The sequence below is a fragment of the Anopheles gambiae genome, chromosome 3, assembly GCF_943734735.2.
Source record: "Anopheles gambiae chromosome 3, idAnoGambNW_F1_1, whole genome shotgun sequence".
NCBI lineage: Eukaryota > Metazoa > Arthropoda > Insecta > Diptera > Culicidae > Anopheles > Anopheles gambiae.
The window spans coordinates 73,924,960-74,178,630 of NC_064602.1; the positions used below are offsets into that span (position 1 = coordinate 73,924,960).

A 253,671-nucleotide genomic window follows, 5' to 3' on the forward strand; every position below is an offset into this window, starting at 1 on the left:
TAAAGGTAGCGTCAAAATGGCCCTTAACAACATTGATTGTGAAGCAATGCGGCCCGCGAACTGAAAAGTTTGGAGACCCCTGGTCTATGGGTAGTGCTGAACAGAACAAAGCAACCCATTTTTTACTCGGCTTGAAATTAACATCGCTCCGGAAGCTGAAAACTGGAATACCAAGAGAAAACATTAAGGCTCTCCACAAGGTATTATTGTGTGATGTTTCGGTTATTGTTAATTAAATTCAGTAAAACTCTTTAGATCTTTATACGTACGTACAACACTTTATATTTTTTCAGGTTTCCATCCATACTGTTACGAAACGCCTATCCTACGCCACGTTATCTAACGTCCGGATAAAGAAGCTAGAAACAATACCATGATTGTATATGATAGTGTTGTGTAGTTTGGTTCTGCTAGCGTACTCAAACAGTCGGACAACGTTTTTGAACTTTAACAACGAACACTTTCTACTGCTAACGTTCATCCAGCAAAAGTTGAGTAAGATGTTTGTATCAATTAATCCTTCCAGCAATGCCTCCATGCGACGCTCCACATTAGACTCGTGACCGACTGTTTTGTCGACCCACGTTTGCATTTCCGTTCGCCTTTTTTCGTCATTTAAACGGTTTTCGAATGCATTCAATTCTTCTACCGATTTTATGCAACCTACGCAAATCGTTGGTAATTGTTGCTCGGGTACATTTTGCAAACCATCTTTCTTATTCGAGCAATCCTCCTCCTGCTCAACGATTTCATTCTGTCGCTTGCTTTGACCCTGCTGTAGGTGCTTTGCTCTGCTTTGTTCCTTCACGTTTAAGCTCATTCTTGATGCTGGTTTACGAATGCTACCACATTTCGCATTCGCTGCCTTTTTCACGTAATATTTCTCTGGGTAACTCATGTCTGTCACGTACTTCATGGTTTTGTATAAAAACTTTCTCGCCTCATTGTCATTTACCCGGTGTACGTTGGTAGTGCCGCCGTACTTGTACAGATCGATGATGTTGTAATAATCACGCAGTGCAATTTTCGATGAAGATCCAACCCAGCACATATGCTTGAACAGCGCTTCATCGAACATTAAGTCCCACATGCGCTTCATGCACTTGTCCGGCTCGTTCTCCTGCGCAACGTTACGCTTCACCCAGCTGCGAACCCTTTGCAGAAAGTTGCGATCATTCAAACGATGCTCAAACCTATCCACGTCCTCTGCGGTCGTTAGACGATACATTTCGGTTTGGTTCGGTGTTTCCGATCGGATTGTTTTCGGTGGGTGTTGATTGCCTTTATGCGATTCCACCCTAAGCGGTTGACGCTTGCACGAGTCAAAGTTGGTTTGCAGTTTTTTGATTCCATCATTCAAACTATCGCCTATCTCTTCCTGGTTTGCATTAATCAAACACTTTAGCTCTTGAAGCAGGCCGAATATTTTTTTGTTCTTATCTTTGGTATCGTCTTTTGGTTCATTTCTCGCTATATCTAGATTATGTTTTTCCAATATTGGTAGCTCCTTTTGTGTCGAGCTCGTTGGTGTCGCAAGGTTCGATCGCAACATTTCCTCCAAATTGCCAATGTCCTCAAATGGATTGTAGTCTTGCTCCGTGCTAAAGAGTGATAATATATTACTATTCTCATTGTCTTTTTGTTGGCTTACACAGTTGCTCGAGTCCAGTTTTAACCGTTTCGGTGTTTCTGGTCCTTTTCGTTCCTGTTTTGCGGTTGAAGTCTTGCTGTTGCTCGAGTCCAATTTTAACAGTTTCGGCGAAGGGCCCAATAGATCCTGTTTTACGGCTGAAGTCTTGTTGAAACTACTGTTCTTCAACATTTCACTACTCGGCTGTTTCGCTTCCGGGACAGAATTGCTGGACATTTGGCTGGAAGTATCTTTCCGTACATCTACCGTTTTCAAGGTAATAGCTGCGTTGCTGTTGGAAGCTACATTTACTGTCGTTTTGCGGTTCTTTTGTAAAATCTGTGTCGTTCTTTCCGCCGCTGTTAACGAGGCTATACTGCGGTACACTATTTTGCATATCCGTTTGCCCCACGCTTTCGGTGGTGCGCTTCGATCGTCTGCCAACAGTTGCTTCATATTTTCCACCAGTTCGGCGTCGGGCCAGTGCAGATAACCAATTACTTTGGTTTTAATTACTAGCCATGTTTCTGGCACGGCCAGCAGTACCTTGCCGTTTCTGGCATCAATAATCTCTACTATGGCATACGGCATGTTACCTACAAGTTTTGAGCGTGAATTACAGTATGTGAACAGATCGATATTACCGAGCAGCTTACCTTCGTTCTTGTTGTCACTGTCTATTTCCAGCACAACATTTGCTGTGCTTCCAACAAAGCTGTATAACAGCGATCACCAAATCGTCCACTCTTTGCAGCTTATGGTTGGAAACACTTCCATTCACGTCTCGGGCAGAAATAACGTTATAGAATTTCAACAGCTATCTATTTTACATGGAATGTTGTTGTTAGTATGGTTTAGAGAGGCTTTGGCTCCTGCGGAGTTTATTCGCCTATTTTACATGGAAAACATCTATGCTAGTCGTTCTGCCGCCTTTTATCAACTCTGCCCAGAATGTTGTCTAGAAATCATAACAAATCGCTGTCATTTGTTGAGCTCTTCATTTGACAGCTCAATTGCACTGAAACATTTCAACTGCACTGCGGTGCGGATTTTTTTGAAAACGAAACATTACAGCCTGAATATTGCTGATCAGAACAAAACACCACCCCATCGTTCTGAAATTAACAACGCTTCGGAAGCCGAATGGAACTGAAATACCCAGAGAAGATGGCGTAATTGTGCAGTTACTATAAAATTAACACTCAACCAGGTATTTTTCGGATATGGTCAATCAAATTCAGTAGAACGCTTTTGATCCCTACATATGTATAAAACATTTTATATTTATTAAGATTTGCCACTCATATTGTTGTTAGCAAAGGCTTAGTTCTAAGAAACATGATCTAACGTCTGGATAAAGAAGCTAGAAACAATACCATGATTGTATATGACAGTATTGTGCAGTTTGGTTCTGCTAGTGTACTCAAACAGTCGGACAAAGTTTTTGAACTCCGCCAACGATCGTTTGTCACCGCCGTTCCTCCAACTAAAGTTGAGCAAGAAGTTTTTATCAATCAACCGCTCCAACAGTTGCTTCATGCGCTGGCTAATGTCTGCGATAGAGCCAACCGTTCTGTCGACCCATCGCTCGACCTGCAGTTTCCGTTTCTCGTCGTTCAGAGTAATTTCAAATCCTTTCATTTGTGCCAAAGATTTGATGGGATTGATGTGAATCTCTGGTACGCTTTGGGTGGCCGGTGGTAGCTGCTGGGACGTACTAGCCTTCGGTTGGCTCATCTCTCCTTTTTTGCCGTCGTTTGTATTCACGAGTTTATCATCCTTCACTTGTGCCACAGGCTTTGTGACCGCAATACGGCCCACACCGGGTAAGCTTGGTGCTGAAACACTTTGCTTGAGATGCTGCTGTACTTCATCATCTTTTTGTTTTTCGTTAACATTAGGCTGTTCTGCGACACTTCGGGCAGCTGCTCGTTCCTCATCCCCGCTCATTTGCCCGCTTGTTGTTGATGATGGCTTGGTTTCGGTTGCTCGTCTCTTCACCTTGCTTGCCCTGCTTTGAGCCCATTCTCTCTCCTCAAACTTTCTCCGCTGATGCGGTACAGATTTGCGAATGAACGTTTTATTTTTCCTACTGTCGGCCTGTTTAAGCTTTTTCATTAAGAATTGCTTCACCTGTTCCCGCTTTATACGCTGCACGCTGGAGGAGCCAATGTACTCGAACAGCTGCACTATGTTACGAAACACCTGCATTGGGTGTTTTTTGTTCAAGCCGGACCAACTAAACTTAGCAAACAGCTGTCGGTCGAATATTAGATCCAGCATTGTGTGCATCCTATGCTCGGAGCTGCTCTCGTAACCGACGTTCGACTCAACCCACCCGTAAATCTCCTTGCGGTACTTGTCTTCCCTTAATTGTTCGTCAAACTTTTCCACCTGCTCGACTGTAGTTAGGGGGTCGAAAGTGAACTCTTCCGGGTCGACTCTTTCGTACAGATGTCGAGGGCCTTCTTCCGCATCTTCATCAACTTTTTTGTGAAGCAGCAGATTAACGGTACGGTGTATTTTGCCCATACTTTCACTCACTATTTTCCTAATCTCCTTTTGGTTGCTTATCATCATATACTTCAGCTCGCGTATCATGTCCATTATTTGCAAATTGAGTTTGTCTTCATGCGTCGATTGCTGCTCCTGCTCCTGCTCCTGCTCCTGCTCCTGCTCTGTGCCAATCGAGGAGAACAAACGCTGTGCCTCCTCACTTAATTGCTCCACCGCGATGACAGTCAGCTCCGATTTGTCCTCCAGCGGGCTCACATCTTCGAAGGGATCATATTCTTCCTCATCGCTTGAGTGGTGCAATCGTTTAGGCTCAATGTCCAGAATTGCTGGTTCATTCGGCAAGTGTGCTGCAGCAGGAGCAACATCACCAAACGGATCCTCCTCCTCCATTTCCTCATCTTCCTCCTTGGGCACCACATTACCGTACAGTTGCGGCTCATCCGCGCTTTGCTGCCTTTGTTGAGCAGGCCTTGGAGTGACTTTGGCTGCGGAATAGCTTCGTACTGCATTATTATCTCCCCTTGTGACACTAAGGATGTTGCTACTGTTACTTGCTGCACGAGCTAGGAGTTTATTCCGCAAGTGCGTTGTTTGTACCACCTTTTCCGCCGATGCTAACGACGGCATATTCCGGTACAGGATTTTACACACCCGCCTTTCCCACTCCGGCCGGGGAAGCGTTCGATCGTTTGCCAGCAGTGCTTTCAGAGTTTCCCTACTGCTGCTACTGGGCCAATGCAGATATCCAACCGCTTGGGTTTTGTTTACCAACCATGACTGCGGTGCCGCCAGCAGGTCCTTGTTGCCCGAGGCGTTCATCGTTTCGACCACGACGTACGGCATCCTGGAAATACCAAACATATGTGTAAAATTCATCATCAGAAACTTTATATGTTGCTCTGTACTGCACCTTCTTCCTGGCGTTACTTTTGTGGGACAATGAAGGCGAGCTAGAATTCCCCACACGCTATGTAAAAACACTTATATTCGTTCAGTTTATTAAAACTTTGGTTGCTAAAATGCACGGCCTAGCAAGGTCGCTAGCGAAACGGAGCAGTTGAAATAATACGATTTCAGCAAATAGTCAACGTCGTCGTCGATATTGAACGAATCCGTCTGCTGGCGTCGCTTATGCTCAGAATATCCGCGCAAAACTCACAACAAACCAATGTCACTGTAGGCTTGTCACAAGGGAAGCAGCCGCTGTCCGCTGAGCCAGGTAGACGAGGGCAGTGAAATATTTCAACGAAAGCCATCTGGGAAGTGTTGCGTATTGTATTTCACCATTTTAACTGCTTTTTGCATTTTTTTTAAACCGTAAGACCGTAAGAGATGGTACAGTCGTCAACTCGAACGGGCATCATGGGTTCAAGCCTCGAATAGACCGTGCCCCAATACGTAGGACTGACTATCCTGCTACGGTAACAAAAAGTCACTGAAAGCCAAGCCCACTTCTCTAGTGGGTACAGGCAGGCCTTGACCGGCAGCGGTTGTTGTGCCAAATGAAAAAGAAGAAGAAGAAACCGTAAGACCGTAGGAACTAGTAATGGGTAAAGTAGGCAAAAATTCGGTGTCGACTCCGATCTGACTCCGATAAATTCTGAATCGACTCCGGAAGGTAGTTCCGCGCTGCAATATCCGGAGTCGTTCGGAATCGTCCGAAATCGCTCGGAGTCGTCCGGAGTCGCCCGGAGTCGGAGTCATCCGGATTCGTCCGAAGTCACCCGGAGTCGTTCGGAGTCGTCCGGAGTCGTCCGGAGTTGTTCGGAGTCGTCCGGAGTTGTTCGGAGTCGTCCAGAGTCGTCTGGAGTCGTCCAGAGTCGTCTGGAGTCGTCCAGAGTCGCCCGGAGCCGGAGTCGTCCGGACGAACTAAGGACGACTTCGAACGATTCCGGACGACCTAAGGATGACTCCGAACGATTCCGGACGACTAAGGATAACTCCAGACGACTCCGACTTCGGACGGATCTAGTGGTTATATTCTGTCGGAGTCGGAATCGGACGAACAATAGTCGAAATCGGATCGGAGTCGTAGGTGCGCTCCATGCAGCCCATCACTAGTAGAAACTACAGGATTTCCTTTAAAAAAGCACTGCAAATGCCGTACTGCTTCCTGCGGTGCAGGATATTTATATTCCCAGTTGCATACACATGCAACAGACGCCATCGTATCGCTCAAAACTCTATTCATCGCATGAGAAAAAACCCAAAACCTCTTTATTTTTTATGTTTCCAGCTTTATTTACTTGTTAATATTGTTTTCAAATTACGCACGCTCATTGCATGAACAGAATATTGGACGTAATTCAAGTAGTTTTTCTTAGTTCTTTTTAAAAATTCTCGTTTTCAAGTCAGATCAATTCCCCTTTCTTGTTTGTGCAACACAAGATACTTTTCCAAGGTGATTAATCTATCTTTGAAAATTGCTAATCTCATGCGCTGATCGAAAACGCACCACTCTCAGCAATGTTCCTATTCATATTAACGATTATAATGGTTCCACTACCTCAGCCTACTTGCTGCGCCACGTGGTCCAACGTCTTTGCAAAGAAGCTTGCCACAAATCCGTGATTAAACACGACAGTATTGAATAGCATGGTTCTGCTGGCGTACTCAAACAGTCGAACAAAGTTTTTGTACTGGTCTAATCGTCGCTTTCCGCTGCTAGTATCCGTCCAGCAAAAGTTTAGCAAGACATTTTTATCAATCAACCGTTCCAGCAAAACTTTCATCCGTTGTTCAGCATCAGCTATATGTCCAACCGTTCTGTCGACCCAACTTTGAGCTTGCTTTTTCCTTTTCTCGTCATTTAATTCAGTTTCGAAATCATCCATTTCTGCTAGCAATTGAGCCGGAGCAATATCAATCTCGGGTAATATTTCCTTGATGAAAGCATATGAAGTACCAGCAGGAGCTATCGAAACTGGTCGCTTCTCTAAGTTGGGTATACTTTGTTCGATACCAACTGCACTAATTTTACTCGTACTCTCATTGCTCACATTCAATTCCGGTGCGTTGGAGATTTCTTCCGCTGGGCCTTTTTTCGATTTGCTTGCCTGACCTTGATCGCTTCTCTTATTTGGGTGTTTTCGTTTTCTTGGTACGCTCTTAGCAAAAGAGCGAAGATTTACCCTGTACTGAGCATGTTTTAGTTTATTTAAGAAAAATGTAGTCACATCATCCCGGTTTACATGCTCAATACTATTGGTTCCTATATATTCAAACAGTTTCAGTATATTCTCATAGTGTTTCATGGGGAGTTGGTTATTCCTTCCCGACCAGCTGAACTTGGCTAATAGTTTTCGGTCGAATATCAGATCCAGCATTTTGTGCATTCGAAAATGACCGCTACTCTCAAAACGGACACAATAATCGACCCATCGGTGTATCTTGTTCAGATATGTTTCATCCTTCAGTCGTTCTTCGAAGTTTTTCACCTCCTCTACGCTCGTTAGCAGGTCGAATGTCTGGTCTTCATCGTCATCTGATAAATTTTCACACGATTCATTCATTTTTTTATCCAGCAGCTTATGAATGGATCTGTTCACTTGATACATAGCATTCCAAATTATTTTTTTTATGTCCTTCTGATTTCGTTCAATCGTACACTTCAACTCGTGTACCATGTCGATTAGTTGAGAAAACGTCTGAATCTCTACCGATGGTTCACTGTCCGCCTCTTTGTTGGTGCCGGAGAAGAAACGTTGTGCATCATCTCTCAGCTGCTTTGCATCGATCACATTCACACGTGGTTTTCTAGGTGGGTCATTTTTAACAGAATCTTTTCCAGACACGATGCTCACACTTGGCTGAGATACTGCCGGTGAAGAGTTTAATTCGTCAACTAGATCGTACTCTATTGTATCTAAACCTCTCAGCTGCTTTGCATCGATCACATTCACACGTGCCATTCTAGGTGGATCATTTTTTGCAAAACTCTTCCCAGACATGTTGCTCACACTTGGCTGGGATACTTCTCGCGAAGGGCCTACCTCATCAACTAGATCGTACTCTATTGTCCCTAAATCTCTCTGCTGCTTTGAATGGATGACATTCAAACGTGGATTTCGTGGTGCATCAATCTTTGCAGAAATCTTCCCAGCCACGTTGCTCAGACTTGGCTGGGATACTTCCGGTGAAGGGATTACCTCCTTAAATGGATTGTACTCAATTATCTGTAAATCTCTCAGCTGCTTTGCATCGATCACATTCAAAAGTGGTTTGCTAAGAGGATCAATGTTTGTCGAACTCTTCCCAGCTACGCTGCTTCCACTTGGCTGGGATACTTCCGATGAAGAGCTTACATCATCAAATGGATCGTACTCCGGTTCCTCTATACCTAACAAGGACAACAGATTCTGTTCATTTTTCCGTTTCTCTGTTTCTGTCATATCACTGAAACACTCCTGCTCAAGCGGATCATTCGTGCTCGGTTCCAAAAGTTCTTCAGAAGCGTCTGAATCATCAAACGGATCCTCGTTCTCTTCCTTGGGAATCACAACGCTTAATAAATCCTGCAAATTTTCACTTGGCTGTGATTCTTCGACCACAATAAGAGTACTCCCTACCGAAGGAGGATCGTACGCTACCGTTTTACTGTTCTGGGCAATGGCAGTTTTGCATTTTCCTCCTTTCATTGAGCTTGTGCTGGTGGCTTTAGCTATTGTATCAATGAGATTTTTGTTAGTTCCCGTACTTTGATCGCTAGTACCAGCATCTGACGAATTGTGTATGATTTCTATCGTTTTCTCTCCCGCTGCTAGTGATGGAACTTCCTGGCATATAATCTTGCAGTTACGCTTTTCCCATACAGGCGTCGGGCTGCTTTTTTCATTCTCTAGTAGTTCTTTCAGTTTTTTCATACTTTTCGCATCAGGCCAACGCAAATACTCGCCTTCTTCGTCTTCCACCCATGGTTCGGGCACCACCAGCAGCTTCTTTTTACCCGCAGCATCATCCGTCTCTATAATGGCGTACGGCATCCTGCAATCACAATCTGCATTAAACTATTTAGATATATAACAAAACCAAGAAATTGAACCACATTCTGATATATCACAAAACTAAGAAATTGAACCACATTCTGTTCGCTTACCTTCCCTGAATATCTCGTATGAATGCAGTCGTTTGCAGGCCTTTCCTAGCTCGATGATCAACTTCCTATTCTTGACGTATTATCGGTATGACTGCAACACCGGATCGAATTACACAGAATGGTCGAAACAAAGACGAATTTCGAAGGAAATCCAGATTAAAATCACGATTAAAATGCGTTCAACTCTCTGCTCGTCTTGGCGTCCCTCATTCGGCTGTGGATTGCATTTGCCTCGTTCTCAAATTCACAACAAACAGACGTCATTTCATTGCATTTCGCGTGACAGCATCGTACACACGCGTGTGAAATATTTCAATTCTTGGTCGATCACCATTTATTTCATTTCGTTCGCATTTTAATTTCCTCAGCCTACTTGCTACGACACGTGGTCCAACGTCTTTGCAAAGAAACTGGCCACCAATTCATGATGAAACAAGACCGTATTGGATACCATGGTTCTGCTGGCGTACTCGAACAGTCGAATAAAGTTTTTGTACTGGTCTAATCGTCGCTTTCCGCTGCCAGTATCCATCCAGCAAAAATTTTGCAAAGCATTTCGATCAATCAGCCGTTCCAGCAACACTTTCATCCGTTGTTCAGCATCAGCAATTTGGCCAACCGTTCTATCAACCCATCTATGCACTTGGATTTTCTTTTTCACGTCGTTTAAAGCACTTTCGAATCCATCCAGTTGTATCGTCGATTTTATAGGATTAACATTAACTACAGGTAAAATTACCTTTACGGATGGTTTTGAAGTACTTGGTAGTGCTGTTGAAGCTTGTCCCGTTTCTAAGTTGCCTTTTTGTTGTTCGACGGTACCTCTATGACTGGCACCTTGCACATTCACATTAAATTCCGATGCGTTTGAGATTTCTTCTGTTGGACCTGTTTTCGATTTGCTTGCCTGACCTTGATCGCACGTCTGGAGTGTGGTTTTCCGTTTTTTTGGGTGCGATCTGTCCGTACTGGTAATGTGTACCCTAGCATAGGCATGGGTCAATTTTCCTTTAAAGAATATTTCTACATGCGCCCGTTCCACGCGTTCCATACCGTTGGTGCCGATGTATTCAAACAGTTTCAGTATATTCGTATACTTTTGCATTGGGAGTTTATATCTTCCTGACCAGCTGAACTTTGCAAATAGTTTTCGGTCGAATATCAGATCCAGCATTTTATGCATACGGTGCTGTGCGCTACCCTCAAAACGGACACAGGAATCGACCCAGCTGTGTATCTCCTTCAGATATTTTTCGTCCTTCAGACGTTCTTCGAAGTTTTCCACTGCCTCTACGCTCGTTAGCACGTCGAATTTCAGTCCTTCATTATCATCCGACAGATTATCGATCGGCATCCCAGTAACTTCTCCATCCAGCAGCATATTAATGGACCTAGTCATTTTGTACATAGCATTGGACACAATTTTTTTAATGTCTTTCTGACTTTTTTCGATCATAAATTTTATCTCTTGTACCATATCGATTAGCTGAGAAAATGACTGAATCTCTACGGATGGTTCACTATCCGCCTCTTTGCTGGCGTCGGAGAAGAAGCGTTGTGCATCATCTATCAGCTGCTTAGCATCGATCACATTCACACGTGGTTTACTAGGTGGATGGGATACTTCCGGCGAAGGGCTTACTTCCTCAAACGGATCGTACTCTATTATGTCTAAATCTCTCAGCTGTTTTGCCTCGATCACATTCAAACTTGGATTTCTAGGTGGATCGATCTTTGCAGAACTCTTCCCAGCTACCTTGCTCGCACTTGATTGGGATACTTCCGCAGAAGGACTTGGAAGGACATCGTTAAAGGGCTCGTACTCCGTTTCCTCGATGCCTAGCAAGGACATCAGATTCTGTTCGTTGCTTTGTCTGTCCCTTTCAGTTAAAACATTTAAAGGTTCTATTCTTAGCAAATCATTCGAATCTTCAAATGAATCTTCGATCTCCTCCTTGGGAATCACAACGCTTAATAAATCTTGCAAATTTTGACTCGGCTGTGTTTCTTCAACCACAATCAGCGTCCCTTTCGAAGGAGGATGATACGCTCCTGGTTCATTCTTCTGATCCTTAGCAGTTTTCCATTCCATACTCTTCGTTGTGCTTGTGCTGGTGCCTTTACCAGCAGGAATCGAATTTTGCATAATTTCTATCGTTTTCTCTCCTGATGCTAGAGAAGGAACGTGCTGGTATATGATATTGCATTTACGTTTTTCCCATACAGCTGCTGGGATGCTTTTTTCATTCTCTAGCAGTTCTTTCAGATTTTTTATACTTTTCGCATCTGGCCAACGCAAATATTCGCCTTGTCCGGCTTTACTTTCCACCCATGTTTCAGGCACCACCAGCAGCTTCTTTTGGCCCGCTGCGTTATCCGTCTTTATTATAACGTACGGCATCCTGCAATCAGAATCTGCATTAAACTATTTAGATATATAACAAAACCAAGAAATTGAACCACATTCTGTTCGCTTACCTTCGCTGAATATCTCGTATAAATGCAGTCGTTTGCAGGTCTTTCCTAGGTCGATGATCAACTTCCTATTCTTGACGTATTATCGTTATTGGTACTTCAACACTGGATCTACATACAATGGTCGAAAGAAAGACGAATTTCGAAGGTAATCCAGAGTAAAATCACGATTAAAATGCGTTCAACTCTGCTCGTCTCGGCGTCCCTTATTCGGCTGTGGATTGTGTTTGCTTCGTTCTAAAATTCACAACAAACAGACGTCATTTCGTTGCATTTCGCATGACAGCATCGTACCCCACCTGCGTGTGAAATATTTCATGTGACTTTTGACGCTGTTTTCAAAACCCCAACAGTATTTTAAACAGAATGTTTAATTTTATATTGTATGAGTCTTTAGATTACTGCAGTTTTTATTCAATAAAATTGATATCCATAGTTTTTGCATATATGCTTAGCAGCTAAACCAATCTCACGCTTACCTTGCCCTCGTGTGCTAAGCACTCAGCCCTACGACACGTGGTCCAAAACTTCAGTAAAGAAGTTAGATACGCATCCCTGATCTTGTACATAAGTCCTTTTTCCTTTTTCCCTAACATAATGAAACAGTCCAACAAAGTGTTTATACTCCTCCAGCGAACGTTTTCCGCCGCCAGTGTCCTTGATCCAGCAAAAGTTAAGCAACACATTTTTATCCACCAACCGCTCCAACAAAGTTTTCATGTAATCTTCAACATTCTTCGTGTCATAGTGCAAATGATGGTCAATCCACAGCTGCGTATGCTTTAGTTCACGCTCGTCGCACAGCCTAACTTCAAATGCATTCATGTCGTCAAGCGTTTTGAGAGGGAAAACATGATTGCTATCTGGCGGATTTTCTTCCCCTACAGTCGGTAGACTACCTTCCTTGGAGCTACTTTCCCGCTGCTGTTCAATGCTATCGAGCCGCATTCTCTTTCCATTCTGCTCTTTCATCATTTCAATCTGTTCCATACTTTCATCCAGTTGCATCATCGTTTCATCTTCGCACACCTCCTCCACGCTCAGACGCAAGCTCGGTGCAATCGTACGTAATTTAGCATTTTTCTTCTTCGACGGTGCGTGTGTGTGCCTATAGGTTTCCATGTCCTTTACGTACTTTATACGTTTTATAAAGAAATCTCGCACCTCACCATCGTTCACCTGATGCCTGCTGGTGGTACCGATGTACTTGAACAAATTCAGTATTTGTAAGCAGTTGAGTATAGAGTATCTCAGTCCCCCCGAACCGGTAATGCTGAGATCGAGCACACACTTTTGACTAAATATCACGCTCATCATTTTTTGCATACGATTCCACGAACTCTCTACATCGCTAACGAAACGGTTGATCCATTTGTGAACACCTTGCCTAAACTTTGCATCCTTCAATCGCTCGTCAAAGCCCTTCACCTCCTCTATGCTCGCCAGCCCGTACACTTGATAATCAGCGGGATCGTACGAGGTTGGCTGGCCCTGTTGCTTGTGTACACTTTGCTCCGTCCAGGTCTTGAAGGCTGTTTGCAGTTGGCTGAAGCCTTCAGCTAGCTTTTGTCTAATCTCTTCCTGGTTCGCCTTCATCATGCTTTTTAGTTCAAGGATCATGTCGTATAGCTGGGGAAATAGTTTAACATCTTGGGCAGGATCATTTTCAACATTCTTGTTGGTGTGCATCATCTCAACATAACCCGGTTCGTTCGTGTCGACGACAGTAGGCAAACAATCTTTCTCCACGGAACTAACATTCTGTGGGATTAGATCCTCAAATTTGCCGATATCTTCAAATGGGTCATTTTCCTGGTACTGTCGGCTTGCCGAATGGCTCGGTTGCTGTTGCAACAGCGGCGGGGCGCAATCTACATCGTGAAAGGGATCTCGCTCTTGTACTCGGTCACCACTCATTCCTTGCCCATTTCCGCTCGATTGAATCGTTCCACCATGAGTGACTGCCGGATTCATCGCAACAATTGGTGTACTGCTGTTCGCGATGCCAGCGGTGTCTTCTGTTTTGCGATGCTGCTGTATTATTTTCAGCGTTTGCTGCGCTACCAACATTGACGCGATATCCCTATAGATTACTGTGCATTTATGCTTTTCCCATGAAGCCTCCGGGCGGCTTAGATCGTCGGCCAGCAGTGATTTAATGTGTCTAACGCTTTTCGCATCCGGCCAACGCAGATACTCGACGCCTTCTGCTTCGCAGACAACAAGCCACTGCTCCGGCACAGTCAGCAATTTCGTATCTCCCGCAGCATCCACCGTTTCCACCACTGCGTACGGCATCCTGCAATTGCTGAGAAATTGTATTACTACCGCCATCAGTTCAACCTTTTTCTGGCGCGCTTACCTTCTTTATTTGCTTTGCTTCAATGCGATCAGCTTTCCCACTCAATGGACGATACACAATCAAACAACTGGTCACTGTGTAATGTATATCACCTAGCACGAAAGATACACCATCAATGGACACAATCTTTAAACAATAATCCGCATTTTTGTGCGTTCAATATGTGTGCTTTCTGTTCGCGCTAGCGTCTAGGATTATCGGCAAATCAAAACAAACGAAATTACAATTCGTAGACCTTAGTTTGACAGATCCATACACAATGAGAGTGAAATGTTTCAATCTATTCGGCAGCAAAGGAAGTCAGTTGCTGAAATATTTCAAATTATTCCAATTTCCTGTTATTGAAATGGCGCGTAGAGTTTTTGGGGACACCTGTGGAGCCCTCAGGCAATGGGACAAGGATGCCGCAGCAGCTACAGCAGCTTCCACATACGACATTCAAATCAGCGATGGGGAAAATTAAGTATTCTTATAGGCATCTTCATAATAACTGATTATCATTCCGGAGCTAATTTCTTTTTTGGAGTCAATCCTGATTCCGTTACCCGTTCAAATTGCAGGTTGATTCGGATTCCGGTATCGATTCCGGAGTCAATTTTGGATTTAGCCCCGGAGTCAATTTCGAAATTGGCTCCGGAATCGGAATCGATTCCAGCATCGGGTAGGTCCGATAACAAGCTTCCACCACTAATTCATATACTGTATACTACTCAAGGTTATATTGGAATGATTATCCTTTGTATTCTTTATTTTTTAATATATACAGTGCAATTCATAAAACACGCTAAAACATTGCAAATGTCCCAGTAGCATCACACACTTCGGTACCGTTCCAATATCACTAGCCAATCGATTGTTGTGTCAATTATACAAGGCGCCGCTTCCTCGGCACCGACTTTCGCAACCCTTGGTACAGCTCCGCCCGTACGCTAGCATGTCTCAGCTTGTTGGATAAAAATTTCTCCACATAAAGCGGGTCGGCAAGGTGCGTCGCGCTAGTGGCAATGTATTGGAACAGCCGCAGGATGTTGCTGTACCTGAACAGGGCGTAGCTTCCTTCCCTCCTTCCTCGCCACGTAAACTTGGGTAGAAAGTGACGATCAAACAAGAGGTCCAACATTTCCATCATGCGACGATCTGGATCAGATTCGTAGCCAACCGTTTCGCTAGCCCAGCGATGCACGCGCACACGAATCTCCGGATCGTTCAGCTGCTCTTCGAACGCATCCAACTCTTCGATGGTGTTAAAGCGATCGATAATAATCTCCGAGCTTGTGGTGAGCTTTTTGGGCTGCATCTTTTGTGCGGTTTGAAGAACGGGGTGCGGTGTAGAAGGAGGAGAAGAAGGAGCGCTGGATGCCGCGTTGACGTCTTTTGTCGCAATCGTCTCCGGTGCCGAGGTTTCTGCGATGCTGCTATCTTCGTCCTCTAACGTACACGATGGTGTCGCGGATGTCTGGGTGCTCTCATCGTCGTCTTCTTCCGTGTAGGTTGGATGTTTGTCCCCCGTCGGAAGGTTGCGCAATTGCTGCGCTTGTCTCAGCTTTGCCGCGGAAAGGTGGTTTAGCTTTCTGGAAAAGAATTCTGCCACAAACCGTGGCGTGGCTAGGTGCGTCTGTGTCGTACCGGCGTACTGGAAAAGGTCAACAATGTTGGCGTAGTCCACCAGGGCAAGTTTGCCCGTTCTGCTTCGGCCGGTCCAGGTAAATTTCGCCAAAAAAGCGATATCTATTAGCGCGTCCAGTATTTCCACCATGCGCTTGACCGGCTTGCGCTCGTGGCCGATGGTGTAGTCGATCCAACGGTGAACCTGCGTTCGATATTCGTCGTCGTACAAACGCTCCTCGAAATCGTTCATCTCTTCAATGCAGGTAAGCGGGTTGACGTAAAACTCGAACGCGCTGTGCGGCGGTGACCATGCCTGGGCGGATGGCTTGCGCAGGTTGGTTGTATTGCTACTCGGTATGGGAAGCGATTCTTCTGCCAACTCGTCCAAACATTTCTCCACCCGACGGAAACCATCGTACAGTCTTTTTCTGACCGCATCGTTGCTGCTTTCGATCTTACGCGTCAGCTCGACGAGCATGCCGGTCAGCTCCTCTTCGTCCGATTCGTCCTCGAACCGCGCAGCCGTCCGGTTCCCATCCCGGAAACCATTTTCTTGCTTCACTTTCAAACTCGACCCATTGCTGGCATCACCCGGTCGGTTGCTCCTTTTCGACGCACCACCGCCATAGTCCTTCCAGTGTTTTTGTAAGGTGTCAATCATTTTGCCAGCTATCGCAAGCGACTGTATGTTTGAGCACTTGATCACGCACGGGTGTTTTTCCCACCCGGGCAACGGAGTGCTGCTGGCGTCGGCCAGCAGCGCATTGAGCGTGGTAATGTTCCGCACACTCGGCCAGCAGAGGAACGCTTGCGAGTCTCTTTCGTCCCGCTCGAGCCATGTTTCGGGCGCCGCAATCAGCTCCTTGTTGCCACCCTCGTCCACTATTTCCACTAAGATGTAGGGCATCCTACAAATTAAAACGCGAGCTTTAGAACTCAGCTATGTTTGCCTAATGTTACCTGCCGCTGCGACAAGATGGTTACGTGTTGCACTACGTCTTGGTGTACCTTGGCTTGCAACAAATGGTTTTCCCTTATAATTTCCACCGTACGCCACAGAAAACGCAAAATTCCTGCACGGAATCGGCGTCGTCCGCTGTCCTTGTGCTTTTGTTTGTTGTTATTCGGGCTATTGAAACAAACAGCTGTCATTTCTCGTATGTCAAATAGAGCGCAAGGAATAACGCCGGATGCAATATTTCAATGCAATATTTACAGCGCTTGAAATATGTCACCAGATTCAAACACTTCGCCCGTTACTGACTATTCCCCCTTTTCCATTCATGTGATAAAATACTTTGATAAAGAGATTTATCGAATTGTTGTTATTTTTATGATAAAACCAAATAAAACGCTATGGCAAAAAAAACTATACACATACTTCCTCGTGGAGAAGGGATCTCACGGTTCCGTGCCGTGTATCGTCAGCCTAAAGGTGTCACAATAAAGTGAAAAAAACAATTCTTAGGCTAAATCATAGCTATATAGAAGAGCCTTATCTCGCAATTAAAAATAAAGAATGGAACAGATTCTGGCAGTATACAAAACAGCTGCTCAACCTATCCCAATATCAGCTTAAAACTCTTCACCGTACGTAACAACCGTCCGCATCATTCCGACTCCTCATCCGCGCTCATGAACAATGTTGGCTGCATGTCCTCCTCCGGCTTGAGCTCTATATTGCTAAAGTCTATGTACTCGTCGTCATCCTCCATAAAATCCTGCGTGTCGTTTGAATCTTGTTTGAACTGCGTCTGCAAGTTGTTGCTGCTGCTGTTACCAATGCTATCCTTGCAATCCTTACCAGAGTCACTGGGCACCTTCTCCGAGATGGTGCTGTAGTCGACCCGGCTTATCTTAACGTACTTTGTGATCCCGTCGACCTCACGCACCTCACTGTTGTCCGGCTTGCTCGTTCGTATTTTTCTCGGTCCCGGCGAGTGCGGTACGCACCTTCGCAGCCCCTTCAGCGTAGCGGCACGGGTCGTTGCGTGTCGAAGCTTTTTCATAAAAAACTGCGACACAAAGAGCTTGTCCGCCTGGTGCGTAGAGGTCGTCCCGGTGTACGCATACAGGCTGATGATATTACGATACTTCGCGAACGACCGCTTCTTGATCCCCCTCGTGCTAGTGCCGGTCCAGCTGAACAGCGGCAGCAGGTGCCGATCGAACATGAGGTCCAAAATTTCCATCATGCGAGCCTCCGGATTGCGCTCGTACGAAACGATACTGTCGATCCAGGCGTGCACCTGCTTGCGATAGTTTTCCGCGTTCAACCGCTCCTCGAACTTGTACATTTCTTCGACAGTTTTGAGAGGTTTCATATTGAAGCCAAAGTAATTTTTGGTGCTAACCGCCGCCGGCGCTGGTGATGCTGCTGCTGCTGCTGCTGCTGCCGGAACCGTGTTCGAGGTGTCCGATGCGTCCGTCAAGTCCTCTACATCTCCCCGCTTGTGCATTAGGCTGACCATTGTTTTCTGTATTCGATAGAAGCCTTCGTTCATTTTCTTCGTCATCTCCTCTTGATTCTTTTCGATTAGGCGCTGGAGTGCGATAAACATTTCCATTGCTTGGGACGTTCTAGGTGCCGCTCCTTCCTGCAATAGATCCGCGTCGGAGCAGGCAGCATCGTCAAGGGTCGATTCATCGAGCAACCTTTTCTGCGCATTTTTACGCGTGTTCGCGGCAGGACTGTTAGAGGTAGCTTTGGCACTTGCGCCCTTTTCTGGGCTGGGGTTCTGCATGTCGTCTATCGCTTTAGTTGCCAGCGCGAGCGTCGCCAGGTTTGACCGCTTAATGACACACTCGTGCTTTTCCCACATCAATGACGGTACGCTATGCGCATCCTGTAGCAGTGCATTTAGCGAGTTAATGTTCCGCACGTTCGGCCAACAGAGGTACTGTTTGCCATTTGTGCAACGGACCCAGCCCTCGGGTGCAGCTAGAATCTCCTTATTCCCGAGTACGTCCGTCGTTTCCAGCACCGCGTAAGCCATCCTGCAAGCAGATTTAAATTACCGTTTGATGAGGAAGGTCAGGAACATAAAAACAGGTCAATTTTGGTTACCTTTACATCAAATGCACGAAATTTCCTCCAAATCAAGGTTGGCAGGTACGGTGAAGAAGGGTATGCTGGTCACGCCGAACAATCGTTTTATTTTGGACCTGGGATAATATTCCGGAGTTACAGATGAGCCTCTTCCATTTCCGTTTCAACAATTTTAAACGCTATCGAATGCAATATTCCGAGTTGAACAACTATTCGACCCGCGCAGGCACACGGCGTTGTTTGGGGCTGTTTGTGGTTATTTTGGTTTCTGTTGACACAACCACCTCAACTGTCATGCAGCCTATGACAGACGCACACACACGCATACGCACACGCACACATGTAGCAGGCTGCGATGAATTGTTCGAGAAACAAAGGCAGCGTGAATTATTTCAAGGGAAGCTGTCAGCCCATACGCATCATAAACAATATTGGGCGCGTGGAAAGCAGCGTCGCGTAGCTCCCCCTAAAAAAATTAGAACATCCTACGCATTCCCAGAAAAAAAGCGACCAACCAGCACCATAACCAAGAGACTGCGAGTCCCCCGACCGAACCATGTCCGGAATAGCAGCATCGCGACTCGGCGAGGAGCGCAAAGCTTGGCGCAAGGATCACCCGTACGGCTTCGTCGCACGTCCGGTGAAGAACACGGACGGATCGCTGAATTTGATGACCTGGGAGTGTGCCATACCCGGCAAGAAGGGCACCGCCTGGGAGGGTGGACTGTACCGGCTGAAGATGATATTCAAGGACGACTATCCGACGAGCCCGCCGAAGTGTAAGTTCGAGCCGCCGCTGTTCCACCCGAACGTGTACCCCTCCGGGACGGTGTGTCTGTCGCTGCTGGACGAGGAGAAGGACTGGCGCCCGGCCATCACCATCAAACAGATCCTGCTCGGCATACAGGATCTGCTGAACGAACCGAACATCAAGGATCCGGCCCAGGCGGAAGCGTACACCATCTACTGCCAGAATCGGCTGGAGTACGAGAAGCGCGTGCGTGCACAGGCCAGAGCAATGTCGTCGGCCGACTAAGCGGCGGTCCCCGCGGTTACGCGGATCTAATGGAAATAAATTTATTTAACCCCACTACAACACACTTAGCCCTTAGTCGCGAGACTTTTGTTATTATTAGTTTGGAGCGCAAGCAAGAATATAACTTTTGTATAAACTAGCAAGCATTTCATTTTTGTCTAATTGTTTGTGGGGCTGGTGGCAGAGGGGAAGGGGCGGACGATGGGTAAACAATCATCCACCATTATTGTTGGGCCGCCATCGCTCCCTCTTTCATTATTATTAGTATTCGCAACAACCAGCATTGGCGTTTTCAATCAAGTTTGTTAAAGTGATTTCTTTCCCAGAAATTTAGTTCATTGATCTTCATGTAGAGAAATTTATTTAAAAAAAAAGTAAAATATATTTTATAATCAAAGGGCTTATGGTCATCAATTAACAACTACTTTCATGCAAAGTTAAGCTTCTGTTGATGAACTATTTGTTAGTTATTGTTTCCTCTTCTCTATAGCTATACTTTAATCTCTGTCCCCTCCTTAAATTAGCCTCTGAATTTAGACTTTTAAAACCAGACTTTCGATTCCAATTGAATAATGGAAAAGCATATCCAATTCTGCTTAAATTTAAGCTTTGTGCTTCATATCGGGGGAAAGGTTTCGGCGAAAAAGGGGGAAAATATACTCCTTCTGTGTCATCGGCTAAAAGTTTCTCCCGTGCGGCTAGTTCTTTCGTGCTTCCTTCTGCACAGCTCGGATGCATGAGATTTAGGTCAAAGTTTTCCGTTCTAGGACGCGCCAAACTGTGGAAAAGATTATTTGCCCAGAAGTGTTTGATGTTTACGTTTAGATTAGAAAATTGCATTGCTGTCAAATCGAGAATCGATCAAGCGCCTCCAAATCAGAGCCGCCTGTTGTGCCTGATGTGTCCGGGTTAGCAATTGTATTGTATGGGCTGGTAGACAATTATTTTAATTGTAAAATGGTAAAATTAAATTCGATTCTAACTCCTACGCAAATTGGCTGCTTACGAAATTATTTTTTATTCCCCAAAATTAGCTAGCCGTGAAATATTTCAAACCATTTCGACTTGCTTGAAATCAGTTGCAGGTGCTGAAATATTCTTGACAGCTCAAGTGTTGAATCATCTGACAGCTGACAGGCACCATCAACTTCCGCTCGGCGATCTCCGGCAGATTGCTGTCTTTTTCTTTCTTTTCCGTCAATCGTAGGCTTCGATAGTGAAACACATTTCGTGTCGCTTAGCAAATAAATTGCCGTAAGTGCTGGAAAATGTCGATTTGTGCGCCGCCAAAGGCATCAAAATGGTTCCCGCAACGTTCGGCTGCAATGTGAGCGTGTAATTGCGCCACCTGGCTGGTCGAAAGTGGTCTGAAATAGCATAAATAGAGCCACCGTTGTGCTGCACCATTTGGTACCCCGCGCTGTACGGATGGATGGATGTGTGTGCGCGCGGATGTACGAATGGAGTTGGCCGGTGGTGCTCCTGTGTGTGACCATTTGTCAGCGGATGCGGAAGATGTGTTTTGATGTCAGCGCGGCGTACCGATCTTCCATGTGGCCTTGTTACTATGCTGGAACAAACTAACGCTCTGTTTTCTTTCTTTTTTTCTCGTCTTTTTGCTGATTTGGTCCTCGTCCTCGTACCTTGGTGGTGTAGACAATGTCCGACGTCGAAGTGTAAGTATCAGTTTGTTGACATGGCTGGGTGCTAGGACGCAAGTGTGCCACAAAACACGCTTACCAGCAACTGGCTTCAACCAACATCGCTTGTATATGTGCAACTATTGACGGATGTTTCGTTGTCCTTCTCTTCCGCACCGTGTGTTACAGTGAAGCCCCGAGTGCGCCCGTCGATGGCTCGATGGATGTCAACACCGCCCTCCAGGAGGTGCTGAAGAAGTCGCTGATCGCCGACGGACTGGTGCACGGTATTCACGAAGCGTGCAAGGCGCTCGACAAACGCCAGGCCGTGCTGTGCATTCTGGCCGAGAGCTGCGACGAGCCGCAGTACAAGAAGCTGATCACGGCCCTGTGCAACGAGCACCAGATTCCACTGATCCGTGTCGATTCCAACAAGAAGCTCGGCGAATGGTCCGGCCTGTGCAAGATTGACAAGGAAGGCAAGCCCCGAAAGATTTGCGGCGCCTCCTGCGTCGTGCTGAAGGTAGGTGTTTCGTTCAATGGAAATCCTCCGATGGCTCTCTCGTTGCTTTTCCCGACAATCACGGTAATGCATTTCTCGTCTTTTTTGTTTGCGTCCATTTGTTACTTCAGGATTTCGGAGAGGAGACTCCAGCCCTCGACGTCATCAAGGAGCACCTTCGGCAGACAGCCTAAACCTCAGTTGCCGCCGTACATTATGAGTTATTTTGTGAACGTGTAAGAAGATCACACATAAACCGAGGTGTATCCTGCTGAAAGATTACACAAAACCACTACATCTTCTGCTGTGCGCAAGTTTATTATCGAGAACGGTCCGCAATCTCTACCGTGGGGAGGAGGGGCGTTATTTCAGCTGACGACAGAGTTCTTTGTGGTCGGTCCAGTTTTGCAGCTGACAGTCGCTGTTTGTGAAAGAAGAAAAGTAATGTGTATCGCAGTGAAGAACACTATTGTAGTTTCAAATTGGAATCCAGCTGGATCGACTGTTCTTACCGAGAGCAGTAGTACACATGCATACAGTTGGAGCATTTCTTGGCTGCCGAAGCTCCACAGTTGCCACACACCTTGACCGCGCTCGCGTCATTTTCACCCTGCTTGCGTTTTTTCTCCTCCTGCTCGGTGTATCGCTCCAGCAGGTCGGTATTGTAGGCAGCGCCAATGCGTTTTGCCATCTCGACCACATCGTGCTCTTCCAGGTCAATGAAAATCTTCCGCTGCTTTTCCACTATCTGGTCCCAGCCGGTACGCCGAGCCGCTTGCATCAGCCGTTCGCGTACCTCTGGCAGCTCTTCCAGCAGCAACGAAGCAGTGGATCCCCCCGTTCCTCCTCCCGCCTCGTTCGTGAGCTGAAGCGTGCAGAGATGCTGCTTCAGCGGGATCAATGCCGGCAGCTGATCAAGCAGCTGTTCGTTCATTAACCCAATGCATTTACCAATTTCCCGGTGCCGGTAGCCGTTGATTTCGTAGTCCCTCATAAGATCGCCGTTGAACAGTAGCCGATACAGACAGAACCACGTTTGGGCTTCGGTTTCCGTCACCTTCAGTATCGCGTCGCCGTGGGCCGGTATCCAGCTGCCGTTGCGATACTTTTCAAACACACCTTCGCGGTTGCGGCGCAACCACGGCTTGGCGTGTAGCACTTCCGCAATCAGGCAGGGAAAGTCGTGAACGCGCACTAGCCGCGTGGCAGCACTCAGCGGCAACTGGTCCAGTCCTTCGACGAGGTACGACACGATGCCGAGCGATTTGACCCCGATGCGGAAGTCCATGGTGCGTCCCATGCGTACCACTTCCTCAGCGGTCGATTCGTTTAGCAGTTCGTCCGGCGGTGGATCATCCTCCCGGTCGTTGTAGCCGTTCGCTAGTAGTCCAATCAGCCGCCCGGCAGCCTGGGCACAGTAGTCGATAAGATCGAGTGCGTTGCTACCGAGCGCCTCGCAGCCGGACCGATGGTAAAGGACCGTTTCGAGCAGCGAGCACACGTTGGCCTCGTGGTAGATCACGCTGTACAGCACGAAGGAGGCGTCGGGGTTCTTCAGTACTAGCAGCCGGGGAAGGACTTCCGTGCGCCACACCAACACACTATACAGCTCGTGCACCAGGAGTGGAATTTTGTCCTCCAATATTAGCTGCTCCTTCACCACCTCTTCCTGCTTGGTGGTGGCCTCTATGAAGGCCTGCTGGCAGAGCTTCTGCAGCACTTCGTGTTGTTCGATCCATCTGCGGATGGGGAGTAACACACGTGGGTGGAGAGTAATTTTGAAGATTACACGGTTGGCAATGAGACTCTCTTACCCTTTGCTGCCTATATCGGCCACCTGGTAGGGACGAATGCTTTGAACAAATGGTTCTATTTCCTCCGGGAAAACTGCACACGGGTACGAAGCCATTGTTGGGTATGTTTGTTCTAATCTGCTACGTTGGCGAATGGTTTTCCAGCTTGTTTGAAATACATTTTCTCCTTTCCAAACGGTTACCTAGCAACCGACCGAATAGGTTGCGCTGATGCTCTGTCCATGTGCGTGATTCCAGCGGCCATTATTAGCAATCATTTGATTATTATTCTATTCTCCACTATTTCCACAAGCAACAGCAACAGTAGCATAAGCGATATTTTTGTATTAACAATTGCATTCGCAAGCAATTCTGCACCGGTACACACGGTTTTCTTTTTCGCACACTCCATTTCTGGTCACCCGAATCGCTCATTTGAATCGCTTCGAACGCTCAACCTCACCCTCTAAACACGCCCAACGCGAGCCAAAAATCGGGTTTCGTGAGGTCGCCAACGCTCGAAATCGGTGCGAATTTCCCTCGCTGGCGACGCTTTTTGAAAGTAAAGTTGTGACGGGTTTTTTTTCCTTTCGAGCGAGGGTCCTGCAGGCCAAAAACCGTCGCCAACGCTCGAAATCGGTGCGAAATTCCTTCGCTGGCGACGCTTTTTGAAACTAGTTGTGACGGTGTTTGACGTTTCGAGCAAAGGATGGCCGTCAAAAAGCTCGAATTGCGCTGCGGGGACGGGCTCGCTGTCAAAACAAATCCGTCCGAAGAGGGGGGGAGAAGAAAATTCCAACCAAATTCTGAAAACAACGTAGTTTCGAGCTTGGCCCCGTTTCCGTGTGTGTCCCCGTGTCCGCTGCTGGATGATAGAATGATTGCGCCCAGCTGCTCCAGTGCCGTGAAACTGATCTGATCTCTGTCGTATGTGGACGCCAAGGACAAAGGCTGCCCGCTCCCGCCGTCGTCGTCGTCGTCGTTGTCGTGTGTAACCCATGCACCCCGAAGCGCAGAACCCGTCCTACGTCGTTTTCGGAACCGTATCCCCGCCCGTACTCTCCCACACCTCCCCAGCCGTTTGGCAAGCGTCGAGCGCAACAAGTGTCCGCAACCATCAGTGTGTGTGCGGGGTAGGTAGAGCGAAAAACAAACACCAATTAACACACGGGAACATTGTTTGCGAGGCGGAATTGGATTAGGTAAGAAACTGGTCCGGACGGTAGAGCTTAGGCTATCCACCAGGATTCGTATTGGATGCGTTGGAAACGAGATTACCCTCTTGAAGCGTTTGAAGGGTCCCCTCCACCACGAATCAGCGGTAACAGCAACAGCCCCTTATCAGCTCCGAAGAAATCGCGAACGCAGCAATGAATGAAACACGTAAAACACGGTTCCCATTCGTCATTTTGATATTGATAAAGCAAACGATGGCACAGGTGGCGCGTGATAGGTGGAGTTTGCGACGGAACACAGCACTACGGTCATAAATTTCATGGCATTTAGTGCCCTACGGGAGCTTTATCCCCCTTGCATATGCATGTAACGGGACGGACGAGTTTGTATTTAATCCCTTTTCCATTTCCCTGCGGCCGTGCTTGAAGTGCAATAAGCTATTTTCTACGTTTTTAGAAGCATGAAATGCTCAACAAAACGCAAAAAAGGCAATTGAAGCTGGAAGCTGCTGATTCATCATTCCGAGACGCGTATCTCCTAGCTGGCATATCGCTGTGTTTTTGTTTCAATCAGACCTATTGCGTACTTTACACCAATATTGGGTGTATCGCCAAGACGATAATTAAATGCAGTAGCAAACAGATTCACTCCCCTCGAGCGTCGCCACGTGCGATCTGGTTTTTCAAGGCGAACAGGTTTTCCATCCGAGCGCACCGCGTGTGTTTGAATCGTTTTTCTTGCTGGTGCAATACGCTCAACTATGTGTCTCTTAATGCTTTACCTCTCTACCTTCCCTTTTACAGAGTACTTAGTGCAATTGGTGTGCGAAAGGCAGCTTAGCAATCAGAGGAAAGCCTGCACGCGACTAACGATGGGCAACGCGCACAGTGGAGGGAAGCAGCAGGGGTCCGGTTCGAGCAGTCCCTCGAAAGCGAAGGGAAACGCGGGCGCGGGCGAACCGGCGCAGGCGAACGGTGGCAGCGCTGTGGCCGGTGCTGCTCCCGGTGTGCGCGGCATGACACGCACAGCGAGCGGGGCCGACATACAGGACCGGTCGCAGGCACAGTTCCAGCCGGTGGACAAGCTGGGCCGCATACTGGCCAAAAAGTGTGAGGAACTGCACGGCATCCACGGCGTCACGGGGGACGTGTTTGCGGTAAGCGGAGCGCGAGAATTGTGCGCGTTGTTTGAATTCACTGCAACTCACCAAAAACCGGTCTTCCCTTTTTTTAACACAGCGCTACGTGTTTCCCAAGTACCCTGACCTGGGGCACAAGCTGTTCCGCTATCTGCGGTTCATGAGCCACGCGAAAACGGAACACCTGGGGCTGGTGGCGTTCCGGCAGCAGAGTGAGAAGTTTCTCGCCCTGCTGGACGATTCCGTCATACTGGAGAGCTACGTGCGCATGTTTGGCGATCTGAACGAGAGCGAGCTGATAAAGCCGGAAAACTTGAAGCATCTCCTGCGCACCTGCTACAATCTCGCGATGGCACACTACTCCGATGGGCCCCAATCGTGCCGGCTGGTAAGTGGCTACATAATTACCAATAAGCGATTGTTTGTTGCAAAATCGTTAACACAATTGTATTTAATCTAACGCTGTTTTTGAAAGATTGAGGATGATGAGCTATCGGTAATATGTTTGCGCATATAAACACCATTTTCGGAATGAATTCTCGCTTTCCTATTGCAATTGTTACAAATCGTCACTAAATTTGTCCATTTTTAACCTCCAGCTTAACCGCACGCTCGATTCGGTCGTGCAGTCGTGCTTCTTCTCGAAGGAATCGCTCAGCCCGGGCTACATTTGCCGCTGGCTGGAGAACAACGTGCCCCGGCTGGTACCGCCGATCCACAAGTACTGCGTGCACGCGCTCAGCACCTCCCACCGCACGATCATGGACAACAGTATGGTGAGCAACAGTGAGACGGTCGTGTCGATCAGTGCCATCAACGCGGGCGAAGCGAGCTACGGGCTCGAGTTGCAGACACCCATCCTCGAGAAAACGAACCCGTTCGGCAAGGAGCTCGGCGGTGGTGTCGGCGCTGGCGGTGGTATCGGTGGCGCCAGCATGCTGCCCCGCGAACCGGGCAAACCGCTGACCGCGGAAGAGCGCGAGCGGCTTAAGAATCAGCAACCATTGCTGCCGCTGTCCGAAGCATGGCTGCTGGCCGGTTCGCTTCCACCGCTGTACAGCAAACCACAGTCCGTGCCGGCACCGATCAATCCCAACTCGGCCAACCTAACATCGCACGTAAGTTGGAAATGGTGGAAAGGGTGCAATTCCATGTCGATTTGTCAATTTATTTTTGTTTTTAATTGATTTTTCGGTAGATTTTCCTGGCGAAACTCTTATCCCTGGTGCCCTCGCACTGGACGTCCCTGTACGACTCGCGGCTAGATGGGTCGGGCACGAACCGGTTTTTGCACCACGTGCTCGGCTATCGCGGACCGAACCTGATACTGTTTCGCTGCGAGGACGATTTGCTGTTCTGCGTGGCCAACCCGAACGAGTGGCGCGAAACGCACCTGTACATCGGCGACGAAGGAAGCTGCTGTCTGCAGTTGCTGCCAAAGTATGTGCCCAAGTGTTTATCGTTTCTTTTAGTTGTTTCACAATGCGCCATGCTCTTCCACGTACAGATTCCAAATGCTGGAGAAGAAGCCGAAAAGCCTCTACCTGAACACGCACATTCGCGGCTACCCGAAGGGCCTGCGGGCTGGGTCCGATCCGCGCAAGCCGATCCTGATCGTGGACGAGCACTTCGAGCGGCTTGAGTACCGGGCGCTGCAGCACAAAATCCTCTCGATCGAGGTGTGGGGCTGCGGCAACCAGCAGCAGCGCGACGTCCAGCTCGACATCAAGAAGTGGCAGGTGAAGGAAGCGGAACGGCAGCGAACGGTCAAGATGACGGCGGCCGACTGGATGGACCATCCCGATCGCTACCTGCTCGAGCTCGGTGGCCGTCAAAACTATAACAACTCGTCCACGTAATGGCCCCCCAGTTCGGAGGGAAACGACAGGATAGTCGTTGTTGCTGCTGCACTCCAGGCGGTAAGGTGGGGATCGCTATAGGGGGAAAAAATGTCAAAATTCAAACTCTCATGTATCCAAATGGGGGAACGGATACAGATTTCAACACTCTAGGCTGGGGTGGGGTTTGCAAGGGAATGAAATGTGTACTTATGTTGTTTTAAAGTGTGCCTGTTTGCGCTATTTAGCATCGTGGATAGCATCGCGTGAACACGTGACTGTAATGATCATGGTAGAGATTAGACGACAACAACTTATGAGAAGTAGATATGCAATAAGCATTGGTTTAGCTAAAAAATAATTAACTAAACATAACACATTTCGAAAAAAAGACAGTGATACATAGGACAAAGACTACACACACGCGGCACAAAGACTTCTGTTTTACATCATTTTATTGCTACACGCTTATCTCACTTTTGTTTTTTGTTTTTGTTTAAGGTGCTAAGCAAAAGAGCCAAAAGCAACATTTCCATGTACTGTGTGAGCTTTTGCTGTTCACATTATTAATTTGTTCCCACAATGTGTGTGTGTGTACTTACAACTTTAGCACGTACTGAGCGGTGTGCAGTGTGTTTGTTACCTTTAAAGGGCAAAGATACATTATTCTAGTTTACTGGATTTTTCTTTTCGCTATTATACTTTTCCTTCCTTCCTTATGCAGTGCAGTGTACAAGTTGGAAGGAATGTGGCTGTAGTTTTATATTGCAACACAATCAAATTCAGTGATTCAATGATGTTATTAACGTATGCTGGAGTCGCTCGTGCTTGTGGCAGTGGCCCAATTTTTTAAAACTTTTGCTTTTGGACACGCAAAATGGTTAAAATTATTTCCCCCTCCCGTGTCTCGGACAGAACATTTGTTTACAAAAAATGGTTGGCATGAAATTATAAACTACAACAGGCGTTGACCGTATTTAAGTATTTCTTACTGCTGTAATGTTACTTATTGCTGTAGCTGTGAAACTCTAGTGTCTTATGCAAATGATGATGATGATGAAGCGAATAAAATGCAAAAGAAAGAAACGTTTCTTCTCTTCTGTGTAACATTATTGTCAATTGAAAAGAATTAAATAAAACTTCAAGAGATAATTAGAATATGTTATTTGGCCAGGTTACAGGGCTACGCAAATAAATTTCAAACATCCCCTTTACTGTAAAGAGTGTATTGAAAGCAATGGACTCGAAACCCATTTAAAATGAGTTTCTTATGACCACCCCTCAAGAGACCTAAAATCAAAATCAAACCTATAATTTTCCTTGCCACCAATACATAACCTTTTCTGGTTCAAGAATTACATATGACCTAATGCCTTCAGAACCGGCATTGAACCAACGCATGTCCAGGATCCGAAACTGAATCCTAACGGATCCAGGAACCAATACTGAACATACCTCCCCTGGAAACGATCATGAACCCATACCGGTCCTGGAACCTGTCATGAACCCATAATGATCCTGGAATCTATCATGAACCCATACCGGTCCTAGAACCTATGATGTAACCATACCGGTCTTGGAAGTGATACTGAATAAATACAGGACTTGGAACTGATACTGAACTCATACCGGTCCTGGAACTACTCATGAATAAACATTACTCCTGGAACTACAACTAAACCCATAAAGGACCTGGAACTGATACCGATACCCATTCTGGTCCTGGTGGGTACCGATCGTGAACACATACTGATCCAGAAAAAGCTCCCGATTTCCTTTTTTTCAAGAACTGTACCTATAACTGTTCTGGAGTCGGACTCGGAACGATTCTTGGGCCTTTCGGGTATGTATCCGATACAATTCCTGTTCCAGTCAACAAAACATACCCGGTAGTAGATGTGCAGCATAGGAATTAGCCTATGAAAGAGAGTAGGAAATTTATTAGAATTTTGTATAGTGATAATGATAATAGTATCTATTTTATTTGCATAACTTTATGTAAAACAAGCAGGACAGAAAAAAAACGAAAAAAAATAGAATAAAAATAACTGCCAAGACAAAAATAAAACGTAAACAAAGCTTGCGTACGTCAAACGGGCTCAAACGTCAACGTGCTCGGGCGAGCTCTCTCTCTCTCTCTCTCCTTCTCTCTCTCGGTTTGGCACACCACGTGCTAGCCACCTTGGTAGTTACCCCCTTTCCTTTCTATCGACAACCGAACGTGTGCCCCCCTTTACGGAACCCGTTTCCCTCGAGCCGTTCCGTTCTCGCACGCCAAGTGTGCGCTCGCAGTGTGTGTGTTGTGCTCCGCGTGGAATGTGCGTACGAGGCTGGTCACGGTGACACACCAGAGTAGGCCACGCAGCGAATCACAGTCTCCTTTCCGTTCGTGCCGTTCCGTGCCGTGCCGTGGTTCGTGCAGCACAAAAGTCGTGAATTTGTGGCGGTGGGGTGTGAACTGTTGCGAGTGAAAGACACACCATCACCACCCATTATGTAAACAGTTCCGCGGGCGCAAGTAGTACTTCATTGCCGCGTAACCTCTCCCATCCCCCTATACAGCCGTGTTGCCGTGGCCGTGTTCCGCTAGTGCAATTTGTGGCAAATTCTCTATTGATAAGCTCGTGTGCGAGGGAAAAGTGCAATCGGTGCTCGTTCTTGGGGTGCAGAGAGTGCAGTCAAACCACGCAATCTAACGGGATAAGCGACAATCGCGGCTTCCCACTGCCACCCAACGGGACTTTCATGTTAGTGAGCAGCAGCATCTCAAGGCAGACGGAATTCCACTCCAGCACACAGCATCGGTGTGAGATTTCCCCATTCCCACAACCACCGTCCCAGGTGCTCCAAACTCCTCAAGACGACGAACCCCACTTACACAGGAGATTGACCACGTTCGAGGCGGTACTTTCACTGGTCGTCGAATTGAGAGCGTGCTGCTGCTGCGCCTATGATCACGAGCGCGACCTGCCTTTAGGCACGAAACGGTGCGTCGTTACAGTGAACGTTCAACCCCTGCCCTGGTTGCTGGCCTGCGATCGCCCTCCAACGTACATGTGCCATTACACAACCCACCGCAGAAAACAGGCGCGGGGTGCGTAATAGCGCCAGTGCAGTCCCGGGTGAAATGTACCTTTCGGCTTAAGTTTGGTCAAAGGTGTGTGTGTGTGTGCGTGCTTGAAAAGAAAAACGGAAACAAAACTAAAAGACTCGGTAAAAAGTACGGAAATTGGGGACAAGTAAAGTGACCTAAAACAAAAAACCATCAAAGCAAACATGAGCGCGAAGGATCAGCAGGATCGCGCGACGAAAACGATCCGCGTTGGATCGCGCAAAAGTGAGGTAGGTAAAGGGAAACGGGATGGGGTAGAAGTGTTACAATTTATGGTACCGGTGAACTGACAATGGCTCATAAAGATTAAGCCCTTTTTGCTTACCTTGGGGATTATATGCGCGGGGGGTACCACACTCGTTAAAACAGACGCCTGGTCCATAGTAAGAAGAGTCATAGAATTTCCCTTTCAATTTGAATTTCTTATCCTATGGCTTCTTGGATTCTTGAAACAGATACGCAGGACACTGGTAATGCCGTACCGAGAGGGCGGGTAAGGCTTGTTAAACAAATGATTGACATACGCGAAGCCCCATCAAACAATCTGTTGTTCCTTCACCACCACCATCCCCCATTGGATTGGTAAAAATATTGACTCAAGTGTAGCAAACGTTTTCCGTACTTTTGTGATCGGTTTTGACGTACTTTGTCGCTTTTTTTAAGCTTGCTCGTAACACACGTGTTATGAAGCTCTACGAATTAAAAAAAAGGTGGAAAGTTTATTAAATCATTGGTGCGTTGTTTTGGATCAGGTCAGATTCGGTTTTTATTTTCCAAAAATCAACCCTCCCCCCCCCCCCCCCCCCCTCTTCAAATTCACTCAAACATGACGCCACTTTAAGGCGGCACCGGTACACATAAAACTGAAAGAAGGGGGCTGAAAGAAATTAATAAATTATTTATAAATTGCGCGATAGTAGTTTAAACGCGTTATGTTAGGAGTGTTACACGAGCGCGAAAAGAAAATTCGATTGCCCTGGTGTACACACGCACACTTTATTGAAAGGACATAGCACATCAATTTCGTATCTTTTTTATTGTTTTTTTTTTTGTTTTGCTGTCCTGGTCTTCCATGCTTCTTTGCACTAAAGTAATAAATAAAGGGCTGACAATATCATCCCCTCATTAACGGCACGAAACCCGACGTCCATTTTGCTGTGTCGCTGGGACAATATCCAACGCCCAGACTACTTGGATGAGCTAACGTTTGCTGCAGGCAATTAGAATTTCAAAGCCGACCTTTTGACACACCACAACCACCACTGGAGGTCACTTAATGGGGACTAATGGGCGCGAGGGAGTTCCAAGCAAAATGGATCGTTTGCTACCGACTGGATGCACTCATTATGCTGTCATTAAAAAAAAAACACACACACACACATTTATTGCTTAACTTCGTCAAGCGGACGTTATTAATTCGCTTTTGTTTTCATTTCCAGCTGGCACTCACCCAAACGAAGCACGTAATCTCGCTGCTCCAGAAGCTCAACCCGGATGTGGTGTACGAGATTCGTAAGTAATTTTGCTTCCAGCGCTTGCCAAAAACTGCTCAAAATAGAATCTGCTCGCGGCACATCAATTCCATTGCACGATCGCAGTCATTTGAAAGTCATCGTGCGGCGGTGTCGTCCGGCCGTTGGGTTGGGAAGATATCTGCCCAGTTGTTTCGACCAGAAACGCGCTAGTCATGCTCACGAACTCCGCTTCTCCATCTTCCGGACCCTGCGCTTACGCGAAGCGCGATAACTGTGCTCGCTGCTGCGTTTGGCGATAAGACTCTGTTATAGGCAGTTGCCATCAAGCACGCTCCCCCCGGCTCATGTATCTCAATTCAATACGATCGATCACATATCACACACACACACACATAGGCATTGATGCATATTCGATGTTGTATGTATTCCATATTGTTTCTAAATTATGCGACCTGGGGCAGTACGTTCGTATCGGCACGTTTTCTCCCGTACACCGGGAGACACGTGTTGTTAACATCTGAGAACGTTTTTCTTCCAATGTTCCTCTCCTCTCGAGGCACGTTCGGGGGCAAGCTTTTAGTGCCGTACATTAAAAGCGGCGGGACATTGCGATACATTTGCACGTTTGGCACAGCGGCCAGTAACAGCGCGACGTTGGCAAAGAGTTGACGCGAATGCGCACGGAAAACTTTGAGTAATGATTTGGGTGGACAAACGCGACGTTCCATTACCGACACCGTGTTACGTCAGTTGGCAGTCAGCGGGAAGGAATTATGCAAATCACAGAGCGAATGTTAGAGCGGAGCGCCTTGTCATTACTTACCTTCCCCTCCAGCGCGTTAGGACGCGGTCCTCAGCGTTATTGCTTAAACCGGTATTTTGTGGGAAGTTTTTTGTCTTCTTCTTCTTCTTCTTCTTCATCCTATGACCTTGGAAAGTTCACGACAGTTTTTTGTTACCGTATTTTTTGCCTTTCATAAATTTAGAAAGGCAGATATATTCGTTTCAAACAGCTTCAGCATTGATTGGCAATAACAACTGTTCGTGCCCGTTCTTTCGCCTGATGCCCTCAAGACATTCCTGTTGCGAAGGTCAAGCAGCGCATAAATCCTACCACACTGTCTGTGTGCTACTTATGCCTGTCTCGCTACTTGTTCGCCGATAGGCCCGATAGATTAAGGCAAGAAGAAATGCTCTCAAATGCGCATTCATGATTTTTTTCTCCATATGATGCTCCTATCAGCCAGTTCAGGGTAGGTTCAGGTTGTAGAGTTCATGTATTGCAACACCTTTCTTCTGCTGGCGGCACACAATTAATGCACAAAGGGCACGGCAAGCCTCATTATCAACGGTAGAACTCAGCAAGCAGCAAACTTCTCCTGACCAATCTACTCCAAACCGTTACACCTGAAGATAAGAGGCTGGGCACTGGTCTAATTAAATGATTTCAACACCGCAATGCTGTTCGTCAGCTTTGGCATTGTTATGATAATATAATCTTGCAGCATATTCTCACCTTTAAACTCTCGCTTCTTCTGCCAAAACACGATAAGAGGGAGTAACATTATTTTTCTATGCCCCTGATGTGTTATTAATTTAAATAATTATTTGTCTTTTTCTGCTCTTCTTCTTCACCCGCCCAAAACAGATACGATGACAACGGTCGGTGATCGGGTGCTGAACAAATCACTGCCCAAGATCGGCGAAAAGTCGCTCTTCACCAAGGACCTGGAGGATGCGCTCCGTACCGGTGGCGTGGACTTTGTCGTACACTCGCTGAAAGACTTGCCCACCGCGCTGCCGCTCGGTATGGCCATCGGGGCGGTGCTGGAGCGCGAGGATCCGCGCGACGCACTCGTGCTGAACGAGCGGCATCGCGGCTGCACGCTGGCAACACTGCCACGTGGCTCGATCGTCGGTACGTCCTCGCTCAGACGGTCGGCCCAGCTGGCGCGCTACTATTCCCATCTCGCCGTCTGCGACATCCGGGGCAACTTGAACACGCGGCTCGCGAAGCTCGACGCGGAAGCGTCCAAGTTTGCCGGCATCATACTGGCCCAGGCCGGGCTCGTCCGGATGGGGTGGAACAAGCGCATCGATCAGATCATCGAGCCGCACGAAATACTGTACGCGGTCGGGCAGGGTGCACTGGCGGTGGAGTGTCGCTCGAACGACGAGTACATACTGGGCATGCTCGGGAAGCTGTGCCATCTGGAGACGCAGTGCCGGATACTGACGGAGCGAAGCTTCCTGAAGACGCTCGGCGGTGGCTGCAGCGCACCGGTGGCCGTACGGACCGACCTGAAACGTCGCTGGCGAGCTGATGATGCTGAGGATGGATCGCCCGTGCGCAAGCGAGCCTCCCAGGACTCGTCGGACGAAAGCGGCAACGAATCATTCCAGCTCGTCGTGGAGGGCGCCGTCTGGAGCTTGGATGGTAAGACGGAGATCCGTACGAAGGGTGACTGTGCGCTCGATCTGGCCGACAGTCGGGGGACGAACGGTGAGCGGAAACCTCGCGGTGGGGAGGTGAAAAAGCGCCGCCAGGAGGAGGGAAGCGCTTCCTCCTCCTCCTCCTCCTCCTCCAGCCCGGAAGCGGAACGTGTCTGCCCGATCGATCACGAGCAGCAGCAGCGCAAGAAGAGTCCGGAAATTATTCGCGACAACGAAATACTGCTGCCCGGCTGCTCGAAGGACGGCGGTGCGCGGATGGATCTGTCCAAGTTTATCGACATTCACGGCGAGCTGTTCAAGAAGTGTCCTTATTCGTCCGAGCTGACGAAGCTGGTAACGGACGCGAAGGTAGGCTCGGATCGGAATGGTAACGAGCTGGAGAGTGAGGTGGCGCCCGACCAGGGAACGCCGGACGGGGATGAGGTAAAGCCGACCGAACAGGAGCAGGTCGATCTTTGCCCCAGCGCACGCTTCCCGGTCGGGCAGGAGGTGATGGGTGACTGTCCGTTCGTAAGCACGGAGGAGAAGGTCGATCTGGTGGGCAGCATAGCCGTCGGACTGGTGTGCCCGGTTACGGGCAAAAAGCAGGACCATGACAACGGTGCGAACAATGGTGCTAATGAGACGAAAGCGGCACCACCACCGCTGCCCGGGGTGGAACCGCTCGTAGAGAAGTGTCCGTTTCTCGCTTCGGCCAAGGTGCTCGATTACAACGAAAATCTCGATCGGCGCCAGATCGTGGAGCCGACGCTCAAGGACGACAGCGAGCATCTGTTCTGCGGGATGCACCGGCATGCGCACATCGAGCGGGAGGTGTTCGAGCGCTGCGAGAAGCTCGGCTACGATCTTGCCCACGACCTGATCGCAAAGGGAGCGCTGGCGGTGATGAAGTGCGCCCAGAACGAGATCCACTCGAAGCTGACATAAGTCGCGGTGGCGGGACTTTTCGTACTCGGTCTCTACTCTTCTCGCCAGTTCCTGTGTAGGCGTATGTTAATAGTTGAAAAGAAAAATAAGGACAAACCCCGTTGTAGCATAATTAGAGAGCAATTTTGTTGATTTTCCTGTCGTTCTACCGTTTTTTTTTTGGTTTCTGTTTTGTTATCTAACGTACTTGTCCGTTCGTGGGGAGTATGACGTTGACCTGCCAGAAAAGGGTGCAATGTGTTATGTGTAAAGTTAATGAAAGAAACTGTTTTCTTTTGCAATATAAAGTCTTGTACTGGTAGACGGTGGATTTGTAAATGCCTTTTAAAGTGTTTGATTTTAAATTTCGAATATTGAAAGAACTAACCGCCTTTGGTTTGTGAAGTTAAATGTTTTATAAGTTGACAATAAGTACACTGTTACATTTAGTCTCGGTTGGCTAATGAGTATTTTGTTTCACTACGGGATGGTAGTAGACGAAGATCTCGTTGAGCTTCCTATCGCTAAGTACGCAGTGAGATCGTTCATTGCCGAAGTCGCCCGATAAAATATCGATTAAAAGCTAGAGAAGGGACAAAACATCTAACACATCTCAGACTAGCGTTGGAATGCTATTAAAGTAGATTTTGCGTGGAAAGTGATCAGCAGGAGTGCCAGCAGCTTAGCGGCGCTTCTTTTTGTCCTGCTTGCGGCTACGGTGGTACGGTCTTCTGGGAGTGTTCTGTGGCGAGGAGTGTTCCGAGCTAGAGTCTTCGCTGTCGTTGTTCTGAAAGCAGAGGAACGAACCCAATTTGTTAAGAATCAAACTGTCCACTGTACTGCAAAAACACACACACAGCTTACCTTCGGTGACCAACTTCCCGGTTCACCACTGCCACCGGACGAGTCGGGCAGGACGATGCACGCTGCCAGGCACACCATTTGGAAAATCGCCCCAACGTACAAACCGTACCGAATGACCGTGCCGAAGAAGTCTTCCTCGGCTATATTCACGAGCGTAGCGCTCATTTTGGTGTCGACAAACTGGAGCGGCCAAAGATTTGCTTTTACCCTTTGGTGAAAGAATCGATATCGATTTGTTTTGTTTTGCGCACTGTTTACGCCAAATTGATTCCCAAAGAGCAATGATGTCAGCAGTGTCTGCTGGATGGCAGCACTGCTCGAGGAATGTCGGACAAAGTTGTCCTTTGAGCAGCTTATCCGACACGCGACATCCGACATTGAGCAAAGCCGCAACATGCTTGTGAATTGATGATTTGTTTTTACAATGTATAAATAGAGAAACGGAAAACAAAACACTAAAAAGTATAAATTTACCGAATGAAACGGTCAAATTTTTGCTCGGCCAATGTAAGCAAAACGCGAGATTTTCTACAAGACCACCCCAAGTGCCACAAATCCACTAAACGACCACTAAACGGCTTCTAAACGACTCAAGCACTCTACCTAAACGGAATATAGAAAAACTTCGTTTAGCAGACGGCAAACGACTCATCAAACGACATTCTAAAAATAGCGAAAAAGCTGGTGGCGCTCTCTGTTGGTGGGATACCCCAACTAGTTGAGCTTCATCACTTGCAGGAGAGCTTTCTCATTTCCTCTATACTGTTGTGTGGTTTCGCATTGAAGTTATGCATCGCTAGAACTAGAACGGCGATACGATTGTTTAAATACTAAACTCCAACAGAAACCACCAGCACTGAAGCAAGTGAGATTTGAGTAATGGTCGTTGGTGTTGATACCCACGTATCTGACCACACGATCATTCATATAGATTTTTGCTCGGAAAGTTAGAAGGCTATATAGGTCATGATTAGATGAAACTTGTCGAAACACATTGCAAGAAAAGGATAGCAATATAATGATGAGTTGTAATACGCCATCTATTGATCAAACCAATGAAGCTGTGGAGCTCTCATTTTTTTTCTATGGATATTCAATTCTCCAGTCGTTTAAGCTTAATCTGTGGCGCTTGGGCAAGGCCTTCCAATACCACTAGTGGGCTTGGCTTTCAATGACTTATTGATTACTGTAACAGGATAGTCAGTCCTACGTGTGGGAACATGGTCCATTGGGTCTTGAACCCATGACAGGCATATTGGGTGCTTTGTTTAGTTCGCCCTAATTTTATTTAGAACTTACCAATGGTAGACCTTATTAAAAACATTCCTTATTTATGATTAATTTATCCCTTTAACATCCACACGTTAAATAAAATAAATGTTTATTTTTAAACGACTGATTTTTCCCCTGATGTTTTCCCTTTTTAACCACCGACAAACCGACGTGACACTGGCATTACAAAAGTGTCCCACACGAAAGTACTGTCATTTACCAGTGAGGCGAACACTTCTGTCAAAGTAAGCTCTGTTCACTGCTGCTTCGATGTAAACAACTTTTCTAAATACAAATGGCGAAGGAAGTGTGAGGCAAGATTTTGTAAGAATTATTGGACAAAACACCCAGAAAAATCATTTTATAAGTTTCCACATCAATGCAAAATATGTGAGAAGAACATAAAACAATACGCATTTGAATTTGCGAAGAAAAACAAAAAGGGGAGTTAACAGTTTCTTCTCTGTGTCAGTGTAGTAAGCGAATCATTATAGAGATGGCGCTAGTGTTTAACGTATTTTCATTTGTAATAAGGAGACAACTTTTGAAGCTCTTTTTGTTCGAAGTGTCACGTCGGTTTGTCGGTGGCTTTGTTTAGTTCGCCCTAATTTTATTTAAAACTTACCAATGGAAGACCTTATTAAAAACATTCCTTATTTATGATTAATTTATCCCTTTCACATCCACACGTTAAATAAAATAAATGTTTATTTTTAAACGACTGATTTTTCCCCTGATGTTTTCTCTTTTAAACTTCATCCGTGACCGTACTGTCAAAAACTCGAAAGACGTCAACTGTCAAACTGAATCGTTGCATGGGTATTATTACCCGTTTGTTCTTTGGGTTGTCGCCACCGCGGAGGCCTGGTTGGGTGAGTTGCCTCGAGTAGAAACGCATTAAGAAAAAATAATTGGCCCATACTGGTCGATAAACGTCCGAAGTCCACAAAAATTGGTGTGCTAATTTTGCGTTCCATCCCATTCGAGGTCAATTTGTGCATATCCGTGTGCAAGAGTGTGAAGAAAAATAAGTGCTTATTATCTGCAAATAGAAAGATCTTGAAAACCACAGCCTATTTTTACAACAATACTACTCAATTAGCCAACCAGCAAAAGTGGAAAATCACCAGCAGCAGCAGCAGCAGCAGCACGAGAAAGCAGCAATTGTGTGCGCGCGTGTGTTGGTGTGTCTGTGCGTTCGTAGCTGAAAAAGAAAAGCAGACCCGCTCGCGTGTGTGTGCGTGTGTGCACTCTGCTGGTTGTGTGTGCGCGAGTGTGTTTCTGTAGGTGCACGTGTGTATGTGTGAAGTTTAATAGAAACGTGTAAATTGTGCGTGTGCAGAAAGTGGTGCAGGCAGAGGCGCAGTGGGTGAAGTAACACGGAGCAGACGAAGGCAACATAGGAGCAGACAAGAAGGAAGGAGGCGAAGGAGCAGCAGCAGCAGCAGCAAAAATGCATACGTTCAGTGAGACAGGTTCAGTGCCTGCATTTCTGGCGAAACTATGGCGCCTGGTCGAAGACAGCGAGACGAACGATTTGATATCGTGGAGCACGGTGAGTGTCTGGAGTGGGGCGTGTTTTTGTTATTGATGTTACTATTGGTCTTACAGTGTGCCAGCAGCATTGGAAGCGCATTTGATATTAAATTGAAAGTGTGTTAGTGTGTGTGTGTATGTATGTTTGCATGAGAGTGTATGTTGTTTTTTTCTGAAATGGTCGACGTCGTCGCATAACTTTACCGTCGAATGAAAATAATCCGCCCGTTCATTACCCGTACAGGTTTTCACTCACCTCCGTCTAGCGCAGCGTAAGTGATTGTGTATGTGTGTGTGCATGTACGTGCGTGCGTGCGTGACTGTGTGTACGTGTGTTTCGTGCCGCTCACGGGCGACGGGTAGGCCTAACAAAAATGGCCGCCATTTGTATGTTTTGTCGAAATAGCGATTGAGTAGCGCGGCGCAGCGCTGTTACCGTGTCGCGGCGTGTCGTTGTGTGCGACGTTTGTCGTTTGCCGTTTCGCCTCGCGGTCAATGGCTGCACGATCCCCGCGCGCGTACCATTCATTCGATCGATTCATCCACTGGTCGGGCCGCGTTCGTTCATTGGTTGTTCATGTGGAGGATTTTTTGTTCGGAAGTGTGTTAGATGGAAGGGTGACATGAAGGGGACAGACAGAGATAGAGAGCTAAGAGAGGGTTGAGTGCGATAATTAGCGCATTGCTGTAATAACACACACGGGCGTTGAAAAACAAAGCAACAGATGATAAATCCCATACCATGTCGCGGTCGATCGTGCGGTCCGAGTCTCGATAGCCGATTAGCAGTATGGGAATTGCCTCCCGTCCTTCGCGAATGCAGCGTGCACGCGATAATATGGTGTGATTTCAGTGCCATTCGGCCATTCCCCAAAACGGAAAATGAAATAAAATCGAAACGTGCGCGGAGTAACGTCGCCACAGCAATCGCCGTCATCGCCGTTCGCCGATATTTGTCCTTCGACGGAGGTTGTTTCTGTTTTGCCGTCCTGTCTCTTTGTGCGTGCGCGCACCCGACTTGTGCTTATGTGTGCGTTCGCATCGTAAGTTGTGTTGGTGTGTGTGTGTAGGTAGTGGTCGGGAGGGGGGGAAGGCGGTTGCTTGATGCGTACGTCATTCCGATAGCAGCTCCCCTTCACTCCCTTGTGCGCGAAAGGGAAGCAGAAGGTTAACGTATGTGTCTTGTGGCTCCCCACTTTTTTTTTCAAACTCAGGTCGTTCATTTTTCGGCTTTTTGTGTTGTTGTTTTGACATTCACAGCGAGAAAGAGAGAAAGAACAGAGCAGGCTGGCTTGACGTCAGGATGCACCCGGTATTGTGTGTGTGTGAGTGTGTGTATGCGTGTTTTGTTTATTCTTTTCATGTTGCTTCGATCGACTGCCGAGCACGACCGCCGTCGTCGGTTTGCATGGTAGAATTTAGTGTGTGGAAAGTAATGAGAAATATCACAGGGATGAATCACTAAAGTCGGGTTATTCTAACCTGTGATATAATAATTTTATACACCCTTCAGCAGCAGCATGGCGGCACACTCGCGCTACCGCGCGCAGCTTTATTGCCCATCACTTTTACGTAACGCATCGTCGCGCTTTATTTGATTGTTACTTGTTATTCACCTTTTACCTCCTTTGTACACTTTGGTTAAGGCACCGAATATACCCCCAGGAGGAAGAGAAAAAGGGGGGGGGGGGGGGGCGCTTACGCACAACCAAAACACTCTGAGATCCATTCCTCCCTCTTTCCCCGTGGGTGAATGTTTGTTCAAGTTCGGGTAGAATAGGTGCAATTTTCACTGGAATTAGAGAAAGATTCAAAAAATCTGGGTTCTGTTTGAACAAATGGTACCGAATTTCGTTGGGGGAGTATTTGAACTTGATGGGGTAATGATTTTTTTTCTTCAATTTTTTCTTGACGTAATACATCCTGCCTCTCTATCATGAAACGCGATATGGTGTACTGTGAACTTAATTTTAATGATCGCAGTCGGTGTTCCGTTCTACGCAGCTTCAAGGAACTGGTGTTGACATTCAATCTCGGCAATGTTAATCAATTTATGAGAAGAAAAAAAGTTGCTACCTTTTGTATTGCTCGCCCTCACGCCCACAAACACACACACACACGCACACAATCTGATCGATAAATCGACGAAAACAACAGCACAAAGGTGGTGCAATATTGAAGGGCCAACGTACCTTATCATTAGAGCGACGGGCCAACTTGCCGCCTGCTTTCTAAGAAAGGTATCCTTGGCAACCGCGAAATTGATTGCCATTAGTGGCGCTGGCAAGACCATGATGGTGGAAGGTATGAAAGATTATGCTCTAGTATCGGCTAAGTTTATCCAATCGCAACTAATCACCATTATCCGCACCATCCCACGCACTGCTTTTCCGGATCAGTTTGTTTTCTCGCCCACGCTCTGACAAAATTATCTAAACAACAACAAGGTACAGCAAAATATCCTTCCTGTGTGCATGTGTGCAAGTGATTATTTATTGTACGCCGATACACAATTATGGGATGTGAATGTTATCTTACCATGCTATTTCACTTTTCGCGCGTGAATAGTACAAGGATGACGAGTTGTTTTATTCGTGTGAATGTATTTTTTTTTGCTCCATCGACATTGTTATGTGTCGCTTGGTTGGGGTGTGTAACCTTGCTCAGGGTCGATTTTAATACTTAGTCTAACCTGTCTGGGTCTTACAACAGTGTAATGATTCACGAAACTTAGCTTACAGGGTTTTTAGCGGTTCTGATACCTTTGGCTTTCTGACACTTTTTGTTGATTCTTACGCACGGATAGTTCTCTAATTGCTTTTTAAAGGCACCTATTCAATAAGGGTGCCATAGAATCGACTTACCGTTACGCACCAAAATGTGCCAAAAGAATCAAAACCTCTGAAAACCCCTGTAATTGTAGACAAACAACAAAACCTCTAGTACATTTGTGATGGGATGTTTGAAAATGATATCAATTACATGTACAAAGCACTTATTTACGTGCATTAGTTCGGCCTGTGTATACCCACACCTGTCACAGTAGTGGGCTTCGGTTGGCTGAAAAGCTCTGTCTACTACAGTAGTACTGTTGTCCCCCGCCACTTCGTTGTCAATTAATTGCCGATCGGTTGTCGACACAACGTCATTAGTGTGGCGGAGAGCAAAAAGACAGAAAACAGAACAAGAACGAATGAATCAACTTCAAATTAACGGGTGTTTTCGTTCGAATGTTTGTGCGTATGTTTGTGCTTTGCGCGCTTGTATGAATGCTGAATGTTTTTGTCGCGCCCGAGACCACGTGTAATGTATGCACAGCTTTTAGAGTGTAGATTTTAGTATAGCCCCTATCAAACCACTAATGGGCAGGATATCTTATAGGAGGAGAAGATAAGAAGCAGCTTTAAAGGTGGTATGGATTTCGATCCTTTGCATCCTTGCCTTGCGTTCCCTTCTCATCGCCGCAAAGGCTTTTGCGCTAGAACGCGTCGAACCAAGCGCGTCTGGCAGCGCATGTGTGGTTGGTTTTTGTTTTTGCTCGTTATGTTGTTTTTCTCGCGGATGGTCTCACAACGACAACGGCGGCCCATCGTCCGTCGGTACCGGTTTGCTGTGATTTTTTTTTTGCTTCTACTTCGTACACCACATCTCCTCACCCACTCACCCAGCCAGTTAAAGATAATCATTTTAATGGGCCCAGTGTAAGAGCGGTGTGGAAGGGGACGGTATAGAAGGCAGAAGGGAATTGTGTCGGACCAGCCCACCAGTGCCCAGATACCACACAAACACACCGAGTATAGGTTGATTACGTCGTTCCTCCGCGCACACACGCCACCTGATTTGCAGCAACTCTTTAACCGGTTGTTTGGTTGCCTTTTTATACATTCAAAAGTAACCGGAGCAGTATGGATGGAATACTGTACTGATGTTATTTGATTTGAGCTTTGAATGTTTTGGCACGAGTAAAGGTATATTATCCCACCTTACTTTACGATCACGATCATACTTGTTGATGCTGTACGGATTTGTTTTTTTCCATCTCAGCATATTTTGTGCGCTCCTCTACACTCTAGATTTAATATAAATAGTCTTCTGCCGCCATTAACTCCTCCTCCGCACACACAATCCATATCACATTCGGACGACGACGTGTCGCCGAAAAGCTGTCATCATGTGTGTTTGTGTGCACTGGTGTGTCGCGTGGTGGGGCTGGCACACACAGGTTCACGGTTTCACATCGACAGCGATACACCGCGCGCTCTCCGTGGTGGAGGGGATGATGGTGACAAAGTCCCACCATTTGCTGAAATTCGTTGTTGCGCGCTTTTTCCCCTGCCGCCGTTTCCTAATGGTTGCTTTAGTAGTTCGACAAAAAGGAAAAAAAAAGAAAGATTGCTCTCTTGATGCGTCTCGCGTCCGTCCACACGGCTTATCGCAGCTGCACACGATGTTATGCTGATTATGCTCGCGTGTATGTGTGTGTGTGTGTGTATGTTGTGGTGATGGTGGTGGTTTTGTGTCCAGGGCCGAAACAAATATGTGAGGAAACACCCGATTTTTGGCGGAGTATAGCCACCCATACAGTGCACATAGCCGTCATTTTTGTTTGCTAACTGTAGACCTGCAATTCTAATCAATTTATTAACTTGCTCTCGCATTTTTACTTAAAGCTCTTGTCACTTTTTTCGATCCTTTTTTTGTATGACATGATCACACAGTGTGCAAATGTTTACGACTGAACCACGTGGACGGCACAGTAGTAGGCATCGGTTAGAGTTTAGCACCCCTGGGACGGGAAAGCGTGTGGCACGCCAGGTCTATCGATCGTCGTTGGCCGTCGAAAAGTTATGCCATTGTAAATGAAAAATTAATTAAATGTAGTGTGTATTTGCCTATTTTGTATTATGAATGTAGTTCGCAACGATAATGTTCAATAAACGGCAGCATTTAAACGTTAAAGTTCAATTTAAATTTGTTTAAATTTAACGTAGTTTGTTTATTCTTATCATGAGTTGACTGCAACAAGTAACAAGTTTAATAGTAGTTATGTAATAGCAAATAATTCAGTACTTATTTCATTATCAGAATGCAGGGATCGGCAATTATGTGAGGTTTTTAGATTTTTAGATTGATTTTTTGATAGCGTCGTACGGAAATACGATATTGGAACAGTGAGCATGAATATGAACCGTTAAACGGCAATCATTTAATTGGTGTGCAAAATTAACATTAAAGAAAAGAACAAGTCAAATTAGATATTTATTAGCCTGACTGGATTTTATTTCCGGAGAGTGTGTTATATCAGTTTAACTCATTCGCTAATACGTCGTTTTTTAAGGATCTTTGTAGAATCATGATTGCAATCTAGAAAGATCTTTTCTTTAATAAGGATCGAAATAATTGGCAAGCATATGGATGGAAGATTGCATAGGACGAACCGTCCCAATATATCTTACATCCCATCCCGCACTAAAAAGGCTTCTCATCGTCGCCCGACTTCCCAGCGATGACTTTCGCTATTGTGGAGACGCGTCCGACGCGTAATAGAATTGCTCGTACCAAAACCACACATCATATCTCGCCGTTTCGGTTTGTTTCATTCCTTTTTTGAGGGAGGGAGGAGGGGGGGGGGGGGGGTGGTCCTCACACTGTGTTGCGCGCGTGTACTTTTTTTTTGTTACTAGCTCATGTGCCCACAATTTGCGATTACACTTGAGAGGGGTCGGCCGTTTTTTTTTTGTTCGGAGGTACAGCAGATACAGGGTTTCCCGCGATTTATTGGTCAGTTCCCATGATTTTTTAGTGGGTTCCCATCAATTTTTGGTGGGTTCCCATAGATTTTTAGTTTTTTCCCATAATTTATTGGTATCTTCCGATTGGATATCAATACAATTGGACCAAAAAATTCTGGGAGACGGCCAAAAAATCGTGGGAACGCACCAAAAAAATATGGGAACCCACCAAAAATTGCTGGGAACCAACCAATAAATCGTGGGAAACCCTGTAATGTATCGCGCCTGTTTGTCGTTTTTTAACCTTCTTTTCTTGGAGGCCCTTTTCTCCCGACAAATTATCTCGTGCTACAATCTAATAATGGGAACCGCCTCCCCTGTCCAAAAGCGCTGCCATCGTGTGCGCGCTTGCTTGCCATCTTCTTGCGTTTTTGAGAACTATGCGCGAGGAAAAGGCGATAAGTAGTAGAAGGTAATACCTTTTTTTTTTGGTGTAGTTTTGTTTTTAAAAATATCGCTTCGCTGAACGCGTTGATAAGAGCAAATAACGATTTAATCTCCTGTTTGACTCATAATACATCGACCTGCCGGGGAATAGCGATGAAATGGTTTCCAGCAAGATGCCCATAAGGCATCCAGCAAATCCAATTTGGCAGTCACGTCAATAAAATTGCGAATGATTTCCTCAATTATTTATAGTAGGTGGCTTCTTCTTTTATTTCTATGTGGGCTCTTGTTTCTTGTTATTGTCGTTTGCCATCATACTAACGCAAAGCTGTTTTCCCTTCTGCTTCCTATTTTTTTCCAGGATGGGCGAAGTTTCATCATCCAAAATCAGGCACAGTTTGCCAAAGAGCTGTTGCCGCTCAACTACAAACACAACAACATGGCAAGCTTCATTAGGCAGCTGAATATGTGTAAGTGAGAAAGGCAAGAGGTGGCGAAGAGAAATCAATCGAACCGGAGTGGCAGTTGTTGTTGTTGTTGTTGCCCGGAGGAGACCCTTCAATGTGGGTGGGTGTGGTTGGCTGCTGTTGCTGCTGCTGCACGAAAATAGCCATCGACAACGCCCCTCGGCCTTATTTTAACGGAAGCGAACGGTAGCTGGTCCATTCGTAGTAATGTGATTTTGATTTTTTTTTCCAATTATAGATGGTTTCCACAAAATCACCTCGATCGACAATGGCGGTCTGCGGTTCGATAAGGACGAGATGGAGTTCACCCATCCGTGCTTTCAGAAGGATCACCCGTACCTGCTGGAGCACATCAAGCGCAAGATCGCGACGTCGAAGCAGCAGCAGCTGCAGGCCCAGCAGCAGGCCGAGGACAAGAGCGCCCTCAAGCTGGAGGCGGTCAGTCGCGTGCTGAGCGAGGTGAAGAATATGCGCGGCCGGCAGGATACGCTCGATTCGCGCTTCCAGACGATGAAGCAGGAGAATGAGGCCCTGTGGCGCGAAATCGCTATCCTGCGCCAGAAGCACCACAAGCAGCAGCAGATTGTCAACAAGGTGAGACTGCCCCGTCGAAGCTGATGGCTTTGGTGGAGCGAAACAGAGCAACAGCACTGCGGGGGGAGGGTAGAACGAACCGGACGAATCACGGCTGTTTATGCAATCTGGATCTGGATGAATTTATTAGGAGTTAAATTTTTGTCGCCCATCGTTTGGGTGGGAGACACACGATCTCATACCGCATCCACACCGGTGGTACGGTGGTGGAATTTGAATATTTTAATTTTATGGTAATACTTGTCACCCCCTCAGCTTCGTTTGTCACACCCGACTTCTTTACCGGTACCGTATGGCATAAGATATCGGGGAAAAGCAATCCTTTTCCTAACATATGAAAGTAAGTTATTTATTTATTCGCCGCACCGGAATCTGCTGGTGCGTTTGGCGCTTGCCGTTACTGCTTGCTCTGCTGCGGCCGGGTCTGTGTTGATCGCTGTCAGGCCTTCGTGAAATGAAGCCACTGGTGCACTGGTTTTTGATGGTCCTGTTGCCCTGCCACAGCAGCTGGGCGAATAATGGGTGTATAATTTTTTTCGGACGAATAATTCTTTAGATAGTAGGGTAGAGCTCATACGCGCGCTGTCCTTAAACACTCCTACCCGACCCTTGGTTTGGCGCCGTCGCCGTCGGGTTTAGCAAACCAAATGCAGCGAAGGTTTGTGGAAGTAATATTATAAAAGAAGCCCTGCTTACCCTGCGTGCACATTACGCTGCGTGTCCTGCTCAGTTCCGCAGCCTACGCCTATGGGGCGATGGGGTCATCACGAATGTGGTGGGCTGCTGTTGAGGCCGCGCTGTATCTGCCATGGTTTCAACACGATTGCTTCACCATGTTGCATTGCTGTTAATGTTAGCGATAATGTTGCGGAGGATGTTTTTTTTTTGCCGAGCTGTTTTACGCTCTAAATAGCTCCTTGAGTTCGATGTCGCTAAAAGATTGTCATCTGCGGTGGACATAATAATCATACAGTGAAGGGGGAAAAAATGGTCGACTTACTTTAAACCTACCAATGATAACGCACCCATGGCCGATGACGACTGATCGTAGGCAACGCATAGGAAAACAAGAGTAATGCGATCTGATTATTTTTATGGGGTCTTTTTTTGTTAGTCTTTTACTGGAAATTCAAATGTACGACTAATTCGAAACAAAAATGGATTCAATGCAAGGAAAAATTACTAGAATTAAGGAGATCCTTGGTCTATATTCAATCAAAAAGACAAATTAAAGTAATAATCCGGCAGGGAGTTCATTACATCACTACAATTAAGTTAAATTGTTGTTCAATACAGGCGAAACAATACGTTCTAACCAACCTTTCGCTTTCTTTTCCAGCTCATTCAATTCCTGGTGACGATCGTGCAGCCATCCCGCAGTGGACTGGGCTCCATGAACAATGGAAGCAACAAGCGTCGCTTCCAGCTGATGATCAACGATGCGCCGCAACAGGCAAAGGTAAGCATTGGTTTTGTGAAGCGGTCATCGGACGATTGCACGATAATCCCTAGGCATAATGAAGAAAATCCCCTCAAACTAGGGCAGGCATGAATATTCCTCTCTGTTTCCGTTACAAAGTTGTTTGTTATTGCCACAGCTGCATGTATAGATAGACGATTAATTCAATCCATCCTCTTCCGAGCCTCTGTAACACAATAAGTTGGTATGATCTGTTTTCAGCCAACATGATTCTGGCACAGAATAGTCTGTTATAGGTTTGCATTCGGCCTGCCCAAAAAAAAACATGATATTCTCGAATTAGGAACTGTTGATGCAATTGTGACCGTGCGCTGTTACGGTGATCGATCGGAATAGCTATCAATAAATGTGTTTTAAATCCGTTCGATCTTTGATCCTAACGTCAAGATCGTGTATGCCTTTGCAGTACGGTGACAGGGCATATTCTACCGCAATAGTTGCACGGGAGGCCCGTACAGCCCGGTCTGCCTACTAATTAATGGTGATTTGCGTTAAATGGGCGTCGCGTTGTGTCATGTGATGTGACCGAGGCCGGTGATGTGTACCGCTGAACGTTCGGTTGGATCATCGATAATGCATGATGTGTTCCGCCAACACCGCAAGCTCGCCTCTGCTCAGCTCATGGATAAAGCATCCCTCTGCTACTATCTGCTGCCACTTCAAGAAGCTGCGGACGTAATGGATATTAGATAGCGCCCCTGCTGGCCCTTTCCCCCGGGGCATTATTTTGTCTGCCGCCCCACAGAGCCAGTTTGCGATCGATTACACCGCAGAACTTTATACTTTCCACACCGAGCACCGATCATCGCCTTACTCTTACCTCGCCCACTCGTACCTACTACTACACTCGTGTGCGTTTTTTCTGTACGCTCTGACGCATGGAGGGCAACAATCGAGCCGTTGTTATATGAGAAGGATCTACGACGCGAATGATTCAATGTTTTCACTCTTTTTTTTTTCTTCAATTCTACTTTCAGCTGAAGAAGTCCGATTACGACGATGGTGGTGCCACGATCGAGGAGCTAAACGAAGCGCTCGAGGAGGTCGCGTACGCTAATCAGCAGGAATTGTTGTAAGTTAATGCTCGTCGGCGCATGCCCCGGTTTGTTAAAGCTTCCTTTTGGTTTTCGTTTTTTTTTGTTGCTGTGTACTCCCCTGCAACTGTGTGCTGCTGAGAGAGTGGCAGGATTAATATTACGTTTGGCAAGGAGCAGAAGAAGATATCTATTCCCCATGCCACACAGGCAGGTCTCATACGGGGCTCGGGTGGGACTAACACATTACATATTTACGAAAGAGAGAGGGGATTCAACGGAGTAACATCGATCGAGGGCTGTCGATGATTCAAATCATTCTACTTCCGTATGTGTATGTTTCACGTGACCTGTCTATGTGTGTGTGTGTGCGTGTGTATGTGTCCAGTCTGGGAGGCTCCAGGTGGGCATGTGCGTGCCACCACCCCTATAGGGTTATGCAATTTACCGATTGCTCATCACTTGCTACACGCGGCTACCGTCCCAAAACTAATTTCTGAACTCTGAAAGTTAACGGCAGCCACACGCAATCGGTTTCGATGCACCGTGAAAATGGTTTGCCGTGAGCGAGTAATGGCGTAGTATTTTTAAATTCCTGTTCTGCGCCATATTGAACCACACATATGTGTGTGCTGTCAGCTCATCTGAAATTCACCCAACACACTGTATGCAGCTCAACATTTCTCACCTCGCCTCCCCCGGGTGCACAACCAATAAATCATGCGGCTCGGATGCAGCTGTGCGGAGTAGATGTAGCTGTATAAGAAATTATTGCATTATTATCATTGCTTCTGTTCTGCAATCAAATGAAATGCTTTTTCTCCAGTTATAATGCGTCGTTTAAATTGCGGTACTGTTCATTGCCGTTTTTAAACCTTTCGTCGCTAGTGTGTCGTCCTGTTAGTGTTATGTTGTATTCATTAATTACAACTATGTGCTTTCCCCCCCTTTTTTCTGTTATGTTGATTTTGCATGCTCCGTTTGGTAGTTTCGTGCCCAGTAATGTGTTGTTTTTTATCCTTTTTTGTGGCTTAATCCGTTCCATTCCTTTATGCATGAAAGATGTTTCCTAGTCTGTTTTACATCTGTAGTCTGCTAAGGTCGTGTGTTGATGTGCTTTCCCAGGTATCGCAATTTCACCCTGTCAGTAGCTATTCTTTCTAATCTTATTAATGTCAGCTAGCAGAATTCTTCTTAAAGTGCGCCTTAGTCTTTAGTGCTTGCATTCTGTCCAACCTTACTTAGCCTTTTTGTCGTTTGTCAGTGCTTTGACATCACTTTTCTGTTTGTATTTAGATGCGTATATATTTTTAACTTAGCTAATTCGTTGCTAGTGAAAATGTGGTTTGCATAAACTATTGTGGCCTGATTTGACCTGGATTGACGCTTTGTTTTTATGCGATGCATCCATATTTGGTGTATTATTTAACTACGAAACATGAACATGGAAACTTTCTCCTTTTTGTTTTTGCTACCATTTATTTAAATGTGCAATCTGTGTGCAGTATGAAGTGGTTTGGCTGTTCGGGAACCACCTTACTTTAAACCTTAGATAATTAATATTATCTGCTGGCTGGCTTCGCGTCACTATCGTCGACCCGAACCTCTAATGCATTCCATTTTGTTGCTGTGTCGATAGGATTGTTTCTTCTATTTTTGTTGTTGTATTCTTGTATGTTCTGTTTTTCGGATAGTTTTTTTTACCTTTTCAATGTACCCTGCCCTCTTTCCTCTTCTTCAGGTCAAAGCAAGACAAGGGCAAGAAACATGTTGTTCCCATCGTAACCGGTCAGATTGTTCGCACGTCTCGGTCCGCCGAGGATGCGGGAGCTAATACGTCCACTTCCTCCTCCGCCTCGGGTTCCGCCGTTGTTGGGAAGAGCGTAAAGCCGCCTGGCGGCAACAGTGTCGGTAGTGTGATCTTTAAGAAACTGAACGGCGTTAGCGTTGTTAGGAAGGAGAAAAGCTCGCCAGGCGACCAAACGAAGGGGACCAGGTAATGATGCGAAAGCAACATAACACACACCCAAACTGTATGTTTCCCGCCCCCCCTCCAATCCCGATATCGTGTGTTCCTTCCTCCAAACTTTGTTTTATTCTGCTCTCTCAACAGGAAAGCGATGGCATATTGTTTTCTAATTCAAATTCTTACTTACTGGTTGTTTTATTTATTTGTCTGTGTTTGAATCGAGCACTGACCAATAAGAATTTGTGATAGTAGTGTTTTGTTTTTCGAAGCAAACCTAAAATGTACTATCGATTGATGGGATGTGGTGGGTTTGCCATTTTCGTTTTAACGTGTTAACCGTTCTCCGTTGGTAGATTTAAGGCTTGACTAGGATATAAAATGTTACATATTTCTTATTCGGTATTTTCAAATTAATTCTCTTTGTACCTCATCACATTACTATTTGTTGTATTCATGCATCCATAACCTATCATTGGTATTTTTTACAGCTCATTTTTGAGATTTGTGTCACTGAATTTTTCTCCAAACAGTTGTGTTGTCTTTTCCTTCCATTGGTTGGTTCACTTATGCTCATGGTGGATCAATGCGATAAGGTGTTTCTTTTCGTTTCTATACCACGTACAGCTCGTTTAATTCCTTTCCAACATTTAACACACTTTGTGAATGTTTCGCAAGGACATGGAAAGCGTAAAATGCTGAGAGATGAAATGTTTGGAGCAGTGATTGGCGCATTTTTCTCACAATAGCGTGTGTTTGTGTGTGAGTGTGTGTGTGTATGTGTGAGTGTGCGTGTGTTTAATTTTAACAACAATTATGTGCCACATCCCTCTCAACAACTACTATCCTCATACATTGGCAAAACCTAGACTTTCCTAGCCAAGTTTTTCATCACATTGCCCGAGGACAAACGAGAGCATCCTCATGGCGCGGTAGGAAGATAAAACACACAGGATGACGACGATGAAGACGACCTCTCGAAGCATCAGACAATTTACATAAAAGAAAGGGAACGAAAGAGCAACCTTATCAATAGCTGACGCGCGACTGTTGTGTGTGTGTTTACGATAGGATCGTCCTCTCGTCCTCTTCACTGCATCTCTCCTACTGCCGGGCGACGACTGCTTCTTATGGAAGGAGGGAAAGGCAAACGTTAGGAAAGAGGCAAATAAACTCCCTCCCCAAAGAATGCAAATCAAAATTGGTCCCAGTGCAGACGTTGAGCCGTTAATGCGAACGATTTTTGACTGAGATTTTCTCATTCTGTGCCGACAGGAATTCGGAAATACCGGAGGTTAGCTCGCCGATGTCGATCCCGGAGCGGTCCCCGTACCATCGGACCGCGACCCCGTCCATGTCCGGCGGTAGCAGCTCGCGCAGCACCAGCAGCAGTGTCAGCGGCACTGGCAGCGGCGGCGGTGGAGGAGATGGCGGAGGCGGCTTGAACTTCAACGGGGGCAACGAAACGATCGAGGAGATATTTTCCACCTCGCCGATTCCGTTCCGCACCGGCGGCGGCGATGGTGCCGATGGGATGCGCAGCTCGTTCGCGAAGGTCGTAAAGATGGAGCGTGATCAGGATCAGCAGCAACAGCAGCAGCAAAAGATCACTACCCGTTCGAGAAACGCGAGCAATCGGGGCGGCGGCAGCAGCAGCAAAGTTGCTGGCACTCCGGCGAACCTTATTCAGCTGATCGAAAGCACCATCGACAGGGATGAGCTAGAAAACTTCGTCGATGGTGGTGAGCCGCTGGAGGAAGGCTACGATGACGAGGAGCACGGGTATCTGGTCGACCATGTGGACGAGATGGATCCGGCGATTGTGCAGCTCTACAATCAGGATAACGATAGTGAGATGCTAAACACACCGATGGTGATAAAGGAGATGGAAAAGCAGCAACAGAAGCAGCAGCAGCAGCAGCAGCAGCTGCAAAAGCAACGCCAGCCAGCCGGTGGAAAGGGTGGCGAAAGCTTGCTGAAAGGCAACGGTGCTGCGGCCAACCGGCGCAACGAAGGGCAGCTACCGGCCGGCCAGCGAGCGCAGGGCAGAAGCTTACTTTCTGCCGGTGCATCATCTACCGCCAAGGCAGGTGGCAGTGGCTTGAAAGCTTCCACCGCTACTGCGGCACCCGCTAACGCGCCACTGATTTTGACGCGTGGTGGCAAAAAGTTGGCAATGGCCAAGAAGCAAACAATTACCAGCAACGAGCAGCAGCAGCAACAGCAGCAGCAACAGCAGCAACAGCAGCCATCACAACAGGAAGATGCGTCATTGGCCGGTCCTTCGGGCTTCACTGGTACATCCACTTCGCCCGTTGGAACGGGTGGTCTGTCGTTTGCCAGCGGCAACGGCTACATCCCAGCGAGTGACGTAGTGCCGCGGGACATATTCGAGGACAGTAACGATCCGGACGGAGTTGTCAAGAACGATTCGCCGATGCTTAGCAGCGGGTTTAATTTTGTCGACGGAGGCTACTACAACCCGAACGTGAACATAAGCCAGTTGAAGGCCGGTCGACAGCAGCAGCAGCAGCAGCAGCAACAGCAGGGACAGGCAGGACAAAGCAATCAGCAGCAGCAACAGCAGCAGTCACCGCCCTCGGGCCTCCAACTGCTCAACGGTGACGGGGAAGAGTTCGACGAGAATTCGCTCGATTCGTCCCTGCTGCTGAACCGGCAGGTTGCTAACGAAACCGACCAGCAGCAGCAACAGCAGCAACAGCAACAGCAGCAAGAGCAGCAAGAGCAGCAGCAACAATTATCCAAGTTTGTCAGCAATGATCTAGACGTGTCCCGTCTGAACACGGTGTTAGTATTTTTGTTGGGTACTTTTGGGGGCGGTTGTCGGTATCGCACCCACACGCATCGTACCGCCCACCAGTTGCACCACCCTTTCGATTATTAACATCGCATCAACACCAACACCGGGTCGCTCAGTGGACACGTATAATGTATTAAGCCCTGCAACGCAACACCGAGCCTCACCGTGCCTCTCGAGGATAGAATGTTAGCAACATGGTTAGGCATGAGAAGAAGAAACCACAAACCAGGCAGTCACTTTTTTTTCTTTTCTCTCCCTCTCTCTCTTCGTTTACAATGTCCCAATCAAGGCTGCCTTTAAACACTGCGCATCCGATGTACGATGTGTAGAATCTGCTGAATTTATTATTGATCAGGGTTGAGCTTAATGCTACTTGGAAAGACTAACTTGTTATCACTACGCTTTGGAATTATTGTGTCATCTCTTGTTTTGCTTATCCATATTCGCTGCATCCGTTTTATTATACCTAATTCCCCAACTCAATCATCCTTGTCCGTGACTTGTGTTGTTTACCATTGCTCGGATTGATTGATGCAGTGATAAATTTTAGTATTTGTTATTGTTACGCTGTTGTTACTATAATGTTAAATCGTTCATCCAAATCATTCAGCATTGTCGTTTACTGTTTTTAGAGAATAATCCATTGGAATGTAAGGGATAGTAATTTAAAATATTTAACTTTACCCATGTGTTATGCCCTTTTACACATCGGTAAAGCATTAACGAGAAAGGTTTAAATATTTTATATATTTTCACGAAAGCAACGGCTGCAGTTGCGCACATTCATGTTAGTCATTCATTCATTTTATTGTATCACTTCATAAAATTATTTAAAACACACAATATTTCAGCATTATAACGCCAAGGGCAATATAGCACATTGTTAGCTCATTCTAAGCAAAGATATCATTGTGTGCGGCCTATAGGTATATGATTTCAAAAGCAGAACAGAGCACAAACGCAAAATTTAACTATCGAACGAAGCATTTTCTAATCACGAAGCGGCGGTGAGCTCGGTAGCGCGCCGCATTGCTGGTGTGCGTACCGGAACGAGAATGGCGATATTAATCGAAGGTGGTTGCGCCTCTTTTCTCTTCCTTTCTTCCTTTCAATGTTTTTATTTCTTTCTCCTCCCCTCCCCCTCGCCACGATTGTGCCATATCCTCTGTACTTGCAGGGCCGAGTACGGGCAGCACATCGACACGGTGCAGAACGATCTGGAGTCGCTGAAGGAGCTGCTCAAGGGCGAAGGCTACCAGCTCGACGCGAACGCACTGCTCGGGGTAAGTTTTAGTGACGATTGGTAAATTAGGTGGTTTGGATTTTGGAGGAGGCACAAAACGGGAAGGGATTGCATGGCGATGGCGATGGGCTGTCCCGGATATAAATAAAAGCAAGCGCAAAAGCTGTGCTGTGTGATGAGGGACTCGAATGGACACCGCAAGACACACATTCTCATGCAATAAAGTAAACGACACGAAAGATTGTTTGCATTTTAGGCAAGCGATCGATTGCTGAAGTAACAATAAATGTGGCTTGTGGAGTGGTTTTAGAAGCGCACCTTTGTGACTAATTTCTTCATACGATCTTTCACGAATGATAAATCACACCCTTGTAGTGAATGTTGTGTCAAATTTTAAACTTTTTTTCTTTTTTTGGAACAGAAATGATTATTATAATCATTGTAAAAAAGGCCAAAATTGTGTTCAAAATTTATTAAATTGGATTAAATCATATTACAAGCAATTAAAAAGACCTTTGTTCTTATGTTAATTCGGTTTCGGTTTGCGAACAATGCACTTCAAACTTTTGTTCAATCTCTACAATGATTTTCCTATCTTGTTGGTTCATTTTACTCTATTAAACATCTTTTGCAATTCCTTCGATTGTTAAACAAAAAAACAACAAAAAGCCCGAGCCCGATTGACAGCTGCAGCCTATTTTAGCCATTTTCTTTATGATATATTTTTCATGCTCGTATGTTTTTCTTCTTTCTTCCAACTAAATTAAATATAAACAACACACCAACAACCAAAATGCAACCAAAAAACAATGCAATTCCAACTGGATCTTCCAACCCCTCCAAAACAACATGACGATGATGATGCACCGACATCCAATTGGAATTGCGAAATGTGTTATTTTTTGGTTGTACTGAACGTATGTAATATCTTCAAAAACTTCAACAAAAACGCACTCTGCTGATGATGATGATAATGATATTTGTGATGATATTGATGCTATTGATTATGATGATGATGATGATGGATGAGCATGATAACTCTCCAAAAACTGGTGCCCGTTCTGTTCGACCTAATTATCGCCTCGACCGCGCACGGTCCAACACATGTCTTAAAATTGAAATATGTACTAAAATCAAAACACAAAACATTGCGTGTTTCAAACTCAATTTTAACACATGCCGTTGCTTAAACTCTATCACACGACTCCTTCTGAACCAACAGAACGCATGCTCTACCGCTCCTCCGTTCGGACGCGTGTACTTCCCGTCGTGCCCGTTCGATCTGGATACCATCAATAAGGTTAGGACCGATGTAAGCATACACCTACAGGCATATAACATGGAGGAGTACTGAAACAAAACAAAAAAACATTGTAAATCTAACTGTTCGAAGCGCGAGAGCGAGCGAGCAGTATGTGGTGAATGGTGCACTGGAAAGGAAGGGCTTCCTCCTTCCTTCCTATCGCTCTGCCCTTTCTTTTCTTACAAGGAAGATGTGAAATTTAGGAGCGAAAAATTCAAGTCATTTGTACATAACGATGAAAAACTACAGCAAAAATCAATCAAAGACATATCAAGCATAAATTGCTCATGTGCCAAGCACATGTGTCTGTAGTTTTGCATATATTTAAAGCCTCCCTTTAAAAACAAAGCAAAAAAAAACATACACATTTTCATATGCGCATTTGTACCACCTATTGCTGTACTTACCCACATCCTTCAGTTAGTATATGTGTTGCGAGTTTTTTTTTATCCAATTAATCTCATTGGTGTGTGGCATTTCCGTTCGGTTTTTGGTCGGTGCTGCCGCGCTTTGCCGCGTTTTCTCTTGTTGTATCCCACAGCTTTTCAACAACAACGAAGACATGCTGGGTTATGATTTTCCGATGAACCTTCCGGACATGATGACCGACGATCAGCAGCAGCTACTGCACCAGCAGCAACAGCAACACGTTCAGTCGTTGCTACAGCAACAGCAGCAGCAGCAGCAGCAGCACCAGAGCGGTGGCAGCAACAACAGCAGCGACAAATCCGGCTCATCCAGTAGCCCGACACCCGGTACGTAATCGGTGCCCAGTATGAGCAGGCTTCAACAATACTTTAATAGACCCTATATTTACGGTTTTTTTCCTCACATAGTTATTAAAAAAATAATGGCAAAAACAGTTACAAAAGCAGGAGGGAATACGGGCTGTGAAAGGCTTACATATGATGTACATGGTTTGTGGTGTGTATCGTTTTACGGTCCATTTCGATGGACAGTTTTTAGCTTTTGACTGAGCTAAAAATGTAGTCTGGATTGGTTTTTTTCATTACTAAATCGAGGGTTGCCTTTTTTTGTGGAGGGTAGGATTTTGTTAGACTATTTTTCTTACTTAACTATAAGCACATACAACCTTCTCGCAAACAGATTGACAGAAAGAGGCTGAGCTGCGGAAAGTCAGCTGTGTTTTTCTCTGCTTTTCTTCCTGTTTCTGTTTCTCTTGCTCTCTCTACCTCTTCCTGTTTCGTGGTTTGGTTTCTTTCTGACAATTGTTTGCAGTTGGCCATGATGATGATGCTGTTCGCCGATCAGAATTGGCTGAATAGAGGGTTTTTGTTAACGTAAAGCAGTACATTTCTGATATACTCAACAATAGATTTAATTATTATTAAATTATTTAAAGAAAAGTGTAAACTTATTACAATTAAGGCATGATGAGCGGTTTTACTCTCCTACATTTGTATGGAAGAGCAGAAGCATCTTGTTAAAAATTACATTTTATCAAAAAACTACCGTGTTGCAACGTTAACACACCATTTACCGTGGTTGGTACGGACGAGTCTGTGTTGGATTGTGAGTTATGTTTTGTCAAATTAGTATCCGTATGTTCCGGTGCAAGGGAACAGTTTAAAGCGTGCATTGTTGTATAGCTATAGTATATTTGAAAATAACTTGCACTTAACTTATCTCTCATCCTAACGGGAGAGGCAAAATATCTTTCGTTTGCCCTATAGCATTGCAGTATTCGTTTGTTACAGATCCCCCGATAGAAGCGAATTATAATTCCGAACCGTCTAACGCACCACAAAGCATCGGGTTTGCTGTAAAATATTCACAACAAGTCGCTAATCGAAAACAAACGCAAACAAAATTTCGTCAAATTGTTACACAAATCTCTCTAATCACGACAATCTGACCTTCTTCCTTTCCACAGGAATGTCTGTTGCGATGCAAAGATATGGTTGATAAATTGATAAATGATAATGGAAATTGAGAAAGCAAGCAAACATGAATACATGCGATGAAAGTGATAGGATTGAGTTGGGCAAAGGAGAAGTAGAAGCATATTTGCTGTATCTTCGAAGCGAAGCAAAGCGAGCCTCTAAGAAACAATGTGAATGGGGCAGCGGCAGCAACAGCAGCAGCTCCGAGAGCATCAATGGCTCCATGGCTAGCACATGATCGAAATGATGATGCAAATATCGTCGCAGTGTGTGTGTGTGTGTGTGCGTCTGCCAAGTAGTAACCAAGACAAAAAAAGGCACACAAAGCAAAAACGGGTGATAATGGTCCCAAACAAGCAAACAAAACAAAACAAAACAAAACAAAAAAAAAAACTTGGCAAACAAGGCCACAAACATGATGCAGAATGAGGCATGATCGTGCACACGATCGTGTGTTCCCTGTGTTGCGGGTGCGTGTCGTTCTCATCTTGAGCGATCACCGTTTTGGTGGGCGACACCGTTCGCAACACACTGTCAGAGCAAGGTGGGGGGGAGCGGGTCCCCCAGTCGGTTTCGGTTCCGCCGTGTGTACTGGTTTCCGGTAGTCGTCTTCTGATGATCGTACTCTGTCCTGTTTTGGTTTCCAATTCCGATCTGCTTCGACGGGTCTGCTGTGGAGCGAGCGAGCGACAGTGTCCAAGTATTGCAATAACAAAACAAAACAAAAAAAAGCAAACGTTTCAATGGACGGGCTTGACTTGCTGTCTGGCGGGGCGCAATGCTGCAGAATGATCCCGAGTGTCTTCTGGCTGAAGAGAGCTGTCCGAGTGGCCGTCGTGTTGTCTGTGTCTCTGTGGGCTATTCTATGCGAGCGCGCGCGCGTCCGATTACGAGTCGTCGCCTACGAGGGGGGTCGCGCGATACGATGTTCTGCCAAAAGGTTGTGGAAATTTTAAGCATGTGACCAAGTGTCTATCCCTCTCTGTCTCTCTATTTCGTCCACAAGTGCAACAAGGTACTGTTGTTACGTTTCCATTCCAACTATTTAAAGCAAAGGGGGAACAGAGGGACGGGAGAAAATAGGGCCAGGTATATCTATATACACACACACAAACACACATGCATTACTTGAGTTCAAAATTTGTACACATCCCTTCACCTACCGTGCCTGTCCTACAGTGTTCCAATCATCTCCCATCACTGTCATACGCTTCATAACATCCTCATCTCCTTTCCAACAAAAATAAATCCTTATTCCTTTTTCCAATCCCGCACACAAGAACTAGATCCTCCCGGTCAGGGTTGTAGGCGAACAGACGAAAAAAAAGGCAATGTTTGGTCTACAAATAGTTGAAAGGCATCAATATCATGCGCGTGTGTGTGTGCGTGAGCGGATCGAGCGATCGCGAGGACACAATTCATGCCGGAACATTTAGTGGAAATCGAACAAACTCAAATCAACAAGTATTTCAATTCCTGAAAATCCCTTTACTACAGTTTCCAATTGGTCGATCACGTAAACGTTACATACAAAAAAAAAACCTATTGTAATTTTTAAAAACCATTGTGTTCCAACTGGATTGTGTTCAGGTGTGCTTGGTCGATGTGCTTGATGAACCTGTGCGAGTGTGATGTATGTGCCTTTGCAACAGATCTAAGATATGTGTGCGTAACAGACCAACAAAAAGTGGAAGGGGGAGGAGGGGTGGGTGGGTGTAGGCAATTAGAAGTGAAAGGTAGCCTTTCTTAGCCGAATTTGGAAAATGTGGGTGCAATTCGACAAAGGGTAATGACAGGAAGAAAAGGGTAGATGGGAGGAAGTTCTACTACCAATTGGAAGGGTATCTAAAGTGGTTCATTAGGGTTTAGTGTATAAGAAAACAAATTTGTTGGGTATGTGGGTGGTTGAGGGTGGGGTGGGGAAGGTGAGGGCCGTAAGGATTAAATATTTTCCCCCCAAGGGTATGAATGTGAAGGTGTGTATGTATGCTCAAAAATGGTTAATGGGTTGGTTGTGTGAATGAATGTGTGTGTGTGTTGTTTGAATGTATGAGAAATGATTACAACAACAACAATAAATAAGTTTATTTTAGGAGCTTTTTGTTAGGACATAATTACATACTAATTTGCCTTACAGCAAACATCACTAACAACTGCTAATTCTTCGTTTTTTTGCCCGTTCTTTTCTGTATCTCTCTTCCGTTGAAAACTGGACCAAACACATCCGGTTGAATCGATTGGAACCGGACGAACGAATATTGTGAACGCAAATCTTTTGGCTCTCTTCGTGATGATACCGTGCAACAAAAATGAACTCCAAACACCGTCCAAAAAAATAATGCAGGCGGACACATTTCGCCCGTCCCGTCAGCACACACGCAGCTGATGTCGTACAAGCTGCAGGGCGGCGGTGATTTCGTCGGCGGTGGCGCAAATAACGGTGGCGCAAACGGTGGTCTCCTCGGGCTCGGCCTACAGCATGGCCCGGGTAGCAACAGCAGCAGCCGCAGCAGCGTCAGCAGCAACAGCAGCATGCACAGCAACGGCAACGGCAACGTCAACGGTGGTGGTGGTGGTGGAAACGGTCTCATCGGTCCCGGCGGCACCCTGGGCATCGTGTCGGGCGACTACATCGATCTGAACGAGTTGCTCAACATGGACGGCCACTGCGGCGGTAACGATGAGGAACATTCGCTAGTCGCCTAAGCAGAATGCGGGCAGCAGCGGGAACGACGGTACCCACGACCTTCTCCACGAGGAGGCAGCAGTGCATTTCTTCAATTTCTTCAACCTGCTCGATCTATTCGATCATTCGACAAAAATATTTGACAAACAACACACAAATACAATGAAAATGTCTATGAACCGCCCCATCCACAAAGGGGGGGCATGATGTGAGTGTGTGTATATGTGTCTCACTGTTGTATGTTGTTATCGATGTGGCCCAACCCATCCCATCCACCACCGCCGGCGCAATGTCAACGTTGCCTGCGGACCGTAGAGAAGATGCGGGGAGATTGCGGCAGCCAGGAAGCAGCAGTAACGGCACACACAGAAGACAAATCGGCTAGCTAAAGGCCTGTGCGAAAGGCAAAAAGCGTCCAAAATTCAACCTTTAACCGGAACCACGACGAACCGAGAGTGAGAGAGAGAGAGAGAGGCCCGTGAGTTTATATTAAGAAAAAGTTCGTTTAAAAAATAATGTTAACTGCAAAATTAACGCATATTGAGAGTGAAAAGTAGGTAGTAGGTAGGCAGCAAACTTGTCAGCAAAAGCAAAACAACCATCAGAACCCGTTACACAACATTTGGCGCAATAGTACAGTGCTCGTTTTTGTTTCGTTTTGTTTCAAACGAAGATTTCGTTTCTCCATATGTGTGTATACTAAAAAAAACCATTCCCCCGACCAAGAGCGAAAGGTTTTGAAGTGTGCCACCCGTTTCAGGGTGCGAAATGCACACGCAAACGAAATGGTTTCGTGCGTCTGTAGAGCACGTGGGAGGACGACATTTCGTCATCGTTTGCATCCCCTACACTGTCTGGATGATCGTATTAAACGTCCCCGTGGGCTCCAAAGAGCGTTGGCTCGAAAATGTTCTTCTTGCGTTAGTAAAAATAAGCCCCAAGAAGAAAACAGCTAAAAACAATGATGGGCGAATGGATCTCTTTGTTGTTTAAGAAGGGGCGTGTGCGTAAATTATGGCGCCTTTCCGAGCAGCGCGCAAAAGTGTGTGCGTGTGTGTAGACGTATTTGTGTTTCGAGTTTTGCCACACCTTTCCCTCTACACATTACATAAACTGCTCAAGCTACTAAAGGAGACACCCTCTCCCCCTAAACGAGGGAAGAATGATATTATGAACGAAAGTGAAACTTTGAATAACGAGGACTCAAAGTCCTACAAGGACAGGAACATTTTTATACACGATATATATATATGGAGGAATGGCGACAAAGGTGCGACAAATCAAGCGCAAGTAGAAGGGGAGAACTGAGAAAACTTGATATAAAATAACAAGCTCGGCGTACAAACACAAAACAAAAACACATGAAAAACTTAAACATTAAAACAACTCTGTCGCGTATGCAGGCGTTTCTAGTGTAGAGAGAAGGCACGTAAATCACTGCAGAACAATGCAAAGCGAACATAAACATAAAAACTCAGGAAGAAATGACACATGCCCGTGAGTTAGTAGTAGGAACATAATGGTGAAGGAATTCGTTGCAACAGGTGTACGCGTAATGTGTGTGTGTACATGCGTACGACCGTGAAAGTAGTCTTAGACAGATGGCTATATATCTTTTATCTTTTTGTTAATTAATACACGGTGTGTTAAGTTTGTTCTTGAAATGTAAGCGAAGCAGGAGAAAATGCTTTTTAGGTTAAGCTTGTTGTTTTTTTTTTTTGGATTAAGATTCTCTTTTTAGTTGTCTAAGCAATTATGTTGTGTGCTTGTGTGTGTGCGTTGGTTTTGTGGTATTTTTTGTTCGATTAATGTACATTTTGTATTTAAGATTTGTCTAGTTTTGTTTTTTTTTTATTACCACAACAGAAACCAACCCTCCAAGCGCAACACGGGATTGCACGGTTAAAGTGCAATTTTGTAGGGACTTTTTTGATCTAACAATTATGCTTGATTGTCTCTGTCCATTTCCATTGGACAAAGGCACAGCACGACGCGCTTGAGACGGGCACAATGTGAAGTTCCCCTTTCGTGCGTGTGTGTGCGTGTGTGTATAGCACAAACTGATGCTATGGTTCAAAGGAGTTTTCTTTTCTCTGCAACGAGAATGTTTAAAAATTTAACAAATTCAAAAACAGAGCAAAATACAGCTCGAAACTAAAGCCCTACCCTGTTCCCCATAAAGAATGTGTACATAGAACAAGAAGGATGGGCAGAGGGATGCTAGTTGCTGGTAGTTTGGCACACGGCGGAAAAGAAATGTAATCATGAAATCGTGTACCTGAAACATTCAGCGAACTAGGACAGTTGTTAGTAGTAGGTAGTGTGCACAGTGCGTGAACAGCACAAGATGGAGAGCAAGGAGAGGAAGGACATAGCAAGAAGAGCATGGCGTACAGGGCACCGTTGACCGCAGTTCTTTCTCCTTCAGTCGATTAGATTAGTGCAAAAAGAGGTTTGGTTTCATCATGAAAGCTTATGTCACTCTCCCGCTCCTCCTTATACACACACGTGGTCGGTCGGTGACGGACGCTACTAAAGGTGCGTCAGAGGCTACAACCAGAGGGAACGTACCGTAACCACCCCAAAACAAACAAAAGAAGGACGCAAATAGTTTTTGTTTAATTATTAAGCGTTTGATTTTAGCGTTGTATATTTTTTTAAACTGTATTACAGGGTTTCCCACGATTTATTGGTTGATTCCCATCAATTTTTGGTAGGTTCCCATATTTTTTTTGGTGCGTTCCCACGATTTTTTGGTCGTTTCCCAGAATTTTTTGGTCCAATTGTATTGATATCCAATCGGAAAATACCAATACATTATGGGAACGAACCAAAAATCTATGGGATACGACCAAAAAATCGTGGGAACGCACCAAAAAATCATGGGAACTGACCAATAAATCGTGGAAAACCCTGTATTTTTATATCCTGCGCGCGCTGCGCTCGTGTTGGCGCGCAAAAACGTTGCGCAACGCAGGTGTAACTTTGGTGAAGGAACAAACACAAACACATTACACATTAAACGTAAGGATGGTAATGTTCTATGTTATTATTGTCTAAAGAAATAGACTAGGTAAAACAAAACTCCTATTGCAAGCAACACAAAACATATATTACTATTAAAACGCTCTCGCTATATTCTAACTAAAACGGTTTAAGCGTGGTTGAGCGTCCCTTTACCTTCACCCTCTCCCCCTCCCCTCTTCAACATACGCACTGGAGCACAGTTAGTGTTACAGACGTTACTCATTTGATTTTAACGCTCTCCAACACAGGGATAGGCGTTTACACACCGCTCCTATGCTATGATATAATACCGTGCGTTGCGTGTTTGCATTTGAAAAAAAGGAGAACGTTAAATGCTCTAATACTAACTAACCTTCCCAAAGTAGGAAGAGGTTGTTTGCTTTAAGAAATGTATGATTCGTTGTAAACAAAAAAGAATGAAAAAGCTATCCAATTACCGTGTTTTGCGCGCATTCGTGTTTTCTTGTATTTTTGGGCAACTTCCCTTTGTTTGTATTTCGCCGGTTAACTACCGATAAAGAAAGTGATTCAAAATTCACCACCGGGTTGCTTTGTCCTGAGGTTCGGTGCGTCAAACAGAGGTAGTTTGATTTGATTAAAGTGCGCGAACACAACACACAGTGCGTTCCGCAAAATAGCAAGCAAGCAAGCAAGCAAATACAGTAGGAGGGGACAGGTGAAAAGTGCGTGCACACGGTTGTTAGTGTGTGAGGTGTGCTTTAACGTTACGCACTGATACGAAATAATCCAATTCAGGTAATAGGATGTAATATGTGAGTATAAAGAAACAAAAAAAAAAGGTTGAGTAAGAGTTAATCGCTAAGAACACAAACACACTGTATTCTCCCGTTTGAAGTCAAATATACGGTCTTATGAGAATTTAACGCATGGTTTAACTCGAAGCGTGTAAGGATTTCTAATAAGAGAGGGGGGGAAATTTGGAAAGAAAAGGAAACGTATGTTTTTTTTGTGCTAATTATTTGTTTAGCAGTGTATATTTAGCGAAATTAGAACAGGATACAATTAATCTTTCTTTTACTACACTCACTTCCGTTTGCCTTTGAAACCACCACCACCACCGCCTTTCCCTTTGAAGCCACCACCACCTCCACCCTTTCCTTTGAAGCCACCGCCGCCACCACCATCGGTCGGTTTCCTTCTCGGCGCTTTCTGTCCGAAAGATTTGCCCTTGGTCTGCTTGTTCAGCCCGTGCTTGTTGCGTAGCTTTTCCGTGCTCATCTTCATGCCGCTCTGCTTGCGCTTGTCCAGCTTGTCCATGCGCTGCTTCTTGGTCGCATCGTATCGCAACTTCTTCACGTTCTTGCTGCCCACATCGGTCAGGTCGTGCTCGAAGCGCGAGAAGTTCTTGCTGCGCTTCTTGTTACTCTTTCCACCAGCACGCCCATCAGCCGGCCCGTTGCCATGCTCCTCTTCCGCTGCGTTCACGCGCCCCGGACGGTTGCGTATCTTGGCCAGCTTGGCCTGCACCATCGACACCTTGCGCACCTCCTCGAGCGCTCGCTCGCGTGCCAACTGTTTCGCTGTCTTGTTTGCGTCCGCGTTCGCATCGGTCTTAGATTTCTTCTTGCTATTAACAGCACCACCACCAGCAGCCGCTTTCTGCTGCTTCCTCTTCTCCTCGTGGTACCGTACCGGGTCGAAATCTTCCTCATCGTCGTCATCGCGGCGCTTCCGCTTCTTGGCCGCCTTCTTTTTCTCGCCCTGCTCCTCACCCGCCAGCCGGTTCTTTTCCTCCCGCCGCTCGTGCTGCGTCTGGAACCACTCCCTCGGCGGCGGAATGTCCTGTTTCGCCGCCTTGCCCGCGTTACCGAGCAACTTCCGCTCGGCACTGGTCAGCTGCTGCTCCGTCTGGCGCAGCAACTTTTCCGCCCGCTCCTCCGCCAGCACGCGATCGATTTCCGGCTCGAGGGCGGCCACCTTGTTCCGGTACTTCTCGATAATGTCCAGCGGGATGATGCGGTTCTTCACCGAGCTGACCGCGTTCTTCACGATTTCCTTCACGATTTTGCGCTCCTGCTCGCCGGCCAGCGACACCGACACGCCCGCCTTCCCGGCACGGGCGGTACGGCCGACCCGATGGATGTAGTGTTCCAGCGTGGCCGGCATGACGAAGTTGATGACCGTCTTGACGGTGCTAATGTCCAGGCCGCGGGCCGCCACGTCGGTCGCGATCAGTATGTCCACCTGCTCGTCCTTGAACTCCTTCAGCGACTCGAGCCGCTGCGCCTGGGTCAGGTCGCCGTGCAGCTCGCCCGTCTTGACGCCGAGCAGCCCGAGCAGTATGCGCAATCGGTGGGCAGTGCGCTTCGTCTGCACAAACACCATGCAGTGGTCGTGGAAGGTACGGCACACCAGCGCGGCCAGTATCGCTTCCCGGTCCGCTTCCCGGCCCTCGCGTATGCGGATAAACTCCTGCCGCAGGTTGAACGCGACCGTCTGGTTGTTGTTGACGAAGATTTTGACCGGCTTCTTGAGCGAAACGGCCGCCAAATCTTTCACCTCCTCCGTCATGGTGGCCGAGAACAGCATCGTTTGGCGCGTGGCCGAGCAGCTGCGTATAATTTCCTTCATCTGTTCCGCGAAGTACTCGTCCAGCATACGGTCAGCTTCGTCGAGAATCAGGATCTGGGAAAATGATGGAGAAGGAAAACGAGTTAACAAATGCATTCTTCGGCATGGGAGGTTCGGACTTTTCTGCATAATTTTCAGAAGATAGAAAAACGATCGCTCGGCAATCGATTTTCCACCCTACCTGTGTATCGTCTTTAACCACCGCTTTGGGGCGTAAGTTATTTCAGAGCGCAAGGAAAAATGTTCATCAAGAGAAAGTGTTGCCACGGTCAACAACAAAGCATGCTACGCATCGCGTTTACTGCACGTACCTCAATGGAATCCAGCGAAAAGCTCGGCGTATTCTTGATGTGATCGATCAGCCGACCCGGCGTCGCTATCACGACGTCCGGGTTTTTGCGCAGCACCGCTTCCTGCGCCTTCACGTCCAGCCCACCGATCGCAATGCCGACGTCCACGTTGGTAAACTGTGTTAGCTGTTTCGCTACCTGGTACACCTGCGCGCCCAGTTCACGGGTCGGCACCAGGACCAGCACGCGCGTCACCGCCTGCGCCACGTTCGGTTTGTACAGCAGACGCTCGATCGTGGGCAGCATGTAGGCTGCCGTCTTGCCCGTACCGGTGGCCGCACACCCACAGATGTCCCGACCCATCAGCGCGATTGGTATGGTCGATGCCTGGATCGGGGTAGGGTAGATGTAGCCAAGCGCCCCGATCGCTTTCATGAGCGGCCGGGACAGATCCATCTGGTAGAACGATTGGATCTCGCCGTTCGCATTTTCCTCTATCTCCTCGAAGTAGTCCTCCTTCGTCCCGTCCTCCGTGTCCTCCTTCACCTCGACCGTCGGGCCACCGTTTTCCGCTTCGGTTAGTTTTTTGCCCTTGCGCTCCTTCACCCGCATGTAATCGTGCTTCAGCTCGTCGTCGGACAGATCCACCTCCTCGTTGTACGCCCGATTGCCCTCCTCGTCTTCCTCCTCATCGTCGTCCTTCAGCGCGTCCGCATTCTCCTTCGTACGGTCCCGTATGACGTTGGCAATCTTGTCGTTCACCTCGCCACGGTTCTTCCGCTTGACAAACTTCATCAAATCGTCCCAGGTGTCGTGGTTGTACTCCTTCACCGACGACACAAACTGGAAGCCACCGTCGAAATCGGTCAGCTTTTGATTTTTCTGCTTGGTCGGTTGGTATTCGATCTCCGTTTCCGACTCCTCGGATAAGTCCTCCACCTCCGCATCGTCCTCGAGGGTTTTCATGAAATCCAGCTGGTGGGTTAGCTTTTCAGATTCGACTACACCATTCTCACCATTTACAGCGTCATCCGTTGCTGCACCGGCTGCAGCAGCCGTGGCGCCATTGGCTTTATTTTTCTCGGCCACTTTTTGTTTTTTATCTTTCTTCATGTTTGTTGTGGCTTTTTCGGCGTGGGAAACGGGAAAATTGGAAACGAAATAGAACACGCGTGGTTTTCCGTGAGTAGCGATAGGGTCCGGGCCGCACGCACGTGTGTTTATTTACAAAACCGCGTTGCTTTCGCTGTCAAATTTGTGACATGTCATGTACAGTTTCGAATGAAGCAATATAAACATAGCGTGGGAAGAATTAAAAGAATTCGAGCAAAAAGCCGGATCGTATGGCCGTTTCATTGAAAGTATACAATTTGACTGATTAAAAGTAACAAGAATCAGTATAGAAAAAGTGTTATAGTATCAAAAACATACTTCAAAACACAAACATTTCAAAATCAAATCCATATTTTCATTCGAGCAGTTCGTTTTCGTCGTTCGACCGGTGCAAGAAAATCGAATCAGCCAAATATTTGTCAAGCAAACCGGTTATAAACCGGGAACGGTGGCGGTTTGCATTCAAATTTGTAGATGCATTTTACCCATATTTTATCCCATATTCCTTGCCTAGTAAAGCATCTGATAATAATTTCGATAAACTCGCCCCACAAATTGCATTGAAATTAATGTAGAACTTTGTATAAATGAAAAATGCAGTCCCAAAAAGTAAACAGCACCTGCACGGCAAATGTCAATTTCGAAACGGTAACTGTCAAAAAGGTGAGGGCATTTTTGACAATCCGTGCTCGGCTACCGAAAAATAAAAAGAAAAGATTGCTCGTGTGTAAGTGGAATTGCCTTCTTGTCTGTGCGATTGGTCGTGAACGAAAATTGGAATTTTCACATCGCGAAAGTGTAAAGGTAAACGATTTGCTACCGTAAAACGATGCGCACGGTGCGGCCGGATCGGGTGCGATAGTTGGTGGGTTCGTTCGTGCGAAGGAAAAGGCTAAATTCAGCCCAAAATGGTTGCATCCATCAGGTGAAGTGTGGTGTGGCGGAGGGGTGGGTGCCTGACTCTGTGTGTTCCCTAGCACAGGAGAGGGAGTGTGTGTTCGGTGCGAACAAAATCGATGACCATCGCGTTCGCTTGAGTGCATCGCATCTTTGAGGTTGCGCTTTAGCGTAAATAAAATACAGCCAAACGAATATGGCCGTCTTGTACGCGGTGACCCATGGAAAGCAGGTTTCCTTTCGCGGTGGAATGTCTCGGTCCGGTCACGGACAGCCCAAGCCGGAAGTATAGCGCGTTTGTGTCGAGTTGTGGTCTAGAGTTGGTAAACTCTGCTCTTCCATCGTGTGTGTGGCAACAAATTAAACATCCGTACAAGCAAATGTTGTGCTTTGACACAAGTGTAAAGGCCTTTCTGTCCCGTAAATGATGTGCGGTTCCTATACAGCGCTTGGTATGGAACGGGGCTGTAATACAAGCGAATGGTGAACATACGAGAAGGAAACTACAAGCAAGGAATAACATCAACAACACAAGCAGCAGCAGCAGCAGTGTCTCACTCCTCGCTCTTTCTCTCTCTTGAATTCAACGGAAAAGTGGATCCGCGCTTACAAGTGTGCGAGTGAACCAGCGGGGTTTTTTTTCTTCTTCTGTGTTGTCTGGCTGCGCTCTGCGTCCATCTTTGTATCTGCATCCCGCTCGTACGCCAGCGGGAAGAAAGAGCAACAGAGCATGTGTGTGTGCGTGTGTGTGCGCGTGTTCTCCCGGCCGTTCGCAAGAGCGGTTTAGAAATGTGTGAATGCTTATGTGTGTTTGTGTGTGTGTATGTTGGTGTATGAAAGCAAAAGGAAATTACAAACCTCACGGCGACGGGAAGAAGACGATGACAAGGGTTGCCGTGTTTTTCAATGGCCGCATAAAAAGTGTTTGGGCCGTGTTTGGGAAAGGTGCATAAAAAGATGATGAAAGACCAGTGTTAGGTTAAATGATTTGTTGTTTAAATGGTTATAAATGTATCACAGTTGGCAAGGTAAACCATGTGCAATCGTGCTCGATACCACCGGGTCCGAACGATTTCTCTATCGCATCGATTTTGTGTGTGTAGCAAAGATTACATTACCTTCGGACACACATACACGCACACACATTCACACAACAGAGAAAGGCAAACAAACACACACATACACAATAATGCGCACACGACGCGACAACGGTTTCTTAAGCAGCAGTCCGTGCTAAAGCGAAGGGCAAGGCGAAGGGGTGTGTGTGTGTGTTTGGAAGGGAAAGAAGAAAACGTTTACAATTGCAGGCGAATCCACTGCTGGGTTTGCTTTGCCCGTCGCTTTTGGTAGAGTTTTCCGCGACATTGGAAGTCGTTGGCAGAGAAGAGCAGATGAAAAAACAGGTTGGAAGGGAAAAGTAATCAGATGAGACGATGCTCTTTTCTTGGCGTGTTACTCTTCGCGATGTAATAGAGCAGAAATGCACCGAAAAGTGCGCTTGTATGTGTGTGCGCATATGTTTGCCAGTGATGTTCATTGTGACGAGTGTGGTTTAATCGGAAACACTGCCTCAACTTCACACGGTATCCTCTTTTCTGCTATAAATATGTTTTATGCTGTGAGAAGTGTGCCCTATACCTCCCTACAAATGTTCGGTTGTTTGCGGTTTTCGCACCAAGCACGGTTTACAAGAAGGTGCTCGAATCGTGCACTTTTTGACGTAATCGAATGTTGTTTTTTTTAAACTAACCGTCGTCTGGGTATGCGCGCGCGTGTGTGTGCGTGTGTTTCTGTGTGTGACGGACTGTCAATAGCGTATCGGGTGTATGCGTGTGCCCCGTTTTCGCCCCTTCTTTATCAGTGTGTGGTGCTAGGTATGATTTAGTGCGGAAATAAGACTTTCTTAAACGTAATTATAACTTTCTGTTTGTTTTTCTCATTGGCATGGAGCAACAAAAAGTGGTGAATGGGTTGAATTGCACACGCATACGTAACGAGCCACCAAGGGGTTCAAGGATACCAGTACGAACGTTACGTGTGAACCCGTCTGACCCTTTTACGTTTTTTGAATGCGACAAAGCAGCGGAGTGAAAAAGAAGAATTTGAATTTGAAGTTGCTACGCCCGGTGTCCCCCAGCCACCCCTCCCGGGGTCCGGTTCTTAGGTTATTTTATGAGCCGTGTATTTCGGTGAAGGAAGAGCAGCCGAAAGCAAATGGTGCGATAATAGATCTGCCCAAAGCGGTCGCGCTCGAGTTACGCGTCGTCGCCCCCAGTGATGCGAGAAAGAGAGAGAAAGATGATGCTGTGTTTCGCATTCTTGCCGTCACGCTTGTGTGTGTGTGTCGGTGCGGGCTTCTTTTGACTTCGCGACTAAGTTTTTTCGTTTTTTTTTGTTGTTGTTGCATTCTTCTCCTTTTTCAACCGGGCCATCGGTTTGGGATGAGTTGCGAGATGGGATTTTTCTTTGGTACTTTGCCTCTCGCTCGCACGCACGTGTTTGGCTGCTGTAACTTCTGTCCATGCGTATTGCATTTTCGGAAAACGGTCGGTCCGCGAGAGAGTGAAATCGATAAAAAACATTGTGCCGATTTTGGGTGTCACCGTGCGGGTGGGGAATGGATGGAAGCATGAAGCCGTGAAAAAAGGTTGTCGGAATAATGGAACAAGTAGCAGCAAGTAGCGCCATATCCAGCGAGTGTGTGTTTTAATCTCTTTCCTCTTGCTTTGATTTGTTTACGCTCTCCCTCCATTTAGCAAGGCTAGAGCAATACAATTGGACAAAAGCGAAATGAAAATTATAACAGTGTGAAAAATGAGCTAATTTGAAGTGTAAGTGAGAGTGTGTGAGATGTTAAGTACCGTGCGTACTTTTCCACGTCCAGTATCGATGGTGTGTCCACCGTGAACGTTCTGCTGTATCTCTGTGTCTCGGGTTGTGCTACACACACACTCACGAATACTTCCAGCGGCAATCCGGGGTGCGTTGTGCTGCACTGTTCGCGGGGGCTGTACGGCAAAAACAACCAGTCAAACCGACCAGCTCCAACAACAACCAGCAGCCATGGGTAAACGGAATGCAGCTGCCGCAATAGTGGATGCCGACCGATTGCAACAGTTCGAGACGCCGCCGAAGCGCATGAAGCATGGCCCGTCGAACGCCGCGCCACCACCAGCCACTGCTGCTGCTGCTGCGCCTGCCCGCGAACCGTACTCGCCCAACATCAGTGTGAGTGAGTTCACGCTCAGCAAAGAGTTCGTCGATGGCACGAAGCTGATGGATCTGACGCTGAAACAGTGGCGCATCGGCAAACCAATCGGTGGGTAACAGCAGCGGCAACCATCATTTATAATCTCGTTTAGAATGTGTTGCTATAAATCTATCTTTTCATTTGTTTGTTTTTTTCTCTCCTCTTCCCGCGCAGGCAAGGGCAGCTTTGGGGAAATATTTCTCGCCTCGGACGATATCGATACACCGGTGACGAGCGAGAATGCAAAGTATGTGGTCAAAATTGAGCCGCACTCGAATGGGCCGCTGTTCGTCGAGATACACTGTTTGCTCAACACCGCCAAACCGACAGGTAGGTGTGGTAACTGAAAGGAAGAAGGGGGCGAACGCGTGGGGGGGGGGGGTAATGTGTGCAAATTTTCGAGCCGTGACCCAGACCCCCCCAGAGAGGGCCTGTATTGCGCTGCGTCAATCTGCGAGTGTGCACAGAGTAACGTGACGCACCCCCCGTTTTCAACCATTTTTTCAACTTCTTCCGCATCAGCGATGGGGAAGAGTTTGTAATTTCATACCGCCAGAATCGTTTCCTGTTGCACTTGCTAAGTTGCTCAGTAGAGAGTGACAGTTTGTTTATTTCGCGTAGCGTTTTTCCGCACGACAAACAAACGCGAGGATTTGATACGCGAGAAATGTAAATTGCATTTTGGCGTGCGCAACAATATATGTTTGCTGCAAATTTTATGTATGTGTATACCGTTACGTTGCCATTTTTTCTTCTATACGAGTGTGAGTGTGTATGTGTGCGTGTGTGTGGGCAATGCCGTAAATCTCTATTTAAAACCCTTCTGTAAACAAACGTACAAACACCCAGACGATATGAACGCCCCTGTAACGCAATGAAGCGTACGATGCCGAGAGGGCGCTGTCAAGTGAATCAGCTGTTTGTAAACAGACGGCTCCAGACCGGCAAACGGTCCTGCATTCGAGCAGTTCGAGCAGTTTATTAGACGGTGAGCGCACACACACACATACACACAAGCGCACACAGCGCGTGTGCTTTGTTTTGGATGCATTTGCACATCATCAGCCAGCATTATTTTGTGTTTGTGTTGTTTAGTTCACTTAGTGTGATTCAAAATCGTAAACAAATGAGTAATCGTTTTGTTTATCATATTGTATGATGTTCTATACATGTTAGTCCTTTCCAAGTCACTTTCGAATGTAAACATTGTTATTCACCTGGTGCAAAATGTTATTCCATATCGATCTGACATTTCATTTCTATGATTTTCTAATATTTTTTTTTAGTTTCTTCAGCATGATTTTCAACACTGCTCAGCCCGTTGGTACTACCATCGTTTTTTTTTCAACGGGGTTTGAAGCCTGATCGCATCACTCGTTGACAGTTGTAGTGTTGAAAATCATACTGAAGAAATTAAAAATTATTATGATGCAAATGAAATGTCCACATCATAGTGATTATGCACGCGGTGAAAAACATTGTCTACATACAGTGACTTGGAAAACCTTGAAACTTCATTTTGTTCAATTATAATTTGAAATGCTTCATTAGGGATTTTGTTAAGGGTTTTTTTTAAGTTTCGTTTTTAAACTACACACACACAAATGTAGACTGAAGCATTGAACATTTTGATTTGTTGTTGTTAATTACCCCTCTTCTGTAATGTTTACTTGTAGAAACCTGTATTATACCGCCGGGCATGCCGGAGTACATCGCGTCCGGGTCGCACATGTTCGAGAACGAGCGGTACCGCTTTCTCATCCTCAAGCGCTACCAGCGCGATCTGCACTCGCTGATCAAGAACAAGCGGGTCAACCCGACGAGCATTCCTGTGATCGCCTGCCAAATACTGGATGTGCTGGAGCATCTGCACGACCAGGGCTACGTGCATTCGGACATTAAGGCAGAGAATCTAATGATCGGCACGGTGGAGACTGACCGAAAGGACGCAAGCGTTCGGTTGTCGAACGGCAGTCACCACCAGAACGGGCACGATCACCACCGACCGAACGGTGTTACACTGCCACCGGAAGGGGGAAGGGTAGGTCGGGGACGGGGTAAGAAAGCTGCTGCAGAGGTACCGGTGGCGGTTAACGGGACAGCACATCCGCCGGAAAACGGACTGTACTACCACCAGGAGCAGGAGATGTGTACACGTACGCGCAATCTTCGCCCGCTGAAAACGGTCACGTACCGCGATCTGAGCGACGAGGACGAACGGGGTGGCGGTGCCCGTTCGAAGGCAGCAGGTAGCTTACCGAAGCGACGGGGCCGAAAGCGCAACAACGATGCGTCGTTCAGCTGTTCAATCTCACCGCGCCGGTCAGGGTATGAGGAGCTGAAGGCAGCGACCGAGGAAGCGCACCGGCAAGAGCTGAAGCGTAATTCGCTGCCGAAGGTGGACGAGCAGCAGCAGCAGCAGCGGCAGCAGCAGGGGCCGGAGGAAGAGCGCATACATCTGATCGATTTTGGTCTGGCGTCCAAGTTTGTCGATTCGAACGGGCAGCATCGGCCGTTCTGCATGGATCAGCGGCGGGCGCACGACGGCACGCTGGAATTTACGTCGCGCGACGCACACATGGGTGCGCATGCCCGCCGCAGCGATCTGGAGTGTCTCGGGTACAATCTCGTGTACTGGAGCCGCGGGTTTCTGCCGTGGAAGGACGAGAAGCTGCTCAACCAGCCAGAGCAGGTGCACCGGATGAAGGAGTACTTCATGGCGGACGTGCGGGAGATGCTGCGGCTAATCTACGGCGACGACTGCCCGGCGTATCTGGGCGAATTTCTCGCCTACGTCGGCAATCTGACGTACGACGAGCGGCCCGACTACCAGTACTGCAAATCACTGTTCTACAAGGAGCTGAAGCGGCTGGGCAGCCCGGTAAGCCGGCACCAGCCGCTGCGCCTGGACGTAGAGGCCATCGTGCAGCTGAGCGAACCGCTGACGGCACAGGACGAGGCGGAAATCACGAACAAAATCAACCATGTCAAGTCGCTGATGAAGATGGGCGCACTGATACCGTACCGGGAGAGCATGCTGCACAGCAAGGCCTCCTCGCCGAAGAACCTTCGCTCGAAGCGGGGCGATGCGAACGGTCGAAACGCGCAGTCGTTGACGGTAACGGACGGTGCGGCCGCAACGCCTACCACGCAGCCCGTACCGAGCGCCGTCTGTACGCGCAAGAAGGAGAAGCAATTTTCCTGCGCGGACATTTTCGCCACCGACGCGGACCAGATTGCGCGCGACCGGGTGGAGAAGGAGTTTGAGCGAGCCGAGCAGATGGAGGAAACCGTCATTCGCTACTCGGGCAAGCCGACGTACGCCATACAGGAGCTGCTGGAGCGCAAATCGCGCGGCTACAGCCTGGGCAGCGGGCTGGAGTACACGGAGAGCGAGGGCTACATCAAGGGGTACACGAAACCGATGATGGACATACTGCGCAAGCGGCAGTCGCAGCTGTTCCGCCAGATTGAGGAAATGAATTCTGCGGGCAAGAATAAAAAGGAGGCGGCGAGTGACGGCGATGGTAACACTGCTCCCATGGAGCAAGAGGGTGGTGATGAAGAAGAAGATGAGGAGGATGACGAGGAGGAGGAGGAGGACGAGGAGGAGGTAGAGGAGGATGAAGAGATGGAAGCTGCTCCGGATAACGAGCTAGAGAATGAGGAGGATGAGGAGGAGGAGGTCAAGCTATCAAAGTATGAGCAGGACGACGATTACGAGCAAGCGGCGGAAGATGAGGACGAGGATGACTCCGTTGAAGATGATGACGATGAGGAGGAAGTCGCCAGCGAAGAGGAGGAAGCCGAAGAAGAATCCGTAGAAGAGGACGACGAGGAAGAGGACGATGAGGAAGCGGTGGAGGAGGACGAAGAGGAGGAGGCAGAGGGAGGAGCGGTCGTACAGAACGGCTACGAGTCGCGGGGATCGTACCGGCGCAAGAAGGAGAGCAAAGGGCGCAAAAAAGAAGACACGGACAGTGACTTCATCAACGATGGTGGCTGTGAGGAGGAGGAAGAGGAGGAGGAGGAGGAGGATGGAGCTGAAACGGACGCATGCAATCTTCCCGACGCAGATGAGCAAGCGGTTGATGATGCAGAGGAAGAGGAAGCGAACGATGACGATCAGCAGGACAGCGACTTTAACGATCAGGAAAGCACTGCTACCGAAAGTGACGTGATCATCGTGCCGGTAAAGCGACGCCCTGGTCGAAAGCGCAAGGAACCGCCACAACCACAGGCGGTGCACAACGACAGCAGGGACGACAGGGGAGGCATCGTAACAGGCAGGCGAAAGGTAGGGCGCCCGAGAAAGCATAGCAGCAGCAAAAACACCGACATCCATGACCACCGCGAGGAGGAGGCAAGCGATAGCAGCAGAGCGAAAGTGGCCACCGGTAGCAGCAGCACCAGCAGCAAGCAGCGATCTGACCATCGCAAAAAGGAGCGAAAGGAGCGGCGGCGGCAGAAGCGGCGTGAGGTGCTGGACGATGGCGAGGGTGATAATGCGCGCCTGTTCGGTGACCACCAGCGGGAGGACGAGGTGGAGGAGGCGGTGGACGGGCGGGAAGCGGTCCGAAAGCAAACGCATCACCCGTACAACAACAACAACCACTGCAACAGCAAGGCGTACTATGGCGATGTGGACGATTCATCGCACGATATGACACCGCCGACTGGGACCGGCGAGGACCTGAACGCTTCCAAGTATCGTTTCGTGAAGCGGCGCAAATCGGGCCTGCGGGAGCGCATCCGGCCGACCGATCGGGGCACCGACTATGCGGACAATCTGCAGCGAAAGCGTAAGGCCGCCCTGCAGAACAAGCAGCGGCGCGAGTCGGCCGCCCTGCACGGCGAGCTGGAGGACGAGGAGGGTGCCGATTCCGAGGCGCTGCTACCGTCACCGTCGGGCGTCGAGGACGATTCCTCGTGCAGCAGCAGTAGCAGCAGCAGTACCGGCACTAGTCACTCCGTCTCGTCGTCCTGCTCGGTCGGCAACCGGAGCAGCCGGGCCATATCGCACTCCTCGTCGGCGGCGTCGCTCGCTTCGTCCTCCTCGATCGTACCGGCACAGAAACGGCGCGGCCGGAAACGAAAGCAACCGCCGCCGCTGGTATCGTCGCGCGATAGTAGCGGGACCCGACAGTCGTCGACGGCCCAGTGTGCGATATCTTCCACCGTACGGTCCCGCCGGCAACCGACCGTAACGGATAGCGAAGCAACGGGCGGCCACTCGAACAATCGCTGGGGCCGTTCCAACTCGAACAGCAGCCAGTCGGCAGCGACGTCACGAGCTTCCTCCGTGTCCGCGTCAGCGAACGGTGCGAGTGAATACGCAGCGCAGCATCATCAGCAGTCACATCACCACCACCACCACCAGTTGGTCACCTTGCCCGAGCAGCAGGACGATTTTCTCGACGATGACGATGGAGACGACACGCGCGATGTGGACTATTCGCCCGTCTGCACGAGGCGAAGGCGCAAAGAGGCGGCAGGTGGCAATGGTACCGTTTCGCGCAAGCACGGCACGACGACGACCATACGCCGAAAGCATGATTCGAAAGGTATGTGTCGCGCACTTGCACATTTGAACGATAGTGGTGTGAAATTTGGTGTGAAACTTAGGAGTTTAGTGTAGGGATTAATTACTACTACTACTACTACCACCCATAGAATGGTTTTGTTTTTGGCACTTTGGTTTTAATTTCGATTTAATTACCATCCTTCCCAATCCCCTCGCGCTTATTAACAACGTTTCCGACTACCATTGAGCAATAACGAATGTTACACTACTCCAATTTTTATTCGTTTTTTTAATTATTAAAACTAAAATAATATTTAGTATTCCAAAAAAAAAACCCGATTAACCCTGTTAGATGATGGGTTGTTGTTGTTGATGTTGTTTACTTTATTAAAAAACAATTAACTATTTGCCTTCGATTGCTCGCTGATTTTGATAATCTCTTCTTATCTTTTCTTTTCATTTTTTCTCCCCAATGATGTTTCTTCGTCTTCGTTTTTTTTTATTTGATCGATTTCGATCGTTTTCGGTGTTGTTCAACTTTTTCAACCCCCAGGATCATTTTCACTGATCTAAAAAAAAAAAAAAGATTGTGTCCATGGTTCCCCTTTCATAATAGGGCGCGTTTAGGGGTGGCTTGTATTTCCCTACCCATTTGCTGCTCTACTGGTTCGGGCGATTCCTGGATGCTCTTTAACAAAAGAGAATAGTTTTATTTTTTGCTACAAAAAAAGAGGAAAAGGAATATCATGCAGCCTTTCGAACACTTGCAATAAAAAGCAAAAAAAAACACTGTGAATAGGAAAAGACTGTTTAAGCATTAATGAAAGCAACACAAATCTGATAGGATTAGGATTACTCTTAAAATCGTGTTAGAAAGCGTGTATCAGAATAGAGAGCGTTTATGTACTGTACTTGTAAATATTTTAGATAGAGTTTGTGAATACCTTTTGTGATGTTTGTTTTGTAGAAAATCAGATGACGAAGGAGATGTAAACGCTGCATTTGTTTGTGCAAAAAAAGAGAAAGTGCATTCGGGCACGTAATGTGTGTGTGTGCGTGTTTTGTCAAGACTTATAATTACATATACTCTCTTGTTATATGCAAATGTGTACACAGGTTTGGTTGGTAAGGGTCTAGGTACGGCACCGCCATCACCACCATCGCCAACACTACCACCTCTGCCACCGCCGCCGCTGGCAGCATCATCATCGTCGTCGTCGTCGTCGTCGTCGTCAGCAGTGAACGGTGGTGGCACTGGAGTCAATCTTCCGCCACTGTCGTCCATTTCACGCCGACTGGACAACACGATTCAACCACCACCACCTCCTCCAGTACCACCGGTAGCGGCTCTTATACAGCATCATCACCAGCAGCAGCAGCAGCATCAACGTGGCCGTCGGCCACAGCATCATCACATGGCGGCGTATCAAAACTATTACCGAGTGAACGATCAGCATCATCTTCCCTCGACGATGCTGGTGCGAACGTACAGCCGGGGATAGTTGCGACCGGGTCACGTGCGTAATCGGCGTGTCCTGGTGGAAAGGCGTCCGTGCTGCTCCAGCTGTTAGGGTTGTACAACACGTGCGGCTCGGCAATGTGTTGTAGTGTTTGTTTTGTAGATTGCAATGGAATTACTACAACGTATATGTACATTTCGGTGTAAATATTTAATTACATAGTTATTCACTTATCCTATTATCTGTAGAATGCTTATTAAATAATGATAAACATACGCCACATGTGCTAGGTATAAGAACATTAGTGCGTAAGGCTTCGGAAGGTAGGAAATAGCAGGAATAGTGCAAAGTGTCGGCAGAGATTTGTTTCAGTTTTTGTTTGCCTTTTTTGTGTGTGTATGCTGCCCCACTTTGTTTGGGAAGTGCTACCGCACTTGTTCCTCTCACCCTTTGCCTAACGTTTGCCTTCATTTTACAAGTAATTACAGCTCGCGGGGGGTCATTCGAGAGAGAGAATGTTTGTTTTTCCATCTGCTGCACCGTTCATTGTTTCCATTCCTGGTCGAACGGAAAAGAATAACGAGTTTGTGGTGTTTCATCGTCGATCACACACGATCTGTTTTTTGTGTCTACGTATGGCGGCATACCTTCGAGAGAATAGAGTTATTCAGTTGGCCAAGCCGAAGTTTAGTAGCAATTGGAATTCTGCAAAGGATTAGAGGAAACAGGTGTTCGTTTTTGTGCAAACCATCATCATGGGCAGAAATCACGTGACGTCATGATGCCTTACGTGCTAAATAGTCGAGCATTTTGTTCAGTTGTTTCGTTGGACAGGTTTAAATCACTATTGCCTTTCTGTTTTTATTTTGGTTGGTTTGTGCCAAAAGCGCATCCTCTCTCTCTCTCCGTTTGCTGTTGTGCGATTCGTTCAATGGTCGAGCAATTGATTGTCTATTGCTGCTTTTAAAAGAAATGCAAGAGAAAAAAAGAGAATAGCTGCATTATTCGTAGAAAATATCATCGCAATTTGAATGGAAATGCTCTAGAAAACGACAATTAATGAAGAAAATTCAGAAAAAAATCAGAATATAAGCGATGATATGAAGCACGTGAACGTGAAGAAGTTCCCAGTGATTGATTAAATAATCTTGTATGTGCAGTTAATAATTCAATCGATGTTGTTTATTAGTGCGTGTGTGCGTGTGTGTGGGGGGTGAGGTGTACAACAGAGCTCGGCAAATCTATTGACGACAATGTGCGTGGCGTCTTTTACTATCCTAAATAAGCATATACATGTTCCCATTTACAAGTATGCTAACAATCGTGGCAGAATAAAGATAAATTAAGCAAAGATTAAGGCGCTGCATCATCGGTCGGTCACCAGCAGCAGTGCAGTATCGCATTACTCGAAAATAATAGAAGAAGGCTGAGCATAACACACACACACGTGTTGCACCATTAGGCATGTTATTGGCAAATCAACAAAACATGCAAGATTCACACACACAAAACAAAATAAATAATCAATAGATGAACCCCACCATCTCTCTCTCACACACAGTCTGTGAATGACTAACTAATAGGGAAGGCGAGGCGTGGTAGAGAGCCCCAAGAGAGCCTAAGTAATAAACAAATCCATACGAACAAAAAAAACAGCAAATTCAGAAAGTATTCACCTTTATCTTTTTGCGATAAAAACCTTCTCCCCTATATATACCTATGCAGTAAACTGTTCTTGTGCGAACCATTATCGGTGGAATAATAATATTGCGCGTGCAATGCCAGAGCACAGGAAGCGCATCACGCCACGTGGCGGCTATTCGTTCTTTCGCAATCGAAAGGAAATGAAACCGTTGATATGAGAATGTTGTGCAAACATGAATACATTAAGTACGCGCGTAGTATATGATAACTAGTAAACAAGAGAGAAGACGAAGAAGAAGAAGAAGAAGAAGAAGTAGAATAAGACAGCTGAAGCTGAAAAGAATGCAGCAGTGGAATATGTGCGGTAATAGTAATAATCTGTATCGATGAATAAAAACAAACCACTACTACTTCGTAGCACCCCTCCCCTTCCCTTAGTATTGCGCGAATGTTTTACGAGAATATGGGTAAATAAAATTACAATGCAAAATTAAATCCCTGGTGTTGTGTTTTGTTTTGCTTGAAATTATATGGATTGAATAAAAAAGAAACGGAAAAAATAATTTAAAACATCAGGTAGTCCTCCACTGCATGATGTTCATTGCGAAAGCATTGCCTAAGTGCTCGAAACTGCTCGTCTTGTTGTTTTGCAATAGCATCAGTTGTCGAGCAGCAACAGTTATAGGGAATTTAGATTCTCATTTACACATTTACAGCTTAAGGTCGACACAAGGACTAATAAAATTAGTTAAAAATTAAGAAATTATAATTCTTCAAGAAATAATATAAAATTCCAACCCATTGAGCCGCTAATTTCCATCGCACGCAACGTATGTTGCTTGGGAATTTTGACAACGCACAGAGTAGAAAAAACATCGCAACAATATCATCGCACGGCCCCATCTGTCAAATCGGCACAGAGGAAAAACAAAACATCCCAATTCCACTCGCTCTAGCTGCGTGATTTCGTGTTTTCACCCTGGTTTTTTGTTGGCCATAATGGCCCGTAGCCGTAGATTTTATCGAACAAACAACGCGTCCGATTTGGTGGTGGCGTGGTGCAGCTAAACAGCGTCAACTTTCCCCTCCCCGTACGGGTGCGAGCAGAAGAGATTCCGAAAACCCACTCCAGGACAAGCCCATACGCACGCACATCTGTCGTGTCGCACAAAAGAGGGCAAGAGGGAAAACTGCGATAGATGGCCTTTATTTGTTGGTTGCCGCTCCGGTAACCGATTATTGCGCCGTTACTTTGCCAAGCCGCCGCATCCATTCTTCCAACGCACAAACGTGACTGTACTGGTAAGCCTTGGAGTAGCTGGGGAGGAGGAGTAGGTACACAGGAGCAAAGCAAAACAAAACCACAAAACGCACACATCCAACACCTTCCGGCGGACGATGCGATGGATCGGGTGAAGCTGTGCGATCAGATACTGCTGCAGAAGCTGCACCTGCTGAGCAATGAGGTGCTGCGCACGAACCGGGGGATCACCGAGCGGGACATGGAGGAAGCGTTCAAGCAATCGATCGGGTACCGGGCGCCCCGGTTCTTCCCCCAGAACGACGGCATCCTGGCGATCGTGTACAGTGCCATATTTGTGGTGGTGCTCTTCATCATCACCCCGTTTCTGGCCGGGTTTCTCGAGCTGGCGCTCGGGATGCGCTGCATCGTGCCAAACAACTACCTGATCTGGGAGGCGACCCGGCCCGTCTCGAACTGCGACTTCTGCCGGGGGGTGGACCGGCCGATCATACTGCAAAACCTGACGCGCGAAGAGTTCCACCCGTACGCGTACTCGTCCCGGCCGATCATCATCAAGCGGGCGGTGTCGCACTGGCCGGCGGTACGGGCGCTGAACTACACCTTCCTGAAGGATCTGTACCTGAAGCATCCGGCCGCGCTGGACAGCCTGCACGAGGACTGCCAGTTTCTGCACTTCAAGTCGAACTTCCAGACGCTGCGCGACGTCTTCCGGATGTCGGACGAGCGGGCCGAGTTTCGGGCCGGCCAGCAGCCGTGGTACGTCGGGTGGAGCAACTGCAATCCGGCCGTGCTGGCCGAGCTGCGCAAGCTCTACCCGAAGCCTCACTTTCTGCCGGACGATGCCGAAATGCCCAACACGGACTTTGTCTTTCTCGGCTACGAGCAGGGCGCTGTAATGCATGTAAGTGATCGGTGGTGGGGCGGTATTTTCTCTTACCCTTCTGTATTAACTATGTGGTTTCGCCTGTTTTAGATCGATTACATCCCCCGGCTAATGTGGCAGGCGCAGCTGCGGGGCAACAAGAGCTGGATTCTGGCCCCGACGCCCGAATGTGATGCGGAGTGTCGCAGCTTCAGCTTCTACGTCGAGCCGGGCGACGCACTGCTCGTGGACACGCGGCTCTGGTACCACGGCACGTTCATCCACTCCAAGGGAGAGTTTTCCCTCACCATACAGTCGGAGTATGGATAAAGGGAGAGAGAGAGAGAGAGTGTGTGTGTGTGTCTGTGGTCGTAAAAAAGACGGACTCGCTCAAAGGAGTCCCAAAACATAACAGCAAACGCCAATTAGTATGATAAAGATTTCCGCAATTTACACACACTCCACCCTTCCCCACCCACACCTTCTTCCGTTCCACGTTGCGGTCGTTGAACGATCGCGCCAAGGGGGGAAGAATAGCGGGGGAGGTGTTCCAGTGTTTCCCGTGTTGTGCGCCAGTGCTTTAGTTTTATTTCAAAGATTTCAGTTCGCGCGCGCGTTTGTGTGTGTTTTAAAATGTATTTTCGTTGCACCAAATTGCGTTCACTTTTGTTTTGAAGTGCCATTTTAACATATATTTATTGTGTACAGTCTAGTTTCATTTACACCGTGTGTCGTGCGCGCAGCATTTGTTTCGTGTATGGTGTTCGTTTAGTTTGCTTTATTTTTACTAATGAAAGTGTTTAGCGTGTGATTTTCATTGATATTTCACTGTATTTTACTCCTGTGTTTAAAAGCATTTAAAGGTCCTTTTTGTACGTTTTTTGACTGCTGAAATCTCCCAGTAGCGCTGTAATTGTGTGTATATAAGTAACGGACAACATCATGCTTCTGATAGTCATTGACGAGGATTGTGTTTTAGAGACTGTTTGAAACGCGCAAGAAGAAAGCGAGGAAAAGTTGAAAGCGAGGAAAAGCGCATTATTTACAAGCAAAGAAGAAAAAAACCCCTGTTCCGAGAGCAATAAATCTGTACGTAGAGTAAAGGATGCAGTAGTTAGTATTACGGCAAAACCATACTGTGTCAAAGCAAATGTAAAGGTGCGTTTTGTGTGTGTGTGTGCGCGAGATTATTTAGCAAAGCTTAACGATAATATCACAAGTTGCAGAGTAATACTTTTTATTATGCAAAGTAAGGCGTGCTAAAATAAGTTAATGGGTAAACGAACCGGATACACTTTGAAATTTATTCCTCCTTCGAGAGTGCGCAAAAAAAAGAAGACCGAAAAGAGCACATGGCACCGTAAAGAATTAATTTCGGTTACATTCGTTGCGCGCTGCTACACAAAAACGCTAAAAAATACTCAACAATTTCATTTCCAAACAACCGCTGCAACCAGTATGTACAGTAGGGGTAAAAACAACAGCACCACTAGCCAGCTAGTACCGATGCCATCAGCAGCAAACAGGCCGCATCGAACAGCAGCAGTAGGCTTAGCCACAGCCAGCGCCTGTTAAATGCGCATCGAAGCGCGCGACGGAGCGGCGGGCGGTGGTGGTGCGGGCGGTAACGATGGTGACGAGGCGGACGAGCCCGCACCGAACACACCGTTCGCACCGTTCTCGTCCTGCTTGCCGGGCAGTATCGTCGCAAGCAGGGGTAGATTCACCAGCCGCATTGCCGGATCCGCACACATGTGCTTGCAGCCGCGCACATCGAGCTCGCGCAAGCGCCGCGCATGGCAGGCGATGTAGTCGAGGCTGAAATCGGTCAGCTGATAGCAGCGGCGCAGGCTGAGCGTACGCAAGCGGTGCAGATGGAACGCAATCTGCTCGACCGCCCGGTCGTTGATGCTGTGGCACTCGCTGAGATCGAGCCGCTCGACCGCGGGACAGCCCCGGACCAGCGCCCGTATACCGTCGACCGAGATCTGCTGACACTGGGCGAGGTACAGGTCGCGTAGCTCCAGCAGCTTAAAGTTGCACAGCAACGTCACGTCCGTCAGCCGATTGCACCCGGTCAGGTTGAGGACGCGCAGCTGCTGGAGCCGCCCGATCGAGTACCCGCTGAAGGTGGTGCCGTCGTCCCGTGCCGACTGCAGATTGTCCTTGCGCTGCATCGCCTCGAGCAGCTGCTTCTTCCGCTCGGCATCCTCGACGATCTCACGCTCCGCCCGGCTGCGCAGCGAGATGCGCATGTGGGCGGTGGCCGCCTGGAGCGCCGGTTCCGGTTCGGGGGAGGCCGGACGGGCCTGATCGTCTGCCGGCGCCGCGTTCCCTTCCACGCTGCCATTACCAAGGGATGCACCTGACTGGGCCGTCGTTTGCTGCTGCTGCTGCTGCTGCTGCTCGTGGCGTTGTATGATTGGCAGCATGCCCAATCCCGTCAGCCCTTCGTCGGACAGTTTGCGGCAGCTCTCCAGATCCAGCTCCGTCAGCCGGACCAGATTGCGGAAGATAAACTGCACGCACAGGTCCGAGACGGCGTGGAAGCAGTACCCCAGGTCGAGAATGCGTAACGCCGACAGCTGCTCGCTGATGGCAATTATCGACCGTTCGCAGAGGTTAAGCGCCCGCACGCGCAACTCTCGCAGCGTTTCGTTCGGCCGCGACGCAATACCCTCCAGCAGGCCCGCTCCGTTCACATCCTCGCAGTAGGATATGTCCAGCACTTCCAGCGCCGGCAGCTGCACCAGCTCGCGCACACCCTGATTGCTTAGCGCGCGACATTCGCGCATCTTCAGCACGCGCAGTCCGCGCAGCTCGCGGCAAATCTGCAGCAGGCAGGAATCGGTCAGCCGGAACGTTTTCGACAGATTCAGATGCTGCAGATGAGCTGCCTGGGCGGTAATGAGTGTCCCCAGCCCGCGGCTCGACAGCTGCTCGCACCGGTTCAGCTCCAGCCGCTCGAGACACAGCGCCGGACTCATGCCGGCCAGCACCTCGAGCGCATTATCGTCCACGAGCGTTTCGCCAAAGTCGAGCGCCCGCAGCGAACCCTTCCGCTGCTCGATCAGCTGCGACACGTAGTGGAAGGTGAGCACGCTCTCGGACGGTTGCTTGCCATCGCCCGGGTAAAACTTCCGGTACAGGCCCTTGTGGAAGGAGATGTGGCAGCCGGCGAGGGCCAGCGCCCGGAGCGACGGCATGATCTCCACCATCCGGTGCAGGATCGCATCGGACAGGTACTGGTTGTGGGTGAGCGACAGGTCGGTGACGTTCGAGAGCGTTTGCCGGAGCTCCTCCCGCTCCGCCGCATCTTCGAACAGCCGCACGCACATGAACAGATCGCGGCAGGATTCGATCGTGAGGGCGCGCAGTGCGGGCAGCCGGCGCAGTATGGCGGTAAGATCGCGCTCCTGTATTTCACACGCACGAAGCACGATCCGCCGGATGTGTGGCCCGAAGTGGGTGAAGAAGTTGCCGATGCGCTCGAAATCGACCTCGGACAGGTGGACGTTCGGGAAGTGGCGGAAGCTTTGCAGCAGATCCCGTACCGGGGGGCCATTCGCGTCGAACGGTTGGCGGTGCAGCACGAGCCAGAAGTTCTCGAGGAAGGCGGTATGGTGCGACGCCTCGCACCACCGGCGGCACGTTTGGCTGGCCTCGCGCCGATCCGACGGCGTAAGGTAGGTGAAGATTTTGACCAGAATCTAAAATTGAAAGCAACAAATTAGCATCATTATGCATCTTTGCACGCATCGTGATCGAGGCTGTGATTAGTTAGTCAGCGGAAAATCGGTGGAGGAAGATAACTCTCCCACGTCACGGTTTATTATCTTCATCCGGCGGTTACTCTCGACGATACTTCACATTCGTGTTCACGCAGCTTGCTTTATCGCTTTCATAACATTGCGTTATCATCGCCTCACTTCCTTATATCTATCGAGAGGAGTGAGCGTTTTTTTTCTTTTCTTTTTCCGCGAGTTCCACCTTCGTGGCGGTGGTCTCGTGACCACAATCTACACAAGCACAAAACGCACTGAGAGCCAGCCCTCTCTCTGTCTTCCCTCCTTACCTCCATGGGCAAATCGGCGTACGGTGGTCCGAACTCGTCGAAGCTGCTGCTGAAGGACGAAAAGTTGGTCCTTCGTCCTGCGGAGTCTTCCTCCAGCCGCAGGGAGCTGCTAGTGCTACGGCTCCCCAAACCTTCCCTCAGTGCCATCTTGTAGTACACCGTTCGAACTGACAAAACGAAGCTCCTCTCCGGATTGAATGGATTGTCCGCGATACACTAAACTTCGGCCACCGTGACCGATAACAAAAGCGCACGGCTGCTGCTGCTGCTGATGGACTCTGTTGGCACTCTGTCTCTGTTTTGGACGATGGATTTCGATGGTCAATATTGACGGCCGCCCTCGTTGGTGGTGTGCGTGTTGTGCTGTGAATCGGTTTGTTTTCACTCATTTGACGTTTTTCGAAACGAAGGGAAGGGTGAAGAGAGAAGGGCACCAACACGCAGATGCGAGAGAGTTTGCGTGAGAGAGGGTTGTTGTTTTGAACATCGCGGGGAAAGAATCAGCTGAGCAGGCCGTGTGATATCGCTAGTGGGTTGGAGTTATAGTGGAAATAGTGTAGTAAGAAGCAGACTAGTGATGGGCAAAACACTGGAGGGTTGTGGAGAGAGAGAGAGAGAGAACCGAAATTCTTTGATGGTAGGTGAAAAAGGTTTTTTGAAGTTTTTTTTTATGTTAAACTGACTAGTTAATTTAGACCTTTTACAAGACAAAGCAATACCATTTCTCGGTATCCCCCGAGGTAGATCAGGAAACTAATTCTGAACTATTACCAGCAGTGGATCCCTAACCCATCCCCGGTCTTCAAATTGATCCTCACCTCATAAAGATTCTGGAATGTATCCTAGCCCTGTATCGGTCCTGGAACTGATACTGAATACATATTGGTTCTGAAATAGATCCTGACCCCATACATATCCTGGAATTGATTCCCAATCCATATCGATCCTGAAAGGAACATTTAACTCATACTGGCTGGTATTATTGAATCCGTTCGTAGCAGCGGCGTACGTCCCGACACTCATTTTCCTAACGTACTAGATGGTTGCTACAGTTATTCACCGTGGCGTTGTAGGAGCGGGCTCAAGAAATGCGTTGTCATCCCTAGAACTTCATGTGAGCGCCGTACGTTCCCGCTACGAACGGATTCAATAATACCAGCCACTGGTTCTGGAATTCTGACCCTAGTCGGGCATGGAACAGATTCTGAACACTCTAAACCCTTTCAGGATCTGAACCTCATCCTGAATCCATGCAGGTCATGGCATATATCAAGACCCTATAAAGATCATGGATCTGATTCCCAACCCATACCTGTCCTGGAACTGATCATGAACCTATATTTAATCCTAAACTCGTACAGATTATGGATCTTATGAAGAACTTTTATTGGTCTTGAATCTAGTCCTAATCCAATACCGGTCCGGGAACTGATGCTGAACCCATCTCGGCATTCGGACTGATCCTGGACTCACACATATCCTGGAATATGTCCTTACCCTATACCTATCCTGGAATTGAATCGCCACTCATGCCGCTCGTGGAACTGATATTGAACTCAGCAGTCTGGAATAGATCCTGAACCGGTACCAGGCGTAGAATAGCTTCTAAACACAGTTTTAGTCTTAAAATTGATGCTGAACTCATGTACCTTCTGAGCCTACATTTAATCCTCAACTCATACAGATTTTGGATCTTTTAAAGAACTCCTAATGGTTTTGGAACTGGCCCCAAACCCATACAGATCCTAGAACTGATCGAAATCTTATAATGGTCGAGGAATCGATTGTGAACCCTAATCGAATTCGGTCCTGGAGCGAATCGTAAATGCATACTGTCTCTGGAACTGTTCATCAACCTTTACCGTATGTGATAGAACGAAAAGATTGTCAAGGCACTAAGGTGTTACCCGAATTGAATTGATACTAATTTGCGTTCAAGTACTATCCCTAGCAATTTAATGCCGTGAGAACCCTTTTCAATAAAGTTTCTGAGGATTTCAACGTTGGAGCTCCTGCTATGCATGCTAACCTATAATTTGCCTATTTCGGTGGCAGAAGTTCACATGAACTCGACAGGACGGCGTAAGGGTAGGGTGCTCTTGAGAACCGTCAACACACTAGCCACTTGCCCTTTCCAATTTCTTTTCCCAGCATGGGGACCGATCCCCCACCGCGCGAGAGAGCCTTACCAGAAAGATCACCGCTGATCACCCTTCAATCAAACGGTCCCAGGCTTTGATCAGCAGCAAATAATGCCAATCCCATCGAAGGTGCCGCAGGGTGCCATAACGACAACATTCCCCTACATTTTCCCACTTTTCTCAGCGCTGGAAAATGCTTCTTCCCCTTCATTTCGCGACCGCGGCGGTGCGAGAGAGAGAGAGAATACTGAGATGAACTAACACTCTCCTGCACATTCGCTCCCTCTCTCACGCACACTCTCTCGGTGCGGGCTCCGGTGTGCCGGTTTTCGTGCAAGCGGAAGCATACATTCCGGCGCTGACCTCTGCGGTGGCGACAGTTGCGCTAACACACACGCTACTTCCGTCCCGGGGTGGCACAACGGCACAACGGATTGGTTTTTCCGTGCGTTTTAAAATTGTGAAAGGTTTTAGTGTAAAGTGTGTGTATGATTTAGTAGTGAATTACACGTGAATTAGCACCAAAAGCACTAAAATAGTATAAAATATGTGACAGTCGTAGTCGAATTTCACTCGCTCAGTGGATATCGCGTCTGTTTGTGTTGAAACATTCCGGAAATAGCAAACACAACAACGCGGGCAATATTTCAGATGAAAAAACCAACCTACCAAAACAAACAACTCTCGCTGTACGTTCATCGCATTCAGCGCACGCTGGTGGAAAAATGTCCCGCCGGAAGCAGGCCAAACCGAGAGCACTGAAGCGTAAGTTGTGTCCATTTGCGTTATTCTGTGCGTCCTGTCTGTGTGTGTGTGTTGTTTTTCAGCGATACCTTTCTCTCACTGCACGCCGAGAAACATCAAAATTGAATTGTGACGTTTGCGTTAATTGTACCTCAAACTAACAAACAGGGACGCAAGCAAACCCCAAAAAAACAAAAGAAAAAAGAAAGAAATTGGAAACACCATAACACAGTAGGCGCAACGTGTTTTTCGACCTTTCGATAACAACACCGTCCTCTCGCAAGGATATACACGACGGCGGACGTCGAACTGCACAGCGAAACAGCACCGATGAATTCCACCGGGAGCGGACTGTTGAACGAATTGGACTGGTGGGGAGGTGGGTGGGAGGTTTCGACAGGGAGAGCGGGTGAGCGAGGGAGTCAAATTTTGGCGCGCATTTTCCCTGGGGAACAGACCGTACCGTTTCGGCGCACACGTCGGAGCACTCAACCGAAGGGGAAGGGTGCAATCGGTGCGGGAAGGTGAGCGGGCAGAAGCATTCGATTTTGGCTCTTCACGCCACGGGTATTTCGCGGTGAATTCACGAGAGACCGAAAATGTGGAAATGTTTGTTAGTGTGTCCTATGTACCGTGGGGCTCCGTTTTCCTTCCTCCCTACGTCCCTTCGCTGTTGCACTGTCAAGGGTTGCTGGGATGAGGGCTCGTTTCTCTCGTCGTTCTTTCTCTCTCTCTCTCTCTCTCTTTCTCTCTCTGTATCACTCTCTCGTTTTGTTGTACCGGTCCCATGCATGCGTATGTATGGGTCGGTGTGGCGATGCGACTATCAACTATCCTTCGCGCCATCCTCTTCGGTAGTAGTGGGGGTAGTGGGGGCGTGTGGGTGGAATCACGCAAGCGGAAGGATTCATTCGATTCCAAAATTCCATTTCGCATCCCTCCCCTTTGCTGTACGGCACCCGGCTTCATCGAAGAATCCTTGCAGACAGCTGGGGAGAAGGTGGGAACTGTTTGTGGGAGCACACACAATCGACTAGTGTGTGTGTGTGCGTATGTGTGGTAGTAACTGTAGCTAAAGTGTGACGGTCAGAACCGAACCGTTCATCCGCATGCGTTTGGAATGGAGAGGGGAAAGCAGGAGGATGTGGATGGGGAGGGGAAGTAGTTGCCCTTTGGGGAGAGGTACCGTATTCCCGCGAGATGTTCATATTACAGTAACGTCGATATGAAAATGAATGTGTTATTATATACAGACGGACACACACACAAATACATACTCAGAGAGCGCTGTACAATGGGGTAGCTTCTGGGCGGAAGATACTGTTGCCAAGGGAGATGCCACACTGTCGGTTCGGTTTATAGTGCAGCCGGTAAGTGGATCGCTTAGTAACGCACTCGTCGTGGGGTCGAATCTTGAACTGGCGCTTGGGGAAAAGAGATGAAAAGAAAGAGGGGGATAGATTTGTATATGTGTTGTGTTTGTTGTCCCTCTTTTCTGATTGTGTTGCGTGAGTGTGTCATTATGGTGTGTGTGTGTTCGCACACTAGTATATTGTTATCTTCACTTATTTTCTGTTTTGATTCGGTACGACTCCGCAGAATCGGCCCGTTTTATTTCCCCTTGTTTTGGTTTGGATGAAATGCAGCGAATAAACACATACACATACATATACATATAGCTTCTCGTATATTAATCCCAGCGAGACCGAGATTATCCTTGCACCATGTGCATCTCCACAGGTCCACTTATCGCAAAACGGGGATATAATAAAGATGGAATGATGTGCCGAAAGAGAACGCTACAAACATAGCAACCGGGTCGTTGAAAAGTAGAAGCAAGCGAGATGGAGAGAGCACATAGAGAGAAAGAGAGAGCAGTATAACATTTAGCATACCAAAAGGGATCCGTTTGGAATGTGTGGTTGAAATGGGACACATTATCAGCAAAATGTGCCTCCCACCACCGCAGCAGCATCGGCAAAGCGCAAGGACATCAGCACTCACTGCGCTTGGGGGTGATGGGCTGGATTGTTGTTGCTTCGTCCCTGTTCCCCTATGGTGTTCGTTGGCGTCCGCGAAAGGAGTGAATCGAAGCGCGGGCCACGTGTGCAATGCTCACGAGGGTGAGGGAAAGCGTGGGGCCACACAAAACTCCCCCGGGGGAACGTGAAAGATGAAATTGGTGAAATACACCCAAAGAACCTATCCAAAGCCATGCCATTCCAGTCGGTGGAGCGGGCCAAAAAAGCGGGGAAGAGTTGGGCCCGCTGGCGGATCTGCTTTGGGAATACACATTTTCAGCAAAACCCGGAGAAAACCGGCCGGTGACCAACCCGATGCGCCAACTTCAATGCCGCCAATGCCGCCGCCGTTGTTGTTGCTGCTGCTGTCGAGTAAGAGGAGTTGCTCCGTTGGGGATTCCTCCGGCTCCTACGATGGTGCTGGTGGTGGTGTTGCCGGCCCAAGCTGACGATACCTCGATCGCGGTCCAAATGCTCGAGGAAAATGAGAGAGAGAGAGAGAGCGAGAGCGTTGGTGGCGAGGGACAAAAGCGAAGAATGGTTCTGGGCTTTTGGGGCCAGGACGACCCCCGTGGGAATCGCAAAGGGGAGCACTCACGATATATACACAGACACACAATACACCAGACCAGTGGTTGGTACAACTTTGAAACGAACAGGATATAGAGTAGATAGATATGAATATATTACACAGCGAGAGAGAAAGGAAAAGAGAATAGCGCTAGCAAAGAAGCTCTACGGAATGGGTAGTTGGCGTTAGTGAGAACGGGGAGGCATTCTTTTTTCGTGGCGGTGGTGAAACACGGATGGGTTGGGAGGAGACCTTTGGGAAAAATGGTGCGCGCGAAGCTGGAAAAACTTGATTGTGATAGTGTGACACGGACGAACAGAGAGAGAGAGAGTGAAAGAGAGATAGACACCTTCGGTCCCTCCGTCCACCAACCACCAACCAGGTTGGTTGGTTCATGTGTCCCTGGGGAAGCGTCCCCGAGCGCGAGAACCTTCCAGAGACAGAGGCAAGAGACGGACGGGGCGGCAGGATATCTGCCATGTGCGTCAACGGCTGCAGCAGGAACACGTCGGTGACGACAATTTCGATTTGACTGGTCCAACTGTAAAAATGGATTGAAAGCAATGGGGAAGGTTTTTGTTGATGCAGTGTCCTGCAGTCCCGGGGATAACTAATATCCACTGCACTCCCACGAGTGACGACCAAGCGCGGGATGACCAAAGGGATTTTGGACCACGTTGGACCACCAGGTGCGCCTTGCTAATGCTCGCCAGATCAGTAATGGCTGCCATCCAACGTTTTATTGTTAGCGCGGGAAATCTGGCTGCTGCAGTCTGTTACACTCTAGCGAGGTTTGGTTTTTGCAATTCTGGTTGATTTCGGATCATGTTTTGGAGTTTATGTATTAGTGAATAGGGCGAATACTAGAGTGGAAATGATTCCGGGATTGAAGAGCTGCTAAAGCTAAAGCTAAATATTTGTGACCATTGTGGCTTGATTAGTCGAAGAAGACAAAATGCATCAGTATCTTGACAATACGTATCATTCAATACGCCCTCTATTTGATTAATGCTCTATTAAGAAAAAAGCGCAGAGACTTTCTAAGGGAGTATGACAAACAATCTAATTCGAATCAACTGTTGCACCGGCTCAAGATCCATTAATTACAAACAAGGCAGTCTGTCCAGTATACTATGATCCATCTCCGTCTATCAGACGGGTTAGGACATAACGACATACAAAGTCGGCAACCATTTCGTCCCAAAAGCCATACTCCATAGGACTCTTCATCCATCACGGCGTCCAAAATTAAAGCCATACCAAGGTCCATAAGTTACTACAGGTCGATCCGTCGAGTGCACTTTGACTAATCTTCATTTGACAGCTGGGGAGTCCAAAGCAAGGTGGATTTAAAAATATCAGGTGGTGGACTCTAGTGTATTTTGACAATTCGTCACTTGACGTAAGGTCCCCAGGATTCAAACTTTGTTTACATTTATTAAATTTGTTCATATACTTTATTTACCCCATTTTTCGATTAAATATTCTTTAAAAATATATGTTGGACTTTGCGAGTTCTTATTTAACATTGAAACATGGATTAAAGTGTGTTATTTTGTGATATTCCGTGAATTTATTCTATAATTCATTGTGTTTTCGACATTTTTGATGCTAAAAATTAAGAAATCATTATTTTTTTCAATTTTCACAATAATTCCTCATTATCTACGAGCCGCATGGACAATTTACGTGAGATTAGAGCTCTTACTCACATGATTTTAAATTTCGTGCATAACCAAACCATCAAATATTTTGTTAATATATCTCATTTCTTCGATAAAATCAATAGACACACAAAAATGCACATAATAACAAAGAAATCTGTTCTATTTGCTAAGTTTTGTGTCCGGAAACCAATGGTTAACGGTTCTAAAATGACGTAAAGTCCCTCAACTATGGCGACCCCCCAAAGGCCGTAATCCACCACCTGATATTTTTAATCCACCTTGGTCCAAAGATACTTACCAACTCATACAAAGTCCTTAGGAATCATAACTGGGTGTCTTAACCATAACTATCTGCCATTCTCCATATAAATCTCCATCCATCATGGCTACCAAAGCTATGCTCAGAGCTAAGAACCCACCTGTAGTCTATTTAGTCACCATGAGTCATGAGTAATCCAACTAGTATTCTATCTATTCACCTTGAGGCAAGAGATTTGATTAGGTCAAGGTGAGTACATCTTTGTCGGAACAAACTTTATAGGCTAACTAGAATTATTTATAGTCAAGTCAAATTGATCCCGGACCAATTGGAATAACAACAAGGCAGTTCTCTCTTACAGCTACGGAGAACGATTGGAATGGGAATCGATCCCGTCTGACGCTGTAGGAGCCGGTGCGTCTATCAAAGAGACCAGTATCGTGGTTATCTACAGACAGAATAGATAGACTACAGATGGCATTGTGGCTACAGTTGGTCGTCATAGGTATTTTTATGTAAATTTGAAGATTGCAGAGGACTTTTTACGTACTTCAGTTAGAAATATTGCTTAAAAGCCTTTAGACAAACCATGTTTGTTGTATTTAATGGAAATTGGAATATTTTTACTCTCATCCTACGGTCTCTATTGGGCTTTTACCTGTATAAATGTAATGTTTAAACATCCACTGCTGGTAATAATTGCATATGACTGATTTTTATGCCAATGTTTATGGTCAATGCATGCCCAACCATCCCAAACCAAAAGAGTCTACTTACATCGACTAGGTTAGCATCTTCCTAATCCAAAAGCCTAATCGGTGTCAGGGCACGATTAAGACCCTTCTAATCGTTCTATAAATTACTACGCATTAGCTTCTCCTCGTTTCAACTCCTTCCAAACTTGTGTGCCATCTTTACAATAGGCCGGTTTAGTAATGACTAGCAAGTACCAGCTTTGCTAGCAAGACACTTACTATCCCGCCACACCTTTACAGTGTGCCAACATCGAAAAGATGGCTCTCGTCCCCGTTAAACGGACGGTAATTGAATTTGGAAGGCAATTTTATTGCTCGATTTGTTTTGGTTTACAGGCATGCAACAACCTTCTGCATTTGAAAGGTGGTTAAACGGTGGATTGGAAATGGCGATTAATCCCAATCCACGACAAGAAAGCCCGTCTTTGCGCTTTCCGGGGGGTTCCGTGAGGGCTGAGTGAGATTTATCTGCCAGCTTCTAAAGCGACTGTAGACAATTAGTAATTGCTTTAGTAGACGGGCAACCATCGTTTCATAACCGTTATGGTGCCGCCTCACGTACACGGCTAATCCTTAAACGTAAACGATGAGCTAGAATTGAGCTGCACCTGCGCCCGTTTCATTACGATAATGTATGGATAGCACTGGGCCGATCAATTCTAATACTGAATTCAATAGTGGTTGTGATTTAAATTGGAGTGGTTTTTAAAGGCACAAGTCCTTAATTTTGTAAGAATAATTAAGAGTGAAATGGAACTGAAGAATATCAGTGTCAATATGTGGGTAATTCAACGTAATACACAGCTCCACATCGCAACAGAACCAAAAAAAGGAATAAAATACATATAATATTAAAAAAAAAAAACATTCGCAATGGTACGAGTGTCCAACGAACCGGAGAAAATAAATAAAAGACAAATCAAACGGTCACAGGGGACACGTTTTAAAAATTGTAAAAATTAATGACCGCAGCTTTTCGGTGGTTCATTTTTTATTTTGTACGACGATGCTACTTGGGCATCCCGGGAAAGCTCTCAGCGAAACCGCATTTTCGTTATTTTTCCAATGCGTCCCCAACAGCAATCTGCACGCGCGCGCGCCCCCGTGTCGAGAGGTAATTGCCGTGTGTTTTCAACGCTAATGTTGCAGAGCGTGCGTGCGTACGGGGAGGCGGGTGTCCAACGCGGACCACGTGGGTGATAATTCACCCAGCGCGCGCACTCGTGGTGCCTGCCGGCCAAACGAAGCACACCGGGTGTGGTGTGGACCACATTACCCGCGTGAAATACCGCAACGATTTGGTGTCGCTGGTCCGACGATTTTTGCCGCAAAATCTGACCGCGCGACCGACGTGCGCCTGCACAAAAAAAGAGAGGGAAGAAACGCACAACGTTTCCCACACGCCAAATGGGTACACGCTGGCGCGCGGACCCTTTGGCCCTGGCGCAACCTCGTGCTGGTGGTGCGCGTACAAGAATTTATTTCAACGTCCTTGCGCCCGTATCGCCGACGTACGAGACGACGGTGAATGGGTGTTGAAATGTCGCATTGTTGGGTGCCGTTGGGATCACTTTCGGTGCTTTCGTACGTACGCACCAAGCGTGGTGGTTCCGGAAAATGGCTTCATGCTACTGCATAGAGTCGTTCTCTTCCCGCACAAAGCGACAAAAAAGGGGACCGCTTGCAGTACGCTCTTTATCAATTAAACCCTCCGCCAGGACGGTATGACCGTACGAGCAGGACTCCAGCGTCACACACGCGTGCCCAGCTGGTGGTAATTAGTGTGGTACGATCGACGCACGAAACCCGTGGAGTGCAACAAGCGCCAGAACAGACGCTGACAGGGTTTAGGCTTTGCCACACACTGGCCCTTGCTTCACCGGTGTGCCCAAATTCTATTACCGTGTACCAGCAAAGAGATGGTGTTCCGAGTCGTTCGAATGTCATCGAAGTCATTCGGTGGGATGCTGGCAATTCTTACGCCACCAGTCGCTTGCGCGCACTTACCCGCAAATGGGATAGGTAAGTTCTCAAGCCGATTACTTCCGGCCGGTCCGGGAGGTCGTTCTTGCGCTCCCGGGCGTCCGCAAAGGGTGACGTGTTTATGTTGTTTTTGTGTTCTGCACCCCAGCCACAAGATGTCGCCGGGAGCTATTAAAACCTTCGCCGGGAGGTTCGCTTGTGTTGTGCGAATGGAGGATTGGTGGTATGGGAATTCGAAACGAGGACCGAGGAAGATCGAATACGGCCACCAACGGCGTGTGACGCCCAGGAGGAGGAAGCTGCCACGTAGACAAGGTCGCGTAAAAGTGTGTGTGCTCAGTGCTCACGGTGGTGGTTGGTGCACGACGCTGCCTGACAACTTCATGGTTTGCCATCAACGTTAATGCGCTCGTTGATTGACAGGAATCGGTGAATGTCAAAACAGCGGCGCCAGGAAAAGCGGACTCCGCTGGAAAGTGGAAAAGAGTTACCCCTTTTTTCCTGCGAAAGGCAACGGAACTCGCGCGCGCGTATTTGCCGACCGGAGGGCACCGAACGGTGGGGATGTAGTGTGCCTAGGTGTCGCTGGCTTTTAGCTGATTATTACACTTGGAGAAACTTTAACGGTGTGGTACTTTGGTGTGAGAGGACACTTTTTTTTTGTTCCAGTTCAGAGTTTAGGGAAATTCCTTAAGAAGTTTACAACCCTTTTCCGTGGCTTGGCCGTGGTACAACAAACCACGGCGGGGTAGTCCCTGGTGACATCAGGCGCACATTAACGGAACGAAGGGACGCGAGCGCAAACCATGGGGAGCCTTACGTCCTGAGAATTTGCATCCAGTCTGTTGACTGCAAAACTGCAGTAACAGCAACAGCAGCAGCTGCCAAATGTCAATGTCAGATGGTCGATATTTGTTGGCGATGCAAAATGTAAACGCGTCCTCTGGGAGCGAACGGAAGCATTAAAAAGGCTTGGTAGGTGATACCATTAGGAAAATTGTTCCTAAAGCGAGTTCTCACAGCGAACTTGGAGGCATGGGATGGTTGCGATGTGTGTGCGATTGATTCGGTGGTTGCTATGGTAATGCTGCTAGTAAAAAACACAGTAACCTACGCCAAGGAATGCTTAGTGACGTGGCAAAGTATGAAATGAAGTCCTGTGAGAATTGTCCTCCATTATGGAGTGAGAAAAAGTAATTAAAGCACAAAAAACTCGTCCATTATCAGTAAGTAAGTACCTGTTGTTGTTCGTGAAGTTGTTCAAGAATAGTTCCTAATGTCTTTGTAGCGGCAAGTTATCATGCACTACTGTCCGCTGTCAAGTTCACCTCTATTCTCATTTCTGTTTTGTCTATGAAATGAACAGTTTTTTTTATTAACAAATTGTAGAACCATGTTCTTCCCCCTCCGAATCTCTAAAGCTGTCTGTGTTAAGCTGTCGTCCAGCTTTAAATGCACGCTAAACTATCGGTGTGCCGATGATAAGAGCCCGCAGTCTTAAGTCAGCCTGTCCAGTCTTGGCTGGAGGCAACATGGCGAAAAGTAGAGTGAAATAATTACACAGATTAAATCACACCTGTCAAGCGTTTGTTGCTGATGTGTTAATTACCAGTGCCTGTGAATGTCCAGCACAGGCCAGAGAGAGAGAGAGAGAATTAGAATCGCGAATAAAATTAGCTGCTAGCAGGTGTGCCAGGGGTGTCATCTACTGTACACGTTATGTTGACCGGGGTAATCCATGGCGCAGCGCTGTGTGTGGTGACACCTTAACTGTCAGCGCGATGTCTCGAATTTCGCTCGTAGCGGTCAACTTTCAATTCCAGTTGAGTTCCTTTCAATTTTAATTCCACGAAATATGCTCTTTTGCTTCTAGATGATGGCGATGAGGAGGTTGATGCGGCCGGTGTGGCTACTACGATCCGGCAACACAATGGTACAGTGAAAGGTACTTCAGCTGAGGAGGACATGAAAGGTGACAGCATGCTAGAGGACATTACCGATGATGATGAGCGTGCTGGTGAGGAGCAAGACTTGGAGGATACAAGTGACGATGAGCCTGAGATGGAGGTGAAGCCTAAGGATGCGAACGAGGGAAGTGTTACCCGGTGCAAGGATATGAAAAGTGTGTGTGAGTTGGAAGTGAAACCGTGTGAAGGAAGGTCGAGTGTTGGCGCTAATGTCGCTACTTCCAATGACATCCAAGAGGAGGATGAGTTGTGCGCGGATGTGGGAAAAAGTGACTATGTTGGGAATAGCAGCACAGTTCAGGAGAATCGTAAAGGTAAGATTTTTTATTTAATTTCATATTGAACTTGAGCTGAATTACTTCATCACTACAAGCTACCAACGGCAAGAAATCAAACGCTTAAACGTGGCTTTTTCAGTTCATTCAACTAAAGATTCATCCCAACAAACCACAAAAGAGAAAACCTCTCCACTGAGCGACTTTCAACTGCTAAATTATGGATGCATGTACTCGCCTCGTCCCCAAGCTTTCCCGAGATGAACTGATTAAAAAAGACAAATTGCCAAGTGAATATGCGCAGCCAGTAGGTTGGAGATTAACTGATACGGTTGTGCTAAGAAAAAAAAAAAACCAAAGATAATCCCAAGAAAAACTGGGAAGAAAGTTAATGATACCCGTGGCGTGCGGGGCGAAACCAAGCACTGAATGGTGCAGCGCATAGAGCTTCGATAGTGTTTTCGTTTTCGTCCGAGCAACGGCCACCCCGAGACCTGTCTGCTCGATCTGATCGGCGCACATCGAGCACAACAGAACATCGAAGGCGTCAAATGGGCGTTTGGTTGGCAACGGTTTTCTCTCTTTCTAGCACCACGTGGTTGTTCAAATTCGGTGCCCGGAAAGCACCATGCCTCTGTCTATGCGAACACTGGTAGGGCGAACACACACACACTCACATGGTAGTTGAGAGTGAGTGTTGTCTGGCGAGCAACGCACGCGGCCTGCAGGAAGCTCCCGGGAAGTGCCGGAATTGGGGGGGAAAACTTTGCTTCGGGGGCAGGTTTTTGGTTGTTTGTGAAACTCTCATTTAGGAGAGTAACTCCTCGGGGAGTTACCGCAGTAATACATTTTCCCAGTGCCATTCGCCCTGCGCTTTCGCCTTCCTTGGCTGTTCCTCCGCGTGGTCCGGCGACCATACTTGTTGGGGGTCCGGTGGGGCTTAGTGCTTTCCGTGTGTAGGCGTTTTGTTGGTCGGTGTGTTCGTAGTTCATCTCGAAATGATACCGACAGGGAGCATAATCTCGTTCGCTCGAGAAAGCGATGGGATAGCGAATGTAGGTCTGCAAACGTGGAGCACTGTGCAAAATGCTTCTGGCTTACGCGTTTCTCCGTTAGTTTTTCCCCGTCTTCTCGTTCCGTAACTCACATTTCCTTGCGGAGCTCATCGGTCCCGAGAGTGCGTACCCGATGGGCGGCCCGGTTCCCACTCGGTTCCAGTTTGGTTCTCGCATCGCAAAACTCCCCCGGGGAGGGGAGGCCGAACTTTTCCTTCATTGGAGGCCACATTTTCTTCGGCCGGGCTTTGTGACGGGTGCCTTATTTCATCAGGGGGCCACCGGGGAGCCTGGAGGCCGGCAACATATTATCCGTCTCCGTTACATCAGACTCTCGCGCGGGGGGTGGGCGGGTCAGATTTTCATTTTCCAGCCACACCACCGGCTAACTGTTGGATGAATTGCAGAGCGTTTCTTTTTGCGTGTGCTGTTTTCGTCCGTCCTGCTTCGTTCAGGCGCCCATATTGTCCGTTGGGTGGGGTGGTTGTCTCCTGGGAGTGATGAGGGAGCGCCAGCAAGAAGAGGAGGATGTTGTACCAGGGAGCAACAACGAAAGTTGAAGATGGAAATGAAGGTCCATTTCGTTCGCCGCCTGTTCGGCGCTGGATGAACTGATGGGTTTTTCGTTCCATCGGGGTCTGTCTTGGGAGTTGTCTGAAGATCCGCCGAGAAGATGAATTTGTTGGTGCTGTGCGGTGCCGAACAGCTTGACGATCATATCGAGCCGATGCCGGTGGCTCGTCAGTGAGCGTCAATTCAACTGGCACTGGTAGCGTAGTGTGAATTCTTCCTTTGCCGGAAAGGTAATGGTTTGCACTTTGCTTCGAGTTTATCCTTTTAAGATGGAGCTTTTCTGCTATTTCTTAACGGTTTCTGTTTTGTGGATCGATTGCAGCAGTACTTGCTATACATGATAGTTTCAGAAACGTATAGGACGTACAGGGCAGCACTGCTAAATATTTACTGAACCAAAAGTGTTTCATCTGTATTTTCCATTACTAGTATGTCTCTCTCAACTGCTCGTAAAAGCGGACTACTCCCAAGGGCGATTCCCTAAGGGGGTGTGTGTCTGTGTGTTGGCAAGAAGACACCCAGTACACACCCGGGCATCATCTTACAGGCAAGGCAGTGGTGATGATGTTAGTGAACCTCGAGTGATGATGAGCACAACGACGACGGCGACGACCGTGATGACGACTGTCAAACGTGGATGCATGGGTTGCAAAGGGAGTAGGTTTTGCAATTATCGCTACGACGTCTCGGCAGATCCCTTGGGAGTACGACCCATTGCCATCCGACGACTGCGAAGACTCGTCCTAAGGCGGCGGCGACGGCAGCGTACCCGGCATCTGCGTACTTCTTGCTGAATGGCAATATTTTGCATTCGGGCAAGCTTGGATCTATTTCTCTTTGAAACGCAACCTTCAGAAAAAGGGGAGCACTGGTGGAGGATCAGCACTGTTTGGGGACATCATTCCAGCATCATCATTCCCCGTACCTGTGATGGCAACATGCACGCGAAAGGCGCAAAGTACGTTCGTTGTCTGTGAGCGAGCGTGCTTAATTTGAACCTCCCCAGTGGGCTCGGGGAGGGGTTGGTCTTCTTTCGTCCTTCAGCGGGACTGGAGGCAATTCCCACGGGCAAGTCCACGGTAGTTTCCACGTGTTCCGGGGCTGCAATACAACAATGGATCATTTTATCGACATAGACACGCTGTCGGTCAGCAAGGACATTAGGAGCTACAAAAAGCTTCGTTCCTTGTCTTTATGGAATTGGTCCCGAAAGCCGAGAGCAATGGAGCAGGCTTACATCACTTCTTAAGATTCGAAAAGTCTCGGAGGATGTTCTGCTTTCGTTCCAGAACGTATTGTACTCGAGATGAGATGTTAACGAGGTGTGTATCCCAATGTTAGAAATACGTTCAAGAAGCAGCTTATATTTTGAGACTGTTGAAGCGATTGTTGTACGACACGAACTGAGCAGATTCCGGGAACTTCGTGAACTTCGCGAAGATTAGTTTATTGTTGTTGACGTGGCAACGCAGTGTGATCGCTCGGCTCCAATGGCTAGTATTTAAAGAAACTTGTGTGTCTACTCTTTCTAAGCAACTGCTAAGCTCCGAAGCCAGGGTTGCTTGGTGGCAGTGTTGGAAGTTTTAAGCATAACTACCCTCCCCATACGCTTGGACACCAATCTGGTGTTGTCAATTGGTAAGGTAACGCCGGGCCCAGAAGTGTCTGGCTGGTTGTGCTGCCCGGTACTTCTACCAACATCATAGATTCCAACCAACCAACTTCGAGAAAGTTCTCAGCCTGACTGCTCTCCTGGGGACTCCTGAGGAAAAAAAAACAGCGTTGCGCCACCGATCGAATGTGGCGCGATATGGGCGACACGTGTATGTGCGGGCTGCCCGAGAAGGTGCTTACTTGTCAACTGCAAGCCGGGTGATAGTTTTGAATTTTTGCACCTACTCTCCTTCTCTATGGTGAAAGGGTTGTGTAAGTCAGGTGGTGCCGCGCGTTCTGACAACCAGTCGCCTGTATGACACTGTTATCCTTGCATTCCACAGTCCTGTCCGTGCCCGACTGATTAAGTTTGACTCCAAAAAGACGGTTCCACTGGTCCCTCCGGTGTCACTCAGCGTTTCCTTCTGTTGCTCGACAATGGGGACAGAACAAAAAAAAAAAAACAAAACCGAGGCCATCAAAGCGTACAAGGGAGATTTGGACGGTGTAGAAAAATTGAAACACCTCCACGAGCTAGGAAAGAATTGGTTGGTAGGTGTGGGAGATTCGGTGACTTCGGCTAAGACTGCGAGAGGATTCCACAATGTACCGGCATCACTACCACTTCACACAACATCCCGCTCCCTGACGTCCGCCAGAAGGTTGATATTCTTGGTGTCTTCCGGGGGATGTTGTTTACTTTTTTCCTTCCCTTTTCTTCTGTTGGCTTCCTTGCACAGCTACTTACGTTTCCACCTTAGCGTCCCGAAGGAATTCCCAGCAGATTGCTATTTTTGCCTTCATATTCCAGTGCTTTGTTTTCTCTCCACCGTGTGTTCGCTCCAATCTTTTGGGATGTCAATATTGGTTGTGTTTCGGGCATGGTGACGCTAGCGTCTCGGCAGGTTCTTGTGGTTCCTGGTGGTTGGTATCATTATTTTTTTGCTTGTTTTTTTTCTATCTCGGGCTGTCATTCGAGACTCCCAATCCCAGATGTGTACGGGCAAAGGGGAAGAGAAAAAAGGACATGTGGCTACCCAGGCAACAACCCGTAGCAGATACCTTACTTTACATGTAAACGACACGTTAGCACACGGTAAACTATGCAGCCAGGAGGTTCATGGGGCATCGGTGACACGCCATATTTACAAAAAAATGTCTGAAAAGCAGCATCGTGCATTCGATACGCTAGTCGGGGAACATGTTTACCATATTTTGGAGGTAAATTCCGCGAAGGTTTCCCCAAGGAAAGGGCGGGATGGGAGTTCATCCAAGCCACATCCTTCCCGGCACCGACAAGAGCTTTCGGTACGCTCTCCCGAGATTAAAAGCTGTCGTGAAATGCTCCGTCCAACTGACAGGGGAAATAGAGACCAAAACATCTTGCATGAGTCGGCCCGGTCGCGCGGCAATGATGTCTTATCTTCTGCACAGCATAATGTTTCCCACGTTGCACGGTGGCGCACCGTGCCAGACTGTGGTGCCATCATTCGGAGAAGTCAAAAATAAATCCGATTTGACAGGACTCCCTCCCCGGCACACGGAGTGTACGGAGTCAAAGTGCAAATGGTGCGAGATGTCTCCCGGTCGGAGGCGTGTTCGTTCGGGTTTCGCGAAGCTGGCGCTAGTAAACAGACTACGAATGTGCTTGGTACAGGTCATGGTAGCATGGGGTGAAGAAGTTTGACTCCCTGGTTTGTGACACACCAGACACACAGGCACACGTGCACCTACTCCAATCCAAACGGTGCGGTGATAAATGTATGTAATGAATGAATACTGATGCCGGGCACTGGGATAACCTTGACGTGTTCGGGGGTTCGAGGTCGACTGTTCGAAAGGTTTCCTCCGACTGACATGCAGCCCCTACCCCCGCCAGCCCTACTTCATGGTCTGCGGGGAATAAAAGCATGGCAAATCAAAGCATCCAAATGTGTCTGTCACCCTCCGGTCCTTTACTGGCTGGCATGGAATTTCCTGGTACCGAACTCAGTGCTCGGTGCGTTCGACGTTGTAATTGACTTTCCGTGACCATCATTACCAGGTTCCGAATGGGTTCCTTTGGGGAACCAATAGAGGCAGCGCAGCGTTCACTTTTCCTCGGTGCGTGTACTGCTCTCGAGTTACTCGGTCTAGCACGCCAAGGTATCTCTGCTGGACGGGGGACGTTCCCGCTGCTCTGTTGTAGCCTTCCGATAGTGACTAATGGTTTGGCTGATGGTAGTAGTACCTGCAGAATTGCCAACCATCTTTAGCAGGCCCCAGCAGACTCCGTTTCCTGGTAAAGCTGCTGCTTGCGTGTACCAGCGTCTACCAACGGGCTCCAATACTGAGAAGGAACGAATTCTGATTAGCAAAGTCTCGCGAGAGTTCCTCACGGGACGGACGACACACGGCGGCGTATACGGCCTGTTAGGAATCTTTTCCACCTGCCAAGCCCACGCTGCCTTGCGACACCAGAACACGGGACAGGTGCGACCGGTTGGGCCGGCTGTGCGCCTTTACTGTCAGATCTTTCCATCGTAACGCTTTCGATCGGCCGTATTGTGTGTGGTTGGTTGCTGGTGGTGGTTGAAGCCTGTGCCTGTGTGTGCCTGTGTGTGTGTCTAGGGAGCTCTACACACTTGCCCAAGTACGACGATAGCGGAGGCGACAACGACGATGATGATGATGACGTCGACGATAGTGCGCACCTACGACTCACCGACCCGGCCACGCACGAGGAAGAACGAGGTTGAGCGTTGGGCGACCCGTTTTTTCGATATAGAAATATACATAATTCTCCTGTAGGCCTTATATTATTTGTGCACACTATTTCGTGGGCACGAGAATGGTCGGTTGGCTCACGCTCCTGTCGTTCTCGCCGGTTGGTCGGTCGGTTCGCTAGAATATGCGGGATATTCCGTTGGGAATCGGGATAACTGTTGGGAGCAGGATTGAGTTGATGAGAGGCAGCCTCTCCGCAACCCGGTTCTCGGCTAGGAAGAGCAAGGTTGGTGGGCAATACAAGCATAAGCAATTTAGAGCACTGCCCGGACGGCTCTGTAGGCAGGGACACGGACGGTAGATAGGAGATTTTTCGCCAACTCATCCGGGAATAGGCCGAGATAGATAGGGAGGAACCGTTGGGTCGGTTGAGCGGCTGCTAGTACCGGAATCAGGGATGGCAAGGTTGTTATTATTACACACTTTGTGCTAGGACGTCCTGGTCGCGTCCTGGGTGGAACGGGACAAGGTTGTTTTTTCCTCTCTATTTCGTTAGTGCTCTCTTGTTCCAACTTATTTCGCTGCTGCTGCTTCAACTAATTCTAGCGATGTCTAGTTAGGGTGTTCCGAGGTTCCGGGGTGGTAGGTCGAATTTCTAAGGGACCAGAGTTTATGAATATATGAGTGAACTCGACAGAATGATGGTTCACTTTTTTGTTCGCACGGTTCTCTGTTAGCGGTTTGATCCTTTTTGCTTGCGGGTTTCCCGTTCCTCTTCGCGATGTTAACCATCAGCTAGGATATAACTCAAACTCAAACCATCGAGGAGCTACTCCAATATGTCTAGGTGAGAGGACCACTAGTTTTTATCGTGGTGTATAGCAGGTCGACTTCCTTTTTTCTGCCTATGCCACTCGTGGATTACTTCCACTAAATTTGACCTGACCGATGGCATACATTTTTTATGCCATTACATGGTTTCGTGGTTTCGCGAGGAACATGTTCGACAGCGTGAGCCTCTAATCAGTGTAAAGCTGATATTCGGCGCCAATAGGTACCCTGAATATTAGCCTCTTGATATTAACAAGTTTAGGAAAGCTTTGCATAATTCGATGGAAGATAAGTTTCGACACGATGTTTATGACTTCCCCAAGTGCCTGTTTTCTGCACGTCCAGATGACTCTGGGTTTTGTTGTGGTCTGTTGGAATTTCAACAGCCTGGGTGCAGTAACAAGCTCGCTGTCATGACGTTTGTGGATCATAAACAAGTTTCAAAAGTATATGCCTTCAAATGGTGTCCTATTGTAAGTGTTGGATAGTGTCGGTGTTAAGTAGTATTTCCTTAAAGGCCCTTCCGTTGGAGCTTGTTCGCCTAACGTTATGCAATCCACCAACCATCACTTGCTTCTGTGTCCACTTCTTTCTCTGTTCATTTGTGTTTGCTGCTCGGAGACGAAGAAAAGTGCAATTCACTGTCGATTGGAGCGTTGGGAATTGAGTGTTGGCCACCCTGTCCGCTTCCCCCTATTGCACCCCTCCCATGTGTGTGTGTGTGTGTGTCATGCAAGGCGGTTGTCCCGATGCATCCAACACCGCCGTCACCATCATCACCGTACGAGTGGGTGTTAAAGATGCGATAATTATTTATGCAACAACCATGCCACCTTGTTGGTGGGATTCGATTGCCCTCGGTCCCAACTGTGCGCGGTCATGCTGTCCCGGTTGCTCGTGTGTGTGTGATGATGCTGATCCCTGCGGGCTCCCGCTGCTTAGGCAATGCTCCAAATGCAGCACACGTTCACGCGGCGTTTCAAACCGTTGTCCTCCGATGCGTGTCATTATCCATCCATGGTTCGGTTTCGGGCTGCGCTGTGCGAGCTGAAACATGCGTTTGTTGTTTTCGACTGTCCCTTCTGGCCACGTGTTTATTGTTTCGATTGCGTACAAGCGCGCGGTGGCGGATCTTTAAGCGCGCGTCCTGCGGCAGTCCAACATCCGCATCACGCATCCAATTCCCTAATCAATGTGTTAGGATCTCGCGCTCGGTGTGTTTAGATGTTTTTGTCGCGAATGTGGCGCCGGGCGCCCCTCCCTGGTCGCCACCGGCGATGCTGGATGGGCGGTCTCGCTTGGGTCATTTATGGTTGCGGTGATCAGTTCGCGCTGGTTTGTGTATGTGTGGACGCGATAGAATTCACACTTTCAGCACGCCATCCGTGGTGGGTGGTGCAGGTGGTTGGTACATTTGGATTTAAGCGCCTCAAAGTCATTGACGTTCTGTTGTCTTGCGCTCTCCTGGGAAAGGGCGCATCATGTTGACAGGCGGAGGATGACAAAACGGGAGTGTGTGTGTGTTGGAATATTATGCATTCGCGAATAAATATTCACACGTACAACGTTCATTGGAAATTCAATTGCAGTGCCAACCTCCGGAGGAAATTTTGCTCCAACCCGTGCACTATGGCTTCTGAAAATTGCTTATAGTATAAGTTGTTAGTTAACACCTGATCGGTTAAGTATTTTTTACTAAAATACTTCAATCCTTATTTCAGTTCATTAAATGTACTTCCGCAAACAAAATGTAAATTGTTCAACCAAACAAGCAACCGAAGCGAACGAACTCCACTTGGATGACGCCAGTAATAAATCAGCTGATAATGAGCATGAGAGGTTCCTCGGAGACGCAAAACAAACCCTAAAGGATAATAACCAAAAAAAGGATCCAAAATGAACGCTTCCACGTGACGGGTCGAGTGAACAATTTGTTCTCCATTACTTTCTCTCCCTTTCTCTCTCTCTCACTCTACGTCAGCGTGCCATGGCGAGAGCTCGGCGAGAGAGTTGTGGTTGTGTCCCATTTGCAACAGGAAATGTGGACTCAACAACGATTCCAAAGCCCAAGCCCCTTTCCCATAGGATCTGTTTGTCTCGTATTCCCTCCCTACCAGACCGCATCCGGTCCAAATGCGCGTATGCGTCTGGTGCCACTAGCTCGGTTTGCACATTCTCGGCTTTTTTACTTTCCCTCTCTCTCCCTCTAGCCAAACTTCCTACCTTCGCGCTTCAGTCCTGTCCAGTGGCTCCCTCTGCTAGGGTCTCCCGCGAGTGTCGTATTAGCGGGTGGATGGTTCGGGTGACCTCACAGTACGACGACTCACCGTATGTGCTCCAGCATGCTCGCTCGAATGAACAGCGCTCTCCGGGAAGTCGTTGTGCCCGAAATGGGACTTGGCGGGAGCCGGGCATCGGATCCTCGCGGGATCAAATAAATATATATTCTGATATTAATATATGTAAAAAGCAATTGCCACTAATTAGCATTCATGTGGTTGTCGGTTTAGCCGGCTCCGAGCGAGCGAGCAGGCAGCTGGTGTGCGTCTGTCCCGGCGCAACTCGACGGTAGCTTCACTCGTACGGTCAGGATCACGGGACCCCTCCATACTCCTTCTGCTTGCCTTAGGTCTCCCTCGGGGGAGCGAGAGGATCCTATTTGTGCATAAATATCTAAAATGAAGTGAACCACCCGGGCAGCGCCCGGCAGCCTCCTCAGTGTTTCCCCTTCCCCTGTTTGTTTGCTGTTTGGCGCATTGTGTCCACAATTGTTTCGCGGATTTATTTCGAAAGGGTGATAAAAAGAGAGGGCTAGTGTTTTTTGTGCCGGCAAGAGAGTGTGAGTGACAAACTCAAAAGCGAGAGAAATCATCAACAAGCGAGATGATGGCAGTGAAAGGGGATAGATAGGATGTGGGAATTTCACCGAAAATGTGGCGTCCTCCCTGCCACCAATTGACCAGGGACGGGAAACATCCTGAAGGCAAATGAACGACTGCTGCGTCCCATCCAGTGGGTATGTGTGCGCGTTGGTACATTTGCCAACCCCAGAGTCGTTACTGTTGCAGTTCTGTTCTGCTGCGGTGGTCACTTTTCACCATTATCGGGCCAAAACTCCCGCAGGTGTACGATTGGCACAGGAGTTGGTGGTGCGAATGTTTGTTGTTTTGTTTAGTCATTATTTTTTTAAAAATTGACCTTATTGTTGTTAGGAAAGTGGGTATTGGAACTCAGAAGTTGAGTTTTTTATATGAATTCTTTCACAAGATTCTTAATAATTCATTATTCAACGGATATCTTTGATCTGAACAAATTGTACTCAATAGGCTTCTAGACCACAAACAAGTTTAATGTCTACTACACCATTATTACTCAAATTTGACGTTTTTCAGAAATTTTATGTTATCTATCAATGAAAAATCAGGATTCATTAAAACCATCAACTCTGACAATTCAAATTCATGCGCTATGAAATCAATCCGCGAACCCTGCAAAATCAAAAACACAGTTCACCGATAACTCTTGGGACACCCCAGGTTTGTTTTCTGGCCAATAATAGCTACCTTTGGAGTAGAACATGATATTCTTTTAAAATCAAACTAAAAAAAAAGATTCCCCCTCCAAATCGAAAGAGCGCCTCCGACCCACAGTGCACTCAGAAGATGCTTCACAAAAAGTCCCAAAGTTTTTCCAACTCCATAAGCAGTCCGTAGGGGTTGACCGGTGGCTTCCAGCTTCTCCCCTTTCTTCCCCTTCGTTTGACTGCGAACACAAAAAGGGGAGTCCAAGTTCGAGAGGTGGCGAGTAATTAAATTTTCAGCTAAACGATGCTAAGAATTAAGAACTATAATCGAGACGTTGCTTCTTTCCATCTCCCCATCCAACTCTCATCCAGTCGGAAACTACACCCCACACACACACACACGCCTTTTCGATTGGAAACATGGCAACTGTCTCGGGAATTGCATACCGAAGAGTTCAAGATTTTGTTGGCGAAGGGAGACGAGCATTGTGAAAAGAAGCGTTTCCTGAAATAATTTCAGGCTATCGATTTCTGTGTGCGGAGTGGTGTGTCTGTGTGGGGGGTCCCATTTATCTGAGATTAAAGAATTGCACCCGAATGAGCGAGGAACTTTTCTGCAAACGCTCAAGAACGGTTAGCCAGGACGGTGGGGTTCGGCATGTCTGGCATTAGGCCTTTTGGGGGAACCCGTGAGCCTTCTTTTCCTCGATTCTTCGACGGGTTCGGGTAGAGTGCAATGGTCTTAGGCTTTTTTTGGTGCGTTATGCGCACTCTGGTGCGTTGTGCAAAATATTGTAGCCTGTTTTCTGTGGGACGGGTGGATAGGTAGCATATGCCGGAGGTGGTACGGAGAGAAAAGAAAACCAATATCAATCGTCTCCGGGATGAGGCATTGCCGAAGAAATTGACCGGGCACAATATTGAGTCATGCTACCGGAAAGGGGTTCGTCAGATTCTGCCGCTGCTGCAGTATCCTTGGCAGTTGTACTAACCAGACATTTTCTGGAAAGCTGTACTTTTTTGTTTGTTGCAAATGTCTTGCATTGACTAACAAGATTTGGCTAGACCCCATCGAAATTGATAGTCGTATTCGTCCATTTCGCCCTTCTCCATTGGGTTGCATTCACCTTCACACTCCATCTTGGGTATGATTTCCCTCCAAAAGCACCAGAACAATAAAAACCAGGCACCTTTGGGCACTGTTGAAATTATTCTTTGAAGAATATTGAGCTTTTTCTTTCGTCCTGGCCAACCCAGCCAACAAGAAAAGAAACCATCAGATACTACCTGGTGAGAGCTAGCTTTTCGGGGAGCTCCGAGATACTGGGTGCTGTGTTGTGGTGCCAGCATTCCAATTCTTCCATGCCAATTGCGATGCACCCCAATTTTTCCTACGGAAATAAGGAAATCAGATATTCTTATTATGGTAGCCACAACCCACAAGTCGTCGACGGGTAAGGCAAGACCCAAGGAAGGAAATCTACCTGGCAGCCAGATTTCACCCCATTGCTTTGGTGTTTTGAATGTGGGACTGAGCTAAAAAAAAAGAGAAAGGTTTGGGAAAATGCTAAAGGATTCAGGTCCGCTTCTTAACGAGGAAGCAAATTTTCTTAGCACACGGGAAATCGGAAGCATCATTTTTTATTCATTGCGATTTTTGAGCAGATTTTTCGTCCTGCAAATCGACGCGCTTCTCACTTCTCCCTCTGGTGATTGTGGGGAGTGTTTGCACAGAGGCTAGAAGATTGGTATCTACTGGCCGAAGCGACACCTACCCAACCAGTTGTTGCTCTCTTGGTGGGATTTAAGAAGCTTCGAAATGAAGAGATTGGACTGGGAAATGCTAGTTTGCAGATCAGATCTGCACCACAATGATAGGGTTAGTGCAGTTGTCTGCATACTTGCATAGTTCTGCATGATGCAAATGTTGCTACCGTTGCTTGCGTTGATGCAGCAAAACATGAGGCATGCTTCATCCAAACTGAACCGCCTGCATAAAAAACATCCATATATTTTTTGTGGAGTTTTAAATACTTTTCACTGGATCTGAGAGGTTGCCATCATACCTCAAATACGGAAACATTGGCATGCAACGAAAGGATTATTTGGATATCATGGACAAATTGAATCCACTTGCATTTACATTCCCTCGGAGCATTCCAGGGCGTAGGTTCTCCATTCCATTACCGTGCGGAGATTGTCATGATATTTTGTATCGGACATCCCAGCCCAATGACGATTCTAATCAATTTGACCTAATTCCATCAGTTTCGAGTTTGGTGTGGAATGGAGGGAGAGCCTGGACATCAACTGAGCAGCGGGGAATGAAAAAAGTAAATGAATAAATAAATAAAAAAAGCAAAATCCCTCCGAAGTTGTACGGAGATATTGCCTGAAACAATGGCAGACGAAAAGACACCCAGGCACAACACACCAGAGACAACACCAAGCGACAACAACGGCGACGACCCACAATGCTTCATCTCGTTATCTCGCACGCTAAAGGGACTCGACCGCTCGACCACCCCACAGGCCATCCTCCCATGCTCGTGTGTGTCGTCGGTGGTGGCGATGCCTCCTCACACAACACACAACGAACCATCCGACACCAGAACACGAGCAGGGGAAAAAACCATGTTCCCTCGGGATGTGCTCACCTTCTCCTGCTCGTTTCCCCGTTGATAAATCCGGCAGCAGCAGCAGCACCAGGACACACTGCCCGGTGCGCTCTCGTGCTCCAACGAATGCCATTGTTCTCCTCTTTTAGTCCACCCGGGGGTCTCACCTCCCCCACGGGAGGACCAGGGGCCGGCGGACGGACCCATCACTGGGTTACTCCGATGTACTCTACCGTCGTTTCGATCGTAATTCCGTTCCGACATTTCGTTCATTTTATGGATGCGCATTCTCCCGGGAATGGTTCCAACTTCTTCCTTTGGCAGAACGGCACCTCGCCGGTTGGTTCGGGCAATGCGAGGTCGGGGAGTTGGGAGCAGCTTTGGCAGGGAGTAGTGTGAGCCACCAATTCAAAGCTTAGGAGAGGTCCCAGTGCACCCTGAAGTGTAGTAGCAGTTCCAGTGGTAGCTGTATAAATGTATGTGTTTGTGTGGGTTTTTTTTTCTTATTCTCCTCAGTACCCAAAAGAACGAGCGAGAGAAAGCTTCACCCGTGTACACTCCTGTGTGCAGTTCTGTCCATTTGGCAGTTGCGGAAGAATAGAGCCAAACTGTGCATGTGTGTGTGTGAGAGAGAGAGAGAGTGTGGGGAGTCTTAGGATAGCAGCAGCACAAGCACAACCGTTCGCCGTTCGGAGGTCCCCTTCAACTTCGGAGGTGCTCCCCAGTGGCCATTTCTTATGCTTGAAAATCCGAAACACAACTCCGAACTTTCACGAGATATATCTCCCCGGCCGGTCGGTCGGTCGGTCGGTATTGCCCGGTGGTGTGTTCCCCGGTAGCGCCTGGGATACCGTTTCGGTCCGGCTGTTCCGGGCCCGGGTTTCGTCAGTCCCGGTGGCCAATGTTTCGGTGCTATAAAGCGGCACGCGGTGGCCCTCTTGCGCAACCCGGGGAAGCTGACAAACGGGAAGGACGGCATGAGGACTCCTCGGGGGGAACGGGACGGTGTGTAGCGTCCCCGAGCAAAACCTAATCCTCTGCTAAAACCAGTTGTCACTAGCACTCTCTCTCTCGGTCTTTCTCTGTCTGCAGCCTCGTGTTGTATTTTTCCTCTCATGCTTGTATGTCTCGGTATGTCCTTGCGTGTGCCGGTAACGCCCGCTTCCGTTCGGCCTGCGTGACGATACCGAAAGCCCCTAGAGAGGCCGAAGAAATGGTAAGCAAATACTCGTGTTTATGTGTGTGTGCTGTACTCGTTTTTTCCTCTTATTTTTCTTCTTCTTGTTGTTCTGCTCCACTCTGGGTCCCACTGATGCGTTTTTTTATGTCTCAGCGACACTGAAGAGAGCTTCAAAATGTGGTGGTTCCTCCTTTCCAGACGCTTCCCGCCACTGACGTAGTGCGAGGAGTGATGAGAGGATGAGGTGCACACCACCGGCCGGCCTCCCAAGCAGAAGCATCGGGAGGGCTTTCACTGGCCCGGTGGCAAGCCTTTTGCCCGGCCCGCAAAAGTGCGCGCGCGAAACACATCACATTATACGACACCGCTGAGGGTACGAAACTCAAATCGAACCGTTGAAGCTCACCGACATACAGGCTGCTCTCTTTTTTTCGGGGTTGATCTCTGGAAGCGGTCCGCTGCAAGGTCCTTGGCTTTTTTTGGTTGGGTTAGTGCTCAACATGTCGCCACAACGGTGTGCTTCTTGGGTGTTTTCAGGAGCATTCTGAAGAGTACGGGGTCAGCACACTCCATGGAACATTACCCGTAGGAGAGGAGGTGATAGAAGCCTGGTGCTTATTTGGGTGTTTGTGATGGCAGGTACGCTACCCTAAAGACACACTCAAGAGGTGTGTTTGCGAAAAAAACGTGAAGAACACCTCACCTAACATATCCTGTTTAAGGCTGATCTGGTGCACCACACGGTACTAGTGTCAGCTTCTGGGTCACAGTACCAGATAGGTGTGAGGGAAAAGCTTAGTGTACTGGCAGTGGTGCTGTGCGGATGATTCCACAGGGAGTTTGTTCCTCATCCCGCAATGCCATAGCTGAAGCTTGTCATTTCTGAGAATCGGAGTTGCTCCAGTGGGTCACCTAGCATGGAAGCTGGGAGATGGAAGGCTTCATTTCATTTCCGGCTTCTTTTCCACCGCCAGCTTCTTCGTACGTACCGCAATGCCAACGCCTGTCCCTTGACAGTCTGAGCGGGAATGTTTCAGTTGGTGAAACCGCTACGCGTGGAATCCTCCAGCGGACTCCTAGATTCTTCTTCTGCGTTTCAGATCCAGTCAAATTCACCCCCAAGCAGTAGCAGCGGTGTGTTGCGCACTGCTCGGAACAGATTGGTGATGTTTATTTTTGCAAAGCTACCTGGTTTCACAATCATCATTACCAACGCCCAAAGCCCAGGATGGAGCAGCCGTATCGCGAGTGTGGGATAGACGGATGGGCGGACGGGAAAGGATCGATAAGGGAAATGGTGAAAGATAGCAACGGAAGATAGATTTCCCAAGGGAGTTCTGCACTTTTTGAATATAATTGCGAGTGTGCTTTCGCTTCCTCCACAAACACCCACCGCCGTCGGTCGACAGTAAGCGTCACAGTGGATGTCGATTCCGGTAGAATACCGGGCCTGAACCTGAGGCTGTGAAGCTCTCTCTCTCGCCCGATTCCCCAAGGAGTTGGCACCAGCCCGATGTCGAGAGTTCAAGACAAGGCAATTACACATGGGAAATGGCACGCTTGGCTTTTCACGAGCTTTCTAATCGAAGTGTCAGCTTGTGCTTGTGTGATGGAGGGGAGGAGTGATACAGGATGAAGCAATTGTGTCAGATGTTGATAAGGTGTGTCGTAGGATGCATTCCCGGTTATTGTGCATTATGCGATTCACGAAGTCGAAGCGATGCAAGGTGTTGGGTGTGTTGTATTGTGTCAAAACATGATTTGAATTCTCTTGGGAATAACAGGTTCTCTTTCAGGCACTCTTGTCTTAAAATAACTGAAATTCTTGTGTTTTTAACTTAAATTTTGTATTGTTTAAGTTTGTGATGTAGTAATAGCTTATCTTATTGTTTTTCCTCTCATCATTAACAGCTAGTGAGACAAACCAACCTCAACTAGCCGCTGATGATACATCAGTGCATTCTGGACATTCTGCTGGACATCAAGCAATAGCAGAAGAAGTGGAAGACAACGAGGAAGAACATGAGGAAATCGATGATGAAGCTGCTAATAATGAAGATGACGATGAAGATGATGATGAGATTGATGATGACGATGATGATGTAGATGACGAGTCACTTGGAGATGACGAAGAGGGTGAAGCTGGTCCTAGACATTTTGGCGGGGACGACCAAGATGTTGATGATGAGTTCACATCGGATAGCTTTTGTTCAGGTAAGTTAGATAGTTCGTTCGGAATTGGTAAATATCCTTATTTCTCAAGACATTTTTAGTATTGATAAGAACATGATTTCTACAAACTTGAAATGCATCCGGAGGGGTTAATTACGCTCTGTGGGTATGCGGTGCTATGGTATTCACACAAGTTAGAATCTTGTTGAGGATGAATGTCTCCAAAGGTTGAAACCCAAACCAAAAGACACTTGGGATACAAGGCGGGGAGCAACGCAGGACGTTTATTCTGTCACTAATAAATCTTGCATTCAACGGCTTTGGCCCTTCAGATATCCGCTTTAGTACACCCCTGCAGCGGGCTGCTGTTCACGTATCGGATCCTTTTAGAGCATATACAACGTAACGTACCTTTTGCGTCAAACTAACCGTCAACTTCAAACCTCTTTCGTGCTAGTACTACTCGTCCCCATCGACCGTAAAAGAAGTTAGCAGTCTTGCAGTGCCGAAAAAATCACCCTACCGCATCTTAGTAGAAACCACACTTGGCACCTTGGTGGTAAAACACACACACGCACACACATCCCGACTCCCTCTTTTGTGTGATGGACTTCCATTTCGTAATAAGTACGAAATGATGAGACGGATGATAGATCTGCTTCCCCGTGGCATCCTCTTGCTGTCCAATTGCTAAAAACCTAAACGTCAGGGATATGTGTGTGTGTGTGTGCGCATCCGTTTAGGGGATAAACTGTAACCTATAGCTACCGGAATAGAAAACCTCCCGGCGGTTCTGCAGTACATGCCGAGGGGTGAGGGACCTGCCAGAAGGAGGGACATTGATGAATAATTAAGTCCGTTGTTTCTGCTAGGCCCAGCTGGTTGTTTGCTTGTGGGAGGGTTGGGTAGGAGGAAGAAGCAGTTGTTTCTAGGCTTCAAGAGCTACAAGAGTCGGATCCACTTTTTCTGAACCCATCCATCCGTCCGGCCATTCGTTCTGCAGGGGCGTGTGTTGTGTGTGATTTACGACCCAGGTCGGGCGACCGGTGAGTTATGCAAATTTTATCTAAATCGTTTCCTTCTTTCGGGCGTCTTGGCACATGTCTTAAGAATGTTGCTGTCCTGTCCTTTAACACAATGCGTTGGCAATGAGTACTGTCGGGGTATAATTGTGGGCTAATTTCTGCTCTCCAGTGCTTAGGACATTGTTGTTACTTTTGAATGATAACCTTTGTGGCATGTGAGGACGGTTACACTGAGCTGGGTGGGGCAACATGTACAAGAGAGATCACTCTTATCGTCCTGCCGTCTTAAGAAAGGGGATTCTTCGGAGCAGCTCGTGATTTATGTCTAAGTTTTGTGCTCTCCCATGGTTCTTAAAGTCATAATAATTCTTATCTCATTTCACCTCCAAAACTGCTGTTCCCCAAGGCGTTGGAGGTTATGTGGTGCAATTTGTAAATCGTATTAGTTGCAAGTTGCTGGATTATTTTTCTGAATTGCTCCAAATTCCAGCAAACATGATTTTTTTGTTACATTCTTAGGTTTGCTTGAACTTAAAACCAAACCTTTTAATACGTTTGCGTTTTCCGGTAATTGTCTAATAAGTCTTACCGTAGGGCGACCATCCAAATCCACATGACTTCTGCTGTCGGCTGCCGGCTGCAACCAGAAGTTTAATGGGATTTCCAAATTTGTTCATCAAATATTAAGTTCTCCACCGACCATTGCGCATCCTTTTCACGTGTTCCCTACCGTTGCAACGCGCTCGGCTGCCTCTTCGCAGCGTCTTCTGTCGTCGGGGATTTGTAGATTATGTTCCGGTACTTTAGCGGACACTTTTCTTCCCTCACCGCCGTCCCAATCTCGGGGGAGAAATGTGAGGATAATAAATTATCCAAAAACGATTGAACGTGAATGGGTCGGCCGGCGCCCAAACTCCCACTAACCGGCCGACGACTGTTAAATGAGTTCGAAATAGTTCACCCATTCAGGGGTGTGGAGTGTCGTCGGGTGTTGATAAAACTTTCAGTCTAACGGCAGTGCAGAGAAAGCAGCAAGAAAAGGAAGATTGGTGCTTTCCGCTTCCTCCCAACAGGTGAATTGCGTGAGGAGTCAATGATGTTATGTATAATTTAAAAGGAGTCCCACATTTAGCTGACAATAAACACCAAAAACAATCACGCACTTTTACCACCCCGCACAGCGAAGAGCGAGAGACGAATCAAGAAAATGGTGGACAAAAAAACAGTCTTCCGTGTTGGTAAAAAGAGAGCAAACTTCAGTGGCAGCGAGCTAAACACCCCGGAACCGGAAGTGCTTCGCTCGTTTACTTTTGTTTGCGCCTTTCGGTGAGGAGATGGTGTGAGGGCTAACCACCAACACCAAGGCTCGAGGACCGTTCTGTGTGGGTGAGATGATTCTTCTCGTTTGTCTACATTACGACCTGGGAGTGGGTAAAACAATAGAACGAAGAGCATGGAGCGCATTGTGCCTACACTTGGGAGGCCAACGTGATTGCGGTCAGAAGGTGTGCTCGCGTCGTTTGGCATCTGTCGTCTGTCTGTTTTATCCTCGGCTCAAGGAAACGTGTCGCCCAAACTCTCGAGTTCGAACTCGGCATGGGTGAAAGTGGTATCAATTATTCAAGGTTGGTTCGGTATGGGTTTTTCTGTCTTGGCTCGAGATCCGGTTCGTACTGATTGGTTTGATGGTCCAATGGGAAGGGAAGGTAGCAGCCGTACTGACGATGTTTTAGTACCGACGATCGAGTTGACACTTCATTTCACCCATCTCTGATGGTGATGGTTTGGCGTTCGATTTGCCTCTTGTTTGGCTGTCTGTTTGGAAACATCGAAAGGAAAGTGCAGCGTGATGGGACAAGTTGAACCTACCAAAAAACTCAATAAAATAGATGATTGAGTTTTAAGGGTGTCCCCATCGAATCGAGGACAGACATAAAAGCAACAGTTCCTAAATTACATCAACACCGGGTAAGTATGTAACAGTCGTGAGAGTGAGAGATATCCCGAAAAACGAATAAACAAAACAGAAGCAGGGAAAAAAGATTTGGTCACGCAGGACGGCGAAAGAAAAAGCACAGTCCAGTCCCAAAACATCAGCTTAAAATCGACGATTGATAGTCCTCGTGGTGTCGTGGTTTGCAACCCTTTTTGCTTCCCTTTCGGATGCGGCTTCCCCGCGCTTAACCCGCCAGGCCAGAGCGCCTTTAAGCACCAACCTGCGTTAACCGCAACCGCAGTGGCGAGTAGCAAACCCCTCCCACAATGGCTGATGGCCGTCGCATCCTGTTCCATTGCAGCCTTTCCTAACCCTCCTTTCCTCTCCTCGTAGGGGATGTTTTCGTTTTGGACGTACGTCCTTACTCTCAGTGATAATATAATTTTAATTTAACGACCCCGTGGCCGGCGGATAATTTATTTTAACACATTTCCCCAAACGATTGCGCTGGTGTCGTCCGGCACGGAAACGCACGCGGTACGGCGTTTCGCGCGGCTTCTACCGGCTACTACTGGGGGGAAATAAAAATATCGCTACTTTTTGAAACACATCCAGCAAGAGAGATTACCAGGGCAGTGCTTGTCAGATTTGGAACAAAAATGGAAAATCCTTTTGGAGTAAATTTGACGTTTTGAGCTAACTTACGACTTTTGAGAGAATTGTGTGAATACGTTTGTGCAACTCTTTTGCACATTTGTAGGAGATTCAAAACATTCAAAATTGTTGCCAAGTGCCCGTTAGGCCCCGGCGAGCAAACTGGGAGATAAATTTAAGACAAGAAATGCGTTGTAACGCAATAAAGAATTCACCCACCGGATTGACCAAAAACCACCGAAACTGGGCAACGAAAGGAATAGAATGGTCCTGTCCAAAGCAAACCAAAGGGATGGCTCCCCTTCCCCCTAACACCTTCGTACGAACGCATTTTTGCCAAACACACCGTCTCAGATGTACGGAAAGCTGTGCCGCGGCCATTATTCGACGTGGGCTTTCGGAAATAAATTATTTCCACTAGGAGAGGTTTGCGGTGGCGCACGGATGAAACTCCGGCGAGGAGAAGAATTGTTTCCTGTATGTGTGTGTAAGGTTCTCCGTGCCGACAACCGACAACAATAAGCCGGCCTGTGGGGCGGGTAATATTGAAATCACTCCCATGCTTCAGGTGAAAAGGCACCCAAGAGTGTCGTGGCCGCCCTGGAAAGACACCCAGTACGCCGATCCACAAAACCCGAATGGCAGTCAAACCCTGTCTGTGTGTGTGTGATTGTGTGGATGCGAGGGTGGCGCTGGTAGCGAGAATGGCCGAATGGCTGCACTGCGGCACGAGGTAATCGTTGATGGAGAAGCAATAGCATTGTCTGTGTGTGTGTGTGTGGAAGATAAGGAGAAAGCCCCAAAACCGAAAGAGATTGACGGAGAAGAAATGGCGTGGAAAATGGAGGCTGAAGAGGGAACTGGGGCAGATTACATTACAACGGAAAGGCGCTCATCGGGGTCGAGGATAGTGGTGGATGGAATGGACAAACGCACACGTGTAAAACGGGACGGGGGCGCATTATTGCTTCATCGAAAGGATGCTGTCGCAACGGTTTGCCTACCTTCAGGGGAATAGCGTGGAGCATATTAAGGTGTGACATCACGCGCGCCTGGTGAGGTAGCGATGTCGGACACGGCGTTTGAGGTTAAATTGTGTAATCCTTTTCTTTCTAAGAAAACACGCAAGTTTCTTTCTTTACAAGCACTAAGTTGTTTAGTACTTTGCTCGATTTTTTTCTTCTATTTTTTGTGTATTATTTTTTTAGGCTCCATTTTGAGACTCGCAACAAGAGCGCCGCATTGTGGTCACGAAAGTCCAAACCATCTCACTGCCTCTTGCACATCGCTTGCCTTTTTAAATTCTTTTCCCCAGTAGAGCAATAATGGCGAGAGTCTTTTATTCGGTGACTCGCATCCACCCAGTTGTCATTCGGTAGAACTCGTTGCTAGACTTCACGTAAAATCTGTCCCTTGATAGGCAATTCCAATGCTTTTCCTTTTTCCAGTACACCTCCAGTACACACGTTCCATTGCACGGCAAAGAATCAAAGGTTTAAATTGAATTCCTAATGATGGTCGTTCTGATTGTATCGTGATAACACCGGGCACCGCTGTGGGTCTTGTATTCCAAACGCCTAGAGGTAATTTCATTACCCGAAAGACAATCTTTGCGTATTTCGTGTCGCTTGGAATGTTGGGCGCTGATGCTTTCCTGGAAATAGCAATAGAACCTATAAAGTTTTGTAATGTAATTTTTCTTTTTTTTTATTCTTTCAAAATTGTTGAGCAATTTTGTGCATTGTTTGTAAATAGTGTACCTGCAGCAACAACGCGTTTACCCACTCAGCGTCAATCATTCGTCGCTGTAACTGTCAACTGGTTGGATTTTGGATTTCTTCCTATCATTCTCTGTATCCTTTGTTTCTGTACGTCAACCATGATAAAGACGCACTCGCAAATGGGCGTGCTCGTCGGCACTGGCAGGTTGGCCCCAGTAAACCTGGAGCTTCGACCTGTCAAGTTGCTGCACAGCACCTCAATCACAAACTATCGCACGGACACAGCGTGGTGAGCGAGGTTGGTGCGATAAATTATTAATACGATTTTTGTACACTTTTCGTCACTTGGGTCATGGCTTTTCGGGGGGCAGTGGCACTGGACTTTTGGGATGTTGTGCTGCTGTTTGGGTTTTCATACCGAGCCTGGTGAAGCAATTTGCCGAGCTGCTGCTGCTGCTGCTGCTGCCAGGGAAAGACAATCACGTCAAAAGTTCTTCCACACGCGGTGCTGCCGGTAGCAAATGGGTAAACTAGGAGAGCCCATTTGAACCGTTCGTTTTCCCAGTGTGGCACACCATGGACACGTCACCATGGCGCCATGGTGGTGGTCATGGTCCTTCTGGTTAAGGGAAAGAAGAAAAAAAAACGATACACACAGAGAACGCTTCATTTCACACTTTTACCAATATTTTCATTTATTTATCTTTATTGCTCACTGCGGTACCCTTTTGGCACTGGTGCAAGATGCGGGGAGTATATCGTACAACGTCGACGGCCCATTGCCATCCCGGTGGCTCCTCATCCCGGGCTGCTGGATGTCCCGAGAAGTTTGAGCAGAACAGCCCATCAGCATAGATGGATGGGTGGATAGATGGATGGCACACGGTAGTCGATGCAGATCCTTTTGTCCGCCTCCTCCAATCTTCTCTTGTGCCTCGATTAGGCTAGATGAGGTGCTCCCTCTGCTCCCCCATCCTAGCACCGAAGTAACGCACAAGCTCTGGAGATGGAGTTCTCGTTTAGACCTTCCCCCCGGTGCCTAAGAGCCTTCGCCGTTGGTCCTGTCCTGGTAGATTATGGTCGGTGATCAATTGGGTAATAAAAATGATAACTGTGAAGTGTGAGGACGGACGGCAGACGGCTTAGTTTGCAAGAAGGTGTCCCTAGGAGGACACCAGCGGCAGGTTCGGGATCGGATCGATACACGTTACGGTACGGTACAAAGCAAAGGTACCCTGGGGAGATATTGAGCCTCCGACATCCACCGCCACCCAACCCGAAGGGTACATCGACGGCAGCGTGGTGAGCGTGATCGACACCACCGTTGGCAAGCAAACGGAAATGAAATCCCGCCGCTCAGAGGTATGGGCGATATGTGTTGGTGACTGTGTAAGGACATTAATAAGTGTTGTGTATGTGTAGTTGGATGGTACGATTATTTATGTGTCCCATCAGATGCGTCCGCCCAAACGTGTGTTGGGAGGACGATTGTAATAAAAAATTAAAACCGAAAACGAACTTTTCTGCAAGCGAAATCAGTTTTCTGTGGCAATCTTGTTTGCTGATTGGTGTTTATTTGTTATCAATAATGCTGCCAACTAAACTATAGGCTAATTATAGCTATGCTGGTGTGATCTGGAGTGTTTGAAGGTCTTCTTCCCCGCCCAAGAATTGCCGAAAATAATTAAATAGACAATAATGATTCCGGACAGGCACGCCCCAAAGCCCTGCTCCTTGATGCCGTATTTCAAACCCGAAAACGATGCCGTAAAGTAAGAGTCAGGTAAAGGTTGAGTTGGCTGGAGAATTGGGATCTTGGGGCTCCAAACTCTGAAGACCTGTTCCATCTGACTTGCAGCTCCCAGCGGCAGGTAGACCCCGGCCGTCTCGTCTGGCAGGACTTGCCAATGCCTAATGTCAGTGTGTACGGCTAGTGCCTTCGTGAGACTAGTCTTACCCCACCGGTTGTCTCAATCACTCCATCCTACCCATCATACCCTAACGCATCTTCCCTCGACATTCCACAACATAAGCTTTCCCAGCTTGGCAGGCTGCGGGCGAGAACCCCTTTGCTCCCGGCCGCCTAAGCGAATGTTTTCGGGGCAAGAAGTCCCCGGGGGAAAATAATTTCTTGATGTAACTGAACGTACTTCTTCGGCTTTTTCGGTCCAGAAGACGAACACACTCACATACGTGCGTTTGGAAGGAGGAAGTGGAACTGGTTAGGAGTGGCAAGAAGCACACACACACACACACACACGCATATGACTTGTGTGCAAGTGAAACATTCTCCAAAAACTCTTGTGCTCTTGCGAAAGTTGGCCGTGTGCTACACACAAGGCGCACACACTTTCCCTGCCTGTCCATGACCGTGTCCGCCCGATTGCTTCGGGGGTATTGCGGTCGGTATTAAGCAATGACGATCGGCGGGTACGTTGCGTACTTTCGGAGGTTCAAGGGAAGGTTTTTGCATACATTATCACCTTGGGAGGCAAACGGCCAGTACCTTCGTGACAAGCCAAAATGTGGCATGGCTGGGTTTTCGGTGCGCTTTAGGTCGGTAGCAGCAGCTCGCGTTGCATGAAAATAGTTTACGCGAGTTTTTGGCGCGCACATTGGAGCACGTCAACATCGGGCGTCGAAGGAAATGTCGGTGTGCTGAGGAGTAGTAGGTAATTAGCGGCGAAGACATTTTCATTCTTGGGTTCTGGTCGTAGCCGGTGCCGGATAATATGCCGGACGCGGTTATAGCGCTAAGAATGTGAATTATTTTCGATCACAAATCACAAACTCACATTGTTAGCCTGTAGTAGAAGTAATGTACGCCAGACACTGGGAATGTAGAGGGACATTAGCCGTGGATAAGAAATTCCAATGTTTTAGGAGAACCTGTCACGTTGCTGCCGTCCCTCTCAGGCAAGCATGTGTAATGAACAATTTCAATATCAAATTTCACAACTACTGGAATTTAGAGTGAATCTTATAGAATGAAAAAAATATCCTCAAAACCATGAAGATATAATGCAGTCCAAGACAAAGTACAAACGTCCCAAGTCCCGAGCGCGTTTTGGCAAGCAAAGAAACAGGTCGTGCAGCAAACCTTCCCCGGTTAGCTTTGGGATCTATCGAAAACTATCACATTACGCCTGACGGTATTTTCGCTTTGCTGCGTTTTCCGTGTTTCATTCACATAAACACACACACACACGCTCTCGGAGTGCGTCTCACCACAGCCACTGGGACCAACTCCCGAGGGACTTCATTCATGCGCTTAGGTCTGCTTGAGTATCCTTGTTTTTTTCCTACTACACTCCTGTTGTTTCTTTCATCTTGATTACACCTTTTTTTGTATGCGGAAACGATTAAACCCACAACGGTTTAAGCTGCGAAGCGCACCTTTTTTGTTGTTGTTGCTTCTCATCATCGCAAATGCACCTTTTGCCGGCGTGCGTTTTCTGTAAGAGGTGCAGACAAAAGCTCACACAACAATTACGCAAATAGAGCGAGAGCGAGGCTCACATTACATCACAGACCGCTGGTTTTTGCTGCTTCTAAGGACACGCCCGGACGTATGTCTGGAGGGAAAATCGGGCTGGCACTGGCGTATGAAGATTGCATGTTGTTTCCCGAATAATATTGCCACCTAAGGCACTGCAACACCTTCACCGGAAAAAAAATCGGAGCACACGGAACTCACGCTGTGCCGTTATGAATGAAGAAGTAAAATAAAACGGTTCATGCGCAAATGAATGGAGATGTTAAAAAGCGTCCTAAAATGAGGCGGTTTGTTTGGTTGCGGTTGTGTTTTTACGGTAGCGGGAGAACAGCGGGAGAAGTTTGGGTAACCCTTTTTTTACGAACACATCCTATGTAGGGTGTTATACAGAGAGGTTGGGCACACGGAGCAAATTGGGCGTAGAAGTTGTTGGATTTGGTGGAGTTAAGTACACTGGTGTCCTTTCAGAAAAAAAACATAAAAGAACTACCAATCATATTGTATTTCGATAAAGGTTCTTATTACGCCTATAATCAAAAACTCTATGCTCAAAGAATAGAAGATTTGAAGAATTGAGCACCATGCAGTTTTGAGCTTTTGCAGGTTATTGATATTATTTTCCAAAAGCAAAGTTTTACTCCAAGTTAACCCAACAATACGGGGCTTAAATTTCTTCTGATCTTGTTGTCCTCAAGATAGTGAAGTTAATCATCAGGGACACATTTCAGTGGTAGGAGCACTTCTTCTGCCCCCTATTATGCACACGCAACCTTAGCCTTATATCCTCCGTTTCGGTTGTTTTGGGTGCCATTTGCCACAGGCACCCCTATTTTTTGCTGGCTTCATCCCGTTGCATTGTGTTTCCTTTCGTAGTGCGCCCATTATTCGCGTCTCGCTGTATTGTCTATTATTGTTGTAGCGCTTGTAATAGAAAGGGCAATAAAACACCCCGCCCCGGAACACATCCAGCCTCGTCTCTCGCTTCTGGCATTGCCTGGAAAGAAGATAACATCCCACAATCGATATTCTTATAATCTTCTCCTGGCACCAACCGGTGTGGCGTGGTACACATGAACTTTCGCCCGAGCGGCTCCCGAGGGCCTAGTGGAACCGCCCGTCGCCACCGCCACCACCGGTACGAAATCACCACCACCACTCTACATACACTCACTCACGTCTTTTTATACACCCCGGTTACCCCATCTCCTAGCAGCCGGCACTCTCGGGGGAGTAATTGAATTGTTCCTCTGTGTCCCATCAGGGCTCCAAAAGTACCCCAAAAGGATACATAGAAATTGAAATGACTTTTCTTCGCCATTCATTCACACGCTCTCTGTCTCACGGCATACTGGCAAGGGGGCTCTCTTGTTGTACCGGCACTGCCAAGACACAACGCATACACACACAAACACGAAATAAAAGCCATTGCTCTCACTCACGTCTCATACACGCGATGTCAGCCGAGAGTCGCTCGAAGTACGGGGGTTTTATTTTGTTTTTAGGTACAACTTCGGTCCTTCCGCGCCACCGTTTCCCTGCGTGTGCCCGGATGAGCTCTGCCCTTTATGTAGCTCATCTTAGAGGCCTGGCAGCAGCGGTAGCAAGAATGAAGCTTTTCGATATTTATTACACTGTGCTGGATGGGACTGTTTCCACGGAGTGGAAGATGTTGAGATATTGAAGGAAGCCCGCGAATGAAATTTACATCTTTGTAGAATTTATTGTGACAGAGGCTTGGCTCTCTCATAGGCTGTGAATGTAGCTGTGAATATGTCATTAGTCTGAACAATCTACAGCATTTTGGATACTTACTTCAACCAAAAGAGCCTAAAGTTCAAGATCCTGAAGAATCTGCGTATCTCATCTTCAAAAGTACGGAATAGTGTGCATATAGAGAGCAATATATGAGAAGATTGTACTACGTGCCGCACGTCTGGACCGTGTACCGGGCATTAACTCCTACGCTCGACCGAGCCAACGATGAGTGCGCACAGCTTACTTTTGGGGTGCAAATTAAAAACCATTGGAAAGGGAATGTACTTTTGATGTGCCATGTGTACATGTTGTGTCTCCGGAAGCGTTACTTTTCCTCTCCGAAATCTGCAAAAACCTTTTATGGGCAAGTGTGGAAGAAGCAGCGGCTTGGAAGTTGTCTTCTCGGCACCACCCACCACCAGTGGAGATTGGAGGGGACAAGTTGTAGTAATATATTTATGAATATATTCCCAATAGCAACATTCAGCAGCAGCCTCCGTAACCAGGAGGAACCCGCCTCTTCTGGGTGGCGCTGGTGTCAATTGCCGAGTGAGACGAACCACCAGGCCGGGTTGTGTTTGGATGGTTTTGAAATCGGTTTGAGCTGTATGTGTGTGCTGCACCCGAGTCCGTTGGGTGCTGTTCCGAACTTCTGGGCGAACCCGGGTTGGTGACAGTGTATGAACCAAGGGCGGCTGCTGCACGATGAAGCCCCAAGTACGTACGTACGTACGTGCGGCCTCAGCAATATCGGTGTCGGTGAGAGTTTTGTTACACTCCACCGTACTGTTTGTGTGTATGTGTGTGGAGGTCGGGAGGCGCAAAAATTATGGCAAACTTTTATTAACAACCTTTTTGGGACGGAAGAGGATGTTGGTAGGTGGTACAATTTTGTTTCAGATTTTGACCGATCCCTAGTGTTACGGTCGATGCGGGGAAGGGTTAGGATACAAAATAATCCAACCCCGACGGTTGATGAAGCAACCGTGGATGGAATGGCACCTAGGATGCTGGACAGAAATTGACTTTTGGGCTCCGGGTCTTTTTTTTTGAAGGATGGTTGTGGGTACTACACACGTTGGCTTCAAACTTTGTGCTTTCCAAGGGGGAAGGATTAAACGCAAAAGGTGTTAAAGAGCGGTTACTCAAAATCACATTCGATGTGTAATGGGGTTGGATGCAAAGTTACTAGTAGAAGGTGATGATGATAGAAGTGGAATATTAGAGGGGATTTGGTTGAAGTATGATTGGAGTTGGAGAATATCCTTTGATAGATTGTCTATATTGTCTAACAAACAATGGGGCCTTTCACGATTCTAGTCAGCTTTTTGTTTGGAGTTTGACAGTTGGAGGTTACTATCATGTAAACACTCCATACAAAGCCACACACAAAACTAGCCTGCAATTTTCAGTCTAGATTATTCTAGCCTCAAAGCTAGAATTAGATTCGAGTACCTGCTTGAAAAACTGGCACAACAAAGTGATGTTTACATTTTTCCCAAGGTGCATTAAAGAGATCAGGTGATTGAATATAGAATCAAAGTTTATGTAGGCCAGGTGGTCTCATAGCATGTTTTTTATAACCAAATTTGAACATCACTTTTTGACAGAACGGATGAAAACTGTTGCTCAAACAAGCTTTCTGGAGGCTTGACGAATACACAAAATACTCTTAAAATCTTCATTCAGAAACAGAAGCGATAAAAATCAGCCTTCTAAATTCATACACCTTGGGATAAGCCCACCTGTATATTATACCGACTTAGATAGCTGCTCGAAAACTGCTATACAATGCAAACAGCTGACAGGCTGAAATTTCATCCTACGAACTTAAAACGGAATAGGCCCCAATGTTGGTTTTTTGCGATTTTAACAATGAAATGCTCTGGATGAATTAATTTATTTAGATTAATTAATTTATTTAGAAATTAATTGGTTCTCCATCAAGAACTTGTAACTGTCATTTTGAAGCATTTGTAAGCCGTGCAACTGTCATCTATTCCAAGAAGCATTGCATTGCATTGATGGTAAATAACGATTTAAAAAAATGTATACGCAACAACGTTGAAATCACTAATTAAAATTCCTTTAAAAGCTCCAAAATTCCCAAGTAACTTTACAACCCACTGCTTCTCTGTTCTCAAACATCTCCTAACGTTGCCTGACTCATTGATGCATTTCAGATGGAGCTAAGCTCTTCTATTGAGATGTTTCGTTTTTCGAACTCTCGCTTTTGCATTTCCCCTTTTCTAAAAACCCTTGGGACAGTAATCGTGCCCGTCTGCTAGCAGTGACTCTGGTATCCAACTTCGGTATCAGAGGTACTTTGGAAGGATTAATATATTTGTCTTACCCTTTCGTTTATAAATACACAATTTAGTGTGCGTAAGAATTAAACTCTTCTAGCAATCGTGGACGGATTCTGAGATTTAATCGGAGTTCGTTGTTAACCTATTCCCTTTCCGTGTTCGGTTTTGGAATGTTTGGAGCTCTGTTCAATCAACTGCACCGTTCTGCCACCTCTAGATCGAATAATCACCTTACCGGGGATACTGATGGATTTGGCGAACGGGAAGCTTGAATCTTCAATTTTATTACAGTATGTTGATGTGTTTTGCCTTTATTTAAACAACCTCAACCCTTGCCGGCCGTCTTGTAAGCTCTAGCTGAACAAAAAAAACCCGAGTGAATCTAATTGATTTGTGTTGCGGCAGTCTCTGTACCTTACCGACGATCGATGGGCGAACGTGTGTCTGCCGGTATCGGGTAATCGGATTCCAAGCTGCTGGTGCTTTTGTGGCAAGCTCGTTGAAAGTGGTCAAAGGTTTTTTTTTTCGCTCCCGGACATCACTTGAAACGTGCCGCACCGGAATTACGTTTCAAGTTTGCCGACCAATTAGCGATGGCACATTATCCGCTGATCGCGAACCACGACGCAACATGGGTTTGATCACATTCTAATCGTTTACACACACATACGCTTGGGAGTGTGAAACACTGTTCCAGTTCCAAATGGTTGCAATGTGGGGGAGAGATGAGCTTAAACGGGAACTAATGGGCAAGCTGATGAGTTCTGATTGTGTTTTTGGAATAGCTTGGAATGTACAGTTGAAGGGTTGCTTTTCGAGGGTCGATTGCAAATTTGCAAAACCTCTGAGATTTATACCCAACATCATCTTATAGGGCTTGGTGGAATTGTTTCCTTTGGTGGGTGTTTTACCAATAAAACATTTCAGATGACGCCGTGCTCTTGGAATGTGCGTTACACAAGACGAGGACTCATACCAGCACGTACCATTCCGGGAAGCAATCATTAGAACCGGGTAGGGTGAAAAGCGTGTGCCGCGTATGATAAACGATGTCTAGTTACTGACCTGACAGGGGCCATGATGATGTGGCGCCGGTTCAATTTATCCGCTTCTAGGCGAGCGTTTACGCGGTGAGTTGTGCGCTTTTATGGGTCGGCACTCTTTTGCGTTTGCGAATTTACGTTTTTGCATATCCATCCTTGAGAGGGAGTGAGAGAATGCGCCTATCCGACAGTACACTGTAGAAAGAACATCTTCGATTCTGGTTCGTTTGCTGGTGGAAATGAGACGGAAGTTCTTGTAGGTGCTGGTGTCCGTTACAGAACACAGATTAAGCTTGATAGACTTGTTAAAGAACATTTCAATATGATAGGAAAAGGTGGTTGAAATATGGATTATACCAATCGTGACTTTGCACATTTCCCGTGGTAATGTTTCAGCCATTGAAGAGGAACAGGTTCAGACTAACATCAATCATTGCATAAATATTTCAAACACTTTTCCATAACTAATCTCCCATGTATATCGTTTTTGTCAGTGAGCTGATTGTACGCGAACTTCATAAGAAGCAGTCCAGCTACCTGGGAGTTACTGGAGATAGCTTTATTGTTTCTCCCCTTGCCCCCATCATCTTGTCTTTGCTCACTCATTCTAATGTTTCTCCCCCCAACATCACCAAAGTGTGATTTTATTGAATTAAGCCATAAACCAAGCCTCCATGACGATGGACAGAACGTGTCAGAATTGGGAGCTAGTTTTCTCCACACCATCCCTCTCTGTGTGTATGTGTTTTGTGGTTCCTAGTAGTGTTTGGTGGTGAGTTTTATGACTCTCCTGCCCTAAGCCGAAACGGACGGTGCCCGCACTGCCTGTGGTCGTTTTTGTTTTGTGACCCATGTCGAGGCCGAGGCGTTTGCATGTAAGAATAAGGGAATAAGGGTGGCAAGGTCAAGCCCGTTTTGTTAAGGTGAGTGGAGTTGATGTATGTAACCGGCACTATCATAAAATATGAATTACAACGCAACCGGTAGTACCATATGACGATGAAGATGATGATGATGATCATAACCAAAGCATCAGTGTCGTTGTACGACAATAGCACCACAGAGCGCACTTTGCCGTGTATGTGAGTTGACCCCAATTTGGAGAGGTCCCATTTACATGTTGGGCAATGTTTACAAAAAACGAAGTAGAAATAGTTGAAACACGATAACGAGCAAGAAGTTGGAGATCAATCTTTTCGTAAGCTTGATTTTAATTCAATCACTCATTTCTCTCCCCAGGACACACCAATTGACCAAATTTGTTGCTCCCTTTTCCCCAAGAAAACTAGCACACATCACAACAGAACGAACCAACCTTCCCGGCTCCGACTCCCTCCCCCAAAAACCTTTGCCAATTGTTTTAATATGTTTTATGGCGAATAAACGTGCGCGCATAATTTCCTCGTAATCGTGTGGTAAATGTTTGCCTTTACACACGCACACATTCCGTTTTGCAGCAGGGAAACAGGCGAGTGAACGCGCATGGCGGTGCTACGATTGTTGCTCGTTGTTTTATGGAACCATAAAAACGGACACCGAGCCCGGCAGTGACGCGACAGTGGTGAACCACAGGGATGAGATGGGATTAACTTTTTGTTGTTGGTGTTATTTTCGCCGGCCGTCTTTTGGTGGTGCGTTTGATGGTCTTGTTGGCCGTCGTTGTCTCGTGCGTCAAGACCGCGTCACCTGGGAGAGGGTCCTACAAGAACGACACATCATCTCGCACACAGCATGTAATGGGTTCGACGGTACTGCCGGTACCATTCCGGCAGGTCAGCAGCATGAGGCGAGACCTCGGAGCAGCATGGCGAGAGGCTCCAGTCGCCCGGAAAGGTGTTGAAAATTGTTTTATGTTACCATGGAAATTGTGTGTGTGTGTGTGTGTAGGAAGCGAGTAGGAGGGGGGGATTAGTGAGAGTAGAAGGGAAATTCTCATAAAAGATTATGAAATCATCTCGTTGCTTGAGTGGCTTTGGCGTTTTCGTTTTTGGAGACCGAGATCTTGATATGTTGCGCGAGCTTACCACGATGGTAATTGTTTGATAAGACTTTGTGTGACATTTTCATTTACAGTCATGATGACTGTTGCATTATGATGCGATTATTTCTTTATCTTTTCGTGTTTGTAAGCTAATTAAATGTCGTTCAAAACACGCAAATGAATTAGAAATTAGTAAAGAGATATTTTTCTTTAAAAAAACATAAATTTATATTGTAGTGATTTACTTTGTTTTAAATAGGTAATATAATTTTCGATTGTAAATATTATTATAATTATAAACTTTAATATCAACGATACATGTTTAACAAGCTAACATTATAACGCAAAATACACAACAGCTTCAAACGCCACAAGTTCGTCTTCTTTCGCTCGCTTAAATTCTTTTCTGCAGCAAAGCAATAACGTTCGGGCCCCATAAGAAAGAGCCCCACTTGACCGATTGCTGCACTTACTTCTATCACCTAGGCTCAAACGCTCAGCCTCAGCATGCTGTTTTATATCACCTTCCCCCTGTTGCTTCTCCTGCTCATCGCATCGAGTTTGATCCCGACCAACCCCGTGTCACCCTGGCCGGCCCGGGAGTTCGTGGTATAGAGCCAGTTACATCTTCATCTGCAGACGGCCGCCGTTGCCAGCTCCCTGTACCCGCCCGGCTCTGCCCTGGGAAAGGATTTTATTTATGAGTGATGATTTGTTGGAATTTTACTGCAGAAATGGGCGACACTGTCCTGCGGTTGCCACCGGTTGCATTCAGCAGGGTCGTGTCTGCTCACCCCTTGCTCGTCACGGTCGTCGTCGTTTGCCTTTACATGCTCCGTGCGCATGTAGATCGTTCCGTGTGTATATGTGTACCTTTGATGCAGAGCGCGTACTGACGTTGACGTGTTTTTCGTGTTGATTTATGTGGTTCAGATTTTATTTCTTCTCCTGTCTCCGCATTGCACACCAGAGAGAATGGGGTTTCATGTGTGTGTGTGTGTGTGTGTGTGTGGGGTGGTTTGCATTAGGGTAACACACAGTGGGTTGAGATGGATGTGTGTGTGTGCGTGTGTTTTTGTTTTGTTTTACTTGCGTAATTTGGTAAAGCATCATCAAATGCATTCAGGATTGTTTGAGAAGCGGCTGCCGCTTGGGACCCATGGTAATGCAATAAAACGATTATCTTGGGGAACTTATGACGTCGTGAAGTTTTATAGTGGTAGCCGCGGTGCATTACCTTGATTAGAAAGGAGTGGAGTTATTTTTATAACAATAATTTCTCCGTTTTTCTTCCTTCGAGTGAAGCTTTGCGGATTCAAGTAATGCACAAATGCCTAACTTCAACGCTGGTTGGGCACCGCCTGAGAAGATGATGTCTCTCCTTTTACTTGCCTACAAAAGCCCCGTTGCACAAATGTGTCCCACAAACGGTGATTATAAATGCGATCATCGCCACCATGGCACGTTGGAGACGAACCCACAACGCACAGACATACGCGCGCGCGGGATAAAACGGAAACTGCATTCAAAGTGCACCATAACCATAATCTAAAGTGCGCGCGTCTGCGTATGCAAAAGATCGCCATCATCTTATGGCGAATGCATCTTGGTGCGCGCGAGCGAACGGTGGCCCGTTTTTGGCTTCAACAATCAAGTCAGGTATTTTTCGCAACCGGGCAGCGGCAAGGTCTTCCCCGATGCCGCACATAGATTGTGACGTTGGTTCTTTATGGGGCCGCTTGTTTTGCTGTCTTAGGTTTTGGCTTAGCGGCGGTGCAACTTGGGGATCTTTACTTTCAAGAAAGGAGAAGGGGCAGAGCACCCTGTAGACGACGACGACGACTAGGTGACTGTCGAGCGATTTGCTACGGCTTTTTCGCTTTGTGTGCTGTGCACCTATGCAATAAAATGTCTCGATAGGGGCACCGAGAAAAGAAGCGGGTTGCTTGTTGAAAGAAGATTTTTTTCGCAATTGTTGAATACCTTTGGAGAAATGTTGGAGGAATTTCTAGCGCTCGTGTAGTCGCTGAACGGATCAATTTGCAAACTTTGATGAACTTTATTGTACTCATTTTACCTCCTTTACGTGTATATCAAAGTAATGATGGTATAGCTTCAACATTAATTGCTTGTTTTACATTTATTGTGCCATTTGATGTTTCAAGATTTGAAAAGCCACTAGTATAAAGCGAGCGAAAGGGAAGAATTAGCAAACGAATTTTAATGACAGCGACGATTGCAACAAGTGCTCAGGGGGCGATGCGTGATTAGAATTAGATTTCCGTCGCAGTAGCGACGAACCCGGCTCGTATACCACATCGCCGCTCGCGCACGCCACAGTTCAAAGGACGCACGTAGCGGAACCGCAAAGGCCACCGACACAGCAGCACGGTGGCAGTTGCTCGCGTCGCAACATACCAACAGCCAACCAGCTGGCTCAACCCACCAAACCCCGGCTGGAAGACGATCGGGCACCGTGCGCTGTAGCAAACTCTGCTGCCTGGTACGAGCCTTCCGTGAGCACGTGCGCGTGGCTAAATTATCTTTCCACCCTTTCCTATTCTTCCCTCTGCTTACTGTTACCATTTACCCTGCGCTAAGGTTCCGCAAGGTTCCGCTGCTCATTTCTTTGATTTACTTTAACGCTCTTCGCACCACCCGTTCGTGCCGTGGTGCTGAGAGATGATGATCCCCTTTCCAATTTCCAATCACACACACACACAGACCGAATCGATCAATCCGTTGAACCTCGCGCGTTCATTTCCAGCTGCTTAATTTAACATTTTCAATCGCGCACACCAGCCGGCAATCTGCTCCAAACGCAGGTTGATGTGTTTTCTGTAATGCATTCGATTCGGAGTGGCAAGATGTCGCCACACACAAGGGACAAGCTGCTGTTGTGGGTTATTGTGGTTTCTGTCGGTCTCCCCGGTGGCAATTGACCGCAGAGGATCGGGGCTGGGGATCCTCCAGCATATTTGACGTCACACCTGTCGCACGGAGTTCAGTTAAAAAGGTGTTTGGACCTCCAGCGCTGGTGGAACTAAATAGCAGAGGAAAACACGACACAGCGTAAAAGGAGTGTGTCGAATGTTGTTTTGACATGACTATTAGGGAGTTGATGACAGTATGAAGGGGGCAATGTGTTTTTAAATATTTGAAGTTAACATCAATGTAACTTAGCTTCAATTGCCTTATTGTATTAATCAAACAATGTAATCGTGTTCGAGAACTTCATTGCAATGTTGCGTATTGGCGTAATCTGCACAGGTATTAACGTGCGACTTACACTCCGGAGCTTTAGTTCAAGTGGTAGCGTGTATGCTGTGTCATTCATGTATATACTTGACCATGGATGGAATCTCATCTGGACAGCGCACGGGGGGAAAGCGAATAAATAATTCCTCTGAATTCTGATGAACAATATCTTCAATTTCTTGAAGAAGAATTTACTTAAAAAGCTTATAATTTGACCAAGACGAAACAAGTGTTTATGAATTTAATCGATAGGGAATGAAAATTGAAGGAACAATTTGTAGAAATAGGAAGTTTTTTAATGTATATAGGTTTTATTGTTTTATGATAGTACGGTATCACGGCTAGAGTACCGAAGATACTAACCAAAATCTTATCTAATATAATCTTCCATCAAAATTATTCTTCCTTCTCCCCCCTAAAACAGGTAACGAATCGTTGTTACCCTTTTCTTTTTTTTAAAACATTCGCAAACATTTCTATCGTGTGCTGGTTGATTGTTGGCGTTTTTTTTTCTGAGGGAATATTTCCCAAAACCACACAAAAAACGGTACCGTACCTCTGAGATCACGGAGCAGGGCGATCTTCCGGGGCCTGTTTGATGTTTTTGCTCGGTCTTTCCCCCTCATATCCCAGCTCCTACTATCATCCGCTACGGATCAGCATGTTTTATGTGTGTCATTATTGTTCGGTTTCTGGCGAGGACGCGCGCGCGCTACGACGACTATGGGTTTTGGGGTTGTCTTTTTCGAGGCTGGTGCTCGTCGCATGTCAACCTTAGCGCGCTGCATTTGCGCGGGGAGTTTGGAGGAGAGGGGGGAGGGGGGAGTTTGTGTCCTCGTTGCTTCCTTGCGCTTGTCCGCTTGCCGCCTTGCCGGGCGAAACCATTTACGAGCCTTGCACTCATTATTTGGTGTGTGTTTTATGGCTTTTCTGAACTCGAAAATTGTTTTATGCAGCCGCTTGGCGATCGTTACCGTTCCGTTTCCTGTTAACGCGAAGAGGGGGATATGTAGGCTCACCCTCCCCGCAAACAGGCAAAACTGGGGCTCTTGTTGGCTTAATGGAGATCGCTAAGAAAATGTTTGTCGTGGTTGTCTTGTTGTTTGAAACATCAAAAAAACAACAACATTCAAACGGTTGAGGGCAAAGCATGTATTGTTTTGTTGTTAAAATTGCAATAGAAACAAAAAGGGCACAGGCAACGATTTTTTTTGAGAACAAAAGAAGGAACTGTATTTGAATTTCCAGTAAATTAACAAGGCAACATAACATAACTGAAGGAAGAGCAAATAACATTTTAAGCAACATGGTTATTTTAAAAATTTAAAAATATTATGGAATATTACTACAAAGCTTTGTTTTGTGGAACTTTATTCCTTAAACAGCTATTCTTACACAACTAATTAAAGATAAAGACAACGCTTCATACACATTCCAGCCTTCCTAGTGAATGATTTAATGTACAAAAGATTGCACTTTCTTCTTAGACTGCTGCTGCTGCTGTTATCTGTCACAGACCGTTTATCAACCGTACGGCTCAAGCACATGATCAACCTTTCTTTGACCCCCCCCCCCTTCCTTTCGCCCCCTCCCTTTGTTCTGCTGGATGTGGTGCAATAATAATTGTACCAACTTGCACCGTGGCTGCTCCTCCGTGTCATGAGCGCAACCAAAAAGTCATGTACTATCGAAAACCGTTGACATTTCCTCACGTCACTGCCCTTGCCTTGTTTCGTGCTTAATCGTGCTTGCCCTTGGCGAAGCAGAAGGGGTAGCACCACCACCACCACCACCAGCAGCCCTTCCAACCCTTTCCCTGCAACGATTCAAGACGGGGTGGGTCAGCATTCCACGGGTTCATTCCTGTGGCTCGTGTCATTCGCCGCACGCAACACTATCTGCCCCACTATCTACGCCCCCCCCGGGGAGGATGATTTTTCGTTTTTGTGAAAAGCTGCTGAGAATGGCAGGAGGAGGAGAAGCAGAAGGAGAGTTGAGTTGATGTAGTTCCTCTGTGTTTACCTCTTCAAGTAGAAATTTTCTTTGCAATCCCGCTGCAATCTGTTCGAGGAAGGGGACAGTGATGCGCGGTTCACTCTCCTTTGTTACACCGTTGCTTGCGTTTGACAGATTGCATGATGTATTTTTGGCTTTCTTAAATTTATCTGCCGGCATTGTTTTGACCCTCTCCCCCCCTCTCTAGTTTCTCAGTATGGCAACGCAAAATTTCTGTGCCTGATTTGTTTTATCCAGGTTGTTTTTTTGGCACTTTCTTGCGCACTTCTTAAACTACACAGCAATTAGCTCCGGTACTTCCTCTCGCTCGGCGGTACCGTTTGCTCTACAGCATGCTTTATCCGATTGTTTTACCTGAACCGTACACCTCTCCTGGTGGTGGAAGTTTTTCCTTTGCCAGTGCATAAAGAGATCAGGTACTGCCGTGTTACCGGGAGGAACTTTCCTCGCTTTGTCAGGAAAACGGTAAAATGACCAAAAGTTTGCTCATTTACATAGGAGCAAAGGGGCAACAAGAAAAAATAAAGGCAACGTTAAACAATAGCACGAAACACGCGACACACCGGACTCTCGGTGGGGAAAAGTGCATTCCTTCGCTAGAGCAACGGTAGCTTATTTATTTACCCTTTAAATTACGGTTGCTGTAATGATTTGTGCGAAGACCTTTGCTTTGAATTGCGGTGACCTAACCTGGAAGCAGTTTGAACTGTGTGTTTTTTTTCTATGTTTATGTTTTGTAATGGTGTTTATGAGCAAATCTGTATAAGTGTATTCTATAAATTACAACACAATACTTAATATGTGGTTCATTTAATTTAGGTATATTAGAAATTAAAAGTTTAAAGGTTTATTGAGTCACTGCAGCTTATGGAATAATTTAAATCATATATGGAACATGGAATGCATGGCTATTTCTGTCGTAAGAGTATTAAATTATTCAGTTTCTTAACCACAAGGTATTACTATTCCTGTGACATTTGTAGAAAAGCGATAGCGTAGAGAAAAAAATCATCTCAGGTAACAAATCAAGAACAGGAAACGAGTGAAAACAGCTCCATCAAAGTGATTAGTTCTCCTTGAGGAACATTTAAAACTGGATTATACTGGCCCATCATCATTTCACACCTTGTTTGCTGTGTGTGTGTGTGTGGGACGCATTCGGAAGCAGATGATGAGTGCCGGGTGTGGGTCACAACACTCGTTAAAGAAAGGGGGTCTTGTTCGTTCAACAAATCTCCACGTGAGAAAAAAGGAGGCTTCTTTCTAACACCTCCTTTCGATTAGCCGCTTAGCCGGCGTGCGGCCACTTCCGGTTTACCGGCCAACCCCATGGCCCAACCGTGTACCGGTGTGTTGACTTTTGTGTCTTGGTGAAGAGAGGACTGGATGGTGTTAACAAAAAAACCCTCCTATATTGAAAGCTTTAAAGAAGATCGCGGCTCTTAATCCACAAAACATCGTACCTATGCTCTTCAATGCTTGCCCTGTTGCCTTCTCTCGCTGCACTATCGATTTGTAGTGGATTAATTGATTCATCGCTCAAGTGGTCCTCTTTCTCCGGGCATCAAGTGGTGGTGTTTTTAATTCCCTGCTTTCCGCTTTATTTCTATGTGTGTGTACTTTTTACAGAAAGAATAAAACGAACGAGCAAACATTGAATTGAAGGAGAAAAAAAAACATGAATGAATATCTACATACACACACACACACACACACACACACACAAACACACACACACACACACACACATACATAGTCACTCTCCATTCGGTCGGAGGTTTGTATGTTTTGTCTACTCACCAAATAGATTGTGTTAGCTCAAGCTCTTCCTTACTTCTTTTCCTTGCACAGTTTCTCAATACACGTTTTAAACCTTGATTTTTTTTGTTAGTTGCACCTGTATGCATTCCTGTTTTTTTTGTGTTGTTATCGTATTTTGTTGCTGCTGTGAACCTCTTCCAGCAGAGAAACCGACTGGGGGCTAGTCGTGGCGTGCCGAATCGCAATGATTCGCTGCTCCGGAAAGGTTAATCGTTACTGAATCCTGCTAGATATATTGAAGCAAGCAAAGCAACTCATTCTTGGACCGCACAAAGCACTTCCTGTTCCTTTTAAATTGCTTCCTGTGGGTAGTAACATTTCTTATGTTAATATTGTATTTTAATAGATGTTTTTTCCTCTATTCGGATGGAACTTGTACAATGCTAGAAACCCTGCAGTACTCGGAAACAGTATTTGGAGCTTCCTAGTGACGTTATTTTTGATCTCTACTTTACGAAACAGTCCTCCGATGCACCAAGGGCGGACATAATGCGATTAAGATCAACGCGGGGCTCAAGATAAGATGACATTTCCTACAACAGGCAGCACTATGGAACATTATGTGACTTGGAATCATCCTGGCTTTAATGTTTCTTGTCTACATCTGGTTTTATATCACTTCAGATTCATTTTAGATGTTTATTCATCGACGTGACTTCTTTTTTCTGTCGTTAACATACTCCTGTTTTACCTTCAATCATTTCGCAAAGTGTTAGGAGGGATGAACCTGAGCACTTCCCAAGTTGTTTTTACTTTCTTTTTATTGCATGATGCTGCTGGCCGGAAAATTGACGGCTCCCCTAACCCTTATCGAATACGCCACATCCGCATCGGTCAAACTGTGAACTGGATTAATTATTCATCAGTCGTAGTAGGGTGAGCACATCAACTCACCCATAACCTTTATCTCCACCGTTCTGTCGGTCCGATTTCAACTCGTCCAAATCACCACAGAACTCTGGGGAAAGAGGTGCGGTGGATGGATGAGGAATAGGTACACACAGAAACGGGTCACTTCAACGGGCAGAGTTAAAGTGTTTTGACCCATTCGCTGTCAGCGCTGTCAACGAGAAAAAGAGGGACTTTTCACGGCCAGCGTTGGGAAGGGGGTTAAAGGATTTGATTGATTTAGGGTTCGTCGCCAACGTCGCTAACGCCGTCGACCGACTTCTGTTGGCCAGAAGAATCAAATGTGATCAACACATAGGCTTTTGCTTTTTTTTTCTTCTCTATTTTGAGCTACGCAAATAAGTCATACAACCAAAAGGACATGCTCCGAACTTTTGGGCCAATTTAACAAGGATTCATTTTCGATCGACCACCGCCGGATCTCGTCCGAGCACAGCGTGAAGCATAGGGCGACATGGAACGGTCTTGCCGGGACTGTTGCTCGATAACATCTTACCGGATAGCAAGAACTCGCCCAAGAATTGAGCAGGTAGAGATGGAGAATGAAAAAAAACTCCCTCAGGGACCTAAAAGACACTGTCGACTGAAAGATGTTAATCTGCGTTGCTTTGCGATATTCCTTTACGGTTGATTAATGATGTTCATGATCCACTCCAGTTGTCCGTCACTGGTGTAATTCGTCAACGCAGGACGAATCATTGGATTGGATGATTAAGTAAGGACCATGGTTTTGGTCAGTGATGTCTAGTTTTGTCTGGGATGTCACCTTCCCCTTCAGGAAGATAATTATTCGTTAATCGAGTGAGAAAAAAGGGACCACGCCGTGAGGGAATGAAAACGACCGTCTCACCCCGATCCCCGCCGAGATTGAGATAAAAATGGGAATCGAGGACCTGGGAACATGGGATATGGGATGACAGAAGTCAATCACGATGGCGCTACTGCAGTAGGAACATCGGGAAAAAAGGTAAATATTAGGAGTTGAGAATGTTTAATTGACCTCATTTGTTTCCAACCGGACAGTCTGAAGCGTCGATTAGGGCCATTTAAGAGCGTTAAAAAGTGAAGCAATTCAAGAATCCTGGAATTTAGATTTGAAGGATTTCTCGGAATTTCGCCATCGATTGAGTGTATATCTCGACCTCCTTTTGCAACACAGTCCCTCGGCTAGAAGCCAAGTAATGAGCAAGGTAAGGGCAATAAAAATACATAAAAATATTGTTTCTCAGTTGTAATTACCATTTTGCCGCTTGACATTCGCGTCGCGGAGACTCGCGGCCCGAAAGCGGGACCTGGCCATTCCTGGATCGCCCAAAAATCTCAATCACGTTTGCGAATAAATCGTACTTTAAGTGTGAGTGGATAAAAATGTGACCATTCGCCCGGTCGCCTGTCGTAAATGAGACAACGCGGAAGAGTTAAGACGTGGGACAAGCTTTTTTTTTGGGGTGGGAGAACTGGTACCTTGCCACTACTACCTACTTCCATCTCAATCGGCAAAACCATGCACCAAGCAAGCAACAACCACACACCAATCTGTGCTTGATGTACGTGTGGTTTTGTTCTGCTTACGACAAGCACATACACATCATTTCGGATCATATCTGGTCTGAAATATGGTTCCACTAAATGGTTCCACACGATTTGCAGATGCTTAAAATGCGTACACGATCACGGGCGGCTCGCGTTTTGCGCGTTAATGGCGACATCGGCGCGTATGACCGCCAGAGGAACCAGAGTACATACACACACTCGAGATCATGCGATGCGATTTATACCTCATCATGTTGAGCTGTATTTTTTGTTTTTTGTTGTTGTTGTTGTTGTTGACCTGATCATCCGCCTACTGCTTCACTGAGGTTGGAATTGCATTTGATTCTTGATGTTTGAATGACGCAGCTGCTGCACCAGAGGAATAAATTAAGGTCGACTACGGAAGGGGTGCATATAACTGGGCTTTTCACGCTAGCTCAATGTTATAAAGGGATATTTTAACAGAACTTGCCTTAAATACGGTTCCATTTAGTTCATTCTTGGTTCTTAAGCAATTCAAACTGTGATTCCGACGACCTTAATTTTGTTGAAGTGTAAAAGTATGAAATTCTAGACTAGACTAGTTTTCAAGATAATTATATAGATAGATAATAAAATTCTGAACAAAGATGTAAGAAAAGATATTTGGGATAAAGTTGCTGAAATGTTGTCGTACAAGGGACAACACGCCATCACCTGGACACGAGTAGTGCTGCGGGCATCTTTTGTTGCAGGTCAGCTTGAGGATCTGCTAGAAATTCTTGAAAAACCCTCAACTCTAGCCCGTTATCTTACAACATTATCTCAAAAACGGTTTTTGCGATTGCGTGCGATGCTAACAAATGGAAAGAAAAACCTTTCCTTTTTTGCCGCCAACTAAAACTGCAGAAAATCTCCACCTCACGGTAGAATGGATGGCCTTTTCCGGTCGAGATAAAATCCTACCCCGTTGCTGTGTGTGCGCGCACGCCTTTTGTCCCATGGCCCGTGGCGGGTCATTTGGTTTCATTGTTTTTCCGCCAATTTCCTGACCAAACGATGGCGGCGGGTCCGCGCTAAACTCGTTCCGGTGCGGGTTCCGAACAATCGTGGAGCGTGGATTGCAAAACAGAACTCTGGAGTGGCGGGTCCGGGAAGGAGACGGTTGTAATGAATGGCGCTGTTTTTCTGCTCGCCAAGGTAGGAAGGAAGGGACGGCTTTAATTTATAGGGCTAAATATCCGCCCAAGGATCCGGTGCTTCGCTGGGTTTGGTTTGAATGGGAGGTTTTTGCGCCACCGTATCCGGATATCCGGCCACTCACGGACTGTGCGCTGTGCGCTCGCACACAAATTAGCCCACAAATAATGGTCCAGCGGCACGAATTCGGGCGGTTGCTGGGACTGCCGCAAGAGATTTCAACGCTCGCCCCTTTCTTCAGTTTCAGGCGCTCGAAAAGCGTGCGCACGGAGGACGGCACTCGAAACGAGCTCGTTCGAAATATTTGAAAAAAAAACCACACCTGCAAGGGAGAGATCTTGCTTTTTCGTTCCAGCCGCAGGGAGAAGCTCTCCTAACGTTGGCACTCACCCGGCAAAACAACCACATGTTGCTTCTAAACGCCAACTGAGGAGCTGTAAATAAAGAGTGCCCCAAGTACATAACAACAACCCCGGTTTGCCGGTGTGTCCTGCTGCGTGTGCGTCCGTTCGTCTTCGTTTTTTGAAAATTCGAGTAAACGACCAGCTCCGTCGGTGCGAGCGAGAGTGAAGAGGCGCTACTGCAAAAAGGCGTGGCCTAAAAGTCGAGCAGCGACAACGCGCTGCGGTGCTGCTGCTGCTGCTGTTGTTGTTTACCTTTGCACTGGGTGGAGCTACAGGGTGACGATGATGATGGCGCAAACTCCAATTTCGCTACCTGCCCTGTAAAATAGGATAATAAAAAGAGTAAAGAAAAAAAAACAAACAACGCTGCGGTTCAGTAAATGCAAATTGGTGCAAATGCCACACACACAAAGCCCGTCCAGCGTTTGTTCGGAGTCAATTTTGGGGCGAAAATTGCAATGCTGGTGATGTTCATTAGCAAACTGTTTTTTTTTTGTACCGGACAACATCTTTTCGCGATTTTTGCTAATTGATTGACAGTTCGATGCGTAAAGTTGCGTGCAGGCGCTAGAGGTTTGCCGTCAGCTTGGAGAGTCTTTGGCTGAACGCGATTTGCATAATGTAGATTGACTATGCAAGTTGACCTATGACCTAGGCAGGGTAGATCGTGACAAAATACCACGCAATGCATCTGTTGCATCACATTAGAATTAATACGACTTCATCGGAGTTCTGAGGATAAGATAGTCTCGCAAGAGTTAATTTCTTATAAATAATTATACCATTTAAGCTGCTGGAGCAACATGTACGTCGATCTACTTAACTAGAGCAAAATATTTTCCGAAAAGCTGTAAGATTGGTGACTATATTATGTATTTCGTCTTGTATTCAATTTTCGCTGTAAAGAAGGGGATTGCCTTAGCTTATTTGAACATTATTCAACAGTAGTGCTCAACTTCATACCTTTAGCGCAAATAGAGCCTCCAATCCTTCCACAAAGAGTGCCAACTTCTCAAGATATAGTAATAAATATTTGTTCGAACAGTAAGTTCTTCAGATTTATAGGCAAATAATGCCAATTAATGTTTAAAAAAAGGGGATAAATTGTTTTAAAACAGTAAAGTTTTAAAAAGTGGCATATAGTTGTGATTTGCCCTCCAAGGTAATTAACACAATTATCGTATATTTGCACAAAAAGCGCCAAGCCTTAATATCAGGTGATAAAATGTACTGTTTTAACCTCAAAATAGCGTACCACATGCTACATTTCAATTGTCAACGCTGTGCCACACCACCGTCAATCCGGCAGCCACACAGCACAGAGAACACATAAAGTACATTTAGTTGCAACTTTTCACCTACCATCCCCCCCCCCCACTCCATTGCTCCATAGGGTTGATTTGGTGACTTTTTAATTGAAATTACGATGTGTGTTTGTGTGCAATGGAATAAATTGTTTCCCTGTGTCTGATAGTGTCTCTGTCGGACTGTGTTGGTGTATGTATCTCTATTTTTGGGGACAAAAATACATCACTGTGTGGCAGCAAAAGTAGTGAACACCACCAGTAAGTGGAACTTATTTTTCGGACAGTGAGGGAAAGAGAATGTGTATCACAACCGCATTTCCTCCCCAGGTCCCCTGGATGGCACACAGACAGTAAAATTTCGATACAAATGGGAAAATTTTGTACAATTTCGCCCACCGATAGATTTCGGTGACCGGGAGAGACATGGCACATATCGTAGCAGCAGACACCACCGTGTGGTAAATGCATTCATCTGCCCGTGCACATTTAAATTCGACCGAAAACAGTCTGCGTGTGTGTGTGCATGGAGGGCGAACACAGCGGACGGCTGAAAGGGCTGTCCATCACCAAGGGATAAAAAAGGGCAGAATCACAATTGAAATCAGTATCCGGAGTGGTTTTGCAAATTGAAGCAACACATATTCACACACACACACACACACCCTGGCTTTGACGTGGGCAGAAACAGTTCCCAGTTCCCGTTGACATGTTGTTGTATACGCAGAGGCGGCAGAGGGATAAGGAACGGTTATGAATATTTCATTTCGTTCACCGAAATCAGAAACACGTAGAACGAAGCAGCAGAATTGTGGGCAGAGAAAAATCCAAAACCCCCAAAGCAGAAGAGCAGGGGTACGCGGTGGAAAATCGGAGCAAAACCACGGCGGACAGTTTTGTTGGGTTTTTCGGTATAAGTTGTGGTGCCGTGACAGGTTAGCCTGAACGGTTGTGGGAGTTGTTTAGCTGATTTTCGGCTTCCGACAGTTTGTGGGTGGAGTATTGATATTGATTTTTCATTTAAATGAGTTCGAAATTGCATCTAGAAGTTTGTTTGCAACAAGTTGCAGTTGGCAAATTTGGATACTGCAACAGATAAATCATTCAAAGCTTTGGACAAATTTTCCCAAAATTAAACTTTATAATTTTCAATCTACAAAACAAATATCTGACCACGCTGTGTGTCATTGAGTTTACAGTAAAAACCAAAAAGAGCTTCGCAGGAGGAAAAAAAACCCAAAAGTGACAGCCGAAATAGAAATTTAATTCACCTTCAATCCAAAATGGACGCCAATCTGCCAAAGGGTCCATCCTGTACTACTGCCAGACAAAAAGCATTAATTCTCTTCTTTAAGATTTTTTCACATTTCAAACAAACCAAACCGCAAAACCAGTCCCCCTTCGACGAAAAACGGAGCCATCGGATCACGGAAACGTGAAATCTGTCGGCGTAATTTAATCCTTGCTCTCTCTCTATCGCCAATTGGAGACTGTCAGTTCCTGCAGGCACTGTTACCTGCCTTGGTTTTTGGTAAGAACTGTGCCGTTCCCTTTGGTTTGCGCCCTTTCAACAATTAAGCCTTTATTTTTTGTTGGATTGTTGCGCGAAATGAATCCGCTAACTGGGGCCGGGCTGCCTTTTTCCGCGGCAAATGCAATTGGTGAAACACAAACAAAAAACTGAAACACAATGAATGCCGCCATTTCTAACTAAAGGATATGGGATACGGGAAAAGGATTTCCTGTTCACTGTTGTTTTGGGACGACATGCTTTGCCATTCTTTTATGCCATTCGATCGCGATTCCATGTCAAGTAGAGAATTGAATTATAAAAGCTCGTATGATAATAATGTATAATTATATATACCCTCGGGTGTGGGCAGTGCCCTACCGGGAGTGTCCTGTGTGATAAAAGCACCCAAAAATCCAGCCCATTCCTCCCATTCCCCGTAGAATGCTCACAAAGTCCCCCGAATGTTCCTTTGTTCGCTCTGTCTTCGACTAATTGTCACCTGCGAGTGAAAACAGGACGACCGGACTGTGACTGTGTTCGGCGGCTAGGACTCACCGGCCGTTCAGCCCTCGGTGTGTGTTGTGTGCATGCCAGCAACACCATTGGGCAAGCGAAAGGTGAACCCAAAGGCCCCGTGCTCTGCTTGCTTCATTTATTTTGTTTATATTTTTCCTCACCGTACATAAGCCAAGCGCAAGCGGAAAGAGGAACAGCAGGCAACAGTAGAGGGGGGGGTGCTGTGGCACCACGCAACAACATTTCAACCCTCTCGATGGCACCAACCCACCACCGCTGCACTACAATGGCGTCTCGGGCGGTATCTCGGGGCGTAAGGGAGATCTCCATCTCGGTTGCGCTCCGTGCGCGCCCGTACGCCAATCGCAATCGCGCTGTCTCGCTCGCCGTTTGCGCGCCACACGGGCGCTCTCGTTCGCTCTCCCAAAAGCGGTTAGGAGCAACGGCAGCAGCAGCAGCACAACACACACTCGCAGCACGCATTCGAACGAATCGGTGTATGGGCGCGAACCCCGGGCGAGACCGAGGGCCAAAAACCCGGCACACCGATTCGTGGTGCGCGTCGTCGGCAACGCTTTGGTGGCGTTCGCGTCCCAACAGGGCTCTCATTCACCTTTCGGCAAGGTTTAGGTGATGATGTTGCGCTTCGCTCTCCGGTCTGTGCTGCTGCCTGCCTGCTAGAGCCCGGGGATACACCACCTTGGCTATCCTGTATATCGAGCTGGGTGACCTGTGAATGTGTGCGTTGGTGTATGTGTGTGTGTGTGTTGATGTGTGATACACAAGTGATGCTGCAGAGTGACTTCAACGGTGGCGTGTTCCGTTTGAGCAATTGATCAAAATTTTGCTGAGGAAAAAAACAAAATTTGATTTTTCTCGATTTTTTCCTCTTTTCCCGAAAACCATTAGTGTCCTTATTTTGGGTGCCCTCCGTCGCGCGTTGCCTTTGTGTGTGTGTGTGTGTTGTTTTGTTAGCAGTTTTACTACAAGTGATCTCGTGAGTGTGTTTCTTAGTGAATTTGTTTTACTATTTTACCAATGTTACTGTTACCTTGTTCCGTGTGTTGTGATTTGTGTTCGTTGTGAACGTTTACAAGTACAAGTTGTGAAGCGCCTTTTTGCCTCATTTTTTGCTTGGCCCATCATGTTGTGGGTGCGTGCAGGTGGTCCCGCCTTGTTCTGTTACAACGATTCGGTACTGTGCTGTGTTTCCGTGTGCGCTGCTAACTCCGTGCGCCTCGCTCCGTTGCGATGGCGCTGAAGATGCTCTACCGTGGCCCGAGCACCAGACTGGAAACGTTGATCGAGAAGATACAGCAAAACACGAACGCTTTCGGTGTCGGCGGCATGATTGCGCCCGGTGCATTGGGTGGTGGTATCGGTGCGATGAAGGAGTTTTCCCTCGGACAAGGTAGGATTTGAAGGGAGCGGTTGTAATTATGGCACAGAAAAGGTCCTCCGGTGTATTGTGGTGCGAGCTAAGGAAACATTCTAAATAGTGCAAAAGACTTCAATGCCCGATAATCATAGACAGTTTTTAATGTGACATTAAATATTTCCAATTTTTCACTTCTAATAAAACTCTGCTAATTGAAGGTGGCATCTAGCATGCAGTAAACTGATCATCTCTTTGTCATTCGTGATTGGTCCAGGTTGTTTGTTGTCTTCGGCTCACTTGGTCTGTGCAACTCGAGGCGAATGTTATACAGCCGGACGATACTGCCTTACGACCGATTCTATAGATCAAATTCCACATAGAAGAATTTTCATATTCCATATTTGTGCAATTAGATCTTGTTGGTTTATCAGCATTGGTGATAAGTCCAACTGTTTCTGATAAGAAAGGAATTGTTAATAGCTACACTCTTTCTTGTTCAATCGAATGCTATTATCTGAATAGGAAAGGATCGGTGATGTGATCAAAAGATGCGACGGCACATACCCAGAGCCGACCAGTTTGGTCGATTTATAGATTGAGCTAAGGAGAGATCGTTTCGTTACTAGGATAATGAATAGTTGGTATAAAATGGTAAAACGTGTATTTTTTCCTTTTTCTTCTTTCGGTGTTGATCGAGTAGGTTGTAACCGGTAGGCTTCCTAGACTTATTATCATTACATCATAACTGCAATAGTCAGAGTGCTTCCTACGGAAATAGAACCTGACCAGCCTTGTGAAAGTCGGCGCTTCTAGTTTATATCACGCTACTATCAGGCAGGCTCAATCTGCCGCTTTCAATTAAGGAGCCAGAGACATAGAAAAGGATGTCCGTTTAATTCACTCCAAAATGTGTGGCTTATTGTATAGTCAATATATATTATTCTAATTATTGTGAATATAGAAAAATATCATATCAGTATCATTGTCTATGTATCTATTTATAATATTTATTCAATTGTATTTATAGGATTTAATAGGATCTATACAATTCACAACCTTGAAAGCAGATTATAGTATCCTCTCTTTTCATATATTGTGTCACGTACATTCAAGGTATACGTTTGCGTTCTTCAAACCGGCCTAACCATTATTGAAGGCAAGAAATCTCAAACAAATTTGGAAGTTTATTTTCGTTTTCTGTTTTCTCTTCTCCTTCCTTTTGAGTTGGGTTTATTTCTGCCTAATAGATGTTTCATTGCGTCTAACAATAGGATAATGTGATGTCCTTGAAAAGTCAACTATTATGTCGTCAGTAACACAACTCAAACTCAAGGTTTTTGGCAGGATTAGATTGAGAGCTTAGGCACAGAATCATGGGTACACTTTGCAATTATGCTTTGATGTAATCGTGCTAGATCTGGGCGTACCAACATTTGTGATCAATCAGTATGTTTGAGGTAATACATACCGTTATGTATTATTACAAAAAATATACAAGAATAATAAGTAGGATTCATTTTATGACGAAGAACAACATGAATCGTCTTTGTTTTAAATTTGTGAAACGAGGAGAAAAATAGCCGAGGTACCATAACTACATAAATAGAGTGCAACAACTTCGTTTCCAAATAAAACAATTAATTTGTCCCAAATATTTAATCTAATGTGCCTCACTCCAAACACCGAACGACGCACTCGTTTCTTACCCTACTGAAAACAAAACTTATCCTCTAATCATGTCTATCCACTACACCACAAAACCCTCCTAAAACTCCCATAAATCAGTTTAGCCCTTTATTAACCGGAGCGGGATTCATTTACACAAACGCCACACGACTTTAATAATGCCGCTGTGTGGCGACAAAACTCGCCCTCTCTCGACACAACACAGATCCAACCAACCTCCTCGTGAGCAGTATGATGATAGGGACAAAATTTAAATAAAAAATTACCGCCCCACTGTAATTACACCACGCGGCAGGGTCCAGCCAGCCAGTACCCAGCAGCACGCGAAAGGAAGTTTCAATTAAAACGCAAAGCAAAACGCTGTCATCGCAGCACCACCAGATGCGCCACGGCGCGACGGTCGACGACGGCTCAAAAAGATCCGTTCCGCTGATCGTATCGCGCCACGGTGTCCCTCCCTGGGACATGGGGCCAGTGGACGGTGGTCAGCAATCATCAGAGCAAGATCACTCACACAGCCCCGATCGGTAGCCGGAGGGAGACGTTGCGAGTTTGAACATGAAACAATTGATAATTCCCCACACTCGAAGCGTTTTATCCCACTTTGCCACTTGACTGACTGCTAGGGGGAAGCTTTCTGGGGGTGGGGAAGAGCAATTATGACATTAAGGTTTTAATATCAAGATTAAAGACGATTTATCGTCACATCAGCACACCCGGTCAAACATCGCTTTTGCACATCGCTCCTTCGCCTCGGTGCCGCGTGAGTTCTGTCCGTCACCAATGAGATCGGGTACGGCGGGGCCCAACATGCCCAACATCAAAACCGGAAACAGGGGGGCCACCAGGAATTAGTGTGTCCACGCGTGGTTGCAAGGGAGCTGCTGCTGCCGCTTCATTAGCAATATGCAGCAGTAAGTGATAAAAAGAAAACCGGATATACCCTGTTGACCTTTCGGTGCTGCGCGGATTAACGAATCCCGGGCGGCCACAGCACCAGCTGCAGCTGGTGTGCTGTGGTGTGGTGGTGGCGGTGGCCTCCATTAACACATGCACACACATGAGCGCGCTCTGGGAGGCAATTAAATTAGAAGCGATTTTCATTAATTCATTTGCCTCCTGCGCGGGTAGCGTGTGGGGCGCGCAGACCATACGCATCATCAACACCTACTGTGCGCGTACACATACGCACGCCTACTACGATTGTTGTGGTTTTTGATGGAGAACAAAATAATAGTTTCAGGTTAATTCTGAGCATTATTACAGGGTTTTCCAGGAGTTTTCATAGCTGTGGGACACTTTGTTGACTCTTTCTTACGCGAAATGAACTTAATGTAATGGGAATTGGACTCTATAGCACCCTTGTTGGACAAATCTCCTCCAGGAATTTCCACGGAGCCTGTCCAAAAAGGGTTCACTTCCAATAAGAAAGAGTCAGGAAAGTGTCCCACAGCTATGAGAACCCCTGGAGAACCCTGTAAAATAATTATGATATCAGTTTACATGGATTAAATCTTGAAAGAGAAGAAAAATCCGCAAGTAATGAAATAATTTTAAAATGTTTGTACTTTTCCGCTGAACAAGACAATCATCTTCCACAACCAAAACCTCCACCAGAAGGCACCACTTTAGCGCACAATAAAAACCCCGCAACAAGGTTCGCCTTTTATCAAGCCACCCCTAATTGGCCTTAATGTGCGGAAAATGGGTCTTCTCACCAACTGAAGCGGGCGGGGGGGAAGGGAAATGGGTTCACACTTAACCTCACACTTCCGAGGTCCCTTCCTTTTGGTATCGCGCGTTTTAGGGCGCACGCCAGCTCTTTGCGCATGGAAATGAGGCAGTTTAATTTGAACCAGCGAGATAGGGCTGTTCGTGTTTGTCAATTGGCGGCAGTCCATCAGTTTTTTTTTACTTCGTGTCCCTGGTCCAAAGTGATACAATTAGGTGGTAATGAAGTGTGTGGGTGGGTGAGAAAAGTAAAGGGAAGAAGGAGGGGAATGGTTACTTAAGATTAATCAAGAGCGAAATCCCCACCCGAGCGGCGGATAAAGAACAGAGCACGGTGCAGTAGCTTTGGGCGGGGAGGCCTCCAAACAGGATGTAAATAATTGTACTTGAGATGTGTGTCTGAGTGAGTGTTTGTTTGTTGTAGGTGACGCGGGCCGGATAAGGAAATTAATTTACACTTGGAGTTTGGTGTGGTGCATCTGTGATCGGCGACCGTCCGTGAATGATAAGACAATATAAATTAAGGAATCATTTTGTAAGGCACAGCTTAGTGCGATACTCAGCATACTGTGAAGGTCTTGAATATTGAGTTCAACCGTCTGTTATACCCAGAGAGAGAGAGAGAGAGAGAGAGATAATCATTCCAAAATATTTATGTATGTGAAAAATGATAAATCACTGTTAGCTTGCTGAACACATGCTGAAGCGTCCTCTGAAAGTGAAGCTCCAAATATGCTCCACAAATCAAGACATCAATTTTCATGTTAGCGTTAGGTTGTTAGTATCATGCTGTCTTATCCTTTTACCGCCGCTAGCGATGCACATCAACAGGTCGTAAATTTAAATTTCTCCTGCTTTCGGCTCCGTAAAAGGTATCCTTTTTATTTCGCTCTTTCCACCCATTGACATCTTGAGGAAAGAAAACAACGCACACTCGAGAAGAGCTAAAAAAAACAAGCTCCAAATAACGAATACGAATGACTGGATGGATGGATAGATTGGTTGATGGGATATCATTTGTTGATGGCATTGCAAATGAGGGTGGAAAAGGAAAAGATACTCAAAACACATAAACACACACACAAGAACAGAGCCGCAAAGGAGGAAAGATTGCAACTCTAACCTCCTTCCTTATCTTCCCCCTGATTTGTTTTGTTATCTTCACAAGGATAACGGGCAGAGATTGAATTTATTATCCCATCGTATGAGCAGGAGACGAACCCCTTCCAATAGCATTGTTGCTGGTTGGTAGCACAAAATAATAGAAATAATGCAAATTCATGCGTGAAGTGTGTTTGTGAAAATTGTGATTGATAACATTAAGAAATGGTGTGTCATTATCGCTTGCCTCTTTCATTATTGTGTGTGTGTGTGTGTGTGTGTGTGTGTGTGTGTGTGTGTGTGTGTGTGTGTGTGTGTGTGTGTGTGTGTGTGTGTGTGTGTATGTGTGTGTGTGTGTTTGTGTGTGAGTTTTTAATCTAATATCTAATCAATCAATTAACCTAATTTTTGAAAACAAACATTGAATTTTTCTTCACTCTCTCTTCACTTCTTTACACTTATACAGAGCTATACTCGTCCCACACTTCGTCCAGCTTTTCGCCCTCAATTTCGGACGGCATGACAACGCCCAACTCGATACCCGAGCCAAACGATGGGTCAACTACGCTCGATTCGGGCGCCGCCGGTGAAAAGCAGTACCGGAACCATCACCCGCATCATCAGCTGCACCCGCGGCATGTCCATCATCTGCATCATCGCCGGGCCGGTGGTATCGGTGGACATTCTTCGACCGGTGGCAAGGAAGGTGGTGGCAAGTCGTCCTCGAAACACCATCAACAGCATAATAACAACAACAGTAGTAACCACCACAATCACAACAATAACAACAACGGCAAGGGGCTGGGTGGTGGTGCCGGCAGCAGCACCTACCATTGCCAGTTCTGCGAGAAAACGTTCCCGCGGCTTGGCTATCTGAAGAAGCACGAACAGGTAAGGAATGGTTTGCTTTATAAAACTGAGCAGAATTGTTGCTGATAAGCACGAAAAGGGTTGTACTGCGAATTTTTGCTGATTGGACGTCTTCCCAAGATGACTTGTTTCTCTGAGATATCCCTGAAGTCTCTAACAGAAGTATGTTATTTTGAGTTCAAAGAATGCAATAAGGGATAGATTGCTTTAAAATCTAAACAGAATTGTTACGTATAAATACGAAACGTTGTGAAGATTAGCTGGTCTATAGCCTCTCCAGGATGACTTGTTTCTCTGGGATATTCATATCTGAAGTTCTCACAGAAGTATGTTATTCTGAGTTCAAAGGATGCCATATCGTTTCAATCATACACAGACTTGCTGAATGGAACGTCGCTAAGCTGTAGTCTCCGCCAGATAACTTGTTTCTTTGTGATATTCATCCCCGAAGTCATTCGAATTTCTCACCGAAATATGTTATTCTCAGGTCATCGGATTTATTCTTCAACAATATTGTCCCACTTGATTTACAGGGTTTTCGAGGATAATATAGACATGTTCAGCGAGTTGTAGTTTTGTTCAGGCGTATAATACTCTTTCAGCGAGATATAGAATTGTTCGGAAGTAGGCGTTGCCATGTTCAGCGATTCTGTAGTGCTGTCATTTGTTTTGTTTACACACTGTGTCGCAGGGTTCAATTTTTCATTCTTTAAAATCCTAAAAGTAGCTAATAATCATTCCCCAAGCTATTTAATACATAAAGAAGTTGAAACAAACATATTTTTTCGAAACCCGTTTGTTTACCTCCTGACTTCAGAATGATCCAAGCTGAAGTCCAAGGGGTACGAAAATGGCAACCTACTCCCAACGCCTACTTCCGAACAATGTCTATATAAAGCTCGAAAACCCTGTATTGGATGCCTCATAGTACACCCTTCTGTAAGGTTCTCTACGATGAATGTCCCTCTATGCTGTAGAATCTTGCGAGGATCACCTTATCAAGACTTCTTGAACTTTATGCCTAAACAGAAGATTCGGTTGTACTAGAAGGAGTTACTTCGTACAACGTATTTAATTACCAAAACAATCAACCTCAAGGTTTCAAAGCAAAGATCTGCCGGACACTTATTACAAAGTCCACTAGAATGCCCTTCCCTGTATTCCACCACCTCACAGAAAAGACACCTTATTGGGAAGTGTTTAAAAACCTGTTGCACGGTAATCGATCGATTAGTCGCTCCGATGCTCCGATCGGCAAAAGAGCATAATTGCGATTCGCGTGATTGCTGGCATTACCCCGTTGCCAATGAAACAGAAACAAGAAAAAAAACCAGCCCGCTCAAAGTCAAGGTAACGTCCAAGCAGCCCTGTGTCCTGTCAATCCCTCAACACGTCTCCCGTGATGGTCTGGCGATTGGACATTGATTTGTGGTGGCGCTACCACCACTTAACCGTGACAAACGGATCAAAAGCTGTCGTCGTCGTCGTTCATGTTCCATCACACCCCATGCCCGAAGCGATCCGGAGTTGATCATTTGGGTGACACAAAACAAACAACCGACGGAAAGGTGATGTGTCTGTGTACAGTGCGAATGGCATAGACGGGGTGCAAGGGGACGACAAGGACGCGACATGTTGTGGAGCGATTTAAGGAATTTGCAACCCTGTTGTCGGCTGTTGTGGTGGATATGTTGTCGAGCGGTGGAATTCAGACTTTCTTTGCTCACTTCTGGTGAGTGTGTGTATGTGTGTCTCGGGTCACCTTAAGCCCCGCGGACGGGGGGTTGGCACCTTTGGGACCCGCGCAGAGCACAGGTTTTAACGACCGATGGACAATTAATTAACCTACCTTGCCAAGAGGGAAGGCAGGAAATTGCGATGCTCTTTTGAAATCGTCCGCCACCGATACAAATTCCACCCGTAGCGCTAAACGGGCCGCTCGGTCCCGGTCCCGGGGTCCGGTTCGAAAACGATCGATAAAATTGTCACCCCGAGTCACCCTCCAACAGTGGTTGGAAAGTTTGCACTGAACAACAGGTGGTCAATCAATCATGGCACAACCGTCCAACCATTATCGCCTTAGAGCGAAAGGAAAACGGAAGAGGATCTCTCCTGGGAAAACGGGACCTGCCAGATGCGCGCTGCCCGTTGTATGTGTATAGGCGCGACGGGTAATTAAAAGAAGTAAAGCGCAACTCTTCTCCTTCTCCGAGCAAACAATTACACGAAATCTGAAGTCGCTGACTAGGAAGAGGTCATGTTTCAAGTGCGAAACTGTGCGACTCCTTTGACGGTCGCACCTTTGACGTGTACTAATGAGCGTAAGATCGAACCTTCTGTCCAGGAAGGTAGATATACTCGGGAATCGTCATTAGAGAGACAGCTCTTCGGAAGGAATGTGTCCGCCGTGGGGTATCAGATTACATGACATTGATGGCTGGCTTGAGCACTTGTTGCTCAAACGTCTTATCAATGAGTGAAGGATGAGCAATTTTAGCATTCCTTAGCATAATTTACGACACTTGTTGTACGACAGCATTCTCCTGGTGTGTGTTCGCAATGTTCTCTGGAGGTTGAGTGAGCTAATCCGAGTGCATTAGAGTATGATTGAGTTCATTATGAAGGTATTGAATGTTGTGTTCCATCTATTTTGTCCATTCACTGGATAGATATTTAACCGTTTATCTCTATTGGACTTTTTTTTAATCTATTTTTGTTTCCATTGTCATTTTTGTTTCCTTTTTTAACGACTTTTATAGTTATTAATCACCTTAAATGTGATTTCTTTTAATCTTATTCTATAGGCATTGTCTTTCTTGCATTTTTCTTTTCCTATATTCTTTTGAATTCTTAGTTGCGACTTTCCCCAAGTGACATTTGCACGAAATTATTTTCCCATATCTGCTCGATTATTACTCGATACGCTTGAAATTGTGAATTTGTGTGTGATCAAGTGTGTTGAAAGCGCCAAGATTTGGTGTGTTCGTAAATTAGAAGTTTCTCTATCGATGAACGATGCCGTCGAGCTCATTTTTCATTCATAGCTATGGTTTTTTTTTATAAAAAACAAAAGATAATTTTTTGTGACGTTATTCTATAAAAAATGGGTTTTATAAAATGGGTACTTGAACAACTATGATGATAGGAAACATCATTTCCGAGCGAATATAGAAGAAAGTAACGAAAAAGCCGCACCACAGTTGATTTTAAAGGACTTTTTCTAAATTGCCTTAAACTGGTGCAGTTTAAGGGAAGTTTAAGGCTCCAGTTTAAGGAAATTTGCTCGAATTCCCGATTATTCGTGCTCGAAAATGTCAATTGGGTTTTCATTGAAGTTCAAATTAAACCAATCTGAATGATTTTAGTATGAAATTTTACCTATTGGATTTATTTGCTTTCCAATATACTTCTGGCGTAGTTCTACTCAGTTCTGATACATGGCGTTACTATCTATTATCACTGACACAAAATGATAAATTGCTTTCAAAATCTTAAATATTAAAAGATGTCCTGTATGCAACTACTTAAACTCCGATCTCAAAGAACTACGCAAACTACCCGGATCTACACATCAAAGAACGATCCAAAAACTACTCCACCACAAGAAGTACAAGACGTCTTAACTGAACCGTTCAAAACACGGCATGTTTACACAATAGTGCCAGTAGTATATAATTTATGTGACAGCCCCCAAGAAACTCTTCCTCGGGAAGCGGGGGAGCGGCTACATATCCTGTCCAATTTGTATCTTCATGCTCATGCTCCCAATGCCCTTCGGTCACTTCTTACGAAACAAGACACTGGAATTGGGGTGGCGTCAGGGAAGGAAAGTTTGCTTGTAAAGTTGTCTCTTGAAGTTACAGTCGTCTTGAGTCGGCGGCAGCGCCTTCGAAGCGGGGTCGATTGTTGTCTTGGGTTTTGTGTGCGTTGTGTGTTTGTGTGCCTGGTGACTTCCAAAGTAAACCCCGGTAGCTGCTTTAGAAAGGGCAGTTAACGGCAAGCGCAACCAGTCACAAACCGGGACAGCGACAGTTCGGTAAACGGCAACTGTGTTCCTCCTCTGTTCTCTCCTCCCCAAACAAAGGAGATGTCTTTTTCCAAGACACTTGTACCCTGCCCGGTAATGACCCGTTTGTTCAACTGTCTTCGACTTGAATGTTTCTAATGTCAAAAGATTCTAACCTTTATTTGTCCTCCCGTTAAACTCTTTCTTCTACGCTCCAAACAACTTGCAAATGAAAATCAAAGCAAAAGTCGTACAAAAACCACCGGTGTGGGTTCCGTTCCGAAAGGACCAAGGTCTCCGGGCTTGCCTCTTGCCCCCGCGGTCCCAAGGCATGTGTGTGTGTGTGTGTGGGATACGACTTGCGTCCAAAGTTGTCCAAAGTTGTCCGTTCCTGGACACCAACTTGTCCTTCGCTGCCTGCTTGGTGTGTCTTAATGATTTCTTTATTAGGCATTGTGTGCACCAGTGTGACAAGCGCGCCAGACTGTAGCCCGATGATGTTGTGTAGCATTTCCCGGAAAATCGTACTATTCCACTCGGGAAACCGGCTGCCCATCCGAAGGGAGTCAGTCGAAGGGGGGCAACTTTACCACACAAACATGATTATCTGTGTTTGTTCGTGCTCATACTTCCACCCTGCAGCTGGAGAGAAAAAAAAATGCACATAGGCTCACGTTTTGCTGCACTTTGTGCAGTGTGTGTAGGATAAGCGTCGTCGTGTAAGCATCAAAAGCATTGCAAATTATGAGAGCATTGCTGATCGCTGAGCGGCATAACTCTCCTGACCCTCCCCCATTCCTATAAGAAACAGTTCATTCCAATTTGAGATTCAAAGCCTGTGGTTGCTGCGATCGAAAAAGGCATTAAATTCCAGGTTTTTTCCTCATTACTAGTTGAGACTTATCGCAGTAGTTGGTGTAAGAAATGCGTGCCTTATTAGCACGGCCGAGAAGGATGAGACAGCAGGGGAATATTGTTATTTAATTATTCATTCCTCCCCCGAATGCTCGCTGTGCGCGGCACCAACCAGTGCTTCTCCATCGTGAGAATTCATTGGACAACATCCCCGAAAAAGGGTAATAATTGTCCAATTTTTCACGCTCTCATAAAAACAGTCCGATTTGCCGATTGAACGATAACGAGTCCGTCAAGTGGCAAGTTCGAAACGAATTAATAAACCTCAGAACACAGCGCGTTACCGCAGTAAAACGCTTTTCAAACGCCTGCTCCGGTCCCAGGACGGACAGGTTTGTCGTCTCACTTCGCACCAAGTTACCGTATCCGGACCTAAACGGCACCCACTTGTTCTGCTGTCCCTTCTTTTTTTAAATGTCCCAATTTGGCATCGGTAATTAGCAATCCGTCAGTACGATCTCGCCGGGGAGCCATTTGCCAATCGTGTGTCCCCCCCCTCTCTTTCTTTCTCTTCCATCACCTCCCCTTCCTGAAGTGGTAAAACTAATGGCGCATATCGTGGTGCACCACCGGTGTATTGCTTTTAGATTAGTTGTCCAAGATTGTGCTCGTTTTGGTGCGCATTTCGTTACCGTTCGACCGATCGGGCGTGGTGGCCCAGGCACCGTGGCTGCCGTTAACCGCGATTGGTGTGCCGCCCGCCTCATGTACGGGGTGGGGGGATTGACAGGCTAAAAGTGAATGCTAATGAGCGCACCACACGGCAGTGTGATTCATCTGTTCGGCTGCGCTTGTTGGGTTGCTTGGAAAGGAGGTTCCCGCGTTTGGGTGGTCGTTGGGTGTTCCGTCAGGGGGAGGGTGAGCGTGAAGCGCGTGGTGTCACCGTCGTGGTAGCCATTTTTGTTTCTTTTTGTTTTGCAGTGCTGTCTTACTAAACCAGGTGCTTACCACAACGTTGTGTTTATGGGCGCTTTAGTGAAAACGGAAGGCATTTTGCAGCATAATTAAATAACTATCCACGATGGAGCTTTTAGGCTGGATCGTGCTTAGAAAGAGTTTTTGATCTGAAGCTAGACTATTTTAACATAATAATAGGTATTAAAACATTATTTTCAAGTAACAAATGCACAAAAATTGGCCTATACAGGGCTTTCGAGACTTTATTCGTTACCTCGCAGCTGGATAGTCAATCCTTGCTACGGGGGACGGTCCATTCTAGGCTTGAACCCATAACGAGCATGTTATTGAGTTGACGACTGTACCACGGGACCGCCCCGTGATACAGTATTTGCCGCTTAATTTTGACTCTTACTCATCTATTTATGTCTCTGGCGCATTTTTAACTGTAAGTCAATTGCTTTGTTTATATAATTTAAGCTTTTGTTTTCAAAAACTATCCAATTTAAGATAAGCAAATAATAATTTAATTGATAGAATTTAATATACAATAGTTCTTATAACAAGTTTAAAAGTATTAATGGAATGAACTTAGTTGGCATGTATTTTCAAACATAAAAAATGTCTTGAGAATTTATCAAATTTTATTAGTTTTTTCACAACAATCAAATTCAAACGGATTGCACAAATTACATTACAATACAAGAAAATATATTTTTTTAAACCATTTGTACAAAATTGATTACAAAATAATGAAAAGGTACAACAATGGAACAACACCAAAAAACTTTAGAACGTAAGCGTTGATTTTTTTTCGTTATTTTTATTTTTATTTTAACTTAACTTAATTGTTACACGGTGAGTTGGAATACGGTTTGTTTTTGAAACTTTAAGTATTAGTAAGGTTTGGTTAAGTATAAGTAAGTAAGTTTTAAAAAAGTATATAAAAAGTAATATTGTTTTAAAAAGTATATAAGTGTAGTCATCTCGCTCTTATTTGAGAGGCGATGGCCCAAGCGCCACAGATTAAGCTTAAACGACTGGAAAATTGAATATCCATAGAAAAAAAATGAAAGCTCCACAGCTTCATTGGTTTGATCAATAGATGGCGTATTAAAACTAATCATTATATTGCTATCCTTTTCTTGCAATGTGTTTCGACAAGTTTCTTCTTATTATGACCTATATAGTCTTCTAACTTTCTGATAAAATATCTATATAAACAATCGTGTGGTCAGATACGTGGGTACCGACACCAACGACCATTATTCGAATCTCACTTGTTTCAGTGCTGGTGATTTCCGTTGGAGTTAAGTATTTAAACAATCGTATCGCCGTTCTGGTTCTAGCGATGCATAACTTCAATGCAAAACCATACAACAGTACAGAGGAAATGAGAAAGCTCTCCTCCAAGCGATGAAGCTCCACTGGTTGTGGGGTATCCCACCAACAGATAGCGCCATCAGCTTTTTTGCTATTATTAGAATGCATGAGTCGTTTGCCGTCTGCTAAACGAAGTCTTTCTATATTCCGTTTAGGTAGAGAGCTTGAGTCGTTTAGAAGGCGTTTAGTGGTCGTTTAGTGGATTTGTGGCACCTGGGGGGGACTGTCGAATAAGAGGGGTTTTCAAATTACAGAGGTTCAAAGTGAATGAAAAGTCCATAAAAACTAGAAAAAGACAAAACATTTAGTATGCAGCCTTAACTGTTGCTATAGGAAACTGCGAACACGATTGCCAATTTGAGCATACATCATTCAATAACCATGGCAACTTCTTTTTCTTTTTGGCACAACAACCGCTGCCGGTCAAGGCCTGCCTGTACGGTCTATTCGGGACTTGAACCCATGAACCATGGCAACACCAGACACAATTAAGAGGGATACAGATTTCAGAGGTTTTCCAAATTAGAGGGACAAACATGTACTGGAAATGAAGGGACTGTGGAAAATGTTCAAATAAGAGAGGTTTTTTTCAAATTGGAGAGGTGTCCTATAAGAGAGGGTTTACTGTATATAATTATTATTATAATTATTTTTTGTATGTTTCCAGTACTTCCTTAACTCACTTTACAGTGGTTACACACTGATCAAACCGAAAGATTGTTCGCAAGAAACTCGTCCGTTGCTCAACTCGCAAAGAAAGCGAAACTTGAAATATCTCTGTTTCCGCAAAAGATTCCCATACTGTGTGTGTGCGAAAGCAATGGCGCAAAGAAATGAAACGGTTCTGCACAAAGCTCAGGGTACCCGCGGGATTCGCAAAACCGCCACCACCAATTCGCCGCCGGTCCAGAGAGATGTCATCTAGCTGATAAGAGAAGCTGTGGTGAACCGTATGCGTGCCGGATGCTTCTACTCGACAGAACACCGAACGCACATTGCTACGGTGCGCGGGGCCAGGTTCATCAACGGCCGATCATAAGCACACACACATTTTCACCTCAAACCGCCACCCTGTGAGCCCTATTGAAAGGTCCTCTTTATTCTTCCGTGGATGAGACTTCGAAAAATGCCGCACACTCAAAGGTGGTGTTGTCGACGACGAACGGAACGGGAGAAGGGACACACAGATTCGTCTGGTTCTGGTCTCGCTGATCCAAAGGCGCGATAAGGGGCGCAAAATAACGCAACCCGGCCCAGTTGCGCAATGCCTCGGTTGGTCCACCGAGGGAGAGAGAGAGCCCTTTTTGGGGTCGCCACTGGAACTTTGTTGGTTTGCCTGCCGCGATCAAAAGACGCGGGCCCATTTATGCATTCTTCCAGCCAATATGTATGACAACCCGACCAGTTGGGAGTTCTTTAGGCAAGAATGGTTACGGTTTCCCTGGTGCCCCGGTCCCCTGGTCCCCCCTCCCTCCATCCCTTGAGCCTGTCATAATTTGGAAGCAGCCACACTGCCAACAAAAATGCACCTGAAACGTGCAAAAATTTTGACAAGTGTGTGAGCGAAGGAGATCCCGGCTTCCCCGAGGACCGGGGGAGTGTGAATTCCACTGCTAGCGTTCTGGTGTTGTTCGCTTCATTCCTTCCTTAATTCCCGCCTGATCGCTCTTCATTCAGAGTGTTCCATTCTCTCACCTTTTTGCTTGCTGCCGGGCGCGAAGCGGGAAAAGGTCCACTGCCACCAAGACGAACTCCCTTTCTGATCATATCATCATCGAGGTGTCCTCTCTAGCTCCTCCGTTGTACAAGCTTTCATGGGGGCTTCTTTTGCCACTGAGCGGTCCGGTACGCGTCATGCGGTGGTGGTGTTTGGTGGTAGCATTCCATACGCGCACCTTTTCATCCCACTGTGTGTTCCCTCTTCCGTCGTCGCAGTAGGCGAGCGGAGCAGAAGGAGCGTGCAAAAGACGGCACACCAAACTATGCGCGGCATGACTATATTCGCAGCAGCAGCAGTAGCAGCAGTAGGCCGTTTTGTGTCATATGTTTATTCAATTCGGTTTGCAAAGATCGAGCGCGGGCGCGAATCAAACGTACACCAGCAGCACCATCGCCATCATCATCGCTGAGGTGGGCTCAAGGGGTGTTTTGTGGCATTTTTAATAATTCATTAAAATACCAAGACCCTTCTTGAAACACGTGTACCCGTGATGGCATTCTCCGGAGCAGCGAAACTTCTTAGGTGTTCCTCTTTTAAAAGAATTCCTCTGGTTTGATTCCTTGATTTGATTTTTTGGAAATATCGGTTTCATGTTAAGGTTCATGAACATGAACACAAATTCTTTGGTTTTGAACTTCAAACATTTTGAAATTTCCCTTGCGCTAATTCTTTCTTCGTTCTATTTTCTCGCCCCCAGAGCCACACGGAGCATATGCCATTCAAATGTGAGTACTGTGCTCGACTGTTTAAGCACAAACGATCGCGGGATCGCCATACGAAGCTGCATACCGGCGATCGACGCTATCGCTGTCTGCACTGTGAGGCTGCATTCTCCCGAAGGTAGTGTGTGGCACTGAAACCAACGCATCAGCCAACTCCAATGCTCTAACACCATTTTTGGTCCACTTTCTTTGGCAGTGATCATCTGAAGATACACATGAAAACGCACGACAACCAGAAACCGTTCCAGTGTACGATCTGCAACCGAGGCTACAATACGGCCGCAGCGCTAACGAGCCATATGCAAAATCACAAGAAGCAGCTGGCCCTGACCGGGAGTCCCAACCTTACGTACAGTCCACGCTCCACCACAAGCTCCCTCTCGAGTGGAGGAGGAAGTGGTGGTGGTGGTAAGCGAGGGGCAAAGTTCTCGCCCTACTCCAACGACCCACTGATGCTGATGAGCCGCGGCAACTCCAAACTGTCCTCGCCTCTTTCCAAAGCCGCAAGTAATCGAACTCCAACACCTGGGAGTACGGCCGGCGGTGGTGGCAATGCAGCTCTGGGAGGTTTGGGAAGTGGTGCGGGAGGTGGTACCGGCACCAGCCATCATCAGCAGGATCTGCTCTCCTGTCCGTACTGTACGCGGACGGATTTTGGGACGCTCGAACAGCTCGGGCTCCATGTGCAGTCGATGCACGGGCATGGTGGTGCTGGTGCATTGGGATTGCTTGCTGGCGACTCCTCAATGTCTTACTTCACACCTGCCGGTGGACGACGTGCAGTGACACCCGATGGGAGCAACGTCCCGCTCTCACTCGGTGGTCTCAGTCCGTATCCACCGATTAGCTGCGAGTTCTGCACGATGAAGTTCCCAACCGTTCCGCTCATGTTTGCCCATCTCAAGACGGCTCATCTGGATCGGTTGGCTGGCAGTGGTGGTGGTCATCAACGAAGCTCACCATCGAATGGTACCGGCAGTCCGCTCGGGTCACGTCCTCCCAGTGGGTTCCATCCGCTAGACCAGCTGCACTTTAACAAGAGCCTGCTTGGAAGTGCTTTCCCCTCCTTCTACGGTGGTGGTGGTGGTGGTGGTTCTTCCAACAGCCTTGCCGGAATGTCCGGAGGCAGTATTAAAGCGGAGCGCCGGCTAATAGCCGAACGTGATAAAAATGGAAATGAAGAAGAAGCGGGAGGCAGAAAGCGGCAGCGCAGGGGAGACGATGGAGCAGATGTTAGGGGGAGCATGTCGAAACGGGATAAGCAGGAAAAGGAGGAGGAACAAGCTATTGAAGGTGATGAGGAGGACGATGAGGATGATGATAATGATGTTGAGGGAGAAGATAATGAGGAGGGAGAAAACGAGGCTCATGGAGCGAACAATCGAAGTGAGGAGTCCGTTGGCTACAAGGAAGAAGCGATCGATACGAAGATCACACCGATCAAGCAGGAGCGAAAGGAAGAGCCTGCTGAGGGTGAGCCATCTCCTTCGACTTCTGCACGATCGTCTCCCTGTGGTGATTCCCTGGAGTTGGGAAGTGGACGTCCCGGAAGTCACCCATCGGGACGTACAAGTCCAGCAGAGCAACTCACTCCAACAGACCTGAGTCAGCCGAAGATGAAGCGTCTCAAGCTGGAGACGCCCGAAGAAGACTCACTGACCGACGGGGCGGATAGGAAGCGGATGATGATGACGGGGTCAGCAGCATCTGGAAGATCTCAAACAACTCGCGAGCAACACAAACATCGTGGTTCAGTAACAACCGCAATTGCAACAGGTCGTCGAGATAGTGAAGCGAAAGACTCACACCTCCAGCACGGCTCACTGATGCACTCCTCCACTTCGAGCAGCAACGTCCAACACTCCCAGCAGATGGGTGCCCCTACTTCTACCGGAACATCATCCCAGCACCACCATCAACCTCCCGGCGCATACCTCTGCAATCAATGTAATGCCGCACTGCCCGATTTCGAATCGTTCCGCACGCACCTCAAGGCACATCTCGAGCAGAGTGCGGCCAGTGCGGCGGCTGCCGCTGCAATGCGACTGTCTGGGGAGCATGCCAACTCGGGCAGTTCCGGAGCATCATCGTCCCTTTCGCTTACGACCTTCCTCTGTCAGCAGTGTGGTGTAACGTTGAGCTGTCAAGCGGAGTACGAACAGCACACGATTGGCCATTTCCTTGTGATGACGGTCGAGTATCGATGTCAGGGGTCAACCAGTACTGCAGGCCCTGCTAGTTGCAGTGGTAAGAGCACCTTCGGCAAGGTGGAGGACCTTCACAAACATCTGTACGAAGGGCATATGCAACTCCTCTACAAGTGTACGGTTTGTGGGGAGATGTTCGAATCCAAGGTTCAGGTGCAGGTACACTTTGCCGTGAGTCATTCGGTCGAGGTGAAGCTGTACCGCTGCTCAGCCTGTGCTGAAGTGTTCCGTTCGGAGCGTGATTTTAGGTACGTTAGCCTCTAATTTGAACTTCTCATCACAGTAGGCTTTAATGTTTACTTTTCTTCCAATTCCCAAAAATTAGGCAACACATTCGAAATCGTCACCTGACGGCAGGTGCCGTCCAGTGTATGTTCTGCCGGATGGTTTGCTCGTCCGAGCTTGAGATGCACTTCCATCTTGCGTCACACGCCAGGAAGTACAAGTAAGTTTTCCCTATCACACTCTTTTGTATGTTGTTTGCTAACTCAGCCTTATTTCCTCAATGTGTCCTTTAGATGTCCAGCCTGCCCAGAGTCGTTCCATGTGGAGTTTCTGCTCGATCGGCATATTCAAACGCATCACAGCCAGAAGGAGACGTCCTCACCGAACCGAGGCCGAGAGTCGGCCAACGGTGGCCACAACCTGTCAACTACATCCTCCTGTTCCACCAACTCAACGCCCTCAACGGCCACAGCAGTGTCGTCTACAGCTCAACCGGCCTCAACAACAACAACTGTTACCGGGCTAGACTACCTTCACCTACACGGGCAGATGGCGGCAATGGCAGCAGCTGCGGCTTGGCCCACACTGTACCAAACGGCCGCCAACAAGTTCTACAGCAGCAACCCGCTGCAAGTGGACACACTATCTCAGCTGAAGCATCCACAGCAACTACTGCACGGTTTCTACGACACCATGCTCGGTAAAGCGCAACAGCAGCAGCAACAGCGTGGTGCATTCCTTCCCGAGTCTTCCAGTGGTGGCAAGAAGAACCCCTTCGTTGCTGGCCATTCACCCAATGCCAGTGCGAACGCTACTAATGCACTGCTTGGGCTAGGCTATGGAGGTGCATCACTTACTTCAGGAAACTCCCAACAGCCAAGAACTTCCACGGTTAATGGTTCCTCTTCTGGGCTTTACTCCCCCGAGGAAGGTCCTAATGGTGGGTCGAGTGTGACCACTAGTAGCTCAAAGCTTTACTCTCCCATTGCCATGATACAGCGGTACGGTGATGGTGGTGTACTACATTCCACACCTGGTGTAGCACCGCCTACTACAAGCGGTTGCCCTTCCCGCACGGAATCTCCTACACCGAGTGGGCAACAACTTCTTCTGGCAGCTCACTCCTCACTAAGTTCACTGCCTGAACATCATCCCGAACAGCAGCAGTCGAGTAATCGAAAGACAGCCCAACAGCAGTCAGGTCCTAAGACATCATCCGGTACAATCACACCACAGCTGATTGCACCCGGCTCGAACAGCTGCTACAGCTGCGGTATCTGCGAACGGTCCGACTTTAGCACGGAGAGTGAGGTCCAAACTCATCGCAAGATTGTGCACAACTTGAAAACGGGCGTTAGTTTGCGATGTGCGTACTGCAACGGAGACTTCCGGTCGAGGTAAGTGGAAGAGTCACCCTTTACTACCGTTTGTGCCCAGGATGATCACACACCTCTTTCTTTTCTTCGGGAAAACAGGAATGAGCTCGAGAACCACATGAAGGTCGCACACAATACGGGCGGTGGCAAGCACAAGTGTTTGATCTGTGACGAAATCTTCCCATCGCCGGCAGTACTTGCCGAGCATAAGCTGACGCACTGTAAGGTGGGTGCTTCGGGACGCTGTTCGCACTGCAGTTTGCCCCTGCCCGATGCTCACACCTTCAAGCAGCATCTGCCGGCTCATCAGCAGATCGGTGGATCATCTGCTGGATCGACAGGAGGAGGCACCACCACGAATGGCTCCTCAAACGGAGGTACGTCTGGTGCAGGTAACTCCTCCACTGGACAGAGTGCGTCTTCTTCGGCCGGTGCAAATTCGAGTGGCACGGGAACAAGTTCCAACTCGAATGCGGATCAGGATCGTTTCCCTCAGCAGTGCATCTGTTGCCGACAAACGCTCAACTCTGAGTTTGAAATTAGTCTTCATGCCAAGTAAGTAGCAAAGACCAAAGACCTCTCTTCTTCCAAATGGACTACAAACTCCAAATAACACACTTTCAATGTTTAACACAGATTCCACACCAAAACCGCGGAGACTAACGAGCGCACGTGTGCTCTCTGCCTGGAGCCGTTACCTTCACAACCCGAGTCCAACACCAAGATCTGTGATCCCTGTCTGAAACGGCACAATTTCCCAACGAAGCTCCTATCGATGAACTTCCTGAAGCCTGCCACCCCATCTCTAGTGCCAACACCAACCCACGGTGGATCATCTGCAGCCGGTGTTGTTGTACCACCTACGCACGGTACAACCATTGGTAACAGTGTCGCAGCAGAAGGAAGACCACCACTACCACCGCCGCCAACATCCTCGGGAAGTCTTCAACAAGACCCACAACACCCGGGCGGCGTACGGGATGGTTCATCCTCTGCACTGTTCCAGTGCAATCTGTGCAAGAAACCGTTACCCACCGCCCAAAAGCTCCAAGAACATCTGATCGATCATACGTTCGCGGGCTGTGAGGAGCGCGGCTACGTCTGCTACCTGTGCTCGGCCGTGTTTACCTCCTCGGCCGGACTGCAGACCCATCTGCCGCTGGCGCATTCTAACGCGGCCGCCAAACCGTACGACTGTGAGCGGTGCGGTGTGGCGTACTTCTTCCGGGCCGAGCTGGAGCACCATCTGATCGATCATGAGCTGGGCAAGGCGATAAGGCCCTCCTCCTTTGAGGTAGCTTCGTCCGATGAGTGGCACACAATGGTGCAGCAGCGTTCTCCGATGGGTGAGGATGATGGTGGTGGCCACACAGGCCACATCAAGCAGGAACAGTGTGAGCCCGAGCAGGAACAGGATGGATCATCATCACCGTATCACCACCAGAAAGATGAAGATTCTGATGATGGGAACGACTTCCAACAGGCTAGAAACGGAGAGGAAACAAATGAGGTGGATATGGAGCAGGAACAGGAGGACGAGGATAATGAACAGACTCACGCTGAGGTTAACAATGGAGGACAAGCTGAACAGGATGACGAGGATGGTGTTCGTGATGATGCAGCAGTAGGCACTGAAGAGTGTAACGATGCAGCCGACGATGATGATGACGATGATGATGGTGACGTAGAAGATGAGGAGCACCAGGAACGACAGGAAGAGCAGGAAGATGAAGAAGAGTACATTGAGGTAGAGCACACTACGCTGGATGATGGTGGACGAGGAGGCAAGCAAGCAAGCGACGAACGGCTCCGTCGAACATCGAACCTGTTGATCAATGGCGGGAAGGATTGCTCTGCGCTGACTGCTACAACGACGGCAACCACTCTTCCGGTTGTAACGGCTGCTGAGTGAGGAGGACTGGGAAGGAGAACCAGTATCACTGTTATCGATAGGAATAGATTAGTATTTGAGGAAAGTGAGCAATAATGATAGTGTTGGGTGAGGGGGGGGGGGGGGGGAGAGGGGTAAATTCAGCACACTAGGAACAATCATAGATCAATGGTTGCGCACTCTTTCGATCGATTTCGTACTTTTTGGTAGATAACACCTAAAAGAGAAGGTACATTGTACAAGTTGATTGATTAGTAATTTGCTTACATTCCTTAACATATTAGCATATTAGTGAGCGTTAGAATGGACATTGTACATAGGGGGGCAAGCGAGAGCGAGAGAGCAGAGTATTGAGCTAGAAATTAAATTATAGCCGGAAAGGAGGAAGCAACAGAGGGTCAGAATCGTGTTCCTTTAATTCTTACAACAAAAAATCTCGCTAAAGAAACCTTGGGGGCATTCAAACATACAAACACATACACACTTGATAATCCTAATAATCATATCAAAACAACACACCAAGACGCTTTTAGTGAAAATGTAGTAAAAATAGTGCTAGTGGTAGTAGTACCCAGTGGTTTTTATTGTATATTTATTATTGCGCACGTATGTTAAAATGTACACGATTCATGCAAATCAATAAAGAAAAGTAGTATAAAATATTAGTAAACATTAATTGATCTTACTTTCTGCGTTAATTGGTTAAATAAGATATAAAAGCACTTACCGAAGCAGTTTGAAGAGCGACGCGTCATCTCATTCACTGTCCCGTCGTCAATATCAACGCCGTGTGATATTTTATCACAAATGTAAGCAATTTAAAATTAAAAAGTCATGTTTTGTTTTTTACTTTTTTTTTGTAAAGTTCGTTCTCGTGTGTATATTGGGATTCGTTCGATTGATAGGTTTCGCATGCTGCTGCTGCTGCTGCTGCTGCTGCTGCTAGATTAAGGCACATAATATATGCGGGCATTTCCGTCTAGAAAGGGTAAATAATATAAATGGTTCTCCCATCCGTTATTGTTTTTCGTTGCTCTTTTTTGCTTTTGCTGTTGATTGATTTTCAGAGTTGCATAATATTTGCGCACTATATAACTGTGAGATACCAGTATTTAAAACATGAAATCTATATCGTTTTTAGTGTCTGCGATACTGATGTTGGAGGTTCTTTTTCTCTCTCTCTCGCTCTCGGTTTAATGTGTATAAGAAAGCACGAATAATAAGTTTTGTGTTTTGTTTTAAAACTATTAAAATATAGCATAACTACTCCGTTAGTCTGTTAGAGATGTATATATGTATACCGTGCAATATAAACGCAGAAAGCAGATATATGAAAACCACCTCAAAACCAGAACAAAAAAGATAATTACACTACATTTGCCGATTTATAACTCTATTGTGGTATTGACGTTTACTTTCGAGTTTACTAAACAAGATAAAATATAAAAAAGTTACTATAAAAACGGAAGATTCAACCGACAAAAGCGTGCAATGGTTCATCACTCATGCGACTCATTCATATAAAAAAGAGGCAACGAAAAAGCAACAATCAAATCGCAACCTTTTATAAAAACGCCCTCTCTCTCTATCTCTCTCTTGCTCTCTCTTATAAAACTGGAAGGCACAACGCCAAAAAGAAAAACAAGCATTTTCAGCTTCCTATTTACCCTTTTCCCGCTTGGAGGAGATGGAAGCGCGCACAAACAAAGGCAGGCTCGTTTGTATTAAAAAACACACATATTTTCCTCCTTATCACAATTCAACACACTGCTAATACACATAAATAAGTGTTCTTCCTTTTCTATATATATAAATCATATATATGTAAAAAATGAACATAAATTGGCAAACAGTTTTCCGTAGGTTAGCTTCTCTGTTGTGTTTGTATATAAATTGTATATGTATCTATATGTATATATATATAGCTCGAGCTGCACATTTCAAGGCATATATCATAAGGTTTCAGCGGTTTCGTTTATCACAATCACAAGTCCATAACAAGTCTATGACTTGTTTAATGTTCCCTTCTCTTTCTCTCCCTCTCTCTCTCTCTTTCTTTAGTAGCTCCTGGCATTAGCCCAATCCATTCAAAATTTGGACCCTTTTTCCACTCATCGTCCATTATTGCCAGCCGGCAGAGGAAGCACTGCAGTGTTTGTGAACTCCTTTTATTATCTCAACAAACCTTTCTTATCATAGTTTTTATGTTTTCATTTCCGCAATAGCTAAAAAACCGGCGCGAGCAAGTTATTGCCAACTATCTACTTAATATTCAATGTTTTCCAACGCGTTTTTCCCACGTTTCATAATTCCACAATTGGCAAAATACGTTAAAATATAATCCTTCTCTTTAATTGCTAAATGAAAAGGTGTTTATCGTTTTGTGTATCATATTAGATTATTGGTGTATAACAAAAAAAAAAGTATATGGAAAGCGCAATATTTAGGAGACAAAATTTTGGCAATTTTCGTTTCAAATTCTTAGCAGTAAATAGATCGCACTCACTCACTCCCTTCTCCTCCGCCTCCTCCTCCTCCTTCACCGACATTATATAGCTGGCCAAACGCCAAACTCTGCTGGCGTTTAGATTGTTTGTTTCTTTAATTCAAGTAAAAATCGAGTACATTCGTTACGATCAAATACGTAAATTCAGCGTAAATTACACGTGCGTTCTCCATCCACTTCTCGCACTACCTTTCAATTGAGTGTAGTTCTAGCTAATAAAAATGAGAGGGGAAAAGGAGAGAACAAAACGGTTCATAACCATTGGAAAGAGATGTAAATAAATATGAGAAAACAGGCGGAGGTTCAATATAAAAAACGACCGTTTCCGTTAGCATCCTTTCTAGCTTGTATTGTTGTTATCCGTTCCGTACATTCATCTGGGAAAGGGTCTCTTGCTACGCCAAGAGATGTTAGTTGGAAGTTCCATTTATAAAACCATAATTGTATCTGACGTGCAATTCTGTCTGCACAATTCGGCTGCTGCGCATCTTCGTACGCAAAATGCAGCGACATTTTCCGTTTCTGTAGTCTGCTGCGGTTTTCGCTAATAAATCTCTTCGAGTTCCTTTTGAATCAATCAAGGATAATAATAATTCATTACAATGGAATGCTACTTATCAATACGTTCAAAAACAACATCCTGCAACTGTTCTCGTTGCTTCATGCCAAGCATATTTCATGCTTGCAGGTGCTTCCCTCCTATGCGCGAATGCCTTTTTCCATCATGCGTTAAGTATTTTTAAATCTCGGTGCGAATTAAATATGTGTTCCCATGGTGTGTGTGTTTGAAGGCGTTGGCTTAGCAACGCTCACGCACGCACACACACACGCAATAAATATTCTCTCGTTCGTTTAACATCTAAAAAAAGGGAAAATGGGGAAGGATAAACAACTTCAACAACAAACGACCCCTGCTTGGGGTCGTGATTTTCCCGTCTCTAGACGGTGTGCGCTTCGGCCGCATAAACGGCCCTGCCCTCGTCCACGAGTATTTTATGCAGCACTATATCGTCCTCCCCGGACACGTCGATCAGCTCGAGCTCGATCAGCTGCTCCTGCGGATTGAGCTCGTCCGGCTGGATGCTGCGCACGATGCTGGCAAAGTTGCAGTCTGCGGTCAGCTCCTTGAACCGCATCGCGTCCGATATGGTCCAATCGTGGTGCAGCGGTTTTACACCTACAAAGGAGAGAAAGAGAGAGAGAGAGATTGGCATTAATGATTGATGTGTTTCTTTGGTTCACAATCAAAGCCTACTAAGGGGCCCTCCTTCCTTACCGTAAAGCTTGGCTTTAATGGCCTGCTGTGGCAGTACGCGAAACTCGGGCGGCAGTACACGCAGTGCACCGGCATCGAGCTGCTGCACCTGTCCGAAATCACAAAAGTAGGCGTGGATCGGCGTCGGTCCAAACGGGTTAATGTTTACCACCAGGGCACTGTCGAAAGGGAAATTTAATCCATTCATTATTTAAAAAAGCACATTGAACTAGTAATGGGAAAAATGAAGTTTTTGTCAGAATCGATTTTGGCTAGTTCCGCAGTTTTCCGGAATCGATTCCGGAATTGATTCCGGAAACGGCTCGATGATAGATTCCGGAATTGGCTTCGGAATCGGAATCGGTTTCGGAATTGGCTTCGGAATCGGAATCGGTTTCGGAATCGGTTCCGGAATCTTAATCGGTTCCGGAATCGAAATCGGCTCTCGAAACGGAATTGGCTCCTAAATTAGAATTGGCTTCCAAACGAAGTCAGTTTTGGCATCGCCATAAAAATAGGCGTTTGGGTCCAATCACACTACGTATTGATAACCGCAAAAAATTAAATATTACTTGTAAAATATCCATTCTCATGGAGATTCCCGGACTGATTTCGCTTCTAAATCTTCTTTTTTCAATTCAAGTCAATTAGGAATCAATTATGATTTCATTATCGGGGCAAATTGCGAATCCCAGGTCATTTCCAATTCCGGAGCCGATTTTGATCGCGGAATCGATTCCCGAATCGACTCGGGAATCGACTCCGGAGTCAACTCCGGAATCGGCTCCGGAATGGGCTCCAGAATCGACTCCGGAATCGGCTCCGGAATCGGAATCGATTCCAGTATCGAAATCAGCTTCGGAATTGATTCCGAACACGGAATCTCAATCGGGTAGGTCCGATTTCGAGATCCCTCCACTACATTGAAAGCTGTTTTAAGTTTCCCACTTACCGGTACCAGTGGCCGAGATTGTTGACGGCCGCGTACGCTTCACCCGGCCGGACCTGATCCTTCCGAACCGGTTGGGCTTTCGTCATGCAAAAGTCCTGCAGTTCGCGCATCAGCGTGTCCAGCTGCTCCAGGTAAGCGTACGGCTGGACGAAGAAAAACTTCGGATTGTTGGCGATCGTCACCTTCACGTTAAACACCTGCCCGACGGCGGGGAGCGTTATTTTCGCCAGCTTGGCGATTGCTTTCGTACCGGCGGTGGTTGTCGTCGTCGTGGTGTTCTTTTTCGCATCCGCCGCACCCTTGCTGAGGTGCAGCGCATCGAACCGGCTGGCCAGCTCCTTGCCATCCGAGCTGCTCATCGAGTAGCTGGTCCCCGTCGACTGCGAAACGGTGGTCGTGTCCGAGCCGGAATTGTTCACCGAACCGGGCCCCCCATCCTCGCCGAAACCGACGCGCGGCGAAAGGCTGATGCGTTCCGAGCCCATCTCGAGCTCCTTCTCGATCTTGATCGCTTCGTTCACGCACACCAGTATGTTGTTGCCGGCTTCGCGGTCCGACACGTGCACGTACAGCTTCACCAGCGGCAGGATGGCGGACGCCATCGAGAACACCTTCGCCATCGCCGGGACGGCCGGCTTCAGGAAGGCGCGCAGGCGGGACAGTACCTGCGGATCGGCACAGCCCGGCAGCTCGTACATGCGCATCCGGATGGCTTGCGGCGGGTAGCTGCGCAGCCCGAGGCTGAGCGAATCGAGCCGATAGATGTTTTGCACGTTCGCTCGCCGCCGGCACCCGATGTCGACGTAGTGCATGCGGCAGTACGGGCCGGACTCTTCCGCCTCCCGCACCGCGCGGTACCATTTGCCGTCGGTTTCGTCCTGCACCAGGTAGAGCTGCTGCTGGTCGGACGCTTTGGTGTTGTACAGGCCACGGTGCTGGTCCTCCAGTGCGTCCGATTGTGTCAGATTGGTGATCAGTTTCTGGAGTGGAAAATGAAGTCAATTAAAAAGCATTGTAACGAAGATGCACCGCCCAAAAACAGTCAAGGCGCACGCTACGTAACACACCAAATCGAGCGATTGTCCAATCCACTAACGGTGCAATCAAACAGTAAATAAAAAGCAAAAACTGCACGACTGCACAGCGTACTGACAAAAGTTCAACCCCTTTCACTGATCCTCGATCAAGCGTAACCACCAGGTGACTGACCCCCAAAACCACCCAACGAACTCTCAACGCCGCAACACCTACCTGTATGTAGTTCATCGCACCGTCCTTCTGACAGTACACGTCACCCTGGTCGTCCACGTACGTAATGCTTACGTAGTTGACCGACTTCCGGTTCAGCTCCGGCACCGGCATGCTCTTGCAGATCTGCTGCAGCAGTATCGGATTCACCACCTCGTCCTCCGCCGACGACGTATCGTACAGCACGACCTTCAGCGAGCTCGACCCAATGCCGTCCCGCTGTTCGGCCTGCTCGTACTCCTCCCGCTTCGACAGTATCATCCCGATCAGCACGCGATGGTTGATGCGCTGGCCGAGGATGTGTTTGGCGGTCGGGTTTTCGCTAAAGTCTTCCAGTCCCTCGAGCGTGAAGCAGATGGCCTGGGCGGGCAGGTCCAGGTACTGCGGCTCGCAGCGGTACAGCTGATCCAGGGCCAGCTGCTCGCTGTCGCCGATGTCGATGAAGAAGCACTGGCACTGGTTCGTCTCGTAGTTGATCTCGACCACGCGCACCCGGAACCAGCAGTCGCTGATCGAGACGAGATAGTACTCGCCGACCGCGGCCGCCACGTCCTTTTTCGCGCTCGCCTGGTTCGTCATCATCGACATTTCGATGTCGGTAATGAGCGAGTCCATCTTGTCCTGTAGAAAGAGAGGTAAAGTGGTTAGTATAAAAATTAAGTATATGGTTTAATCAACGAAAAGGGGAAACAATGTGCTCAGCTACTAGTTTTTCTGTACTAAATGTTCTAATAAATAATAGATTATTGTATTCTCTATGCCAAAAGAGACAGCATATGCTTTTTTACGCTTTTTAATTGATCTTTTCCATACAGGGCATTTCTAGTCACTTACAAATATAAACGTTGTTGTTCACCGCGTGCAAGATGTTAATTCACATCAATTAGCGCGTGGCCACGGAGCTGAAAAAATGTTGAAAAAATTTTCAACTTTGTCAAAATTGCTTGTCAACTGCAAAAAAGAGCTTTTCTCGTGGCCGCACCAAAAACATACACAAGAGCGACAAAAAGCTCCAACATCTGAATATCATCGATATTTTGTTTAAGAAACACTAACTAGGTACATAAATCAATTAGAATCATGCATTTTAGCATTATTATCATAACAATGGGTCACAACTGCGCCAAATAGCTGTTTGTTTACGCTTTTTCACGAACGTCCAATTTTGTCAACTTTTGTCAACTTTTTTTCCTGGCTGCTCCAGGTCACAAAATTTTGACAAAAGCTCAAAAAAGTGACAAAAGCTCACATTTTGAAAAATTTATCAGCATTTTGTCACTCCCGTGGCCTTTCGCTTAATCTAATATTTCATTTCCATCCTCATATTTTTTACAGGGTTTCCAAGTCACATTCAAATATTCACATCATTATTTATTGGAATTATAGTAAGCCGTATTTGGGTTATGAGTAATTTAATTATAGTAACCTATGAATTTGTGTAGCTATAAGTTTTTGTATGAAATACATTTCATTCTGTTTCTAACCGTACACCAAGCTGGTAGACTGCACTACTTCCAATATTATTCAACGCCTATCCGATGATTTTCAACAGCTGTCATACATTGTATTCGCAACACAATAAAATTTCAGTTCGCCGCACATGATTTTCAACACACCACAAAGAACTGTCAAATTCCATTCAGCTTGAAGCGTGTTGAAAATCATAAAGAAGAAACTGAACAATTATTGCGATGTAAATACAACATATGACAGCTGTTGAAAAACATATCACAAGCAATGAAAACAGTTGTTGACATTCTAAATTGACTCGGAAAACCCTGTAATGTCTTCAGCATGATTCTCAACACGTCTCAAGTTGAATTGAGTTTGACACTTATTTGTGATGTATTGAAAATCATATGTAAAAACTGATATTTCATTATGAAACAAATGCACCGTTTGACATCTGTTGAAAAACATCTTGAAGGCGGTGAATAAATAATGTGCACATTCGAAAGTGACTTGGAAAACCCTACATTAACCACCTTGTTCGTTTTTTTAACAGCTGTCAAATGGTGTATTTGCATCAAAATTAAATTCAAATTCTTACATATGATTTTCAACACATCACAAAGAACTGTAAAATTTAATCCAGCTTGAAACGTGTTGAAAATCATGTGGAAGAACTGAAAAATAATTGTGATGCAATTAAAACATTTGACAGCTGTTGAAAAACATCTCGCATGCAATGAAAATTGTTGTAGATATTGGAAATTAAGTTGGAAAACCCTGTATTCACTGCTTCCAAGCTGTGTTTCAACAGTTGCCAAATGGTGTATTTGCTTCATTTCATTTCATTCAATATAATTTTAATTCTTACACATGATTTTCAACACATTACATAGGACTGTCAAACTCAATCCTGCATGAAACGTGTTGAAAATCATGTAGAAGAATTGAACCATTATTGTGGTGAAAATACAACATTAGACAGCTGTTGAAAAACATCTCGCAAACAATGAAAAATGGCGTAGGCGATGTGACGAACATTACATTTTTATAGCCAAAAGTAAGAGACATCAAGCAACGTGTAATAATAATAAAGCCCCCCTCCCCACCAAAACCACTACTCACGCTATACTCCTTGCCGACGAGCCGCGCCCAAACCTCCACCGTCGAGACCGGATTCGTGACGTACAGATTCCAGTACTGGTCGTCCCACGGCAGCGTCAGCTGATTTACCGCCATCTGGCACGCCTCGGACGTGTTCGACTCCACGTCCGACCCGGACGGTTGCTCCCGCGCGTACACAATCCAGTCCCCGTTCGGGCCGTCCTCCAGCACGAACAGCTGGTTCGCGTACTGGTCGATGATCGCGAACCAGTGGTCCGGCAGCAGCGCCCGGTGCGTCTCCTGGAACGCGTTCGGGATGTTCTTGCTGAACATGCCGTGCGGGCAGCTCGCCAGCAGCCCGTGGATGTGGTGCGCAATGTCGCGGTCCGAGTCCAAACACTTGCTGTACAGCTGGCGCGATTCGTCGCGCCGGATCGCCTCGATCGCGTTCATCGCCGCCGCAAACTGGCCCTCGAACTGGCTGACAAAGTCTTCCGGGTAGGTCGAGTAGGAGGAACCGTTCACCGTCACCAGGCACTGGTAGCGGCCGCTCTTCAGCTTGTAGTAACCGTACTCCGGCCTTGCAAAGCCTTTGTGCTGGCTGTACCGCATCAGTATCTCGACCGGCGTAGCGTTCGGGTCGTCCCAGGTGAACACGCCACCCGTTGCGGCTCCATTCACCATGCCCGATGCGGTGTAGGATGAGCCGTTAGTGGGGTAGAAGCTGGTACCGCTTGGAAGGGTTGTTGTTTTGGACGGTAGTTTCGATTCCATTGGCGGTGTCGGTTCGGTGACGATCGGAGGAGAGGTCTGCAGTTTGGCCACCTTCTCCAGATCCTCGTCCGCCACCTCCTGGTTGATCTTTAGCCGATCCTGGAGCGACTTCTTGCCCGGCAGGGTGGGCAGTTTGGGCGGCTCGATGTAAGGCATCGCATTGGGCGGTACACGAGCGCCCTGGTAGGGATAGGCGGCGGTGGCGGCAGTGGACGTCCGTTCGTCCAGCGATTTCGCCCGCTGGTAGGCCGGAGCAGCAGCAGCAGGTGCTCGTGCGGGTGCTGGTGCGAACGCGGGAGTGGTGGGTGCACTGCTGCCCTCTCCCGGCACTGCTGCCTTCGCCACGTTCAGTCTTGAGTTTACACTTTTCGCTGGGGCGGTGGCGATCGGTGGCGGGACCGCGATCGACATCAGCGGCAGCGGGGCGGGCGGCATTGGTAACGAAACCACCCGACCGGATCCGGACAACACGACGTTCAGCCTGTTACTACCACCGTTGCGAGCGGCAGCTTCCTTCGCTTGCGATGCATTTCGTGCATTCGATCCCTGTTGCTGTTGTTGCTGCTGCTGCTGCTGCTGTGGCTTTTTAGCGCTTTTGTCTTCGACGCTAAACGGTAGCTGCTTTCGTGCAGTAGTACCACCACTCTGCCGGACGGCATTACCCACCCCGACCACGTTGGAGGAAACGGTTGCGAGCGCTTTGGCCGCCTGGCGCATCTCGACCGACGAGCGGCTGAGCGTGCTGTTCCGCTCGTTCAGCCTGTGTCGTAAATCGTTGGAAGAAAGCTGTTGCTGCTGCTGCTGTCCGCCTCCATTGAGATTGTAATTCTTCGTCGAGCGGCTGTTATTGTTCGCCTCGGGCGAGGCTGAGTTTCCATTGCGCTGCGCGTTCTGCTGGGTCGAAGCAGTCGCTTTGCTCTTGGTAATTGCCCGCAACTGCTGTCCCTGTGCTTGCTGCTGACCACCTCCACCACTGTTCGTCGTCCAAAAGCCCTGGGACCGGAACCCTTTCGGCGATTGCTGCTGCTGCTGCTGCTGGGGCACCGCCCCGAACGTGACCGACTTCTTGGGCGAGTAGCCGCTGCCACTGTTTGTCGTGCGCCCCCCGCCCGACATCTGCTGGTAGATGCGGCTGTACGCGGTCGCCGGACTGGCGAAACCCTTCGCACTCCACGGTCCGGTCGGTTGGCGCAGCGCGACAAAGCTCGACTTCTTGCCCGAGCCGCCGCTCTTGGTCGTTTTCTGGGCCGCCACCATGTTCTGGATGTGGGCCGAGTCGCGGTTCGGCTTGATGTAGATGCGCGTCGATTCGCCCGCGCTCGCCTTGATCAGAAACTCGCCGCTCGCGAGCAGAAACTCCTCGACGGTGGAGAAACCAAACTTCCGGTAGGGCAGCGGGTCGCCCTCGAGCTGTCGGTAGTCACGCAGCACGCTCAGCACGTTGGACGTTTCTTTGCGCGAGGCCACAAGGGCCCGCACGACCGAGATGGCTGCCAGGGCTTCCTCCGATAGGGCACCACCACCACCGTTTGTTGGGGTGGCGGTGGCCGTTTTGGTGTTCCCACTGGGTGAAGGCATTTTGTGTGTGCGTGTCGTTCTGGGTTGGGGGGTTTCTGGGTTTTCGCGATCCCACTGTGGAAGACGCGCTGGGGGAAAGCGTCCACCGCGCACCGTTTACCGGTCGAATCGGACGTCAATCGGATTGGTTTAGTATACTTTTCCACGCACAATTAGCTACTTCTGTGAAAAGGAAAAGAATAAGAGAAAAGGGAAATTAAAACAAGAGTGCAGAAAAAACAATCAAATCGATTTGTGGGCGATTGGTGCAAAGTGCAATAGAAATGTTTCACCGCTCAAAGTATCACCCACAAAAAAAGGCAACTGCAACTGGCAATTGGGAAAACATTATTCCGCAACACACAGCAGAAGAAAAAACCGTCACTGCGTAACAGCAACAGCAGACAGGAAAGCTTCCTCGCAAATACACACTCATTTATTGGACCATTTTCTATTACGTTGCCTTGCCCCGTTCCGTTTCGATGATTACTTTTCTTGCACTGCCGCCTCCCCTTTGGTGCACCACTTCTTCGCCTGATATCTCGGTGGCACACCCTGATGATGATGGCCAAAAACGTTTGCCAGCGAGAAGCACACGGAGAGAACCACTGGAAGCAGAGGAAGGGGAGAGAGGCAAGCGCAATTAACTTCACTTTTTCCAACGGTACAACAACCCGTACAGGCCCGCTAACGCTAATGGAAACAAACAACTCTCGCCCCAAAAAGACGTTTTAGTCGATGCTGTTGGCGGGTGGTGGTTGCCGCCGAGAAGGGGAAGGTGGCAGCAAAAGCAACATAACACAGCAGTGCCAACACAACAGATGCTAGGGAGAGAGAGCGTGTGTGTGTGTGTTGTGGCTGCAGCAGCACAATTTTTCTGTGTTTTCGTGCAACTTTTCCTGCGGAGAGTTGCGTTTGAGAGTTGAATTTCGTAATTTCTCGACCGTATCAGTTCGGAGTACAGTATTCTATCATTATAGGGTTTTCCAGGAGTTCTCATAGCTTTGGGACACTTCATTGACTCTTTCTTGTGTGACATGAACTTAATGTAATAGGAATTGGACTCTATAGCACCCTTGTTTGAAAAATCTAATAGGAATTTGCAAAGCGCCTGTCCAATAGAGTTCAATTTCCATCATATGAAGTTCACTTACAATAAGATAGAGTCAAGGAAGTGTCCCACAGTTATGAGAACCCCTGAAAACCCCTGTATATCTTAGTATGTATTCTTCCATATATTTTTTTACCACCAAGACACGTATTTTTGTTTCACTTCCATCGATCGGAACGGAAACACAGTCGAGAAAGAATGTTTGAAATTGCGATCACATGATTAGAAAGAGGCAAAAGAAGGCTCTACCGTGGCGAAGAAGAGAAAATCAAGCAATATGCGTTTTCTTCTTGCGTGCCCGGCGAGAGAGAGAGAAGAAAGCACACTAAAAATATCGAAAAACAATACGCGATCGATTATGGCGATCGATGGTACAGTTAGGAGAGCAAGCAGCTCATCTTTATCTTCGCATTTCGAGCTACTTTCGCTCCCGTTCCGTTGCTGTTAGCGGCTATTAACGTCGTGAAATTATAGAGAAAAACAATATTTTAGCTGGCTTTTTAGTTTTTGCCACACCAAATTCACGATTACGTTTTGTCGAAGATGAGCGCTTAAAGGAATGCACCAGAGGTCGGTTTTGTTAATTTGCTTTTCTTCCCCTTTGATTTGGTATTGCGCCTTGTTTATTTCATCGCTTGAGTATTGATGAGCTAATCTCTTGCAAAGGATGGATGGCGTTTTGTAACTAATTTATTGCGACACGTATCGACACTACTCGATACTCACTCGCTGACTGTTGGACGTGCGACGAACATGGTTTTAAGCGATGAATTAATAATAAAACCTAAAAGTAAAACATAAAACATTTCAAAGGAGTTAATTTTTTACCATAAAATTTAATTAAAAGTACATCAAAATCAAACTCCGATTGGGATGTTTTCAACCCCATTGTACAGGTGTGTGTTGGTCGAGTAGAACGCACAGGTGTGTAGATCCAATTATGGAAATGAGAACCAAACCAGTCCCAGGCTCGTTAGTCGGTACGACTTTTTGAAACCTGAACCTCTTAACATTTTTAACATGTTTTTTTCACTTTAAATCTCCGTTCCAGCCAGGAAGTAATGTGGAACAACCGAAGCCACGGGGTCTAGAATGACGAAGCTTTCTACCTTTGCCTTAAATCCGATCATGTAAATTAACACTCAAAGGTGGGTGGGTGCCCGTTCTTTCAATGACCTTCGTATGATGCAGCCCACTGGCTGGCTGGCTGGCTGGCTGTCGGGCCAGTAAAGGCAACAAAAGGGTGCATCGTCCACCACTCCCCGGTAAAGCAGTTTGCAAATCGATCTCGAATTTCGTCGCCCCATCGTCATCGTCAACACAAACAATGATCGAATAACGTGCGCTTGCGCCAGCAGGCCCCAAAAACGGAGGGGGAAGTAGGTTGCTTTCTTTTGACACTGTTAGTCTGTTAGTGTTTGACGCATTCCGGTTGCTGCTCTAATGCTCCATATTTTTGTATTTATCCGTGGGTCCGTCCGTTTCGCCACTTTCCAAACTTTTACGCGGCGGAATGCAAATCGTCTGTGCTCGGGGAACAATTAATGCATGCCTTGGACGTGGACGTCGGACGGGTTGGACCGGACGTGAGGATTTTACGCTATTAGGCGGCGCAGAGGGGTGGCGACGTTTTGCAGTTGCAAGTTTGTAATTTTGTCAAACTATTCACGTTTAATAACATAAACAATCGACTGCAACCAACTACCCTCCCCTTACTCCCCCCCAAAACAATGTGGCACAGATTTTGAGGTGCATGGGGGCGGGCACTGCACACAGAGGACGTGACATTCATGCTTTATTCCTTCCTGGGTGGTTCCGGGCGCTTTCGGGGCATGGCGAGCCAGTTTGATTTGAAGTTTCAAAAGTAGAGTAATTACAGCAATATTAGTTGCTTTCATTGTGACCAATTTTCAAACATTTTGCTGGCTCTAAAAATCACCTAAAATCATGTAAATATGTCATATTAAAACACAGATAACTTTTTATCACACGAATAACAAAGAAATTGGTTGAAGAATCATTCTGGGGAGGTTAAAACTGGTTATTAAAGGTTTTGAAGCGAAAAAAACATAATTTGCCCGGAACACGCCAAGCATAAAACATAAAAACATCTCATTTAAAGACTCTCCTATAGCTATTTTCTTTTCAATTTGTTCCTTAATTTAATTTGGCTTTTCAACTGGCGCAAAATGCACAACATTGTGGCCGGTTTCGATGGCGCAATTGTGAAAATATCTGCTCAAATTTAATGAAACCCCTACAAGTATGTAAATTAACTTAATATCTTACAATGGGCACGAGGGCGAGAGATAAAATTCCTCAATTTGCTAGTATGCGCAACTTTGAGTAAACAATTGTTATCACACGAAGCTCTCCCAAACAAACGGAAGAAGAAGAAAAGAAAACCCTGACAACAATAACATAAAAAATCGAGTGTTTTATGTTGAGCTTAGCAAGTTTGTACAATAACTTCCATTCAACCACAACATTTTAACCCAATTATGAGCGAGCTATTCCTGTTTTCAACATCCAAACATGGTTGAACGAAGAACATTGGGGTGGAGGTTGGAAGAGAAGGGTCCAAAAGTAAATCACAACATTATCGAGAAATTGCGCCAATGTCCCACAGCCAAAAGGGAAGCGCATGTGTTTAGAGCGAGAAAGAGGGACAAAAAAAGGAAGGAAGTGAGGGGGTGTTCGTTGTATAAACAAACCCCCCCCCCCCCCCCTTTCCACCATCACCATCGCCCTCGCTGCGGTCTTCGAACCGTAGGTCGTACAACAGCATCAAAGCTGTTGGGTCCAACCCATTCGTAGTCATCATATTTTTACATTGTTTACAACACGCACACACCCACACGCCCTTCGTCTTTCTTGCGTGCGTTTTCGCGCGGTTACTACTACGGAGCAGGGTTTGCATTTTAAAATAGACGATGAAAATGTTATCGTCGACAAACACAGAGAGAGAGAGAAGAGGGGGGGGGGGAATGAGGGAAACTCAATGATCCGCACACGTTGTTTCTGGTGTTGCGTTTCTTAGCCGAACGAAGCAGCGCCAAGCAAAAGCACCCCAATGCACCCGCCAACACGTGCGGCTCGCACCGGATGAAGAGATTGATCTCGAACTAAGCAGAGAGAGATAGAGAGAGAGAGAGGTAGAGAACATGAGAGAGATCTCTCTTCTTTGTGATAAAATCGTGCATTCGTGCGTCTGTGCTCTTGACACGGAATACAGCGCGTATCAATGCGCATTCTTAGTGTGCCGTTGACCGTAACCATTTTTAGTGCGTGTGACTAATAAGCACAATCAGTCAGAGGGAGAGAGAGGGAGAGAGATAGGGTCATAGACAAACGGAGGCTAGAAAATTCCATCACAGCAATCGAGGAGCAAATCACGCTTGTTGGGGAGGAATTCCATCACATCACAAAACAATTCTCTCTCTCCCTCTTTCTCTCGTGTCTTCGTTCTCTTTCCCTGCTTGTCGAACAATCTCACTGCCCTTTGGTGATACTTTTCATTGCGACAATTGCCCATTTGTGCCTTCCCTTGCTTGATATTATTCAACTCCCTTCCTTTTCTGTGTTTTTCAGTGTCCACTTCATCTCTCTCTCTCTCTTTCCTCGCGTGTGTCTGCGTTATCTTGTAATCATCTTTCCCTTCGCAAAACCCTCCTCCTCGAAAGCTTCCCTTTACCATCTCTCCCTCTTATCAGTTTGTTTGCTTTCCATTCTGCACGAAACGCGAAAGTGAGGATGTATGTTACACGTCACAGCGTCACACACAACCAAACTGCATTGCGTACCCATACACACACGTGACAGAGAGAGAGAGAGAGACAGAGTGGGAATAGCAGGGCCAACTCGTCGTGAATTGGTGATGCCCACACACTGTCACGGGATGTTGTGGAATGCAGCGGCATCGCCCCGAACACACACACGCATTTGGTGGTGCTCTTGTCGGTTATCTAAGCGGCGCGCGCACAACCGGTCAGCCACGTATGCAGCAGCAGAAGACACAGCACACAATGAGAAAATCATCACCCAAAAAACACACACACACACCTCCCTATGCACCGTGGTTCGATCTCGGCGTGCAAACACCCCCCCCCCCCCCCCCCCCGCATCAGTCTGTAATAAAACAATGTTCAAGCTCCTTTTACGGGGAAATGCATTACGCTGCACATTAAACGAATTGTATGCTCCATTTTCACTCTTCACTCCATTTGTCCCTCAGTGAACCTGTTTTTAACTGTCCCCTCACTCTTTCCAGCCAATACTTAGCAACTGGCCATCTTCCACGACAGTTCCCCAACGCGACCTGCTGCTGCGTGGTGGCCCAGTTTGCAGCAACCGATCTGGTTCGATCTCGCTCTCTTCCTTTCTCTTTCTTCCTCTAGCCTTCTTCACTGGTTGGCATATGAACGTGGGCCAACAATGCGATGATAGTAGCAGCAGCAACACAGCAAACACAGACACAGGTCCGCGAAAAGGGCAAGAATCCCTTACTCAGCACACACGCGCGCCACACTGCTGGACATACGGGGCATTGAATTACTTTTTAGCAGCACACATACACACACACTGGCACCTAGCACCGTTCCGTTTTTGCACGACCGAACAGAAGAAGAGCACTTCCACTTTCTACCACCGATCTACTCCAGCAGCAGTAGGCGAGACCACAGCACTTTTCGACCACGTTCCTGCGCCATTTTCCGATTAATTCTCCAGCCGCGCACACATACACAGCACAGCAACGGCGTTCTCGCATGGGACTCCACCTGTGCGGGGGCACACACAATCGTCAGGCACGCACACCCACTCTGTCGCCCTCCTACTTGCACGGGAATTGCACTTTTTCTTTTCCCTTGTTGTCTCCTCACGAAAATTGTGATCGTTCCGGCAAAAAAAAATTGAACTACACACAACGTTACACAAACCATTGATCGATCTCGCGCGGGTTTTGATTCTATTGCATCCTCCCCTTCTCGTCCTCCGCTCACACACACACACAAACGTACGAAAAACTCTGGAAAGTCGTCCGCCCGTACCCCGTTTTGCTTACCTCTGCCGTACGAGACGGGGCGAAATTGTAGTGCGCTTTTTCACCAGCACGACCAGCATCGACGGAGCGGAGAGAAACGATTGATCGCGACCCGCCAGCGAGAGCGCTGATTAAGCAGAAAATCTGACAAAAACGGCCACACACACTACTGCAATGGGAGGGGGCCGTGTGTGGGTTTTTGGCGAAACGTCACACGGTGGGCGAATCTTCGATCATACAGTGGACAAAATTGCATATCGGTCGCGTATTGTTTTGTGTGATTTCAGTTTAAATTCGATGCTTTTGAGGAGCTGTACTTCACAAAAAGAACAGGAAAATATTGTGCAAATTATAATACATGCATAGTGAAGTTAAATCGCATTCTTATTGGAATATTCTACTGTAAAAGTCTAAAAATAGACAAAGCTTCCAGTGTGCGGTGAGCTTGTTTACGCTGCAGAGGTGAAGAGTTGCGGCAGGATCGAACGAGCCGCGGTTTTTCTCGCTCGAAGTGTTTCAAGCTGGTTTTAAAAATTAAATTCAAAATGTTGACTAAATAAAAGCCAAACATTTGCTATTTCACATGGCAAAGCAAAGAATGTACAACTAAAGCTAAATAAGATAGGCCTGCAGCAAGTTATTGGATTTTGTGAAATATATTATCTGTTAAATGATTGAATACAATGAACTAGAAGTGTGAACAGGCAGGATTGGGCTTGGGCCATGCTTGCGAGAAAGCATTCCAGAGCCACATTTGATAACGAATGATAAACTAATTCTACCCCTCATATACTTCCCCATAAGGGCACAAACTCTTACAGAAGCCGTAGTCGCTCAATTGACGCTGACTCTACCTTTGCAATAAGGCGTTCGGCGGCCTCTACCTTCTGCTTAAGCAAATTCGGCTGGTCCAGCATCAAGGACAGCTGCGCATTATCAAACTCGAGCAGTAGTTGTACGATCTGTTCACGTTTCTCTGGAAAAACGCCTCGCACAGCCGTACTCAACCGGATGGCAAACGATTGTTTCTCACGTGCGGCATCGTCCGACGTCGGAACTGAAAACAGACCCCAAAGAGGTTCGATTATTTACAGGAACATCTTGCAGCACCGTTAATCAAAGTTTGCGCTACCCACCGAGAGGAAGGGGAGACACATCGTTCAGTGTGGTTGCACTGGTGGACGAATCATCTGGTTTAAAGTAGGTGTCAAACTTTTCCTTCCGCAGTTCGCTCTTCGTTTTTACGTATTCCACCGTTAGACGATTCCCTAGCACGCGGGCACCATTTAGGTTCGCGATCGCAAGAGCGGCATGTTCGGACTTGTGGAAGCAGACGGTGGCCATGCCCGACGGGTAGCCCCGGTCGATGCCGCGCTCGTCCATTACCAAGTTCGCGTACTTGACGCTGCCCTGCGTCGCGAACAGCTGGAGCAGCTGCTTCCATGTTACATCTTCCGGAAGATGCTTAACGTACAGCACATTTTTCTGCACCACCGTCGCGTGAAGACGCTTCCCGTTCGGAAACTGGTGCTTGCCGTGCAGCTCCGCCACCGCTTTCACCGCATCTTCTTCGAGCTTGAAGTTGACAAAGCCAAAGCCGCGACTCTTGCCATCTCGCATGATGATGCGATGGCTGGTGATGCAGCCAAACCTCATGAACAGGTTACGCAGCTCCGAGGCTGTAAAGTTTTCTGGGAAATCCTTCACATACACCTGCGTATCACTATCAGTAGGGGGATTTTCTGTAGGGATTCATGAACCATTTACCCTAATTAGATAGCTCACTCGAGATGGCAATCTTATGAGTGTTTAATACCTTTCGAAGTTCCGCTACTTTTGGGGCCGGTTTGGGAGGACAAAGTGTAGGATGGCCTGAGATAAATCCGCCTTCCATCGGAACGGTCGACACGGTGGAAACGATGCATAAACATTTTATCAAAATTCGATAGATTTTTGGAATGCTGGTAATACTGAAACACGAAGAATGATTCATAAAATGTTCATATCTCAACACATATATAAACAACATTCGCGCATTCAAACCTTACTTACATTGTTTCCGCTAGCACTGTGTGTTCAAACTGATGAACTAAGCACGGTCGGTGCAGATTGAAGTTCAGATAAGAGCCAACTTGCTCAGAGACCACTCGAGCGCACGCTGCTTTTCTTTATCAACGCAAGCGAGTTAGTTTTGGGAGCGCTCCAACAATGCGCGACAACTTGTAGGCACGGCTACACTTTTACAAGTGCCACAAGTTACAGGTCTCACTAGCGCCCCCTAGCGGAGGTCTTCCGAGCACAAGACTTGTCAAAACGTTTTGGAATTACAGTTGTCTCCTTGCACTACAGTGGAGTTGTTAACTTCAATTCCTGATAGATGTCTTGTTGCCTTCAATTCCTGATTAGAAATTGGGATCTTGGAAAATGTGTCAACTCGGCTCTACCTCACGTACGTGCTTAATCTTGATACGAGAACAAATCCATAATCTGGCCATCGTTCAGTTTTGTGCCGACCATCTTCTACTCTTCTCAGACCCTACAAAGTCTGCTCTTGTCATCCGTAGTCATAACAACGATGTACTTGTACGTCTGGAGTCAGTGCTTCCTTAGGTAGATATACTCACCTCAGATCTGTAGGTACATTCTTGTAATCCGAAATACATTAATTCTTTAATTAAACTCATCTAAGGACCTTTAAAGGACGAAAGGATTTTTCCATTCAAACAATTTATCCTATAAAAGTATGCATCTTTCTTTCGTATCAAAATCAGCTTTTGCGGTGAAAGCATTTCCGGATCTTATCGTTTTTTATTGAAATTGATAAACATTTTTGCGTTGGTATTTGTTGGAAAAAATTTCATCTCATACAATTTAGAGTAGCCCGGATATTTTAAATTTTCTTAACTGAAACACGTTATTATCCTTCTTCGCAGCGAGAGACCGTGCTGCCCGCTGTCCGACTGAGTTGCTTTTGGTTGGCGCACGCCACACTCGACGCACAGATCTAGTTAGCAATGATTCTACTACCAGCCAGCCAGCCAGCCAGCCAGCCAGCGGCAGCAGGATTGATCTTTCGATTCCAACTCGTTCTCTAAACTGATGTTGTTCTCCCGAAGAAGTGTGTTTGTTGTTGTTCTCGTCTGATGAAAACAGTTTTTCATCCCCATCCGCGTAGGTTTTTTCGTGCCTTTGCTGGCAACATTAACCTATCATCCGGATGGTTTTACTCCCCTGCACTCCTATCTCTCTCTCTCACTGTGATGACCGCAGTGACACACAGTGCTGCGCAATAGCTCGCTGAAAGATGTTCGGTACAAACAGTCATCCATATCCATCCACGTGTCTCTCCAGCGCACACGTTCTTCTTGGCGAGAGATGTGAAATTTTGTGCACAGGTTGGAGGTGGAAACATTACTCTTTCCATCCCAAAAAAACAAATCCTGTGATTGCGTGCTTTGCTAAACGTAAAAATGGTTTGCCGCGACTTTCTTCTGCTGGGTCTTCTCTTTACTCTTGAAAAGTGAAATTTACGTGGATTCTTCGCGCCCTTCTCTCGTTCTCTTCTAATCTTTCAGTTTTAGTTGATCTCATTTGTCTAGTGGTTGCTGCAAATAGCCATTGCAGAGTCATTATTGTGGTATTGTGTTTCCATGCACACCTTTTACACACTTCTGCCCTGCTTCACTCACTCGGGGTACACGCGGCAAGGAGTGTGTCGTCCTCTACTTGGTTGGAGAAAGAAGGTTTAAAAATCTAGATTTTGACAAAGCTACCTTGGGAGGCCTACGGGGGAATACTATTTTCATAGAAAAAAAGGGAAAATATTCCATTTTGTTCATTTCTATCGGAAATATTAACCCTGAACTGAAAACTGTGTCTCTACTATCTCCAAACTATGATAATGGCGGGAGCCATCGAAAAGATCGAACCCTCAAAAAGCGTCGAAACCGATTCTCTCACGAAAGGAGATTCTACAACAAGCAAAAACCCTACAGTCAAACAAAAAAGGATGAACAAAATGCAAAGAATCCATTTGCGCTGACTAAGACAAGGAGACGACGATCACCTCGTCGTGTGATCTGCTTCTAACCGCACATAAAAAAGCACACGCCACCTATCGTTTTAATGAAGAACAGATACAAATTTCTCTCCTAATGTATCATACTCTCTTACTTTCGCTTTCACTCGTCCCGTGTTTCATCATATATGTCCCTTTTTTGTTTTGTAGAATTTTCTTCAGTTGCAAGTTTTTCAGTTTTTTTTTTTCTATTGTTATTTTTATCCCATTTTCTCGTGCCTAATTGTTGCATTTCTTCCGTCTGGCTGTAGTTCCCTAGTTTCTTGCTTCTATCATCCGCTTTCAACCCAACTCCTACTCCCTCCTCCTCCTCCTCACGCGTGTTATCCTCATCGCGTGTTTACCACCACATACCACTCTTCTTCGTCCTCTTCTCTCTTTCTCTCTATCCGCTTCTTCCACACGTAAGTTTTTCTCTTTTTTGTTTTTATATATGTTTGTTTTCACTTTTTTTGTTATTTTTCAATTTTTTGCTTGTTTATTTCTCGTTTACATCATTTTAAAGACTGTCGCATCGGTTGTTCCGTTGTATCTCTTTGAAATAAGGATCGCTTCTTTTTTTGTTTTGTTGCTGTTGCTGTTGCATAAGAACATTCCCAATCGTATGGTTGTGTTTGGCTCACATTTTTTGCGTTTTTTGTTTTCTTCTTTTTGTAACCTTCTCTTCTCGCTAGTTGGTCGGATACTACCTACTACCCTACAGTACACGCGACTACACTGTACTGCTGTGCTTTTTTCACGTAAAAGTTCAGAATTGTTTTTCATAAACTTTTGCAATAATCTTCACACAACATATGCGGCTTGGCAGAGACAGAAAAGTTTAATTTCCATACTTTCTACTGCTGCTTCACGCATTTTTGTAGTAGTTTCTCCTTGTTGTTTCAAAAAGTGTTTCTGCAAGTTACTCTTTTAGCACATTTCACTTGTCCTGACAAAGTTTTGTTTCCATGGTTCAATTATTGAAGGTACTCTCTCTTCTCTTTCAATCTTTGTAGACATTTTTTTCTGTTGTTTACTGTTTTTTTCCTCAATTTTCTGTTTTTCTCTTTTGCTACTGTGCTTGCTCTTGTGTCGCTTTTTTTGCTTTTTTCTCTTCTTCTACATCGACCACCACCCATCTCTCATTTGTTATTTTCTTCTTTTTCTGCTCCATCGTGTCAAGAGGATGATGATTTCATTTCTATTTTGCAATCTTTTTTCAGTTACCTTTTTCATCAGTTACGATTTTTATAATTTGTTTTCCATTTTTTTGTAGATTTTTTCGTATATATATATATACTTCATACATATATTTTTGCATAATATATTTGATAGATTATATTATCTCATAATAAGAGGTTTTGCAGCATGTGCGCAAAGTGCTCCGCATAAAAAGCTGGGAAATCGTTTTAGCGCTGTTTACGAGTAAATGACATATTCAATATTATAGTATGAATAATGAAAAAAAAATTAAATCGAGCGCCATCTCCCCACCCTCATTCAGGTGAACACAAAACTCCACCACACTCATGTATCTTTTTGCGAGTTCGTCCGTCGTGCCCATCAATTGCCCTCCGCTACAGAACACACGCAAGAATATTATACACACAATCCCGCAACCGTGAATATATAGTGCAAAAATGGGGTTCGTTTAATTGAATTTACCTAACATCCACCCGCGGCATGTGACATCTTCCATCATCGTACATACATCTGAGGGGGGTGTGCGCGGCAATGTTGGATTGATTTGAAACGCCTCGACAAAACGAACGCACACACTAAATAATCATGAAGAGGAGGGTGGTTCTTCTCTAACAAGGGGCGGTGGTTGTGGTCCGTGTCCAACTGAGCCGCGAGCGGGGGGAGACGACGTCGCTTCCAGCTGCGCCGCTGCTGCTGCTAGGCGGAGGGTTCGTCGCTTAGTTGGTTTGGGCCGAAGACTTCTGGTGAGCCTGCAGCACAGCCACAGCCTCCTCAGCCTTCGCGTTGAGCGACTCCTTATGCTCCAGCATGTGCAGCAGCTCCGAGTTGTCGATCTCGAGCAACATGCCCGTGATTTTGCCGGCAAGGTTCGGATACATGAGCTCGATCAGCGGGAACAGCCGCTCGCCAAGCATCTGCTTCTGTTCAGCCGGCTGAGCAGCAGCCAGCATGCTGGTGGTAAGCGGTTCTTGACCTGGAGATGATACAGAAATGGGGAAATAGTGTAAATAAAAGGTTAAAAATAGAATAATAGAACCTTTTGCAAAAGCAATTGCGCTGCGAAAACATCTCTCGCCTCAAAAGGAAGCATTCTAAAGCTCCCCATTCTATCTAAAACAACCATCACTACCACTATTCGCTTACCTTTAACGATGACAGCCTGCTGAGCAACGGGTTGAGCTGGGATCGGCACCGGCTGCGGCACCTGCGGATTGCGCATGGACTGCGTGAACTTGTAGTTGGGCGTGCGGGCCTGTCCGGCGGCCAGCTGCGGCGCAACCGGGCGCGTCTGCATGTTGGCCGCGGTCTGCTGGCCGGTGATCGGGCGCGCCGCATTGCGCATGGCGGCCGAGTTGGCCTGGGCCGACTGGGCGTTCGGGGCCTGCTGGTTGGCGCCGCGCACATTACCCGCCTGGCGGTACTGGTTGTTGGCGACGTGGGCCGCCGTCATGGCCGGGTAGCCGCCGGCCGGTGCATTGGCCGCCACGTTCTGGTTGCCCGCGTTCGGGCGCATCTGGGCGTTGGCGGACCAGCGGGGCGCGGTACGCACCGGCGCCACCTGCGGCCCGTAGAAGCGCTGCGGTTGGGCGATGGTCGGCATGAAGTAGCTGCCGCTCTGCTGGTACACCTGCCCGATGTGCTGCATGCGCAGGCTGTTCACGCGCTGAATGTACTGGCTGGCCAGGTGCGACTTGCGCTCCTCCTTGCGCTGGGCCAGCGCGACGTACAGCGGCTTGCTGCCGACGATGCGGCCGTTCATTTCCGTCACCGCCTTGGTCGCCTCGTCCGGCGCGGAGAAGCACACGAAGCCGAAGCCCTTCGAGCGGCCCTCGTCCAGCATCACCTTGGCCGAGGTGATCGTACCGTACGGGGCGAACTCCTTGCGCAGCCGCTCGTCGTCGATCGTGTCGTCCAGGTTCTTCACGTACAGGTTGACGCCGTGGTAGCGCGTCAGGCGCTCCATCTTCAGCTGCTCGAACCGGCGCTTCAGCTCCATCTGGCGCTCGTTCTTCTTCTGGGCGCGGCCCACGTACAGCACCTTGCCGTCGCTCAGCTCCTTACCGTTCAGCTTCTGCACCGCCTCCTCCGCGTCCTCCGGCTTCTCGAACGCGACGAAGCCGAAGCCGCGGCTCTTGCCGTCCTTCGTCATCACGCGGTGGCTCGTGATCGGGCCGAACTTCTCGAACATGTCGCGCAGCGCCTCCTCGGTCAGATCCTCGCCGAAGTTCTTCACGTACACGTTCGTGAACAGCTTCGCCTTCTCGCCGAGCTCCTTCTCGCGCTCCTTGCGCGAGATGAAGCGGCCGACGTACACCTTCTTCTCGTTCAGCAGCATGCCGTTGACCTTCTCGATCGAGGTGTTGGCCGACTCCTCCGTCTCGAAGTGCACGAACCCGTACCCCTTGCTCTGGCCCTTCTCGTCCTGCGCCACCTTGCAGCTCAGGATGTTGCCGAACGCGGAGAACGTGTCGTACATCGCCTTGTTGTCGATCTTTTTGTCCAGGTTCTTGATGAACACGTTGCCGACGCCGGACTTGCGCAGCGACGGGTCACGCTGCGACCACATGATGCGGATCGGGCGGCCCTTGATCGGGTCGAAGTTCATCGTATCCAGTGCACGCTCGGCTGCAATTGATTGGGATAAAATACAAACAGCAGGATTAGTATTATGTGTCATAAACTTCGTACACGAAAATGCATAGAGGATTTATATTTTATTTAAACGAATTTGTCGATGAAAGTAAATATTATCACAACAACTTTATTCAAATAGGAAACATAAAAACCAAACAGGAAAAGGTATGAGTCACACAAAAAATGACATACACCTAACGGAAAAAAAGCGACTGATAGCATCGACATTTATTTGATATACATCTACACAATGACACACACAAAAACACGGGGGACGGAAGTGATTGCAATGTAGTCGATGATGGAAGCGTTTCACAATCGAAGCATTAGCGCCACACACAGCACCATTTGCTCTACCATCATACATGTAGCATAATTACATTAAATTGTCCTCTTCCCATTACTGCTGGCCAGTGTAGCAATTGCATCATTTACGGGACATACAAATGCACCATACAAATGTCCCCCCTGCCATCGTAAATAATCGCTCTTAGGGAATGGGGAAGCTGTAGGCCGACCCCATCATCCCGCCATCATTTCCCCTATCGGGGCATATAATTGAACAGCATACACACACACACACACACACACACACACACACACACACACACACTCACACGCGCGCTAATGGTGTGATGGAAACTAATTATATCGATTCATTTTCCAATCCCAGGACATCACACGATCAAAATGTGCATTTGTACTCCGACATGAAGGTAACTCTGCCGCCTCTGCCCCACACCGGATCACATTCCATTGCGAATGCATATGTTTATGGATTGATTTTTCCCTTCTTCTTTTTTTCGCTAGAAATAACATATTTAGGGGGAGGCGATGTGTCTAGCTGCAGAAAAAAAAAATCAACATGGTTGTGCGCACTGTGTATCCCTTTTTCATTCAGTTCAACATTCAACATCGGAACAGTGTAAAAACGGTTTCAAATTATGAAACTGACATTACCTTTAAATGGTTTTTAAGCGGACGAAGACCGATTAGTCTCTGCAACAATTATTTCAACAAAAAAAGGGTAGAATAAAAGCATTACAAAACGCACATTCCTTAGATGTTTGTTTTACATTTAGAGAAAAAAGGCTCACGCATTTCAGTTCAAAAAGTGAAACCGTCACGTAACACAACAACAGCACACAATCCATTCCCCACACGAAACTATCGCTGTCCACATAAAGGCTTCACGCACCAGCCTGCGCGCCTCTCCCTTTCCCGTCATCCCTCATCCACGAACGACGAGCCAGCAACAAAACTCGCCACAAAGTTGTTGGAATGTGTGGCAGAGGCCAGCCAGCAGCGGCGTGCGGTTTTGAGACCGACAAACATGTTGAAAGTGAAGATTAATTCGTAGCCCCCCCCCCCCCTGAGGGCGACACAACAGTCCTCCCCCCTCTTCCCTTGGTCGTCGTCGTCTCGTGGTTGCTGCTTAGTCAGTCGGGGGATGGGTGTTCGAGGGCTCTCTCTTCGTTTGCACCACGATCATCATCACATACTTCTTCTTGGATTGGGTTTTGAGGTCTTTTTTAGTCCTAAAAATTGTAAAATAATGTACAAACAACAATTGTTTCATCTCCAAACACAGTCAGGACACATACACACGTCGCCGCGGGCATTTTGTCGTCATAAAGGTGCAATCGAGCGCGAGAGCGGGTGAATGTTGTTGACCAGCTCTCCCCCCTCCCTTCTTCTTTGGTTTGTCATTGATTGGCAGGCAGATCTCCCCCTCTCAATCTCACCTGCCTTCTTTTACCCTTTTTGCGCGCATTTATTGTATGGCTAAACTATTTCTAGCGGGAGGGAAAGGAGGCGGAATCCCTTCTCTCTTCGCCACCCAAGGACAACCGCTTTTGGGTACGAATTTTCCCTCGACGCGCATTTTGTTGCGTTATTTGTGTACGCTGTGAATTTGTGGTTTAGTTGCATTTGTTTGATTTTGAATTAACGATTATTTTGTATTAAACTTTCGATAGAAAAGGAAATTTAAAAATTAAAGCCGAGGAGGGTCATTTTCCTTTGGCTTACAGGGTTTCCCACGATTTATTGGTCAGTTCCCATGATTTTTTGGTGCGTTCCCACGATTTTTTGGTTGTATCCCATAGATTTTTGGTTCGATCCTATAATTTATTGGTATTTTCCGATTGGATATCAATACAATTAGACCAAAAAATTCTGGGAAACGACCAAAAAATCGTGGGAACGCACCAAAAAAATATGGGAATCCACCAAAAATTGATGGGAACCAACCAATATATCGTGGGAAACCCTGTAAGGGAGCGTTACAAAGATAACAATTGCAACCCTGATTCTCCATTGAAGTCGTCTCGAAGGGTTTCTAATACGAACCGACCACTAACCGAGTGCCAAGTTTAGCGCAATTGATAAAGCCCCCCCTGGGTGGTGGTGCCCCTGGAAACAGTGTGTGCTACGCCCGTGTAAATCCATAACCCCGTTCCTTACACCCTTATCGCAACACAAAATGGTATTACACACCATTCGATAAGCGCAATGGTTGATTTTTATCGCAATGGGAATCGTAATTGGAAAATTATATTTTCTCATTGGTTCATTAGAAAACGGTCAGCAAGATTTTTGCTAAATGGTTTCACGTTTAAAAAGCAACTGATTTTGTTTTCCACCAACCGACAAATCTCAATGACGGCGATGTGGAATTTACAACCGATTTCCTGCAACGTGGTCCGAAACGATTTTCTCCCTCGTGTGTCTCACACGTTGTCACTTTCCTGTGCTCACCTGTTTTCGGGGGGAACAATCAAACCCCCCCCCCCCCTTTAGCCTACTCCGCCACGACACTTTCAACGTCCTTGTCATGTTTCTCTCTTTTCCCTGTACCTGTAAAATGTATTTTACCCCCCCCCCCTCCCTCCCATCCAAACAAAACACAGGTTTATCCCCCACATTCCCCACTGGATGAATGTTGCGTCGTGGCAAAGAAATCTCCCCGTGTTTCGTGGCTCCTTCGATCGCATTGGAAAAGAAAACGAGAAATTTACCCACCAAAATGAGCTTCCCGTGCGACACGCCAGAGGGAGCCGCCTCAACAAAAACGAGCGAGCGAGACAGGGAAAAACCCCCGTCACGATGACGATAGTACTGTTCTGTGTGAGAGGAAGCGAGACACACAAAACACACATACACACACATACGGGTTGCTTGCAACATGGCGGCGTAACAGTGTGCATGGGAATGAAAAAAAAAAAACGACGGAATGACGTAGCCGTCGGATCTAGAGAAAGCACGTGTACCGGACGTTCATCATTCTGCTCCGGCGCTAACCCACACACACACAAACACTCGTTTTTGCCGGTTCTAGAGCGAAAAGGGCACAATGCTGCGAATAGAATGATGGGATGGAAAAAACGGCATTATTACTCACCATCGGCGGGCTGCTGGAAGTTGACGTACGCGTAGCCGAGGGAGCGGCGTGTGATCAGGTCGCGGCAGACGCGAATCGACAGGACCGGGCCGGCCGACGAGAACTTCTCGAACAGCGTCGCCTCGGTAATGTCCGAGTGCAGGTCGCCCACGTACAGCGAGGCCATCTGGTAGTTCGGTGCGCCGGGATTCATCTTGTGTGCTGCTGCTGCTGATTACTGCCTTTTCTTTTCTATATCTGTGTTCAGAGACTTTCACTCGACTTATTCAGCGGTGCGCACACAAACACACACACACACACACGTTCACGGGGCACGTGGGTTGCTCTCGTTCGATGACCACCGAACACACCACCGGAAATCCACGCAGAAGGGATCCGATTCGAAAAAATATTCCAATCACGAAGTACGCGCACTCACACTGTGTTTGTTGGTGTTGGTGGACACGTTGTTGCTGCTACGTTTCGCTTCTGGCCGAACCACACACGCAAGCGAGCGCCGTACCGTGGAGAGGAAGAAAGAGAGAAAGAGAGGAGGGAAAGTGTGTAAGTTTTGCTTTCGAAAAGAAAAACGGGGGCTACCGCGCCCGGTGATGGGGCTACTGCTGCTTTGCTGCTGGCGCAGTGTGACAGCTTGCTGGATGAAGTACTTGATGGTGAGACAAGGAGGACGAAGGGGGGGATGAGGTGGAGATGCTTACTTTTGATGCACCGCGCGTTGTCAACCACACGGAACTTCTTTTGCTTCTTGCTTCCAAATGCCGAGACGCTGAGAATGGTTCGCCGTAGTAGCAGGGTGCGGGGGGAGAGGGCTGAGCGCTGACGTCGACGGTCGAATTTTTTCTTTCTTTCAATTTCTCACGCACGACTTCGTTTGTTCGCACTGCACACGCACACACGCACACTCGCACTGTTGGCAATCTCTTCTTTTTTTGCGAAATGAAAAAATACGGCTGGGTAAAAGTGGGGGGTTTTTGTGTGTTTTGCTTGGTTTTTCACAGTTTTGCGATTTTTTTGGGGGTAGATTTTTTGATTTTTTATGATTTTTTTGTGTATTTTTGTTGGTATTTTTTTTATTCACAAAAAAATGTGAGTGGTTGTGCGATCCTGTTCCAGAAGCACAACCGCACAACTTCAGCGACACGAGCAAGATGGCAGCGGTACGGCCTGCGACGTGCCCAAGCACTGCCGACGGTGCTCGAAAAACTGCTCGAACGCGCGGCAGGCCACTTCCGCTCAGGTTGGTAAAGCGCGAGCGGTCGAGTACGCTGTGACAGTACGCTGTGCGGCGGCCATGTTGGATGGTGTTTGAATTTGAACAGGAGGACCGTTTTTTTTGGTCGAATGGTTTTATGGTTTTTGTTTTAATATTAGTAAAGGTTCCTGAGCGCTTTTTTAACAGCGTTTTTTTTAAATAAATGCTTTGAATAATTCAACAATTAGTAAGAATTATCTCCATATCACGATGTAGTGATGTGCTCTCTGCAGCGCATCCACGACTGCGATCCGACTCCGACTATTATTAGTCCGATTCCGCCTCCATCAAAATGGGAACCACTTGACCCGCCCGGAGTCGTCCGGAGCAGTTTGGAGTCGTTCGAAGTCGTTCGGAGTCGTTCGGAGTCGTTCGGAGTCGTTCGGAGTCGGAGTCGCCCGGAGACACTTCGTATATGGGCCGGACGACTCCGGACAACTACGACTTCGAATGACTCCGGGCAACTCCGGACCACTCCGTATAATGCAGGGCGGACCTACCTTCCGGAGTCGAATCCGAATTTATCTGAGTCGGATCGGAGTTGATTCCAATTTTTTGCTAACTTTACCCTTCACTAGTTGTATGGGTCGCAGTTGTCCGAAGTCGCCCGGAGTCGTCCAGAGTCGATCGAAGTCGGCCGGAATCGGAGTCGGCCGGAATCGGAGTCGGTCGGAGACAACTGGAGCCGGCCGGTGCAATGTGCTTGTGAGCAGGCAATTCATTCCGTTCTGTGTTTTTTGTCTTTCACTTTGCGGGTGCACTTCGTATACAGCGCGTTGCGTCCACCGACTTCGGACGAGTCCGAACCATTCCGAACAACTTTGAACAAATCCAAAAAACTCAAGACGACTCGGTGCGATTCTGGACGGCTCCGGACAACTCTGGGCGATTCCGGACGGCTCCAGACAACTCCAGACGACTCCGAACGACTACGGATAATGCTAGGTGGATCTACTTTCCGGAGTCGGTTCCAAAATTATCAGAGTCGGATGGGAGTCGACTCTGAATTTTTGCCAAACTTTACCCTTCACTATCACGATGCTCTTTGTAGATAAATAAACAAAAAAATGATTTTTTTTTAAATACATTTCATGCAAAATGTTGAATAAATGACAGCCATTAAAAAAACATTGAAAATTGTGAAGAATATTTCAAAAGTCGCTCAAATTATGGATCGATTTCTTGTCTGATGCCTCTCTGTTGGAAACCAAAGCATACTCAAATCCAAGCAAGCCTAAACACTACGACATCATGAAGTAAAGGTTGAGCTAATCATGCCACAGGAAGAAACCATTGTACTCATATTGCAAGTTTGGGTTTAAAAATGACAAATGAACCTCAACAAAAAATCCAACCGCAAGTAATTAGACAAAAAAAAACACTTACCTTCCCTCCAACACCCGGTCTAATTTCGTAGCGCAAAATTCCACACACACGGGAACGTTCGCGTTTTTCTTTTCCACCTCAAAGTCTCTTCCCTTTTTGCAGCAACGATTTCGGTGGATATTCCTTCACACATTCGTTTCAAACGGCGCATGAAACGAATGCATGAAGGGAACACACCACGATGGGACACGCAGACAGGGATTGGCTTTTCCTCCTACGGATCACACACGCACACGCTGTTGGTTGGTGGTACACGCTTTTGGGAGGCGGTGAAATTTAATTAGCTGTTCCTAGTTGATGTTTTTTTTTCGCTTTTTTTTTTGGGTCCACGCGTCTCCTACTTCCGGGGTTGGAATTTCTGTTTTAAGGCACACACAAAATGCACGATCCACGTCTTGCTTCCAAAAAAACCGAAAAACGAATGCCGAACCACTGCAGCGGACTGCGGCAAACCACTTGGCTGCTGTGATCGATCGACAGGGAGAATAGCAACTGTGCGTCCACCTTGCTTTCATGCTGCACAAGTCGCCGTCGGTTGCCACGGGAAACGTCATCATGTGGGTACGGAAAGGGGACAGACACATCGGTTGAGAGGGATTTGGTTTCTGGGCCGTCCAGCCTCATTCCAGCATTTATCGGCATTTTCCAAACATTATTTTAATTGTGTATTGTTTCGTTTAAGTTAGCTGCACACGCACAATAAGGCTAAATGCTTGTTTGCTTGTTGTTTGCGTTTCTGCTTGCCCCTTAGAGGTGATGACTATGACACGCACCCAATTTGTACCGCAAATCCAGCGTGTATGTCTTCCCATTTCTCATCTCTCACGATCATCACAAAATAAGGTAGAGTTTAACGGTGGAAAAAATAAAAATTATAAAAATAGGAATGATAAGAAAGCTGCTACACGATCATTTACCATTGGTTCTGATTATAAGCTCACAGTACAAACGGCTAAACGGCGTAAAGAAATTCGCAATAATACTAACATTTTGCCCTGCAAGTAACTGCTGCTGTCGGTTACCGTTTTGAAGCTTTACACACGCACTGATTTGGTTTGTTCGACAATAGTTTGGGTTTGTTTTGTTCTTGCTGCTACACTACTAACGGAATGTACAACCCACCCCACGCTGGGGATGCTTGAAAATATGAGATCCAAATGCCTTACCATTGCTAGCCTTACTACATACGTAACGAATTGTATCTTCCCCCTAACAAAGCACAATAGTAAGAAGAGTAGGGAAAGAGTTGAGTTTCTTTTGGAAGCGATACTAGAACGGTACAAATAAAACTAAAACAAAATTAAACTAAGCAGTCCCAGTCAGTTTCGTTAGGTTACAGACGACACGCATACTGTATCTCGAATGGCTTCGTGCTCCCTCTTTCGCTATGGCCTACGCTCACAATAAACCTCTTCCCATTCATAATTGTATGGCAAAATATCGATATCTTGTAATCTAGTTAAGTTAATATGTCACGATTAGCATTTAGCATTAGCCTTTGCTTTGTGTGTGTGTTTTTTCTGGTGCACACCTCATTAGTTTAACGATTTGGTCATAACTAAAACACGCTCTGTTGTAACAAATACACACCCCTCCAGCGAGCTCATCGGCACGCACACTCGGGGACTTCTGATTATCCCTGGCATCCTCTCCTGGATAGGATTGAACTAACAACAAATGTTTTGCACCACCACGTTTGCTACTGTTTCGACATAATCTTGCACATCTTAACTCTACAGCTCGCTTCCCCACTAAACGTAACCACCACTGGAACAACCACGGTGCGCCTCACCGTCAATAAGCGACACGGTAAGCGCTCCGGAGGATAATCGCTGGCGCAGAGAACGTACGGGATCGCCGTCGTTGCGTGCCGTTGACTCCAACGATGACGACCCTGAATCCCCATGGTCGTACCAGCATTGGATGGCTTTCAGTGACGGTACGACATCGATCACTTCCGACAGGGTTGTATCGAAGCTGATTACAATTTCCCTGCCACTATCGTCCTCATCCTCTGGCGCATCGTTCCGAACGTCACTGCTAGCGTCATTTCCATTCGCATCGGGCGCCGTTCTTTGGGACGCCACGGTCACGCAGTTCCCGTTGGCGCTATCGATCGTGCGTGGTGGTACCCACGGGCCGGCACGGTTCGGTGCGACTTGCTCCTTCGTCACACTCGTGCCCTGGCCTTGCAGCATCTGTATGAGGCGGCTTTCGAACGGTTTGACTAGTATCCGGTACGGATCGGGGCCCTCCTCCGTACTGCTCGAGACGACAGCGTCCGACAGCTGCTTGTGAGAACGTTCGTTCCACCACCCATTGCCACCGACTTGCTGGCCATTGCTTTCCTTCAGCGCAAGCGTTCCACGGCGTGCTGTGCACGGTGCGTGCAGCTTTTTCGCGTACGGATGGAGCTGCTGGGCCGGCCTTCCTTCCCAGCCTTCCTCCAAGCTGCCCGTGGTGGAAGATATCTGGCCGTGCTGGTCCGGTTGATGCACGGTACGTTTTTGGGGACGATTTTCCTTATCACCGGCCGGCGGAGGGCAAACGTGGCGATGCGGAGCTTTCGTGCGCGGCTTGTGGGCATGCTGGCGGCGACCGCCGGGCCGGCTGCTGTTGTTGCTGCTGTCGGCGGCGGCTGCCGAGGAGGAGCGGCTCGTCGATGGGGCCGGTTCGTAAGCGCGCGAGCTGCCCGACGAGGTGTTCTGCAGCGAGTACCAATTGATCAGCCAGTTGTTGCAGCTGAAGCAGATGTGTTTGTCCGCGTTATCACCCCGCTCGGCCTGCAGAGTAGGGAATGTGTGTAAAGGTTAGTGGAGTGTTTTTTTTCTCTTTGCTGTGTTCAGTAGCAGGTGAAAGTAGATGTGAAAAAAGGGGGAGCGACACACAGGAAAAATGGGGGGATTCTGAGCGAGTTTAACGGCGAAATGGGAATTTTAAACCGATTTTTTTTTTATTTTTTGTGTCTATAAATAGGAAGGCTAATAAGGTAAGTCTGTAAGACTAATTATTTAAAGATTGTGAATATGTTTAACGGAAGAGGTTTGTTTGCTTTGGAATAAATAAGCTAGACCTTTTGAGTGAATGCTTAGGACACTTTCAATTTAAAATGAGTTTATCTTTTTGAGGAATATTAATCTGTATTTATAATTAAACTGTTTCAAAACCAAAATAATGTGTTCTAATATTAGAGAATTTCTTCTTCTTCTTCTTCTTCTTCTTCTTTTGGCTCAACAACCGTTGCCCGTTGGCCTCTGTACCACTTGTGGGGTTGGCTTTCAATGCAATTTCAGCACGGTCTATTTTTTGGGGCTTGAGCCCATGACGGGCATGCTGTTAAGTCGTACGAGTTGACGACTGTACCATTAGACCGGCTTATTCCTTGCAAAATTCCTTTCGATTCCTTTCTAGAGAATTTCCTAGAAATTCAAATTAATTGCAAAATTCTTCAAAATTTGACCGTTTATTGGTTAGCCAAAAAATACGTCAATAGGACCGATACAGACCAGTTCGAAGGCCTGTGAGCTAGGAGACCTGTGCTACACTGGAATTGATTTTTTGAAGAATTGAAATGCCTAAATGTCAAACGTTCGAATTTGGGAACGATCGTATCGATTGTCAAAATGACATAGATTGGATGTTTCCATGGATGTTTTTTTAACATTTTGCCTTATTGTACGCATAACTGAGCAGGATACTCATGAAATAAATTAAAGCAACCGTTGTATCTAGGCAACGGCAACTATCGTTCCTCTTCGATCGAGTTTGGGAAAGTAGCTGAAGAACATTTTTTGGGTATGCCCTCCACAAACATCCAAGATGCCTATGATTGTAGGAAATGCAAGAAGTTACTTCACAGGAAGTAGGGGAAAGCGGGGCAAAATGGGCATGTTAAGCAGTTTACTGAATATTCCTTTGAATATGCCATAAAACACAATTTTTCTTTCATTATTGCATGCTTCCACCATTTATCTATGGATTTAAATTGCCACATATAATGAAAACAACTTAAAAACACGTAAATAATGTAAAATAAAAGTTGATGTTTTACGAGAAGCATTTTTGACACGCGGGGTAAAATGGGCATATCCCTGGGGCAAAATGGGCATATGTAAACAAACTGTGAAACGTCAAAACACTGGGGCAAAATGGGCCACAACAACTGCGCTTAGGTAATGGTCTATGCTTTTGCGCACGTGTCGTGAAATGTATTTTCGTTCTATCTTTTGTTTTGCTGGTCAGAAAAGCCCTTAAAATTCTTCCAAAAATATGTTATCAAAATTAAAACAGTTTTTACACGTTTAAATCTACAAAATCGATTCTTTTGAAGCTGTGTCTGTTATCATTATTGAGGCGACAAATACAACACCATAGCCTCACCAAACGCCATTTGTCAAAAGTATCTGCCCATTTTGCCCCACGTGAAGCATTTTTGTATTTTATGTTATATTAGTAAAAATACGCATTCGATCGCCTTGCTTTCTTCAGACAAATTGTATAGAAATATCATATCTTTAATAATATATAATGTAAAACTTCAACGCATCCCTGTGACACTGGGTTAAGCTTATTTTCGAAGTGACAAAAATTACATCAATATGCTACTAAACCTTATTTTGCACTTTTCTTGGTTATTTGTTGTGTTAGGGTTATGAAACTTACATGGTGTTCATAGAACACTCTAATGAATACATTTTGAGCATTGGAAAGTATTTTTGTAGTCAAATAATGCTTAAATAGAGGGTGCCCATTTTGCCCCACATGCCCATTTTGCCCCGCTTTCCCCTAACTGTCACTGCCATTGGAGATCCTAGCCAATAATCCAGTAACTGAAGATCCACTTCGAGGGCTAAAACAAGGGTTGACAAGGACAGATACTGGAGTTGAAGAACTAAACCAGCGGATAGTGAGATTACGTAGTACAAAACGAACTCCAATAAAGCATTGAAACCTAAATATTGTGCATCCTGGAATTGAAGACTTCAGCAAGAGCTGTTCCAAACAAAAGATACATAGTTTTAAAACCATGGATCATGGACGACCCGAATCAAGAAAGACGTGTTGGCCAGGGACAGGGAATTTCTAAACAACCCCAGAAACACCTTTTCCAAAAAATGCATGTCCCCTGTCTGTCAATGTAATTGGATACAGCCCCAGACACACAGGCAAACACTTCCCAGTGCTGCCTACTCGTTCCCTTGGTTACGCACCCCTGCTCGATAATCCAATCCCCCCCTCGTTGGATGCGCTACCTGGCCCAATAATGTCGGTTGTAAATTAATAAAGCTAACCTTCAAAGGAAACGATCTTCTAACGGGATCTGCTCGCCGCGGTTATGATCGTCATTGAATGGATTTCCACCCCGCTTGAATGTACAGCTGAAAGGGAGGAGAAGGAGAGCATCACACACAGCCCGGCACAAGAAGGCGGGAAAAGCCTGCCAGCTGTTCTTTTCCTGCGTTCTGTGTCGTTCGCGTTGTCTTCGCGCGCCACATCTTCCCGTGTCCATTCGGGCCACAAGGTGTGTGTGCGTGCGTGTGTGACATAAAATAATATCCTTCCCAGCGCTTACAGCACACCTCCACTCTATTCCTCCCTCCTAGCACCCTCTCCACGTGTTTGGTGGCCCACCGCAGAGGATAGAGACAGAGAGACAGAGCGTGCTACCTATACAACCGTAGGGCGCAGGTCATCAGCAGCGTGAATGGTGTGGAACAATAAAAAAGGGTCCGTTTACACAGACATGCACACGCAAAGGGAGTGCAAAAGAGCAAGTCGTTGTCGATGTAAGCGTATCCCTTCATCCTGTTCATCCCTACGCACAGCCCCGCCAGAAGCAGAGGAAGAAGGGAAAATCGATAATCAAGTCTTCACACAACCAGCCCGACCCATGCACGCCCGTAAAGGAATCCCACAGCCACCTTTTCACGTTTCTTCACCGTTTTCTTTTTGCTGTGTGCGTGGTGTACCTTGTGTGTCCGTGTCCTCCTCCAGAAAAAAAAAATCCTCCACTTACCCGAAACTTGTACTTTTCGTAGATAACGTCCACAATGTTCGGCCCGTTGCGCGGCTCGAAGATGTTGAGGGACAGATTGGTGTAGATGCCGCAGATCAGACAAACGTTCGTCTTGCGCCGCAGCACCGTGCTGGTGGACGTCGTCGTCGTCCCACCGCCCTGGCCGCCCCCGTGCCGGTGCTGATGGGCGGGTGAGGAGGCGTGCGGTTCGTGCGTGCCACCGCCCGCATTAGCACCACCACCACCGTTCGGCTGCTTTTCCACGATATTTCCCTCCGGTCCGTTGGTGGCGGCGGCCTGGCCACTTCCGTCCGAGCCACGGTTCCCAACGTCCGCCGCCTGCCCAGGTTGGTTTGCGGCGGCCGTCGCACCACCCGCATTACTTCCGGCCGTTGAGGACGAGCCACCGCTGCTCATGGTTGTGTCCTTTCAGCACACTCTCCCTTTGCTCGGTGGGAATGCTTTGGAATGTGCGTGCCGCGGACGGTCGTTGCCCTCTGCCGCCTGGGGGCCTATATTTAAATTAAATTAAATCACACTGCCGCTGGTCAGCACTGCCGTTTGCTGTAATCGTAGTAGCCTAATTTTTGCTTTTCGGTTCGGGCAGATTATTGAACCCGTGGCACGGTGACCGTCGTGGAGCGGCTCTCTCTTTTTCTCTCTCTCTCTCTCTCTCTCGCTGTCACTGCACTTGGTGGCCGCACTGCCAGGTCTGCTGTCCCGACGACACCGTTCGTCGTGTGAACTTCGACTACGGACGGAAAACGCGGTGCGGATTCGATCACGTTGTTACTCGCCTTTTTGCTACCGCTCTTGCGCACCGCGCACATAAACACACCGTTCGCTGTCCGTTGTGTGTGTGTATGTTTTTTTTGTCACAGAAAACGACCACTACTACGAAGGCTACTACACGCGCACACCGAGAAACTGTTGTCCGAATTTGTACTCGGCACGCACGCACGCGAATCCTTCAAGCTGAAAGCGAAATTTCGATCCAACCTAATAAAGCGCCAATTGTATGCGCCGCATGATGTGTGTGTGCTGTTTTTTTTTGTTTGTTTGCTGCTGCTGCTGTTGAACTGGCAGACACACGGACCAGGCACGTCCCGCTAGAGCTTTTGCGGCAGCTTTGACTGGCTGTGTGCGGCGGCGGGCCTGCGACAAGGACGACTGAGGCGGGCTGCAGGCTCGCACTGGCCTGCTGCTGCGCAAGCGACCGGGAACGTGCGGGGCAGGCAAAGGGACAGCAGCAAACAGCAGATGTTATTTTTGTGTGCGCCGCACACCGGGACCGGACTATCGTCGGTTCTGGTCATCGAAGTGACAGCTACGAAAAAAAAGGTTTAATTGTTTATAAAAAAATGTTTTAGAGCAAGCACTTAGCGTTGAAGTGAACAAGATACATTTTCAGCAGTGTTTTGAGTTAAATTTTGTAGAAAAATATCTGTTGTTTTCTTACCGATAAACCACAACTACATCAATAAAATTAAAAAGAGTTTGGTAAATTTCGCAATCTAAAATACAAAGAAAAAACTTACTTTGAGCCATTTTTCCGTCAGGAAAGACATCTACCAACCAAAAGGACATTTGCATAGTGATCGACCACAGTGAAAACGTTAAAACTCATCGCTCTGCGGAAGATTTTACGATACAGCAATTAATTAAGGATTGCTATTTACAAATTCTAATATTAATAAACAGGAGAATGTGAGAATGTGAATGTCTGTATAGAACAATATACAACGCCGAAATAAAACTAATGAAAATATTAGTTTGGACCATGCTACGCACTGCGTGCGTTCAAGTAAAAGTTTACGCTAGACGTCCATAGATGGCGCTAGCAAAAGAATTCAAATTTCTGTCGTTGGCTCCACGTGCGCTGCAGTTCAAGATGATTGATTTTTATTAAAAAGAATGTAAACAGGAAAACTAATGTAAAATTTGAATCAAATTATCATGTTGAATCAAACTAAATAAAAAAAGGTTATTCAATTGCTAATATACAATAATAGTAAAAGCAAAAGTCATTGGATTAAAGTATTTGATCACAAAGCATATTTTAATGCAAAAAATGATTCACGTATCAAGACTCTTTTCGTGGTAAAATTATAATAATTAGCAAAACATATGATGTTCATGAGATTACATTATTTTTCGATTTCTTTCGGTTATTTAAGTCGGAGACAAACATTTTCAAAATGGATGTTTCTTGTGGAAAAGCGTAAAAACTCGATGTATATACCGTTTTAATTTTATTTTAATTTTCCACTTATTTAAAATTTATTTTCCCTTTATTACCTTTCCACTGCCGGCGTAGGCTTAAAGATAAGTTTCTCATTTAGTTCGTCGTTAAATGCAGCCGACATTTAACCACTCCATCACCACCCGCGGCATCATCGACTTTACTGGCAGCCATTTGCCGAGACGATAAGCCGCCACAGCAGCACCACCGGGAAAGGCATCGACCGGGCGGAATTGCATTTAAACGGTGGGTCAATTTGCTGGCCACTTGCAAGTGAAATGCATTCAGTTATAAACATAATATCTGTCCTGCCCTCCTCCTTCTACCCTCCCCCTTTTGCCGCACGAACTGTACATTCATTTGGGTGCGTAATTATTCCTCAACCTGGCCCGCCAATCCCCGTGTGCGTGGGAAATTGTTTGTTATTTGTTGATAAATAAAACACACTGCCGTGCCGTGCGAGGATACCCGGGGCACTACTCCAGTGGCACTCCGTACTGTCCGTGCGTGTGTGGGTGTGTGCGTGTATCCGGGAAAGAAAAAGGGCACATCCCGGATGTCCACTGTCCACGCACGGCACGGTACGGGAGCCCGACTGCCAGGCGGCCTGTGAAGCGTAAATACTTGCGCAACGTTGAGCAGCGGATTTCAATAAATGCACACATAGGGGAACTGGGGGTAGCTCCGACACCTTAAGGTTTTCCTCTGATTGCAACACTTTTGCCAATGTAAAATTACTAGTAGACATCGAAAAAGCTTTTTTGGTGTATTATGTACCATCTTACGAGAAACTACGGTTCCTGGATTGATTTTGATATCATTTTGATAAAAATAAAAAAGTGTGTTTTTTGTTGCGTCACGACTGTAGTGCGGGTAAGTCCGACACCATGATGGGGTAAAATCGACACCTTGGGGGTGATTTCGACACATTGGTTTTAGCTTTTAAAATAACAAACTCTGATGGCCTGTAGTTTTCATTGAAGTTCAACAAAGTATTTCGTACCAATTTTATGAAAAATTAACACAAAACAGTTGTGAAATATACGAAAAAAATGAAGATACAAGCAAGAACAAAAATTTCATTACAAATAGCATCGGACCAGACTCCATATAGTAGAAGCTGCGGCGATAGCATCTGGTTTACGGAATAATTGGTTAAGATTCCTTTAAAAAAATAACCTGGCCATCTTCTAGTAATCTTTTTCAGTTAAGCCTACCCGGCCTAAAATACGGTCAAAGCCATAACAATATTAATTTTCATAAGCCTAAACCATATACAAAGTACATGTTTTGAGTCCGAGTTTGGCAAACGTTCTGTGAGAGAATAATAGCTAAATTCCATAATTATAACTTCCTAGGTTTGTAGACATCTTGAATTTTAAAGCTTCTATGGTATTTTTAATTGCGTGTTTGTTCAGCTTGATTATTACGTTTGTCGTACATCGTTAAGGGACATCTTTATAAAATACAGGCACTTTCAAATTACGATATAAACAAAGTTAACATGCTACAAATAAGCATTACCAAGTGGGGTGTCGAATTTACCCCCATTGGCCGCACAAGTTTTAGTGACATTTTATATTATAAAGTTTAATATAAAAATTACGCCCTGTGATACAGAACTAATCAATAGTATTTATAAAACAATACTATTAACACGGAAACTATAATTTTGTTGAAATAACGCCACAATTCCTTAAGTCCCAGAAGTAAAAACTTACATCGGCTGTCAATCAGAACCACCATGTGTTTATTTTGTTGTTTTTTGACAATTGACAGGTTTCTGATCAGTGAAATGTGACTCAAATATTCGAAATAGTTGACATAAATAATATGTATAAGTTTTTTGTCTTCAAAAAGTTCTATAAATACAAAAACGGCAAGGTGTCGAACTTACCCGCAGTGTCGAACCAACCCCGACTTCCCCTACCCTCAGTTGAGATGTGTGTGTGTGTACCCGTTTGGGTGGAGTGGGTGACAGGAGTGCATTACCAAAGTTGTGCAGCGATCCGCGCGAATTATTGGTCACCGCGGTCGCGTGAATGATGGTTCGCCCGAGTTGCGAGTGTGTGGCGAGTTTGTGCCAAGTGCCATCGCCATGTGCTGTTTGTCGATATTGATCTTTTCTATGGATCGTTTAGTGTTTAGATGCTTAACCGGGACGGTTGCACGAATTATAATGTTAGATAGCTTTAGCTGCTGCGGAAGTCAACCTGTTTGCGAGGATATGATAAACCCTTGGGTGTACCTTTCAAAAATTGTTAGATGATGACTATTATTGAACTGATAACTTATTAACGTGGTTTAAATAATTTAAAACAAATGTAATTAATCCACACTAAACAAAAATACTTTTCTAATTCTAAATACAGTTCCCCTTTTCATAGTTGCAAGGGTTTAAGGGTTCTATTTCACCCGGACAAATATAGGGCTACACTCCAATCGGCCCTTTATTCCCTTCTATCAATTGCCTCTTGACCTCTCTCCTTCTCTCTCTCTCTCTCTCTCTCTCTCTCTCTCTCTGTCTCTCTCCCATCCACAGCTCTGCCGTAGCCTGTTTGTGGTTAAGCAGATTTTTATTACTACCTCACGCAATGGCGGCGAAACACTCGGTCTGACCACTACCGAGGCGCACACTTTGGCATGATTAGTGGGTATTGGGTTTGGTTTTCACACACACACACCCCGGAAGTGCATTTCGGTTGCGCTTTCGATTGTGTGGGCGCAACACGAAGCGGCCCTCCCTGCCTTGTGCTGGGAGTTTTTCCGCACACAGCTGCAGCAATGGGGGTCCGGTGACCACCACCACCGGACCGGGTTATGCGATCGGGTGCGACCGATTTGCAAAAAGGATGCCATTTAGCACGCCCGTTCGTTTGTTGCCCGCGTTTTTCTTTGTACCACCCCCGCCCCCCCATCCCCCTCCCTTCCTTCTCTGGCTGGGCAATGGGGGTTTTCCAGTTCGATTTGCAGCACGTTTTCCCACCCTGATGCTGCAAAGCGCTCGGCGTTTTAAGCGTGTGCGTAGCTTTTATACTCACCGTATCACGCGTGTGTGTGTGTGCAATATATTTATTTACCGACTGGGAAGTAAATTTAACGTCCAGTGGGAGAGTGATTACATTGGGCTGGTGGTGGGCGACGGCGTGAATAGAGTGAATTTTGTGGTCAGCTTTTAGGCATGTGCTTAAATCCGGAATTAAGCTGCAGGTGTGCATCCGATCGGGCGATGGGTTTACGTGCGTGGAATCGGTTGGTCCCTACCTCTGGTCCCTTGGGTCCTGGGTGTTTCGCTGGGCATGGTTCGGCATCCGAGTGGATAATAGATATTTGAATTGGGCGGTGAATGAAACAATAACAAGCGAGGGGCGAAAAAATCCCACAATGCATTTATTCTGAAATAGATTGCCGGTTGAAGGAATGCGTTTGCGATTGAAGCCATGAATATTATGTTAGAAGCTTTCGAAGGGCAAAATATATTGTAGTTTTATGCATTCCTGGGCTTTCACGACGCAAGTTTTGTTTTCTCGTTTTGATGATTGTAACGGTAGAAGTATTCCCCGTTCAAGTTTGTAAGCAAGTTTGTAGAAATCAAGGAGTCAAAATGAAGTATAAATAGAAGAAAAAAAAAGTATAAATAGAAGTACAAGTAGAAATATGGACAGTAGTACTTACTTACTTACTTACTTACTTACTTACTTACTTACTAAATCGGGGGCTACAATCGCTTTGCGGTCTTGGCTTGCCTCAGGAGTATCCGAAACCGCTCACGGTCTCGCGCCTTCGTCTGCCAGTCAGTTATACCTGCCTTATTGGTGGACGCCTCCACGCCATCTTGCCAGCTTAATTTGGGCCTACCACGCTTCCTCTGTCCTTGTGGACGGCCTAAAAAGACTTTACGGGTTGGGTCGTTCGTTTCCATGCGTACAACAGGAGCCTGACGACGCTGCACGACAGTGAGGTCGCCATACATCTCGTATAGCTCGTCATTATAGCGGCTCCTCCATTGTCCTTCCACACATACGGGGCCAAGAGTATCCTTCTGAGCATCTTCCTAAGCGAACACGGCTAAGAGAGTTTCATCCATGTCTTAGAGGCGTATGTGAGTACCGGTACCATATAGGTACTATATTCGTCCCAGCTTCGTCCGTCGCGACAGGTTCTTTGAGGTGAACTGATTTTTTAGGCTGTAGAATGACCGGTTGGCAGCCAGCATTCTTGCGTGCAACTCAGCTTCCATGCTATTGTCGTTGCTGACCTTTGACCCAAGACAGGTTAATTCTGGGACGTCTTCAAAAGTGCGTTCACCTATCTGTACGTCACGCTTACGTAGGTTCTGATTATCTATTGGTAGTTCAGTTTGGTCTTTGCCTTGTTTATCTGCAATCGGAGGCTCTCTGTCGCCTGCTCGATCTAGGTTTCTGCTACATGGGAGAGCCGCAGACCAATGATGTCTATATCATCAGCGTATGCCAGGATCTGGGTTGACTTATAGAAGAACGTTCCCGCAGTCTCCACCCTCGAGTCGCGGATGGCCCTCTCTAGCGCCAGGATGAATAGGAGACAGGCAAGTCCGTCCCCCTGGCGCAGACCCTTGGTGGTAACAAAAGGTCCTGAGAGTTTTCCATTCACCCGCACCTGGCAAGTGACGCTGGCCATAGTCATTCTAACTAACCTTATCAGTTTGTCCGGGATTGCAAATGAGCTTATAGCGTCGTACAGTTTTACCCTGGCTATGCTATCATATGCGGCTTTGTAGGCAATGAAGAGATGGTATGTGTCGTTTCTGTATTCAACCATCTTCTCCTTTATCTGCCGCATGGACAATTGGAGAAAAGACAAATTAGAGATCGAAGAAGAGAGATAATGATAAGTTTTTGGTATAATGATAAGATAATGGAGAAGAAGAAGAAGAAAAAGAAGAACAGAAAGAAGAAGGAGAGGTAGAATAAGAAAAAGTAGGAGAAGACAAACCATGAGAGCTACAATAACAAGCACAGAAACAGAAACATACAGATGAAAACAAGCAACATATGTAAAACGAACGAATGTGTAGAAATTGAATTAAAAAAAGAAGAAAACGAATGAGAGATAGTTTAAAAAAAATAGTAAAAGATGTGTGAAAGACGCAGAAAAATCAAATTTTGTTGTGTGAAAAGTAAATAATAGTGTACGAAACCAATAGTACATGGGAACTAATATTATTTATTATTTAAACATTATTTGTATACTCTTTTTGCTTCCCTATAAGGTTTCATACATCTACAACTGTATATAAAGATAATCCTTAATCCAATTGCCCACTAAACGGAATGCGTGTCAGGCACACGGTAAGATAGAGCCTGTGCTATAGACAACAGTATAGAAACTAGAATGTCTTTATTCGTCGACCCCCCTCAGCACGTGCACACGTTAGCTGCTACTTAGAAACCAGTGCTGGATGACATGGTATGGCGCTCCTTCGCTCTAGACACAGACAACACTGTCAATCACACCGGGAGCAGGATGTCTCGAAGGAGTCATACACACACACACATACACTATTCCCCCGATACGTATGTAGGTCGAGGGGTCGTACGGTGTACGGCGACAACGGCAGCCCCATCCCCCAAAGTCCAAAGACCCGGAAACGACCGCGGTGCGGTGCCGGGTGAAACTTTTTCCACACGCGCTTTGATGTCGGAAAATGTTATCGCCTGCGGCTTGTGAGCAATGTTTCGTTTGCGTACGGTTTTGTGCCATGCCGACTCTCTCTCTGTGTTCTCGACCAAGCCCCCTGCACGACCTCCGGGAGACAATGGCATTCCGGCTGGGTTGCAAGTGTCATGGAACAGGGGAGAGGGGCCTGTCGAACCCGGGCAGGCAGGCAGGCAGACCGGGGTGGGTGAAATGATCCCCGGAATGCTTGTTCGAGCCCCAGAAGGATTTCACTGATTTAGTTCGCTTGTTGAATTGGACTTTTCGGGTTTCGGAACCGAAGGATTCCGGTAACCATGTGTCCCACGTTGCAAACGGGGATGACACGTTTGTTTGTAGGAATGGGGGCGAGAGAGCTGGCGAGCGAGTTGTTGGACACTTTGCCACTTTCCACCGTGCTCGGGAAAGATGTTTTCTGACAACTACGAGACTGGTACGAGCACGAAATGGGACAATGAGTTTGTCTTTTTTGGAAGCTTCCCCCTTCTTCAGAGGATTGCAGTGTAGCAAATCCAAAGTCCGAAATCTCAGCGCTCGGTTGTGTCAACCCCGGACAGTAAGAAGTGCTTGATATCCTTACGTTGCTGGCCGTGTGTGTGTGTGTGTGTGTGTGTGTGGACGGGCCACGGTATCGTACACTAATCGACAAGATCGTTGAGCTACTACGGCCCGAGACCTGAGGTCAGGGATGCAATCGTTCGCAAATATTTAAGGACTCTTTTGGAACTGAAATTACTCACAAACGGATTGCGAGTGTTGTTTGTGATTGTGTGTCTGTGTGTGTTTGATAAGTGAAGTGCCACTGAGATATTCCAGGCCACAAACTGCCGTAGGAAATGAGAGGCAAATTATGGGCCGCATACCAACAAAACAAAGCAAAGCAACAAAAAAAAAAAAACGCTCCCCGACAAGTAGCAACAAAACGACGGACAGCAAAAAAAGTGGCAAAGGCCACTGCAAAACTATTCCCGGCCGTTGGAGTTGAAGTTTTTCAATGTTCGTCTCGGGGGAAATGTGTCCGAGAACGATCGAGCCCAGCCGGATGGCAGACCGACAGACCAAAGTCGGCTGCCCACAAACGGACAGAACCGCCAGCCGAGACCAGACAGGGACGTTGGACCGTGACACATACACACACACAAACAGGCACACAGCGAAACAGAGCGGGCGATTCGTTTGAATCGAGAAGTTTCAGAAAGTGAACAAAACTGACCACTGAACCGGACCTGAAACCTCAAGACCTGTCGGGCCTATGCCACAGCCGCCAACGAGTGATATTGTTGTTGGCGGAGAGGTGGGTTTTTGTGTGTGTGTGTGCCTTTTATTTTCAATGTTCTCTTCCGCACGCTACCCAGCCGGCCTGGAGCGTTTTGAAAAGTCGTGCAAAGGACGGACGTTATTTCCGTTTCGGTCAAAAGTCTGAAGCCCCGAGTACCGTTTCGTGCCCAGGAGTTGTCCGGTTTGGTTAGGTTTCGGCATTCGAGTTCGCTCGGTGTCTCATTAGCGACAGAGCGTTTGGGAGGATGGGGCGGAGGAGTGGAGATTGCGGACGTAAAGTCTAGATGATTTAATGTAGGAGAGTACGAGACACGCGGAAGTACTTGCAAGAATTGTAATAATTGTGATTGTTGTTTTTACCTAGCTTTTCTTTTGCTTGGTTTTACGATTTGAGAGAACGTTAAGTCAGTTGGTTTAGTTGGTAGAATATACTGTTGGGTTTAAGTTACACAACCAAATGAGCCGTTGCAGTTGTACATTGTAGACCCTTGTTGTAGAACCTAGAACTCAAAAAGGAGCAAAATGGATTTAATTGTTTTGTGAAAAGGAATTCAGAAATTATTTAAGAAGAAACTTATTCTTTTTCTTTTGGCTCAACAACCGTTGTCGGTCAAGGCCTGCCTTATAACACTACTTGTGGACTTCGCTTTCAGTGACTTACAGGGGTTTCTCACGATTTATTGGTTGGTTCCCATCAATTTTTGGTTGGTTCTCATATTTTTTTGGTGCGTTCCCACAATTTTTTAACCGTTTTCCAGATCTTTTGGGTTCAATTGTATTGATATCCAATTGGACGATACCAATAAATTATGAGAACTGACCAATAAATCATGGGAAACCCTGTGTTGATTCCTCCAATGGCAGGTTAGTCTGTCCTACGTATGGCGGTGCGCTCCATTTGGGGCTTAAACCCATGCCGGGCATGTTGTTAAGTCGTACGAGTTGAGGACTGTAGTACAAGATCGGTGGAGAATAAACTAAATAATTAAATAATGGATTCTTGATAATCCAATCATAATTATAGGAAAGAATAAGAACTAATGAGAACGAAAAGCGCACAAGAGTACAGTAGTCTCAGAATAGATGACAACTGATGTAAACCATTTAGACAAAAAGGAGCCTTTCAGACGCGACTTGTACCCATCCATACCTTAAGTGAAGAGGCAAAATGCTGTATAACAATACACTGTATAGAGTAAGAGAATTTCACCTTTCATCCTAATATTTATCTAAATTTTGCTCCATTTAACAAATAAACAAAATTTTGGTTTCCAACTACACAAACAACGACTAATTCAAAAGAAGAGCGTACTAATTTACTACCCCCCAAAAGCGTTTACACCACTCAGTTCAAAGCTGTCAACAGCTTTGGAACGGTTGTGAGTGTATGTGTGTGTGTGAAAAAGTGCCATCTTTATGCCACCAATTGTGTGGCACGAGCACGAGCGTGCAAAAACCTTAGGCCCGTACCCGCGCTCATGAGCATCCGAATCGGAACAGCGCCTATAAAATATGCATTACAAAATAACAGCATTATGGGTTTTGTCGAAATTGCAGGTGAAATTAAAATTTCATGACCGTTGTGCTACGGATCACTTGACATCAGTGCAGTGTGAGTGACAGAGAGAGAGAGAGAAAGAGAGAAATAGGGACGACAGTATGGTGTTGATTTAGAGCAGGAATGAGAGAGGCTGTGCTGATGATGGAAAACCAATGTGCGGAATATGCTCCCGGAAGACTTTCATCACATTCGTTACCTCAGGTGGGATTGTGGACGAAGGTTTTTCTCGTACCAAAAATTGGTCCCCAGGAGGTACCGATTCCGCAAATGTGGGATATATTAATTTAAGCCCCCCCTCCTCCGTTCCTCATCCCATTTGCGACATTCACAGAATCTATGAGCACTTAAAAAGCGAGGTTTTGTGGGTGTTCCAATTTCGGTGAAGCTTGAAAATGAGTTAAGGGGCCTCTTCAATGGGCCTTTTCTGGGACTTGCTGAAGTGCAAATGCAGTGGCTGCACTACCGAAGATGGAATGTACGGGTTAGCAACAATTCGTAGTGAAATTCACACAACCGGAGACCGGAATTCCAGGCCAGCACCGTGCACTGGGAGATTGTTATCGCTTAGGTGCTTTTACCGATATACATATATTTTCTATACCCAATTTCAAATACCCAAGTGCCTCACGCGGTTGCAGCTGCAGGGCCCATTTGCTGGGCCACATTTCGGCACAGGCCCCGAAAACGGTGTGTCGTGTGGCAAGAATTATGAAATCCGATAAATTATTGGTGCATATTAAATGTCAGCGGCAGATTTTGCAGTTGGAAAAACGGAAAATTTATTAAAATGCTTCTCCATGCCAAGCAAAATCGGTCGTCGTTACAGGCAGCCAGATAATGGAACGCTCACTGCACGTCTCCTCCGAGGATGGCGACGAGAGGGTGGGCTGGCTTTCGGCTTAAGGTGAGCGTGAAGAACGTGAGCGTAAAAGGGACGAACGGGTGGAAGTTAAAATTTGCAAGTCCCTACGGGTTCTCGCTTCCCTCTCTCATCCTCCCCTCTTTCCAACGCCGTACTGAATCAAAATGGAGATGAAACAAATGTTTCAGACTGAAACACCTACTACCCTACAGTTTCCAAACGAAACCCAGTCACCCGAAATGTGCCCGAAACAGATGCAGCCTGTGGACCGCTGGATGGGGGCTCTGTACGGGATGCACTTTTTTGCACTTGCCTGTTTTCTGCAGCGATTCGCGTTCGCGCTGAACTTCTTAAACCACTCCAATGTACATTGTGGGCTTTGGAAAGTGGGAAAGCGAGACTCGCGCGCCCGGGGATCCAAATGACAGTGAGCAATCGAAAGAGGGGTGGATAAGAAAAATTGTGCTCGTTTCAGGGCGCAGCAAGGTTTGGACAGGGTACGAAATTGGCGCTTCTGTTATGAAAATTAAACGATTTGCTTGAAACGGGGCCCGTGCGCCAGCAGCCCTTTTTGTGCCTGATGAAAACGGGCTTGCTGCAGAATGAAAAATACGCAGAGGGACATCCGCGCTTGACGGTTATGTGCAATTGTAGCGAAATTGTCGCCGGAAAATTAGCCCACCGGAACGTGACTGCGCTAAAGGAGCGTTGGATAGATGTTTCCGAAAATTCGATTGGAGTTTTTGTTGCACAGTGGAAATATAGCTTTCGTGGAGCGTTGAGTTGAACAAAATAGTTCAGCTGATTTAATTGATCACGAATTAGCTGAAGCTAATTGATGAGTCGTATTAGTGAAATGTATATTCTATTTCTTGAGCGTTCTTAGACTCATATCCCATACACCATACAGACTTATCTGCATTTATGTGAAGTTAGTCTTGAGGAATTGGAGCTTCAAACCCAAGTTCCATGCAACAAGAAAGGCATCAATTTGAAGTGTTAGATTAGTATGACTTCAAATTTTGTATCTATCAAGGCTAGACTGATTGAGATATTGTCTCAGCTAGACATTCCTGAAAACTAATCTGTAGAGTTTATCTCGAGGATATTGAAACACAAGCTCAATCTAAACTTCTGTATGCATAATTGCGTAGAGCAGCGGTCGGCAAACTTTTGAGGCGAAGAGCCAAATTTAGTAAATGATCTAAAGCCGCGGGCCAGGAGTAAGCGGGTTTGCTATTATTGTGATTTAATTATTACATTAAATAATTTTAGAAACAAAATAATTGGTTAATGATATCAAGCAATGCGATTGGTATTATTGCTGTTTTCCTATAATTGTGTCATCCAAGAATGGTTCAAAATTGATAATAGCTAGCAAAAAAAAAATTTTTTAATATGCAAAAATATAAATCATAAAATTTCGTATGCGACCTTCATTCCGATAGTCTTATTGTGGTGTTAAAATGATGTTAATATTACATAACGGTTACATTAAAAAATGGACAACAATTGTCGATTTTGCATGGGTTTATCTTGACCCGCACTAACAAAACGTTAATTGTACTTTGTGTAGTAGTATCCCATTAGTTAGCAGACATAATTTGACACCTCTATCAGTCGAACTCTAACTATGATGGCCAAAAAAGTGAATCAAAAGCGTGCGCGATCAAAGAATGGCACCCCGTGGCGTCCAAAATGGACTCCGTGCGGAAGTTTGTGGACGTCGTATATAATAAGTAATACCTGTTTTGGTATTTTGGTCGCCAACATCTTGGTACAATTAGGCAACAATCAAAGCATCGAAAGAAAGCCCAGGTTCATTCTTGAGGTTTCAAATGAAGCCGAAATGAAGACAGAGGGTCAGGTCAAGTGGCTACAATACTGCGTTAGCTGGACCGGGATATCGATGCAACCCACCAAACAGTAAATTAATACCTGGGAAACATGAACCTCTTCCTCCTAATAACTCACGAAAGGCAATTCGCAAAGTCTTGAACATATTTGTGCAAGTAATCTGAAATAATTCCCTTTGAACTGATGTAAATGTAAATAAATTATCTTTCCTAGTTTTTTTCTACAGCCAGTCGAAAATGGCATTTTTTCCATGCAAAAGCTACGAGGGTATTGACCTCGAATTCGAACCATCGTACTTTTTCAACTTTAAATTAAAGTGCTATGGAATGATCGACCGTTCAGTATCTTTAATTAAAAGTTGAAAAAGTACTATGGTTTAATATGGTATACTAGAAGATCTTCAATAATTTGTGTACGAATCGTTGCTTCCCATCTTTCAAAATCAGTCAAATCCTTTCGCGGGCCGGATTGAATGTTGCGGCGGGCCGCATTAGGCCCGCGGGCCGGACTTTGCCGACCGCTGGCGTAGAGCATAAGGTTACTTTGAAGAGTCCTTTCAAGATCACGTTTACGAGAATAGCCTTGCTCATATTTTGGTGTATCTTGGAGTTTGATATGTTTTTATTTTCAAGATAACTTTACAGATAAATGCGTATTATGGTAATATCTACAATAATTCCTTACGAAAACATTTAAGATCGTCCTGTAGCCTCGGTTGTAGACTGATCTAGATCTAGACTAATTATTCGGTTGCAAGATATAAAAAACCGGCGAAACCAGGCAAGATCGTTTAGGTCGTTGCGCCATTTTAATGGCTATTGACTCAGTTACTAATTTTGTATATTAAACAGAAGAAAACATGAGCGTTTGGCAGAATTCCTTGAAAAGCAACTACAGGCAGTCCCCGAGATACACGGTTAATGCGGATCGAAAATGGCCGCAAACTACCGCGAATCTCGAATTTCCGCGCAGGTCGAATCTTGTGATTTCCAGCCAAAATATTACAAATTTTCGTATTATTTTGCAATTAGAGAGTAGTTTTAACCATTTAATTAATTATTTGATATGATTCTGACTTAAAATAACAGCTTAGAACCTTTTGAAATAGATTTTAGCATTCAATTTGAAAGGGAAATTATATGGAATTTTACATTTGATGTGTCAAATCAGTAAAATTTACTCAAATAACTGTCAAATTTTGAAAACCGCCTATCTCCGAATCCGCGTATAAGAGGTACCGTCTATCTCGGGGAACGCCTGTATTCTATGTGTTTTGTCAATAGATAGGAACACATAATTTATTCATATTAACAACAAACTCTGGATTAGCTGAATTCTAGCATGCCTCTATCCTTCTAATACAATACGCGATACCCAAAACTCCAATTGTAATCTTGGGTAATAACTCATTCACCGCGGGGCAATTCCCACCACAACCATCCACCTCATCTACACAAGTTCCCGTACGACCGATAATGAATCGAATTTTACATGCAACATTTATCAGTGGCCGTCGTACCACAGTCGTAGGTGTCGGAAAATAAATCCATTTCCCCCTTCACCCTCCTGTACCAGTACCTCTCCCCATGTTTCGATTCTGGCATAAAATTAATTTGACAATGTGCTCAATGTTTCCAGCAAACCAAGCCACTGAGGACACCTCATTATTGGGCACTACTACAAAAAAGTGATTTTGCATAATGAACGGTTGCTGATGATAACATAAAAAACGTACACACCAAGAGCCCCAATGCATTATCACAAATCCACATCGGACCACATTATAGGCAGTTGGATTCGGAACGACATTCCAATTGCATATGCATTTCGGTAGCGAGGCTTTCCGAGCAACGAACAAAACCCAAACACTGAAGGGCTGAAAAAAGGTGTCCCACCAAAAACTAATTTTGCAAATTTCCAACCACCATCAACCACCGTTCCCCCCAAAGGGATACTAATACACACAGCCAGGTAGCTTATAGCCTCCAGTCTCGCGACAGGAAACGCCGAACATCGGAAATCGGCCTAGCGCGGAACTAATTTGTCGTGCGGCGTCGAATTGAAATTCAAATGAAATTGTCACCTTAAATTCGATAAAGCTAATTCGGTGCGCTAGATTGCGTACTAGCCCTCCCCCTTTGGTTGGTTGAGCCCTTGGAGTATGCAACTCTCTCTCTCCCTCTCTCTCTGAACTCTCTGTTGCTAGCTTATTAGCCAGCTCGTTCTCTGTACCGGCCCACCCGAGGCGTTGGGTGGAAATACCAGCAGTGATGGCATTATATCGGCTACTAGGTGGCCCTTGGGGAGGGAAAATTCCCTCCGCGATAGCTCATTATGGATGTCACTTTAGCTGCATTCTAGCTTTGGCTAGAATTATTCGCTCCCTCCCTGGGGCGAGGGAATAAGAATCTTTTGCCCCATTTTTCTACACCCCTAAAAAGATGTTTAATTTGTGTGTGTGTGTGTGTGTTGCTAAATGAGTGGGAATTCTTTCGTTTCGTGGAGAACGGCATCCCTTTGCATGGATGGTGCAATTTTATTTAAATGATGTCGTGCCCGCACTCAACCGTGGTGTGAAGATGGCGGCACTGCGTTCCTGTTTTTTTAAATTAGAACCTCACCTCACACACGGTATTGTGTTTGTTCATTTTACATTTCCATTTACGCATGGTGGCTGTCCTTTTTGTGTGCCCTCGCCCATGACAGTCATACACTCGCGGTTGTGTGAAGCACAAGGAAAAAAAGGACACGAAAGCTTTGTTGACTTCTTTCCAAAACAATGGCCACAAACACACAACAACCCAAAAACAAAAAAATAGTCCAACAATATCAGGGCGACAGGGCAGCTTATCCTAACAAGGTCTATCGTGTGCACTCGGCTTTGGATGAGTAAATCCAGGGAATGAGCCAGTAAAAGAGAAGAACGACAAAAAAAGGTCCATCATCACTACCCAAACACATAAAACGCTAGGAATTAAACTCCACCGTCCAGTGCAGGGTCGCTAGAGGAACAATGTAATACGGGGCGACCTAAAATCTGGTGGTTTTATGCGCGCGCGAGAGAGGTGTCACGTACACGTACGCACCATGCGCACCCACCCGGGCAGGCAGCCGGTTTGGTGACAATAAAAAAAAAACTTCATCTCCCCGGAAGCAAACACGAGGGCGAGGGAGTTTGTCCGTCTGGCGCCGTCCAATTAAAATACTGCGGTTTTATTTCCACATCCTATTTCTGGCAGGTTGGTTCCATGCGCGCCCCGAGTCCGGATGTCCGGTTGTCATGGTTGTCATGCGTGCGGGAGTGTGTGGAGTCGCGCTTGCGAAAACGTTTGCCGAGACACACAAGGATTTGCGCGGTGGTTTGGTGTTTGCTCGTCTATTTTGGGGATGGTTTTTGGACTGTAGGAAAAAAATTAAATGAAAATATAGTTTACATCCCACGCGACACTTTGAGGATCAGGCTATCAGTTGAAATGGAAAACTTTCGGTACAATTTTGCAACATTGTGCTCGAAGCGGGATATTGCTGTAACGATTGTTTACTGTAGCTGCGAAGAGGGGTGCAAAAAGAGAGCTTTTATATAGAGATTGAAATAGTTGTTTTGTGTGTTTTTTTTAGTTTTACGATAGATAGATTTTAATGTAGCACAAACAAAAATGGAATGAGAAACCCTTTTTTTGCATTTACAAACTACGCTTCGAATGGCTTGTTTTGTTAGGTCACCTGGGCAACAAATTGGATGGAGCAGTTTAGGCGTAAAATGGTCTCGTATAACGACCAAAGATCACATATTTTGTTCCATCAGCCACCGAAAAAAATCTATTTTATAAAATTGTTTGCGTCATTTATCTCTGTTTGTCCATATCATATACATCGGTTTAGAAAATGGAACGTGTTGAAGCGGGCGTTTTACGTTGAATTAAAACATCACTTTAAAGGCCACCACTTTACCGGAGCGTAGAGTGGATTATACAATGGGAGGCTCATCGCGTGCTCATTAGCATAGGTAAATTGAAAACGTGTCAGCGGCAAACACTGACAGCAAAAAAAAAAAACATAATACCAAACAACTAGAAAACATTATAAATCCCGTAACCGGGAGTGAATGCGACCAGCAATCGGTCGGGATTAATCCTTGCTAGGAAATTAAATGCTAATCTAGCTCGCGCGCCAAAGGAGTTAACAATTATCTGTGTGCGTTTTGTGGGAAAGGGTTGCTGTTGAGAAGTGTGTGCAATTATCATTTTTAATGTTTAATGCATGGGTAATCAATAACAAGAGAGCTTATAGGACAGGAGCAAAAAACAGAAAAAATATGTATTTTATAACATTTTATAGAATTAAATGAATACAATTCTTTGCATTATGATAATTTATGTTACATGCTCTTGTTTTTGATTAATTTTAATTAAAACAATAATTATAATAACAATAATTTTTAATAATTATTATAATTTTGCAACAATCGCACTATAAATGTGTAAAAAGGGTTCTATGAGGGATTAAATATGCCAAGTTTACATCAAAGAGAGTGAATTACTCATCTATGATAAGTACTTCCTTTTCTAATAGCAAAATAAAACGACTCTTAGGGGCTTCTACCTAAAAAAAGTCTCTCCCGTCTTTCATCGACAAACTTTACCATCTACTAAGCTTTTGAGAAGATTCGGTTTTTACTGTCCTTTGCTCAACACACTAAACCGCATCGAAACGGGAACCGATTTGAGGCAAAGCTTGTTGAAAATTGTACGCCACACTGCACAGTACACTGCGGGGCCGGGATTACATCGGCAGGCAACACCTAGAACCGATTTTACATCTTAAGAACCTTCTCCCTTTCTCTCCTTCTCTTATTCGCGCTCCTTCAAACAGTTGCAGTTGGAAGTAATAGTACAGAGAGAAAAAAGAACCCTAAATGGAATAAAATAAAGCACCATCTTCTTATCGAACGGGGAGGAGGGTGAAAAAAGGGTTGCCCCGATGCAGACGGCCCGTAATGATTGAAAATAGTTGCAGAATGGGGAAGAACGGGGGTTTGGTGGGTAGGTAGGACGGCTGCTTTTAATCTTACGCTTCACGGTGCGACACTGCGGGCACAAGCTTTTTTCGGGGGAGTCAAGCATGGTTTTGATGAAATTATTTCGCTTCTCCCCCCGTACCCCCGCCGGAAAGCTTGACTCATTTCCTCGCTTCCTTACTGTTTAGTGGCTGCTGCACGAACGTATTGGGGGTAGAAGAGCAGAGAGTGTGTGTGAGGGAGAGCGAGAGAGAAAACATACACATCCACAGATTGGAATATGGAAATGCAGAACGGAGTGGCTCGGGAAAATGGCACGTGTTCATGTCCTTTCGATTGAATGTTGTGCCACCCGGGAATTGGGGGTGAGAAATGTGTTCACAGACACACCCTCGCACACACCCAAGCACACAGACACACATCAATGGAGTAAAGTTCTATTCCGTTTTTCGAAAGAACCTTAGTCCCTTGGCCCTACTGCTACTGTGCTATTACTGCCAGGCCCGAGGGGGAGTCGGTGGGTGCATGAATGCGAGTTCGTTTGGGGGCGTACTTGTAAATTGATTTTCCCCAATGCCCCGTACCGCTTGGGTAGCGAGGGAAAGAGGGATAGTGGAATGTTCGATCAGGGGCCTGGTGGCGCATTTTCCCCTTCTACCGATGGGAATTTTATTTAGGAATTGAACTTGAAAAGAAAAAAAACCATTCGGATTGATGAAAGGCAAGAATGAATGTAGCAAGAAAGGATACTGCAAAAGAGTTACGGTCGTATCAGGGCGGGAATACCGTTTGAATGGTGGAGTAGAAAGAAGGAAAATAAGAAAAAAAGCGACAGTACAAGAAACATCAAACAAAATTCCTTCCGGCAATCCTTTTTTTTTTCTTTGGTCCGAGCAAATTGGGAAAACGCGCGGTACGCAAAGGATTATATTCCCTGTCCCGCTCTCATCTTTCAATTATCCTGCCCGCAAAAGAGCGGGAACCTCATTACGAAGCGTTCAATTTACGGGTGGTCATTGCTTACGGTTCGGTGGGTAGCATGGGTGGTTTGGGTTTGGGTGTGTTTTTTTTTCTTAAAGCATTTGGCAAATTGTATTGAAATCAGCCATGTAAAATGCATTAACCAGTTTTTGAATGTTAACAGGATGAAAAAACATAGAAAAAGAGTCAAATAAACATAAAGTGCTAAATCTTACGATCAAGATCATAAAACTAATTAAAAGTAAACAATAATGATTGAAATTGCATTAAAACAGAGATTTGGTATAAATTTAGAATAAAATAAACAAAAATTAAGCAAAATAAATAAAAGAAAAGGTAAAGTAGAATGAATAGCCAAAATGGAAAACGGGCGCCTGAAGGTATGCAATTGGGTGCAAGAGTTGTATCACAAGCGCCACAATGCTTTATTAAGGAAAAGGTGTCAAACCGAGCTGTAACCAGCTACTAGCAAATAAATCATTACACGTTGGGATTGAATTTTAAGTGTATGCAAACCGAAACAACCTCCCTTTTCGAAGAAGCCGAATGGTAAGTTTTTGCATGCCAACTGTCTTTCCACCCTTTATTGGCACCGCTATCTACGTGCACCCTTCCGAAAAGGGGTTGTGTATCGAACGGGTGTGCCAAGCAGAATCTTTCCTAACAACGGCACCACATGCACTTCCATGTAGCACATCCACAACTCGGAAGTCTATGCATCGACATCGAAGCCAAATGCTCCACGCGTGACGCCGGTACAGTCGAATTTAACTCATCTGGAGTACGGTACACACAGACACAGACACTGCAGTACAAATCCTTTCGGCACCGAGTATTCTTCGGGTGTTTCTGTCGACAAAATCACACGCTGCAACTGTTGTCATTGTTGTTGTTGGATGGGGGTGCATTTCCCCAAAAACATGTGCATGTGCGACCCACACTGTAAGGCGACTATGGTGACAGGCAAGCGACCATGGTGTCGGTGTTAATTTAGATGCAGCAGCATAAGCAAACACCCGTTGCTCGGGCAACTACCACAGCTTACTGAGTGATCGGTTTACAAATCTGAAGGTACAGGTAGAGCGGAAGGACAGCTGTAAGGATGCATTTTGCAAACCACTTCGTGACAAGGAGCGGGGAACGGCATCGGGGAAATGCACCGGAATATGTAAGTGAGCCGAGTGAGCTTGCCATTGAAGTAGGTGCAGTGTATGGTGCACAGTGTCTGTAGCAACTGTCTGGTTGCTGGTTTCTTTAAATGAGTGGCATCCGTAGTTTGTGGTAGTGGAAGCAGCTGAAGAATGGGGGAAAGAATTCTGTCCAACTCGTTTGTTGGAATGTGCAAACTACGCATGTTTGTGTAAAATATCAACTACCAGTGTCCTTTGGTTTTGTGGGATGGGGTTTGCAGCATTTCCTTTTTTTTCGCCCAATTCTCCATAGTGTTGGGACAAAATTTTGGTCTGACGTTCGAAACGAAGGAAAGTTCTTATCGAGATACCATTAAGTGGATGTGTGTTTGTGTGTGTTTATTTTTCTTTTTTTTGCACTCTGCATACTCTCGAAATAATTCCTACTCCAACCGAGACACCATACAAAGGCGATCCAATCCAACCCATTCCCGGGCAGCTCCCGGCATCCTGCAGCAGTGTGTGTGGCTTGAATAATCGACATATTTAAATTCCGTCCGTGGTCCAATCCATTACTCATCGTGCTATAAATCAGAACGCCCCCGCTGGACGGGTTTTCGGGGGGAAAGGAAAATTCAACGTCGCGCGTTTGAAATGTGGGTCAATCAGTTTGATTGCGGTAGCGAGAAAAGTCAATGAGAACAATGTGACGGGAGCAAGCAAGCAAGCAAAAAAAAAAAAATGCAAAAAAGGGTAAAAACATCCCCCTGGAGCGTGGCCCGGTAACCGGTAACAAAGGAAAATTTATTGCTTATTGCATTACCAAGCTACCAGCGACCGCTTTGGAGGATGGAGCGTGTGGAAAATGGGGATTGATACGCACAATGGCAATCAGGCAGGAAGTTGTTGGCTGAATTTGCATCGATAAAAGCACGGTGGAACGAAGGAGTGGAATACAGCGTGGAAAAACAAGAAGAAACGAGTAAATCGTTTTTTTGTGTGTATCAGTTTATTTTAAAAAGATAATTTTTAATTTAAATATTGTGCTCTGTTTGATGTTTAAATGTCTTAGCTCTAGTCAACATTTATAGCAAATACTAAACAATTTATAGCGACTGCTATAAATCTGCCATAAACCGGTGGTTCATTATTCAGACATTTTTTCCTTATCTGGTCCATAAAACAACATTTCGGTGACCTATTTTCTCCCCTGTATTGTACCAACCACGTAGTGCATTGATGAGCGCAGGAGCGCTTAATCAGAAATGAAAACAATTCCCGCCGAAACAATCAACTACAAAACAAACCCAAAAGCATAAAAATATCGAAAAGAAAATCACTCGTCCCCATAACCCACCAATGTATCCACACACACACAATACGCCACAATGCAATAAAGCAGGAAACGGGCAAACTGGCCACTCATCATTTCCTCATCCGGGCCGGGACTGCCAAAGTGACAAATAAGGCCGCCACATGCCGAATTAAAACATTATGCTGCCGAGAAAACTTGCGGCTGGTGTGGTGATGGTGGTGGGTGATTGGGTGGGAAAACTGCTGCACTAGCACTATAATGCAGTGCTCGATTGGCACACGCACAGGCACGCATGTACACGTACCTCTCCCGTGGACAGCATGACTGCAACTGTCACCGTCACCGCGGCACACACACGCGAAAAGGTGCATGTAGAAAATTGAAAAGCAATGATCATAATTACTGTTGATGAAAATAATCTATTTCGAGCCGTGTGTGCAGTAGTGCAGTGCCCGGCACGCACGGTATGTGTTGCCTGTTTTTCCAACCCTCCCTCCTCTACAACCCTCCCTCCGACAGCGGCACCTGTACCTGCTGTTGTTTTCAATTAATTAAATCATAATGGGTGCGTGCACGCGCACTCGGCCGACAGTTGGGGGATGGGATTTGATGACCTCCTTTGCACGTCCCTCCAGTGGTTCCTATCACAGGACTTTTCGTCACAGGTGTGCCACGCCGAGGTGGATTATGTCATAATTGTGCCAGCACGTGGGGGCAGACTGACCATCCAGTGCCGATCGCTACCGTGTGATGCAATGCTTATCAAACGGCAACAACTCTCGGTGGTGTGTCTTCCTTTCCGGGCTATTATGCATCTCACCTGTTTTATTTCGGACCGAGTTCGGCGGTGTGGACAGCAACGGTCTCGACCGCATCCATGCATAAGTAAAATGCATTTATATTTTCATTAAGTAGCATTTGCCCGAGATGCATTGCGCCTCGGACAGAACCATTTTCGCACTGATTTATAGGATTTGAAGCAGCCAAGTGGGAACGAAACGGTTGGTGCGGGTGCGTACATTTATGATTTTTTATACTGATAAGTGTTGAATTATAGTTGTTCTTTGCAGGTGTGTTTTGCAGGCTACATTTCGTTCTCGGACGTAAATGTTATCAAGCAGAAGAGTTAGCAAAAGAGCTTGATTATTATTCCATTTTCGATCTATCACAACACATGCGATTAATCACGTACGAATACGCACAATCATTGAGATGATTTCGTGCCATTTTCGTGATGGATCTCTTCAGAATTGTACTCTAGCAAAGTAAGTGTTTCCTGTGTGTTGATCAATGATGAACCGCAAGTGCTACTCACCCAATCAATGCTCCGATTATCAATAACATCTCCAGCTTGAAAATCAGAGACATACGGTAATGCATCTTTTGAAGTTTTGTCAGAATGATAACTTCAACAGTGGAGTGTGTAAATCCTTAGTAAAGGATATTACAGGGTTTTCCAGGAGTTCTCATAGCTGTGGGATACTTTATTGACTGTTTCATATTGGAAGTGAACTTAATGTACCAGGAATTGGACTCAATAGCACCCTTTTTGGACAAAACTAATAGGAATGTTCAACGAGCCTGTCCAAAAAGGATGCCATAGAGTCCAATTTCACACTTCCCATAAGAAAAGTCAAGGAAGTGTTCCACTACTATGAGAACTCCTGGAAACCCCTGTAATATGACCTCAAGACAACCAATTTTGCGAATCCTGAACAGAAGTTTATCAAAGACTGGAAAATATTCTGAGTAGATCTCGATTTATATGCATTTCTGAACGTACATTAAGCTCATTTATTACATAGTTCCTTTCACAATATCTCCACTTTTTATCGATATCATAAGATTGCGCAATGTACACATACTTTTCAAACGTAAGAAAAGGAACATTATTTCGCATTTTCACACCGCTCAATCTCAATCATCACTAATCAATCATCCAAGCACCGATCGTCCCCGATCACCGAGCGTACTGGAATGTCTTTGCATATATAATCAAACTCCTGGGAGGCATTTTACAGTGGCCCAACAATAGCACCGAAACTGTCATCTACACGCACATCAGACCTCACACGTCAAGCTCGTACAGAAATCCTTTTTTCTTCCTCCTGATAATAGATGATTGGAGTTTATCCTTCGATTGACAGGTGGGATTGTTTGAGGAAAAAAAAAATCTGACACACGCATACGCATACGCTTTCTTCATTTTTCACCGACCGGTGTCGATGGTTTTGTCATCGAAATTGTATTTTTGTACGGGAGGTACGAGAGGTTCGGTACGCTATACAATTTTTCGCATTTCTCATCAAACTTGCTCATTCCCGCAAGATTGCCGCCGCATTAATCAAAGTTTGGTAAAGCGTTAACAATTGGTGGTGTGCGTGTGCTATTTGTGTTGCTTACAACAACTACAGTGCGTTTTGGGTCCTTCTAGAAGTTGCTTGTATTTTACGCATTCTATTTCTGCGAATGATTGCAGAAAATTTCATATGTATTTTTCGCTTCTATTAATACGCTACATGTACCGGGGTGGCCCCGTATCCCGAGCACGCCATCACGCAGCGCAAAGCGCGATGAAATGAGCCTGAGTCAGAGTCCATCCTCATCCCTCCTAGCCTTGCTTGAACGTGCGTCTGGCTTGAATGTGTACAGGCAAGAAATGCCATTCCGGGTGTCGAGTTCGTCGAGTTTGTCGAGTTGTGCAAGAAATTGACCCGCCTTTGAGTGTGCCTGACACTGTCCCACGAAGCCACAAAAGTCACGCCAAGCCAGAACAGAAGCACAGCAACCCGTCGCCCCATTGGAAAGTGGATATAAATTTCCATTTTTATTTGCCCAAAAGGAAAGCGAACGGAAAGATCCGATTGTGATGTGGACGCCACGCCGGGTGGAAGCTGCTGCCGGGATGGAAAGTGGTGCAGGGGGAAAAGGAGGGACGAAATATAAACTTTCTACTTTGCGAATTCTTGTCCATCGAATTGCGTTCCATTGCTAAGGGATTGTCGTCACTGGGCGACGTTCAGCAGCTTTGCTTTACTGGCATTTTTTTTGTGTGTGTAAGCTCTCTCTCTCTCTCTCTCTCTCTCTCTCTCTCTCTCTTTCCATCTTTAGACATTCAAAGCACACACCCTTCTTTGGGTGAACCCTGCCAGTAAAGCGAAGAAAAGAAAACAGAGCAGCAAACTTTCGATTATTGAGCATTTCAAATATGCTTGAACTATTCTTCCTTCGGCCTGGCGCAAACGACACACACACGCCGTTGCGCTCCCGCCACTGTGCGCGTGTGAATAATCTAATTCTCCGGAGCATTGACGTCCGGGGCCGTCGATAGCGGGTTTCAATTTAAATTTAAATTTTTATCAACCGCCTGGCATCAGAAGGCTGGCAGGCAGGCAGGCAGGCAGGCTATCCGTTCGATTGCGAAAATCCCGATGGTTGGGAAACGAGTTGTGAATAGATCACCGATTCCGATCCGTTTCTGTGTTTGCGCAGTGTTTGCGCTGCATTTCTTGCAGGGCGTCCAAGGGTGTCAAAGAGGTGGTGGACGCTGATCGGATCACGGGGAAGGAAAAACAAATGCTTTCAAATTAAACGAAAATGGTAATATAATTGAGTGACGTGAACAATATTTCAAGAGCATGCATCCAGTGTGAGATTGCGTTTACATATGGAATGTTTTTTTCTGAACTATGCGAAATGTGGGAAGATCTCTAGCATATGTCTGATAGAGGAAATCTCTAGTAGTTTCTAGTCTTTAGTGATGAATATTCATGGTTAATCGTTAGATCGTTGGTCAAAGATGCTGACGTTTGGGAATAATCATTCGATTGGAATTTAGATGTTATAAAGATCAAATGCTGAAGTCTCTTTTCAGTTCAACCATGAAGTATATAAGAGCTTCCTATTATCAAGAATGAGTTAATATCCCATGTCAAAACTGATATCTTTGAGGTTATAATAACAAAGAACCTATGGGATCCTATGAGTTAATTTGTTTGATAGTTAGCTCAAAGTAGTGGTGGGAGCTCGGAATTTGACCTACTCGATTCCGATTCCGTGTTCGGAATCAATTCCGGAGCCGATTCCGATGCTGGAATCGATTCTAATTCCGGAGTTGGTTCCGGAGCCGATTCCGGAGTTGGTTCTGGAGCCGATTTCGGAGTTCAATTCGGAACCGATTCTGGAGTTGAATCCAGAGCCGATTCCGGAGTTGAATCCGGAATCGATTCCAGGATCGGAAACGGATCCGGAATTAGAATCGTTTCCAGAATCGGAATCGACCTGGGAATCGCAATTTGCTCCGGTAACGGAATCAGGCATGACTCCAGAAATGGAGTTAGCTCCGGAATGAGAATCAGTTTTTGAATCGAAATAAGAAGTGTGGGAAGTTGGACCGTTACTCCTGAATAAAAAAAGAAGTGTGCGAAGCGAAATAAATTAGGGAATCTCTATGTGAATAGATCATTTATAAGTAAATTTTGATTCTTTGGCGCTATCAACACGTAGCATCATTAGATCCAAACACCTTTTCCTACAAAGATGCCGAAACCGACTCCGTTTCGAAGCCAATTCTTATTTTGGAGTCAATTCCGATGTCGGAGCCGATTCCGATTCCAGAGCCGATTCTGGAGCCAATTCCGGAACCGACTCCGGAACCAATTCCGATTCCGAAGCCGATTCCGGATCCAATACCGGAGCAGATTCCGGAGCCAATTCCGGAGCCGATTCCGGAATCGATTCCGGAAACTGATTCCGAACCTACTATCCGGAATCGATACCAGAAAACTTTGGAGCTAGTCGGAATCGATTCCGATGAAATCTCCATTTTTCCCATCACTAGCTCAAAGCCTTCTTCAGACTTCCTAGTACACCAGGTCTCTGAAAACATTAATAATTACAGCGAGTGCTACATCGATTTGCAGGTTTTCATCTTTCGCGTAGTATTCTACGGTATCAAGAAGAATAGAGCGGACCTTCGACTGAAATATCAACATCTGCGAACTGTGCTCGGACAACTTATTGCGGTGCTAAAATTGGCGTCCCAACCTGACAAATCGTTTTAAAATATCTCTATTAAGAGTAATTTGTTGTTAGTTCATTTATGTACCCATTCCAGTGGTTTTGACGCATTCCGTTTCAACTTCTTTTTTGGAGCGATTTGAATTTAGTCTATGGAGCTAAGACATCATTTTGCCATTTACAGCGTTGACACCTTAGTATCTTTTCGTAGTTTCACTATGCATAAATATAATTTTTCGAATCGAATTAAATAAAAAAACTGAACTCTAAGCCTTAGTTGGTTACTTCCTTTCCAACTGTCTGAGAGTAAGATGCACGTGATTTCATGTGCTTTTACGAAGTCTTTCCAGTTCCATCGTTGCAGCCAAAAAAAGCCTTTTTCGATTGCTTGTCATTGATCGTTCCCATGCTAACGGTAGACCCTGTTAACTTCTCCCCAGCAGCCTACTGGTCTGGTAGTGAACAAACTGTGTGAACAAATTCTGTTTTTCCCTTCATCTGGACGCAACCAGCTGGTTCGTTAGGTTCATTTCGCTGCCACGCGGAGGCAGCTCGGTTTTATTTTTCCTCGCCCACTAAGCGATCAGCTTGTTTGGTCGTAGGAGTAGCGCAACATAGCGACAACAAAAAACAGGGAGCATCAACAACAGCACGAAGCAAATCGTCATAAATGGCGTGCCTGGTCGGGTCCTCCGGTCCAGCTTACTGGCTTACCGTTCTGCCCCGGGTGGGTTGATCGCCTTGCTGCTACATAGCCAACACTTTATGAGCGGCCGGGAGCAAAAGAGCAGCCGCCACTGATGGCCCCTGACATGTAACATATGGGGCAAAATGTGAAAATTTGTTATAAATTTCACTATAACCGTCCGTCCAGGTTGGTTCACGCAGCAGCAGCAGCAGCGAGCTCGAAAACTGTCGCCCGGAAAGCGCGTTTGTGCCCACCCACTTGCTCTAATGGATTGTCCGAGGTGGGGAAAGGCGCCAACATTTAGGGGACGCCGGTCCCATAGACTGCCGGGCCGTGCCGGGCGGTGTAAGTGGATTTTTGATCTTACCCGGCGACCCGGGTGCCACAAATGGTGGTGGTGCTTCTTTGGGGTTGGACGGTTTTTTTCTTCTTCTTCTTCTTCTGCTCTCCCTCTTCCCTCCAGAATCATCGGGATAAAAGTAAACAGATTGCAAAACTGTTGGAATGGAAACGGGAATGTGTGTGGCGGGATTCGCCTTAGCCCGCCTTGTCGTCTCCACTCGCACGCGGTGTTTGGGGGCCGTTAGCATGTGTGATGTAATCCATTTTCCCTATGATGGCACACCCTCGCTTTAAAGGCGACCGGGAGGCCTGGGAAGTGTGACGTGGTCTTGGTGTGATAGGGCAACAAAAGGCGGGCGAAGAACACGGGGACATTCTCTCTTTGGCCTGTTTCACACGCAAGCTGTCGGAGGCGCAAGGGATGATATGTAAGATATATTGGGCTTTTGCCCGTTACCCAGCCTCTCTGTGTTCGAGCACTTCGAGCAGTGAGCAAAACCTCGCAGCAGGCAGCGACCCAAACTCGCGCACGTCGCTCCGGTCACGGCTTGCTAGTCGGGTAGTCTTATTTATTTATTTGCAGCTTCCACAGCCCGCACCCATCCCCGTAGCAACGAGCCTCAGCCCTCCCTCTGTGCGAAGGTTAAACACTTTGTTTCACTTTCTTAGCACCTACTGCTTATGGGGCGGATTTGTGGGTGATTTTTCGGGAGCGATTTTTCCCCCCGCCATCGCTCCGGCGCGGTGGAAGTTTAAGCGTCAGATCGGTCCGAAAACTCTCTTAAGCCCATTTGAACGTAACGATAGGGGCGGTGGGCATGGGAGGGTTGACTATGCGAGCCCTTTTTTCTTTTTTTTCGTTCTGTTTCTGCTTTGTTTTTGCCCACTTGCTAAGGGTCGGATTGTGGCGGATATTTAGCACGGTGCCGGGGCTCGGTACGTGGATGCTGCTGCTTTTACGGGGAAGTTTCCCCGTTGTACACTGGCTCGGTTTAGATAAAAAAGTAAGGAATCTGTGGGGAAGAAAGGGGAGACCGGTACGGGTGTGAAGGTTTGATATTGAGCTAAGCATTGTTTCCAAATAATGTGATTTATGTTGCCTCCATTGGATGACATCTGTATCACGTGTGTGTGTGTGTGTGTGTTGGGGGCGAAATTTGCTTCACTTTTTTCACTTCCCTCTTAGATTTGCTCCCTTCATCCTACCCTGCGAACGGTACGTGAACGGGTGAAAGGTGAATGCACACGTGCTTTTTATGTGCCTCACTGTATTTGTTTTTTTTACAACGTGATGCTAAATCAACAAGCTTTAAAGCATTGTTTGGAGATCGATTTGGTGCTGTCGCTGCTGCCAATAAATTCCACCTTGTGTTTGGCATCTGAATTTGGCATCCCCAAAATAATTGTGATTTAATAAACAAAATGCCAAATTTTTCAGAAAATCCTTCACTCACTTTAGAAATACATTTGAACACGAAAGCTATAACAAAAAGTCCGTTAGTTGTATGTCATTGGAAGACTTATTTATTTTTAAGAGACAATTCTTAAAAATAACAAAACTATGAAATGAATCTTCTTCTTCATTAGCACAACAACCGTTGTCGGTCAAGGCCTGCCTGTACCCACTAGTGAAGTGAGCTTGGCTTTCAGTGACTTATTGTTACCATAGCAGGATAGTCAGTCCTACGTATGGGAGCACGGTCTATTCGGGGCTTGAACCCTTGACGGGCATGTTGTTAAGTCGTGCAAGATGACGACTGTACCACCAGACCGGCCCAACTACACGGAAATGAATACTTCATCGAAAATGATCGACTATCTTGATTGACTATCTGGACTATCTCTCTCTCTCTCTTGTTGGCCTGCTCACGATAGAGCACGTCGATGTGACATAGCCTGGTCAACAATCGTTCGCTAAGATGCTCGGTCCCTGGCTGCAGCCTCTCATCCATGTAGACGCCCGATCTCCGACAGGTCTCGCTTCACCTGATCCAGCCATCGAGTTCACTTTGCTTCCCTGCGCCTTATGCCGAACTGGAGATCGCTGTCGAACACCTTCTTGATGGCATGAATCCGGCATCCTCATGGCATACCCCAGCCATCGTATCCTGCCAGCCTTTGCCACCGTCAGGATACTCGGTTAGCCGTACAGTTCAGCAAGCTCGTGGTTCATCCTTCTCCTCCACGCGTCATGCTCGAACACACCACCAAAGATGGTCCGGAGGATGCGTCACTCAAACACACCCAGAGCGTTTGCAACCTCCGCTCGAATGGTCCAGGACTCGTGTCCGTAGAGGACCACTGGGCGAATCAATGTCCGATATATCTGACATTTCGTGCGGGATCGAAGTCTTCTGGATCTCAGCAGCCGTTGAAGCCCATATTATGCACGATTCCCCTGCACAATGCGTCTCCGGGTCTCGCTGCTGGTGTCGTTGCTCGAAGTAATGACCGTCCCGAAATAGCCATACTACTTTGCTACCTGTAAAGGAGACTGTCACCATCAACTAATACACTGCTTCCCAGATGATCTGTGTCTCCGGCAAGCAGGTACTTCGTCTTCGTCGCATTGACTCTCAATCCAATTCTGGCTACTTCGCGTTTGAGGCGGGTGTACGCCTCACACACCTTTGCTGTTGTCCTGCCGATGATGTCGATGTCATCCGCTAAGCCAAGAAATTGGAGGAACCGGTAGAGGATTGTGCCTCGGATGTCGCTGTCTAGCCACGCGCTTCAAATGACACCTTCCAGGGCGATGTTGAAGAGGTGGACAGTAGAGTCCGTCAACTTGCCTAAGACCCTGTGAGATTCGAATGATTCAGATGTCAAGTTCGATACTCTCACTTTGCACTGCACCCATGGTTGCCTCTAACAGTCGGATCCCAGGGAACTGGTACTGCTGCATGATGATCCATAGCTCATTCTGGTCTATGGTACCGTAGGCCGCCTTGAAGTCGATGAACAGGTGGTGCGTAGGGATCTGGCGCTCTCGGCACTTCTGGAGGATCTGCCGCAGAGTGAAAATTTGGTCGGTGGTAGATTTGCCTCCAACAAACCCAGCTTGGTAGCTGCCGACAAAATTTGTAGCAAGGGGTGCAAGTCTGCAGAAGGATCTTGTAGGCGGCATACAGGACTGAGCACTCCTGACAGCTTCCACTCCTCCGGTAGTTCCTCCTGCTCCCAGACTTTCACGATCAGCCGATGAATTTCGACGGTAAGCCTCTCCGGTCCCATCTTGAAGAGCTAGGTCTCCAGTCCATCGCGGCCAGCATACATATTGCTCTTAAGCTGCTTAATGGCGCTGGCAATCTCATGCAGAGATGGTGGGGGCACCTCGTCGTCGTCGCCAATTCTGAATTAAGTTAAAATAAAGATCAAATTTAGCATATAATAATTATTAAGAAAAGATATTAAAATAAAATCGAAATAATTTGCACCATTTTCATTTTTTGGTATAGCTGCTCTGTTTCATTCCAACCTCGTTCTGCTCTGTTTTAGGGTTAAATGCTGTTCAATAATAGCATTTATGAAGTACAATAAAAAGCATATTAACTTTTTACACTTAAACAACTTCAATATCGTCTTTAGCAGTAAAAAAAATGACAAGTAGCAGGAAACAAAACTGTATATCACTTGCGTCATACAGCACCAGATTCATTAATTTAAGATTTAACAATCCGAACGGTGAAACCAAACACCTGTTACATTAGGCAGTTGAGCCACCACGCAGAAAAAAGTTACCGTACAAAGAAATTTAAAATGGAAAGAAAAAAGAAAATCCAAGTTTCCTCTCAGTTCTCTCAATTATAACAATCCCGCCGGCCAGCTTGCAGTTCGAGGTGGATAATCTAAATCCAGCGAAATCCACAATGTTTAAGTTAGTTTTCATAACCCAACGGCAATTACACAGCCGTCCCGCTGCTGCTTTTAATTGGCTTTCATCGGATGTGGATAAGCCCGGGGTTCAAACAGCAAAAGCCTACTTTGGTGCAATGGATGGAACAAAAGAAAAATCCCCTTTCAGCTCGTCGTTCCATTAACCGCGTGCCCCCATTGAAAAGGAAAAGGTCAATCGTGGCTTCGGAACACCTTCGTTATCCGAGGATTAGCAATCACTAGTGACCGGAAATACCTTTCATTCGTAGACAAAAGTGTGTGTGTGTTTCATTTTTTTACCTCTTCTATTTTCTACACGCTGTTATACGGCCTCACCCAATCCCGATTGTCCCGATAGTGGCCACTATCGCGTTCAAGGTGTAGCGATGCCATTAAAATCGAGCAGTTGCAGAGCTAACGGGAGAGAAGCAGTAGGAGAAGGTACGAGTTAGCGACAGTTGTTTGCCGGGAAGTTTTAATTAATCCTTCGGTTGGTGATTTGCAACGTGCCCGGGGATGGTTCACCGTACCGGGTGCTGGAGTGGATTCCAAGCCAGTGACAATGTGACAGCGTCAAATGGGTGTCGGGCCTTTTTTTTTAATAAAGGTGTGCAGAAGAATTGTTGAACAGGTGGTGGCAGATGGGACAGCAAGCCGTGGAGTTGAGCTGCGGCAGGGAGGGATTTAGAAAAGTTTTGCCGCTCATCTGTGATTAGTTGGGATGCATCGGGATCGAATTGACCGAGAAAGTGTGTCACCATAGACAAAAAGCTTTGATCAGACGTTCTACTTTCATCAACAGATGGTTTTGAACATGCTTTTAGATATAATATTGCACATAAAACACAATTTTTTCATAGAAAAGCCTTTGCATGATGGGATACTGCTTGGATTTTCCCACATCACGGAGCAGAACACATAAAAAAGGCCATCTTCAATAGTGATGTGCTACCACCAACACATCTCCGTGGCGGCTATCTGTTAATGAGATAAGTTTTTCGACGTATAATTTATTCCGGTGGCTTCGTGAGAGCTTTCATCAAAAGTTGCCCAGCCGACCGGCTCGCGGTGGGTAGTGTGTGACAGGGGCGAATAAAAAAGGCCCACCCAATTGACAGGACAGCTACAGCTACGAGGCAGCATAATGCTTGGGAGCTTGGAGCGGAGGACAGAAAAATCCCTGGAAGCGGGCGCTCAATTAAAAAGACTGAAACAGCAACCGAAACATGACCTACATAAATCAACCGCTCGTCCAAAGGAGTCGACAAAAAAGGCCTCTCGTTTGCGTAGGTCCAACCTCCAAGCGCCGTGATGGTTTGCGGAAACCACTAAGAACCTTTCCACTACCTTTGGCCGCTTCTCCCCTTGTCGATTATCGATTGTTATCAGCGTTGCAGAGCGTTTGCCATGCGGGGTCATTAATAACACGCGCACCCCCCAAAAACGGGAAGTGGCAGCACCACTTTCGGGTGTTGATGATGTCGCTTTGCGTCCTCGCGCCGCGCCCCACAATCTTCTGTGGTTCGTGGCCAGCACACGCCAGCACCCCTTTGGCATGGAATAGAATGGCTGTGATTGTTTCCTACACAAAGAAGCACGAGACGATGGGACGTTAATTAGTCGCCACTAGTTTGGGCTTCGGTTTGCCCTTGGGTTGACGCCGATTTGCAACTTGGGCAAGCATAAACATCAATTAAAATTTATGAGCGGCATGTTTTGAGAAGGCCCACCGAAACTGGTACCAACTGCTGCTACTGCTGCTTCCGGTTGTGATAAACTGACCGAGCCGAACCTGAACTGTTTACACAAAGACGCACCGCGGCTACGCAACCATCACCGCTGGTGAAGGTGATTTAGTGAGGCTCTCGAAGCTCGAAGGAGATGTTGGGAGTGCTGTGTGGATTCTTGACTCCGGGCCGCGTGTCCAAGGCGTGTGTCGTGGTGGTAGCAGGAGTTGTTAGATTTAATGATCAACATTGCCACGCATGGGCGGGAATGGTAAACTAATATCTGCCGGTCGCCTGGACCGCCCTTGTGGGCTGCGGGCAACTGTTTCCGTTTCGGGTGGCATAAGTGAAATAATAGGCTCCCTTTCACCAGAACGCTAATGATTGGCCCGGTGCCCGGTGGTTCGGCTCCCAGGTATCAATCGCTTAAGCCTGACTGATTTGAAGTAATGATGTTGACGGATGCGGATGTATTTGTTTGCTGTTTGTTGCACGCTGTCTTCAGTCAGGAAGCCGGTCAGGATTATTGAGAAACGATGGGATTTGCGTTGATTCTTAGTATATTCGAAAGTAGGAAGTATTATATGCTCTAAAACGTATCAGATACGATAATGGCACTAGCTTCCATCAAAGACACTCGTCGCATTTCATGTGACAGGTGCTTCGCTTAACAATTTGCTCATATTAAGCAGAGCCGCTCTCAGAACTCCCTGGAGACTTCTGTTAAGAGTGAAAAGAACTTCCTTCTGCTTCCTCCAGTCTTATATGTTGCGGACACTTTTGTTCGTCCACCCCTCTGTTGACTTTACACCGTTCCCGAGCTGAGCGTTTGATTTGACGAAGCATTAGACAAATTGCTTCGCAAGACGGTTGGCGTTGGCAGTGACAAGCGTGTGTAAAGCTCGTCGTCGGACAAATGATGTACCTTCGACCAATATTGACGCAACGGCAATAGCCGAGCAACTGTGTAAATAGGATGTAATAGACATGCGAGCGAAGGGAACGTAAACAGAACGGGATATTGGAAGTATGTGTAAATGAAATCAATAGCTGCGAGGACCGCAAAGTGTTAGAGATAAGAGCGCTTTCGCTGTTGGGTGATTGTTGGACTAGATTGAAAATAGGCTTCCGGGTTTTGGTACGACACAGAAAATTGTTTTAATTTTACAAAACTTTCTGACGATTTCTCTTCTATAAAAATACCCTTTCTCTGGTAAAACTATCTTCTGTCGTAGAGAAATGCCCGTGCTCCGGGGGAAATGAACTCTCCAAAGTAATTAAACAGTGGTCAACAGTTTTCCAGCCCAGCAACACTGTTGCCATTTCCGGCTACGAAACCGGTTCCGAGCTAAACTTTGTTTCGATCTTCGCACTTGGTTCCACACTACATTGTTTAAGGTGCGAAAATGGTCAAAACCGGTGGCGGACGCGGCAATGGCTTCCTACTGTGGGAAGGGCGGACGACCGGTTACAGTTTGTTTCCGTTTACGACTCCAACACACACACACACACGTATCACACCACACCACCGCAATGGATGCCTGTTGGTATAGTGTGAGTTTCTATTGCTTTACAACTGCCAACCTGTGCCACGAGTATGTGTGTGTGTGTGGTTGAATGCTGTTCCGGTGGGAGGAATACGCCCGGTGGCATTTACGAAAACTAACTTGTTTTTACGACGCTCCTTCTCGCTCGTTCTCTCAGGTCCGTTGCAGGACGTGATGGAACACGGGTTTCGAGGAAGTTGATTTAAAACTATTTACACCCTCGGGACAGGGAGTTTAGTACATCTACACCCATTCGTTACACCTACTGGGTCGTCATAAAGTGGATGGATCTGTGTCTTCCGTGCTCATGCAACGGCTGTCCGTTGGGGACGTAATGTAATGTTTTATCGGTGAAGATAAGAAATGAAGTGAATTTATTTATGCGTAATCAGTTATGTGGAAAATGCCGCAAAGACTACTAAGAAGGGATGTAAAACTACCAATGATTGTTTAAATGATAATGTTTTACATTGTGAATATATTCCTATTCTTAGCTAGGAACGAGAAACGCGTAGTTTATATACTGATTTGAACGTATTGGTGTCTGGGATTGCCCAATGGTGTATTCAATATACGCACCAGTTGCTGCAAGGTTGATCAGGATCGATTCTCAACCAAACTATTCTCTCGTAGCAAGCACTTTTGAAGCCTAAGAGAATTCTAGGACGCTTTTAATTTCAGATCATCGTTAATCTTACACACAAAAAACAAAAAACAGATAAAAAATGAAAATATTGAGGATATGGCACATTGATGTTCTCAAAACAGTTTACAATACTATAACTCTTAGAATAGGACATATTACAGCTCTCGGGTTTAAATTTTAACTGTTAATCGACCTTCCAGTACCATTTCATGATTGTTACATCAGTTTTTTTTTACTCCATTGCTCTCCATCTCAAATAAACACTCCATTTTTAATCAATTTCTCCCAACGACCCCACATAGGTAACGCCTATTAACCCTTACTCCTTAAATTGAAAAATAAAATACACTGCGCCACAAATACTGGCGCTATCCTGCTGGGCGATACTGCACGAAGGAAGCAACATTCAGCAATCCATAAAACCTGGTGCTTAACATTCAATTTACAAACACACGCTTCTTTCCAAAATGCAAACACAAATCTCTGTGTATTTGTGTGTGTGTGTGTGTGTTTTTGTGAGTCTGTATGTGGAATTGTTTCGTTTATTTCGCCACACACGGCACCACCCGCTTGCCTCATCACCGGGTGGAAAAGTTCATTCGAAGTTCTCGTTTTAATGATCATAAATTTATGCTCATTAAAACCGGGACTGCAGGTTTCATTTCACCCAAGTCCTCTACTGCGTTGTTCCTCGCGTGTACCAACCTGTGCATGGGTGTGTGTGTGTGCTTCTGTGAGCGAGTTTCATGTTTATTATCTGTCGGTGTTGTCCCCAAACCCGGCAAACTATAACGCGATGACGGTGCGGTTGACATGTAATTCTACAATCGAAAACTAACTCCGCAAATACCGATGAAATGAGTATGAGCCATTGAAAATTGTGTTCGTTTAGGATTGTATCACTTCGTAAAATGATTCAAAAATAAACTGCAATACATCGGGTAGCCGTTCCTTCTACAAAACTTAACAAACCATTGGAAATACTGTATAAAATCTTCCATTACGTACCTTCTAGATTCGTTTCTGTGTTACAAATGTCCTTTCATATCCGGGGATGGGTTGTGTGCCTTGTGTGCCAAGTCAAGTGTCCTGCAAACGACCACCCCTTTGTAGATGCAAAAACGATCCCGAGGAATTATTTACCTCTTTTTTTGCATAACCAGATTGCAAAATTATGTTCTGCATTGCAAAACCAATATCAATATGTCATAAAGTGTACAGGTTTGCATGTGCATCCGGACGCAAGTATTCACACACCAACACACACAAACAGACACGTTCACATTCACAACGAGCCAGTCGGGCAGGTCCCCGGGGTGCCCAACCATTTAAATACATTGTACCGACCCTGATACTGTCTTTATGACTTTTCCATACTCTCGCTCCGGGCCCCGGGGAAGTGAGTTTAATGAGCATTCACGAGAGCAAGACGGGGAAAAGTCAACCCATGTCGGTCCATATCCCTACCTTGTTTGCATTTGGTATTGATGATGGAGCTGCAAATGGAAGAGGAGAAGGAGGACGAACGGAAAATAAAAAAAAAACACAAAAAATAATAATACGTGTATGCAGAGTTTCCAATCGGTCACTGCAACTATTTATTTATTTGTCGAAGCTGGGCGAAACCCGACAACCTATAATGGACCCGTGATGGAAATTAATATTTATTTTATACCCATTATAATGGCACCCAGCAACACAGTCACAGATTTGGTGTGTGTGTGTGTGCGTTGTGTGGATCTGTTTCGGGGGAGACACCAAAAGGGAGCGGGGAAACGCTCTGGCCATTTTGGCGAATCTTTGCGGTGCAGCCAAGCGGTCCATGTCGAATCATTTATTGCTTGTTTTTTCTTCTTCGAGCCTTTCACCCCGTCAGATCTCGTTCCCGCTTTCCGGGAAAATCCAGCACGACGCCTGTCCAATCGCTTGTCGGTTGTAAAAGTGGAGTTTTGCACGAAAATTGTTACGCTTAATTTGGTTCCAAGTTTCCTGTTCGCTCTTACCCTTTCCTTTTCATCGGGGCTTCACTCTTATCTGATCGGAAAAGGGGGTTAAAACATCTCGTCTCCTTGGTCCTCCTTGGGGATATTAGCGCATTCGCACGGACCCGGGTGCGTACAAGATAAATGATTCCAGCAGAAGAGATGGGCGTTTCTCGCCTGTTCCTTTTAACTTTATTTTCCGAACTCTCTTTCCTCAGCTGGAAAAAAAACTTTTAAAGTCAACTTGTTTTTTCCCTGTCTCTTCTGTCGCTTAAATAAAGTGAAAGTGAATACTTATCAGCGGGAAAGTAAAATGCATAAATATAAAATGTCTCACCCCCCCCCCCCCTTTGCCAGCGTCAGCAGCGTGAGTGAAAGCAAAGAATGGAAAACCTTTGCGAGAAAACTTTTCCATACCGTTCCTTTATCAATTTACAAGGTAAGCGAGGTGACAGAAAAAAGAGGCGATAAAAAAAAAACACACAAAATCACAAAGGATTGATGGATGAAGTTAAAAAGAAGAAAGAAAGTAACAGAAAAAAATGGCGTAAAATAACTTTCACTGGCAGCTTAAGGTGTGCTGCCTTTCCTTGGTGCGTACGTTGCGCTATTAATTACAAACGACACCGAAATGAACCATGAACTCTCTCTCGGTTTTGCCCCTTTTTCAAAAGATGGACAGTTTTCAATTGTGTGTGTTGCTTCATCTCAACAACAATCTTGCACCCCGGTGCTATAGGTTACGATTTGCTGAGCCCCTTCGTTTTTCGTTGCACAAAAAAGGGGTTTTCCGCGTGGATTTCGGGTGCTACGGAGAAAACCCAAGCGATGGATGCTCACCAAACAAAGGGTCCTAAACTTCAGGAAGTAATTAAAACTAACTAAAAAGGACGCCATGGCTGTCCGCGTCCCGAAGCGCAGTGAGATAGGAAGTTCGCTCTCCAGAGGGAAATCGTTTTTTTGTGTGTTGTTGTGTACTAGTTCACTGTATAGAACAGAAAAGGCAAGTATAAATAGTAGAACCAAAAAAAAAAAAAAAAAACAGGCCCATTTCCCGGACAACCGATGTCATCACAGAGTTGCTGCTGCTGCTCCTGTGTCGGTCCTTGCTCCTTTACGCAAGACACATTTTACGCGCAAATCATAGTCAACATCATTTATCTTACGTTTGCGCCTCTGATTAAGCAGGCACTGGAACGCAAGCGTTGAGAGGCGATATTTTCTTCATTATCCCAAAACCGGCGAACGACGTGGAGACGTGGTAGTAAAAGTTGCGCTGGTTGTTTTGTGTGTCTGTTTTGGTGTTGTTGTTGTTGTTGTTCTTGTTGTAAACCCAAGCCAGACGGACGGACATGGGCGAGAAAGAAGTTTTACCCAGCTACACCTTCCAATGTGCCGAAAGTTAAATAAACAAAAACCGTCACCTGTGTTCGGTGCCCCCACCTGTAGAAGGCTGCCCGGATGCCGCAGCTGGGGTTTGCCAGCTGCCAGCTGGACAGAAGTACAGGTGCGCGAAGGAAGCGATGGGTGAAGGTGGAAATTAATTTTAGCAGTACTTTTCATTTCCGTTTCGAATGTGTACCCATGGTAACGCGCGACGGGACGGAGTGGTGTGGGCTTGGGCAGAGGGGGGAAAGGTGTCAGGAAATTGGTCAATCGACGGAGACGGGCTGTCAGGAAACCCGAAATTTGTTTCACATCGAGTTGGGTTTTTGTTTGAAGGTGTTCGCTGCTTCACTGTTTTGTTTTGCGCGAAATGGTCGTGCTTTAAAAGGGGCTCGGGACAGGTGGTGGTGCTACTGATCGTTGCCCTTTTTGCTGGCGACCTGGTACCGATTTAATTTGTGAGCCTGTGCTTGTGTGTGTACCTGTGCAGTTTATCTACCGAGAGCAATTTATTTTGTATTTAAATTGAAAATTACTTACGACTATTTTCTACTAAAAAGCATACAATCTCATTACGAAAAGGACTCAAGAAGCTTCAACCTTCGGCAGAAAGACTTCATAACTAATTGCACTTTAAAATAGAACAGTTTCATTGGAACAGCTTCATCGGTTTGCCAATGCCATTGCTAGACATTTCCCGGAGGTTAAAATGAGCCCGTTACCAGTGATTCCCAACTAAAGCCGCCTGCCTATCATTCGTATGGTACCGATGGTACGGCGCCGGCACGGCATCACCGGCTGCCAATTGTTATTATCATGCTCGTAACATTAAACCGTCCTCCCCGCCGATAAGAAAATAAAGTTTAATTATTTTAATTGACTACACTTGCGCACACGCTGTGAGGTGAGCGGTTGGTAGGTTGAAAGGTTGAAACCGATTCGAGCGCTTCTGCCATACGGTAACGAAGAACGGTACCGCGTGGGGAAGGAGTCGTTTAATGATGTCGCTTTGAAGGCCATCGAGGCCGCATCACCAATGATGAGGTCCGGGGTGGAGCGATGTCTTGGCGGAAGGTTTCATTTTTCCTGCTGCTTTTCTATTGTGCTCGTGGCTGTTATTGTCTTAAGGAACGTTTTATAGTAATAGTATGGATAGAGAGAGCTTTCGTTAATTTCTCATTAGTTCTTTATCCGTATCAAGAATACTGTGAAGGTTTTATATCTTAAATTCATTCTAAAATACAATTTTATGTTTTATAAAAGCCTTATTTTTAAATACCTTACCAACCACCATATAAAAGGATCTATGCTATTCTCTCTTTCTCATCCATCCTCTACCTTCCCTTATTGCACTCTGCTGCTCGTCAAAGCACTGAAACCCCGGAACTAGCCAGATAATACGAATTTAATCACACCCATTCAAATGCATTTATTTGTCTTTTCCGGCCAAAATCCGTCACGCTTTCAGGCGCGGCGCCGGGTGGATTAATGTTTTATTTCTCTTTGCTTACGCCTTTCCCACGCTGGGACACCTTTACCTCAACTGGAATACTGTATACCAGCGACCAGCGGTGGCTAGTTGTTAAAGCGAGAAATAGCGATTCAAACACACATACACCAGTTGCTCCTGCCTACACACGCCCTGGCCAGTTGGTCTTCAGCGGGCTGTCCACTACTTTTTACTAGCATCCGTCCAACCCGTACGGGGTAAGTGTCATGTAGGAGCCATGTTTTATTTGCATAGAAATGAAAATTGAAAACAGCCGGAAGTGACGAGCGAAAGCAAAGAAAAGGGAAGAACCAGCAGGAACAAAGGAGGGAGGAGGAGGAGGGAGGAGATGATTGCAATTTTTATGACGCTATTGGTTTTCATACGGAAAAGTGGAAAAAGTGGCGTACGAAAGAAGAGGGAGATGGAAAAAAGATTCAAACACAAAAGGCTCCAAAATAATAGAGGTAGATGAGTGGGTGTGTGGGTTTGTCCAAAGCAAGCAGGAATGTGCAGCAAAAAGGCCTGGACATTGATTGTTGGCCGGGTGAGGTGGACCAGCGGTAGGAAACGAATGGTGTGAGTGGCGAGTTTTGCTTTCATGTGTTTATGGAACCATTTCACGCTTTCATTTCACGAGCGATTTCGACAGCAATGTAGCAGCTTTGTATGTTGGTTGATAGTCAGAATTAAAAAAAGGAAGAGTGAAAAAAGATGCATTACATAGAATATGTCTATAAAGTGGTGGTTCGTTTTTTGTGTGTGTGAGTTTTTCGAATGGCTAAAAAAATGCTACGACTTGAATGGCGTATTAAGTTTCCTTTTTTTATAATGTTTGTTTAAAGTGTAGATTTGAAAGAGAGTGCGTTTGTGCATGTGTTATTGTTGTGTCCGCACAAATGAAACAAGAGACGGTGTGTACGGCACAAACAGAATATATATTTAACAACTATCTTTGGTATCGTTATACAATAACACGTAATACACAATAACGCATACACACACGCAATGCGGGGAGAGGACGACTGGTCCTTCTCGCGCCGCGATCCTCACTGAGGACGTCACAGGATGACAGCCTTGCTGTCAACAGTGAGCCCTCAGGATGAGGCAGCGGTCTGTCCACAACATCTCCCCGTTTTAATTAAGCTGGTACGGCTTAAGCCGACGCAGCGGTTTTAATGTAATTAAAACCGGCGTGGCAAGCGTACGGCTCAAGTGGCGCTGTGTAAAACGGGGGGAGGGGAGAGTGTTGACCGGCCTCAATGTCTAACGCTCGACGGGATGAGCGTTGCGGGCTGCAACAGGGGGCAGCCGATGTGCTGCGCTCGCTCGTTCCGTTGCAGCCGCTGTGGTGTTATTGTTATTGTTGTTGTTGTTGTTGTTGTTGTCGGTGCAACTGCAACATGATGCTGTTGTTGTAGGCCGTTGCACCAGACGCCGATGATGATTCTGAGGCAGCTCTCCGGATGCTGCTGCCGTTGGGGCGTCGATGTGCGGCTGAGCAGGGGGCGGCCGTGGTGCCGCGCGCACTTCGACCGCTCAGCCGGAACCGCTGCACAGGGGCGACCGTGATGTCGCTGCCGGTGAACTGCTGTGCAGGGCGCGCAGGATGATGGTGATGATGATGACGATGCGAGTGCACAGCGGGCGACCGTGATGCCGCGCACGACGACTGTGCACTCGGGACACATGTGATGGTGCTGCATAGGGGTGACAGTGGTGTCGCCGTCGAGACGCACCTGTGCAGCTGGAGCGCCGGCGATGAAGGTCCACAGGGGGCAGCCGAAATGCCTCAGCACTGTGCCTTATCGGGCTCCGCGATGATGCTGGTGCAGAAGGGCGGCTGTGGTGCCGCGACGCCGATGCTGCACCAGTGTGTGTCCGATGACGCTGCAGCGGGCGGCGGTGATGCCGTGTGACGACGGTCCAAAGCGGAATGTCCCCTCGCTTTGTCCGGTATAGTGCTGCAGCGGAGTGAGGATCCTCTTTGGGGCTTCGCGCAAGCCCGAGCGTGCCCATCCTGCGCGATGGCGATTGCGCGATGGTGGAACCGCGATGGTGCTCTCCGTGCTGCGTCGGTTCGTTAGTAGGATCCCCCCCTACGCGAGGAGGATCCCATCCTCGTCGCCACTGTTGTGTCCGCACAAATGAAACAAGAGACGGTGTGTACGGCACAAACAGAATATATATTTAACAACTATCTTTGGTATCGTTATACAATAACACGTAATACACAATAACGCATACACACACGCAATGCGGGGAGAGGACGACTGGTCCTTCTCGCGCCGCGATCCTCACTGAGGACGTCACAGGATGACAGCCTTGCTGTCAACAGTGAGCCCTCAGGATGAGGCAGCGGTCCGTCCACAACAGTTATAATGGAGCAATGTTCCAAAAATGTTATAAAAAGGTTGTGTGTTGAAATGTGTTTCAAATGAGTTTGTTTCCACTTGTTGCAGGAAAAGTGTAATCAAAAGATTACATTATTGGGAATTCAACTAGTGTGAAATTATATTTGGAAACATTTCAATATCTTAAATAAACTTAACTAGTAACGTACAGTGGCGTGTTAAATCTGGGGACATGGAGAATAGAACAGTATATAATCAGAAAGTGAAGAAAAAACAACGAATTATAACACATAACAAAACAATGTAAAAGAAGAGTCACAGGACATAACCTGAACAAAAATCAATAGTTGAGAAATATATAAACGAAGGAAAATTGTTATGGTGATAAAAATCAGGAAAATCAAAAGTAAATCAAGGAAAGGTAAAAAGAAACAAGTAAATAACATATAATATCCAATTTTAAACAGGAACATCAAGCTTCTTCTTTCTTCTTCTTCTTCTTCTTCTTCTTCTTCTTCTTCTTCTTCTTCTTCTTCTTCTTCTTCTTCTTCTTCTTCTTCTTCTTCTTCTTCTTCTTCTTCTTCTTCTTCTTCTTCTTCTTCTTCTTCTTCTTCTTCTTCTTCTTTTCCTTCTTTTTATTTGGCACAACCATCCGTTCATGCAGTGCTGCAAAATGCCACTGTCAATGTCATAAAAAAATCTGACTGAAACAAAATCCATATAAACGCCACGTACTCAATTGCAATAATCAGAGGTATTGTAATACTCAGAACGGTTGGTGTGACTAATACATGCTCATGACAATGTTTGCGACCATCGCCTGGTCAGTCATTATGTCATGACTTTTTTTGTGGTGATCAGTTTTGCTAAATGTCACTGACATAGTTTCTGACATAGTACAAATTCCGGCTTAAACAAAATTTTCGACATTTTTATCCGGTGATCATCGCGATGGTCATGGGAGGTATGCGGTGCTTGCGAGTGGTTCCAAGAAAAAAAAAAAATGAGCATGTTCTCTCGTTCTATTTGACCCAAAAGATAATCAAAACAGATAGAGGGAGAAAGAATGCTCATGTTGTTGGTAGAGCCCACGCACCAAGTATATTCCAAGAATGTCGTGATTATCGCCGACAACAATGTTGTGACCAAGTGAGTGACCAAAAGATGAGTGCTAAACTAAATGTCACCAAGCATGTGATTGATTCTCCAACTGTTTGAGTATAGTCACTGATCATCTCAGTTGTGTACGTGATCTGATTTGAGCTTCGTTTCAATCATGAGTGTTGGTGACTGAAACAGTGGCATTTGGCAGCACTGTTCACAGCCAGAAAAAATCATAATTATGCTTGCGCCGGCATTAAGCTAAGCTTTTCAGTCAGGGTATCGCGTTGGACTCAAGAATTCACATGTCGGGTTCAGCATGTCATGACGCACTTTTATTGACTATTAGCAATGAGCAACAAGCTACCACGGATATGTTCATTGTTTTCGTTGGTGAAAATCTCGTGATACTCATGACATTTTGCAGCACTGCGTTCATGCCTCTATATCACTAGTGGGGCCTGGCCGCTTAATGACTTATTGATGATTACCCTTAGCAGGATAGATAGTCAGTACTCGGGACTTATCCTTACCCTTTTTACCTATTATGTTGTTACGACGTACGAGTTCACAACTGTACCTCGAGACCGGCCAAACACAAAGTAGGAACATATAAATTTTAATGTGCCTTTCTTAAAGGTATTAAAGCATCCAAAACGGTAGCAATTTGACTGAATCTTATTTTTTTGGGCTCATGGACTATTGCTTGTCAAATTAAATAAGTTTTGATTGCTTACTAATTGCTATTGGTTGTAGCTATTATAATGCAATTACTGTAAAAAAATACTAATTTAAAACACTTGCTTACTTTAGGGAATAATATCGTCCACAATATCTTCCAAATCATTAAATTACCATATCGAAGACACCCCACCAAGCTGGAAGAAACCTGCACCATACCACTAAAAAGCCAACCATTTCAGGACGATTTGTTTAGTCCCCGAGGCGTGATTCGATTTGATGCATGATATTTCCTACGGCGAGCCAATTGATACAGACCCGTACCGGTAACGGCGAGACCCCCCTCCAATTGGCATCGACCGGGAACCATCAATGGAGCCAAAGTTTTCTACTTCCCCAGCAGCGTCTCTCTTTTACCCGTAAAGCTTACACAAGCGTCAAGCAGGCATGTCTAAAAAGGGCACAATGGTGTTGGGAAAAAGAAAAGAAAGTTTCCATCGAACCTGGTCCATCCATTTGTCCACTGTGGAGCTCGGGCTGCCGTGGTGTAGGTTGTACCATGCGGTGCCGGGCCTGACTTAAACTAAGCTTTTGCCCTGTACCCTATTTGCTCTCTGTCTCCGGATGGTGCGAAAGATTGGCCTGTTGTGTACGCTCGTTGCAATCAAAACATCCAAGTTAGAAAAAGGACGAGAGAGAGAGAGAGAGAGAAAGAAAGAAAAAAGTAGCGAGCCATACACAAACGGTTTTGGGAAGAGATTTAGTAAAATATAAGGGCATTTGTTGTGGGTTTAAATATTCCCTCACCACGTCCTTACGTCCTTACCACTGTGCCGCAATTCCTTAGAGGAGGCAAAGTTTAGGAATTTCACATTCGATCCGGTTCAATGGGTTTCTGAACTGTCCGGATAAGGATATTTATACCATCGGCGACGAGGACGGGGTTTGCTGTTGAAGAATCAGCGGCCCGAAATGGGACAGCAGTTGCCTGCACTGTGGGACACGGGCAAACGTTGGCACAAGCAGCAGTTCCAGCTTGAGTCCGCCGACAGGAAGAAGGCGTTAAACGATGCGATTTATTTTCAACACGATATTTTCTCATTTCTCCCGGCGCACTACGGGATCACTACGTACGTATTCTTTGGGCAAATGGTTTTCTCGCTCCCCTTTCGTTGCTGCTCTGTTCTTTTTCTGTGTTCCGTATGTAGCGGGGCGGTGTGTGATGGCAAAATAAAAATCTCCGCAGCAATTTCGACCAACTTCCGGGAGTTGGAAAGGGGCGGTGTTTTTTTCTAGTTCCAACATAAAAGAAGAACGCCGAGCGAACGTTTCGAGCCACCATGCGCAAATCCTGTGCCATGCTTCCTGAGCTGAGAACCACGACACCGCACACACACATGCACGCATTACCTTTGAGGCGTGCGGCAAGCACACAGAGCGGGAACCAACCCGACAATGGGTTCCTTCCGGAAGTGAAGGAAAATAAATTATCACCATTGTGTTAAGGTGAACCTTTACAGAGGGTTTGGGAGAAGGGGCTGCGAGCTGGGTCGAGATAAGAATATGTTCACCCAGTTCAGTCGGGGCATATTAGGGGGAAAAGCCTGAAGAGTAAAAATAGACATCATAGCACAGTTATCCCATCCTGAAACAGGAAAAACTATGTTTGGTGCATGAAAATCAGTATTTTTGAGTTTTTTTTTCGGAGAATTTGTTGGGTCCGATTCTATGATGTATGAAATGTTTTATAAAATAGTTGAAAGACTATACAAAAAACTCTCAATAATGCAATTAGAACGAAACATGACAATGAACCACGCCCGCCCGGCCCATTTGACGTCCTTGTTGCCTTGTTGTGGTTTATAATGTTCCTCACATTTACGTTCCTTGCTCCTCGCGTAGCTTTTTAAACACGCAACGGAAGACAAAAAAAGACTCTGGTTCGGTTGGCCACGGTTGGCTTCTAATCCGTATTCTGATGGCGTAGCGCGGAAATCCTGTCCACGGTCGGTTTGTAACATCCAACCCTTTTCCGGGTGGAAAGTACGCCAGCTAGCAGCAGCAGCAGCAGCAGCGGCGGTGGCACAAATCCCACCGAGAATGATGAGATTCAATATTGGATTTACGGTTCAAGCTTCTCGGCGTTTATTGGGAGGAATGGGGGTAGATTGCGTGGAAGGTGAAGGCTACTACGCGGATTAAGGGGTCGAAAGGATAATTTTCGGTCTACAGGGACCCGTGCTAGAGAGTGTGGAAAGGATGAACCGAAGCCGTGGAATGCAAATTCACTCACCTCGGCCAGTGGAAGTATGGCCATGGAAGAGGATTGTGAAGGCAACATCATGACTTTTCCCTTTCGTGTCCGGCAGCATGGGAGACTGTGAAAGGGATGGATGAAGAAGAAAAGATGAGGCTTTTTAGCGCACAATATGTAACAGGGCGGGGTAAAAAGGGCCTAGGGGTATCCTCGTTCTTGTCGTCGTCGTCATCATCATCATCATCAGCGTAATATTTGAATACTAAACACTTGAGTAACGAGATTTGGCCTTCCACTTGGTTTAAAGGTACATGCCGGTGCCGTGTTGTGATGGGATTGTCTTCCGGGCAGGTGTTCGCCTGTTGGCTGATAAGAAAGGACGTCGGATGCTTGGAGTGGTTGAAGTACAAAATACAAAACGAACGCGTTTCAGGATGCTTAACTGCTTGTTTATTTGTCTTCTACAATTGCAAATGATTGGGTGTAGTGTGTTAGTGTATCGAGGCATTTGTACTATATCCATACACAAATTCTACAAAAAGTCTTCCACACATGAACGACACGTTGAGCCAAATAAAGTAAAAAGGAGGTAAAATAAAACAATAAACACGAAATAAATTAAATATCTAAATTAAATTAAATACTAAATATTAAATAAGCGCTATTGAACTGCCAGAGGGATAATGAATTGAAGAGTTACTTTCAACTGGCAAAGTGAAGAGCTAGCTAAAAAGCTAATCTATAAAAGAAATTATTATCTGGCAAATTTGAGTGAAGCTAAAAAGAGGTCTTTAGAGATAGTGAGCTAAATAGTTATGCTAAAGAGTTAATCAACTAATGAACTTATGATGTGGTGAATTTGTTTGAAGCTAAAAACAGGTCTGAAGAGCTACTTCACTAGTGGTGGGAGCTCAGAATCGGACCTACCCGATTTCGATTCCGTGTTCGGAATCAATTCCGGAGCCGATTCCGATGCTGGAATCGATTCCGATTCCGGAGCCGATTCCGGATTTGACACCCGAGCCGATCCTAGAGTTGACTCCGGGGCCGATTCCCGCGTCGGCTCCGGAATCGATTCCGACGAAAATTTCATTTTTCCCATCACTATACTGCACGGTTAAAGAGCTATTGAATAACATAGTTAGTAAACTATTAACCTAAATAGTTAGTGAGCTAAAGAGTTAATAGCTAGTGTGCTAAAGAGCTAATCAACTAATGAGCTTATGATCTAGCGAATGTGTGTGAGCTAATGAAGTAGTGAGCGACTGAGCTAAAATTAGCTGTAACCCTATGTTTTGCTCAATAGATCTGAAACTAAATGATTTCAGAGATTATTTAGAAACAGAGCTTATGCGCTGAA

The 253,671-nt window shown here is 46.4% G+C and overlaps 18 protein-coding genes and 1 long non-coding RNA gene across 61 annotated transcripts; 8 read left to right on the plus strand and 11 right to left on the minus strand.

Moving 5' to 3' along the window:
- Nucleotides 1–2,893: 2,893 nt before the first annotated feature.
- On the minus strand, nt 2,894–14,320 carry LOC133392838 (uncharacterized). 11 transcript variants are annotated; one of them, XM_061654779.1, is made up of 5 exons: nt 14,080–14,320; nt 11,721–14,025; nt 9,243–11,644; nt 5,058–9,143; nt 2,894–4,991 (listed from the first exon to the last, which is right to left on the minus strand). In XM_061654779.1, exon 2 carries the CDS (start codon nt 14,013–14,015, stop codon nt 12,225–12,227), a length of 1,791 nt encoding a protein of 596 aa, XP_061510763.1. In that variant the 5' UTR covers nt 14,016–14,025; nt 14,080–14,320; the 3' UTR covers nt 2,894–4,991; nt 5,058–9,143; nt 9,243–11,644; nt 11,721–12,224. The 11 variants fall into 10 exon arrangements, with proteins under 11 accessions (XP_061510763.1, XP_061510764.1, XP_061510760.1 ...); XM_061654780.1 differs by having other exon boundaries at nt 11,721–14,016; nt 14,080–14,298; XM_061654769.1 differs by lacking the exon at nt 14,080–14,320 and having other exon boundaries at nt 11,721–11,969.
- A 624-nt stretch (nt 14,321–14,944) lies between these two features.
- Nucleotides 14,945–19,010, minus strand: LOC133393169 (uncharacterized). The gene is made up of 3 exons (XM_061656631.1): nt 18,755–19,010; nt 17,301–18,684; nt 14,945–16,627 (listed from the first exon to the last, which is right to left on the minus strand). The coding sequence occupies exons 2-3, from the start codon at nt 18,681–18,683 to the stop codon at nt 14,945–14,947; spliced, it is 3,066 nt and encodes a 1,021-aa protein (XP_061512615.1). The 5' UTR covers nt 18,684; nt 18,755–19,010.
- Nucleotides 19,011–19,069: 59 nt separating this feature from the next.
- Nucleotides 19,070–19,832, plus strand: LOC1270852 (SUMO-conjugating enzyme UBC9-B). The gene has a single exon (XM_309574.4). The coding sequence runs from the start codon at nt 19,293–19,295 to the stop codon at nt 19,770–19,772; it is 480 nt and encodes a 159-aa protein (XP_309574.1). The 5' UTR covers nt 19,070–19,292; the 3' UTR covers nt 19,773–19,832.
- Nucleotides 19,833–20,890: 1,058 nt separating this feature from the next.
- On the plus strand, nt 20,891–22,209 carry LOC1270851 (small ribosomal subunit protein eS12). The gene is made up of 4 exons (XM_309573.4): nt 20,891–21,026; nt 21,429–21,448; nt 21,602–21,935; nt 22,046–22,209. Exons 2-4 carry the CDS (start codon nt 21,432–21,434, stop codon nt 22,106–22,108), a joined length of 414 nt encoding a protein of 137 aa, XP_309573.2. The 5' UTR covers nt 20,891–21,026; nt 21,429–21,431; the 3' UTR covers nt 22,109–22,209.
- Nucleotides 22,210–22,213: 4 nt separating this feature from the next.
- On the minus strand, nt 22,214–24,351 carry LOC1270850 (zinc finger MYND domain-containing protein 10 homolog). The gene is made up of 3 exons (XM_061661231.1): nt 23,729–24,351; nt 22,427–23,653; nt 22,214–22,335 (listed from the first exon to the last, which is right to left on the minus strand). The coding sequence occupies exons 1-3, from the start codon at nt 23,821–23,823 to the stop codon at nt 22,278–22,280; spliced, it is 1,380 nt and encodes a 459-aa protein (XP_061517215.1). The 5' UTR covers nt 23,824–24,351; the 3' UTR covers nt 22,214–22,277.
- A 76-nt stretch (nt 24,352–24,427) lies between these two features.
- On the plus strand, nt 24,428–28,945 carry LOC1270849 (uncharacterized). Of its 8 annotated transcripts, XM_061661226.1 has the most exons (8): nt 24,968–25,265; nt 25,340–25,600; nt 25,687–26,039; nt 26,122–26,409; nt 26,497–26,517; nt 26,621–27,139; nt 27,220–27,461; nt 27,529–28,945. In XM_061661226.1, the coding sequence occupies exons 3-8, from the start codon at nt 25,755–25,757 to the stop codon at nt 27,878–27,880; spliced, it is 1,707 nt and encodes a 568-aa protein (XP_061517210.1). In that variant the 5' UTR covers nt 24,968–25,265; nt 25,340–25,600; nt 25,687–25,754; the 3' UTR covers nt 27,881–28,945. The 8 variants fall into 8 exon arrangements, with proteins under 8 accessions (XP_309571.5, XP_061517212.1, XP_061517208.1 ...); XM_061661224.1 differs by lacking the exons at nt 24,968–25,265; nt 25,340–25,600 and adding an exon at nt 24,480–24,840; XM_061661225.1 differs by lacking the exons at nt 24,968–25,265; nt 25,340–25,600 and adding an exon at nt 24,499–24,909.
- A 1,074-nt stretch (nt 28,946–30,019) lies between these two features.
- LOC3291232 (uncharacterized) lies at nt 30,020–36,145 on the plus strand. Its single transcript, XM_061661232.1, has 3 exons — nt 30,020–31,201; nt 32,411–32,483; nt 34,095–36,145. The coding sequence occupies exons 1-3, from the start codon at nt 31,136–31,138 to the stop codon at nt 35,825–35,827; spliced, it is 1,872 nt and encodes a 623-aa protein (XP_061517216.1). The 5' UTR covers nt 30,020–31,135; the 3' UTR covers nt 35,828–36,145.
- On the minus strand, nt 31,938–33,155 carry LOC133393946 (uncharacterized). The gene is made up of 2 exons (XR_009766521.1): nt 32,422–33,155; nt 31,938–32,320 (listed from the first exon to the last, which is right to left on the minus strand). It is a non-coding gene; the product is annotated as an uncharacterized LOC133393946 (long non-coding RNA).
- Nucleotides 36,146–36,198: 53 nt separating the features above from the next.
- Nucleotides 36,199–36,945, minus strand: LOC4577539 (protein anon-73B1). The gene is made up of 2 exons (XM_001237241.3): nt 36,671–36,945; nt 36,199–36,593 (listed from the first exon to the last, which is right to left on the minus strand). Exons 1-2 carry the CDS (start codon nt 36,833–36,835, stop codon nt 36,489–36,491), a joined length of 270 nt encoding a protein of 89 aa, XP_001237242.1. The 5' UTR covers nt 36,836–36,945; the 3' UTR covers nt 36,199–36,488.
- A 1,837-nt stretch (nt 36,946–38,782) lies between these two features.
- LOC1270845 (neurogenic protein mastermind) lies at nt 38,783–62,513 on the plus strand. 12 transcript variants are annotated; one of them, XM_061661464.1, is made up of 11 exons: nt 38,790–39,497; nt 46,019–46,127; nt 46,363–46,718; nt 48,058–48,177; nt 49,176–49,270; nt 50,974–51,228; nt 52,474–54,006; nt 55,197–55,302; nt 56,485–56,574; nt 57,107–57,320; nt 60,814–62,513. In XM_061661464.1, the coding sequence occupies exons 1-11, from the start codon at nt 39,396–39,398 to the stop codon at nt 61,173–61,175; spliced, it is 3,342 nt and encodes a 1,113-aa protein (XP_061517448.1). In that variant the 5' UTR covers nt 38,790–39,395; the 3' UTR covers nt 61,176–62,513. The 12 variants fall into 12 exon arrangements, with proteins under 12 accessions (XP_061517451.1, XP_061517452.1, XP_061517457.1 ...); XM_061661465.1 differs by having other exon boundaries at nt 56,485–56,562; XM_061661469.1 differs by having other exon boundaries at nt 58,460–61,998.
- Nucleotides 62,514–64,073: 1,560 nt separating this feature from the next.
- On the minus strand, nt 64,074–68,352 carry LOC1270844 (probable ATP-dependent RNA helicase DDX27). Its single transcript, XM_061661477.1, has 2 exons — nt 67,086–68,352; nt 64,074–66,828 (listed from the first exon to the last, which is right to left on the minus strand). Exons 1-2 carry the CDS (start codon nt 68,175–68,177, stop codon nt 65,227–65,229), a joined length of 2,694 nt encoding a protein of 897 aa, XP_061517461.1. The 5' UTR covers nt 68,178–68,352; the 3' UTR covers nt 64,074–65,226.
- A 482-nt stretch (nt 68,353–68,834) lies between these two features.
- Nucleotides 68,835–79,914, plus strand: LOC1270842 (uncharacterized). Of its 7 annotated transcripts, none has more exons than XM_061656908.1 (5): nt 68,835–68,981; nt 71,831–72,393; nt 72,499–72,654; nt 74,001–77,888; nt 78,402–79,914. In XM_061656908.1, exons 2-5 carry the CDS (start codon nt 72,138–72,140, stop codon nt 78,419–78,421), a joined length of 4,320 nt encoding a protein of 1,439 aa, XP_061512892.1. In that variant the 5' UTR covers nt 68,835–68,981; nt 71,831–72,137; the 3' UTR covers nt 78,422–79,914. The 7 variants fall into 7 exon arrangements, with proteins under 7 accessions (XP_061512892.1, XP_061512886.1, XP_061512887.1 ...); XM_061656902.1 differs by having other exon boundaries at nt 78,965–79,914; XM_061656903.1 differs by having other exon boundaries at nt 68,873–68,981; nt 71,835–72,393; nt 78,965–79,914.
- Nucleotides 79,915–81,845: 1,931 nt separating this feature from the next.
- On the plus strand, nt 81,846–84,235 carry LOC1270841 (uncharacterized). Its single transcript, XM_309563.5, has 2 exons — nt 81,846–83,117; nt 83,190–84,235. Exons 1-2 carry the CDS (start codon nt 82,356–82,358, stop codon nt 83,406–83,408), a joined length of 981 nt encoding a protein of 326 aa, XP_309563.5. The 5' UTR covers nt 81,846–82,355; the 3' UTR covers nt 83,409–84,235.
- A 56-nt stretch (nt 84,236–84,291) lies between these two features.
- LOC133393207 (F-box and leucine-rich repeat protein 13-like) lies at nt 84,292–87,550 on the minus strand. The gene is made up of 2 exons (XM_061656914.1): nt 87,154–87,550; nt 84,292–86,788 (listed from the first exon to the last, which is right to left on the minus strand). Exons 1-2 carry the CDS (start codon nt 87,298–87,300, stop codon nt 84,650–84,652), a joined length of 2,286 nt encoding a protein of 761 aa, XP_061512898.1. The 5' UTR covers nt 87,301–87,550; the 3' UTR covers nt 84,292–84,649.
- A 1,749-nt stretch (nt 87,551–89,299) lies between these two features.
- Nucleotides 89,300–168,442, plus strand: LOC1270838 (zinc finger protein 423 homolog). 4 transcript variants are annotated; one of them, XM_061656898.1, is made up of 10 exons: nt 89,300–90,059; nt 99,168–99,575; nt 115,587–115,889; nt 152,583–153,007; nt 162,605–162,747; nt 162,826–165,084; nt 165,162–165,281; nt 165,355–166,458; nt 166,537–166,992; nt 167,074–168,442. In XM_061656898.1, exons 1-10 carry the CDS (start codon nt 90,020–90,022, stop codon nt 168,347–168,349), a joined length of 6,534 nt encoding a protein of 2,177 aa, XP_061512882.1. In that variant the 5' UTR covers nt 89,300–90,019; the 3' UTR covers nt 168,350–168,442. The 4 variants fall into 4 exon arrangements, with proteins under 4 accessions (XP_061512882.1, XP_061512883.1, XP_061512884.1 ...); XM_061656899.1 differs by lacking the exon at nt 89,300–90,059 and adding an exon at nt 98,007–98,524; XM_061656900.1 differs by lacking the exon at nt 89,300–90,059 and adding an exon at nt 98,007–98,520.
- A 723-nt stretch (nt 168,443–169,165) lies between these two features.
- LOC1270837 (uncharacterized) lies at nt 169,166–185,501 on the minus strand. Of its 5 annotated transcripts, XM_061656910.1 has the most exons (7): nt 185,347–185,460; nt 179,664–179,781; nt 176,864–179,356; nt 174,293–174,910; nt 173,042–174,021; nt 172,111–172,268; nt 169,166–172,011 (listed from the first exon to the last, which is right to left on the minus strand). In XM_061656910.1, the coding sequence occupies exons 3-7, from the start codon at nt 179,192–179,194 to the stop codon at nt 171,773–171,775; spliced, it is 4,326 nt and encodes a 1,441-aa protein (XP_061512894.1). In that variant the 5' UTR covers nt 179,195–179,356; nt 179,664–179,781; nt 185,347–185,460; the 3' UTR covers nt 169,166–171,772. The 5 variants fall into 5 exon arrangements, with proteins under 5 accessions (XP_061512894.1, XP_061512893.1, XP_061512897.1 ...); XM_061656909.1 differs by lacking the exon at nt 179,664–179,781 and having other exon boundaries at nt 185,347–185,501; XM_061656913.1 differs by lacking the exon at nt 179,664–179,781 and having other exon boundaries at nt 185,222–185,350.
- A 464-nt stretch (nt 185,502–185,965) lies between these two features.
- On the minus strand, nt 185,966–187,963 carry LOC3291240 (polyadenylate-binding protein). The gene is made up of 4 exons (XM_564450.4): nt 187,378–187,963; nt 187,142–187,295; nt 186,462–187,067; nt 185,966–186,382 (listed from the first exon to the last, which is right to left on the minus strand). The coding sequence occupies exons 2-4, from the start codon at nt 187,254–187,256 to the stop codon at nt 186,141–186,143; spliced, it is 963 nt and encodes a 320-aa protein (XP_564450.2). The 5' UTR covers nt 187,257–187,295; nt 187,378–187,963; the 3' UTR covers nt 185,966–186,140.
- Nucleotides 187,964–188,113: 150 nt separating this feature from the next.
- LOC1270836 (polyadenylate-binding protein) lies at nt 188,114–197,837 on the minus strand. Of its 2 annotated transcripts, none has more exons than XM_061656916.1 (4): nt 197,321–197,837; nt 196,623–197,090; nt 191,729–193,210; nt 188,114–191,558 (listed from the first exon to the last, which is right to left on the minus strand). In XM_061656916.1, the coding sequence occupies exons 2-4, from the start codon at nt 196,813–196,815 to the stop codon at nt 191,302–191,304; spliced, it is 1,932 nt and encodes a 643-aa protein (XP_061512900.1). In that variant the 5' UTR covers nt 196,816–197,090; nt 197,321–197,837; the 3' UTR covers nt 188,114–191,301. The 2 variants fall into 2 exon arrangements, with proteins under 2 accessions (XP_061512900.1, XP_309558.4); XM_309558.4 differs by having other exon boundaries at nt 196,623–197,087; nt 197,321–197,822.
- A 2,010-nt stretch (nt 197,838–199,847) lies between these two features.
- On the minus strand, nt 199,848–206,549 carry LOC3291239 (uncharacterized). Its single transcript, XM_564447.4, has 2 exons — nt 205,277–206,549; nt 199,848–202,043 (listed from the first exon to the last, which is right to left on the minus strand). The coding sequence occupies exons 1-2, from the start codon at nt 205,691–205,693 to the stop codon at nt 201,012–201,014; spliced, it is 1,449 nt and encodes a 482-aa protein (XP_564447.3). The 5' UTR covers nt 205,694–206,549; the 3' UTR covers nt 199,848–201,011.
- Nucleotides 206,550–253,671: the final 47,122 nt, after the last annotated feature.

Bases quoted from the DNA above. Each gene is read 5' to 3' on its own strand.
- LOC133392838 (XM_061654770.1), bottom strand. From the start codon at position 9,129: ATGCCGTACGCCATTATAGAGACGGATGATGCTGCGGGTAAAAAGAAG.
- LOC133393169 (XM_061656631.1), bottom strand. From the start codon at position 18,683: ATGGCTTACGCGGTGCTGGAAACGACGGACGTACTCGGGAATAAGGAG. The intron at 16,628-17,300 runs TGATGCGGACGG...AGGCAAACATAG, and splicing joins GCGCGGATGAGGAGTCGGAA to CTGAGTTCTAAAGCTCGCGT.
- LOC1270852 (XM_309574.4), top strand. From the start codon at position 19,293: ATGTCCGGAATAGCAGCATCGCGACTCGGCGAGGAGCGCAAAGCTTGG.
- LOC1270851 (XM_309573.4), top strand. The intron at 21,936-22,045 runs GTAGGTGTTTCG...TTGTTACTTCAG, and splicing joins CCTCCTGCGTCGTGCTGAAG to GATTTCGGAGAGGAGACTCC.
- LOC1270850 (XM_061661231.1), bottom strand. From the start codon at position 23,823: ATGGCTTCGTACCCGTGTGCAGTTTTCCCGGAGGAAATAGAACCATTT. The intron at 23,654-23,728 runs GTAAGAGAGTCT...CCCCATCCGCAG, and splicing joins GCCGATATAGGCAGCAAAGG to ATGGATCGAACAACACGAAG. The intron at 22,336-22,426 runs GTAAGAACAGTC...TTTCACAAACAG, and splicing joins CATGTGTACTACTGCTCTCG to CGACTGTCAGCTGCAAAACT.
- LOC1270849 (XM_061661223.1), top strand. From the start codon at position 25,244: ATGCATGTAACGGGACGGACGA. The intron at 26,410-26,496 runs GTAAGTGGCTAC...TGTTTTTGAAAG, and splicing joins GGCCCCAATCGTGCCGGCTG to ATTGAGGATGATGAGCTATC. The intron at 27,462-27,528 runs GTATGTGCCCAA...TTCCACGTACAG, and splicing joins TGTCTGCAGTTGCTGCCAAA to ATTCCAAATGCTGGAGAAGA.
- LOC3291232 (XM_061661232.1), top strand. From the start codon at position 31,136: ATGAGCGCGAAGGATCAGCAGGATCGCGCGACGAAAACGATCCGCGTT. The intron at 31,202-32,410 runs GTAGGTAAAGGG...TTTCATTTCCAG, and splicing joins TTGGATCGCGCAAAAGTGAG to CTGGCACTCACCCAAACGAA. The intron at 32,484-34,094 runs GTAAGTAATTTT...CGCCCAAAACAG, and splicing joins GGATGTGGTGTACGAGATTC to ATACGATGACAACGGTCGGT.
- LOC4577539 (XM_001237241.3), bottom strand. From the start codon at position 36,835: ATGAGCGCTACGCTCGTGAATATAGCCGAGGAAGACTTCTTCGGCACG. The intron at 36,594-36,670 runs GTAAGCTGTGTG...CTCTGCTTTCAG, and splicing joins CGGGAAGTTGGTCACCGAAG to AACAACGACAGCGAAGACTC.
- LOC1270845 (XM_061661464.1), top strand. From the start codon at position 39,396: ATGCATACGTTCAGTGAGACAGGTTCAGTGCCTGCATTTCTGGCGAAA. The intron at 46,719-48,057 runs GTGAGACTGCCC...TTTCTTTTCCAG, and splicing joins AGCAGCAGATTGTCAACAAG to CTCATTCAATTCCTGGTGAC. The intron at 51,229-52,473 runs GTAATGATGCGA...CTGTGCCGACAG, and splicing joins GACCAAACGAAGGGGACCAG to GAATTCGGAAATACCGGAGG.
- LOC1270844 (XM_061661477.1), bottom strand. From the start codon at position 68,177: ATGAAGAAAGATAAAAAACAAAAAGTGGCCGAGAAAAATAAAGCCAAT. The intron at 66,829-67,085 runs GTACGTGCAGTA...TCATTTTCCCAG, and splicing joins TTTCGCTGGATTCCATTGAG to ATCCTGATTCTCGACGAAGC.
- LOC1270842 (XM_061656902.1), top strand. From the start codon at position 72,138: ATGGGTAAACGGAATGCAGCTGCCGCAATAGTGGATGCCGACCGATTG. The intron at 72,655-74,000 runs GTAGGTGTGGTA...GTTTACTTGTAG, and splicing joins CAACACCGCCAAACCGACAG to AAACCTGTATTATACCGCCG. The intron at 77,889-78,964 runs GTATGTGTCGCG...ATGTGTACACAG, and splicing joins CCGAAAGCATGATTCGAAAG to GTTTGGTTGGTAAGGGTCTA.
- LOC1270841 (XM_309563.5), top strand. From the start codon at position 82,356: ATGGATCGGGTGAAGCTGTGCGATCAGATACTGCTGCAGAAGCTGCAC. The intron at 83,118-83,189 runs GTAAGTGATCGG...CGCCTGTTTTAG, and splicing joins AGCAGGGCGCTGTAATGCAT to ATCGATTACATCCCCCGGCT.
- LOC133393207 (XM_061656914.1), bottom strand. From the start codon at position 87,300: ATGGCACTGAGGGAAGGTTTGGGGAGCCGTAGCACTAGCAGCTCCCTG. The intron at 86,789-87,153 runs GTAAGGAGGGAA...TTTCAATTTTAG, and splicing joins ACGCCGATTTGCCCATGGAG to ATTCTGGTCAAAATCTTCAC.
- LOC1270838 (XM_061656898.1), top strand. From the start codon at position 90,020: ATGTCCCGCCGGAAGCAGGCCAAACCGAGAGCACTGAAGC. The intron at 165,282-165,354 runs GTAAGTTTTCCC...TGTGTCCTTTAG, and splicing joins TCACACGCCAGGAAGTACAA to ATGTCCAGCCTGCCCAGAGT. The intron at 166,459-166,536 runs GTAAGTGGAAGA...TCGGGAAAACAG, and splicing joins AACGGAGACTTCCGGTCGAG to GAATGAGCTCGAGAACCACA.
- LOC1270837 (XM_061656909.1), bottom strand. From the start codon at position 179,194: ATGCCTTCACCCAGTGGGAACACCAAAACGGCCACCGCCACCCCAACA. The intron at 172,269-173,041 runs GTAAGTGGGAAA...CCCTTTCGACAG, and splicing joins AATCTCGGCCACTGGTACCG to TGCCCTGGTGGTAAACATTA. The intron at 172,012-172,110 runs GTAAGGAAGGAG...TCTCCTTTGTAG, and splicing joins CATTAAAGCCAAGCTTTACG to GTGTAAAACCGCTGCACCAC.
- LOC3291240 (XM_564450.4), bottom strand. From the start codon at position 187,256: ATGTTTATGCATCGTTTCCACCGTGTCGACCGTTCCGATGGAAGGCGG. The intron at 187,068-187,141 runs GTATTAAACACT...GAATCCCTACAG, and splicing joins AAGTAGCGGAACTTCGAAAG to AAAATCCCCCTACTGATAGT. The intron at 186,383-186,461 runs GTGGGTAGCGCA...GTCTGTTTTCAG, and splicing joins TGTGTCTCCCCTTCCTCTCG to TTCCGACGTCGGACGATGCC.
- LOC1270836 (XM_061656916.1), bottom strand. From the start codon at position 196,815: ATGAATCCCGGCGCACCGAACTACCAGATGGCCTCGCTGTACGTGGGC. The intron at 193,211-196,622 runs GTGAGTAATAAT...AATCAATTGCAG, and splicing joins CTTCCAGCAGCCCGCCGATG to CCGAGCGTGCACTGGATACG. The intron at 191,559-191,728 runs GTAAGCGAATAG...TATCATCTCCAG, and splicing joins GCAGGCTGTCATCGTTAAAG to GTCAAGAACCGCTTACCACC.
- LOC3291239 (XM_564447.4), bottom strand. From the start codon at position 205,693: ATGAGCAGCGGTGGCTCGTCCTCAACGGCCGGAAGTAATGCGGGTGGT. The intron at 202,044-205,276 runs GTAAGTGGAGGA...CCTACTCTGCAG, and splicing joins ACGAAAAGTACAAGTTTCGG to GCCGAGCGGGGTGATAACGC.